The 288358-nt window shown below is 44.1% G+C and overlaps 1 protein-coding gene across 2 annotated transcripts; it reads left to right on the forward strand.

Moving 5' to 3' along the window:
• Positions 1-25112: 25112 nt before the first annotated feature.
• SLCO4A1 (solute carrier organic anion transporter family member 4A1) lies at positions 25113-162357 on the forward strand. Of its 2 annotated transcripts, none has more exons than XM_044298292.1 (12): positions 25113-25412; positions 103750-104604; positions 112128-112218; positions 113902-114023; positions 115720-115825; positions 127880-128034; positions 136561-136756; positions 144722-144887; positions 145976-146148; positions 148086-148150; positions 155326-155474; positions 161882-162357. In XM_044298292.1, exons 2-12 carry the CDS (start codon positions 103809-103811, stop codon positions 162032-162034), a joined length of 2172 nt encoding a protein of 723 aa, XP_044154227.1. In that variant the 5' UTR covers positions 25113-25412; positions 103750-103808; the 3' UTR covers positions 162035-162357. The 2 variants fall into 2 exon arrangements, with proteins under 2 accessions (XP_044154227.1, XP_044154226.1); XM_044298291.1 differs by lacking the exon at positions 25113-25412 and adding an exon at positions 83585-83806.
• Positions 162358-288358: the final 126001 nt, after the last annotated feature.

Genomic DNA, 288358 nt, shown 5'->3' on the forward strand with positions numbered 1-288358 from the left:
TACAGGGAATCGATATTGCAGTATTTGGATAAAAATACATAGTTACATTACCAGTGCGGTAACGCTGCGTTTTTTTCCCCCCCACTAGTGCGTTTTTATGTATAATCTGCACACTATAACACTGAGTGTATTCCATACGAAGGTTTCTTTAGGAAACCTTTCTATAGGGGGAAATTGTACTAAATATTAGCGGACAGTATAGTAGGAATCTGTGTACATGGGTAGTACCTACAGCTTCTTTTGAATAATCATCATACATGCATTTTATTACTGCAAAGTGAAGAAGTGTGGATGGGGAGTGTTGGCCTCGTACAGAGTGGGGGTAGGGTGCTGGTAAACAGCCGGACACCTATCCCCACTCGGACGGAGGTAACCACGGGGATTTTATAGAAAGCCGAACAATTCGAAGTAAGCGTTTAAGCCTTCTGGTATGAGTGTTTTGAACTCAAATATAAACTTCGATTCAGTGCGTGACATCTTTGCAATATAGTCTGTCTCTATTCTTTCCAGGGTTGCAAAGAACAGGCCTGAGGGGTCTTGGTTGTGATGTACTTTGAAATGTTTAGAGAAACCTTTCTTAATATTGTTTATATGTTCTGATATGCGTTTTTTTAAACATCTTTTTGTCCTGCCAATATATTGCTTTTTGCAGGGGCATTGTAAGAGGTAAATAACATTTGTACTGTTACAAGTCAGAAACTCCTTTATTTCGTATTCAAGCGAGGTAGTGGTGGATTGTATTTTTTCGTTTTATTTTGGGAAATTGTATTTATTTTACTTGAAACTATTTCTTTTTATTGTTAGAAACCTTTTTTTTTTTTTGTCCCACTCTGAGACTTCAACTTCTGGGGTCTGATCTCATCTGCAATGGATTACTGTGAGGAATATGGCTCATTATTTAATGGCAGCCATGATATTCATCTGATTCACCTTTGTCAGTGTACCTGCAAAATAAGTTCTCACTCCAACCATCTGATTGTTAGATAGTAGAGGTAGTGAACTCCACAGGGGTTCTGGCTTCAAGCAGGCCACATGCGTACGAATTCAAACCTCAACCAGCAAGTATGGAGGCCAGCTAATCCTACAGGAAAACCTCTCTGTAGGGGGTCTCAGCCCTTGCCCAGATCTATCATTCCCCCCCCCCCCCCAGACATCATGGAACTGGCGGTTCATAAGGAATTATGAATCGCCTGTCCATCGCAGACATAAGTCAAATATATTTGTGCGATCCTGGGGCTAAGACGAACATGCCCATGGTCATAGGTTGTTGGTCGGATGCCAGGGAGAGGAGATATACATATCTCCCCACAGAAACCAAATACCGGTACCATGCTTGGACTACTGGTAGCCGGAACCCAGGCGGGTCTGTTGGTCCCAGAACCATCTCCCTGTGACCTTTTGGTCTGGAGATATAAACCCTAAAGGGGTTTTGTGGGTCATTGAGTTGCCAGGGTCAGCAGGGGGGGCACTTCCGAGAGGCGGGAAGAGGAGGGGCCGGCTACAATTTAAAAGGATTGCGCCAGCAAGTTGGTATGTCTTTCTCTGAAAGAGGGTCACATCGTGCCATGTGTTTGGAGAGACCTGGAAACTGACATCACTGCCCCCACGTGACCGCAGCCAAGGACTATTCCACCATCATAACCCAAAGGAACATTCATCTACCCGGTAATTGACTTGTACACTGTGTAATCCTGTTTGTACCATACTACCTGTATTCGTAACCTCAGACCACTGTATATATTCTTTGTGTATAGTGTGTTATCTAGTGTGCCCTTAAGGTGATTAAACATATCATTTAATCTTGTGCTGTCTTGTATTTCAATCACGCATCCCCACGTCCGTGTTTCGGCCTAGTTATAAGCTACTGCGGGTTGGTTTCTCACCCCATATAATCCAGTCAGCAGACCGGGCATATATCAAACAAGTAGCTGGTGGCAGATTTCCTGGGCTGAGGAAGCACCGTTTCACTGGGGCAGTGACCAGGCTCCCTCAGCTTGTTGCCTCTCTGTCCCCTTGTGGAAAGGGGGAGTCGGTGTAAACTGTACCAAGCTGAACTTACATGTTTCTCCGAGAGGCCGTAACATCACGTCTTGGTAACCAGTGACCATACTGCGTCTCGTGAGCTCGACGTAGTTGCCATCAACTGGCAACCTGTATTGTAATGCATTGGCTGTCAGCTTTTAAGCTGACAGCCTGCCTGTGAGACCCAGCCTAAGGTATGGTTCTCATAGGCTTCCGTAGAAGGCAAGCTCCGATGCCTATGGAAGGCATCAGGCTCGCCTTCTCTGCCATCAGGTCCCTGCCACTGCAGCGCAAGGACCTAATGGGGAAGCGGAAGGCACCTGTACCCTCCGCATGCCGTAGTCAGTTTTCACTGATGCCGGGGTATGAAGCAGGGGCCTGGCTTTCAGTGACTGCCGGGTCCACGCCGCTGATGGGGCAGGCACAGCTTCTGCACCCGCCCGATCAGCCCGCCGTACATGTACGGAGTTGGTCCTTAAGACACGTCCACCAGCGCTGTACATGTACAGCAAGGGTTCTTAAGGGGTTAAAATTACCATTTTAGACGCCGGTCTTAATAACCCTGCTTTGGTGCTTGCTTAGGTTAGGTGCTGGCAGTGCGTAGATTTAAGTCATTTTCTACGGCAAAAACTGGAGTAGAAAATGATAAATGAGATCAGTCTGCTGGCCCGCTCCCTTTTTCCACTACCTCGGAAAAGTGCAGTGAGCAGGGAAAAGTCGTAGATTCATCCGCAAATCCCTTTTGCCACGGTAAAAAGTGGTGTAATTCACTTCATAAATGAACCCCTATGTATATAGGTAGGAAACTGTTAAACTAGTTATAATTGCACGGTTGTGGGCCCATTTTCCCTTGGCTAGAAATTGAGAGCGAAAAGACCTAGTGAAAAGGTGTTCTGCGAAATAGGCCCTGAAATAACTTTTCTCCATGAAAACACCATTCCTGAGAGTGGAAAGCTGCCAGATGGTCGAGAACCATGCACAGGCCGCGTTTGGACTGATTCAGAAAAGGTAACACACGCTTATGGTTTTTGGCTTTACTGCTCATGGTCTGTTTCTATTGCTTCTGGCGTCCGCCACACTTCTGAAACAGACTGGCCATCTGGTATATGACTGCACCCCGCAGACTGGGCATTGCAGATATAATTTTGGAATTTCATGCCTGTGGTAATTTGGGAAGATTGTGGTTTTTCTAGAGACTCAGAGAGGGTTAATATCATGATTGCATCCTTCTATATACAGCCTTTTGCGAAAACGTCTACTCTGAAATACTTCAGAACTCTGTCTAGCATGTATTTGTACTGTGAGTCTCACCATCTATTCAGGAAAGGAGAACCTTTATTTTGCCATAATCAAGCAAATCTGGTCTATGTCATCTATATTCGATCATTATCATCCTCCTCCTGTTCTCCAGCCTTGCACCCCACTGCTCATTCTGACATCAAGGGCATCCCAGTCGCCACCAGAAAGGAGACCATACCAGTCCAAGGTGTTGCCCCTGAGGGGAAAAAGTGTTGTGCCCTTCCATTCACTGCCGGCATGGTCTGAGGGAGAGTTAGAGTACGATTAGGCACTGTGCCAACACTCCCATCCTCTCCACCCCCTTTCCCTGCAGGCCTGGCTTGACGTCAGATGCTCTTGTGTGGTGTAGACTGCTGGGTATTGGGGAGACTGAACAATTTTCTTTTGTAAACTAAAAGTAAAGCCCAAAGGTATCTGATGATAAGCTCCTTAAAAGGGGTTGTCCGGGTTCAGAGCTGAACCTGTACAAATGCTCCGATGCTCTCCTTTGCCCTGCGCTAAATTGCGCAGGGCAAAGGCATTTTCTGGAGATCGGGTGACGAACCGGGTGGAGGCTTCCACCCAGTATTGAGCCCGATTACGTCACCGGCACTGATGGGTGGGCTTTAGCCCTGCCTTAGCCTGTAAAACGGGTGGGCTTTAGTGCTGCACCAGCCATCAGAACCGGTGACGTCACCGAACACACTGCTGGGCGGAAGCTTGATTTTTGTGGGACGACTTGTACTTTTTATTGGTATTTTGGGGTTCATAAAACTTTTGGTGGCAAATAATAAAAAAACTGAAATTTTGGCTTTTTTTTTACGGCATTCACTGTACGGGAAAAATTACATGATAATTGTGTAGTGTGGCTCATTATAGACCCGGAAATACCAAATATTCACGTCCCTGTCAGAGGCAGGGTGCCGGCAATGCGATTCTGCTGCCAGCACCCGCCTCCTGTATTAAAAGTTAAAGACGACCTTTCATGAGCAGGCTACATAGAGCTGCGCCCAGGGATCTCCCTGCACTTACTATTATTCCTGGGTGCCGCTCCGTTTGCCCGCTGTACCCTTATTACTGTCTCCTGCTCCGTATGCTAATTACTACTATCGGAGCAATGGGGACGAGACATCAGCTTCTAAACGCCCAGGAGAGAAGCTGATGTCTTCTCCCTATTGCTTCGATAGTAGTAATTCGCATACGGAGCAGGACACAGTTATGGGGGCACAGCGGGCGAACGGAGCAACGCCCAGGAATAATAGTAAGTTCAGGGAGATCCCTTGGCGCCGCTCTATGTAGCCTAGTGGTAATTTAAAGTCCGGACCCATTTAAAGTCCTGCTATCATTGGTGGTTCAGTGCGCCCGCCCCTCACTCCTCATTGGTGTCAGCGGCACAGGGGAGAGGGAGAGACTACTTCCTTCTCCCCTGTGCTGCTGAGGGAAGCATGGCAGTGTTTGGTTAGTGATGCCTCTTGCTTAGGGTGAATAGGACAATGGATCAAAAGATCCCAGGTTCTAGCCCCTAAGAGGGGAAATAATTATTAAATAAACTGTAAAAAATAAATAAATTTTATATATATATATATATATATATATATATAAATAAAATCACCCCTTTCCCAATTTTACATATAAAATATATAAACAATAAACATATCACATATCGCCACATCCAAATAGTCCAAACTATTAAAATATATATAAAAAAATCTATGTGGTGAACGCCGGAACAGAAAACAAATAAATAAAAACTGCGTGATTCACCATTTTTTAAAATGCGGAATGCACGTGCCTTTTTTGGTGTTTTATTTTTTTCGTGTGGTATCTAATGGTATAGAGTATCGCAATACTTTTTTATGGTATCGAAATCGAATCAAAACTTTGGTATTGCAACAACTCTAGTCTTATGAGACTAAAAGTGAACTTTTCGGCCATCAAAGAAAACGCTATGTCTGGCGCAAACCAAACACATCACATCACCCAAAGAACACCATCCCCAGAGTGAAACATGGTGGTGGCAGCATCATGCTGTGGGGAGGTTTTTCAGCAGCCGGGACTGAGAAACTGATCAGAGTTGAGGAAAAGATGAATGGTGCTAAATACCGGGATATTCTTGAGCAAAACCTGTACCACTCTGTGTGTGATTTGAGGCTAGGGCGGAGGTTCACCTTCCAGCAGGACAATGACCCCAAACACACTGCTAAAGCAACACTTGAGTGGATTTAAGGGGAAACATGTAAATGTGTTGAAATGGCCTAGTCAAAGCCCAGATCTCAATCCAATAGAAAATCTGTGGTCAGACTTAAAGATTGCTGTTCACAAGCACAAACCATCCAACTTGAAGGAGCTGGAGCAGTTTTGCAAGGAGGAATGGGCAAAAATCCCAGTAGTAGGATGTGGCAAGCTCATAGAGACTTATCTAAAGCGAATTGGCTCTGTGATTGCCACAAAAGGTGGCTCGTACAAAGTATTGACTTTAGGGGGGTGAATAGTTATGCACATTGACTTTTTCTGTTATTTTGCCCTATTTGTTGTTTGCTTCACAATAAAAAAAAAAACATCTTCAAAGTTGTGGCCATGTTCTGTAAATTAAATGATGCAAATCCTCAAACAATACATGTTAATTCCAGGTTGTGAGGCATCACAATACGAAAAAAAGTCAAGGGGGGGTGAATTATTTTGCAAGGCACTGTATATGAAACCCAGCATTTTGAAAATGCAGTCCAATCTGTGGTAATCATAGTACTGAGAGGCATACTTGAACAGATTATTATACATACTGTATGTGTGGGAAAAGACTTGGTATAACTGGTATATTACTCATTTAAACTACTACTCATTCTAGGCAGAAGTTTAGGAATCCAGTGGGATGTTCTACGCTGTGACCGACAACTATCTGAGTATGCACACTCACACAAGCACACATACTACTAAGCAGGACTGCTCACTGGACTCATAAGTCCAGAACGAGCAAAAGTTAAAATTAATAATTTACTAGTTAGGGCTCATGCATATGGCCGCTGTCGTTTTTGCGGTCTGCAAATTGCGGATCTGCAAAACAAGGATACCGGCTGTGTGTGTTCCTCATTTTGCAGAAAGGAACTTCCTGCCCTCTATAGAACTGCCCTATACTTGACCATGCGGAGCCAAGGAACGGACATATGATTATGCTGCCTGCATGTTTTGTGACCCCATTGAAGTGAATGGGTCCACATCGGACTCGCAAAAAAATGCGGACAAAAAAGTATGTTTGTGTACATAAGCCCTTATACTGAATCCTTTCCCACACATACGTATATCAATCTGCTCAGCATCTCCTGCTGTATACCATGCTGTTAACAGACACAAATGTATTTTCATGGTGATAGGTTCCCCTTAAATGACATTTTGTTGTATCCAGTAACCACCAGAGTTACAGAGCATGTATGAACTCTGCACATCTTAAATTTCTTCTTGTGCATCTATTTGGGTCAGAGTTTTAGCCACACTGCAAGAGGGTATATATGAGTGTAAAGTGCTGGGTGGCATTTTCACAAAGAGTCATCTCCCAAAAAATAAATAGGTTATGTGGGTAATGTGATTATTTTTATTTTAGAATTCAGATTTTATTTCTGTACGTCTAAAGTGTGAAATTTAAAAATATATGAACGGAGGCAAACAAAACTAAAAAATTAACAGCAAACTTAAACTAATGACAAACCTTCAAAATAGATTAGTAAAATTACGAGAATACTAATAAAAAACTAACGGCTATTTACCGTATATAATTACAAATGTCTACTTTAAAAATCGACAGAAATCACATGTTAAAAACAATATACTTCAGGCCAACCGATCTCACAATATGTGACCAGCAGATGGTGCTCTGCTTCAATCTATTGTGTATAGGACCACATCATCAAGTAACCTCAGTTCTAAGATTTTAAACCATTTTCTGAGATTTGATTCCTATATTGTGTATGTTATACCATTCCACAACATAAGGTCCTGCATGTAAGGGGTGGTAAATGGGTTCCTCTTTAATCCCTTCATGACACAGCCATTTTCTGTTTTGGTTTTTCATTATTTTACTCTCAGCCTTCCTGGAACCATAACTTTATTATTTTTCCTTTCACATAGCTGTATGTGGCCTAATTCTTGTGGGACAAGTTGTACTTTCTAATGGCAGCATTTAATATTGGATATGATGTTGTGATAATCTGGAAAAAAAATTCCAAATTGAGTTGCAATTCCGCCAAAGTTTTATGGGTTTCATTTTTGTGGAGTTCCCTATATGGTAACACTGACCTGTAAACTTCATTCTCCTTGTCACTACGATTACAGCAGTAAAACATTTTTATAGATTTTCTTGCGCTTTACTAATTAAACCTCTCTACATGTACAGCAGAAGTCCAGGGCTTAAACATACTACCATTTTACATAGACACCTGGAGGCAATGTCCGTGATCGGCGCTATAGTTGTTCACGGACATTTAACGCATCACATGCCATGGTCAATTGTGACTATGGTATCTAGGCAGTGAAACCCCAGGAGCAGTGGCGTGCCTAGGGTTGCACTAGGGGTGGGTCCTTTCTCTGGCATTCCCCTCCCCCAATACTTTAAAAAAAAAATTGCACCCCCTCACAGTAGTATTGCCTTCACTGTACAACCTTCAGGAGTAGTTTTTTACTGATGTGTGCCCCCTCACAGTAGTTATGCCCTTTGTGCCCCTTTTACAGTAATAATCCCCATTGTGCCCCCTTCACAGTAATAATACTCATTGTGCCCCCTTAATAGTAGTAATGCCCACTGTGCTAGTAATGCCCTCTGTGCCCCCTCCATAGTAGAAATCCCCATTGTGCCCCCTTCACAGTAAAAATGCCCACTGTGCCCCCTTCACAGTAATTATTCCCTCTAGTGCTCCCTTAATTGTAGTAATGCCCTCTGGCTCTGTGCCCACTCCATAGTAGTAATGCTCTCTGTACCCCCTCCATACCTCACATACCTCTCTTCCCTGCAGGCACAGATTGCTCTGCAGCACGGTATGGGTGAAGCTTATTCAGAATTGCAGGCTTCGCCCACACAGGCTGGCAGACCAATCTGTGCCTGCAGGCTGAATGGTGGAGCGAGAGGAGAAGTCTTCCTGTTTCACCATTTAGAACACAGCCGGCCTGAAGGAGGGCAGGGAGCTGAGCAGTGAGCGACCGCCAACCACGCCCCCCCTTATCACGCCACTGCCCCGGAGTGAAGTTTGAGGGAGCCATTCGGCTGCTTTGGCAGCCTTGGGCCCTCTGAAGGATCTAAGTCCTGCCACAAAAATGTTCTGACTCTCCTATAGATTGCAGTGGTATTTAATTGCAGTTTATGGGAGAAGTTATCAGATGATCACATGTTAAAAGTCCCTAGGGGGACTAAAAAAAGTGAAAAGGTAAAGTTAAAAAAAAAAAAAAAAAAATTCCCCATATTAAAAATAAAAAAAAGATCATTCCAATTGCCGCATTCTAAAATGCCTGTATTATTAAAATATAAATGCATTTATCCCACATGGTGAACGCCGTAACAGACCAAAAAAAATAAAAATGGCTTATTAGTCATCTTTTCGTCGATTCACCTCCTCAAACATTGGCCCACAAAAAAATAAGTCCTCACACAGCTCCATAGACAAATATAAAAAGTTGAGGGGGGGGTCAAAATATAGCGATGCAAAATCAGTTTTTCTTAAAGTTTTTTTTGTATTATAAAACAAGAAAAATTATATAAATGTGGTGTTGCTATAATCATACTGACCTGGAGAATCTCATAGGAAATGCTGTAAAAACTAAACCAATAAAACTATTGCCGAATTTTTTATTTCCAATTCCATCCCATTTGGAATTTTTTCCAGCACTACATCTTATGTAACATAAATGGTGCCATCAGAAAGTACAACCTGTCCCGCAAAAAAAAAGTACTCATATGGCGATGTCAACGGAAAAATAAAAAGGTCTCTGGGGGGGGGGGGGGGGGCGTGGCCAACTGCCAGCATGAGAGCACGCGTCTGAGAGCAGCTCCGCTTACCCTCTATAATCCTGCTCCATCCTGACAAACTGCCGACCCCAGGCACAGAGTGGACGGTGTGTAAACGCAGGAGAAGACCCCGCACACCGACGATGGGGCCTAGCAAAGCTCAGATGGCAGCAGAGAGGCTAAAGGAATTCGCCAGGTCTGAGGCCCAGAATGGCGCCACTGACCGCATCACCATCGCGCGCGGCGGTCACCCGGGGCCAGGCCGCTCAGCACGCAGAGACGGAGGAGCCCACCGAGCCTGAGTTTACCCTCAAGGCAGCATATGATCAGCTACTAGTGGCGATTTCATCGTGTCAGTCCTCGCTGACCGGGAAGCTGGAGGAGGTGAGAGTGGATGTCAGCTTACTCCGCCATGATATGCGGGAGCTGCGGGATCGGGTCAAGACCACTGAGGATCGCGTATCGGCCCTGGAGGACTTGACTAGACCGATTGAAGGGAGAGTGCAAGACCTGGAGAGATCGGTGGGTCAATGGCAGCAGAAATGCGACGACTTAGAAAATAGATCGCGCCGCAATAACGTGAGGATTCTGGGCCTACCTGAGAAGGCTGAGGGTAGAGATCCGGCAGCGTTCCTGGAGGCCTGGTTCAAGAAGCAGTTTCCTGAAGCGCCATTCACTCCGGCCTATGCAGTGGAGAGGGCACACCGTGTCCCTGCCAGACCACCGCCACCAGGAGCTCCTCCAAGACCACTTCTGGCGCGTCTCCTGAACTGGAGGGATCGTGATCTACTCCTTAGTCAAGCCAGGCACAAGCAAGACATCAGGCATGACAACGCGAGGATCTCCCTTTTTCCGGATTTCTCGGCCGATCTCCAGAAGAGAAGGGCTACGTTCGTAGCAGTCAATCGACGTCTCCGGGAGCTAAACCTGCAGTACTCTATGGCCTACCCAGGTCGTCTTAGAGTGATAGATGGTGACAAGGCTGTTTTCTTCAACGACCCCAGAGAGGCTGAGGACTGGGTCTCGAGAGTGGCTGCGCGTCCGCCCCTGCACTGAGTTGGCCCTCATTAGCACAGCAAGTATTACCTGTTCCCCCTTTGAGAGGGGCATTAGTAGAGCTTAACGACGTTTCTGCGAGTTATCCTGCTCCCGTGCCGTGTTATGCAGTCCATGACGTTTCTGGACCTTAAAAGCTGGCAACCCTTTTAAAGGGGGGCTCTATGGCTGCATGGCAGGACACTGCGTTATCAAGCTCCATTCCATTAAGCAAATGGCAGCAGTTTTTATGATCATGTTGTAACGAGGGTTGGGGCATCACCTGTGTGGTATTACCAACCATTTACGCCATACAGGTCCCCGAGTTTAGGACCACTCAGTTAGCTGGTCCAGTACCTGACACACTCAGGTCTTTCATGTTATTGTTATATGTTCTGTTGATGCACGCTCATGTATACTCGTATCAAGTATGGCCAGATGTCTATCACCTTTTTGCAGAAATGTTGCTGTATTGGCGTATTCAGATGCACGCAATGTTGAGGCACGGATTGTATGAGGGGTTATTTGTCCTGGATTTAGATATTGCGTCCTTATGGCCCCCCTGAGAGTTATGTCGTGGAATGTCAGGGGACTGGGAGACCCAAAGAAGAGGATTGCAGTGTTCTCTCGGGTTCGGTCTTTTAGTCCTCACATTCTGGGACTTCAGGAGACCCATCTCACTCCGGAAACGGGACATAGGCTTAAAAAACCCTGGGCCCAACACCTATTTAACGCCTATGGTAGCACACATTCTAGGGGAGTAGCACTCCTGTTTCATAGGAGTCTGAGATGCGAGGTCCATCACTCCATGATTGACCCAGGAGGTCAATACATTTTCTTATTTGCCCATGTCGACTGTGTCCCTTATGTAATTATCAATCTGTATAATTCACCCCCTGCCTCTGTCTCTCTGCTGCAGTCAGTTGTGGGCTTTGTGACTCACTACCCTAATGCTCGATTTTTATGTATGGGAGACTTTAATCAGGTCATGAGCGAGGACATGGATAGATTTAGATGCAGGACTGATAGACTGGGGATGAGTGGTGAAGCTACGCCCCTTGCCAGGATCTCTCAGGAAATGGGGTGGATAGACATGTGGAGGGCTAGGAACCCACATCTCAGAGAATATTCTTGCTTCACGCCCTCTCGGGGCGCCCTCTCTAGAATAGATTACCTATTTGGCAATCCCACAGCCTACACTGACCTGGTAGACATTCAACATGGTCCGCAGGGTCCCTCTGATCATGCCCCGGTGCTGGCTGAGCTGGAACCCTCTAACTCTCCTGGATTAGGCAGTAAAATGCGCATCCACCCTTTCTGGCTCACTCTATTTGGCCCAACAGACAGAGTCCCTGATCAGCTAAAGATGTTTTTTTGAGGTCCAGGATGCCTCCACTGATCCCTTAATACTTTGGGAGACATTGAAGGCGTATCTCAGAGGTTGTCTCAAGTCTTCCATTTCATATGTCAAGAGAGAAGCGCAGCGTAAAGAGGAGGAATTACTTGCAAGCTGTAAGGAAGCAGAGAGGGTATTCATTGAGTCCCCCACGGAGGAGCATAGAGTTGAGTGGATGACCAAAGGTAGACTATATACTATGCACCTAGAAGAAAAAAGCAAAAGGAAACTCTTTTTCCTTAAGCAGCAGGCGTTTGAGACAGGCAACCAGGCAGGGAAATTACTGGCTCATATAGCACGGGCTAACACTATGGCTCCACCAGTACTTCATCTTCGGGAGACTGATGGTCGCATAGTGGAAACGGTTCATGATATATTAAAATGTCTCCACGCTTTCTATGCGGACCTATATAAGTCTGCGGCAATTTACACTGAGCAGGACTTGGCGGCTTACCTAACTGAGGTCTCCTATCCCCGACTTAGTGATCTGGATAGGGGTATCATGGAAGAGGACATCACTTTGGAGGAAGTGGAGAGAGCCATCTCGGACCTTCCCTCTGGAAAGGCTCCGGGCCCTGATGGCATCCCGGTGGAAGTGTACTCTAGGTATAAGGAGGAACTGGCGCCACAGTTATTGAAGTTGTATGGGGCTGTGCACTCCGGCGGATCATTGCCAGATTCAATGTACGACGCTTCCATTGTTTTGATATTGAAACCTGGCAAGGACCCGCTGGACTGTGGATCTTATCGTCCAATCTCGCTCCTGAACTTGGATTATAAAATCCTGACTAGGATATTAGCTAACAGACTGAATAAGGTGATAACATCTGTGATCCACTCTGACCAATCAGGATTTATGCCGTGAAGGTCCACTTCGGATAACATCAGGAGAACGCAGGTGGTTGCGCAAATAGGCTCTGCAGGGAGAGAAAGGTGGGCCTTGGCCTCATTGGACACAGCCAAGGCTTTCGACTCCCTAGAATGGCCCTTCGTAGTAGCTGTACTGAGGAGCTTTGGCTTTGGTCCCAATTTTATTAAATGGATCACTATACTCTATAACAACCCCTCTGCAAGCATCCAGCTCAATGGCTCACACTCCGAAAAGATCTCTCTACATAGAGGAACCAGGCAGGGCTGTCCGCTCTCACCTTTTTTTGTTTGCAATAGCGATAGAACACCTGGCAATCAGAATTAGGCAGGACCCAGTGTACGCAGGGGTGTCAATGGGAAGCAGGGAGGAGAGAATAGGACTGTATGCGGATGACCTGATACTATTTATGTCTAGTCCGGAGGTGTCCCTGCCGAGGGCGATCGAGATCATTGCGCTGTTTGGGCGTTATTCGGGACTACACATAAACTGGGGTAAGTCTGCCATCATGCCTCTATGGGACCATGACTGGGCGGATTACCATCACAACCTTCCAGTAGTTGATAGATTCAAATACCTTGGGGTGGTGATCACTAGAGCACCGCAGCTCTCCTATGTTCTGAATGTCGAGCCCCTGAAATCACTATTCCAGGACAAAATGAAAACGTGGGAGTCCCTTCCATTGTCAGCCATGGGTAGACTGAATTTGGTGAAAATGGTTCTGTTACCCAAAGCTCTATATGTACTGTCTCACGCCTGTACCCCGATCCCCCAGGTTTTTTTTAAACGCATTCATACCTTGGTCACTGCCTTTGTCTGGGGGAAGGCTAGAAGGAAGCTCTCGCTCTCTGTTCTTCAGAGGTCGAAGCTGCAAGGTGGTGCTGCCCTGCCTGATTTCTTTCTCTACTTTATCACTAGTCAGCTGAGATTTCTGAGGAGTTGGGTTACCGAGGCTTCAAGGCCCAATGCAGAATATTATCTGCATGTTACTACATTATGGCCGGTGCTGGAAGGGGTGGGACGCCTACAAAAATGTACTCTCCCGATACATACTAGCCCATCAGACATGGCAGGCCTCCAAGCTGAGTGCGTATAAAGATCTTCCTAGTGACATCCCCATTTGGGACAACTGTATGTTCCCCCATTTGTCGGGACTAGAAGGGGCAGGGGAGTGGAGACGATATGGGATTCAAGCGCTGGGGGACATATACGAGGATAACCAGCTACTCGCATTCTCGCGGATCCGGGACAAATTCTTAGTACCGAGCACCCTGTTTTATAGGTACCTCCAGCTGCGTCATGCACTTCAAGCCCAGTTTAGAGGCAGAAGTAGAAGTATATCCAAGTATCCCATCATTGGAATACTGAGGTCTCAAGGCCTTAGGGGAATAGTGTCGGTCCTCTATACTCACTTGCTCGATTGCCGCATGCTGGTGACCCCGCTGGCTGTTGAGGATAAGTGGAAGGGGCTCATACCCTCCTTGACCTCTGAGGAGTGGGAGGAGGCTTTAATAGCACCAACTAGAGTGTCCCCCTCTATTAATAACAGGATGACCCAGCTCTTTATTTTGCATTACAGTTATTTAACTCCCACCAGGCTTCACAAGATGGGCAGGATGGACAACTCCAGGTGTCACAGATGCGGTGTAGAGGGTGCAGATTTTTGGCACATGATGTGAGATTGCCCATCTATCCGTCAGTATTGGGTATCGGTACTGGAGATTCTCAAGGCCCTGGTGCCTCCAACACTGCAGCTGTGCCCCAAGATGTGCATCCTAGGTATAGTAGATGAAGAGTCTTGGTCGCAATATCATAGGATTTTCCTGGAAAGAACACTATTTATGGCTAGAAAGGCGATTGCCCTGCGTTGGATGGGGGACACTCTCCCCTCAAAGGGCCAATGGCTTTCCTTAGTGAATAGCGCGGTCTCTATGGAGAATATAGTCTATAAGCACAGGGGATGCCCGCAAAAATTTGACAGGGTCTGGGGGGGACTGGTGTTCGTCCTCACTCACCATGCACGACTCGAGCCGGTACCCGGCGGCCGACGACTCTCACTAGCCCTTTCATAGCAAGTAGTTGGGCTTGATAGATAGCCTTGACTGACCTATTTAAGCTTAAAGTGTTCACCTGTATGTGTTCTGTACATGCATGTCTATGCTCCATGATAGTACAGTCTGTGCTACTACTCTGCATACCGTGCCTTGACGACCATGGTTGATCAAATGTTACCTTAGCCTCTACTGTGCATTGTATTTGCATTTATGAATGGCCCCTGCGAGGGTCACTGATTTTCTATGTGCCATACTTGTCATATTACTCTTCAATAAAACGAGTTAAAAAAAAAAAAGTCTCTGGGAGAGCAGAGAGTAAAACATGAAAATGTAAAAATAGAGTGTCACTCTGTCTTTAATAAGTTAAAAAAAAAAATTCATTGCTAAAAACACCTTTTAGCAAGAAAAAAATCTTGATAAAAAGTGACTACATCTTGTAATCCACAGTGAGGGTAGTCCATCAGTCCCAGACCCCTCTGACTGATTTATTAATCCAGCAGAGCGCTCATACAGGGCTTTGCACACTTCTCTCTCTCCCTGCCTGAAACAAATGTGATCAGTGCAGGAAGGAGAGGAGGTTGAACAATAGTTCAGCACATGGTAGAGGGTTGTAAGAAACAAAGCCCTCTTAATCCTGAAGGTCTCTAGGCTGCAGTGAAGGAGGGGGGGGGGTGTGTGTGTGTGTGTGTATAAAGTGCCCCTTCACAGTAATAATCCCCATTGTGCCCCCTTCACAGTAATAATACTCATTGTGCCCTCTTAATAGTAGTAATGCCCACTGTGCTAGTAATGCCCTCTGTGCCTCCTCCATAGTAGAAATCCCCATTGTGCCCCCTTCACAGTAAAAATGCCCACTGTGCCCTCTTCACAGTAATAATTCCCTCTGTGCCCCCTTAATTGTAGTAATGCCCTCTGGCTCTGTGACCCCTCCATAGTAGAAATGTCCACTGTGCCCCCTCCAGAGTAGTAATGTCCTCTGTGCCCCTTCTATAGTAGCAATCCCCAGTGTGCCCCCTCCATAGTAGCAATCCCCAGTGTGCCCACTTCACAGTAAAAAATGCCCACTGTGCCCCCTTCACAGTAATAATTCCCTCTGTGCTCCCTTAATTGTAGTAAATGCCCTCTGGCTTTGTGCCCCCTCCATAGTAGAAATCCCCATTGTGCCCCCTTCACAGTAATTATTCCCTCTGTGCTCCCTTAATTGTAGTAATGCCCTCTGGCTCTGTGCCCACTCCATAGTAGTATTGCTCTCTGTACCCCCACCATAGTAGAAATGCCCTCTGTTCCCCCTTTATAGTAGTAATGCCCTCTGTACCCCCTCCATAGTAGAAATGCCATGTGTGCCCCCTTCACAGTAATAAAGTCCTTTGTGCCCCCTCCATAGTAATAAAGACCTCTTTACCTCCTCTGTATAAAAAAAAAACCAAAAAAAAAAACAACATACTGACCTGGAGAATCTCATAGGAAATGCTGTAAAAACGAAACCAATAAAACTATTGCAGAATTATTTTATTTCCAATTCCATCCCATTTGGAATTTTTTCCAGCACCACATCTTATGTAACATTAAATAGTGCCATCAGAAAGTACAACCTGTCCCGCAAAAACAAGTACTCATATGGCGATGTCAACGGAAAAATAAAAAGGTTTCTGGGAGAGCAGAGAGTAAAACATGAAAATGTAAAAATAGAGTGTAACTCTGTCTTTAATAAGTTTCAAAAAAAATATTTTTCATTGCTAAAAACACTTTTTAGCAAGAAAAAAAAAAATCTTGATAAAAAGTGACTGCATCTTGTAATCCGCAGTGAGGGTAGTCCATCAGTCCCAGACCCCTCTGACTGATTTATTAATCCAGCAGAGCGCTCATACAGGGCTTTGCACACTTCTCTCTCTCCGTGCCTGAAACAAATGTGATCAGTGCAGGAAGGAGAGGAGGTTGAACAATAGTTCAGCACATGGTAGAGGGTTGTAAGAAACAAAGCCCTCTTAATCCTGAAGGTCTCTAGGCTGCAGTGAAGGAGGTGTGTGTGTGTATAGAGTGCGTACTGCAGATCTGAGTGTAATGACAGGAGGCACATTGTGATTGTGTGTGTGTGTGTGTGTGTGTGTGTGTGTAGAGTGCGTACTGCAGATGTGTGTGTGTGTGTGTGTGTGTGTGTGTAGAGTGCGTACTGCAGATCTGAGTGTAATGACAGGAGGTACATTTACTTGGATGAGATCATGGGGTGCCGATGCCAGCTATGGAGGCCTGTAAGGCCCAGCACACAGGTTGGGTCTCATAGGCAACTGTCAGTGTAATACACAGTCACAATGCATTACAATACACTACATATTGTAATGCATTGTGGACCCAGATAGTTGAATTCCCCTAGATGGACAAAAAAAATTAACCAAAACTGTTTTATAAAAATAAAAAAAGTGCCCCCCCCTTTCCGCTCATCAACCCATTTTCAATAAAAAAAAAAAAAAAAAAAAAAAAAGACATACAGGTCCTTCTAAAAAAATTTGCATATTGTGATACAGTTCATTATTTTCTGTAATGTACTGATAAACATTAGACTTTCATATATTTTAGATTTATTACACGCCAACTGAAGTAGTTCAAGCCTTTTATTGTTTTAATATTGATGATTTTGGCATACAGCTCATGAAAACCCAAATTTCCCATCTCAAAAAATTAGCACATGTCATCCGACAAAAAAAGTCAACCTTCAAATAATGATGTTCAGTTATGCACTCAATACTTGGTCGGGAATCCTTTTGCAGAAATAACTGCTTCAATGCCGCGTGGCATGGAGGCAATCAGCCTGTGGCGCTGCTGAGGTGTTATGGAGGCCCAGGATGCTTCGATAGCAGCCTTAAGCTCATCCAGAGTGTTGGGTCTTGCGTCTCTCAACTTTCTCTTCCCCATATCCCACAGATTCTCTATGCTCTATGGGGTTCAGGTCAGGAGAGTTGGCAGGCCAATTGAGCACAGTAATACCATGGTCAGTAAACCATTTACCAGTAGTTTTGGCACTGTGAGCAGGTGCCAGGTCGTGCTGAAAAATGAAAATCATCTCCATAAAGCTTTTCAGCAGATGGAAGCATGAAGTGCTCCAAAATCTCCTGATGGCTAGCTGCATTGACCCTGCCCTTGATAAAACACAGTGGACCAACACCAGCAGCTGACATGGCACCACAGACCATCACTGACTGTGGGTACTTGACACTGGACTTCAGGCATTTTGGCATTTCCCTCTCCCCAGTCTTCCTCCAAACTCTGGCACCTTGATTTCCGAATGACATGCAACAGTCCAGTGCTGCTTCTCTGTAGCCCAGGTCAGGCGCTTCTGCCGCTGTTTCTGGTTCAAAAGTGGCTTGACCTGGGGAATGCGGCACCTGTAGCCCATTTCCTGCACACGCCTGTACACGGTGGCTCTGGATGTTTCTACTCCAGACTCAGTCCACTGCTTCCGCAGGTCCCCCAAGGTCTGGAATCGGTCCTTCTCCACAATCTTCCTCAGGGTCCGGTCACCTCTTCTCGTTGTGCAGCGTTTTCTGCCACACTTTTTCCTTCCCACAGACTTCTGGGAACAGCCTATTCGTTCAGAAATTTCTTTCTGTGTCTTACCCTCTTGCTTGAGGGTGTCAATGATGGCCTTCTGGACAGCAGTCAGGTCGGCAGTCTTACCCATGATTGCGGTTTTGAGTAATGAACCAGGCTGGGAGTTTTTAAAAGCCTCAGGAATCTTTTGCAGGTGTTTAGAGTTAATTAGTTGATTCAGATGATTAGGTCAATAGCTCGTTTAGAGAACCTTTTCATGATATGCTAATTTTTTTAGATAGGAATTTTGGGTTTTCATGAGCTGTATGCCAAAATCATCAATATTAAAACAATAAAAGGCTTGAACTACTTCAGTTGGTGTGTAATGAATCTAAAATATATGAAAGTCTAATGTTTATCAGTACATTACAGAAAATAATGAACTGTATCATAATATGCTATTTTTTTTTAGAAGGACCTGTATTAGGTATTGTATCTTATCTGTAACAACTGGCTCTACAAAAACATCAGCTGATCTACCCCGTCAGATGAACGCAGTATAAAATATATATATATATATATATATATATATATATATATATATATATATATATATATATATATATATATATATATATAATGCCTTAATATAAAAATGTCTTATATAAAAGCAGTAAAGTGTAAAAAAAAAAAACAATATAAAATTGCCATCTTGGTAATCATACTGACCAGCAGAATACATTTAGTAATTTTTCCCACACTGTGTACACCATAATAGCAAAAACCAAAAAGCATTGGCAGAGTTGCAGCTTTTTCTTTATCCTGCTTCACAAAGGCAAAATAAAAAGTGATCAAAAAGTCATATGTACCCCAAAATAGAACCAATGATAATGGCAACGCATCCTGTGAAAAAATATAAGCTCTCACACAGCTATGTTGAGAGATAATTATTTTTTGGGGGATTTTAAATCTGAAGTCGCTTCATTCAAAACATCGGATTGATACTGTACGGAGATTCGCGAAGTCGCATGCATTGAATTAATTTAATAATTGTTTTTTAAAGCTGAAAACCGCTTTAAAACTTGAAACCAAACTCGGCTTTGTTTCCAAGGTACCAGTCGGAACCGAAGCCGAGTTCGCTTTCAAGTTTTAAAGTGGTTTTCCACTTTAAAAATCAATAACCAAAGTTATTCAACAAAGTCACGCGCGACTTCATGAATAACTAACTTGGGCTCATCGGAGCCCATACATTCTAATACTGTAAGGAGACGGATCTCCGTACACTATTAATCTGAAGTTTTGAACAAAGTGACTTCTGATATAACATCTAAAGCTCTATTCGCTCATCTCTATTTATGGCATTTCAGTACCCAGTAAAACCTGCCTAATAATTTAAGGGGCATATTGTATCTTAGATGGCACAATCTGGGCACAACACATTGGGCAGCGAAATTAGCCATTTTCATTTTGCACTTTTTTCGAGCTCATTAAAGGGGTTGTGTAGCCAGTACATTTTAATGTTCTATTCTCAGGGTAGGTCATCAATATCTGGTTGGCGACGGTCCTTCTCCTGACACCCCTGCCGATCAGCTGTTTAAAGAGGCGGTGCTCATACAAGTGCTGCTTCCTCTTAAAGATTACACTGCGTGTCATCTCGCTTGCAGCGGTGGCGCAGTGTAATAACAAGTGCTTGTCCTACTCAAGTGAACTGGATTACAATATTTTGCTCCCTGTCAGAGCAGCAGAGAACATTATCACTATGAGATTGCTTCTTTTTTTGTGCTCTGTAAATTTACTGGAATGACAGGGAATGGTCAGTAATAGGGTCCATTCACACGTCATTATTTTTACCTTTCCAGATAAACGTTCCTGTTTTTTGCGGATCCGAAAATCTGGATGACATGAGGATGCTTTTAGCATGTCTTCCAGATTTTCGACGGACCCATTGACTAGAATGGGATGACGGAACGCAAAATCGGACAAATAGTAGGACAGGGTATATTTTTTTTTCCAGGATCCGAATAACGGAACCCACGGAACGGAACGGAATCGGAGAGCACCATGAGTGCTGTCCGATTATTTGCGGATTCCATTGAAAATGAATGGATCCGCATAACGTTCCATTTTTAATCGGAACGGATGCGGAACACCAAAACAGACGTGTGAATGGACCCATACACAGGCGTGAGCAGGGAATGAAATGTGCAAAAATGTTACAGTACTAGTTTGGAAAAAAAAAAAATGCTTCAGTTTCTTCCTGGCTTAGACCTGCTTACAAGCAACTGTGCCCATGAGGTTGCCAGCAGGCACACTCCTGCAGTAACAATTTAGATCTGACCGTGCAATCACTTCAGCACTGTGATTAATGTTGATTATGGTGTCAAAAAATGGAAATGGTGCTCCTTGTCACTGTATTTTGTGTTGGCATTTAGAAATAAAGTATGCAAAAGATGGAAGCGCAAAATGGACAGGAATCCCAAAAGGATTCTCACCTTTAGCTGTTGTGTGGCAGGCACAACACTCTTATAGGCTTGGATATGTACATTACGTTGGTTATTCTGCTGCTCCAGGTCCAGATTCCAGGTCCGCAGTCACACTGGATACAGTGACGGTCGAAGTATTTGGAAAACAGTAAGTAGCTGCACTGCTAGGTCATAGCAGAACAGCTACTTACTGTTTTCCACATACACCGATTTACCCATGATTTACACTGCAACTTTGCTTATTAACTTTGGCTACAGTTGAATAAACTGATATGGATGCTTTTTTTCCCTATATATATATATATATGGAATCCATGAGAAAAAAAATTGAAGCCATGATCCACTGCATGATGTTTTATAGAGGCACCATAAGACGACAAACCTAATCTTTCCGGTCTGTTATATGGACCCTTAAAAGGGTTGTCCGGGTTCAGAGCTGAACCCAGACAGATCCCCGTTTTCACAGACAATAGCGTCGGAGCAGTTCATGCTCCGAAGCTCTCCTTTGCGCCCTGCGCTGAATCGCGCAGGGCAAAGGCATTTTCTGGAGTTCTGGTGACGAACTGGGCTCTCCATGGGGCTGACAGGCGGATACCGCCCAGCAGTGAGCCCGGTGACGTCACCAGCACTGATGGGTGGGCTTTAGCGCTGCCCTAGCCTGTAAAACTGCTAATACGTATAAACCTACAAAACCTCTCTGTCTACCGCTGACAGCACAACACTCCACCTGGGGCAACACACAATGTCATAACAAAAAAGCCAGTGGAACTAATTATCAAAAATTATATCAACTTTATTATAATAATGTATATAAAATATGGAAGAAAAAAAGGCAAGCTGGAAAAGGATATACAGAGAAGCGAACGGCAACACCTCATTGGACAGCCATGTACCTCCACAGAGCTATAATAGCAATTTCCGGATACCAGGCTATATGCTGTGCCTCACAATACATGGTAGTAAGTCCCTTAATTAGAGAAGTATATGGACAACAACCATGGTAATAGTACATATCACCCACCCCTATAGGGGAATATGTTGTATGACTCTTTACTAACCCAATAATAAATTGCCATTCAATATGAGATCCACAGCATAAGCGCCCAGTAACCATGTAAAACAGTATACACCAGTGAATAAGAGTTAATTAACTCACAGCCTCAGTATATATCATAGGCCTATATCATATCATATCATATATATCATGGGAGGGTTTGAAGAGGGGAAAGTAATTTAGAAAAACTCATCATTTTGACTAGGTGGCACCGTCCCATGAGTGACAAGGGGAGAGAATGCCATCTGTTCAAGTCTGCCACTATGGTATTAAAAAGAGGTGGATAATTCAGATGGTATAGGGAGCTCGGAAGTTTGCCTAGCTTCAGTCTCAAATCTGTTATGTGTTGCTTGACCGAAGTAAGGGCAAATCCATTAATCTGCCACAGTTGAGGGGGATTCTTGGCTTGTAGTTCAAGGGTTTCACTTTTGGAAGCGTTGATATGATACCCTGAGAGAGAACCAAAGTTCTGCATTAAATCCATCAGGGGGCGTAAATGTTGGGCAGGATTTGACATTACCAATAGCAAATCATCTGCATACAAGGCCAATTTGACTTCCTTTCTGCCAATTTTAATGCCATAGTACACGTCTGACCCCTCCCAAGAGACATGCTAAGGGCTCTACGGCTAAGTCGAAAAGTAGCGGGGATAGGGGGCACCCTTGTCGTGTGCCCTTGTGCAGAAGGAAGGTAGGGGAAAGGAAGTCTCCCGAATGTACTCTAGCTAGTGGATCTATATACAGGCCTTTCAGAAAAGTGCGGAAAGAACCCAAAATTTGGAACCTGTCTAGTACCGTCTCCAACCAATACCATTTCACCGAATCGAAAGCTTTTTCCGCATCTAACGCTAGCAATATGGGGGACTCTCCTAGGTGAGAATGAAGTCGGACCCAATCCAGAGTAGCTAGCACCTTCCTAACGTTTGCCACTGCGGATCTTCCTTTGATAAAGCCTACCTGTGAAGGTCCCACCAAATCAGGTATCAAGGCCCACAACCTATCCACCAATATTTTCATTAAGATTTTTAGATCTTGGTTGATCAAAGACATGGGCCGATAAGAACTAGGATCGGACAGATCTTTGCGAGGCTTTAATATAAGTTTTATGTGGGCTATTTTGGTGTGTATGAGGAAATCACCAGATTGGAGAAGGTGGTTAAAGTAAGTGGCTAGGGTGGGGGATATTTGGGCTTGCAATACCTTGTAGAACTCCCCCGAGTCTGGGCCTGGGGCCTTGCTGTTATGTAGTGACTTGATGGTGGCTAGAATTTCCCCCTCCGTGATTTTTGAGTTCAGGCTTTACTGTTGAACTAAGTTTAGGGACGGCATGTAAATGGATGATAGGAAGGTCCTACCAGCCTCAGCATCCCTTGGAGAGTCACTGTACAGGCCGGCATAAAATTCCGCTAGGAGTCCATTAATAATCTTGGGATTTGTATGTGTCGTTCCCTTGGTATCCCTCAAGGACGTAATATTTGTAGGAGAGAATCTGCCTTTAGCTAAATTGGCTAACATGCATCCTGACTTATTGCCAAAACGAAAAAGATCTGTTTGAAATGCCGACCTATACATTGCCTCTCTCCTGTCCACCCACAATTCATAGTCACTTCTGGCCTTGATCCAATTTTCTTTATCTTTCAAGGAAGCTGTCTTTAGGAATATTGTATAAGCTTCTCTTAGAATTTTACTGGCCACCAAGTATTGTTTGGATATTGTTTTGCGCAAGTTGCTGATATAGCTTATTATCTTACCTCTTAAAACCACTTTTGCCGCTTCCCAATGAGTAGAAACATCCGATGCATGTGGGGGGATTGTCATCTTGAAATTCCAACCAACCACCCTTTTAGGATATCCCGGAAGTTATCATCCTTAGCCAAGAAGGAAGGAAAGCGCCAGATAAAGTCAGTTCCCCTAGGATGTACGTTCTGCAAGTAAATAGATATAGACGAGTGATCTGAAATCACGAAATCATGGATCTCCGCACTGGTCACTCTGCCTCCCATGTTCGTGCTAAGAAACAGATAATCAATGCGAGACCATGTCTGGTGTACATGAGAAAAATGTTTGTATTCTCTATCATCTGGATGGAGAGATCTCCATATGTCTGTAATACCAGAAGATATAAAGGGTTGTAAGACCCTATCGGTGGGGCGTGGATTAGTTACTGGCCTATCTGCTCACAGACGGTCGTCATGAACTGAAACAATTGTATTGAAATCTCCCCCTACAATCTTGTTGCGGATTTCATCTGAAAGTAACCCATTTTCTAAACTAATGAAGAAGGTTTTATTTTCCCCATTAGGTGCATATACGTTATGTATGCTATACTTGGCGCCTTCAAATTCTAGGGTTAATCTAAGCCATCTGCCTTCCTCGTCGTATGTCTCAGAAAGGACTACTCCTGGAAAGTTTTTGTGGAGCAGAATCATCACTCCAGCTTTGCGACCTATAGACTGAGATCCATAGACAATACCAAACCAGAACTTCTGCATCCGGAAAAAAATCATCTTTTGCTAAATGAGTCTCCTGGAGGAGGACAATGTCAGGGCATAGGCGCTTCAAGTGATGTAGAATTTTAGAATGCTTTGATAGGGATCGAAGCCCTTTTACATTCTAGGAAAGTATGTGCATCACTGTTCTTGTTTGGCAGTGTCTAACGGAGCAAATTGAGAGGGTCAAGAAAGTATGGGAAGGAGGGAAAAGGAGAGAGGGAAGGGAAGAACAATAAACAACAAATTAAGGCCTCCTGCACACGACCGTATGGCTTTTTCAGTGTTTTGTGGTTCGTTTTTCCCGGATCCGTTGTTCCGGTTTTCATTTCAGTTGTGTTTCCGTTTCGGTTTTTCCGTATGGCATATACAGTATACAGTAATTACATAGAAAAAATTGGGCTGGGCATAACACTTTCAATAGATGGTTCCGCAAAAAAGACATTCCGTATGCGTTCTGTTTTTTTTTCATGGACCCATTGACTTGAATGGAGCCACGGAACGTGATTTGCAGGCAATAATAGAACATGCTCTATATTTCAATGGAACAGAAATAAAGAAACTGGATGGAGGAATGCATATGGAGTACATTACATTTTTTTTCGGAACCATTGAAATGAATGGTTCCATATACGGACCGCAAAAAAACAGCCCGTAAATGGAAAAAAGAAAAAAAACGGTCGTGTGCAGGAGGCCTAACTCTCGTGTGGTAACTGAGTTAGAAACTGGTGCTACACCATATGTGGAAGTCAGAATGGTAAATATACACTTCCCGGTGTTAAGCTAGAGACTTCTCTTTTCTGTCAGAGATAGCTCTAATCTGCAAGCACTGAAACATTTTCGCATACCACAACCCCATAACTTCGCACTGATTGTACAGACAAAGAACCTATCAACTGCCAACGTAATCTAGCTTAGGGCACATAAAAGTCCTGGGCTGCGGAGGTCTCGCCATGTAGGTCTTTGGGCGAGTTAGAGTCAGTAATTCTTCTATGGGGTTTGACGGTCAACGCCTATCCAAATCTTCCCGGCGAATGTGGGGTCAGTCGTCTGATGCTTCTTGATCTCCCTGCCGATCGTCTTTCTGAACGACCTCTGCGCTGGCGGTCAATTTTCTTCCCTTGCAAATGTCTGTGGGAGCGTGGCGAAGAGGATACTGGAGTAGAGGCGTTCCTGGAGATGATGGGGTCAAGGCTGTCTCCGCTTCCGCGGAGGACTCATAGGTAAGGACCTCTTCCTGATGAAAAACCTTTAAAATAGCTGGGTACAGGAGCTGGAACCGAATATTTTCACGGTACAGCTTGGTGCAAATGGAGCTGAAAGCTTTGCGCTTTTTCGCTACCTCAGCCGAAAAAAATCTTCGAACAACATGACTGTGTGACCTCGGATAGAAAACGGGCGATGCCTTCGTCGGAAGGCTTGCATCATGGCTGTTTTGTCATTAAAGTCCAACAGGCGCATTATAACTTGGCGAGGTCTCTCGCGAAGAGAGGAGAGGATCGGGGCAGAGCGGGAATTGTGCCTCGTCACAGTATCTGGCCCCACTCTGTGTGCTCTTTCCACCTGACAAAAAAAGTTTAGACCCAAAGCCTCTGGCAGCTCCTTCTCGCATAAGTCTAGCAGTTTTGGAGGCCGAATACACTGACAGTCCCACCATCCGCAGGTTGTTGCAGAGGGACCTGTTTTCAAGGTTCTTCATTTTGCTGCGCATTTGGTCAATGACCTGCTGCTGGGTCGCTACTTCGGCCGAGGTGGCGCGAAGCGACTGTACCTCTTGCTCAAGTTCCCCCACCTTGTGGCTAGTTTGACCTACTTCCTCCTGTAATGCGTTCAGAGAGGACTGGATCGTAATTTTCAGGTTCTTTTTAATGTCCGGGGATATGCGCAGGGCCACTTCAATGGCCAATCGCTTGTAATCCAGTACATCTGGGTCCCTGTTGAAAGGTACAATATCTTGAGAGCAGTCCTCCTGGAGCAAAAGGGGTGAAGTCGCCGCCATGTTGGTAGGCTGTTTCTGGCTGCTGCGTAGCAAGTAGCGCTCCATATGCAGCAAGTGAGATCCCCCGATGTTGTGTTCCTGGTGTCGGGGGAGAGAATGCTATGCAGGCTCACGTGTAAGTCGCTTTTAAGATCAGGACCGCGGAGGAGCTCTTCTCATTACATTCTCACATGGCAGCGCCGGAACCGGAAGTCAGAATGTAAACATTTTTTCATGGGAGAACCCCTTTAAGGACATAGATTTTTTTTTTTTTTTTTTTTACATTTTCTTTTCCATATTCCAAAAAACACAAAGAAAAAAAAAAAAAAAGTTCTAGCTTTTGAAAAATGGAGATGAAAATGAAAAAATAAATGCTGTGTCAAGTACCAAACTAGACTAGGGGTTAAAATATATGCTAGCCTGGTAGCTTTCTGCTCAAGGGCATGCACAGACCTCATCAAAAATTAAGACAGCCGTCCGTCAGTTGAGATTTCCGAATTAAGGGGTCATTTAATATCCAGAAATACGCCTATAGGTAGGCCCATCTCATTCATCATTTTCTACACCTGTTTTAGGCGTAGAAAATGGTCCAAATATAAGCCAGCACTCATTAGTACAGTAGGGCTAAGGATGATGAATACAGCGCTCCTTGTGATGGCAGTACTAACTGCTCCCTGGCCTTCTGCTGACGCTATACGCTGTGCTGTGACTTCTAGCTGAAAGCAATAACTTTTTTTTTTCCAACCCTGGGACAGAGTGAGTTTGTTTATTATGAAAGGATATGGTTTTCATAGATACCATTTTTGGTACATAGAAGTTTTTTTTAATCACTATTATATTTTTTGGCAGCCAGGATGAACAAAAACTGAGAACCATTATATATATAAACAATAGAGCTAAGAAATGGGGGTCACTCTAGATAAAAGTGGTACAATACATACTATAAATGAGTATAAATGAGTAATGGAAGCTCTTAGCGCACATACGCGTCGGGCCTATCTACCGGGCGTCAAGGTGGCTTCTGCAGATGGTCCCTATCACTAAAGATCCTGCCTCACTTTGGATTTACTTAAGCCTACAATATTCAGGGCACTGTAGGAACCAGCTACAAACGTACTCTGCTCAGAAGTCCCAGGTAGATGGGCATGTCCAGTCTAAAAGGGGTGCCACCCCCAATATATTGCAAGAAAATTTAGACTAAAACCTTCAGAATCACAGGTGCATATCCATGAAGCAAACATAATTAGAAAAAACAAAATGGCTGCACACCAATAAATATATATATATATATATATATATATATATATATATATATATATATATATATATATATATATATATATATATATATATATATATATATATATATATATACACACACACACACACACACGAGCTAAGAAATGGGGGTCACGCTAGATAAAAGTGGTACAATATTGACTATAAATGAGTAATGGAAGGTCTTAGCGCACATACGTGTCGGGCCCATCTACCAGAGCTTCCATTACTCATTTATAGTCGGTATTGTACCACTTTTATCTAGAGTGACCCCCCATTTCTTAGCTCTATTGTATGTGTATATACAGTACAGACCAAAAGTTTGGACACACCTTCTCATTCAAAGAGTTTTCTTTATTTTCATGACTATGAAAATTGTAGATTCACACTGAAGGCATCAAAACTATGAATTAACACATGTGGAATTATATACATAACAAACAATTGTGAAACAACTGAAAATATGTCATATTCTAGGTTCTTCAAAGTAGCCACCTTTTGCTTTGATTACCGCTTTGCACACTCTTGGCATTCTCTTGATGAGCTTCAAGAGGTAGTCACCTGAAATGGTTTTCACTTCACAGGTGTGCCCTGTCAGGTTTAATACGTGGGATTTCTTGCCTTATAAATGGGGTTGGGACCATCAGTTGCGTTGAGGAGAAGTCAGGTGGATACACAGCTGATAGTCCTACTGAGTAGACTGTTAGAATTTGTATTATGGCAAGAAAAAAGCAGCTAAGTAAAGAAAAACGAGTGGCCATCATTACTTTAAGAAATTAAGGTCAGTCAGTCCGAAAAATTGGGAAAACTTTGAAAGTGTCCCCATGTGCAGTCACAAAAACCATCAAGCTCTACAAAGAAACTGGCTCACATACGGACCGCCCCAGGAAAGGAAGACCAAGAGTCACCTCTGATGCGGAGGATAAGTTCATCCGAGTCACCAGCCTCAGAAATCGCAGGTTAACAGCAGCTCAGATTAGAGACCAGGTCAATGCCACACAGAGTTATAGCAGCAGACACATCTCTAGAACAACTGTTAAGAGGAGACTGTGTGAATCAGGCCTTCATGGTAGAATAACTGCTAGGAAACCACTGCTAAGGACAGGCAACAAGCAGAAGAGACTTGTTTGGGCTAAAGAACACAAGGAATGGACATTAGACCAGTGGAAATCTGTGCTTTGGTCTGATGAGTCCAAATTTGAGATCTTTGGTTCCAACCACTGTGTCTTTGTGCGACGCAGAAAAGGTGAACAGACGGACTACATGCCTGGTTCCCACCGTGCAGCATGGAGGAGGAGGTGTGATGGTGTGGGCGTGCTTTGCTGGTGACACTGTTGGGGATTTATTCAAAATTGAAGGCATACTGGACCAGCATGGCTACCACAGCATCTTGCAGCAGTATGCTATTCCATCCGGTTTGCGTTTAGTTGGACCATCATTTATTTTTCAACAGGACAATGACCCCAAACACACCTCCAGGCTGTGTAAGGGCTATTTGACCATGAAGGAGAGTGATGGGGTGCTGCGCCAGATGACCTGGCCTCCACAGTCACCGCACCTGTACCTAATCGAGATGGTTTGGGGTGAGCTGGACCGCAGAGTGAAGGCAAAAGGGCCAACAAGTGCTAAGCATCTCTGGGAACTCCTTCAAGACTGTTGGAAGACCATTTCAGGTGACTACCTCTTGAAGCTCATCAAGAGAATGCCAAGAGTGTGCAAAGCAGTAATCAAAGCAAAAGGTGGCTACTTTGAAGAACCTAGAATATGACATATTTTCAGTTGTTTCACACTTTTTTGTTATGTATATAATTCCACATGTGTTAATTCATAGTTTTGATGCCTTCAGTGTGAATCTACAATTTTCATAGTCATGAAAATAAAGAAAACTCTTTGAATGAGAAGGTGTGTCCAAACTTTTGGTCTGTACTGTATATATCATCTAAATATAGATTTTTATTTACTGGTCTATATCACTATATGCATTTATATAGATGGTATATAAAGATATACAGTGCCTAACACCCCCCTTGACTTTTTTCGTATTTTGTTACATTACAGCATTAAGTTCAATGTTTTGTTAATCTGAATTTTATGTGATGGCTCAGAACACAATAGTCTAAGTTGTTGAAGTGAAATGAGAAAATTATATAAAGAAAACTATTGTTTAGAAATAAAACACAGAAAATTGGCATGTGCGCATGTATTCACCCCCTTTGTTAGTAAGTGTCACATGATCTGTCATTACATATACACATCTTTTTTGAAAGGCCCCAGAGGCTGCAACACCTAAGCAAGAGGCATCACTAAGCAAACACTGCCATGAAGACCAAGGAACTCTCCAAACAAGTAAGGGACAATATTGCTTAGAAGTATAAGTCAGGGTTAGGTTATAAAAAAAAAATCTAAATCTTTTTATGATCCCCAAAAGCACCATCAAATCTATCATAATTAGTAAAGAGCAAGCAGCATCAAATCTATCATAATTAGTGATGAGCGAGCACCAAAGTATTCGGGTGTTCGGCCCGAACACATTGCTATATTCGTGTGCTCGGCTAAGCACACGAGTGTAATTGAAGTCGGCACCCCCTGCTCGCAAGAGAAGAGGGTGTCTGGTTCATAAAAAAAAAAAAAAAACGGTTAGAAATGAATGGAAACCCCATCAAAATGGTTTGGAAATAGCATTAAGAGGATAGCTGGATGCGTCTTAGACTCAATCTATCCATGAGACAGATGGCAGCCTTGTGCACTATGAGATATTCCAAACCAGCTATCATCTGACTGAGAACCAGTAAACCTCAAAGTTATTTTTTATCTGTTGGATGGCTTGGGTGGACCTGCACACCTAGATCAATATCATAAGGGCGACAAAAAGTTTTCCGATTGTCCTAACATAATATTCAATAACCTTTCTATACAATTTTGTAATGTAAAAACTAATTTGCATAGACTCAGTCTAATATTTTTGTCAGAAGACTATAAAACCAATAGAGGGCGCTATTGTGTTAGGAACAGCATCCTCTATTGGTTTCATAGTCTTCTGACAATGAATATTTGTCTTGTCATAAGACTGTGAAACCAATAGAGGCCACTATTCATAACTCAATAGCGCCGTCTATTGGTTTTCATAGTCTTATGACAGGTGAAAAACAAGGCAGATTCTGCTCATTTGCATGTCTTTCCCATATGCCCATGTTTATGCAAATTAGTTTTTACACGACAAAACTGTATAGAAAGGTTGTTAAATATTATGTTAGGACAATCGGAAAACTTTTTGTCGCCCTAATACCATTGATCTAGGTGTGCAGGTCCACCCAAGCCATCCAACAGATGCAAAATAACTTTGAGGTTTACTGGTTCTCAGTCAGATGAGAGCTGGTTTAGAATATCTCATAGTGCACAAGGCTGCCATTGTAAGGTATTCTGGCTGTTGTCTGTCTTGTGGATGGATGGCTTGCACATACCTGGCTTTTGGCATACGCCTTTGTGTGGTTGTTTATTGTATGTTGTACATAATAGGAGTCTAAGACACATCCAGCTATCCTCTTAATGCTGTTGCCAAACCATTTTGATGGGGTTTCCATCAATTTCTAACCTTTTTTAATGAACCAGAAACTCTCTTCACTTCCGAGCAGGGGGTGCCTGGGGTTCTCCCATTGACTTCCATTGTATCCAATTGTATTCGAGCACCCAAATTATTTGGCCGAGCACTAGGATCTGCCGAGCATCGCTCATCACTAATCTTAACCAAATGGAAAGAGCATGGCACAACAGTAAACCTGCCAAGAGACGGCCGCCCACCAGAACTCACAGACCGGGCAAGGAGGGCATTCATCAGAGAGGCAGCACAGAGACCTAAGGTAACCCTGGAGGAGCTACAGAGTTCCACAGCAGAGACTGGAGTATCTGTACATAGTATAACAATAAGCCGTATGCTCCATAGAGTTGGGCTTTATGGCAGAGTGGCCAGAAGAAAGCCAATACTTTCAGCAAAAAACAAAAAGGCACGTTTAGAGTTGGCAAAAAGGCATGTGGGAGACTCCCAAAATGTATGGAGGAAGGGGCTCTGGTCTGATAAGACTAAAATTTTACTTTTCGGACATCAAAGAAAACGCTATGTCTGGTGCAAACCTAACACATCACATCACCCAAAGAACACCATCCCCACAGTGAAACGTGGTGGCAGCATCATGCTGTGGGGATGTTTTTCAGCAGCCGGGACACCATGTGAACATTCACAGTGCAGGTGGAAAAAGTATGTGAACCCTTGGATTTAATAACTGGTTGAACCTCCTTTGGCAGCATTAACTTCAACCAAACGTTTCCTGTAGTTGCAGATTAGACGTGCAGAACGGTCAGGAATAACTCTTGACCATTCCTCTTTACAGAACTGTTTCAGTTCAGCTATATTCTTGTGATGTCTGGTGTGAATCGCTTTCTTGAGGTCATGCCACAGCATCTCAATCGGGTTGAGGTCAGGACTCTGACTGGGCCACTCCAGAAGGCGTATTTTCTTCTGTTTAAGCCATTCTGTTGTTGATTTACTTCTATGCTTTGGGTCGTTGTCCTGTTGCAACACCCATCTTCTGTTGAGCTTCAGCTGGTGGACAGATGGCCTTAAGTTCTCCTGCAAAATGTCTTGATAAACTTGGGAATTCATTTTTCCTTCGATGATAGCAATCCGTCCAGGCCCTGATGCAGCAAAGCAGCCCCAAACCATGATGCCCCCACCACCATACTTCACAGTTGGGATGAGGTTTTGATGTTGGTGTGCTGTGCCTCTTTCTCCACACATAGTTTTGTGTGTTTATTCCAAACTCAACTTTGGTTTCATCTGTCCACAGAATATTTTGCCAGTACTGCTGTGGAACATCCAGGTGCTCTTGTGCAAACTGTAAACGTGCAGCAATGGGGTTTTTTTGGACAGCAGTGGCTTCCTCTGTGGTATCCTCCCATGAAATCCATTCTTGTTTAGTGTTTTACGTATTGTAGATTCGCTAACAGGAATGTTAGCGTATGCCAGAGACTTTTGTAAGTCTTTAGCTGACACTCTAGGATTCTTCTTCACCTCATTGAGCAGTCTGCACTGTGCTCTTGCAGTCATCTTTACAGGACGGCCACTCCTAGGGAGAGTAGCAGCAGTGCTGTACTTTCTCTATTTATAGACAATTTGTCTTACCGTGGACTGATGAACAGCAAGGCTTTTGGAGATACTTTTATAACCCTTTCCAGGTTTATGCAAGTCAATAATTCTTAATCGTAGGTCTTCTGAGAGCTCTTTTATGCGAGGCATCATTCACATCAGGTAATGATTCTTGTGAAAAGCAAACTCAGAACTTGTGTGTGTGTTTTATAGGGCAGGGCAGCTGTAACCAACACCTCCAATCTCATCTCATTGATTGGACTCCAGTTGGCTGACACCTCACTCCAATTAGCATTTGGAGATGTCATTAGTCTAGGGGTTCACATACTTTCACATATATAGATGGTGGGTATATATAGATATATATACACATACACACACCATCTATATACACTGCCTGTCCCAAAAAAAAAAAAAAAAATCGCCAACTGTATTTAACTAAGCAAATAGTTATGAGCCTCCTATTGGATAATTACTGCATGGGTGATTATCTTTCAGCTGGCAAGAAGTTATTTAACCCCAACTGGTGCAATGAGTTGCTTCTCATTTCTTAAAAGAACCATGTCGAAAGACACATCTTGTGGTCGTGGAAAAGATGTTAGTCTGTTTGAGAAGGGTCCAATCATTGGCATACATCAAGCAGAGAAAACATCTAAGAAGATTGATGAAACTACTAAAATTGGGTTAAGAACTGTCCAACGCATTAGTAAAAACTGGAAGGATAGTGGGGACCCATCGTATTCGAGGAAGAAATGTGTCAGGAAAAAAATCCTGATGGATCATGATCGGTGATCACTTAAATGTTTGGTGAAATCAAATCGAAGAAAAACAACAGTAGAACTCAGGGCTATGTTTAATAGAAAAAGTAAGAGCATTTCCACATGCACAATGCGAAGGGAACTCAAGGGATTGGGACTGAACAGCTGTGAAGCTGTAAGAAAACCACTAATCAGTGAGGCAAACCATTAAAAAAGGCTTCAATTTGCTAAGGAGCATAAAAAGAGTGGACTCTGGAGCAATGGAAGAAGGTCATGTGGTCTGATGAGTCCAGATTTACCCTGTTCCAGAGTGATGGGCTCATCAGGGTAAGAAGAGAGGCAGATGAAGTGATGCACCCATCATGCTTAGTGCCTAATGTACAAGCCTGTGGGGGCAGTGCTATGATCTGGGGTTGCAGCAGTTGGTCAGGTCTAGGTTCAGCAACAGTATGTGCTCCAAGAATGAGGTCAGCGACTACCTGAACATAGTGAATGACCAGGTTATTCCATCAATGGATTTTTTTCTTCCCTGATAGCACGGGCATATTCCAAGATGACAATGCCAGGATTCATCGGGCTCAAATTGTGAAAGAGTGGTTCAGGGAGCATGAGACATCATTGTCACACATGGATTGGCCACCACAAAGTCCAGACCTTAACCCCATTGATAATCTTTGGGATGTGGTAGAGAAGGCTTTGCGCAGCAGTCAGACTCTACCATCATCAATGCAAGATCTTGGTGAACAATTAATGAAACAATGGATGGAAATAAATCTTGTGACATTGCAGAAGCTTATCAAAACAATGCCACAGCGAATGTGTGCCGTAATTAAAGCTAAAGGCGGTCCAACAAAATATTAGCGCTGGTGTGTATGGGGCCTAAGAGGTGGGTATTTATGCAGGGAACCATTACTTGTCTAACAGCAGGCAATTATAGCCAAGTGATAAAGTCCAGTCAAATATGGAGGATCTTCCCTGTACTTTATCACTTAGCTATAATAGCCTGTCTGCATTCACTACATACATGCTTGCGATGTATATAGTTCAGCGTGTGATGTGTGATGTGCGTAGAGCAGCGTGTGATGTGTATGTGTAATGTATGTATTGCAGTGTGTGATGTATATATATGTGTAATGTATGTATTGCAATGTGTAGGTGTGTGATGTATATATATATGTGTGATGTATGTATTGCAGTGTGTAATGTGTACATGTTTGTGATGTATGTAGTGCAGTGCGTGATGTTTACATGTTCGTGATGTATGTAGTGCAGACCTGCCTGTGTGAGCTAGGAGATGATCATGTGACTGTTTGTATGCAAGGTTAGGTTGTGCAGTGCAGGGGGCGGGGAAGGTCAGATTATTCACACCCAGAAATATTCATGAGGGAGACTCAGCTATTGTTGTTACACGCCCCACAGCTTTGCTGCAGCATGTAAACAAAGCATGAATAAGAACTATGCAGGTGTAAGTATGTTTTTTTTCCTCAAGAAATCAAGCTTAAAGGGAACCTGTAACCTGGATTTTGGGTATAGAGCTGAGGACATGGGCTGCTAGATGGCCGCTAGCACCTCACCAATACTCAGTCCCCATAGCTCTGTGTGCTTTTATTAACCTGAGATAAGTCAGAGCTTGAAAATATGACTCTTCTCTGGTCGCACAAGTGAGATATGACTCTTAAGGTACTTTGCATAAAAGGCGGGAAGTACAAAAACGCATAATACTTATTGAATTCGTCTGCAAATGAAATTAAAAGTGTAATTTATATGTTTAGGGTAACACAATGAACATTTAGAAATGCTCAGTGAGGGTAGCATAGTAGAGGTGACAGGTTCCCTTTAAGGGTTCATTTACACGTCCGTATGTGTTTTGCCGAAAAAACACAGACACTGGCAATGTGTGTTCTGCATTTTGCGGACCGCACATTGCCTGCACTCTCATAGAAAATGCATTTTCTTGTCCGCAATTGCTATTTTTTTGCAGAACGGAAGTGCGGATCCGCAAATGGAATGCACACGGAGTATCTACCTTTTTTTTTTTGCAGACCCATTAAAATGAATGGTTCTGCATACAGTCCGCAAAAAAATAAAAACGGAATATAGACGGAAAGAAAAAACATTTGTGTGCATGAGCCCTGGATTGAAGGGTGATCATAACCATGGAAAACGAGAAGTGTATAATGTGATGGAAAAATGAGTCTAGCCAGCAAAGGAGGCAATATGGACAAGCACAATACATTAGTAAGTGTCTTTTATTAACTTCCTCTACAAGATAAATGCCATTTGCTGAAGTGAGAAAACCCCTTTAAATATCTCACTGCTGCTATATAACACCACAGTAGTTGGAAATGGTGTAACCACCAACTGTGAACTAAGGCCTCATGCACACGACCGTTGTGTGCATCCGTGGCCGTTGTGCCGTTTTCCGTTTTTTTTTTTTCGTGGAACCATTGACTTTCAATGGGTCTGTGGAAAAATCGGAAAATGCACCGTTTTGCAGCCGAGACCTGTCATATTTTTTTGACGGACAACGGTTCACGGACCCATTCAAGTCAATGGGTCAGTGAAAGAACACGGATGCACACAAGATTTGCATCCGTGTCCGTGATCCGTGGCCGTAGGTTACTTTCATACAGACGGATCCGAAGATCCGTCTGCATAAAAGCTTTTTCAGAGGTGAGTTTTCACTTCGTGAAAACTCAGATCCGACAGTATATTCTAACACAGAGGCGTTCCCATGGTGATGGGGACGCTTCAGGTTAGAATATAGTAAAAGAACAGTGTACATGACTGCCCCCCCTCCCCCCCTGTAGTTAACACATTGGTGGCCAGTGCGGCCCCCCCCCTCCTCCCTCCCCTGTAGTTAACTCGTTGGTAGCCAGTGGGCCCCCCTCCCTCCCCTGTAGTTAACTCATTGGTAGCCAGCCCCCCCCTCCCTCCCTTGTAGTTAACTCGTTGGTGGCCAGCCCCCCCCCTGTAGTTAACTCATTGGTGTCCAGTGGGCCGCCCTCCCTCCCCTGTAGTTAACTCATTGGTGTCCAGTGGGCCCCCCTCCCTCCCCTGTAGTTAACTCATTGGTGTCCAGTGGGCCCCCCCTCCCTCCGCTGTAGTTAACTCGTTGGTGGCCAGTGGGCCCTCTCCTCTCCCTCCCCCTCCTAATTAAAATCTCCCCCCCCTATCATTGGTGGCAGTTGAGAGTACCGATCGTTGGTGGCCAGCCCCCCCGCACAGGTCTGTGCGGTGCATTGCCTAATGATCTGTCACTTACCAGTAGGAGTTCCCGGCCGGTCACAGACATCGCAGCTCGCAGGTAAGTATGAAGCTTCTACAAATTGCTAAGTAACCATGGCACCCGGGACTGCAGTAGCGTCCCGGTTGCCATGGTTACTGATCAGAGGCCCAGCGATTAAACTGGGACTCCGATCGGTACTCTCCACTGCCACCAATGATGGGGGGGGGGGGGGTTTAATTAGGAGGGGAAGGGAGGGGAGAGGGCCCACTGGCCACCAACGAGTTAACTACAGCGGAGGGAGGGGGGGGCCCACTGGCCACCAATGAGTTAACTACAGGGGATGGGGGGGGGGGCCTGCACTGGCCACCAATGAGTTAAAAACAGGGGGGGGGGGGGGGTCTGCAGGGGGCAGTCATGTACACAGTTTTTCAGTATATTCTAACCTGAAGCGTCCCCATTACCATGGGAACGCCTCTGTGTTAGAATATACTGTCGGATCTGAGTTTCACGATCTAGCTCCTATCCGACAGTATATTCTAACATAGAGGCGTTTCCATGGTGATGGGGACGCTTCAAGTTAAAATATACCATCGGATTGGAGAAAACTCCGATCCGATGGTATAAAAGGGACTCCTGACTTTACATTAAAAGTCAATGGGGGACGGATCCGTTTGCAATTGCACCATATTGTATCAACGTCAAACGGATCCGTCCCCATTGACTTGAATTGTAATTCAGGACGGATCCATTTGGCTCCGCACGGCCAGGCGGACACCAAAACAACTTTTTCTTCATGTCCGTTGATCCTCCAAAAATCAAGGAAGACCCACAGACGAAAAAACGGTCACGGATCACGGACCCCGTTTTTGCGGACCGTGAAAAAATACTGTCGTGTGCATGAGGCCTTAGTCTAAGACTTCTTTGAACCATCCCAATAGTTGTAGCAAGTCAGTTCAAAAAAACATTAATTTTCATGGACATTTTCCACTATTCAGAGCTTACATAATTAAGATAATTAAATTAATGAGTAATACTCTTTGTACAGCTTGTTAAAAAATGAGCTACAATTTTTTTTCTGTATAATTCTCTAAGAATGCATAATCATCTGGCCATGTAGAAAAATTTTAAGTCTACTGATTTCCCGGCTTAAAACATGGAAACTGGTAAAAGAACAATCTGTAACAGCTACTGCTAAGCAATTTCATTTTTTTGTGCCTAAGTACGTGAATGTCACAGAGGGGTCCTCGAGGAAACGCCTCTATCAGAAACACATTACATACAGCACCTGCATCCATTAGGCAGGGAACTACTTTTGGGGATTTGGAGGGTACCATCTCTACTTGGGGAGAGAGCGTTTTAATCGGCGTGAAGAGACTTCTAGGCCATACTTACTCCTCTGGAATTCTAGGAAAAAAGGGATGCAATATAGCTCTTAACAAGCTCTGCCTCTAATGCCACCACTGCTCTTCACTGATGAGGGGCAATCAACCTGAAACAGATGTCTCCAAATGAGGTGCTGGTTTATTTAATATCCAAGTCATGTCTCAAGGCCTATTTAACCATCCCAGGACCGCTGCACGCAGGATTGCATCCTGGCAGCGGCCCTGTTGTTCCTCCTAGCGCGTCATCTCGCGAGAGGCGAGATTTCCTGTGAACGTGCGCACACAGGAGTGCGTGTTCACAGGAACCGAAGGTAAACCAGTGGATCTACAGCCTGCCAGCGGCGATCATTCGCTGGCAGGCTGTAGATGCGATTTTTAACCCCTGAACGGTATATCAGACACTGTTTTGTTTACAGCGTCTGATATACCAGCTAACTGGTCCTCTGGTGGTCCCTTTTGCTTGGATCGACCACCAGAGGACACAGGCAGCTCTGTAATATGTAGCACCAAGCACCACACTACACTACACTACATCCCCTCCCCGTCACTTATTAACCCCTGATCACCCCCCTGTAAGGCTCCATTCAGACGTCCGTATGTGTTTTGCGGATCCGATCCATGTATCCGTAAAAATCATACGGACGTCTGAATGGAGCCTTACAGGGGGGTGATCAATGACAGGGGGGTGATCAGGGAATCTATATGGGTAATCACCCCCCTGTCATTGATCTCCCCCCTGTAAGGCTCCATTCAGACGTCGGCAAGATGTGTCTTCTTCTCACGCTTTAGGGCCCCTAAAATGCCAGGGCAGTATAAATACCCCATAAGTGACCCCATTTTGGAAAGAAGACACCCCAAGGTATTCCGTGAGGGGCATGGCGAGTTTCTAGAATATATTTTTTTTGGCACAAGTTAGCGGAAAATGTTTTTTTTCCCCCTCTTACAAAATCATTTTCCGCTTACTTGTGCCCAAAAAAGAATATTCTAGGAACTCACCATGCCCCTCACGTAATACCTTAGGGTGTCTTCTTTCCAAAATGGGGTCACATGTGATGTATTTATACTGCCCTGGCATTTTAGGGGCCCTAAAGCGTGAGAAAAAGTCTGGAATCCAAATGCCTAAAAATGCCCTCCTAAAAGGTGCTCATTGGAATTTGGGCCCCTTTGCGCATCTTGGTATCGCCGTACATGTGGTATCGCCGTATTCACCCAGCATGGGTATATGTAAAAATACACCCCAAAACACATTGCCCTACTTCTGAGTACGGCGATACCACGTGTGACACTTTTTTGCAGCCTAGGTGCGTAAAGGGGCCGAAAGTCCAACGAATACCTTTAGGCTTTACAGGGTTGCTCACAATTTAGCCCCGCTCAAAATGCCAGAACAGTAAACACACCCCACAAATGACCCCATTTCGGAAAGTAGACACCCCAAGGTATTCGCTGAGGGGCATATTGAGTCTATGAAAGATTGAACTTTTTGTCATAAATTAGCGGAAATGGAGACTTTGTGAGAAAAAAACAAAAATAAATACATTTCCGCTAACTTGTGCCAAAAAAAAAAAAAAAAAAAAAAAAACTTCTATGAACTCGCCATGCCCCTCACAGAATACCTTGGGGTGTCTTCTTTCCAAAATGGGGTCAGATGTGGTGTATTTATACTGCCCTGGCATTTTAGGGGCCCTAAAGCGTGAGAATCCAAATGCCTAAAAATGCCCTCCTAAAAGATACTCATTGGAATTTGGGCCCCTTTGCGCACCTAGGCTGCAAAAAAGTGTCACAGATGTGGTATCTCCGTACTCAGAAGTAGGGCAATGTGTTTTGGGGTGTATTTTTACATATACCCATGCTGGTGAGAGAAATCTCTCTGTAAATTGACAACTTTGTATAAAAAAAATGAAAAATGGGAAAAGTTGTCTTTTAGAGATATTTATCTCACCCAGCATGGGTATATGTAAAAAGACACCCCAAAACACATTGCCCTACTTCTTCTGAGTACGGCGATACCACATGTGTGACACTTTTTTGCAGCCAAGATGCGCAAAGGGGCCCAAATTCCAATGAGTACTTTTAGGATTTCACAGGGCATTTTTAAGCATTTGGATTCCAAACTACTGCTCACGCTTTAGGGCCCCTAAAATGCCCGGGCAGTATAAATACCCCACAAGTGACCCCATTTTGGAAAGAAGACACCCCAAGGTATTCCGTGAGGGGTATGGTGAGTTCATGTATAATTTAATTTTTTGTCACAAGTTAGTGGAATATGAGACTTTGTAAGAAAAAAAAAAAAAAAAAAAGTCATTTTCCGCTAACTTGTGACAAAAAATAAAAACTTCCATGAACTCACTATGCCCATCACCGAATACCTTAGGGTGTCTACTTTCTGAAATGGGGTCATTTGTGGGGTGTTTCTACTGTCTGGGCATTGTAAAACCTCAGGAAACATGACAGGTGCTCAGAAAGTCAAAGTGCGTAAATTCACATTTTTGCACCATAGTTTGTAAACGCTATAACTTTTACCCAAATCAATAAATATACACTTATTGCATTTTTTTTTTTATCAAAGACATGTAGAACAATAAATTTAGAGAAAAATGTATATAGAAATGTAGTTTTAATTGAAAAATTTTACAGCAGAAAGTTTTTTTGTCAATTTCGATTAATATAAAAAAATGTCAGCAGCAATGAAATGCCACCAAATGAAAGCTCTATTACTGAGAAGAAAAGGAGGTAAAATTTATTTGGGTGGTACGTTGTGTGACCGAGCAATAAACCGTGAAAGTAGTGTAGTGCAGAATTGTTAAAAGTGGTCTGGTCATTAAGGGGGATTAAGCTAGGGGGGCTGAAGTGGTTAAAAGGTTGAACATTGACTTATAGGATAGCTGCTTTACATCTAGTGGCATTAGAAGCAGAACTTATTTGCATCACTTTCTTTCCAGGGAACTACTACAATGTACCATTTGCATCTTCTCCAGTGATATTCACTAATTACCTGAGTAGCAGCATTGTAAAAAAGGTGTGTCTATTTTAGTTATTAGGGCCTTTTACACTGGTCTTAGGCCTCTTTCACACGGGCGTCAGTTTTTTTGCCAGGATAAGAGCCGGGTGCGTTGCGGAAAAATGCGCGATTTTTCCACACGAGTGCAAAACATTGTCATGCGTTGCACTCGCGTGAGAAAAATCGCGCATGTTTGGTACCCAAACCCGAACTTCTTTACAGAAGTTCGGGCTTGGGATTGATGTTCTGAAGATTGTATTATTTTCCCTTATAACATGGTTATAAGGGAAAATAATACAAGGGAAAATAATAGCATTCTGAATACAGAATGCATAGTAAAACAGCGCTAGAGGGGTTAAAAAAAATAAAAAATAATTTAACTCACCTTAGTCCACTTGATCGTGAAGCTGGCATCTCCTTGTGTCTCCTCTGCGCTGAACAGGACCTAGGGTGAGCTGCGGCATTAAATACCAGTTAAGGACCTTTGATGACGTCACTCCGGTCATCACATGGTACGTGATTCACCATGGTAAAAGACCATGTGATGACCGGAGTGACGTCATCAAAGGTCCTTAACCGGTATTTAATACAGCAGCTCACCCCAGGTCCTGTTCAGCGCAGAGGAGACACAAGGAGATGCCGGCTTCGCGATCAAGTGGACTAAGGCGAGTTAATTTTTTTAAATTTTTCTTTAACCCCTCTAGCGCTATTTTACTATGCATTCTGTATTCAGAATGCTATTATTTTCCCTTATAACCATGTTATAAGGGAAAATAATAATGATCGGGTCTCCATCCCGATCGTCTCCTAGCAACCGTGCGTGAAAATCGCACCGCATCCGTACTTGCTTGCGGATGCTATGCGATTTTCACGCTTCCCATTCACTTCTATGGGGCCTGCATAGCGTGAAAATCGGACAATATAGAGCATGCTGCGATTTTCACTCAACGCACAAGTGATGCGTGAAAATCACCGCTCATGTGCACAGCCCCATTGAAATGAATGGGTCAAGATTCAGTGCGGGTGCAATACGTTCACCGCACGCATCGCACCCGCACGGAAAACTCGCCCGTGTGAAAGGGGCCTTAGTTTCCCTCCTTGCGCTGCCGTAAGATTAATCCATCTTAACCACCTCAGCCCCCCTAGCTTAAACACCCTTAATGACTAGACCAATTTTTACAATTCTGCACTACACTACTTTCACTGTTTATTTCTCACTCATGCAACTTACCACCCAAATGAATTTTACCTCCTTTTCTGCTCACTAATAGAGCTTTCATTTGGTGGTATTTCATTGCTGCTGACATTTTTACTTTTTATGTTATTAATCGAAATTTAACAAAAATTTATTTTTTTAAAGGCATTTTTTACTTTCAGTTGTAAATTTTTGCAAAAAAAAAAAACCACATCTATATATATATTTTTTTTCTCTAAATTTATTGTTCTACATGTCTTTGATTAAAAAAAAATGTTTGGGTTAAAAAAAAAAAATGGTTTGGGTAAAAGTCATAGCGTTTACAAACTATGGTACAAAAAATGTGAATTTCCGCTTTTTGAAGCATCTCTGACTTTCTGAGCACCTGTCATGTTTCCTGAGGTTCTACAATGCCCAGACAGTAGAAAAACCCCACAAATGACCCCATTTCGGAAAGTAGACACCCTAAGGTATTCGCTGATGGGCATAGTGAGTTCATAGAACTTTTTATTTTTTGTCACAAGTTAGCGGAAAATTATTTTATTTTTTAAAATTTTTCCCATACAAAGTCTCATATTCCACTAACTTGTGACAAAAAATAAAAACTTCCATGAACTCACTATGCCCATCACAAAATACCTTGGGGTTTCTTCTTTCCAAAACGGGGTCACTTGTGGGGTAGTTATACTGCCCTGGCTTTTTAGGGGCCCTAATGTGTGAGAAGTAGTTTGAACTCAAAATGTGTAAAAAATTCCCTGTTAAATCCTAAAGGTGCTCTTTGGAATGTGGGCCCCTTTGCCCACCTTGGCTGCAAAAAAGTGTCACACACGTGATATCGCCGTACTCAGGAGAAGTTGGGCAATGTGTTTTGGGGTGTCTTTTTACATATACCCATGCTGGGTGAGATAAATATCTTGGTCAAATGCCAACTTTGTATTTAAAAAAAATGGGAAAAGTTGTCTTTTATCTCACCCAGCATGGGTATATGTAAAATGACACCTCAAAACACATTGCCCAACTTCTCCTGAGTACGGCGATACCACATGCGTGACACTTTTTTGCAGCCTAGGTGAGCAAAGGGGCCCACATTCCAAAGAGCACCTTTAGGATTTAACAGGGCTTTTTTTTTTTTTTTTTTTTGTTACACATTTTGATTTCAAACTACTTCTCACGCATTTGGGCCCCTAAAAAGCCAGGGCAGTATAACTACCCCACAAGTGACCCCATTTTGGAAAGAAGACACCCCAAGGTATTCCGTGAGGAACATGGCGAGTTCCTAGAATTTTTTATTTTTTGTCAAAAGTTAGTGGAATATGAGACTTTGTAAGAAAAATAAAAAAATCATAATTTTTCCGCTAACTTGTGACAAAAAATAAAAAATTCTAGGAACTCGTCATGCCCCTCACTGAATACCTTGGGGTGTCTTCTTTCCAAAATGGGGTCACTTGTGGGGTAGTTATACTGCCCTTGCTTTTTAGGGGCCCTAATGCGTGAGAAGTAGTTTGAAATCAAAATGTGTAAAAAAAAGCCCTGTGAAATCCTAAAGGTGCTCTTTGGAATGTGGGATGATCACCCCCCTGTCATTAATCACCCCCCTGTAAGGCTCCATTCAGACATCCGTAGGTGTTTTACAGATTCACGCATCCATGGATCGGATCCACAAAACACATACGGACGTCTGAATAGAGCCTTACAGGGGGGTGATCAATGACAGGGGGGTGATCACCCCATATACACTCCCTGATCACCCCCCTGTCATTGATCACCTCCCTGTAAGGCTCCATTTAGACATTTTTTGGGCACAAGTTAGCAGAAATAGATTTTTTTTTTTTTTCTTACAAAGTCTCATATTCCACTAACTTGTGTCAAAAAATAAAATCTCACATGAACTCACCATACCCCTCACGGAATCCAAATGCGTAAAATTTTTTAGACATTTATATTCCAGACTTCTTCTCACGCTTTAGGGCCTGATCACCCCCCTGTAAGGCTCCATTCAGACGTCTGTATGTTTTGCGGATCTGATCCATGGATGTGTGGATCCGTAAAACACATACGGACATCTGAATGGAGCCTTACAGGGGGGTGATCATCCCATATAGACTCCCTGATCACCCCCCTGTAAGGCTCCATTCAGACGTCCGTATGTGTTTTGCGGATCCGATCCATGGATCCGTAAAACACATACGGACATCTGAATGGAGCCTAACAGGGGAGTGACCAATGACAGGGGGGTGATCAGGGAGTCTATATGGGGTGATCAGGGGTTAATAAGTAACAGGGGGGGGGGGGGTGTAGTGTGGTGCTACTTTACTGAGCTGCCTGTGTCCTCTGGTGGTCGATCCAAGCAAAAGGGACCACCAGACGACCAGGTAGCAGGTATATTAGATGCTGTTATCAAAACAGCGTCTAATATACCTGTTAGGGGTTAAAAAAAAAAAAAATTGCATCTACAGCCTGCCAGCGAACGATCGCCGCTGGCAGGCTGTAGATCAGCTCGCTTACCTTCCGATCCTGTGAACGCGCGCGCTTACAGGAAATATCGCGTCTCGCGAAATGACGCGTATATGCGTCACAGTGCCTGGGACAGCCGCCTCCGGACCGCGATCCTGTGTTAGGCGGTCCGGAGGCGGTTAAATAAGGTGCATCTATGGAAGTCCCTGCACCTGGCTGGAGTAGTGTTTTCCAACTAGACCAATACAGCAGGTACGTACACAGGTGTACTTCCTCTATATATTATTCAACTCAAAAAATGAAGCATCCAATTACCAATTCATATATCAAAGTTTATTATCTTATCATTAAAAACACAAACATACACAAAATGTGGAAACAAAATAAAGTGGCAACGTGCAATAGCTAGCATTCCTCTAATAAAACCACCATATAGAGTCCCAAAAAGAGGACAGCCTGTAGTATAGCCTAGACCTAATACAAGTCAATGTCCTCTAGGATACACGTAGCTGCTATATGTGGTGCATAGTAGGTAGCCACACACCACCATCAGAGAGATAATACATGACTCATGTCAGGGCTCTCAGATTCCCCTGACATGAGTCATGTATTATCTTATGCAGACTACTATGATACCGGTCTGTTTGTATGACAGATATGGGACATGAGGCTTGGTAATTATCCTACCCCTTACCTCTGATAGTGGTGTGTGGCTACCTACTATGCACCACATATAGTGGCTAGGTGTATCCTAGAGGGCATTGACTTGTATTAGGTCTAGGCTATACTACAGGCTGTCATCCTTTTGGGACTCTATATGGTGGTTTTATTAGAGGAATGCTAGCTATTGCACGTTGGCACTTTATTTTGTTTCCACATTTTGTGTATGTTTATGTGTTTTTAATGATAAGATAATAAACTTTGATATATGAATTGGTAATTGGATATTTCATTTTTTGAGTTGAATAATGTAGTAGTTTTTTGCCAACATTTACAACTGTTAGTAAATTTGCTAGGGCCGGAGTCCCAGATCCTGACACCCCCCTGTCCCTCCCAACTGCCAAACCGGCCATGCGACAAAATACGGCCAGTTAAAAAAGGGACTTTCAAGTCCCTTCATAAATGACCCCATTACACTTAAAGGTCCCCCCCCCCCCCCAATCACCTTTTACCATGGGTAAATATCCATGCCATAAAAGATAGTTACTTAGGGAATAGAGTGGAAAAAAGGGAATAGACTAACACCTGTAGCTAGCACATTCAATAATGCTTCCCTTCACTTCTTCTTGGTATGTATGATAAAAATAGTGTGGCCACATATGCAGAATCTCATTATAAAATATATATATATATATATATATATATATATATATATATATATATATATATATATATATATATATATATATATATATTCCACTATATGGTAAGGGTGGTAAAAACAAATCTATACGATAAGATTAGTGCATCAAGTCAAGTAGATGCTATTGCAGGTAACAGAAAGTGTGACTATATGTTCTTTGTCAAGCATGCTTCATAGTGGATCTGTTATACAGTGCTATTTTTATGATATGTGACATAAAAGACAGGTAAACATGGTAGATATGCCCATAGACCCATGTCCCTCCACTAGTATTTTTGTGGAACCAGGGGTTCTTCGGAAACACAGCTCTTAAAATTATAGAAAGCTTTTCTGGACTTGAGGTCAGTGACATGAGAAGAGTTCACAGAAATATTTTTCATTTTCCTCCATGCTACTGTAAACAAGACACGCATCCAAAAAGTCTTACGATTGCCAAACACTTTAGATTGTTCGGCCAAGAGTTAGTCCTTCCGATTCTCATTTATACATTGGATAAGGAAAATGTCAATGGGGAGAGGGCACAGCTAACTTCACATGTGTTACACTTCGCCTGTGTGTGAATTAGGGTCTATTCATTGAACCTCATAACACTCTGCGGCACTGTGGGGGTTAACCCCTTCTTGCTTTGTGTACAGGTGCTAGGTTGTGTGGTGCCGATTTGCCCCGCTATATGTGTTTGGCTATGGGTCCCACCTCTTTCCTGTGGAGTACTGTAGTTTTCAATAGATCTACCAGGTCAATCTAACAGCTGGAGCGTGTACTAGAGTTATAATGTGTTTGTCTGTCTGTACCCAGGCTGTCTGTACCTAGCCTCTGCTCTTGATCTGTTCATCTGCCTGGATTCTGAACTTGTTCCGTCTGCCCTGGCCCTGGACCTTCCTTGGATTTGCATGTACTCTATCTGCCTGACCTCAGCTTGGTCTGTCTTTGTGCTTTTCCTGTTTTCTTTGGTGTCTCAGTCCAGGTGTAGTTGGCAGCAGACACACAGGGGTCAATTACAGGAGGTTGTGCCCTGGTGGTTCCACTGCAGTGAAGACCAGATCCACATAGGAGTGAAAACCAAGGGACCGCCAGGAGGACACCTTCAGGAATAACCCAAAAGTCTAACTAGTTAGTTGGCACAATGGCTCCACAACAACAAGGACATATTTAACCTTTTAATAACCAGGCCTGAAAAGGATTTAAAGGGACATTGACAGGCCCAATACGCATATTTAGGTATATATGACAGTACAGGTCTTATAAAGTGTATTAAAATCATCTAAGTATCCTCCCTGACCACCTTATAAATACAGAAAACTAAAGTTTTATAACCTGCTTGACTCGTCTCCAATCTGCCCAAGGGGCGGCGTTTCATCTCAAATTGCGCCCAGCCAGCCGCTCCCAACTGCCGTTCTGAAGCCCCGCCCAGCTCATCAATATTCACTTCGCTGGGCGGCGGCTACTACTCTCCCCGACTCAAGATCCTGCGCAAGCCCAATTCAATCCTCTGGGCATCATCCTCCGTCTAATCTTCAGCGCATGCGCCCGGTCGTGGTCACATCGCGCCTGCGTACACATCGCGCCTGAAACAAAACCAAAAAAATTTGGTATTGTCTCATCCGTGACAACCTGCTCTATAAAAATATCACATGATCTAACCTGTCATATGAATGTTGTAAATAACAAAAAATAAAAACTGTGCCAAAACAGCTATTTCTTGTTACCTTGCCTCACAAAAAGTGTAATATAGAGCAATCAAAAATCATATGTACCCTAAAATAGTACCAACAAAACTGCCACCTTATCCCGTAGTTTCCAAAATGCTGCGTTTCCGGGTTATTTGGGTCTCTGGGGACCAGATAACCCGGAACAGGATGGGGATCGGTGGTGTGATAATATACCACCAATCACCATCCTGCGATCCTGAGAGGTGATGTGACATCACCTCTCAGGATCGGCTCTGATTGGTCAGCTACAGGGGTGGGAGGTTCAAATTAGAGCAGCGCTCCTCTCTTCCTCCATTTCAGTTCGGGAAGCCGAGGAGAGAGGAGCGCTGCACGTCGTCCGATCTCAGCCAGCACCCCCATCTGTCCAGGCATCACCCCATCTGTGCAATCAGGTATTTAGGAAAAGGTTAGGGACAGGTTAGGCAGGTATATAAAAGAGAAAGTTAGTGGAAGAAAAAAAAAAAAGTTTGTGATTGCATCACCCTAAATTGGGTGTCTGGGGTCCACAGCACAGCTGTGTGACCCTAGACCCCCCAAGGGGTGCTGCAGCTTGCCCCCCTCCCCCCCACAACTTTTTGGGGGTGCAGGCAGTTTTTTTTTTAGTTTTTTTTGCGTATGCCGACTGTGGCCGGCACTCTTAGCGTCCGGCCACTGTTAGCGCATCGCACACCCCACCGCTGATCAACTTCAGACTTCTTCACATTTTTTGCCCTTTTTTAGTTAGTCTTTTTTTTTTTAGTCTGTTAGGTTTAGGGTGAGTTCGCAAACACCCGTGCCCCCCCCCACACACACACACACACTGAATAAAGATTTACACGCACGCACACACACTCCCCTATGGCCCGCTCGATGTTCTTGGCCAAGGAGGCATACGCCCAGCTTGCCTCCGACTCAGAGAGTCCTAGTGAGGACGAGGATGACCCCACTTTCCTTTTGTCATCCGCGTCCTCCTCATCATCTAGCGATGAGCCCCCAAAGCGGTGGAGACGCCGCCAGGCGGAGCAAGGGGACCGCCATGCTAGGGACCCTGTGGCCCACCCTAGTACGAGCAGCTCTGGGGCTCGTAATAGTTTTCCGACCCACAATTTAAATCCACCAGAGCCCCCTGCCGGTGAACTTGTCTGGTGTACCCCAGAGCGTTTTGAGCCAGTGATTCCTGATTTTGTGGGCCAACCAGGAATTCAGATTTCCACAGTGGGCTTCACTGAATACGACTACTTTAGGCCTCTTTCACACTTGCGTTGTCCGGATCCGGCGTGTACTCCACTTGCCGGAATTACACGCCGGATCCGGAAAAACGCAAGTGAACTCAAAGCATTTGAAGACGGATCCGTCTTCAAAATGCGTTCAGTGTTACTATGGCACCCATGGCGCTATTAAAGTCCTGGTTGCCATAGTAGTAGTGGGGAGCGGTATACTTACAGTCCGTGCGGCTCCCGGGGCGCTCCAGAATGACATCAGAGCGCCCCATGTGCATGGATGACGTGCCATGCGATCACGTCATCCATGCGCGTGGGGCGCCCTGACGTCACTCTGAAGCGCCCCGGGAGCCGCATGGACTGTAATGCGATGCAATGCGCCGAAACGACGTTTAGCTTAAGGCCGGATCCGGATCAATGCCTTTCAATGGGCATTAATTCCGGATCCGGCCTTGCGGCAAGTGTTCAGGATTTTTGGCCAGAGCAAAAAGCGCAGCATGCTGCGGTATTTTCTCCGGCCAAAAAACGTTCCGGTCCGGAACTGAAGACATCCTGATGCATCCTGAACGGATTTCTCTCCATTCAGAATGCATTAGAATAAAACTGATCAGGATTCTTCCGACATAGAGCCCCGACGACGGAACTCTATGCCGGAAGAAAAGAACGCAGGTGTGAAAGAGCCCTTAGTCTTTTTTTCAGTGACCACTTTGTAAATCTAATGGTGGAGCAAACAAACCTGTATGCCCAACAGTTTGCCTGCTCAACACCCGGGCTCCTTTTTGGCTAGGCCCAGTGGCTGGACTCCGGTTAGTGCAGCCGAGATGAGGACATTTTGGGGCCTCGTGCTGCACCCCCCCCCCCCCCCCCCAAGCGGATCCTGCCTATGACCGCCTGTACAAAATCAGGCCGATCATCGATCACTTTGGGGCCAAATTTGTACAGGCCTATGTACCTGGAAGGGAGGTCGCGGTTGAGGAGTCTCTCTTTGCTTTCAAGGGGAGACTCATTTTCCGCCAGTATGTTCCCTCTAAGCGGGCGAGGTATGGCGTGAAGCTGTACAAACTTTCTGAGAGTACCTCAGGGTACTGTCATGGAAGGTGTTACAGAAAACTAGAAGACACAAATGAAGATCCGACTGACTTGATCCAAAACTAAGGATCATAAGGGTAAGCCCTGTAACAGCCCTAGCTCTCTCCCTTACTGCTCAGCCTATGCAAAAATCTCTATGGTAGAAAATTGCTTACCCTCGTTCCTCGACTGTATGACACCTGAACACCCTATAATAGTGAGGGGACACGACCACTGGCTCCCTACACTTAATACGGAGGGAGTCAGGGTCACCTAGGATCAAGCAAACAGGAAAACACAAATAAATGAACGGACTTATCTGTAGAAGCATCAGTTGTAGCATCCAGCATGCACACACTCCAGGAAGTTGTATAAACCGCAAAGTGATGCAGTATGGGAAGAGATTTAAAGGGATGCAATCAGTGCAACTAGATGACAGCTGAGAGAGGGAAATGAGATGACAAAACGAAAGCAAAAACAAAAGAACCTCAAGCAGGAGGGTCTGAAGAACGTCTGTCAGAGCTTCTCAGATGTCTGGCGGTGACAGTTACACTTACAAGAATGTCCCCCCACTGTGGGTGTTAGTGGGAAACTTGTGTGGGACCTTATGCACCCACTGCTAGATAAAGGTTACCATCTGTACGTTGATAACTTTTATACTAGTATCCCCTTGTTCCAGTCCCTCGCCGCCAGATCCACGTCCACTTGTGGGACCGTGCGGAAAAATCAACGCGGCCTCCCTACCCACCCCCTCCAGGTAACTATTCCCAGGGGTGAGCCCCGTGCCCTTACCAGTGAAAACCTGTTGCTGGTCAGATGTAAGGACAAGAGGGATCTCCTTGTACTGTCCACAATTCATGGTAACGGCATCACCCCTGTCCCTGTGCGAGGTCCCGTGGCAACGGTCCTCAAGCCCGATTGTATCGTCGACTACAATCGGTATATGGGAGGAGTTGATCTCTCTGATCAAGTCCTCAAGCCATATAACTCCATGCGCTAAACACAGGCATGGTACAAAAAAGTTGCGGTCTACTTGGTGCAGGTTGCCTTGTACAACTCTTTTGTGCTGTCCCGGAGCGCTGGCAACACAGGAAAATTCCTTCAGTTCTATGAGGCAGTCCTCAAGGACCTGATCTTTTCTGACCGGGAAAGAGCAGGCCGGAGTACCTCGGGAACTGGAGACGCCCGGATCGTCCCTGGCCAACACTTTCCAGGTATTTTTTTTGTCACCTTACGTCACAAAAATTGCAATAGCAAGCGATCAAAAAGTCATATGCCCCCCAAAATAGTGCCAATAAAACTGTCCTCTCATCCCGCAAAAAATGAGCCCCTACCTAAGATAATTGGCAAAAAACGAAAAAAAATAATAATGACTTTGGAAATACTAAAATGTTTTAGTTTTTTTTATAAAAAGATAATAGTGTAAAACATACATTTTAAAAAAGTTGACATATTAGGTACCAAAAAATCTATTTTTTGGCAAATTTTCCATTTCAATCCGTTTTTTTCAAATAACAAAGTAAGGGTTAACAGCCAAACAAACAAAACGTAATATTTATTACTCTCATTCTGCAGTTTACAGAAACACCACATATGTGGTCGTAAACTGCTGTATGACCAAACGGCCACCTTATCCCGTAGTTTCCAAAATGGGGTCACATTTATGGAGTTTCTACTCTAGGGGTGCCTCAGGGGGCTTCAAATGGGACATGATGTAAAAAAACCAGTCCAGCAAAATCTGCCTTCCAAAAACCACACGGCGCACCTTTCCCTCTACGCCCTACTGTGTGCCCGTACAGTAGTTTACGGCCACATATGGGGTGTTTCTGCAAACTACAGAATTGGGGCAATAAATATAGCATTTTGTTTGGCTGTTAACCCTTGAATTGTTACTGGAAAAAATGGATTCAAATGGAAAATTTGCCCAAAAATTTAAATTAGCAAATTTCATCCTCATTTGCCAATAGCTCTTGTGCAACACCTAAAGGGTTAACAGTTTGTAAAATCGATTTTGAATACCTCGAGGGGTGTAGTTTCTTAGATGGGGTCACTTTTATGGAGTTTCTACTCTAGGGGTGCATCAGATGCAACACCTAAAGGGTTAACGACGTTTGTAAAATCAGTTTTGAATACCTTGAGGGGTGTAGTTTCTAGAATGGGGTCATTTTTGGGTGTTTTCTATTATGTAAGCCTCACAAAGTGACTTCAGACCTGAACTGGTCCCTAAAAATTGGGTTTTTGAAAATTTCAGAAAAATTTCAAGATTTGCTTCTAAACTTCTAAGCCTTGTAACGTCCCCAAAACCTAAAATGTAATTCCCCAAATGACCCAAACATGAAGTAGACATATGAGGAATGTAAAGTAATAACTATTTTTGGAGGCATTACTATGTATTATAAAAGTAGAGAAATTGAAACTTGGAAATTTGCAGTTTTTTAGAAATTTTGGGTAAATTTGGTAATTTTTTTATAAATAAAAATGAAAATGTTTTTACTTCATTTTTCCACTGTCATGAAGTACAATATGTGACAAAAAAACCCCCACAAATCTCAGAATGGCCTGGATAAGTAAAAGCGTTTTAAAGTTATCACCACTTAAAGTGACACTGGTCAGATTTGCAAAAAATGGCCTGGTCCTTAAAGGGAACCTGTCACCAGTTTTATGGTGTCCTAACTAAGGGCAACATAAGTGACGGATTCTTTTAACAAAATGCTGTGTCACTTTCTTTAATTGACCCAAGTCAATCTGCCAACATCTTGTATTGAAAAGCTCCAGCTGATAATGATGAGTCATGAATATTAATGAGCTCCTGACTCTCCCCGCCCACCTGCTGCTGAATGACAGTTTTTTTCCATATGAATCAGCAGCAGGTGGGCAGGGGAGTGGCTATAGCTCTGAATTAAATAAACGCTGGACTCCCTGACATCACACTGGACTGAAATCAGCTCATTAGCATGCGGCATGTGGCATCTTTGTGTGTATATTATGAGGTAACCATCTGTCACACCAGTAAGTGAATACATCTAAGGTACTTTTTAGTAGTTAATGATTGTATATAATTTGTTAGATTATAATCAAATATCCACATGACCGATTCCATTTAAGGAGAAATAAGGCTGTGTCCTTAAGGAGTTAATCAGCAGAACTCCGCTCCTAGTACATAACCGTTAATATATCAATTGACCAAAGCATCTGAGGGGTTAAAAGTCTGTTATCAGAGTTGTCTGAATCTGTCACTGGGAGTCTGAGTAAAACCTTATGGCGCCTTCTCAGCTCCTGAGTGAGCACCATCTTTAAAGACCTGACATCCGCTGTACATGTACAGTGGATGTTGGGATGGGGGTAAGGGGACTATCACCGTGTTTTGCCAGAATGGAGCTGAATTTCAACACCAGGCACAGCTCATGGACAGACTTGGCGTTGTTTCTGGAAAAACAGCAGATCTTTCTTCTAGCCCTGGAGATCCCCTTAGGCTGAGTTCACACGGGCGAGATTTCCGCGCGGGTGCAATGCAGTAGGTGAACGCATTGCACCTGCACTGAATCCTGACCCATTCATTTCAATGGGTCTGTGCACATGAGCATTTTTTTTCATGCATCACTTCTGCAATGCTTTAAAATCGCAGCATGTTCTATATTCTGCGTTTTTCACGCAGCCCTGGCCCCATAGAAGTGAATGGGGCTGCGTTAATAACGCATTGCATCTGCAAGCAGGTGCGGATGCAATGCGTTTTTCACTGATGGTTGCTAGGAGATGTTGTTTGTAAACCTTCAGTTTTTTATCACGCGCGTGAAAAAAAGCATCAAAACGCATTGCACCCGCGCGGAAAAAACTGAACAACTAAACGCAATTGCAGCCAAAACTGACTGAACTTGCTTGCAAAATGGTGCGAGTTTAACTGAACGCACCCTGAACGCATCCGGACCAAATCTGTCACGCTCGTGTGAACTCAGCCTTAGGCCTCCTGCACACGAACGTTTTTTTACACGGTCCGCAAAAACGGGGTCCGTAGGTCCGTGATCCGTGACCGTTTTTCCGTCCGTGGGTCTTCCTTGATTTTTGGAGGATCCACGGACATGAAAAAAAAGTCATTTTGGTGTCCGCCTGGCCGTGCGGAGCCAAACGGATCCGTCCTGAATTACAATGCAAGTCAATGGGGACGGATCCGTTTGATGTTGACACAATATGGTGCCATTTCAAACGGATCCGTCCCCATTGACTTTCAATGTAAAGTCTGGAGTTCTGTTATACCATCGGATTGGAGTTTTCTCCAATCCGATGGTATATTTTAACTTGTAGCGTCCCCATCACCATGGGAACGCCTCTATGTTAGAATATACTGTCGGATATGAGCTACATCGTGAAACTCATTTCCGACAGTATATTCTAACACAGAGGCGTTCCCATGGTGATGGAGACGCTTCAGGTTAGAATATACAAAAAAACTGTGTACATGACTGTCCCCTGCTGCCTGGCAGGTGCTGCCAGGCAGCAGGGGGCAGACCCCCCCCCCTGTTTTTAACTCATTGGTGGCCAGTGGGCCCCCCCTCCCCTATTGTTAACTCGTTGGTGGCCAGTGTGCGCACCCCCCTCCCTCCCTCCCTCTATTGTAATAATAGCATTGGGGCCAGTGTGCGCGCCCCCCTCCCTCCCTCTATTGTAATAATAGCATTGGGGCCAGTGTGCGCACCCCCCTCCCTCCCTCTATTGTAATAATAGCATTGGGGCCAGTGTGCGCGCCCCCCCCAACCCCCCCCCCCTCCCTCCCTCTATTGTAATAATAGCATTGGGGCCAGTGTGCCCCCCCCCCCCGATCATCGGTGGCAGCGGAGTAGAAGATTCATACTTACCTGGCTGCTGGCTGCTGCGATCTCTGTGTCCGGCCGGGAGCTCCTCCTACTGGTAAGTGACAGGTCTGTGCGGCGCATTGCTGTCACTTACCAGTAGGAGGAGCTCCCGGCCGGACGCAGACATCGCAGCAGCCAGCAGCCAGGTAAGTATGAAAATCTTCTACTCCGCTGCCACCGATGATGGGGGGGGGGGGGGGGGGGGGGGGGGGTGCGCACACTGGCCCCAATGCTATTATTACAATAGAGGGAGGGAGGGGGGGGGGGGGGGTTGGGGGGTGCGCACACTGGCCCCAATGTATTAAAACAATAGAGGGAGGGAGGGGGGGGGTTGGGGGCGCGCGCACACTGGCCCCAATGTATTAAAACAATAGAGGGAGGGAGGGAGGGGGGTGCGCACACTGGCCACCAACGAGTTAACAACAGGGGAGGGGGGGGGCCGCACAATGATATTCAAACTGGGGAGGGGGGGGGGGGTCTGCCCCCTGCTGCCTGGCAGCCCTGATCTCTTACAGGGGGATATGATAGTACAATTAACCCCTTCAGGTGCCGCACTATCATATCCCCCTGTAAGAGATCGGGTGCTGCCAGGCAGCAGGGGGCAGTCTTGTACACAGTTTGTAGTGTATTCTAACTAGAAGCGTCCCATCACCATGGGAACGCTTCTGTGTTAGAATATACTGTCGGATCTGAGTTTTCACGAAGTGAAAACTCAGCTCTGAAAAAGCTTTTATGCAGACGGATCTTCGGATCTGTCTGTATGAAACTAACCTACGGCCACGGATCACGGACACGGATGCCAATCTTGTGTGCATCCGTGTTCTTTCACGGACCCATTGACTTGAATGGGCCCGTGAACCGTTGGCCGTGAAAAAAATAGGACAGGTCATATTTTTTTCACGGCCAGGAAACACGGCTCACGGATGTGGCTGCCAAACGGTGCATTTTCCGATTTTTCCACGGACCCATTGAAAGTCAATGGGTCCGTGAAAAAAAACGGAAAACGGCACAACGGCCACGGATGCACACAACGTTCGTGTGCAGGAGGCCTTAAGGCTACATTCACACGTCAGTATTTTCCTATATCCCGATTTTCGGTCCGTTTTTTGCAGATCAGTTGTTCCTGAAAATGTTTCCGTATGTCATCAGTTTTTTGCGGATCCGCAAAAACCGGAAACATGTATAAAGTTCAATAATCAAATAAAGTAGTTTGGATTTCTTTGAAAAAAACAATTGAAAAAATAAATAAAAATTGTTATGTGTTTCCAGGAACGGATTCCGCATAAAACGGATGACATACGGAATGACATCCGAATGTCTTCCGTTTTTTGCGGATCCATTGACTTTGTATTGTACCAGGATCCGAATTTTGCGGAAAAGAATAGGACATGTTTTATATTTAAACGGACATGCGGAACGGAACAACGGATTTTTTCCAGGACCCATTGAAAATGAATGGGTCCAGATCTGTTCCGCAAAAAACGGAACAGATCAGGAAAGAAAAAACGGACGTGTGAATGGACCCTTAGGATGGGTTCACACAGGTCGTTGTGGCAGTTTGTTGAGCCAAAGCAAGAAGTGGGTTGTAAGGAAATGAAAAATATATTTTTATATGCTTCTTCTTTCAGGATCCACTTTTGGCTTTGGCATCCACACACAATTCTCTTCTACATATGTTGAAAAAAATAATCTGTAGCGAAAATTGAACAGCATGGTAGACTGAGAGAAGCCTGTCATCAGTTTATTCTGCCCTGTCTCCATACAGAGACATTCGGTAAAAGAAATATGTATACCATGTGGTATACTGTAGGTATTCTGGTATTCTAAGGCTACTTTGACATTAGCGTTTTTTTGAGGATCCGCCATAGATCTGCAAAAACGCTTCCGTTACAATAATACAACCGCATGCATCCGTCATGAACGGATCCGGTTGTATTATGTCTTCTATAGCCATGACGGATCCGTCTTGAACACCATTGAAAGTCAATGGGGGACGGATCCGTTTTCTATTGTGCCAGATTGTCAGAGAAAAACAGATCCGTCCCCATTGACTTATATTGTGTGCCAGGACGGATCCGTCTTGCTCCGCACCACATCACGGACAGACAAACGCTGCTTGCAGCGTTTTTCTGTCCGTGATAGGGCTGGAACCAAACAGAACGGAATGCATTTTGGTGCATTCCGTTCCGTTCAGTTTTGTCCCCATTGACAATGAATGGGGACAAAACTGAAGCGTTTTCTTTCACAATTGAGATCCTATGACGGAACTCAGTAGCGGACTTGAAAATGCTAGCCTAACACGGGAGCCAGTCAGGGGCATATATAAGGATATCCTCCTGATGTATATCGAACAAACGAAGGGTGAATATCCTCTTATTCAGGGGGCGGACATATCGTCTGTACAGCCGGTTCAGCTGCACAGGGTCCCATTCTTGAATACAGAATACTGCAGGAGAGTGAAGCGCTGTACTCTCCCCTACTCTCTGGTCTCCTCAGCGTACAGCGTCAGGGCGTATAGCGTGCACTATGACCTGACGCTGCACACAGTCAGGTGACACTGCAGTGCGGGCCAGAGGAGACCAGCATGCGGGGACTGCAGGAGAGGACACTGGACATGGAGAGCAGCGGCGGAGCAGAAGAGGTAAGTTTATTTATTTATTTTTGAGTCTGCGGGCCTGAGCATCTGATATAGGGGTCTGAAGATTTGAGGATCTGATATGGTGGATTGATTTGAGGATCTTATTTAAAGTCTGAAAGGAATGTGGGTATTTTTTGTATTGGCACACATTATAGGGGGGCATTTTTGTACTGGTGGGGTTGGGCCAGGCACATTCTTTGCACAGGGGCTCTCTGCCTGTGTCCGCCCCTTCCCTTATTATACAGATTTTTTTTTCTCTCCTCTTTCACTATAAAATGGTTCTTGATAAACAAATTATGCCCAGTTTGCTATAAAATGCCATAATCCCCCCCCCCCCCCCCCCCCAAAAAAAAGCACACCTTTTAATAAGGCTGATATAATTTTGGGAAGACGGTGGGAAACCTAGTATGTGCTGACCATTAAAATGAACAGCCATCATTAATGGACTGTACACACCATAATAAGAGCCCATGTTTGTTAGTGGAGACCATCTATAACATCCATGTGCATTAGTAGGACATATAAGAAGTTGCCTTGGTGACATTTCACTTTCAGTTGTAACATTTTGCAAAAAAAAAAAACGACATCCATATATAAATTTTTCGCTAAATTTATTGTTCTACATGTCTTTGATAAAAAAAAAAAAAAAAAAAGGTTTGGGCAAAAAATAAATAAAAATTGTTTGGGTAAAAGTTATAGCGTTCACAAACTATGGTACAAAAATGAGAATTTCCACTTTTTGAAGCAGCTCTGACTTTCTGAGCACCTGTCATGTTTCCTGAGGTTCTACAATGCCCAGACAGTACAAACACCCCACAAATGACCCCCATTTCAGAAAGTAGACACCCTAAGGTATTCGCTGATGGGCATAGTGAGTTCATAGAACTTTTTATTTTTTGTCACAAGTTAGCGGAAAATGATTTTTTTTTTTCTTTTCTCACAAAGTCTCATATTCCACTAACTTGTGACAAAAAATAAAAACTTCCATGAACTCGCTATGCCCATCACAAAATACCTTGAGTGTCTTCTTTCCAAAATGGGGTCACTTGTGGGGTAGTTATACTGCCCTGGCATTTTAGGGGCCCAGATGCGTGAGAAGAAGTTTGAAATCAATGGCCTGTGAAATCCAAAAGGTGCTCTTTGGAATGTGTGCCCCTTTGCCCACCTAGGCTGCAAAAATGTGTCACACATCTGGTATCGCCGTACTCAGGAGAAGTTGGGGAATGTGTTTTGGGGTGTCATTTTACATATACCCATGCTGGGTGAGAGAAATATCTTGGCAAAAGACAACATTTCCCTATACAAAGTTGGCATTTGACCAAGATATTTATCCCTGATCACCCCCCTGTCATTGATCACCCCCCTGTAAGGCTCCATTCAGACGTCCGTATGTGTTTTGCGGATCCGATCCATGTATCCGTGGAGCCATAAAAAAAAAATAAAAAAAAAAAAATAATCATACGGACGTCTGAATGGAGCCTTACAGGGGGGTGATCAATGACAGGGGGGTGATCAGGGAGTCTATATGGGGTGATCAAGGGTTCACAAGTGACAGGGGGGGGTGTAGTGTAGTGTAGTGGTGTTTGGTGGTACTTTACACAGCTACCTGTGTCCTCTGGTGGTCAATCCAAACAAAAGGGACCACCAGAGGACCAGGAAGCAGGTATATTGGACGCTGTTATCAAAACAGCGTCTAATATACCTGTTAGGGGTTAAAAAAATAAATAAAAAATAAATAAAAAATAAAAATCGCATCTCCAGCCTGCCAGCGAACGATCGCCGCTGGCAGGCTGGAGATCCACTCGCTTACCTTCCGTTCCTGTGTGCGCGCGTTCACAGGAAATCTCGCCTCTCGCGAGATGACGCACGGATGCGTCCAGGAGGAATAAATCAACCGCCTCCCGGACGCATCCGGCCGTTACATGGTCGGGAGGCGGTTAAAGGGGTTGTCCGGGATGGGGGACATTGGTGTAATAGTACTAGAGTGACATACATATTACAGTGGGGCAAAAAAGTATTTAGTCAGCCACCAATTGTGCAAGTTCTCCCACTTAAAAAGATGAGAGGCCTGTAATTTTCATCATAGGTATACCTCAACTATGAGAGACATAATGAGAAAAAAAAAATATACAAATCTGAAAATCATTGTCTGATTTTTTTAAAGAATTTTTTTGCAAATTATGGTGGAAAATAAGTATTTGGTCAATAACAAAAGTTCATCTCAATACTTATTGTTATATACCCTTTGTTGGCAATGACAGAGGTCAAACGTTTTCTGTAAGTCTTCACAGGTTTTCACACACAGTTGCTGGTATTTTGGCCCATTCCTCCATGCAGATCTCCTCTAGAGCAGTGATGTTTCACAGGTTTTCACACACTGTTGCTGGTATTTTGGCCCATTCCGCCATGCAGATCTCCTCTAGAGCAGTGATGTTTTGGGGCTGTCGCTGGGTAACACAGACTTTCAACTCCCTCCAAAGGTTTTCTATGGGGTTGAGATCTGGAGACTGGCTAGGCCACTCCAGGACCTTGAAATGCTTCTTACGAAGCCACTCCTCTGTTGCTCGGGCGGTGTGTTTGGGATCATTGTCATGCTGAAAGACCCAGCCACGTTTCTTCTTCAATGCCCTTGCTGATGGAAGGAGGTTTTCACTCAAAATCTCACGATACACGGCCCCATTCATTCTTTCCTTTACGCGGATCAGTCGCCCTGGTCCCTTTGCAGAAAAACAGCCCCAAAGCATGATGTTTCCACCCCCATGCTTCACATTAGGTATGGTGTTCTTTGTATGCAACTCCGCATTCTTTCTCCTCCAAACATGACAGGTTGAGTTTTTACCAAAAAGTTCTACTTTGGTTTCATCTGACCATATGTAATTTTCCGAATCCTCTTCTGGATCATCCAAATGCTCTCTAGCAAACTTCAGATGGGCCCAGACATGTACTGGCTCAGAGGTCGTACTACATTTTTTTTCCAGAAGAGTAAAAAATAATTTGAGTATTTTTAGCCGAGGAGGAGTAAAAAAAAAAAAATTGTAGATTATATATATATATTTTAAAAAAAATACGTAGGCTTATATAACATTAAGGGGTTGCTATTCATGCAGGGAAACCATTACCAGTCTTCTCTATAATGTCTTCCATGTAGAACTAGCTAATTTTGACCATTTTAAATTTCTCTCTCAGAAGACTGAATCCATACCTTTCTTTAAGCACCAAATCTGTCACGTAGGGATCGGAGCAGTAGACTGTGCAAAACTCAATGCAATAAGAATTGAACAGGGACGTCTGGTGGTTGTGGCAGGGAGCAGTAGTGGTCTGGTGGCAGTGGGTGGGGTCTGGGACGAATGTACAGGAGGCAGTTATAGGACAGTCATATACACAATATATCGGACTGTTGCACAGTATAATGTACCCTATAGTCTTCTCTGTGATCTCTGGAAAGTGTGCTTCATATGGGAAAATAGACCTCTGGTCCAGGGTACTTACATAGAGAAACTAATAGCCAAGAGGCTAAACAAAACACTGCTTCTTATGTTAAATCATAACTTTCATTTGATTGCTCTGATACCTAAACACCAAAAGGGAAAAAAAGAATTTAAAAAAACTGCGGTTTCTGTAAATGACCTTACGTTGATAGTAGTGTTAATAGAGTCCCAAAGGTTTATAAAAGTAGGGTACCTGCTTTTATAGACCCCTTGAGACTATTAACACTACTATCAACATAAGGTCATCTAGAGAAACAGCAGGTTATCAGAGCAATCAAATGAAGTTATGATTTAACATAAGAAGCAGGGTTTTGTTTAGCCTCTTAGCTATTAGTTTTCCATTGATAAACCTCCACATGGAGCAGATAGAAGCCTGCAGGTCACTTCTGGTGTGACATCACCTGGGCACAAGCCTAACACTTCTCTCATTGCCTTTGCTCCACAGAGGCTCTATTCCCACCATGCTTTCCCTTCATCAGCAGCTGGCAATGGCGCGGAATGGCTGCTGCTGTGTGTTCAGCGCGCGGGAGAAGGGGGGTGATAAGATCGGCCAATGGCACGGCAGCCTGTTGATACTGACAAATCAGCAGCCTCCTCTCTAATAAAAAAATCTCTGTACTGTGAGGAGCTTTGTGATTGGATGTCTCTTAAAGAAGAAGTTACAGGTCTGTGAGAGCCAGAAATCTTGCTTGTTTGTAGGTGACCAAATACTTATTCTACCGAGAAACTTACCAATTAATTCATTGGAAATCCTACAATGTGATTTCCTGTATTCTTTCCCCCCATTCTGTCTCTCCATATACCTATGATGAAAATTACAGGCCTCATTCATCTTTTTAAGTGGAAGAACTTGCACAATTGGTGGCTGACTAAATACTGTTTTGCCCCACTGTACATGCATGTCCTACCGTTGCCACATTTCTGAAGCCCTGTTTTTATATAGGAAATTCTTAGCCGGAAGTGACTGTTTTCTTATACTCTGTGACATACCAGGTCCCTTGCAGGAGTGCTGAAACCTCTTCTGCCGGCTGCTCAGGGAGCCCGGTGACACTACCGGCACTGATGGGCGGGCTTTAGCGCTGCCCTAGCCTGTAAAACGGCTAGGGCAGCGCTAAAGCCCGCCCATCATAGCTGGTGACATCACCAAACACACTGCTGGGTGGAAGCCTCCGCCAGGCAGTGTGTTATTGTAAACAAAAGAGCCTTTGCCCTGCACAGGGCAAAGGAGAGCATCGGAGCATGAACTGCTCTGATGCTCAAGTCAGGGGGGCTGCCGGGGTGAAAATGGAAGTTTGTCCGGGTCTCATGCACATGACTGTGCCCGTATTGCAGTCTGCAAATCACATATCCAGAACGGGACATGTTCTATAATCTGCGGAACAGACATACGGATGAGGACAGCACACAGATGACATCATATTTTTTGTTTTTGCGGACCCATAAAAATGAATGGATCTGTGTTCTATCTACAAATTGTGGATCGGACATGGATGCAAAATACGGTTGTGTGCATAGGTGCATAAGCCCTTAGAATATGAAGGGACACACCAAGTGGTAACATCCAGACTGCATAAACCTATTGAAGAAATATTAGAGGAATGGCAGAACATAGTATAAAAAAAAAAAATAGATGCTCCAGGTATAACAGACGTGTCAGGAGAGGCGACAGGTCCTCTTTAATGACACATTTCAAAAGACATAACTTTATTTTCTCATCAACATAGCAGTATGAGGGCTTGTGTTTTACTGGATGAGCTGTAGCTTTAGGCTACTTTAACACTTGCAGCAGAAGATTCCAGCAGGCAGTTCCGTTACAGATTCGTCAAACCGGACGCAAACGGATGCATTTGTAAGACAGATCCAGATACGGATCCGTCTCACAAATGCACTGCAATACCAGATCAGTCTTTCCAGTTGTCATCCAGAAAAACAGATCCGGTATTTATTTTCCTCTAAATTTTAAAGTTCTGCGCATGCGCAGACCACAAAACCGGATCCGTTTTGCCAGAGCACTTGGGGCAGGATCTGGAATTAGCTTTTCAATAGAAATTAATGCCGGATTTTCAAAAACGTAAGAGGGACTGAACTGATGCATCCTGAACGGAATGCTCTCCATTCTGAATGCATTAGGATAAAACTGATCAGTTTTTTTCCGGTATTGAGCGCCTGCGACGGAACTCAATACCAGAAAACTTTAACGCAAGTGTGAAAGTACCCTTAGTACATCAGTTTAGGTTAATCTAATGTATTGTATAACTTTAAAAAAAAATTGTGGTGATATTCTTTCTTGAACTTTTTAGCATTATTTTTTCATCAATGGAGCTGTATGAGGCCTCCTGCACACGAACGTGCGCTTCCCGTTGCCGTATTGCGGACCACGTACTTCCGTTCCGCAAAAAGATAGAACATGTCTTATCTTTTTATGGAATGGCCGGATTGCAGACCTATTAAAGTGAATGGGTCCGCGATCCACTGTGGCTGCCCCACGGGGGCATTTTGCGGGCCGCAGCACAACCACGGGGCGCACACGTTCGTGTGCAGGAGACCTGAGGGCGAGATGAGGTTTAGTTTTTACTGGTGCCATTTTGGGTTATATATACGTCTTATGACTTTCATTGCTTTTTAGGAGGTGGAATGAAAAAATAACAAATTTTCACTTTTTTTTTTTTAAGCTTCCTTTACTTGAAGCAGTTAATCTGCAGATGACGGGAACATAGATTAAATTAGATTTTCTGCAGATTTACAAGTAAAGAATAGGGAACAAAAGTCTGACTGGTTCCCTTTAAAGGGCTTCTGTCACCCCACAAAAGTCATTTTTCTGGCTACTTAAAATCCTTATACTGCGATTTATCAATATATACTCTTTTTCGTTCAGTAGTTTCTTCACAAAACGCACTTTTATAATATGTAAATTACCTCTCTACCAGCAAGTAGGGCGGCTACTTGCTGGTAGCAGCCGCATCCTCCTTTCAAATAAACGCCCCCTCCTCCTGCTGATTGACAGGGCCAGCGACCTCTCTCATTCTCTGGCTAGCCCTGTCTGCCTTCTAAATCTCACGCCTGCGCCGCACCGGTCTTTAGTCGGCGCAGGCGCACTGAGAGGAGGACGCTCGCTCGGCCGCTCCATCCATCAGAAAATGGCGACAAAAAACATTTAAAAAAATGTTTATTGTGTAGAAGTTGCGAAACTTAAAAAAATAAATATAGAAAATTGGTATCCCTGTAATCATACTGACCAGCAGAATAAAGATAACATGCATTTTTTCAGTACAGTGTACAGTACAGACCAAAAGTTTGGACACACCTCATTCAAAGAGTTTTCTTTATTTTCATGACTATGAAAATTGTAGATTCACACTGAAGGCATCAAAACTATGAATTAACACACGTGGAATTATATACATAACAAAAAAGTGTGAAACAACTGAAAATATGTCATATTCTAGGTTCTTCAAAGTAACCACCTTTTGATTTGATTACTGCTTTGCACACTCTTGATGAGCTTCAAGAGGTAGTCACCTGAAATGGTTTTCACTTCACAGGTGTGCCCTGTCAGGTTTAATAAGTGGGATTTCTTGCCTTATAAATGGCGTTTGGACCATCATTTGCTTTGTGGAGAAGTCAAGTCGATACACAGCTGATAAGTCCTACTGAATAGACTGTTAGAATTTGTATTATGGAAAGAAAAAAGCAGCTAAGTAAAGAAAAACGAGTGGCCATCATCATTTCTTAAAGTAAAGGTTAGTCAGTCCGAAAAATTGGGAAAACTTTGAAAGTGTCCCCAAGTGCAGTCACAAAAACCATCAAGCGCTACAAAGAAACTGGCTCACATGCGAAACGCCCCAGGAAAGGAAGACCGAGAGTCACCTCTGCTGCGGAGGATAAGTTCATCCGAGTCACCAGCCTCAGAAATCGCAGGTTAACAGCAGCTCAGATTAGAGACCAGGTAAATGCCACACAGAGTTCTAGCAGCAGACACATCTCTAGAACAACTCTTAAGAGGAGACTGTATGAATCAGGCCTTCATGGTAGAATATCTGCTAGGAAACCACTACTAAGGACAGGCAACAAGCAGAAGAGACTTGTTTGGGCTAAAGAACACAAGGAATGGACATTAGACCAGTGGAAATCTGTGCTTTGGTCTGATGGGTCCAGATTTGAGATCTTTGGTTCCAACCACTGTGTCTTTGTGCGACTCAGAAATGGTGAACGGATGGACTCTACATGCCTTGTTCCCACCGTGAAGCATGGAGGAGGAGGTGTGATGGTGTGGGGGCACTGAACCAGCATGGCTACCACAGCATCTTGCAGCGGCATGCTATTCCATCCGGTTTGCGTTTAGTTTGACCATCATTTATTTTTCAACAGGACAATGACCCCAAACACACCTCCAGGCTGTGTAAGGGCTATTTGACCATGAAGGAGAGTGATGGGGTGCTGCCTCCACAGTCACCGGACCTGAACCCAATCAAGATGGTTTGGGGTGAGCTGGACCGCAGAGTGAAGGCAAAAGGGCCAACAAGTGCTAAGCATCTCTGGGAACTCCTTCAAGACTGTTGGAAGACCATTTCAGGTGACTACCTCTTGAATCTCATCAAGAGAATGCCAAGAGTGTGCAAAGCAGCAATCAAAGCAAAAGCTGGCTACTTTGAAGAACCTAGAATATGACATATTTTCAGTTGTTTCACACTTTTTTGTTATGTTTATAATTCCACATGTGTTAATTCATAGTTTTGATGCCTTCAGTGTGAATCTACAATTTTCATAGTCATGAAAATAAAGAAAACTCTTTGAATGAGAAGGGGTGTCCAAACTTTTGGTCCGTACTGCACATCGCAATAAAAAAAAAAAAAAAAAAAAAAAAAAAAGGCAGAATTGCAGCATTTTTATTTTGCTTTTTGGGAAGCAGGATAAAAAAAAATAAAAAATTATCAAAAAGTCACATGTATCCCATAATAGTACCAATGAAAAATCTCTGTAGAGAGAAAAAATTGTATTTCTAAGAAAATGGCTGCACTGGTACCTCAGAGGCCGTGTGAAAGCAAAATGTCCCCCATAAACCAGTCATCAAATTCTTCTATGTGAAAGCCAAAAGGTGGTCTTTCCCTTCTGAACCCTGCAGAGTACCCAAACAGCAGTTTACATCCACATGTATCGCATTTCCATACCCAGTAGAAACCCCTAACAATTTAAGGAGTGTGGCATCTATTAGATGGCACTAGCTGGGCACAACATATTGGGTACTGAAATGCCATGTCTGTTGGAAATTTGCAATTTTCATTTCTCACCGTCCTCTGCTCATTGATTTCTGCAAAATATCAATGCTCACCCCACCCCTTGATAAATAACTTTAGAAATGTAGTTTCCAAAACAAGTTCACTTATTGGGTACCTCAGGGTCTCTGCAAATGTTGTAGTGCCCGAAAACCATTACAGCAAAGCCTGCCTTAAAACGCCAAATGGCGCTCCTTCCCTTCTGAACCCTGCCGTGTGCCCATACAGCAGTTTACGTCCACATGTATATAACTTCTATACCCTGTAGAACCAGCCTATTAATAAGAAGTGTGCTATGAGTCTCAGATGGCACTGAAATGCCATATCTGTGTAAAACGTGCAATTTTTCACTTTGCACTGTATGCTGCAAAGTCATCCCCTGCATAATGGAAACAGGACGGATTCGTTTTGCAGCCCATAGACTTCCATTATGACGGAATGAAAAACGGAATGCCTTTAAAGGCATTCCGTTATGCATTCCATCATAGAATTGCATTATGGCCCGTGGTAATGGAATCTATAACGCAATTCACCTTTAACCAACAAATGAAGTGTGAACAAATTTCATAAGCGGACAGTCGCTCATCTCTAGTCATCAATACCAGATTGGCGAGGGTTTTATTCCAGGCACCCCCGCCGATCAGCTGTTTGAAGAGAAAGTAGTGCTCATACGAGCACTGCCTTCTCTTCATTGTTCACCTGCTCACCAATGTAACCATAGTGGAGAGCATAGCTAATTACAAGTTAGCCTCCCATTCACTTCTATTAGACGACTCCTTCCTTTACACTTGAAAAGAAAGGCGCTCTGCCTTCTCTTCAAACAGCTGAATGGCAGGGTTGCCAAGAGTTAGCCCCCACCAATCTGATATTGACGATCTATCCTTAGGACAACCCCTTTAAGCTAAAACTACATATAACTGAAATACAATGTACTTTTTAATTTCATCTCGCAACTTTAAAAAACTCCATAAAATACCTGTGGGGTCAAGCCTATCACTATACCACTAGGTGAATTTCTTGAAGGATTTAGTTTCCAAAATGGGGTAACTTTTTGGGGTTCTACAGTGTACTGATCAAGATGAAATTTCTGATCATTTGAATTACATTTTGTATCTCTTCATTTAAATTTCATTTTAAGACCTGTGAATGCAGGTGCAGGGAGTAAGGCTTTGTCTACATATTTTATTAAGGTTGTTTTGGGATTCTGACTTGCTGCGGACCTGGGAACTGGCCGCTCCAAGGTCTGGGGTGAGAGCAGATGAACAACACGTACACAGTGACAATTATAGAGCGAATGCGCTGGCTAAGTTCCACTAGGGAATGGAGCTTTTAGTTTAATCGGTATAAAGCTGTAACCCTTCAGGAAAGAAGTCAGAAGCTCATCCTACAGGGGGACGCCTCGTGTAGGGACCTAATCTGTGTTTTCCTGACAGACTGCATTTCGCTTCCAAGGTGATGTTCGCTGTCAGATGATGTGAACTCCATCAGTGATGTAAGTACCTTCATCCTGGATGTAGTCAGGTATTATGTTTTTTATCCTTTGTATATAGATAAGTGCAAAAGAAGGACATTATATCTATATATGTATGCTATATGTATATACTACTCATCTTATTATAAACCTTCCTTTAAAATGTAGCTGTAGTTTCAGTTACATGGGTTATCCGAGTTATGGGGAAAAAAAAATTAAAACCTTATAAAAAAACTCATCAGGACTTACATATACATTGGTTAAGCTTGATTTCTTAAAGGGAGTCTCTCACCTATACTGACCGTTATAGAACACTAACACCATTATCAGCATTATAGTCCCCATATGTGAATTCTATTTACTATTTAGTTGGACGTCTCTTATTTTCTTCAAATAACACTTTTATTCAATATGCAAATTAGGTCTGAAGGTGCCCAGGGGCGACGTTCAAGCGGCCGGTGCCCAGGCCCCTCGTCGCTATTCATCTGAAACCCCTCCCCTTTCACCACTCTGGCCGCCCTAGGGTTGGGCGATATACCAGTGTTCACGATATACCGCAGTATTAAAAAACGGCGATATGGTGATATCGCTGTTTCCTAATTACGGCGGTATTTTGTGACGTCATCGAAGCAGTCATGTGCGCTGACCGCTTCTAAATCTGCGTCTGCCCGCCCTTGCACAGCGCTTAGTACAAACACATTACTTCCACTCGCTCCTGGCTCCTTCTTGCTCTGCCTCCCTTATTCAAGTTTCCAGACTCCACCCACCATCTGACGTCACCCACCCGTGTCGGTTCTATTGTATGTGGCGAACTCTGTGTGAGTAGGGTGTCTCCGGAGAGACTTTTCCTGCGGTTGCCTCGCTCGTGTGCTCTGAGGACAAAAAATTAGAAACATATTACTTCCCGCAGTGGGCCGTCCCCGGCTCTCCCTCCTCCTTGCTCCCATATTCAAATCTCCGCATTTCTCATGTCAGAAATGGAGCACACAAGCGAGGCAGCCGCGGCAAAAGTAAATCGTAAAGTATTATTGTATGTATGGTGGCCTGTGGCCACAAGACTTTATTATAACGTCTCCATGTGGCCCCCATACAGAGCAACGTCTCCTTGTGGCCCCCCCATACAGTGCAACGTCTCCTTGTGGCCCCCCCATACAGTGCAACGTCTCCTTGTGGCCCCCCCATACAGTGCAACGTCTCCTTGTGTTTTTTTCTTTTAAACGGGTATTTATCGCGATATATATCGTTATCACGATAAATTTCCTAATATCGTTATTGTCTGAATATTTTATTATAGCCCAACCCTAGCCCGCCCTAGGTTCTTCTGATTACCTCCTCCCTCCTTGTGAAATGCCGCACCTGCGCCATGCATCCGAATCACCGTGCCTGCGCACAGCATTACCTATTATGGGCATCGGCATCCGAGAGTTTATTGCGCATGCGCCGGCCCCAAAATCCCAATCTAGCCGGCGTCTACTTCTGCCGGCTAGATTGGGATGTTGGGGCTGGCGCACGCGCAATAAGCGCTCGGATACCTATGCCCATAATGGCTAATGCTGTGCGCAGGCACGGTGATTCGGAAGCATGGCGCAGGCACGGCATTTCACACTGAAGGGAGGAGGTAATCCGAAGAACCCAGGGCGGGCTAGAGTGGTGAAACGGGAGGGGTTTCAGATGAATAGCGACGAGAGGCCTGGACACCGGCTGCTTGAACGTCGCCCCTGGGCACCTTCAGACCTAATTTGCATATTTAATAAAAGTGTTATTTGAAGAAAATAAGCGACGGCCAGCTAAACAGTAAGTAGAATTCACATATGGGGACTATAATACTGATAATGGTGTTAGTGTTCTATAACGGTCAATATAGGTGAAAGACTCCCTTTAAGAGAAAAACCCATACTTACACCTTATTATGGTTCTGTTATTGCTGTGTTTACATGCTGAAGGGGAGTATAACAATGATGCCTGAGCTCTGCCTCATGAATATTTGTGGGAGTTTACAATCTGACCTTCCCCTCACGCTGCTTTGTACATTATCATCTCCTAGCTCACACAGGCAGAGCTTCCTGTCACATTGCAGATACACAGGGTAAGTTCTGAGCTATATCTGTATCTGAGCTATATCTGTATCTGATCTATATCTGTATCTGATCTATATCTCTTTTTTGGTAAATAAATTCCATTAATCTATTCACAATGTCATGCTCTACCAGAGGTTTTTGTAAGATTATTGGGCAGTTTCTCTGCCTACAAGATATTAGTACAGATGCTTGGTTTACTTTTGCATGCCTCTTCTTCACAGCAAACATTGCATGCCTCGTCTTCACATTATAACAGAGTTGAGAAAAATACCTTAATCCCTTAGCGCAGAACGCCATGCATGTACGGTGGGGAAAATTGTGCCAGAACGCCGTACATGCACGGCATTCATTTAAATGCTCCCCTGCCGAGATCCCGCACCTGAAGCGCAAATTATCTTTCTGTGTCGGGGACCGAACAGCTCCCCCTTGACAGCCAGGGACCGATCAGCAGTGGTCCCGGTCGCAGATCACCGCCACACATCATCTTGTCCCAACAAGCGATCTCGCGCACACATCTCCTCCTCTTCTGGCATCCGGCTGTCGCTGAAATGTGAGGATCGGAGATGAGAAATAGCTTTCTGTACATAATTCATTGTGATTGGTCCACAGTCAGGAACAGACCAATCACAACGAGTTATGTACAGAACGCTATCTCTGACCTTCGATCCTCTCATTTCAGTCAGAGAAGTGATCGGAGGCAGAGTGAAAGTTAGACCTGTGAAAAAAAAAAATAACTGCCCAACAAACAGGCCAGATATGCAGGGCCGTCTATACCAAGGGGCAAAAGGGGCAGCTGCCCCGGGCCCAGTTGCTCCTGGGGGGCCCAAGGCAGCTGCCTCTTGAGCCCTGCTAGCTACTGCCCCGGGTGTCAAGCTGTCAGCTACACAGGGGGTGCTGCCATGCCATGCCTGCCGGCAATGAGTCCAGGCATCGTACTGTGTTAAAGTTGTGATCTAAGACCTTAGATGACATCACCATGTTACCAGTAACCTAGCAATTACTGGTCACATGGCTATGATCCTACCAGGAGTGTTGCAGAAGTTAACTGTGGAGCTTTTTTGTGTGAAGATTACATCAGAAAAAGGTGACAGGGGCTGTTATGTTAATATACTGTGAACTACTGTATAGTGGGGTGCTGTATACTGTGTGGGGGGCCTGTATAGTGTGGGGGGGGGGCCCTGTATAGTGTGGGGTTCTATACTGCTGTACTGTATACTGTGGGGGCGGTATAGTGTGGAGTGCTATACTGCTGTACTGTATAGTGTGGGGGGATGTATCATGTATAGTTTGGGGTGCTGTATGCAGTGAGGTGCTGTATGCAGTGGGGTGCTGTATACTGCTCTACTATATACTGTGGGGTACTGTATAGTGTGGGGTGCTATACTGCATACTGTGTGGTGCTGTATACTATAAGGTGCTATACTGCATACTGTGGGGTGCACTGTAACACTAGGGTGAGCCGAGCCCCGGTCTCCTTCCTGCAGAGCGGTGCCCACTTCCAGCCTGAGCCCAGCTGCCCAGAACACTGATCCTGAGCCGCTGGAGTCTTCAGAACTGGAAGTATTTACAGTCATTCACTGTACTCTACCACATGTGTGGATTTTTTGTGTGTGTATTGTGGTGGAGGGCGTGATTGCCTGCCAAGGTGTGGGAAGGCGGGATCCAGGGGGCCCAAGTAAATTTTTGCCCCCTGCTCCAATCAATATTAAAGACGGCCCTGCAGATATGGCATCAAACTCTACAAACTATGTGAAAGCCAAAGTGGCTATACACATAAATTTAGAGAGTTTACGAGGGAAAAGATTCAAAACTTGAACCCCCAGAGAGCTCCCCTCTCCTTGGAATAGCAAGAAAAATAGTATGGGACTTGATTCACCCCCTGCTAGATCAAGGGTACAACTTGTACCTTGACAACTTCTACACAAGTGTCCCACTACTGAAATGCCTGTTTTCCAGAGACACTGTTGCATGCGGAACTATCAGACGAAACCAAAAACATCTGCCTAAAAATGTTATAGACCAAAGAATAAGTGAGGGAAAGCAGGGCAGTTTGCAATGATAACAAGCATCATGTTAAGTACAAAGACAAGCGTGACATCTTTGTACTTACTACCATACATGCTGACAGATCCACCCCTGTTCCAGTTCGTGGATCCACAGAATCGGTCCCCAAACCTGTGTGCATCCAGGACTATAATAAGTTTATGAGAGGGGTGGATCTGTCAGACCAGGTACTGCAACCATACACTGCCCTCCGCAAAACTTGGGATTGGCATTCTAATAAAACCCATAATAAAGCTAAAAATTCTCATTAGACCACTAGATAAATACCTTGACGGGTGTTTTACAAAAGGCGACTAGAACTTTGTATGTTCTGGTAGCTCAGAGCCTCTGCAATGTGATGACATATTATACAACATATTTCTTTGATATGATTTGAGACCCTTGTTTCTTTTAGCTGCTATATTTGGCGACTATGTCATATATATAAAAAATTTGTAGGATACCGAATACATCAGGTGTTGCTTATCAGACACTGAACTTTACAGTGTGCCCATACAGCAGTTTACGGCCACATGAAGTGTTGCCATATTCAGGAGAGAATGGGTAACAAACTGTGGGTGCAATTTACTCTGTTACTCCTTGTGAAAATAAATAATGTGGGCCTAAAGAGAATTTTTTTGTAAAAAATAAAAATTTTCATTTTTACAGCCAAATATTTCTAAATTCTATGAATCACTTGTTGGGTCAAAGTGCTCGCTACATGCCTTGAAAAATTCCTTGGGGAGGGGGGGGTGTAGTTTCCAAAATGGGGTCACTTCTTGGGGTTTTCCACTGTGGGGGTACCTCAGGATGTCTTCAAATGTGACATGGCACCTGAAAATGATTCCAGCGAAATCTGCCCTCCAAAAGTCATATGGCGGTACTTGTCTTTTGAACCCTGCAGTGTGCCCATACAGCAGTTTACGGCCACATATGGGGCGTTTCTGTAAACTACAGAATCAGGGCAATAGATACAGAGTTTAGTTTGGCTGTAACCCTTGCTATGTTACTGGAAAAAATTGACTAAAATGGAAAATATGCCAAAAAAAGTGAAATTCTGAAATTTAATCTCCATTTTTCATTAATTCTTGTGTAACACCTAAAGGGTTAACAGAGTTTGTAAAATCAGTTTTGAATACCTTGAGGGGTGTAAATTCTAAAACTGGGTCATTTTTGGGTGGTTTCTATTATGTAAGCCTCACATAGTGACTTTAGACCTGAACTGGTCCTTAAAAAGTGGGTTTTGGAAATTTTCGTAAAGATTTCAAGATTTGCTTCTAAACTTCTAAGCCTTGTAACGTCCCCTAAAAAATAAAATGGCATTCCCAAAATGATCCAAACATGAAGTAGACATTTTGGGAATGTAAATTAATAACTATTTTTGGATGTATTACTATGTATTATAGAAGTAGAGAAATTGAAACTTGGAAATGTGCAAATTTTTCCAAATTTTGGGTAAATTTGGTATTTTTTTTTTTATAAATGAAAATGATTTTTTTTTTTACTCCATTTTACCAGTGTCATGAAGTACAATATGTGACGAGAAAACAGTCTCACAGTGGCTTGGAAAAGTAAAAGTTTTAAAGTTATTACCACACAAAGTGACAAATGTCAGATTTGCAAAAATCAGTCCGGTCCTTAATGTGAAAAATGGCCCGGTCCTTAAGGGGTTGATCCTAACTTCTACAAACCTATGAATGCAGAATTAACCTAATCAAACTAATATGAAAAGTTGCCATTCTAAAAATCTTCATCTACTTGCATATTATAAGTTATACCAGCAAGAATTAGTCTTTATGTAGAAAACTATGATTTAAATCAAGCCTTACTGACTAGTGATTTAAATCAAATCCATCCTGCTGATAATACAACCATCTGCATCCATTATGAATGGATCTGATTGTATTATCTTTAACATAGCTAAGACGGATCCATCATGAACAACATTGAAAGTCAATGAAGGACAGATCCATTTTCTATTGTGTCTGAGAAACCGAATCCGTCCCCATTGACTTCTATTGTGGGTCATGCAGGATCCGTTTTGCTCCGCATCCCATGACGAAAAGAAAACTGGTATGGTAACGCAACCAAGTGGGACGAAACGCTTTTTGGAGCATGCCATTCTGTTCAGTATTGAATTAAGACAAAAGGAAGCGTTTTTCTCTGGTATTGAGATCCTATGGCGGATCTCAATACAGGAAAATGTAAACGCTAGTGTGAAAGTAGCCTAATAAATATTGAGGTTTGCTGTTTTACAGGAAAAATGAATATGATTTTTTTTTTATTAAATTAAAATATTACCTCTATTTTGTTTTAATTCCTGTAGAGCACCTAAAGGGTTAACAAAGTTTCTAAAATCAGTTTTGAATCATGAGTGGTGTAGTTTCTAAAATGGGTCATTTATGGGTGGTACAGGAGTATGCTAATCTAATATATAAAGCTGAGTGTATGTATGTATGTATGTATGTATGTATGTATGTCCGCAAAAGGAATCCGCAGTCGCATTAACAATCACAAAATTTGGCACACAGGTACAGGGAGGTTTTAGGCCAGCTCTCTAGCACGTACCGTTCCTGAGATATTCCCAAAAAACGCATTAGCCAATAGAAGCCTGGTCACATGACCCTTATCAGCCAATGAAAACTCGAAGGCCCTTAGTCTTCAGATATACATTTTTACACCAGGTTTCCATAACAACCCAGCCATTTTTCTTTACTGCTGTAGGTCAGCTTTAAAGGGCAGGGTACTGTGGGTGACACTGTTAAGGTAGCGGAGTGCTGTGGAGGACACTGTTCAGGGGCAGGTAGGGTGGCCATTCAGGCCACCCTCAAAAGATGGACTTAAAAACCCAGCACCCATGTCCCACTAAGCCACGCCCCTGACTCAGGCCACGCCCGCCCTCACTCCACAGCCGATGGGAATTGAAAAAATGAAAGTAAAAATCAACTTGTCAGCTGCAGGGGTGGGAGGGTGACTTTCTCCCTGCAGCTCACGTAGCGCAGTGCCGTTGTCTGAGAGTGAGCTGTTCAAAAGGACATCCATGTGTCCGTGCAGGCCCTGTGCCGGACGGAGGACAGGGAGTCTGAAAGCCAGACTGTCCGCCTAAAACCTGACCCCTGGCCACCCTAGGGGCAGGCTGCTGTGGAGGTCACAGTTAAAGGGGTATTATCTTAATGATCACTGTTAAATCTGTTAATGATTTAATAGTGATAATTTTTCTAAATATATTTCATTAACAAATCCCCACCTCTTAGAAAAAAATAAACCTATACTTACCTGACTGTTGTCTTCCGTCTCCCCTGGTTACGGCCACCACTCTTCTCAGGAATCGCAGTGGCCACGCGTGCGCAGACGACTTCTTTTCTTCTCCCGGCCGGCCGCGCGCTGTACTGAACGCGCACGCCGAGTCCGCGCATGCGCCCTATTGACTTCTTCCTGGCCAGTATAGTGTACTGGCCAGGAAGAAGTCACCAGGGCGCATGCGCGGACTCGGCGTGCGCGTTCAGTACAGCGCGCGACCCGGCTGGGGGGAAGACATCAATCAAGATGGAGCCCGCCCCCTGCCGAGTGCCGAATCCAGGAAGTGGACGGCGCGGCGGGAGCAGGTAAGTAAAAAAAATGTGTGTTGAGAAAACCCCTTTAAGGGGACGGTGTTCGCTATGGAGGTCAGTGTTAAGGGGCAGATTGCTGTAGAAGCCACTGTTAAGGGGACGGGATGTTGTGGAAAATAATGATTACACTTACCGATAATCAAATTTTCCTGACCCTATGACAGCACCTTAGAGAGATGGCTCCTCCCCCAGGACAGGAAACCTGCAGCATAAAAAGGTGGAGCCACTCTCCCACCTCAGTGAGTTTCCAGAGCACGAGAGGGACTCCCCTTTACGTTAGTTTAACTCTTATACATACTTTTTTTTTGCGACACCTGTGAACACACAGCACCACACCAAGAGGGAGGGAATAAAGAGGTGCTGTCGTGGGGTCAGGAAAATCCGATTACCGGTAAGTGTAATCATCATTTTTCCCCTCCCCCACTACAGCACCTTAGAGAGAGATTTCAGAGATCATCCTCAGGGTGGGTGACAGTACTCAAGACCTTTGTGCCAAAGAGACTGTCAGAAATAGAATCAAGCTGAAGCCTATAGTGCTTATAGAAAGTGGACGGAGAAGACCAGGTGGCTGCCCGACAAATCTGTTCATTTGCCCTTACAGAAACAGGAGGAGAAACACCAGACACTGAATACGCCAGGGATATAGCTTCTCTGATCCAGTGGGCAATAGACGCCTTAGAGGCCGTATTACCTTTCCTAACCCCCCCGAATAGTACAAATAAGGCAGAAGATTTTCTCCAATCTTTAGTTACTTCTAGATACTAAATACACCTCTTGACATCAAGGGAATGCAGCTCCTTCTCTCTGTCATCTTTTGGTTCTGAAAAGAAAGCTGGAAGAACTACCTCCTGAGCCCTATTTGACCTAGAAAGGACTTTAGGCATAAAACCGGGATCTGGTCTCAGTACTACCCTGTCCTCTCTGACAGACCTAAAAGGGGGGTTAATGGAGAGGGCCTGAATCTCCCCAACCCTCTTGGCTGACGTTAAGGCTACCAACAAAACTAGCTTAAGGGTAAGCAATTTAACAGAGCAAGAATCTAGCAGCTCAAAAGGATGTTTGGTTAAGGCCTTTAATACTAAGTTAAGATCCCAGGGAGGAAATCTAGAGCCCTTCACCGGCGTAACTCTGTCGACTGCCTTAAAAAAAACCTAACGACCCATGGGTCCATGGCTAAACTCCTTTTCCCTAAGACCGATAATGCTGACACCTGCACCTTCAGTGTACTCTTTACTAACCCGAGGGACAACCCTCTCTGGAGGAATTCTAACACCTGAACCACCGAAAATTCTAACGGCCAAGAAACTCTTTCTACGCCTATAAAGGACAGGAACTTTCTCTAGACTCGTGCATAGATAACGTTCGTCACCTCTTTCCTACTTTTCATTAGAGTGGAAATGACTTCCTTTGAGAATCCCCGACTGGCTAAAAATTACCTTTCAAATTCCACGCCGAAAAGGTGTAGAGACTCTACTTCCGGGTGGAACACTGGACTCTGCGACAACAGGTTTGGAATCCCTGGCAGGATCCATGGGTCCGAAACTGACATGGCTCTCAAAAGGGAAAACCATGCCCTCTTCAGCCAGAAGGGCGCTATTAGGATCACTCTTGCTTCCCCGTACCTGATCTTCCTTATCACTAGCGGAATCAACTGTAGAGGGGGAAAGTCATAACCTAGAGGGAAGTCCCATCTCTGGAAGAAGGCATCCACTCCAGATGGGTACTCCTATAACTTTTCTACCTTCCCGTTTTCCCTTGTGGCAAACATGTCTACTGACGGAAGACCCCATAAATCCACTATCTGGGAGAAAACCTCTGGATTCAGAGACCATTCCCCCTGAAGTAACTTGTGGCAACTCAAGAAATCTGCTTGAGAATTCTCGACCCCTCTTATGTGAATGGCTGAGAGATGTAGCACTCTCCCTTCTATCTCCTCGAAAATCCATTCCGTCTCTCTCCGTAAGGAATCTGACCTGGTTCCTCCCTGATGATTGCGATATGAGATGACCGCCCGATTGTCAGACATTACTCTCACATGCCTGTTCTGGATCATTGGTAGAGCTGCTCTCAAGGCTAGTAAGACCGCTCGTAGCTCTTTCCGATTCGAATAAAAAAAGTCTCTGACCCTGGGACCATTCTTCCTGAAAAATCTGATCCTCCACATGAGCCCCCTCCGCTGTGAGGAAAGTTCTCCCCCCCTCCAATACCAGGCCCAAGAAAACCCGACTTGTTGATGGCTGCATCCTGGACTTCTGGAAGTTCAATAGTCATCCTAGCGACTGAAGAACATCCATCACCCGATTCAGCGCCCTGACACACGTCTCCCGAGACTGGGCCACCACCAGAAAATCGTCCAGGTAAGGCATGAACATGGTGTTCTTTCTGATGAAGGAAGCCATCTCCGCCACTACCTTGGCAAAGATCCGAGGTGCCATAGAGAGGCCAAAAGGGAAGTGCCTGGAACTGAAGGTGAAGAACACCGGAATCGGTTTTTACAGCCACCCAAAGGAATCTCTGGTGGTCTGGATGTATCGGGATATGATGGTAGGCATCCTTTAAATCCAGAAACGCCATATAGCATCCTGGAGACAAAAGATAGATTGCTGACCTGATAGTTTCCATTTAGAATTTTCTGGCCCTCAGGAATTTGTTTAGGTGTTTGAGATTTATTATCGTCCGGTATGACCCATCTGGTTTCTTCACTAGGAACAGAGTAGAATAGAAACCTCTCCCTAGCTCAAACTCTGGGACAGGAATTAACACCTTTTTGTTTGTTAATTTTTTATTTCTTGCAGTATTGCGAGAGAAGATCTTGAGATCACAAATCTTTCTGCGGGATATCTCAAGAATTCCAATTTTAGACCCTCCCGCAGAAGTCCTACCAGCCATTTTCCTGCCATCTTTTCCCAAGCAGGAAGGAAGAATTGTATTCTTCCTCCTACTGGGATCATGGCATCATTGCTTTCCCTGTTTTTCTGTACGGGCTGAGGCTGATCTGAACAGCCCTTATTCCCAGATCTAATCCTTGCTCCCTGTTCTCTATCTCCCGTCTGCTTCTTACTCTGAAATCTTGACGGGTTCCAAAAGGGCCGTTTATACTGCTTAAACTGTGTGCAGGACTCCTGGGGAAATTTTTTCTTTCTATCTGCAGCCTTTTCAAGCAAAGTTTAGTTCAGACCCGAAAAGAAATTGGCCGTCACAGGGAATGCTACATAGCCTCAGTTTGGACGGCATATCTCCCCCTTTCCAATTTTTAAGCCACAAAGCTCGGCGTGCAGAATTTTAAAAGGGATGCGGCTCTGACTTCCAGTCTCACCGCGTCCACCGAGGCATCCGCAATAAAGTCTGCGGCCTTTTGGAAAGTGGGTATGGACGCTAACAACTGCTCTCTAGGACATTTGTCCCTGATCTGCCCCTCCAGTCTATCTAACCATAGATACATAGACCTCGCAACTACTGTGGCAGCTATACTAGGCCTGAATGCAGCCGCAGAAGACTCCCAAGAATTTTTAAGAGAAGAATCTATCCTCTTATCTAAAGGGTCCCTTAAAAACACCATATCCTCAAAAGGCAAGGAGGATCTCTTAGAAATTTTTGGAATGGCTACATCAAGTCTTGGGGCCTTATCCCAGGACTTAGATGCCTCTTCCTCAAAGGGGTACTTCCGTTTAAAGGTTTTTGAAATGAACAGTCTCTTATCTGGCTTCTTCCATACTTTCTCTATAGATCTATGAACAGGGAAACATCTACGCTTTCTTTCCCTAAGACTCTCAAATACGGCATCTTCCACTGATCTATCCTCCCTGGTGTCCTCTAACTCCAGGGTAGATCGAATAACTTAGTAATTTGTCCGTATCTTCCGCTGGAAATAGGAACTTCCTTTCTCTTGCATCATCCTCTGAAGAGGAGGAATCATCAGAGTCCTCATCCACGGAATGAGACTCGCTATCTTCTGACTCCACATCCAACTCCTGCCTCACCGCTCTTCTCTTCCTACCGGCTTTCAGGGACACTAACTTCGGACATAAGAGATTTCAAATCTTTCAGAAGACTCGGAGTCTCTTCAGCCACCGTTTTCTCAATGCACTGCTGACAGAGCTTCTTAGTGTATGAAGATGTCAGCGAGCATTTGCAGATAGGGCATTCCTTATTCTTTTTCTTGGCCACCACTTTCTTAGGCACAGTCTAAGAAAAGGAAACATACCCATATCTAAAGGAAACAGCCATAACCCTTTAAGGACCAAACATTAGAACTCACAATACCGGCGGCAGGATCTCAACGTCTGCGCCTTCAGACCTCCTTTCCTCTTCCATAATAGTAGGTAAACCTGCATGTAACCAAACATTGCAATAGTTACCATGTGCCACCGAGTGCCCCTCTCACCTGAGAGCTACACCGTATCCTGCAGACCCAACACGCCACGGACACCACTTGGGACAGTACTTCTGCACAATCACCTCCTTCCGACACCCTGAATTCAGTAGCAGAGGATCCGAACGTCCGGGACGCTGCCATACCTGAAAAACCCTTTAAAGATGCCGAACTTCCGGTCACCTGACCGGAAGCGCACGGCCGTGGAACGCATGTACTTCCTGAATGACACCATCACATCGCGTCTGGTGGTGTCCTGGCTGGTCTGCGCTCTGCACTGGGGCCTTCTGGCCACACTCGCCACTATGGTGCGGTCCTCATCGCCTGAGGGACCGGCACCTTCTGCCTACTGTGGACTCCGATCCTTGCCACATTCACCTCTTCCTACAACCCTACACCTGTTGGCGAGGAATCTCTTAAGGCAGGTAAATCAACCACGACAGGAAACCTCACTGAGGTAGGAGAGTGGCTCCACCTTTTTATGCTGCAGGTTTCCTGTCCTGGGGGCGGAGCCATCTCGCTAAGGTGCTGTCATGGGGGAGGGGAAAATCACTGTTAAGGTGATGGGGTACAGTGGAGGTCACTGTTAAAGGGGCGGGCGCTGTGGAGGTCACTGTTAAAGGGGCGGGCGCTGTGGAGGTCACTGTTAAAGGGGACAGTCCGCCTTGAAGGGCAATGTCAAGGGGTGGGGTGCTGTGGAGGTCACATTTTAAGGGAACGGAGCTCTGTGAAGGTCACTGTTAAGGGGACGGGTTATTGTGGAAATCATTGTTAACGAGACTGGGTACTGTGGAGGTCACTAATAGAGGGACGGCCGCTGTGGAGGTCACTGTTAAAGGGGAGGGCACTGTGTATGTTACTGTTAAGGGGGCAGACTGCTGTGGAGGTCACTGTTAAAGGGGCGGGTTACTGTAGATGTCACTGTTATAGTGGATACTGTCGATATCTTTTAACGACACACACAAACATTAAATATACCCTTGCGAAACCGGGTCCTTCTGCTAGTATACTATAAATGTGAAATAAAGTAATCATATATTGGGATAAAAATAAATAAATCACAACCCCTCCAAAAAATATTGCTATAATTTACTGTAAAATACATTTTATTGTAGACATTTTAACTAAAAAATAAATACTTATGTTAGGTATCCATGGGACTGTAATAACCTGAACAATTTATTTATAGGTTATTTAAAGGGGTTCTCTGGGAATGAAGAAAATGAAAATTCCTAAATATTACTTGACTATAAATATATTCCCAAATATCTTTCATTAGTTATAATGACTCGTTTTGTCTGGGGAGCAATCATTAGGAGAAATAAAATGGCTGCAGTCCTACTAGTACACTCAAAACCTGTCCTAATCACACAGCAGGACACAGCCACATCCCCACCTACTCTCTGTCTCCTCATGAACTTCATTCCTACAGAGATTAAGCTGAAGATCATATTAAACTGTATCCAGGATCATAAACCCTGACAAGCAGAGCAGAGAGGAGGATGAGGCAGCAATTTACCTCAGTGCTCTGAAGTAACTTGTCCTCCTGTGCGATTAAGACAGGTTTTGTGTGCACTAATAGGATGGAAGCCATTTTATTTCTCCTAATGATTGCTCCCCAGAGAAAACAAGCCATTATAACAAAAGAAAGGTATTTGGGAATTTATTTATAATAAAGTAAAATTTACATATTTTCATTTTCTTAATTCCTGGAGAACCCCTTTAATGTGAAACTTGGACAGCATCAAAAATAAAACACTATAGATAAAAAGCCTGGGACTTTTTCCTATAATGTGCAAGCATAGCCACCGATGGTGAATTTAAGGATGGTCATAACCATAGAAACGATGGACAATTACATTAGGGCTCTTTCACACCTTGCGTTCTTTTCTTCCGGCATAGAGTTCCGTCGTCGGGGCTCTATGCCGGAAGAATCCTGATCAGTTTTATCCTAATGCATTCTGAATGGAGAGAAATCCGTTCAGGATGCATCAGGATGTCTTCAGTTCCGGACCGGAACGTTTTTTGGCCGGAGAAAATACCGCAGCATGCTGCGCTTTTTGCTCCGGCCAAAAATCCTGAACACTTGCCGCAAGGCCGGATCCAGAATTAATGCCCATTGAAAGGCATTAATCCGGATCCGGCCTTAAGCTAAACGTTGTTTCGGCGCATTGTCGGATCCGACGTTTAGCTTTTTCTGAATGGTTACCATGGCACGTCATCCATGCGCATGGGGCGCCCTGACGTCACTCTGAAGCGCCCCGGGAGCCGCACGGACGGTAAGTATACTGCTCCCCCGCTCCCCACTACACTTTACCATGGCTGCCAGGACTTTAGCGTCTTGGCAGCCATGGTAACCATTCAGAAAAAGCTAAACGTCGTTTTTCCGGATCCGGCGTGTAATTCCGGCAAATGGAGTACACGCCGGATCCGGACAACGCGAGTGTGAAAGAGGCCTTAGTAAGTGCCTTGTATTAACTTTCTCTACATGAGAAATGCCATTTGCTGAAGTGACACGACAACTTTAAAGGGATTCTGTCACCAGATTTAACCCTATTAAGCTAGCCGACATTAGCGATGTGCTAATGTCAGCTAAACCTAACTAGCCCATTCCTACTTTTATCTATGCCCCCGTTACACCAGAAATCTATTATAACTTTTATAATATAACTTTTATAATATGCTAATTAGCCTCTAGGAGCGAGGGGGGGGGGCGTTGTTCCTGCTCAAAGAGGCCCATTCTCCCACCTTTGTCGCCTCCCCCCAAGTCCTGATTGACAGGGCCAGGCAGCGCTCGCATCTGTCTACCAGCCCTGTGCTCTGGTGAAATCTGGCGCCGTTCAGTATTTGGCACAGGCGCGGTGAGGAAGCTGGCAGCCTGCGAGCATCTTTCCCTCACCGAGCCTGCGCCGAATGCTGAACGGCGCGAGATTTCACCAGAGCACAGGGCTGGCAGCCTGCGAGCGTCTCTCCCTCACCGCGCCTGTGATAAATGCTGAGCGGCGTGAGATTTCACCAGAGCACAGGGCTGGCAGACAGATGCGAGCGCTGCCTGGCCCTGTCAATCAGGACTTGGAGGGAGACGACAAAGGTGGGAGAACAGAGCCCCTCTGAGCAGGAACAACGCCCCCCCCCCCCCCTGCTCCTAGAGGCTAACTAGCATATTATAAAAGTTAGATTTCTGGCGTTAACGGGGGCATAGATAAAAGTAGGAATAAGGTAGTTACGTTTAGCTGATATTAGCACATCGCTAATGTTAGCTAGCTTAATAGGGTTAAATCTGGTGACAGAAACCCTTTAAGATCTTTTCATGTCTGGTCATCAAGGAGTTGAATGCCAGGAGGTGTGCCAACTACTGCAGTCTGCCTGTAACGTTAAGGCGTTGTCCAGGATTAGATAAAAACAGCGCCACCCCTGTCCACAGGTTGTGTGACGTATAGCAGCTCTGCCCCTTTGTCTCCATTGTTTATCTAATACTGTACAACCTTTTTTAACCTCCAACCACTTAAAACGCATAGGGCCGCCACAGATATTGAGGCCTCCTGTATTTATAAGTTGTGTCTGTTACCTAACCCATACATTACAAAAACCTCCTGAAATTACCTCAGAAAAACACAGGGACCGCTTCCCGCGCCCTGGCCGTTAGCCACGTGACTAACCACTGCTGCCCCTCACACCTGCACAGACCTCGCTGCTCTTTCATCTATTTCTAGCCGATGGGTGGGGCGTGGTGACGTCACTCTTCGAGCTGGAAGCGCTCCGCATCCAACACGGTCCAAATGTCACTATGCAGTTAGGGGCTCGCCGTGTTAATGATCCTGATTGGCTGAAGGGCGGCAGGTTCTGTTTGAGTGGCGCCGCTGATTGGCTCAATGCCATGTCGGCCAGGGATGAGGGGAGGGGCGCGGTGAGTGAATGGGAACGAAGTGTCAGAGACAGAGGAGAAGCAGAGGTGAGCGGCTGGTCCAGCGGATCCATCCTTACAGGGCGTCCACATCATCGCAGGCAGGACGTTATTTGCAGCAGCACCTCCACCACTACGCAGGTATTCCCCCAATATGGAAGTGTGCGTCATGTGCTCTTCCTTCATCGCGTATCTATCTCTCATATCTCTATCTATCCATCTATCTATCCCCTAGTGCCAGGCACATGCCCCCCCCCCCCCCCCCATGCCAGCTGTGAACCTCTGGACTGACATATTTGCCTTCTTTGGTAATGATAACATGCTTTCCTGTGTATCAGTTCCTCTTTATTTTCCATATCTCTGCATGCTGCCATTGAATGGGAACATCTCATTCCCCCCCACCTAACTCCTCTACTGCTCCTGTCTTGATGGTCTGCTACAATGTGTCAGTGCTGTGAAAAGGAATATAGTTAGCTAGATGTCTCACAATTGTAGCAAACCCTCCACTGTGAGAAGTATCAGCTTTGCGTTGTTTTTTAACCTTTTAAATGGCTCCATTTACTGACTGCAAGCAGAAGTCTTGAAATGATGAGGAATTGAAACACCAAGTATTTTACAATCACATATTGATTATCGGTAAAAAAAAAAAAAGTAAAATCTCCGTCCTCCCCCCGCCACCGCTCTTCTGACAATTACTGCTTCTCCCCTTCCTGGTCCCAGCTTGACCCAGTAGAATTGTCCGCTCAGCCAGTTGCTGGCAAAGGTGGGTCACCACTGCAGGCAGTGATTGGCTGAGCTGGTATCTCCTGCCATTTCCCGCATGTGTGCCAAGCCCAGAAAGTGGAGAGCAGTGGGGACTGGTAAGTGGCAGATTGGTAGGGGTGCGTATACCCCACTGTGAGCCAGATAAAAACAAAAAAAAAGTGGACAACCCCTTTAAAGGGTGGTTTCTGAAACTTACATATTGGTGACCTGCCTGTCCTTCGGATAGGCGATCTCTATCTTATTGGCGGGGGTCTGATACCCGGCAGCCCTATCGATGAGCTGTTTGAAGGGACCACAATAAGCATGATGACCCTGTATAGTCACAGCGCTATACATCATATAGTGGCTGAGCTTGGTATTGCAGCTCGGTCCAATTCACCTGAATGGGACTGTGCTGCGCAGTGGCCTTGTGAGCAATGGACACGACATCACAGGCCTAGGAAGGAGCCACAGCCTCTTCTAACAGCTGGTTGGTTGGGGTGCTGGATAGGTCATCATTATGTAAGTCCAGGAAAATCCCCTTTAAGCTTTATATATACAGATAGATATATACACAATAGGCCTACATCAGATGCGGAACAGATACACGGATCCGGAAAGCACACAGATCGTCCATGTGCTTTCCGCATCCATATGTCTGTTCCGCAAGAAGAAAGAACATGTCCTATACCTGGCTGTCAATTGCAGACCACGGACCCATTGAAGACAATAGGGCAGCAAAAAAAGATGCGGCCAACACACAGACCACATCTGTATTTTGCGGATCTGTGATTTGCAGACCGCAAACCGGATACAGTCATGTGAATGAGGCCTTTTGCAAAGGATTAGAGAAGGCTACGTGTCATCTCTAATCTCACATTATGACTCCACATAGTGACAAGTTACCTGAAAAATCATTAATTTATGGCGGTGATCATGGGTCAGGGTCAGTGGAGCTTTATTCCCCTCTGTTCCATAGTGGCAGTTATAGCTATAGAGGTTACGGATAGGTAGGTAGGTAGGTGAAAGGGTTTGTACATGATTAGAAAACTAAGGCCACTGTCACACAGTGTTTGGTCAGTGATTGTGAGCCAAAACCAGGACTGGAGGTTACACAGAGATAAGGTATAATGGGAAGACTTGCACCTGTTCTGCCGGATCCAATAAAAACGCTAGTGTGAAAGTAGCCTTAGGCAGGAAGTAGCAAACTTTTCCTATTTGAATAGAAATCAATATAGCGGGTAACCTGGATGTTCCCCTCAGCTAGACCCTGTTCAGGAGGCAGTGTGCCCTCAATATGGCTTGTCAAACCTAAACAAACCCTTAAAGGGGTTTTCCCATCTCAGACAATGGGGGCATATCGCTAGGATATGCCCCCATTGTCTGTTAGGTGCGGGTCCCACCGCTGGGACCTGCACTTAAATCGAGAACGGAGTCCCAAAAGTGATGGAGGGTGCACTGCGCATGCGCAGCCGCCCTCCATTTATTTCTATGGGGCCACCGAAAATAGCCGAGCCCTGACTCGGCTATTTCCGTCAGCCTCGTAGAAATGAATGGGAGTACAGGCCGCGCATGCTCGGTACGCTCCCATTCACTTGGTGGTTGACGGACCCCGGGAAATCTCAGTTCTCAATATCGGTGCGGGTCCCAGCGGTGGGACCTGCACCTATCAGGCAATGGGGGCATATGCTAGCGATATGCCCTCCAGGATTTTAATATTGATGACGAATCTTTAGGATAGGTCATCAATATCAGATCGGTCCGACACGTGGCCCCCCTGCTGATCAGCTGTTTGAAGAGAATGCTGCACTCAGTTCGGCTTAAAGGGGTTGTCTTACTTCAGCAATAGCATTTATCATGTAGAGAAAGTTAATACAAGGCACTTACTAATGTATTGTGATTGTCCATATTGCCTCCTTTGCTGGCTGGATTCATTTTTCCATCACATTATACACTTCTTGTTTTCATGGTGACGACCACCCTGCAATCCATCAGTGGTGGTCGTGCTCGCACACTATAGGAAAAGGTGCCAGCCTCTCTGGTGGCTCGGACCATGGGCAAGCACATAATTGTGCACTTTTCCCTATAGTGTGCAAGCACACCCACCGCTGTTGGATTGCAAAGTGGTCGTAACTATGGAAACGAGAAGTGTATAATGTGATGAAAAAATTAATCAAGCCAGAAAAGGAGGCATTATGGACAATCACAATACATTAGTAAGTGCCTTGTATTAACTTTCTCTACATGATAAATGGCACTTGCTGAAGTGACACGAGGGTCCTCCTGTCTGTTACTGGGAGAGGGGTGTGGCTTAGTGAAGCTTAGCGGGGTTGGGCGTGGCCTACAATGTCGTCCTTTTTGAGGTGAAGCAAGTGGCCAACCTAATCACTGACCATCCTTTCATGGAGGTCATCACAGATATGTAAAAACATTGCATTGGGTGGAGTGCCGGATTATATGATGAGACCTGATGATGTCACACAGCTCATCTGCTAGAAGGCCCATCATCCTCAGGGACAGATCTCATCTGCCCCAAAAAATCATCCTTTTGTTCTCTCGCACTAGGCAGACCTTGTACTGTCCCTTTAAATATGATAACTAGAGATTAACCCCTGACAGCCCAGTTCCTTCTGTAGGACATGTTTTTTCACATTTTGGAGTATCATTGATGGAATGATATTCTGGATTTTTTACATTTTATAGATCTTTCCTGGCTGCTGCATTCTGTGGGTCTAATGAAGGTCACATAAGCCCTGGTACCCGGTGAGCCCAGTGCTGCCCCTCTCCCATTATTTAGATAGGACCTGGAGTGTCTTATATTACAGTTTTCCATAGTGTATTGTTATATGATCATTTCATTTCGGGGTCTGCATTGTAGGAGAAGAATTCTTCTGGGGCGGCGGACAGGACAGAGCCGCCATATGCTCGTCTCCATCAGTACATGGCCCAGAGCTTATCCTTTCTGTCTGTGGTAATATCAAGCTGCTCGCCTGATGGGCAGCGCCAGGAGATCCGGGGCTTGCTGATTAGCTGTTCCCTGGCAGTTGAGCATCGTATGATGATGCCAGACAGCGCCGCCTGCTCCACAGTCTGACGCTGGGGGTTACTGCCGGTCAGGCTCCTGCCTCCCTGCGAATCCTTCATCCGGGTTTTATAAGGAAAAACCTTGTGTGATACTGTCCCCTGAGCTATGTATCTAAGCCTGTCATGTGTGATACTATCTGCTAGTTGTGTATTTAAGCTTGTCATGTGTGATACTGTGCTTGAGCGTTGGTCACGCTGCCAGTCCGCAGCGCAGCTCCCGGCCTGACCTCCCAGCACTGACAGGGTCACATAGCATTATATTGATTTATGCTATGTAACCCTTACAGTTCTGGAATGTATTGGATAACACTGGCATAATGCTGCCAGTTATATACAATACATTCCAGAACTGTAATGCCTCATTCACACGTCAGTGTTCAGTCAGTGATTTCCATCAGTGATTTTGAGCCAAAACTAGGAGCGGCTCTAAACACAGAACAGGTGCAGATCTTTCCCTTAGGGTCCATTCACACGTCCTGTTTTTTTTCATCCTGAAAAACGGTCTGTTTTTTGCGGATCCGTTGTTCCTGAAAATGTTTCCGTATGTCATCCGTTTTTTGCGGATCCGCAAAAAACGGGAACATGTATACATTTCAATAATCAAATAAAGTTGTTTGGATTTCTTTGAAAAAAAATTGAAAGAAAATAAATAAATAAATAAATTGTTATGTGTTTCCAGGAACGGAATCCGCAAAAAACGGATGACATACGGAATGACATCCGAATGTCATCCGTTTTTTGCGGATCCATTGACTTTGTATTGTACCAGGATCCGATTTTTCAGGACAAGAATAGGACATGTTTTATATTTAAACGGACATGCGGAACGGAACAACGGAAACGCTGTCCGATTTTTTCCAGGACCCATTGAAAATGAATGGGTCCAGATCTGGTCCTGATCTGTTCCTGAAAAAACGGAACAGATCAGGAAAGAAAAAACGGACGTGTGAATGGACCCTTAGGGTCCATTCACACTACCGCAATTTCGCTCCGCATTTTGCGGAACGGAATTGCGGACCCATTCATTTCTATGGGGCAGTATGTGCGGTACTCTCTTCTGATCTGTATGTATCTAAGCCTATCATGTGTGGTACTCTCTTCTGATCTGTGTGTATCTAAGCCTATCATGTGTGGTATTGTACCAAGCTGGTATATTTGAGCCTGTCATGTATGATTTTCTCAGCTGAGCAGTGTATCTAAGCCTATAATGTGTGATATTATCTGCTAAGTTGTGTATCTAAGAATATCATGTGTGATACTGTTCTGAGTTGTGTATCTAAGCCTATCATGAGTGATACTGTCTGCTGGGTTGTGTATCTAAGCCTATTATGTGTGATCATGTCTGCTAGGTTGTGTATCTATCTGCTGCAAGTGTGAAAGTACCCTAAGTGTGTCATAAGTGTTACTGTCTTATGATCTGTGTATCTAAGCTTATCATGTGTGATGCTGTCTGCTGAGCTCGTGTATATAAACCTGTCATGTGTGATACTCTCTTCTCAGCTGTGTATCTAAGGCCTCATGCACACGACAGTATTTTTTTTGCGGTCCGCAAAAAGGTGTTCCGTTGTTCCGTGATCCGTGTCCGTTTTGTCTTCCTTTATTTTTGGAGGATCACCAGACATGAAGGAAAGTAAAAAAAAAATCTAAGTCAAGTTTGCCATGCAAATGATAGGAAAAAAACGGACGCGGACGCGGATGACAATCTTGTGTGCCTCTGTGTTTTTTCACGGACCCATTGACTTGACTAGGAGAGGTAATTTTTTTTCACGGACTGGAAACACGGATCACGGACGCGGATGACAAACGGTGCATTAGCTGAGTTGTCCACGGACCCACTGAAAGTCAATGGGTCCGCAGAAAATCCCGGAAAACGGAACAACGGACACAACAACGGTCGTGTGCATGAGGCCTAAGCCTACCATGTGTGACATGACCTGCTGAGACCGCAGCTATACCAGTAGTGTATGATGGGATCTACTTAGCGACTGTGTCCAAGTCTATCATGTTTTTTTTAATTATTTGACAGTTTGTTCATTTTTCATAAAATCCCATTATGTGGGCTACAAGCCACTGCACCGTATATCTCAGCTTAACATGTAAAACACCACAGAGCACTACAACCCTCATCCTGTATGGGACTGATTTTAATGCTAGATCTGCAGAGCTGGTGTATCTAATCCTGTCATGTGTGATACTGTCTGCTGAGCTGTGTATCTAAACCTTTAGGCCTCTTTCAGACGGGTGTTGCGGGAAAAGGTGCGGGTGCGTTGTGAGAACATGCACGATTTTTCCACGCAAGTGAAAGACATTGTAATGCGTTTTGCACACACGTGAGAAAAATCGGCATGTTTGGTACCCAAACCCGAACTTCTTCACAGAAGTTCGGGCTTGGGATCAGTGTTCTGTAGATTGTATTATTTTCCCTTATAACATGGTTATAAGGGAAAATAATAGCATTCTGAATACAGAATGCATAGTATAATATCGCTGGAGGGGTTACAAAAAAATAAAAAATAATTTAACTCACCCTTAATCCACTTTATCGCGCAGCCTGGCTTCTCTTCTGTCTTCTTATTTGCTGTGTGCAGGAAAAGGACCTGTGGTGACGTCACTCCGGTCATCACATGGTCCATCACATGATCTTTTACCATGGTGATGGATCATGTGATGACCGGGTTGACGTCACCACAGGTCCTTTTCCTGCACACAGCAAATAAGAAGACAGAAGAGATGCCGGCTGCGCGATCAAGTAGGTTAAGATGATAAGTTAAATTATTTTTTCCTTTTTTTTAACCCTTCCAGCACTATTGTACTATGCATTCTGTATTTAGAATGCTATTATTTTCCCTTATAACCATGTTATAAGGGAAAATAATAATGATCGGCTCTCCATCCCGATCGTCTCCTAGCTACCGTGCGTGAAAATCGCACCGCATCCGCACTTGCTTGCGGATGCTTGCTATTTTCACGCAGCCCCATTCACTTCTATGGGGCCTGCGTTGCATGAAAAACGCACAAAATAGAGCTTGCTGCGATTTTCACGCAACGCACAAGTGAACAGCCCCATAGAAATGAATGGGTCCTGATTCAGTGCGGGTGCAATGCGTTCAACTCACGCATTGCACCCGCGTGGAAAACTCGCCCGTGTAATAGGGGCCTTACTGTTTGATACACCCTCACACACATAGCTCTACGTAGCCCATAATGTTATTGAATGTCATTAGAACATTTTCTATAGGTCTGTTGAGCTGGTGTATCTAATACTGTCATGTGTGATACTGTCTGCTGAGCTGTGTATCTAAGCCTCTCCTATTTGATAGGGATGAGCGAATCTAATTCAGATTAAACATCCAAAGTCGATTCGCATAAAACTTTGTTTCAATACTGTACGGAGCGAGCGTTCCGTACAGTATTAGAATGTATTGGCTCCGATGAGCCGAAGTTATTACTAATCTTGGAACCGAACCCGAGTTCGGGAAATGGTTTTTGAAAGTACAAATTAATTTATGAAGGTATTGCGCAATAACTTCAACTCATCGGAGCCAATACATTCTAATACTGTACGGAACGCTCGCTCCGTACAGTATTGAAACAAAGTTTTATGCGAATTGACTTGGGATGTTTCATCCAAAGTGGATTTGCTCATCCCTACTGTTTGATACACCCTCACACACATATCTCTACGTAGCCCATAACATTATTGAATGTCATTCTAACATTTTCTATAGGTTCAGTATGTCGCTTAGCTGCTGTATCTAAGCCTCTTATGTGTGATACTGTCTGCTGAGGTGCTGTATCTAAGCCTGTCATGTGTGATACCATCTGCTGAGCTGCTGTATCTAAGCCTGTTATGTGTGATACTGTCTGCTGAGCTGTTATATCTAAGCTTGTCATGTGTGATACTGTCTGCACAGCTGCTGTATCTAAGCTCAAGTCATCATGTGTAATAGTGTCTGCTGAGCTGCTCTATATTTGCTTGTCATTTGTGATACTGTCTGTGCAGCTGCTGTATCTAAGGGTTTGTTCACACGACTGTGCCGTGTTATGAGGTCCGCAAATTGCGGATCCCCAAAACACGGATGCTGCCTGTGTGCCTTCTGCAATTTACGGAACAGACGGACCATTATAGAAATGCCTTTTCTTGTCCGCAAAAAGGACAAGAATAGGACATGACTTAGATAGATGCGGACAGCACATCTCTTGGGGCCCCATTGAAGTGAATGAATCCGCACCCGAGCCGCAAAAAAGGCGGCTCGAATGCGGAACCAAACCAAGGTCGTGTGAATGAGCCCTAAGCCTGTCATTTTTTATGCTGTCTGCTGTATCTAAGCTTATCTTGTATGATTGTGTCTGCTGAGCTGCTGTATCTAAGCTTATCTTGTATGATAGTGTCTGCTGAGCTGTTGTATCTAATTTGTGATACTGTCTGAGCAGGCGTTGTATCTTAGCTCATCATGTGTGATTCTGTCTGCTGAGCTGCTATATCTAAGCCTGTCATGTATGATAGCGTCTACGCAGCTGCTGTATCTAAGCCTGTTATGAGTGATACTGTTTGCTCAGCTGCTGTATCTAAGCCTATCATTTGTGATACTGTCTGTGCAGTTGCTGTATCTAAGCCAGTTATGTGTAATAGTGTCGGCTGAGCTGCTATATCTAAGATTTTCATTTGAGATACTGTCTGTGCAGCTCCTGAATCTGTCTGTCATGTGTGATAGCGTCTGTGCAGCTGCTGTATCTAATCCTGTCGACATGCCCGCTCATTACACCAGAAGCTCAGACTAGCTCCTTGCTGGTGTAGATTTCATTTTCTGGCACACGGAAAATGAACATTAATTCTGAATTATTTCAGCGTACTTTCCATTCATTGAGACTGGTGTAATAAATTCCCCCCAGTGTCTCCAGTCGGAGAGACCTCCGTGGCTGGAGCTCCCCCACACTTTGCTTGGGGGAGCGGTTTTATTTCCAGTCACTCACAGTGTCATCATTTCCCACAAATTTGCAAACCAAATAGAAGCCATGTCGTGCTCTTCAGCCTCGGTGTATTAATACTCCGGCGGTGGTTGTAGTTTAGTCCCTGCCCTGTCCCATCCCCCAGCCCCTGGACATCCTATCAGTGACACATAACTGAACGTCTTGTGGACCGCAGGCACCATGTCCTCTTCACTACTCCTTGCTGCAGAGGAAGCACCCGGCAATGTTCGTTATGCACATAATGAAGATGATTGTGGAAAGTGCTGTGGCAACCTCAAGACACAATCTAGCATTTTCATACAGAACTGTTCATTTTACATTCAGAGATAATTAACTAGTTCTCCAAAAATAAAAATCTCATCAGCCTGTAACCACTTAAAGAAGTTCTCCCATAACTAATGCAAAAAATGAAAATCAGATATCATACAGTACATGACAATCTCTAACCAGCCCGGTACCTCACATGGATCCAGAGATCTCCACATTCATTGCTCTGCTAGATTTATATGAACCTGAAAGCTCAGGGGGAGTGTACTTTTACAGGAGGCATGTTCTTCTGCTGCAGCTCTCTCCCCATCACAGCTCAGGGGGGGTGTCATTTCTACTGTAGCTGTCTCCCTATCACAGCTCAGGGGGTGTGTAATTTCTACTGTAGCTGTCTCCCTATCACAGCTCAGGGGGTGTGTCATTTCTACTGTAGCTGTCTCCCTATCACAGCTCAGGGGGGGGGTGTCATTTCTACTGTAGCTGTCTCCCTATCACAGCTCAGGGGGTGTGTCATTTCTACTGTAGCTGTCTCCCTATCACAGCTCAGGGGGGGGGTGTCATTTCTACTGTAGCTGTCTCCCTATCACAGCTCAGGGTGTGTGTCATTTCTACTGTAGCTGTCTCCCTATCACAGCTCAGGGGGTGTGTCATTTCTTCTGTAGCTGTCTCCCTATCATAGCTCAGGGTGTGTGTCATTTCTTCTGTAGCTGTCCCCCTATCACAGCTCGGGGGGGGGGGGGGGGTCATTTCTACTGTAGCTGTCTCCCTATCACAGCTCAGGGGGGGTGTCATTTCTTCTGTAGCTGTCTCCCTATCACAGCTCAGGGGGTGTGTAATTTCTACTGTAGCTGTCTCCCTATTACAGCTCAGGGGGTGTGTCATTTCTACTGTAGCTGTCTCCCTATCACAGCTCAGGGGGGGGGGGGTCATTTCTACTGTAGCTGTCTCCCTATCACAGCTCAGGGGGGTGTCATTTCTTCTGTAGCTGTCTCCCTATCACAGCTCAGGGTGTGTGTAATTTCTACTGTAGCTGTCTCCCTATTACAGCTCAGGGGGTGTGTCATTTCTTCTGTAGCTGTCTCCCTATCACAGCTCAAGGGGGGGGGGGTCATTTCTACTGTAGCTGTCTCCCTATCACAGCTCAGGGGGGGTGTCTTTTCTACTGTAGCTGTCTCCCTATCACAGCTCAGGAGGTGTGTGATTTCTGCTGTAGCTGTCTCCCTATCACAGCTTAGGGGGCTTATCCCTTCTGCTGCGGCTCTCTGTCAGTGAACGCTTAGGGTGTGTTTCCTTTTTGCCGCAGCTCTCTTCCTGTAACTGTCACAGCTTTTATCAATAGGAACAACTGGTGGCAGATGAAAGATGGATCTGAGCAAGTGTGACCACCTCAGCAACGTTACTGAGGTGGATAGAAAAAAAAAAACAGGTGGCGCTATACAGATAGATTGCATTGAGTAACATAGGGCCAGATTTATCATTACACTTACATCTTACTCCACTTTTACATATGCCCAAAGTCACTTTTGGCTAAGTCAGATTTATTAATGGTCCTTTAATACTGTGATAAATGTGGTTTGACGGTAGCAGTTTATCCGTCAGTAAGTGGCTTTACAAAAGTCGCACGTCTTTACGAAAAGTCACATGTTCTATTAAAAAGTCGCATAAGAAAAGCATGGTCCTCACTGGAGTAAAATTGCGCAATTTTTTGCGACTTTTTAAATTGTCGCAATAATAAATCTGTCTAGAGATTAATTTACATAAGAAAACATGCCCACTTTCAGAAAACTGGCGGGCATAGCGCAGAGCCAATAAAAGTCGCACGTTTTTGCGCAGTTTTAGCGATTGCGCATTTTTTTTGACTTTTTCACTCCATTATTTTGACTTGAGTTAATGATAAATCTGGCCCAGAGTGCCTTTACTCTGTGTTTACATGCAGTTACAGAAGTATTTAGATCCAGGTGCTGGTTTGAAAAATATGGACAACCCCTATAAAGGAGCATTCTCATCAAAAGTAGTGGCATATTGTTAGCGCCAGCACATGCTGCAGTACTGTACAGACGTTGTCACCGCTCACTGTCCCCAGTGGGGTTCACAATCTAAATCTCCTATCAGGGAGTTTTTGGAGTATGGAAGGAAACGTCCATACAGGGGGACAATCTACAGACTCCAGGCAGATGTGGCTCTTGGCCGTTTTGGAACCCAGAACCCTAGCCATGCAAGGCAACATCACATCACATCAGGCAGAAATAGGAGCTACGAGGCACGCCCATCCCCCCCCCCCCCTCTATTGATGGACTCTGGCATGTAGCTGTAGAGGTACCAGTCACACCCTGGCTCAGGTGCCTGAGGGGGTCCAAGGTGCCTGAGGGGGTCCAAGGTATGTCTATAACAAAACAAGACACTAATATTAAAAATTACTAGGTAGGTTGGTAGGTAGGGAGCCTTGGTACAGATTTTACACTGGGACACAGAAGCTTTAAAGCGGTTGTGGTACATTTTGAAGTTAACCCTTAATCACAGGGTGCTGGGGCCTCCACTGATCCCAAGAGCAGGGGTCCCATTCTCCTGTTCTGATGAAGCGGCAGGTTATGCATGCGCACTGTAACTCCATCCTCTATGGGAGCGCCAGAGAGCGCTGTACTCTGTTCTCCAAAAGAGAATGGAGTGGCAGTGCACATGCACAACAAGCTGAATTTCCAATGAGGAAACGGGACCGCCATTCTGTAGATTGGGGATACATTTTTGCACAATTTAAGTTTTGCACAACCCCTTTAAGTTACATAATTGTAAGGACCTGCAATAAAAATCCATACAGGTGAATGCGGCAATGTATGTACACAGTGACTGCACCAGCAGAATAGCGAGTGCAGCTCTGGAGTATGATATAGGATGTAACTCAGGATCAGTACAGGATAAGTAATGTATGTACAAAGTGACTGCACCAGCAGATCAGTGAGTGCAGCTCTGGAGTATGATATAGGATGTAACTCAGGATCAGTACAGGATAAGTAATGTATGTATACAGTGACTCCACCAGCAGAATAGTGAGTGCAGCTCTGGAGTATAATGCAGGATGTAACTCAGGATCAATACAGGATAATGTAATGTATGTACACAGTGACTCCACCACAGAATAGTGAGTGCAGCTCTGGGGTATAATAGATGATATAACTCAGGATTAGTACAGGATAAGGCTACTTTCCCATTAGCTTTTTTTGCGGATCTGTCATGGATCTGCAAAAACGCTTCTGTTACAATAATACAACCGCATGCATCCGTCATTAATGGATTCGGTTGTATTATGTCTTCTATAGCCATGACAGATCCGTCATGAACACCATTGAAAGTCAATGGGGGACGGATCCGTTTTCTATTGTGTCAGAGAAAACTGATCCTTTCCCATTGACTTACATGGATCCGTCTTGCTCTGCACCACATCGCGGACACAAAAACGCTGCTTGCAGCGCTTTTTTGTCCGTGATGGGGACACAAACCAAACGGAACGTTCAGTTCAGTTTTGTCCCCATTGACAATGAATGGGGACAAAACGGAAGCGTATTCTTCCGCTATTGAGATCCGATGACAGATGTCAATAGCGTAATTGAAAACGCTAATGTAAAAGCAATTTGCTGTCCCCAATGCACGGGCCCCATCCGTGCTGCAGCTGTGATGGATCCAGACCCATTCAACTTGAATGGGTCCGTGATCTGTCCGCACCGTAAAAAAACTAAACAAGTTCTATTTTTTTGCGGTGCGGAGGCACAGGCAGAAACACCACCGGAGCACGCCGTAGTGCCTCCGTTCCACACCACAGCTCCGGATTACGGACCCATTCAAGTAAATGGGTCCACATCCGTGGTGCGGGGTGCACATGGCTGATGCCCGTTTATTATAAAACGGCTGGGCAACGGCCGTGTGCATGAGGCCTAAGGAGTAGTAATTAGTAGAATTAGTAATTTAAAGGGAACCTGTCATACTGACCATGGTTCTTGAGCTGCAGACACATAGGTACTGTACCGAGCAGGAGAAGCTGGGCAGATTAATATATAGTTTTATGGGAAAGGATTCAGTATAAATTTAAAGGTGTTCATAAAATGCTATTACAGTGAAATCTCTTTACTGTGACCTCCGATAATCTAGAAAGTCTTTGAATGAAGCTGTCACAAAATGCAGTGGAATTTGCAGATTAATATATAGGTTTTTTTAATGAAAAATTCAGTATAACATTCATTTATACTCCTGCTCATTCTGGGCTGTGAAGTCCAGGAGACAGTCCTATCTGTGATTGACAGCTATCTCTGTATACACAGTGTGGGGTTTCGCTCTGGTAGATAGGGTAAGCGGGCGCAGTACAGAGGCTTTAGGGGGCCTGTTTCTCCAGCGTGCAGCTCTCAGCCCTCCAGCACAGCACAAAGCCTCAGATCCCCAAAACAGAGACCTCTCTGCTGAGCCCAGCTGCCTATTTAAGGACAGCCAGGTCCTGCAAAACCCGGCCTGGACCATGGGGAGTAGTCATCCACCCAGCACTTTGACTACTTCCAGTAAGAGCCGTCCCGGATCAGCTATTCACAGCCATACTAGATAGCAAGGTGTCAAACAGCAACTGCTGCTGATACAGAAAACTGTCTCTTACTCCACCGAGGCCAGGAACCTCGGTGACACATACCTATCATCTACGATGAGTCCCTGTACCTTCTTACAACAGTTATAGGGGGAAGGCTATCAATCACTGACAGGACCGATTCCTGGACTTCAAAATCCAGAATGAGCAGGAATATAAATGAATGTTATACTGAATCTTTCATAAAAATAAACTATGTATTAATCTTCAAATTTCACAGCATTTTCAATGTGACAGCTTTTAAAGACTTTCTGGATTATTGGAGGTCACAATAAAGAAATTTCACTGTCATAGCATTTTATGAATCCAAGCCCTGTGCTGCGTATGTTCTGGCTTGTCGGCTGTTACTATATTAGACATTTCTACTGCATTGCTCCTTGCAGATCAGCGATCACTATAGAAACGGCACAGCAGAGTCAGGTCTGTAGAATTTAGAAAAACGTATAACACCACTGGCTATTTTTAACCTCGCCGACGTGCCTGACTTGTCCATTACTCTTCCATTATGCCACCAGACATTAAGGCTGGGTTCACACCTGAGCGTTTTACAGCGCGTTCCTACGTGCTGTAAAACGCTCAACAAGGAGAAACCAATGATTCCCTATGGGAATGGTTCACACTTGGGCGTTTTACAGCGCGTACGATCGCGCTGTAAAACGCCCGACGCTCCAAAAAGTACATGAGCGACTTTTGGGGCGTTTGTGGCCATAGGACACTGTAGTGAATCACACAAACGCGCGTCAAACGCGCGTTTACTATTACAAAAACGCGCATAAAAATGCGCGTCAAAAACGCGCGTAAAACGCGCGTTTGCGCAACGCTCAAGTGTGAACCCAGCCTAAAGGGGAAACTCATTATTCACCTTTATTGGCATTTAGAAAAGTCACTAATCCACCAAATGTGAGACTTTTCTAGTAGAAATTAGCATTTTATGCCGCCCCTTGCCAATTTTATGAAAAGCGGGCAGGGCCCTTTCATCATTATTTACACCTGAAACTGGCAAAAATAATGACTAAAATCTATGGCACCTCCCAGCTGTTGTACATTTCACTCCGGCGCACAGACTGCCAGAGGAGGCATGTCATGTATGACTAGGCCTGCCTTTTCCGGCAGTGCAGGCCCCATCAAGCCCGGGGCCTAAGATGGTGGTGCCGCACTGCTGAATTGCACCTAAACATAGGGAATGTGGTTGCATGTTCTGATTTGGGACTAATATACAATTTGGCAAAATGCAGCATTGAAATATTTAAATAACATCATAATAAGCTATAGACGTGGGTCCTGAATGTGACCTCGCATTTGGACTGGCACACCAGAGGATTTAGGCTCATACACAGTAACATAATTGCCAACTGTTCCAAATTTGCCGGGACTGTCCCTGAGCTTCAGAGGCAGTCCCGGAAAATGTGTGCTGTCCCAGGCCAAAAGTGGGCGGAACTAACATAAACCTCGCCCATAAGTTTGCGTTCCCAGGGTCGCTGGGGCATTCCCAGGGGTGATGGTTAGATGCCCTGATTATATTAACTAAAACGTTAGTAAGTATGACAGTAATGAGGCTCAAAGTTCCAAAAGAAGACAATTGGAATTAGTCACGGCCATGAGAGACTGTTTATAGCCTTTAGGCAGAGTTCACACGAACGTGTGTGACCCATGCTCGTGCTGCGGGCCGCAATGCACGATTGCCAACCGTAGGTCAGCCGCATCGGATCGCGGACCCATTCACTTTAATGGGTCTGCGATCCGCCCGTTCCGCTAAAAGATATGACATGTTCTATCTTTTTGCGGAACGGAGGTACGGGATGTAACCCCACGGAAGCACTCCGTAGTGCTTCCGAGGGGTCCCGTCCCGTGCGGCCGTTCCGCGATTCCGGATTTGCGGACCCATTGAAGTGAATGGGTCCGCATCCGTGATGCAGAATGCACACAGAACTGTGGCCGTGTATTGCGGCCCGCGATTTGCGGGCCGCAATACGGCCACAGATCACACACGTTCGTGTGAACTCGGCCTTAGTCCGAGCGGCAGCAACAAGGAACCAGAATGTCATCATTTAGCTCTGTCTGTACTGGGGATGTGGAACTCTGTATCAGAAAAGGGGGGCTTTATCCACTAAAAATATCCAAGAAATGAATCAGCATGGCATTTTGAACCTACAAAGTAGAGGATGAAGAAGGGTAGGTACTCACAAATGGATGGAGCACTTTTAAGGAAGCCCTTTTTATATTTTTATATGGTTGACCTTGTTAGAATACAACAGAAAGGGGTTCTGCCATAGACTACTTTTCAGTCTAAAGTTTATTTATCAACTACTCTAGCTCCCATTCCTCACTGGATTGTTTTTTACCAATATTTTTCAAATTTACCTCATTTTCAGTTTTCTCTTATCCCCCATGCTTCAATCGTGCTTCATGGTTTATGTTGTAAGGCCCTTGCACACAAACGAGTATTCCGCACAGGTGCAATGCATGATGCGAACGCATTGCGTCCGTACGGAATCCGGACCCATTCATTTCAATGGGGCAGTGTACATGAGTGTTGGTTTTCACGCATCACTGTGAGTTGTGTGAAAAACGCAGCATGTTCTATATTTTGTGATTTTCACGCAACGCTTGCCCCATAGAAGTCAATGGGGCTGCGTGAGAATCGCATAGCATTCACAAGCAAGTGCGGATGTGATGCGTTTTTCACGGATAGTTGCTAAGAGATGTTGTTTGTATACCTTCAATTTCTTTTATCACGCGCGTGCAAAACGCATTAAATCGCATTGCACCCGTTCGATAAAAACTGAACAACTGAACGCGATACCATACAAAACTGAATGCCCTTGCTTGTGAAATTGCGCATTTTCCACTGAATGTCGCAACGCATCCGGACATAATCCGCTCACGCTCGTCTGCAAGGGGCCTAATTGTTGTCCCATCATGCCTTAGGGCATTGAGATATGTCCTGACATTAGCAGGACATGTGACACTAAACCAGTTCATTTTCATTTCCACATATTCAAAATTCTCTGTGTAACTGGATTTATAACAGGCAAAACTTGTGCTGATGACCATCATATGTTAGAGCAAAATTCATCCTCATGTTTATCTGTCTGTTATCTGTCCATCCATCCATCCAGCCATACATGACACTGTAACAGACATTGCACATAGAGGAGGGGTTATTGAATGGAAGGAAAAGATGTCCTGCAAGCATGTGCGTCCTGTATTACAAGGCTCCACTCCAGGACGTAACCAACGGCAACTGAAAATCAAAACCAATTTGCCACAGGCAGCAATAGTAGACTAATAATGTTAGAATAAGGCAATTTTGATAAATAGTGGTATTTGGGGAAAGTGATATCACAGCGATATCTATTGGACGCAATACATTTATATTAGGGACACAATCCCTTTAATGCCTAGGGTGGTGCCATACTTGAGCTTGCCAGCTGCTTGTGACGGAACTAACAGAACACAGGTAAGGCTACTTTCATATCTGCGCTTTTCCTTTCTGCTATTGAGATCCGCCAAGCAGCCTTTTTCTGTCCGCGATGTGGTGCGGAGAAAGACAGATCCATCATGACACACAATGTAAGTCAATGGTGGCGGATCCATTTTCTCAGACACAAAGGAAAACTGATCCCTCCCCATTGATTCACAATGGTTTTAGAGACGGATCCATCTTGGCTATTTTAGAGATCATGCAATCGGATCCATTCAGAATGGATGCAGACGGTTGTATTATTATGACGAAAGTGTATCGGCTCATCCATGACGGATCCAGCAAAAATGCAGGTGTGAAAGTAGCCTAACCTGTCCAGCAAACTGCAAAATTACCCTTCGACACCCCTATCACTACCCGACCTACAGCGAAATAGCCTCCCCAGCGGCAGCAATCCCACTCAGGAACCTAACTAGCCAACCCGGAGCTGTCCCTGCTGGTGGTATGGAGCCCTGTCTGGCATTCACTGGGTAGCTGCTGGCAGATGGAGCAGATAGGTAGAGTAGTTGTACTAGCCAGGGTCAGCAACAGATTGGTTAAGCCAAAATGGTATCCTATAGCAATATCAGAAACCAAGAGAAAGAAGTTCAAACAATAGCAGACAAGAGGAAGGCAGTAGTAGTCGGGTAAACAAGTTAGGTCAAAAATACAAGAATACTCACAATATGCACAGAGTATTTATAACAGAGTATTAACATATACATGAGTGAGGTTCAATGGGGAACATTTACTAAGGGGCTTACGATACTTTTAGACTTTAAAAGTGTCAGAAGTCCTCTTTTCTTTCTGACCGTGTGACAGTATTGTGTCACACGGCCGGGTTTACGCCATGTACACTGGTTGGGCGTGATAGGGATGTGCTGGGGCAAATTTACTTATATTTGTGCCGGCCAGGGTTTTACACCAGGAGCATGGACTACAACAGGTGCGCCTAGTTTATGAGGAGGCACACACCTTGTCATAAATTGGACAGATCTTACAGCAGCGCAGAGAGGAAAACTAAGACCGGCGTAAAAAACTGGTCTTAGTAAATGTGCCCGAATAAGTTGCATTCAGTAGGATTTAGGTCTCCTGCACACGAATGTATTCATTCCGTGCACTGGGGACCGCAATTTGCGGTCCAGCCACCGGGACGGATCCAGACCCATTCAGCTTGAATGGGTCAGCATCCGTACGTCCCGCAAGAAGATAGAACTTGCTCTGTCTTCTTGCGGGATGGAAGTACGGAACGGAACCCCACAGAAAGACTCCGCAGTGCTTCTGTAGTGTTCCGTTCCGTGCTTCCGTTCCGCATCTCCGGATTTGCGGACCCATTCAAGTCAATGGGTCCACATCCGTGATGCGGAATGCACACGGAACGGTGCCCGTGTATTGCGGATCCGCATATGCGGTCCACAATACGGCAACGGGACACCTACGTTTGTTTGCAGGAGGCCCTAAGCAGAGCACAGATCTCACTGATAGGCTCAAGCTATGAGCTCATCCCAGCCCTCAGGCTACTCCCTCTCCTGCCACTTTGTCTGACTTCTGAAGCAGAGATTGTTACGTCGATATATCATAGAATTATGAGCTCTGTTCCCGACCACCATTACCCCTCCGACCCTCACTCTGACTAAACAATTTACACCTCCTCTTTAATGTGGACTGCAAGAACATCAGTCAGTGATAGAAATGAATAAAGAACCCGAGTTCCCGTCCACTCTAAAGATGCAGTTTGAATTGACTAGTCAGAACGGGGGTGACCGAGGACAGCGGCAGCCAGGAACGGAGCTCACGATTCTAAACTGTAGCAGCTGGTGCGCTCAATCATTGTAATACCCCATGTCTTATGTAGAAAAACAGAGTGCTTTGTGAAAGGGTCACTGAGTTTTCAAAAAACTTTTGATATGTCATAGAGACATATGGCGTACAAAGAGAAGTAAGGGCCCCATAACAAAAATCAAACCAGGCCCCCCACACAGGACAGAAGGGGTTCTGCCTAAGCCCTTTTCATTGACCCTTGGGCCATTTTTACACTGCTTCATTTGCTAAAACTTGTTCATTAGGCCTCTTTCACACTACCAGTTTTTTTTTTCCGTTTTGCAGGCCGTTTTTTGCGTTCCATATACGGAACCATTAATTTCAATGATTCTGCAAAAAAAACTGAATGTACTCCGTATGCATTCGGTTTCCGTTTTTCCGTTCCGTTGAAAGATAGAACATGTCCTATTATTGCCCGCAAATCACGTTCCGTGGCTCCATTCAAGTCAATGGGTCCGCAAAAAAAACGGAACACATACGGAAATACATCCGTATGTCTTCTGTATCCGTTCCGTTTTTGCGGAACTATCTATTGAAAATGTTATGCCCAGCCCAATTTTTTCTATGTAATTACTGTATACTGTATATGCCATACGGAAAAACGGAACGGAAACACAATGGAAACAAAAAAAAACAGAACAACGGATCCGTGAAAAACGGACCGCAAAACACTGAAATAGCCATACAGTAGTGTGAAAGAGGCCTTAAGAGGGTAGAGTCCTGACCAAGTTTTCATCTCCAGTAGAAGAGGATATAATCCCAACTAAGGCTGGGCCCTCTCTCGCCGCTATGGTAGTTACGCCCCTGGGTGGGGATCTGAGTGCTGAGACTCCCACTAAGCCGTAGAACGAGACAACAGATACGCTTGCATATCACGCTCTCTTTTTCCTCACTGCAGAGGATAGAATTGAGGCAAGCCCATAGACTTCTATTGAGACCATCTCCTGTAACGAGGGGAGAGTGTGCGATATGCTTCTCTCTCCTTGTTCTAGCGTTCGGTGGGGGTTTCAGCACTCAGACCCCCACTAATTAAAAGTTTTGATATGTTTTTATGATATGACATTTAGAGCGGTATAAACCTTTTTTTGTCATTTGCTTTTTGTTTTTTCACAGGTGCCATCTTTTCTGCATCTTCTCTGAGGTTTTCCGACCCTAGCTTGCTTCATTGTGAAATGCCCCAGCATCTATCCCCAGAAAGTTCCTTCAATTCCAAGAAAGAACTGCTCTGTTTTTCCGAAACTTCACGGACCGTCAGCGACTATGACTTGGGCACCCCCGATAGCCTTGACCAGGTTGATGCATTGCTGTCAAAGACACCCCCAGACTCTTATATTGACCTGCTATACAAGGAGCAGACTACCAAGAACGTATTGTATGATGATGACTCCTGTGAGATTAAATTTATCCCATCGGAAAATGAAAACCTGTGCGGCTGGGGACCCATCAAACCATCCTTTTTACAGGTCTTTAACACATCCAAAGGAGTGCTTTTCTTCTTGTGCGTGGCCTCTTTTCTCCAAGGCATGGTGGTCAACGGCTTCATTAATACCGTCATCACCTCCATAGAGCGGAGATTCGACCTGCACAGCTACCAGACAGGACTGATTGCAAGCTCCTATGATATAGCTGCCTGCCTGTGTTTGACATTTGTCAGCTACTTTGGGGGGAACGGTCATAAACCTCGTTGGTTGGGCTGGGGAGTATTTATTATGGGAGTAGGTTCCTTGGTGTTTGCACTACCCCATTTCACCACTAGTATGTACATTGTGAACCTTTCGGAGAATACTGGAGTATGTTACTCCAATGACTCTTACCAAGTCGTAGAAAGTGCCTCAAATCTGTCCATCTACAGGTATGTCTTCATGATGGGACAGTTTCTTCACGGGATTGGTGCCACACCACTTTACACCCTGGGGGTCACTTACTTAGATGAGAATGTTAAATCAAGCTCCTCCCCTCTATATATTGGTGAGTACAGAATCCTGAAATGTTTATGTTGTGCAGATGTTTCTCATGTTAGTGCCTACAGCATTGTGTCCTGTCATTTTGGAACTGTATCTATGTCAGTATAAAGCCGTACATTCGCTCATCACAGTATGTGGGACATGAAACCTTTACCCAAGGCCAATTAAAAGGAATGTTTCCATGCCGCCCAATGACCATGAGACAAGTGAAACTCCACTTTTACTGGCCCTGGACCCAATAAAGCTTAATCACCGTATGATGAAAGGTTCTGCAGCTTCCTAACATACTGCACTCTTCTGTTCTGTTTCTTCACCTCGTTCAGTATCTCTGCTTGTTTTCTGTGAATCAAAACATTATTTACATTCAGAGACTGGAAATCGGATCTTATAGTTCTCACAGCTGCAGTTGTATCCAATCTAGACAATCCTCCGGGAGCAGAAAAAAGCCTGGACTCCAGCCTGATCTAGTTTACTGCACTGATACATTGTAACAAAACAGGACAGGAGTTGGCATTTATCATGTAGAAGAGGAAGTTAATACAAGGCACTTACTAATGTATTGTTATTATCCATATTGCCTCCATAAGGCTGGATACCTTTTTCTATCACATTATACACTGCCCGTATCCAGGGGTTACGACCACCCTGCAATCCAGCAGCGGTGGTCATGCTTGCACACTATAGGGGCCAGAACTATGGGAGCACCATAGGCATGCATGCGCAGCAGCTCCTGTACCAGTCACCTCGTATATGTGCTGCATCGGTGGCCAGAATTGCACACTATAGGAAAAAGCCATGGCCACTCTGGTGGCCAGGACCTTGGAAGCACACATAGCCACAAATGCACAGCACCTCCCGGACATCTCTGTAGTACAGATACGAGTTGGCCAGCTCAGGAGCTTCTGTGCATGCGTGCCTATAGTGCTCCCACAGTCCCGGCCACCAGAGAGGCCGGCCCTTTTTCCTATAGTGTGCAAGCATGACCACTGCTGGTCCACCCAGTGTATGATGTGATGGAAAAATTGATCCAGCCAGCAAAGGAAGCAATATGGACAATCACAATACATTAGTAAGTGTCTTGGATGGATAGGTAAGGATAGGTCACCAGCTAAGGATAGGTCACCAGTATTAAAATGTCGATAAACCCCTTTAAGACTAATATCATCCATTATGCAACCCTCCCATTTACAGGACTTCTCTTGTGCTGCACCAGTTTTCTGGAATGTGAGAACGTGGACAAGAATAATTGCAATATACAGTTTTAAGGGTGCTGTAAAATTAAAAAACATTCTTTAGACTGTTCTATGATATTCCATAAATTGACCCCTATTCCTTTTATCATCATTAATCGTCTGATCCCTGATCCCTTCATTCAGCAGTACCTCCACACGCCATGCACCCTAATGCACTTTATATCTATACATATACATACTGGCAGGTGACTGGCTCATGCAGCTTTATGTCTACCACCCTGTATTATAAAAGATGGCTGGACCATTGCATAAAATAAGTGCTCTTACCTCTTTTATCCCCCCTACTTCTTCATAGATTGTAAGCTCTTGCGAGCAAGGTTCTCACTGTTATTGCATTGATTTGTTTGTAAGGGCTCATGCGCACAAACGCGTGCCGGCCGGGCCCGTATTGCGGCCTTCAAACAGCGGGTCCGCAATATATGGGCCCTGGCCGTTTTTGCACCGCATCATAAATGCGTACCCATTCTCTTGAATGGGTCTGCAATCCAGAAGATGCAGTGAAGCAAGGAGGCAGCGGCCTCCTTGCTTCAAGTAAAGCCAAGCCCGCCCCTTACCCCTCCTCTACAATTAGATGGACATGCTGCCATGATGACGGGATCGCGCTCTTCTAGCACAGGCGCAATACACAGTGTTTTTAAGTATGAAGAAACACAAAGAAGAAAGAAAAACATGATTAGCAACACACTGGGGACACTGTAAGGTACTGTGGTCGGTTTAATAAGCGTTTTGCAGGTGACAGGTTCCCTTTAAAGAGGTTGGCCCATCTCAGACATTGAAAGGTGTGGGTCCAACTTTTGAGACCTGTTCCTGTCACTAGAACAGGGGCCCCGAAATGAAGGGGAGCACACTGTGCATGTGTGGCATGCTCCCTATTCACTTCTATGGGAGTTCTGAAAACAGGCGAGTGAGCACACTTGGCTATTTTTGGAAGTCCCACAGCAGTGAATGAAGAACGCACCACGCATGCACAGCCACCTATCCATAACTGCTATGGGAATGCCGGAAATAGCCGCGCTCTGCAATTTTTGGAACCCCCATAGCAGTGAATGGAGAATGGCTGCGCTTCCATGGTGTGCTCTCCTTTACTTCAGGGAGCCCATTCTGGAGATAGTTGTGGTCAAAGAGGTTGGACCCACAGCTTCCTGAAATTGATGGTCCATCTAAGCAATATGTCATACGTGTCCGAGATGGGAAAACCACTTTTAAGAAGTCAGCCCTGGAGGTAGTTGTTATATTTAGTCTTAGATCTTTAAAAGCTTCTATCATGCCTTTTCTCTGTTCACATCCAAAGCTGCATTTAGAATTTTGCAACTTGGAAACAAACCTAAAATACAATCACCAGACATCTATTTGTCAACTATGCACCCACAATGCATTGCTGTCTAACAACAGGAAACCCCAGCAGAATTCAGCATGCAGCTCTGGATGTGAATGGAGCATCAAAATTAATGGAAGCCATTAAAAGCATTTTCAAAGCCATTGTGACATTTGTGTATTTCCTTAGTCATTACATTCAACATCAGAACTTTACATATGACTCATGATGACTCATTTCCAGAAGTGCAGCACAGCAAGCAGTGGAAAGATACAGCACTGAAACGTAGGGGTTACACGTGAGCCGACCAAGGATGACAGATCTAGATCTCCATAGCTCTAAGGCCTCCTGCACACGAACGTATGTGTTCAGTTCCATGCATTGGGGACCGCAATTTGCCTAAGACACATAGTTGGTGGTTTGTGCCAGACCCGCAGTACCTGGTGAGACATCTGAAGAGAGGACAGAAATGTCAAGCCTCATTTCTTTACTTACTTAAAAAGGGGTTTTTCCCAGTTTTATGTGTTGTGTAATGGAAAGTTTCTCAACTTTTTAATATACTTTAGGGGAAAGTTATTAAGACTGACAAATTAATATGCCAGTCTTAAAGGGAATGTGTCATCAGAAAATAAAAACGTGATATAAGCAGTAGATTATGTTAAACATTTTTAAAATAATTTTTGCTCATTTTATTTTAAATTTTCCATGTCAAGTATAGTTAAAAAAATTCCTGCAGTTTTCCCATTAGCCACTAGGCCTAATAATAAACGCCACTTCGTGATCTGTACAGATCACTTTTCAGCAGTAATCTCTTTATCACAGGCAGGACTAGAATGACAGATATCGCCTATTTATAGATTTTCCGTATTTTTTGCTTTATAAGACGCGCTGCTATTTACCCCCCAAAAGTAAGGGGAAAATGGCAGTACGTCTTATAAAGCAAATACTAATGAGCTCTTCCATTATGGAATCCCCCCTTAAAGGGAACCTATCACTGGGATTTTGTGTATAGATGTGAGGACGTGGGTTGCTAGATGGCTGCTAGCACATCAGCCATATCCAGTCCCCATAGCTCTGTGTGCTTTTATTGTATAAAAAAACAGATTTGACACATATGCAAATTAACCTGAGATGAGTCCTGTTCCTGACTCATCCCACGTACAGGACTCATCTCAGGGTAATTTGCATATGTATCAAATCGTTTTTTTACACAATAAAAGCACACAGAGCTATGGAGACTGGGTATTGCAGATGTGCTAGCGGCCATCTAGCAGCCCATGTCCTCAGCTCTATACACAAAATCCCAGTGACAGGTTCCCTTTAAGTATGCAGGAGGTGCTGGGAGTGGTGACTGTAACGCTGCTAGCTCTTGCTGTACTCAACGCTCCCTGGTCTACTTCCAGGCGCCGCGCAGTGTCCTGACTGCGCATAGCATCAGGACATACTGCACGTAGGCATGCTGTGCATCGTCAGGTCACAGTGCAGCCCATGCCCAGAAAAAGACCAGAGGGCGGTGAGTGCAGGAACAGCGTGCCATCCAGAGCAGGAGAGGTAGGTTCATTTATTTATTTTATGTCTGGTATGAGGTCTGATGAGGATTTGGGGTTTGATCTGAGGTCTGAAAAAGATTGCAGGTCTGATAAAGATTGGGGGGTCTAATATCATGTCTGATAAAGTTTGGGGGTCAGATTGGAGGGTTTGATCTGAGGTCTCATAAAGCTTGGGGGTTTGATTGGAGGGTCTGATCTGAGGTCTGATAAAGATTGGGGGTCTGATCTGAGGTCTGATGAAGATTGGAGGGTCTGATCTGAGGTCTGATAAAGTTTGGGGTCAGATTGGGGGGGTCTGGTCTAAGGTCCCATAAAGATTGGGGGTCTAATCTGAGGTCTGAAGATGATTGGGAATCTGATGAAGATTGAGGGTCTGATCTGAGTTCTCATGAAGATTCGGGGTCTGATGAAGATTGGGGGTCTAATCTGAGGTCTGATGAAGACTTGAAAAGCAAGTCTATATCATTGCAATGTAAGCCAGCACCTGGCATAACTTAGTTATAGTAAATCTATAAGACTACAGGAGGCCACGCTCCTCCACTAAGCCCTGCCTACTTTTTGGAAACACTCAGTGGTGAAACATAGTATACATTAAAAAAATAATAATAATTTTCACACAAAACAGGCGTGCACCAAAATTTGCAATTTTCTCCCCACCACAGTTTTGCAGCACAGCTCATAATAAATTTCCCCCAATGGGTTTCACAATTTTTTAAGTGTCTGCTTGCTGTCAGTGAATCGAAACAGTCTTACTGAGCTAACATTACTGCAGTTGTACGCAGTCTAGACAATTCTCTGTAATCTCAACACATCAGCAGCTAAGCTTTCCGCTGTCAGGTAGTTTGTTACAGTGTATCGGTGCAATTCATTTTTTAAGTATCTGTTAATGGATGTCAGAATGGCCACAACCTCTAATTCCAAGGAGATGATACCATTTCTTTTATTTCTGTTGCACCAACATATCCCGCAGCATTTTACAATCCGAGAGTGCATGTACACACAAAATCCAACATTACAGAGTAACCCTAAGTTCACACCTGAGCGTTTTACAGCGCGTTCAAACGCGCTGTAAAACGCTCAACACGTGAAAACCAATGCTTCCCTATGGCCCTGGTTCACACTTGAGCGTTTTACAGCGCGTTTGAACGCGCTGTAAAACGCCCCGACGCATAAACAAGTTCTTGAGCTTTTTTTGGGGGCGTTTGTCGCGCGTTTTGGCCCATAGACTCATTGGACAACACTGCAGTCAATCACTCAAACGCGCGTTTACTATTGCAAAAAACGTGCATAAAAACGCGCGACAAATACACGCGTAAAACGCGCATCTCAGAAACGCTCAGGTGTGAACCCAGGGTAAGAGCTCATGCACACGTCTGTTACGTTGCGATTTGCAACATCTGTGTGGCTACCGCAGACGGATCCAGACCCATTCAACTTTAATGGGTCCGTGATCCGTCTGCACCACAAAAAATAGAACATGTTCTATTGTTTTGTGGTGCGGAGGCACGGAGAGAAACCCCACGGAAGCACTCAGTAGCTGAAGCCTCTGTTCCTCACTGCATCTTCTGTATTGCAGACCCATTCAAGAGAATGGGTACGCATTTATGATGCGGTGCAAAAACGGCCATAGCCCATATATTGCGGACCCGCTTTTTGCAGGCCGCAATACGGGCCCGGCCGGCACACGTTCGTGCGCATGAGCCCTTACAAACAGATCAATACGATAACAGTGAGAACCTTGCTCGCAAGAGCTTACAATCTATGAAGAAGTAGGGGGGATAAAAGAGGTAAGAGCACTTATTTTATGCAATGGTCCAGCCATCTTTTATAATACAGGGTGGTAGACATAAAGCTGCATGAGCCAGTCACCTGCCAGTATGTATATGTATAGATATAAAGTGCATTAGGGTGCATGGCGTGTGGAGGTACTAGGTCATCAGTATTAAAATGTTGGAAAACCCTTTGAGGTTGAGAGATGAGGGAGGAGATGTATGAAGGCGCTGCACTGAGGAGAGCCGTGTTGGTGAGACTGATAAGTGTAAAGGATTTGCCTCACTTCAGCTCATGGCATTTATCATGTAGAGAAAGTTCATCCAAGACACTTACTAATGTATTGTGATTGTCCATATTGCTTCCTTTGCTGGCTGGATCCATTTTCCATCACATCATACACTGGGTGGACCAGCAGTGGTCATGCTTGCACACTATAGATAAAAGGGCCGGCCTCTCTGGTGGCCGGGACTGTGGGAGCACTATAGGCACGCATGCGCAGAAGCTCCTGTGCTGGCCAACTTGTATCTGTACTACAGAGATGTCCGGGAGGTGTTGTGCATTCGTGGCTATGTGTGCTTCCAAGGTCCCGGCCACCAGAGTGGCCATGGCTTTTTCCTATAGTGTGCAATTCTGGTCACCGATGCAGCACATATACGAGGTGACTGGTACAGGAGCTGCTGCGCATGCATGCCTATGGTGCTCCCATAGTTCTGGCCCCTATAGTGTGCAAGCATGACCACCGCTGCTGGATTGCAGGGTGGTCGTAACCCCTGGATACGGGCAGTGTATAATGTGATAGAAAAAGGCATCCAGCCTTATGGAGGCAATATGGATAATAACAATACATTAGTAAGTGCCTTGTATTAACTTCCTCTACATGATAAATGCCACTTGCTCAAGTGAAACAACCCCTTCAAATTTGTATTCTAAAGTTAGAGGGGTTGTGCCAAGTATGAAGGTTTTCCGCTAACCACAGGATAGGGGATAACTAACTGATGGGTGGGGGTCTGACCATTGGGACACCCACCATTCTGAGAAGGTAAGTCCTATGTTTCCATCCCAATGGACCAGCAGGCCGAGCTTGCCTCCTGCCGCTCTATTCATTCTCTATGGGACTGCTGGAGATATAAGAGTAGAGAGGCTATTTCTGGCAGTCCCACAGAGAATGAAGCAGCAGGGCAAATGTTCAGCTTGCCGCTCCATCAGGAAGGAGACATAGGACCCTCGTTTTTGGAATCGGTGGGGGTTCCAGCGGTTCAACCCCCCCCCCCCCCCCCCCCCCCGATTAATTAGCTATCCTGGGGATAGCGGTTAACTTTCAATATAATGGATAACCAGTGCAGTGACCAGCATAGAGTGAAACCGTCAATGTAACGGTTGGTTGGACAGAGAGAGGAGCCTGGCTGCTGCATTCAGGATGGAGTGGAGAGGGAAGAGTGTACCGAGGGGTTAGACCGATTATTAATGACTTACGGTAGTCAAGACTGTGAATAGAACAGAGCAACAATGAGAGATTTGGCCATTTCCAGAGCAATAAAAAGCAGATATGGGTGCCAAAACATTGGCCATGTGTTTTAGTGTACATACGGTTCTGTCTGTCACTGTATTCTGACTTACTTCTCTCCTCCACATTTAGGTATATTTTACACGGCAGCCATAGTTGGACCAGCAGTGGGTTACCTGTTGGGAGGATTTTTCCTGAATATGTACACAGAATTCAACAGTCCGTGAGTAACTCAACTTGTGTCTTTTTGTTTCCCCCTGAAGCCTTCTTCTGCACACACCATAATAGGATATCTCACGCTTACATGAAGCCTGAGTCACCTCTGTATCCTACAGATTTTCTCTGGGACTTTTTCAGAATTAAACTTTGTGTGTGACAGGTGAAAACTGTCACATATAAGAGACGCAAGAACATACATGGATCAGCCATAGAATGAAAGCTACTGGCAGGTGAAGCGAATATTATCTCGTGACAATGGCACCAGTCATGGGGTGGGATATATTGGGCAGCAAGTGAACAGTCAATTCTTGAAGTTCAAGTTTTGGAAGTCAGAAAAATGTGTGAACTCAAGACTTTGTTAATTGCGATGGCTAGAAGACCAGGTCGGAGCATCTCCAAAATGACAGGTCATCTGGGATGTTTAGTACCTACCAAATAGTGGTACCCAGTGGCATAACTAGAAATTACTGGGCCCCACAGCAAATTTTTGAAAGGGGCTCCCCTTCCCCCCAGCAACTTTTTCGCAACCCCCTCCACTCTTGTGGCTGCTCCATCTGTTTCCGACATTTTACTGTATATACTGTCACTGTATATAATGTAGTTGTATAATACTGTTGAGGGGGCGCTGACAATAAAATGTTGTAGTCCTCCTCCTGGGTGGGCCCCTTCTGAGTCCAGGCCCGCTTCCCCTGCTTCCCCTGTAGCTACACCCCTGGTGGTACCAATAGTGGTCCAAGAAAGGGCAACTGGTGAGCCAAAAATAGGGTCACACCTTAGACTTGTAAGTTATGCTTTATAAACATGGCACTCATACTGAAGACCCAATTTCTCAATGAAAATGAATTTACACCAGACAACTGGCCTAAATACACTGATAAATCTCCCCCATTCTATTCTAAAGCCTCTGCTCCCCCTCACATAATATATTACAAAACTAGCTGCCCGCAGCCACTACTAGAGGGAACTTATGGGGTTATTTATCAAACTGGTGTAAAGTAGAACTGGCCTAGTTGCCCATAGCAACCAATCAGATTTCACCTTTCAGTTTCAAAAGGAGCTGGGGAGGTGGAATCTGGTTGCTATGGGCAACTAAGCCAGTTCTACTTTACACTAGTTAGATAAATGACCCCATTAGTGCTTAGGAATTTATACAGTTACCATTGCAGTCAATGGAAGCTGTAGAATCTCAATAGCCTGAGCTCCTCCTTGTGGCAGCTACAGGAAAATGCCATTAATCTGTGTCAGGAACAGAAGCAGTTTGGTGCTGAGGCCCCCTAGAAGTTGCGTGTCTCCATGGTAGATACCATACTGCACATGGAACACAAACTTGCGCTACACAGACCTAGTCATGGATGAAACATTTTTCACAAACAGATCCTGAAGAACAGTTCCATGCTGTGTCACCCTCTCCATCAAAATTTACAGCAGGCACTTTGTATTTCAGAATGTAGCATTGCAGTATGTGGGACCTGTTGCAAAATATATAGCAACCCCCTCCCCCAACCTTCATGTGTCATCACCTCACACCTTGAGGTTTCCAGGGGAGTCCTGATCCACCTTCACCAGAATTGGTGCATCTGCAACCATCCCACACTCTAGATTCTCTACTGATGCTTTACATGTCTACTCTCCATTTGGTGACTGCAATCCACTCATCCAATTCTTTACCTATGCTTACTTATCACAGCACTGATCTGACCCCCGAGAATCCTCTATGGGTTGGGGCCTGGTGGATCGGCTTCCTGGGTGCTGGAGCAGCCGCGTTCCTCATCTATTTCCCAATACTGGGATATCCACAGCAGCTGCCAGGTACGGTTACTTATCACTGGGCATAGATACCATAGCTTCACCTTTATCTGTCTCCTCCCTAAGTACATAACATATAGAGATCACCATAGGGTGTGAAGATACAAAATATAGGGCCAGATTTATCACGACTCTGACAGCTCACTCCACTTTCACATATGGCTAAAGTCAGTTTTAGCCAAGTCAGATTTATGATCGTCCCTTTAAGACTGTAATAAATGTGGTTTGACGGTAGCAGTTTATCCATCAGTAAGCAGCTTTACAAAAGTCTCACGTTTTTATGAAAAAGTCGCATGTTCTATTAAAAAGTCTCATAAGATAAGCATGGTCCTCACTGGAGTGAAATTGAGACTTTTTTGCGACTTTTTAAATAGTCCCAATAGTAAATCTGTCTAGAGATTAATTTACAAAGGAAAACACACCACTTTCAGAAAACTGGCGAGCATAGTGCAGAGCAGAAAGAAGTCGCAAATTTGTGCGCAGTTTTAGCGTTTGGGACTTTTTGACTCCATTATTCTGACCTGAGCTAATGATAAATCTGGCCCATAGTGTGCAGTTATGACTGACATGCATATCTGCACTTTGCACTTTTAAAGGGCTTCTGTCAGCAGATTTGTACCTATGGCACTGGCTGACCTGTTACATGTGCACTTGGCAGCTGAAGTCATCTGTGTTGGTCCCATGTTCATATGTGCCCGCATTGCATATATTTTAATATATGCAAAGGAACCTTTAGGAGCAACGAGGGCGTTGTTGTTACACCTAGAGGCTCTGCTCCCTCTGCACTTTAATTGACAGGGCCAGGCAGTGTAAACTTGATCACATATTTACCGTATTATAATCTACACCAAGAAAACTGTGTAGATTATGCTTGAAATGTACACAGTTTCCTTGCTGGTGTAGATTTCAGGTTGGGTGCACAGCCCTGCACAGATGTGTCCCAAATAGTAAGAGGCAGGAACCTTTTAATAATTGTGGCACATCTGATGCCGGTGGGGGATAGCTTGTAAAATGCCGCTCTTAATAAATGTCCCCCATAGATTCCAGCAGTGACTTGACCATATAAAATACCACAGCACGGTACTTTCACACTACCGTTATTCTTTTCCGGCGCTGAGTTCCGTCCTAGGGGCTCTATACCGGAAAATAACTGATAAGTTTTATCCTAATGCATTCTGAATGGAGAGCAATCCGTTCAGGATGCATCAGGATGTCTTCAGTTCAGTCACTCTTACAGTATTTGACCGGAGAAAATACCGCAGCATGCTGTGGTATTTTCTCCGTCCAAAATTCCAGAACACGCCATTATTTTCCATTGAAATGCATTAATGCTGGATCCGGCACCAAGTGATCTGGAAAAACTGATCCAGTTTTCCAGTCTGCGCATGCACAGACCTTTAAAAATGCAAAAAACGAAATAAATACCGGATCCATTTTTCCGGATGACACCGGAGAGATGGATCTGATGTTTCAATGCACTTGTTAGACAGATCCGGATCCGTCTACAAATGCTATCCATTTGCACGCGGATTTCCGTGAAAGTACCCTTAGAATCTGATTCACAGCACTTCTTTAAAAGCTTAAGTAGCTCAGATTCAGAAAGCAGGTCATGGAAGACTCCAGCTCGGGATCTTTTACCAGTGGCAGCAACACTACCCGATGTGTCATTGATCTCCCTGTATAACATGGCTTCTTTCAGGTGCTCAGCGTTATGTGGTCATGAGAGTGTCCGAGGCTCATCAGGTGAAAAATGAGAGTCACAAACCAGATCCGGATTTTGGGAAGACAATTAAAGATTTGCCAAAGTAAGAGGCTCGGTCAAATATTCCACATCATGTAAATAATTCTTTGCATCTGGATATTAAAGGGGTATTTCGGATAACTATTAGATCAGTGGAAGTCCTACCTCTTGGACCCCACTGATCATGAAAATGAGTACCACTTCAAAGCCCCCGAAATGAACGGAGCGGCAGTTCGAGCCTGCACACTGCAGCTCCATTCATCTCTATAGGAGTTTCGGAGACAGCTGAGTACAGCACTTTCCAGCCATTTCCAGAACTCCCCTAGAGATGAATGGAGCAGCAGTTCACATGCGCAACCTGCGACTCCATTCATTTCAAGGGGCTCCGAGGGGTACGGGGTACCTGTTCTCGTGATCAATGCAAGTCCCACACTCATCTAAAAGAAATAAGTTGAAACAACTGGAATACCTCTTTAATGCTTTGTTCACACAGCCAAAATACTTCCGTCCCTTCATGGCTATGCTATTTTGATCACCATACATATTAAAAGGGTTGTCCAGAGCAATACATTTCAAATATATATATGTACAGAAGAAAAATGGCGGCACTGGCTATAGATGAGTAAAATTGGGTGCACGTTCCTAGGGAATAGACTTCTTGCCCCGCAATAAAATCCAGAAAATGGACGGCACTCCAGTAAGATGAAAAAAATCGGTGATACCTTTATTCAACCATCCGGTGCCAGCACCAGATGGTTGAATAAAGGTATCACCGATTTTTTTCATCTTACTGGAGTGCCGTCCATTTTCTGGATTATATATACAAACCGGATTCCAAAAAAGTTGGGACACTATACAAATCGTGAATAAAAACTGAATGCAATGATGTGGAGGTGCCAACTTCTAATATTTTATTCAGAATAGAACATAAATCACGGAACAAAAGTTTAAACTGAGAAAATGTACCATTTTAAGGGAAAAATATGTTGAATCAGAATTTCATGGTGTCAACAAATCCCCAAAAAGTTGGGACAAGGCCATTTTCACCACTGTGTGGCATCTCCCCTTCTTCTTACAACACTCAACAGACGTCTGGGGACCGAGGAGACCAGTTTCTCAAGTTTAGAAATAGGAATGCTCTCCCACTCTTGTCTAATACAGGCCTCTAACTGTTCAATCGTCTTGGGCCTTCTTTGTTGCACCTTCCTCTTTATGATGCGCCAAATGTTCTCTATAGGTGAAAGATCTGGACTGCAGACTGGCCATTTCAATACCCGGATCCTTCTCCTACGCAGCCATGATGTTGTGATTGATGCAGAATGTGGTTTGGCATTATCTTGTTGAAAAATGCAGGGTCTTCTTTGAAAGAGATGACGTCTGGATGGGAGCACATGTTGTTCTAGAACCTGAATATATTTTTCTGCATTGATGGTGCCTTTCCAGACATGCAAGCTGCCCATGCCACACGCACTCATGCAACCCCATACCATCAGAGATGCAGGCTTCTGAACTGAGCGTTGATAACAACTTGGGTTGTCCTTGTCCTCTTTGGTCCGGATGACATGGCGTCCCAGATTTCCAAAAAGAACTTCGAATCATGACTCGTCTGACCACAGAACAGTCTTCCATTTTGCCACACTCCATTTTAAATGATCCCTGGCCCAGTGAAAACGCCTGAGCTTGTGGATCTTGCTTAGAAATGGCTTCTTCTTTGCACTGTAGAGTTTCAGCTGGCAACGGCAGATGGCACGGTGGATTGTGTTCACTGACAATGGTTTCTGGAAGTATTCCTGAGCCCATTCTGTGATTTCCTTTACAGTTACATTCCTGTTTGTGGTGCAGTGTCGTTTAAGGGCCCGGAGATCACGGGCATCCAGCATGGTTTTACGGCCTTGACCCTTACGCACAGAGATTGTTCCAGATTCTCTGAATCTTCGGATGATGTTATGCACAGTTGATGATGATAGATGCAAAGTCTTTGCAATTTTTCGCTGGGTAACACCTTTCTGATATTGCTCCACTATCTTTCTGCGCAACATTGTGGGAATTGGTGATCCTCTACCCATCTTGGCTTCTGAGAGACACTGCCACTCTGAGAAGCTCTTTTTATACCCAATCAAGTTGCCAATTGACCTAATTAGTGTTAATTGGTCTTCCAGCTCTTCGTTATGCTCAAATTTACTTTTACCAGCCTCTTATTGCTACTTGTCCCAACTTTTTGGGGATTTGTTGACACCGTGAAATTTTGAATCAACGTATTTTTCCTTTAAAATGATACATTTACTCGGATTAAACGTTTGATCTGTCATCTACGTTCTATTGCAAATAAAATATATACATTTGCCATCTCCACATCATTGCATTCAGTTTTTATTCACGATTTGTTTAGTGTCCCAACTTTTTTGGAATCCGGTTTGTATATATATATTTAATCACTCAGTTAAAAATAAAACGAAAGCCATACTGCAGCGTGCCGGCCCGCAGGGGAGGCGTGATGGATGGCCTGGAGAAAATTGGAGTAGTTGCTGAGGCAAATGAGGATGGTCGTTGTCCTTACGGTGGCTAATCCTGACTCCTGACTCTAACTTTCCCCTAGGTTGCTGCTGCAGTTGATGGAGGGCGCAACCCTTCTTCCCCTCGGGGCACACTCTGGGCTCGGGCTCCTGTCTGGTTGTGGCTGGGGTGCCATTGATGGTGGGTGTTTGGCAGGGTGCAAGGCAGGAGAACTGGGGCAAGGGGCTAGCGGAAGGTGGAGGCAGCAAACAGACCCGTGAGTTGCAGTACAAGTATAAGCAGCAATACTGTTTCTAGTAGTTCACTAGTACTAGAAGTAGTTCTCCAGAAGGCTCTGTATTAGGGGTCGGCAATACAATGTTCCTCTCTAATTCTCTCTCTGGATATCCCATGCTGTCTTCCCAAATGATCACAGGCTTACGGCCACAGATGGATGGCCAGTCCGTCCCAGATGTATGGCGGGTGCCAGAAGCAATAAGTCCAGACCACAAGCAGTAAAGTTTATTGCCATAAACGTGCATTTACCTTACTGTCTCAGTCCAGCAACGCAGTCCAATTAAATTGGTCCTCAACCTTCTGGATAAACCTTTTAAGGCTTTCTTCCATCAGTAGTATTTCTCAGCAAAGTTTCTCTTTCTGGCAGCTTTTCAACTCTCAGGAATTTGGTTTTCCTGGAGAAACAGTTCTTTCAGGGCTTACTTGGCTAGGCACACCATGTCTTTACTGTGGCTCTGTCTGCTAGGAACTCTCTATTCTACAAGCCAGGGAAGGGAGCAGAGCCAACCTTGGGGTACGTCTACACAGCTACAGTGGATATAAAAAGTCTACACACCCCTGTTAAAATGTCAGGTTACTGTGATGTAAAAAAATGAGACAAACATAAATCATTTCAGAACTTTTTCCACCTTTTAATGTGACCTATAAAATGTACCACTCAATTGAAAAACAATTAAGAAAAGAAAAAATATAAAAATAAAATAATATGGTTGCATAAGTGTGCACACCCTCAAACTAATACTTTGTTGAAGCACCTTTTGATTTTTTTACAGCACTCAGTCTTTTTGGGTATGATTCTATCAGCATGGCACATTTTGACTTGGCAAGATTTGCCCACTCTTCTTTGAAAAAACACTCAAAATCTGTCAGATTGCGAGGGCATCTCCTGTGCAAAGCCCTCTTCAGAGCACCTCACGGATATAGGTCTAGGCTCTGGCTGGGCCATTCCAAAACTTTAATCTTCTTCTAGTGAAGCCATTCCTTTGTTGATTTGGATGTATGCTTTGGGTCGTTGTCATGCTGAAAGATGAAGTTCCTCTCCATGTTCAGCTTTCTAGCAGAAGCCTGAAGGTTTTGTGCCAATATTAACTGGTTTTTGGAACTGTTCATAATTCCCTCTAGCTTAACTAAGGCCCCAGTTCCAGCTGAAGAAAAACAGCCCCTTGGCATGATGCTGCCACCACCATGCTTCACTGTGGGTATGGTGTTCTTTTGGTGATGTGCAGTGTTGTTTTGGGCCAAACATATCTTTTGGAATTATGGCCAAAAAGTTCAACCTTGGTTTCATCAGACCAGAACACTTTTCCCACATGCTTTTGGGAGACTTCAGATGTGTTTTTGCAAAATGTATCCTGGCTTGAATGTTTTTCTTCGTAAGAAAAGGCTTTCATCGTGCCACTCTACCCCATAGCCCAGACATATGAAGAATACGGGAGATTGTTGTCACATGTACCACACATCCAGTACTTGCCAGATATTCTGGCAGCTCCTTTAATGTTGCTGTAGGCCGCTTGGTAGCCTCCCAGACCAGTTTTCTTATTGTCTTTTCATCAATTTTGGAGGGACGTCCAGTTCTTGGTAATGTCACTGTTGTGCCATATTTTCTCCACTTGATGATGACTGTCTCCACTGTGTTCCATGGTATATCTAATGCCTTGGAAATTCTTTTGTACCCTTCTCCTGACTGATACCTTTTAACAATGAGATCCCTCTGATGCTTTGGAAGCTCTCTGTGGACCATGGCTTTTGCTGTGGGATGCGACTAAGAAAATTTCAGGAAAGACCAACTAGAGCAGCTGAACTTTATTTGGGGTTAATCAGAGGCACTTTAAATGATAGCAGGTGTATGCTGACTCCTATTTAACATGATTTTGAATGTGATTGCTTAATTCTGAACACAGCTACATCCCCAGTTGTGCACTTGTAAAAGGGTGTGCACACTTATGCAACCACATTATTTTATTTGTTTTTTTGTTTTTTCAATTGAGTGGTGCAGTTTATAGGTCACATTAAAGGTGGAAAAAGTTCTGAAATGATTTATCTTTGTCTCATTTTTTTACATCACAGAAACCTGACAGGGGTGTGCAGACTTTTTACATCCACTGTATATTGGCTGCTACAGCTGTCGCACGACCAAGTATTACAGTCTAGCAATAAGAATGAATATGATTGCAGCATGCTCACGGCCTTGCTGCAACCACGACACATGAGTTGCAAAAAAGTCAGCAAATCGTGTGTCGCAGTCGCAGCAGAAGTGCAAGCCTGCTACATAGCGATACTTAGCATTTACACAGGGGTCCCAAATTTGCAGCATAGACGTACCCTAAAGACTGCTAGATTAAGGCTCCATTCACATGTCTGCAATTTTCCTTCCGCATCTGTTCCGCAATTTTGCAAACAAATGCGGATCCATTCATTTCAATGGGGGAGTAATTGCTGTCCGCATAAGCACTTCCGTGATGCGGTTCCGCAAAAAAAATGAAGCATGTCCTACTTTTGGCCGCAAATGCGGTCCGCGGACCCATTGTACTCAATGGGTCCACAAAAAAGCGGATGACATGCGGAAAGACACCAAATGTCATCCGCATGTCATCCGCTTATCATCCGCATTACCCTAGCAGCATGTATTCCTCCTTCCTTTTTTATTTCTGTGGAAACACGGAATGGATGTGGATGCACTTTTGTAAAAAACAGAAGGTTTTTACGGAAACACGGATCCGCAAAAAAAGGCCCGTTAGGAAAATTGCGGACGTGTGAATAAGGCCTTACTGTTACCTCCTATACATATCCTTCTGGAGTTCACAGTGCATAAACCACATTCAGCATCACAGTGAACATTTTAAAGTAGTAAACCACAGTATGTAGCTTTAACCCTTTAGCAGTTATGGGTCACTGCATAACTCAGCCTCTCTGGCCCGAACCACTGTCGTTTCCGATGCTTCTCCTATCCCCACTGCTCTCCACTTCCTGGTAAAGGCTCGAAATGCCAAGAGAGGCTTACGCAATCACTAATTTAAAGCTCGTGTCACGCAGTTTTGTCTGGTATTTTGAAGGGTTTTGCCGATTTTGTTGTTTTTTTTTTCTTGCCGATTTTTGTTGATTTTTTTAATGCCAAAAAGGCCATATCCAGATATAGCATGGAAATCTAAGGGGAATGTTAAACACTAGACAAATAGGCTTTTTTTGTTGTGGCGTTTTCCAACCTTACAATTTTTGGATGAATGTCTTTTTTTTTTTAAATTGCAGCATGCTCTGTGTATAGCATTTTTTCCCTCACTGCCTGTGATTTTTCAGTAGCTTGTGTAATTTGTGTATTTTTTAAAAGTGTTCCTTTTTCAAAGGAAGTGACATTACAGGAGCCTACTTAGTTACTTATAAAGAAAAATGCCAGACATACCAAAAATTCCATTAAATATGCCATGTACTAAAAAACACTATATGGACAAAATGATACAAAAAATGCTGATGAAGTAGGGCGGTTGTGAGGCTTTCTTTTTGCCCAAAAACACCATGACAAAAACTGTGTGTAGCAGGGTGGGTTCATACATAGGCTTTTTTGGCATTTGGTGTTTTTGGTGCATTTTTGTCTAATTTATTTAAGCAAAAAATACCAGTTCGCAGGACAATATAGGCGTTTTTTCGGTAGTGAAATTTTTTCATCCTTGAAGTAAATTTTTTTTGTGTCAACAGTGTTTTTTTTTTTTTTTTTCATGCTCTGGTTCTGGCATTTTTTCCCCTCATTCCTTTTTACAGCCTAAAAAAAAACATGTGCAATGTGTGTTAGCATTTTTAATGGCGTTGCATGGTGTTTTTTTTTTTTTAACAATGCTTTTTTTTCCCATACAGCTCTACAGAGAAAGTGACATCACAGAGGCCACATACTTTTATCTATAAAATGCTAGGTATGCAAGAAATGGCATAATCAAAACCTCCATGCGCTAAAACACCCTGGGCACATTTACTAAGGGACTTTAGACTATTTTAGGCGTAAAATAGTTGCAAGCCCCCTTTTTTAACCGACTGTGCAACAATATTTAGTCGCATGGTCTGTTTTACGCCGTGTCCGCCAGTTGGGCGGGAAGGAGGGGGATGCCGGCAAATGTTACCGAAAAACTACGCCACCCGAGGGCTGGCATAGTTTTTATGCCAGACGCAAAGACTTCCACAGATGATTTATGATGATGTGCAAACCTTGTCATAAATTAGACAAATCTAATGGCAGTGCAAAGGGTAAACTAAGACTGGTCTTAGTAAATGTGCTCCACTATGAGGGAAACAACATTTCAACGTGATCAAGTCAGGCATTTTTGGGGCTTTTTCTGGCATTAAAAAAACACCTTGCCCAGCACTGTGTGTGGCAGCACCCTAGGGGTACCAGCACACGGGTGCGTATTTACAAATAGAATGTCCACATGGACTTTTGTGCAGATTTCTCTTCAAGATTCACGTTTTACTTTTGGATTTTGTTGCTGATTTTGACGCTCTTTTTCACTGATCTCACCCCTTACATTGCTAAAGGACCCCTTTACACTGACATATGAGGCTGACGATTGTCGGGAAGGAAGCGTTCCTTTCCAGAATTGCCTCTTCGTCAGTGGAGGAGACCTCTGCATTTACATGCAGCGATCTCCTCCACAGTATAGGAAGGAGTGATTGCTAATGGCTTCGCTTGTCCGCATACAAATTTGTTGTTTGCCGGCAGCGGAGGCTGTTCACACGCGACAATCTTCTGCCGGAAAACAATGATTTAGGTGACCGCACCAACGATCTTATTATCTGATGAACGAGGGTAATCGACATTAACGTTACACCGCCAGATTATTGCTAACGAGCATTTGTACAAACCCCTGTTAGGGATAATCTTCCCGAACATCGGACAGTGTAAAGGGGCCTTAAGGGTGAAATCCGCACTAAAATTCTGCAGAAACAATTGACATGCTGCAGAGAATCTTGTTCAGCAGGTCAATTTCCGCCAGGAAAATATATGAAAAGCGTACATGAAATTTGTCAACTTTCATTCACTTTGCTGGCATAGTATTAAGCTGCAGTGGTTCCCCAGGAAAATCCACAAGGAAAACCCACATGTAATCGTCAACACGTGCGGGTAGCCTATGTCCACAAGTGAGTAAATGCTGCGGACTTCTCATGCAGCGTTGTACGGTACTAGCAAAGTGAAGGTCTTAATATCATCCACTTGCTGCATGAAAAAACGCAGCGAAAATTGACCTGTGGTGCAGATTTGAGACCTGCAACATGTAAATGTATGCACCACATATTCACTGCAAATTTCACTATCCGCAGCCATTTCTGCATGTGATATATTAGTTTTTTGTTGTGGGCTTTGCTGCAGAACCGCTGTAAAAAACACAGCTGACTTTTCCACTGTATTTTCAGTCTTGTTTGGACATAGCTCTGCAAATATTATGATTTGAGTTAGGCCTCATGCACACGGACGTTTTTTTTCACGGTCCGCAAAACGGGGTTCCGTTGGTCCGTGATCCGTGACCGTTTTTCCGTCCGTGGGTCTTCCTTGATTTTTGGAGGATCCACGGACATGAAAAAAAAGTCATTTTGGTGTCCGCCTGGCCGTGCGGAGCCAAACGGATCCGTCCTGAATTACAATGCAAGTCAATGGGGACGGATCCGTTTGATGTTGACACAATATGGTGCCATTTCAAACGGATCCGTCCCCATTGACTTTCAATGTAAAGTCTGGAGTTCTGTTATACCATCGGATTGGAGTTTTCTCCAATCCGATGGTATATTTTAACTTGTAGCGTCCCCATCACCATGGGAACGCCTCTATGTTAGAATATACTGTCGGATATGAGCTACATCGTGAAACTCATTTCCGACAGTATATTCTAACACAGAGGCGTTCCCATGGTGATGGAGACGCTTCAGGTTAGAATATACAAAAAAACTGTGTACATGACTGTCCCCTGCTGCCTGGCAGGTGCTGCCAGGCAGCAGGGGGCAGACCCCCCCCCCCCCCTGTTTTTAACTCATTGGTGGCCAGTGGGCCCCCCCTCCCCTGTTGTTAACTCGTTGGTGGCCAGTGTGCGCACCCCCGTCCCTCCCTCCCTCTATTGTAATAATAGCATTGGGGCCAGTGTGCGCGCCCCCCCTCCCTCCCTCTATTGTAATAATAGCATTGGGGCCAGTGTGCGCGCCCCCCCCCCCCCCCCCCCCCAGTTTGAATATCATTGTGCGGCCCCCCCCTCCCCTGTTGTTAACTCGTTGGTGGCCAGTGTGCGCACCCCCCTCCCTCCCTCCCTCTATTGTTTTAATACATTGGGGCCAGTGTGCGCGCGCCCCCCCAACCCCCCCCTCCCTCCCTCTATTGTTTTAATACATTGGGGCCAGTGTGCGCACCCCCCCAACCCCCCCCCCCCCTCCCTCTATTGTAATAATAGCATTGGGGCCAGTGTGCGCACCCCCCCCCCCCGATCATCGGTGGCAGCGGAGTAGAAGATTTTCATACTTACCTGGCTGCTGGCTGCTGCGATCTCTGTGTCCGGCCGGGAGCTCCTCCTACTGGTAAGTGACAGGTCTGTGCGGCGCATTGCTGTCACTTACCAGTAGGAGGAGCTCCCGGCCGGACGCAGACATCGCAGCAGCCAGCAGCCAGGTAAGTATGAAAATCTTCTACTCCGCTGCCACCGATGATCGGGGGGGGGGGGGGGGTGCGCACACTGGCCCCAATGCTATTATTACAATAGAGGGGGGGGGGGGTTGGGGGGGTGCGCACACTGGCCCCAATGTATTAAAACAATAGAGGGAGGGAGGGGGGGGTTGGGGGGGCGCGCGCACACTGGCCCCAATGTATTAAAACAATAGAGGGAGGGAGGGGGGGTGCGCACACTGGCCACCAACGAGTTAACAACAGGGAGGGGGGGGCCGCACAATGATATTCAAACTGGGGAGGGGGGGGGTCTGCCCCCTGCTGCCTGGCAGCCCTGATCTCTTACAGGGGGATATGATAGTACAATTAACCCCTTCAGGTGCCGCACCTGATGGGGTTAATTGTACTATCATATCCCCCTGTAAGAGATCGGGTGCTGCCAGGCAGCAGGGGGCAGTCTTGTACACAGTTTGTAGTGTATTCTAACTAGAAGCGTCCCATCACCATGGGAACGCCTCTGTGTTAGAATATACTGTCGGATCTGAGTTTTCACGAAGTGAAAACTCAGCTCTGAAAAAGCTTTTATGCAGACGGATCTTCGGATCCGTCTGTATGAAACTAAAACCTACGGCCACGGATCACGGACACGGATGCCAATCTTGTGTGCATCCGTGTTCTTTCACGGACCCATTGACTTGAATGGGCCCGTGAACCGTTGGCCGTGAAAAAAATAGGACAGGTCATATTTTTTTCACGGCCAGGAAACACGGCTCACGGATGCGGCTGCCAAACGGTGCATTTTCCGATTTTTCCACGGACCCATTGAAAGTTAATGGGTCCGTGAAAAAAAACGGCACAACGGCCACGGATGCACACAACGGTCGTGTGCATGAGGCCTTAGGCCTCTTGCACATGAACGTGTGCTTCCCGTTGCCGTATTGCGGCCCGCATTTGCGGATCTGCAATACACAGGCCCCGTTCCGTGTGCATTCCGCATTACAGATGCGGACCATTCACTTCAATGGGTCCGCAAATCCGAGGATGCGGAATGGAAGCACGGAACGGAACCCTACAAAAGCACTACGGAGTGCTTCTGTGTGGTTTCGTCCCGTACTTCCATTCCACAAAAAGATAGGACATGTTCTATCTGTTTGCGGAACGGGCAGATCTGCTGCGGCTGCCCCACGGTCGGTGTTCGTGCAGGGTGCACACGTTTGTGTGCAGGAGGCCTTACTTTATATGCAGCGGTAACTATATGCAATTATTATGCATTGACACATGTACTGGCTTGGGGGCTTTTTATCCACACTCCTCTGCTTTTCCCTACTGGGTTTTATGCTTTTTGTATGTTTGAATATTTGTTCAATAAAGAATTATATGGTCATATCCGCGGGTTTGTTTTTGCTTTTGTAGGAGGTTTACAGTTACCGTGCGGTGTATATAATTGCTGGTTTCAGCTATTGTTGGTATATAACTTACTTTTATTCTCCGTTTTCAAGATCCATGTTGGCTGTTAGTGAATGGAAATAAGTGTTTGGGATCATTTATTAAACAGAAATACAACTAAATTAGGCGTATTTCTGCCGCAGATTGTGGTGCAAAGGTCCTTTGTGCTGCAGTCTGTGACTCCTCCCTGCTAACGCCAGGTCTAAGAAAGGGGCGGGTAAGGGGAAGGGTCGGCAGGCTGTTTTAGGCATAGAAAATCATCTAAATGTAAGACAACAAGGAAGCTGTCTTACATTATGAAGTGGCGGTGGATCTGCCGAAGTTAAGGAAAGGCCTGCACCTCCTCATAACTCCGGCGGATCCACTGCCAGTGCATGGCTTTATTAAGACCGGTGTCTAAATCACCATTTTTAATAAATGTGAACCTTTATGTTGACAGGATGAAAACCTGTCTGGATTATAGCCAACTGATTTGATGCACTGGAACAAGTCATTCATTTGTGTCATGCCGGAAAGGAGAGGACTTCTGATTGGAACCAATTGACACAATCGAACGACTTGTTATAAGGCTAGTTACAATATGTTCACACGGTCAGGTTTCCTGATGCAGTTTTGGGAGCCCAAACCAGGCATGGTCGTGTCTGTCCTTTATGCTTTCTCTCCTTTTATGATCCACTCCTGATTTTGGCGTGCAAAACTGCATACTGAATCCTGACCATGTGGCCATAGGTGACGTTCACACAAGAGATTTTACAGCATAATTTTGGTAGACAGCCGTGCTGAAATTCTGCCGAAAAACAACGTCTCTTCTCAGCGTGGCTTTAAGCCACGGCTCCTCGATCCTTAGCACTGCTTCCCACTGAAATGAATAGGAGGCAGAAAGGATGCAGCTGACGGCTGGTTTTCAGCCCGCCAAAATTCCGCTATAAAATCCGTAGTGTGAACATCCCCTTAGACAGGACAAGTTTTCAGCCCTTGAAATGAAACAATGATTACATTCACTGACAGAAAGTAGGCATCCTGATAATGGAAAATAATAGTATGCCAGTATACGGCAGAACACTTTGCTATGCGTTCTAGTTTCCCTGAGGTAGGACCAAAACCTATCAGACATTATGACATATACTCGGGATACAATGGTTACCTCAGGCGCAGTGGAGCTTGATTTAAACTGATCAGACTAGACAAGAACACTGCTTGCTTTGGAGGGAGCACACATGGATCCCCTCTAAATGGACTCTTGTTTTACCCTTATAGGTCAATTCTGCTGCTTCTGAAAAACCCTACGTTTATTTTCCTGTGCTTAGCTGGTGCAACTGAAGCTACTCTCATCACTGGAGTGTCGACATTTGGGCCAAAGTTTTTAGAGTCTCAGTTTAGTTTGAGCGCGTCAGAAGCTGCTACATTTTTTGGTAAGTTGGACCCTTGTCTTGGGATCAAGGGATCATGCCCCTTCAAGGGATCATGCCCCCTGGATTATTATTTATTAGAATTTATTTCACTAAATTTCTTAATGAAATATAAAGCAAGCAATAAACTATGATAAACAATCACTAAATAATTATCACAAAAAATATTGGCAGCTGTTAAGGAGGACCTTTCACCGCTCCTGACATGTCTGTTTTAATAGCTTCATACATTCCCCATGTAATAACAATTCTGGAGCATCTATTCTTATGTCTGTAAGTTGTGCCATTCCTCTATTATTTCTACTAGAAGTTATGAATGAATTTCTAGCAGTCTGCAGTAAGGGTACAGAGGGGTGGTAACCAGTTGAGGGGGGGGGGGGTGTCACTACACAGTCCGAAAATGGCAGCACCCATTGGATAGAGTGAGTCTGTGCAGGGACACGCCCCCCAACTGGTTACCTCCCCTCTGTACCCTTACTGCAGACTGCTAGCAATTCATTCATAACTTCTAGTAGAAATAATAGAGGAATGGCACAACATAGAACTATAAGAATAGATGCTCCAGAATTGTTGTTATTGTGCTATTAAAACCAGCATGTCAGGAGCGGTGACAGATCCTCTTTAAGTAATGTAGTTAACTAAAATAACTAATTCAGGGGGACAGGATCTTCATGTGATCCCACCTATGAACACTATGGCGTGAGAAATCGGAGTTCTAAACCTCCATTGTGCTGCGGTAATTCTTCTTAAGAGAAGTCATCAGACTCTTAACCCATATTCTAAGAGAGGAAACCACATTACAGGCGCCACAGCGGAAACCAGTGGATGGAAATCTCACTACAGGAGCAGAGCTGAGCTGTAAAAGAAGATGCAGAGGATTGTGTATTTTACTTCACTACATTTCACAACACCTGACAATATGTTTAGTGATAATGATTGATGTACATAGCTTATTGCTTGTTTTATATTCTATTAAGAAATGTAGTGAAATAAATAGTCCGCTTTATCAAAACTGGTGTAAATTAGAACTGGGTAAATCAGATTCGACCTGTCAGAGCTCCTTTGCAAACTGAGAGATGGAATCTGGTTGCTATGGGCAACTAAGTCAGTTCTACTTTACACCAGTTTTGATAAATCTCCCTCACAATGTTTAGTCAATGTCAATGTTATTCTAAGCAATGGGGTCAGAACTGTACTAACTCAATCACAATACATGCTGCACGATGCGTTCCTCATTGCAATAAGGTGAGGCACCCATGAGTTCCACTACTATGCTAAATACACTGGGGGTCATTTATCAAGGGACTTGCGACTACTTGTGCCTTCTTTGACTGGCCGTGCAACAGTATTTATCTAGTTTTACGTTGTGCGCGGCGGGGATGGAGCGAGGGCCGGCCCCGGGAAATTTACTCACATTTACTCCTAAAAACAGGCATAAATGTTGCGAGAAACTACTTCAACAATAAGCTGGAGTCGTTTTTGCACGACCAGAAGCACTTCTAAATTCATAAGTTAGCCGAATCATTTGACAGCGTAGGGGAGAAGCTAAGCCTGGTATATAACGCTCGTCTTAGTAAATGACCCCCACTATATTAAAGGGTGTCACCAGGCTACCTTCACACATTGCAGATTATATGCATTTTTGTCTGCACAAATTTCATGCGGAAGAACCGCAGCGTATTGAGTACCAGCAAAGTGACAAATCTCATGTACACTTTGGGTATTTTTCCCATGCAGACATTGACCTGCTGTGCAGATTTAGAAATCCGCAGCATATCAATTGTTTGTGTGGATTGAGTCGCAAGACTTTTCGTCGCAGTATTGTCGCGCAACCTTTTTGGTAATGATAGTCAATGGTGTCACACTGCGACATGCTTCAACTGCAACATGACAGTCACTCAAAAATCCAACTTGGATGGGTTTTTGTGCGACTGTGGTGTTGCAGTGGCAGCATGTAGCAGTGCGACATCATTGACTATCATTACAAAAAATGCTGCATCGTCGTGTAGCCCTAGCTTCAGACTAGGCGTACTTGTATTAGTCTGACCTCTAGTGGTTCTTTTTCAGTATGGCAGGTTCATATTAAGACTTGTCTTATTGGTTTGCCCCTGAACAAAATTGTGCAAATGAGCTGAATAAAGTGCAGTAGAAATAAGACTGTTTATGCGTCTAATTCAGGCGCAAATGAAGACGCATCTAAGTAACATAGTATATAAGGCCGAAAAAAGACATTTGTCCATCCAGTTCGCCCTGTTATCCTGCAAGTTGATCCAGAGGAAGGCAAAAAAAAAAAACTGTGAGGTAGAAGCCAATTTTCCCCACTTTAAGGGAAACAAATTCCTTCCCGACTCCGATCAGGTAATCAGAATAACTCCCTGGATCAACAACTCATCTCTAGTAGCTATATCCTGTAATATTATTACACTCCAGAAATACATCCAGGCCCCTCTTGAATTCCTTTATTGTACTCACCATCACCACCTCCTCAGGCAGAGAGTTCCATAGTCTCACTGCTCTTACCGTAAGGAATCCTCTTCTATGTTTGTGTACAAACCTTCTTTCCTCCAGACGCAGAGGATGTCCCCTCGTCACAGTCACAGTCCTGGGGATAAATAGATGGTGGGAGAGATCTCTGTACTGACCCCTGATATATTTATACATAGTTATTGGATCTCCCCTCAGTCATCTTTTTTCTAAAGTGAATTACCCTAATGTTGATAATCTTTCAAGGTACTATAGTCCCCCCCCCCCCCCCATTCCAGTTATTACTTTAGTTGCCCTCCTCTGTACCATCTCCAGCTCTGCTATGTCTGCCTTGTTCACAGGAGCCCAGAACTGTACACAATACTCCATGTATTGTCTGAATAGTGATTTGTAAAGTGGTAGGACTATGTTCTCATCACAGGCATCTATGCCCCTTTTGATGCAACCCATTATCCTATTGGCCTTGGCAGCAGCTGCCTGACACTGTTTTTTACAGCTTAGTTTGCTGTTCACTAAAATTCCTAGGTCCTTTTCCATGTCAGTGTTACCGAGTGTTTTACCATTTAGTATGTACGGGTGACTTGCATTTTTCTTTACCATGTGCATAACCTTACATTTGTCAGTGTTAAACCTCATATCACCACTTATCTGCCCAAGCCTCCAATCTGTCCAGATCCGTCTGTAGCAGTATACTGTCCTCTTCCATGTCAATTACTTTACACAGTTTAGTGTCATCTGCAAAAATGTATATTTTACTGTACAAGCCTTCTACAAGATCATTAATAAATATATTGAAGAGAATAGGGCCCAATACTGACCCCTGAGGTACCCCACTAGTGACAGTGACCCAATCTGAATGTGTACCATTAATAACCACCCTCTGTTTTCTATCATTGAGCCAGTTACTTACCAACGTACAGACGTTTTCTCCCAGTCCGAGCATTCTCATTTTATATACTAACCTTTTATGTGGTACAGTGTCAAATGCTTTGTAGAAGTCCAGATATACAACATCCATTGATTTGCCGCTGTCAAGTCTAGAACTTACCTCCTCATAGAAACTGATTAAATTAGTTTGACTATGACCGATCCCTCATAAAGCCATGCTGATATGGCGTTATTTGCAAATTTTCATTGAGGTACAACAAGATAGCATCCCTTAGAAAACTTTCAAACAGTTTACCCACGACAGATATTAAACTTACCAGCCTATAGTTTTCGGGCTCTGTTTTTGGACCCTTTTTGAATATTGTCACCACATTTGCTATGCGCCAATCCTGTGGAACACTCCCTGTCAGTATAGAGTCCTTACATATCAGAGATAAGGGTCTGGCTATGACATTACTTAATTCCCTTAGGATACGGGGGTGTATCCCATCTGGTGCTGGCGATTTGTCTATTTTAATCTTTTTAAGACACCGCTGTACTTCTTCCTGGGTCAGACAGGGCACTTTTAATGGGGAATTAACTTTTACATTCTGCATTTCATCTGACAGTTTATTTTCTTCAGTGAATACAGTGGAGAAAAAAATATTTAATAGCTTTGCTTTCTCCTCATCGCTCCCTGCAACTCCTCCCTCATCACTCTGTAATGGGCCGACACCTTCAGATTTATACTTTTTACCATTTATATAATTGAAAAACATTTTAGGGTTAGTTTTGCTCTCTGGAAATTAATCTCTCGGTCTCTAGTTTGGGTGCTTTTATTTGTTTTTTACATATTCTATTTTTTTCCTTATAGTTTCTCAGTGCTTCCTCGCTACCCTCCTGTTTTAGTGATTTAAATGCTTTCTTTTTGTAATTTCTTTCTTTCTTTACAGTTCTATTTATCCACATCCCATTTTATGGCTGTATTTTTATTTTTGAGGACTTTGTCCCAGTTAGTTAGGCCTATGGGCCTTTCTTAGTCCTCTTTCACACAGGCGTCATATTTTTGCCTTGGATAAGAGGCGGGTGCGTTGCGGGAAAATGCACAATTTTTCTGCGCGAGTGCAAAACATTGTAATACGTTTTGCACTCGCGTGAGAAAAATCGTGCATATTTGGTACCCAAACCCGAACTTCTTCACAGAAGTTCGGGCTTGGGATTGATGTTCTGAGGATTGTATTATTTTCCCTTATAACATGGTTATAAGGGAAAATAATAGCATTCTGAATACAGAATGCATAGTATAATAGTGCTGGAGGGGTTAAAAAAAATAATAAAAAAAGTTAACTCACCTTCTCCTCTTGATCGCGTAGTTCCCGGTCTCTTTACTTCTTGAATGATGAGCTGTGGGCTAAATGACCTTTGGTGACGTCAGATCACATGCTCCAATCACATGGTCCATCACCGTGGTGATGGAGCATATGATCTGACGTCACCACAAGTCCTTTAGCCCACAGCTCATCATTCAAGAAGTAAAGACACCGGGAACTACGCGATCAAGAGGAGAAGGTGAGTTAACTTTTTTTTTTTTTTTTTTTTTTTTTTTAACCCCTCCAGCACTATTATACTATGCATTCTGTATTCAGAATGCTATTATTTTCCCTTTTAACCATGTTATAAGGGAAAATAATACATTGAATAGACTGTCACCTAGCAACCATGCGTAAAAATCGCATCGCATCCGCACTTGCTTGCGGATGCTATGCGATTTTCACGCACCCCATTCACCTCTATGGGGCCTGCGTCGCGTGAAAATCACACAATATAGAGCATGCTGTGATTTTCACTCAACGCACAAGTGATGCGTGTAAATCACCGCTCATGTGCACAGCCCCATAGAAATGAATGGGTCAGGATTCAGTGCGGGTGCAATGCGTTCAACTCACGCATCGCACCCGCGCGGAATACTCGCCCGTGTGAAAGGGGCCTCTCTTAGTTGGCTAAATTTTACTTTTTTGAAGTTTGGTATTTTTGTTCCTCCCTGAAGAAACACTCTTTTGAATGATAATTGGAAAGTTATTACGTTATAGTCACTATTTTCCAGGTGTCCCCCAACCTGCATATCTGTTCTTCTGTCAGGTCTATTGGTTAATACTAAGTCCAGTATAGCTGTCCCTCTAGTCGGGTCCTGAACCAGTTGGGAAAGGTAATTGTCTTTGGTTATGATAATTGGAAGGTAATTACTTCCCAGGTGTCCCCCGACCTGCACATCTGTTGTTCTGTCATGTCATTTGGTTAATACTTAGTCCAGTATGGCTGTCCCTCTAGTTGGGTGCTGAACCAGTTGGGAAAGGTAATTGTCTTTGGTTATTGCCAACAACCTGTTTCCTTTATGAGATATACAAGTTTCAGTTTCCCAGTCTATATCTGGGTAGTTGAAGTCCCCCATAATAACCACCTCATTATGATTTGCTGCCTCATCTATCTCGTTTAGTAGCAGATTTTCTGTGGACTCTGGTATATTAGGTGGTTTATAATAAACTCCTATTAGTAATTTATTATTGTTTTTGCCTCCATGTCTACCCACAGTGACGCCACATGTTCATGTCACACACTTATATCTTCCCGGAGTGTGGGCTTTAGACAGGACCTTACATAAAGGCAGACCCCTCCCCCTCTCTGGTTTTGGCGATCCTCTCTAAATAGACTGTAACCCTGTACATTAACCGCCCAGTCATAGCTATCATCCAGCCATGTCTCAGTTATTCCCACTATGTCATAGTTCTCCTCACACATCACTAATTCCAGTTCCCCAGTTTTATTAGTCAGGCTTCTGACATTAGTGTACATACATTTAAGAGGTTTATGTATATTTTGTACCCTACACTTTTCCTTCTGAACTGTTCTAGTCCCTCCTTCCATTTCTCCCCCAATCCCATTACCTTGCCCCCGGTCTCTATCTGCACTATCTTCCCATCCTGTAATGTAATTACCCTCCCCCACAGTCCCTAGTTTAAACGCTCCTCCAACCTTCTAGCCATCTTCTCCCCCAACACAGTTGCCCCTTCCCCATTGAGGTTCAGCCCATCCCTACGATGGAGCCTGTAGCCAACAGAGAAGTCGGCCCAGTTCTCGAGGATCCCAAACCCCTCCTTCCTACACCAGTTCTTGAGGCACTTGTTAACCTCCCTAATCTCCCGCTGCGTTTCTTATGTGGCTCGTGGTACCGGTAGTATTTCGGAAAATACTACCTTTTGAGGTCCTTGCCCTAAGCTTTTGACCTAAATCCCTAAAATCATCTACCTCTAACTTTGTCATTGGTTCTGATAAGGACCATGACCGCTGGATCTTCTCCAGCCCCTCCCAGTAATCTGTCAACCCGATTCGCGATGTGTTGAACTTGAGCGCCAGGAAGACAACACACCAACGATCCCGGTCTTTGTGACAGATCCCCCTATCTGTACCCCTAATAATAGAGTCTCCCACTACCAGAACCTAACTGGCCTGCCCTGCTCTCCTGGTCCCCTGCTTACTGGAGCTCACATTCCCCTGACTGGCAGAGGAAGTGTCCGGCTGCAGCAGTGCTCTCCCTGAACTGACATCCCCTTCATCTGCCAACCGTGCAAAATTGTTGGGGTGTGTCAGATCAGGGCTAGCCTCCCTGGCACTCTTCCCTGCTTTCTAACTGTTACCCAGCTAGCTGCCTCACTTTCCTGAGCCTCCTCGCTACCACTCTCCCCCACATCTACCCCATAGAGTGCTTGCTCAGTGAGCAGCAAACTCTTTTCCAAATTGTCAACGCTTCCGAGTGTTGAAATTCGCCCCGTTTAGATACTTGATGTGCGTTTCCAAAAGGGCACTTTGCTCACATTTTGAACAAATATATGTACCCTCAAACGGCTATTCCAGGACTGCATACATTAGACAAGATTTGCACTGTACTGCGCTGTCAATAATGGAACACATACTAAGTGGGCATTACGCAAGAAAAGAGAAAATTACAATATAGTGCAGTGATAAGAATCTAACTTACTGTAGTCCCCTCCTAAAGTCCCTGAATTTGAAGTCCCGTAATCTAAAGTCACACACTTAATGCAAGCACACACTGGAACTCAAAAACGCAAATGCACACAAACTCGCGTTATTTGCCTGATTGTATAAATGCAGCTCTCAAACCAGCCTGCTTTTTTTCCTCTGAATTCAAAGGACTGAGCTGCCCTCAAGGCTGGCTATTTAACTTCTCCTAATTAGACAGCCTCACCCTAATTACTCACCTGGTCAACACCCTGGAGAAGGAAGAGAAAAAAAAATGTACTCACAGTATACTCTCAGCTGCTATCCAGTAAACCTGGCAGCAAAAGCAAGTCACAGTGTACAATAAAGTCAAGCACAGCCACTTAGCAAGGCACACAAATAATTTAGCTCTCACAGATGCTCCCTCAGATAATCTAGTCACACACTTAATACAAACACACTTGAGCTCAAACACGCGAACGCTCACAAACTCACGTTGTTTGCCTGCTTGTATAAATGCAGCTCTCAAACCACCCTGCTTTTTTTCCTCTGGATTCAAATACATAAATACTTCAGAAATAAAGCACAAAACAACTTTAAAATTAGTCTCAAAATAAGACTTAGACAAACAAGGTGCAAATGCCTTCTAAACAGGCGCAAAATCAGTTGATAAATGAGATTTAAAAATAAGACATTCTGAAAACAGACAGACATTATAGTAAATGTGCCCCATTGAGGTGAAAGGCAGAGTGAGGTCAAGTATCCTAACCCTGTGCACGGCAACATGGAAGGAACTGTTTGTTCTTTATTTTGTGACTAAGTAGCTCAGCGTACAGCACATCCTTTACAGGATCCTCCACCTCCCCAAATCACACACTTAAGGCAAGAAAATTACCTCGCCAGCAGAAATCATCTAGAAAGGAAGACAAACCAAATCATAGAAAATGAAATATGCTACTTTCAGTCCTGTAAAAGGAACACTCCAGTTATGCTAACTGTGTTATGCTAAGTACAGGTGCGTGAAGGGCGGGGCATGATACCTGGATTCAAAAATCAATAGAGAGATACTCCCTGTTCATGCTCCACCCTCCAAGCCCTTCATCTGTCTACCGTATCTCTCTCTGGTCTTAAATTGAGTCTTCCTTTTTCTTCTCTTTTGTACAGGGTTTCTAGTGGTCCCTGCCGGGGGCGGAGGAACCTTCCTTGGCGGGTTTATAGTCAATAAATTGAAGCTTCACTGTTCAGGAGTTATCCGATTTTGTATCCTATGTACTATTCTAAGTTTGATGTCAATTTTCATATTCCTGCTCAGCTGCCCCAATATGCCTATGGCTGGCGTGACTGCACCCTACGCTGAAAGGTATGGGCATTACTATTATCCAGGAAGGGGTGGTTTTATACAAAATAGGGCTCTGGGCAGCAAATCAAGTAGAGCCAGGCACTAACCATTTGGACACTTATTGCCATACAGTGCTACATAATACTGCCTATTGCCATACAGTGCTACATAATACTGCCACTGAGCACTCAAGTAATACTGCCATAAAAAAAGACTAAATAATACAGTACATCCATACAATATTCAAACAATACCACCATATGGAGCTTACCATACATAACACTTGCATATATTTCCTACACAATAATATCATTCACTGTCCACATATTACTACCCTACAAAGTCAAAATAGTGAAAAGGTTAAAGGTTCTCTGGTCTTTTTTTATTTAATTTTTATATATTTTTTATATTATTTTTGGAAATCTTGCAGTCTTATCACCTGAGGATGAAGATTGTTTCCTCAGTACTTACCCATCTGTCCCACCACCAATGCTTCTGTCTCTGCTGCTCTGAGACTGGCTGAGGACTTTTCCACTCAGATCCCAATTGGATATGTTCCCAAGTCTTTCTGTTCAGCTCCAGTCGGGACTTAAGTGGATGAGCCCTCAGCCAGTCTGAGAGCAGCAGATACAGCAGCATTCATCTGATGGGTAAGTTCTGAGGAAATGATATTTCGTCCACATGTGAGAATATTCTAGGACAGGCATTCTCAACCTGTGGCCCTCCAGCTGTTGCAAAACTCCAAGTACCATCATTCCCTGACAGCCTACAGCTATCATCCTACAGAAGGGCATCGTGGGAGTTGTAGTTTTACAACAGCTGGAGGGCTGCAGGGTGAGCATCTCTGTTCTAGGATATTCTTAAAAGACCAGAGAACTGCTTTAATAGTAAAGCCCCTGGACAGTCAAAGGATTATCAGTAAGGCCTTTGGTGGTCCAGGGAAGGCAAGCTTGTATGCTCAGGTCTCACACATTGCTTTTCAGGGTCCAGTCCCTTGAAGGATACAAATGCCCAAAAAGGATACTATCTGGGTATAGGTGTATTAAACAATACTCACAAAGCAGCAGCCTAAATAGGCCAACTACCCAACGTGACCCAGATATATTAAGCTATATTAAAATATAACTTTTATTGACATAATATAAAAAATCTAAAAGGTGAACTAACCAAAGAGATAATAAAAATAGCTAATGGCTGTGTCCCTAACTCGCTCTTCTTACATATATGAGTAGTTTAATGGTTGCAGGGATGTGCACACTCCCTGCACTACCACTTAAGTGATAACTAACAACTCAACTTAGGGCCAGTTAATTCACAGGCTCACTAACAAGGTGGATCACCCTAGTATAATTATTGCTGCTGCATAATGCTTGAACAAGGACAACAGTCAAGAGATTCCTAAATCCTAAAACTGCCCCCCCGACAGCTTAAGATTGACAGATCAGCTTAAGATTGACAGATCAGTTGTCAAACGACCTAGAAGTACATCATATGGATGAAAATGACTTTCATATATTATCCAGTGCGGCTCAGTGCTGCGTGCTTACCTAACACCACTCCACCAATGGCAACGTGGAGGGGAATTCCTAGCTTACTGACGTCCTGCGCAAACACACAATGCGCCAGGACTCAGAGTCGTGAACTGCCGTGCTTACCTAAAGAGGATGTGCAATGACTTAGAGACTTAGTGCGCATGTCCTGCGCAAGATCTCAATGCGCGCAGACTTAGATACAGTAAACCCAGGGGGAGTATAGATGGTTTACTGATGCTTGCTCTAAATACTAGATCTACTAAGAATAATAAATATGATGACTGCAATAACACTTAGGCATCATTTCCAAAATATATAATGCTAATTACTCCTAGGTGAAGTACATTCGTTTTTAAAAAACTTTCCAAATAATAATGCAAATGTAATAATGATAATAGATATACAGGCAATGTGCCATTAATAGCAGTGTCCCTACTGCTCACCTACATTCAATATGACATATACTGTGTAATACAAAATCATAATTGTCAGCAAACATTACAAAAAAGAGGAAAATGTGAAGCCTTCATTAAGGCCTCTAGGCTCAAACTGTCCAGCCTAAAGATACACCTAGTTTCTTCTTGCAACAGGATTTTATCCAAATTGCCTTTTCTTACACCTAGTTATTTTTTTACAGATGCCCCAAAACCTTAAACACTTGGGGTCACCCCCATGAAATTGTCTCACATTTCTGGAAATTGTAGCGTCACCTTTTGTGTTGACACTGCTGATGTGTTGACTAATTCGACGACTAAATTCTTGGACTGTCTTTCCTACGTAAATTTTCTGACAAGGATATTGATGAGCATAAATAATACCAGTAGCCTGGCAATTGATAAATTCTCTTATTTCATATCTTTTGCTATCAACTGGATTAATTCAATATTTTAGTTTTTGGCGCTAAGGGCAAAAAATGCACCTACCACATGGGTACCTACCAACCACTTTGGATTTGCGCCAGGAGGTATCCGGTGACTCTGGGGTAAAAAAACTGTGGACAAGAATGTCCCTTAAGTTTTTCCCTCTGCGATGTGTGATGCTGGGACTCACAGTGATTACATCTCTTAAGTCATTGTCAGTCTGAAGAATATTCCAGTGTTTCTTGAGAATTTGGTACACCTTGTGATGCTGAGCATCAAAGGTGCCAATGCATCTAATTGTTTTAGGTGCAGGGATGTCAGATTTCTGCCGCAATAAGTCTGATTGGTTCTTCATTTTTGCTCGGGCAAAAGCCTTAGGTACTTTCACACTTGCGGTTTGCCTTTCCGGCATAGAGTTCTGTCCTAGGGGCTCTATACCGGAAAATAACTGATCAGTTTTATCCCCATGCATTCTGAATGGAGAGTAAGGCCTCTTTCACACTTGCGTTGTCCGGATCCGGCGTGTACTACACTTGCCGGAATTACACGCCGGATCCGGAAAAACGCAAGTGAGCTGAAAGCATTTGAAGACGGATCCGTCTTCAAAATGCGTTCAGTGTTACTATGGCAGCCAGGACGCTATTAATGTCCTGGTTGCCATAGTAGGAGCGGGGGAGCAGCATACTTACAGTCCGTGCGGCTCCCGGGGCGCTCCAGAATGACTTCAGAGCGCCACATGCACATGGATGACGTGCCATGCGATCACGTCATCCATGCGCGTGGGGCGCCCTGACGTCACTCTGGAGCGCCCGGGGAGCGGCACGGACGGTAAGTATACTGCTCCCCCGCTCCCCACTACACTTTACCATGGCTGCCAGGACTTTAGCGTCCCGGCAGCCATGGTAACCATTCAGAAAAAGCTAAACGTCGGATCCGGCAATGCGCCGAAACGACGTTTAGCTTAAGGCCGGATCCGGATCAATGCCTTTCAATGGGCATTCATTCCGGATCCGGCCTTGCGGCAAGTGTTCAGGATTTTTGGCCGGAGCAAAAAGCGCAGCATGCTGCGGTATTTTCTCCGGCCCAAAAACGTTCCGGTCCTGAACTGAAGACATCCTGATGCATCCTGAACGGATTTCTCTCCATTCAGAATGCATTAGGATAAAACTGATCAGGATTCTTCCGGCATAGAGCCCCGACGACGGAACCCTGTGCCGGAAGAAAAGAACGCAAGTGTGAAAGAGCCCTTATCCGTTCAGGATGCATCAGGATCTCTTCAGTTCAGTCTTTTTTACTGATCAGGACAGCGATAAAACCGCAGCATGCTACGGTTTTATCTCCGGCCAAAAAAACTGAACACTTGCCTGAATGCCGGATCCGGCATTTTTTTTCATAGGAATGTATTAGTGCCAGATCCGGCATTCAAAAAAACGTAATGCCGGATCCGTCCTTCCGTAGACCGAAAAAAAAGTGAAAAAAATAAATGCTGGATCCGTTTTTCCGGATAACACCGGAAAGAACGTTTCCGGCATTTCTATGCATTTGTAAGACGGTTTAGGATCCTGATCAGTCTTACAAATGCCATCAGTTGGCATACGTTTTGACGGATCCGGCAGGCAGTTCCGTCACCGGAACTGCTTGCCGGATCACTCTGCCACAAGTGTGAAAGTAGCCTTATGCAAAAAAAATTTGGGGTAGCCCCTTTCACTAAATCTCTGAAATAAGTTATTACTCTCTGAGGAAAGTATGCTCATCAGAGCAATTCCTATGGGCTCTGATGTATTGCCCGGTAGGAATACCTCTTTTTAATGATAGAGGATGATGACTTGCCCAATGCAAAAGATTGTTAGTGGAAGTGGGTTTACAATTTATATCCGTAAGGATACGGCCACTGGAGAAACTCACACCATTTTGGGAAGCTATTAATGATTTATACGATATGGTCAGTGGCAGTTCTTCCAGGTGGACACCAGAGGGCGCTTTGCTTTCTATGTTTCCTAGTTCTACTTTGAAAAAAGGTCTCCTAAGATTCTTTGTACAGGCCGCCCGCCTGGTCATACCTAGGTTTTGGAAATCCACATTCGCCCCTCTCCTTAGGGACTGGCTCATCACCTTTGAGAAAATCTACAGGATGGAGGAGCTCTGGGCGGAGGACATGGGCAACTCCACTAAGTTCTTAAAAATCTGGACTCCCTGAATCCTGTTTAAGGGTTCTAATGAGTATCTCAACTGGTTAAGTAGGGATGTCGCCAGCCCCTAGGGAGATCACACCCCCCTTACGGATTTTCATCTTCTCAGGCATCCCTGATAGCCCCATCTGAGCTAAGGAGTATTTTAATTAAGGTTTGGGCAACCTGGGATTTATTCCACTTGTTTAATATACCACTATTTTTCTTGTCAGGAAACCCCCTCCCCTTTCCCTCTTTTCCCTACGTGTCCTTGTCCTTGTCTTAGTCATTTATCCCTGTGGTGTGTAGTATATGTTAGAGCTTTTTGTCTCTCTATACTTGTAACTGTGATTTTGATATGTCTTTTCAATGGAAGATGTGATCACGGGATATACTTCTATTTCCATTTTTCTATATCATATTTACTTATGCTATTCGTGACCATTTGATTGTATACATTTATATGTACACAGCCTCGACTTAGAATCGGGCTATTTCTCGATGTATTGTTCTTCCATTGGCTCTTTCTAATAAAAGAATTTGAACAACATAAGGATTGGGAATGCTACCTTCCCCATCTCCTGTTTGCATACCGGGAGGTTCCCCAAGAAGCTACAGGGTTCTCACCCTTTGAGCTATTATACGGAAGGAAAGTTAGGGGGCCCTTAGACTTGCTACAGGAGCATTAGGAGGGAGCCTTGATAGAGGAAGGGATTCCTGTGGTGGCCTATGTTATGAAGTTTAGGGACAAGCTGCAGAGGTTGACCGCCCTGGTCCAGGACAATCTCAAAGCCTCACAAACAAGGCAGAAGAAGTGGTATGACCGGTCAGCAAGGGAGCGCACCTTCGAAGTAGAGCAAAAGGTACTAGTACTTAAACCGGTTAAGCAGAAATGGCTCCAGACAGCCCTAGCAGGAGCCTGGCCAAAATGTCATTGTCCTGAGCTCTTTCAAAATGCATCTTATGGAAATAAAATTGATTCAAAGATCAAAAAGAATGCGGTTTGATCCATTCTTGTTCCAAGCACAGCAGGTCTATGGTGAGGTAGGTTCCAATTCACACTAGATCCAAAGTTCTATAAAGAAGGGCTGCGCAGCTTGTATATCTTCCAATGGGAAACAGTTTAGTCAGACTCAGAAGCAAAGAGTATCTGTCACTTGTATTTAATCACTGGGCTTGCACTCCAACTCCAATCTCATTCACTTTATTTCCTAGATGTTATTCGGAAAGAGCTTGACATAGTGAAGTACTGCAAGTATTTTTTTTGTCACACATTTATTTTTTTACTCACAAGATTAAAATGAATCAGCACACATAAAATCATATTTCCTCGGTTTTTCACCATGTCGTCACACTTGTATAAAGTGCTTCAATATCCAAGCTAGCCAGTTTGGTACTTGCTGTGACCTGGACCTCCTTGAGTTTGGTGACCGCATCCTTAGTATATTTAATGTAGGAGGGAAGACTAGGAACAAATAGAGAAATAAACTCATCAACATATTAGCTGATGTTTTCAGTGAGGCTGTTATTTGCTGAAACGATAGGTGAGTATCTTTCAGATATATATTGTAAGCCCACTTCCGCTAACAATCTTTTGCATTGGGCTAGTCATCATCCTCTATCATTAAAAAGATGTATTCCTACTGGGCAATACGTTAGAACCTGTAGGAATTGCTCTGATGAGCATGGATTCCTCATAGAGAGTAATAACTTATTTCAGAGATTTAGTGAAAGGGGCTACCCAAAAAAACCTTGCATTAGGCTTTTGCCCGAGCAAAAATGACTTATTGCAGCAGAAATATGACATCCCTGCACCTAAAACAATTAGACGCATCACAAGGTGTACAAAATTTGCAAGAAACATTAGCATATTCTTGAGACTGACTTAAGAGATGTAATCACTGTGAGTCCCAGCATCACACATCGCAGAGGGAAAAACTTAAGGGAGAGTCACCGGGTACCACTTGCCTCAAATCCACTTCATTAATCCAGTTGATAGCAAAAGATATGAAATAACAGAATTTATCAATTGCCAGACTACTGGTATTATTTATGATCTTCAATGTCCTTGTCAGAAAATTTACATAGGAAAGACAGTCCAAGAATTTAGATGTTGAATTAGTCAACACATCCGCAGTGTCAACACAAAAGGTGACGCTACAATTATGATTTTGTATTACACAGTATATGTCATCTTGAATGTAGGTGAGCAGTAGGGACACTGCTACTAATGGCACATTGCCTGTATGTCTATTGTCATTATTACATTTGCATTATTATTTTGAAAGGTTTTTTAAAAACTGTAATGTACTTCACCTAGGAGTAATTAGCATTATATATTTCTGAAATGACGCCTAAGTGTTATTGCAGTCATCATATTTATTATCTTAGTAGATCTAGTATTTAGAGCAAGCATCAGTGAACCATCTATACTCCTCTGGTTTACTGTATTTAAGTCTGCACACATTGAGATCTCGCGCAGGACATGCGCACTAGCGGCTTCGTTCCAGGAAAGTCTCTAAGTCATTGCACATCCTCTTTAGGTAAGCTTGGGAATTCCCCTCCACATTGCCATTGGTGGAGTGGTGTTAGGTAAGCGCGCAGCACTGAGCTGCATTGGATAATATATGAAAGTCATTTTCATCCATATGACGTACTTCTAGGTCGTTTGACAACTGAACTGTCAATCTTGCGCTTGAGTCTATTTATATCACACTAGCAGAGTCCCCCTTCAAGTCTGCCTCAAACCCCTGAAGAAGCCAGGTTAGCTGCCGAAACATGTCGGGGGGGGGGGGGGGCAGTTTTAGGAATCTCTTGACTGTTGTATTGCAGCAGCAATAATTATACTAGGGTGGTCCATCTTCTTAGTGAGCTAGTGAATTAACTGGCCATAAGTTGAATTGTTAGTTATCACCTTTTAATATTATGTCAATAAAAGTTATATTTATCATAGCCTAATATATCTGGGTCAAGTTGGGTAGTTGGCCTATTTAGGCTGTTTTGTAAATATAGTCCCTTGAAGGCCCCCAAAGAATTGAGAGCTCCGGGAAATTGTCTAGTTTTCCATGGCCTGAACCTAGCCATTAAGTTATAAGTCCTTGAAACGGGAAACTGGTGACAACCCACAGGGTTTGTTGTCAGAAGTCTAGCTTCGATCTCTTGTAGCTTTAACGAAAACATGTGCTTGGCCCCCAAATATCACTTCTATCTTATGATGCGGCAGAGGGCTGTCTGATTTTTAGATACTACAGTAAACTCTTCAAGCCCTATAACAATGTCTCCAGTTGCCACCAAGTTTTTCAAGCCTCCTGAAATCTTGCTCAGTGGATGGTAATATCACTTGGTTTTCCTAGCTTGTACTTAGTCATTTCTAATGTGTTGGGTTTGGAGATACTAGACTTAATGTCCTATGTCCTTTTTCTCCAGTGTCCTCTGGGAAAATAGGCTCAACTTGTCTGCTGCATGTAATGCCGACTGTGGCTGTGTGGAGGATCATTATAGTCCTGTCTGTGGAACAGATGGAATCATGTACTACTCTGCCTGCTATGCAGGGTGCTCAGGAACATACATGGAACAGGACAATGGTAGAAAGGTATTGTCAGTTCTATATATGGATAATTACTCATAGATGTCTAGTAATCACGACTAATAGAGTCATGGGGTCTTATTAAAATGTTTTTAGAGATGTCAGTTGAAGACATTTGGCCAATTGTTTAACATCTAAGTTTAAAGGCTTCATAGCCTTCGGGGCAATTTTTTTAATGACTGCATTTTCTTGTTTTGGCCCGTTTTTGAGATACAGGGGTCTAAAATCAGTCTGCAGAGTATCACTTTTCAGTCCCGTCAGCTGATAGCTCATGTGAAACCTTGTCTCCGATCTCCTGACCTCATAAACAGTCATATAAGCCATATTCTTAACAGTTTGATAAGAGTTTAACTATAATGAGTGTATACGAGGTCGGGTGATCAGACATTAGGCTTCACATGAGCCATCAGCTTACAGGACTGAGAAGTGATACTCTGCAAACAGACTGATCTTTAACCCGTGCAACTCAAAAATGGCTGAAATTGTTTAATAATGACCAACTGAAAAAAAAACATTTGCAGCTCAAAATGAGTAAAAAAATATCATATAGATACTCATATTTAAAGTGGTCTTACCCATGATATGCATTGATAGAATATTGATGCCCGACATATATATGGTGGTCTTCCAACTGCTGGGGTCTACATCGATACCTAGAATGAGGGACCATGGATCTTTCAGCTGTTTTTCTGTACAGTGACTTCCATGATGAATGTTGGGCAATGCTATACAGCACCCTTCAGATAACTGAAGCCCTTTTGTGATTCCAACGTAGTAGTAGGTCCAGCAGTGAAGTTATTTGGGTGAAAACTCAGACTGGCTGCATTATAGGTATTGATCGGGCCACCATCAGACATTGATTGTATATCTGGGTATTTTGTGATTGAACCCTTGCACCTATGGGATTTGGAGGCTATAAGTATGCCTTCCATTTATAATATTACTGATGCAGCAGGACTGAAGATGTAATGTGGCTGCACCATTGTCTTTCTGTAGTCCTATGTAACAGCCCAGATAAATCACTCTGGCACATTTATTGCATCTGTGTTTTTAATATATGTTTTATGTAATGACCATCTCATTTTATTCTCCAGGTTTACCAAAACTGCAGCTGCGTTGCGTCAAATATTTCCTTGTCGGGTGCACAGGCTGTATCGGGGAAATGTTCGTCTTCCTGCCAGAAGATGTCTCTGCTTTTAGTATTCACTTTCACTATCATATTGTTTACATTCCTGGGCAGTATTCCTGCATTGACCGCAACCCTGAGGTATCCTTATAGTTAAGCTAGCCGTACACATGAGATATCTGTCTAATGTATATAATGACAGTGCCAGTCTAGGCTCAGTGCCAGTCTAGGCTCAGTACCATTGGATTTCAAGCCATTTTATCCTTTTTTTCCTGGTTGATAAGCAGTGGCAGCTGTGTCTGGCATCCATTTATCTTCCTCCCCATTTGGCTAAGCTGAAAATGCCTATATGTGTGTGTGGGGAGGATAGGATGATAGCTTGTATGCATGTAATTACTTATTACTTATTTAATTCTAATTTCCTGAAAGTGCTGTGTATAAATAGCAGGCTGCGGTAAACTTTCTGACTCATAGAGATTATGTGACTAATATTGCAATCACCAGAACATATTTTCTGCATTTGATGCATCTACACTCTTGATGACTTTTCAAAATAAGGTTTAATGCATGTACATGAGGAGTAGTACTATTTCACCCATTTTACTGCATGGCTTGTACCCAGCATTTTTATCAGCTTCCCCTCTGAAGGCTCCATTTCTAATTCTTAGTTCTCCCCGATCTAGTTTGCGGAGATTAGCTGCTGTCATGTCTCCCATAGATAACACATAGAGAAAACAGGAGATTCTGTGCCATAATCAACTCTGTCTCTTTCGTTCTTACTAATGCACTCACACAGAAGCACCATGTAGGACATTTGTCGTTGCCTGTTCTCTCACTGATCCCTATGATTCAGTAAGTTCAGGCCAGTAAACCCATGGTCAAGCCGGAACACACATCCAGAATACGGACTCCAAAATATGAACATGTAAATCCAACCTTTAAGGGGTTTTCTGAGACTTAAATACTGATGACCTATGCTCTAGATAGGTCTTTGGTATCTGATCGGTGGGGGTCTGACACCCGGGATCCACACCAGTCAGCTGTTTTAGAAGGTAGCGGCCTTCTCACAGCTTTCCTTAGTCCATATGACATCACCTTCATCTGTCTCATCGCCTAGGCACAGCTCAAATCCGTAGAAGTGAATGGGGCTGAGCTGCTGTCACGGTCTCTACTGTGACAGGGGTCAGAAGATTTAAGAGACTGGCTGCACGTGATGTGATCTGACAGCCTCTTTGGTTTCACTTGTTTTTGTGTTGTTGCTGGTTATGACCACACCTCTTGTCTCAGGTGTAGCTTAAGTGGTCATTCCAACTCCTCTATTTAGTCTGGTCTAACCCATCATGCTATGCATTTGATAGCTCCTTTCTGTTTGTGGAAGTGTTGGTGTCTGGTTCTCCACAGAGTTCCTGCTTGTCCGTGTACTTCGGAGTTAAATGTCTTTTTCCTATTTCTAGTTTGTTGTATACCCCTATCTTTTGGTGTTCGGCCTGAGGGAGTCTTCCTTTCCTTCAGCTGGGAAGGAACAGGTCATGTTTTGTCCTGACACTATTTCCAGGGCCCTTTTGGGTCAGATAGGGCTCTAGGTTCCTGCGTATGAACATTTCTACCATCGAGGTCTGTTCATACTGATAGTAGTCAGGGCTCGGTTTAGGGATTCACTAGGTGGTGACCTTTCCCTAGTTTCCAGACCTAGTACCTGTTCCCTTCCCTCCTGTGTTCGGTGTGGAGTTTACCACCCACACCGCGCTGTGACAGCTGCGATACAATATATGCGGCACTGTGTTTGGTGAGCATGGGGAAGGCTGCGGCACTCACAGAAGCACCAGTGCCTTCTCAAACAGCTGATGGACCCCCACCAATGAGATACTGATGACCTATCCAGAGGAAAGGTCATTATTATTTAAATATCAGTAAACCCTTTTAAGCTAAGATAAAAATGGAAAGTCCCTTCAATTGATGTCACACTGGAACAAATTCTAACATGTCAGATAAACCATACTATTGATGCATAATTAAAAAATCCTGTAAACAGACAATGTTTTAACCGTGTATTTTCCCATGATGCTTTTGTATTCTAGGTGTGTTTCAGATAGTCAGCGTTCCTTTGCACTTGGGATCCAGTGGATATTAGTGCGGACATTAGGTATGGAATAACAAGAAGCACTTACACTAATGGACTCAATAACCCTAATGATAAACTCAGCATTTCCTGCATTTTATCTGCTCGGCCCTGTACTCAGAGCAAAGTGCTTTCAGCTAACAGGCTGGGTCTTTAATATATTATTACCACCTCCAGCTTAACTAGTAAAGAGCTGCCTGTCCATAGCGAGATTTACATTCACTGATAGGATGGCTCGTGCAGATAACATGATACTAGCATTACGTTCATAAGATGGCATTGAGGAGTGACTGCATGTTGTAATACAATGGTGGCTGATGATAAAACACATATAAGGCTTTGCATGCTTGAATTACTTCACAGTTGTGGATTTTACTATTGGATATGTATGATTAGATAGCATTCATAGATAGATACCCTTTAATCGTAGAATAAAAACAGTTTCGATAAGTTGTCCAATATCTGTTTCTTTAAGTAGAATTTAAAGGGGTTGTCCCGTGACAACTTCTTATCCCCTCTAGCCACAGAATAGGAGATGAGAGTCTGATTGGCAGGGGTCTGACCGCTGGGGCCTCGGCTGATCACGAGAGCGGTAGTTTGTGTTCCCCCATTTAAACGGGACACCTCTTTGAGACTGATGGAACACCATAAAGTTGAATAGAGCGTCGTACACACGTCTCCTCGCTCATTCAAACGGGGGAACAGAGGCCCCCATTCTAGTGATTATTGGGGGCCCCAGCTGTCAGACACTTCACTCTACACTCTAGATAGGGGTTGTAGTCATGGGACAACCCCTAAAATGCAGTGCAAGCAGCATGTTAAAGAGCTAGAGGAGCTGAGCAAATTGATATGTAGTTTTGTAGGAAAATATTAATCAAACAAAAATGGTTTTTAATGGAAGAAATGCCAAAAATACAATCTCCTCCACATATTTTGTATCATCGTGTCCATAATGACATCTTTGCAATTATGATGTAATTTATCCCATTTAGTGAACACCATAAAAAATAACAAAAATGCCAGAATTATTTTTTGCTTATTTACCACAAAAAAGAATAAAAAGCGATCAAAAAGTGTTATGTACCCAAAAATTATATTAACCACTTTACATCTGCCCATAGGATATAAACGTCCTATGGGTGGATGTTTACTATGAATGGACTTTCTGGAACATACATTCAGAGATCGCAGCTGCACGCTAATATTCGTGAAGCTGCAGAGTGGGTTGCCCGCTGTCAGTGTACACCAAGTGCTGTGTGTACAGAGAAGGAAGCATGTAACCGCCGGGGCAGGGAGAGTGCAGGGCCTGTCGGGTCTGTCATAGACCACGACAAGCCCTGCACCGAGGCTGTACAGCACAGTATAGTGCTGTACAGCCTCATTGGGGCGTGTATTTCCCATGTAACTGGGGCTACTATGTCAGCCCCAGTTACAGGAGAAATCAATAGTAAAATAAAAGTCAAATGTCCCCTACAGGTCTTGTATGACCTTATGGGGACACAAAGTGTAAAATAAAAAATAAAAATAAAGTTTTATAAAAAAAAAAAAAAAATTCACATGAAAAAAATATTTCTATTAAGTAATAAAAAAAAAAATTAAAAATAGGAAAACATTAATAAAATAGACATATTTGGTATTGCCGCATCCATGACGGCCGGCTCTATAAATATATCACATGATCCACCCTGTCCGATAAACACCATAAAAAATAAAAACTGTAAAAAAAGCCATTTTTGTCACCTTACATCACAAAAAGTGCAACACAAAGTGATCAAAAAGGCGTATGTCTTTATGGTACCAATAAAGCCGTGTCACCCCCCCCTGCAAAAAATGAGCCCCTACATAAGAAAATCGCTCAGAAAATTTAAAAAACTATAGCTCTCAGAAGATGGAGACATTAAAACATATTTTTTTGTTTCAAAAATGCTATTATTGTGTTAAAGTGAAAAAAAAAGACATATTAAGTATCACCGTGTCCGTAACAACCATCTCTATAAAAATATCACATGACCCTCATGTGAACGCCGTAAAAAAATAAAATAGAAACATTGCCACAAAAATGCCATTTTTTGTCACCTTACATATGAACCCCAAAATAGTGCCAAACAGTCATCTCATCCCGCAAAAAATGCGGTCCTACCTAAGACAATTGCCCAAAAAAAAAAAAAAAACTATTGCTCTCAGAATATGGAGACACTAAATTATAATTTTTTTTTGTTAAAAAAATTCTGTTATTGTGTGAAACTTGAGTAAATAAAAAAGTATACTTATTCGGTGCCCTGTCTGTAAGAACCTGCTCTATAAAATATCACATGACCTAACTTCTCAGGTGAACACCGTAAAAAATAAAATAAAAACGGTGTCAAAAAAGGCATTTTTTGTCACCTTACATCACAGAAAGTGTAATAGCAAGTGATCAAAAAGTCATATGCACCCCAAAATAGTACCATTAGTATCAAACTGTCATCTCATCCTGCAAAAATTATACCCCAGCTAAGACTATCACCCAGAAAATAAAAAAACTGTGGCTCTCAGACTATGGAGACACTAAAATGATTTTTTTTTGTTTAAAAAATGATATTATTGTGTAAAACTTAAATAAATAAATAAATTTATATATCTTAGGTATCGCCATGTCCGTAAGAACCTGCCGTATAAAAATATTACATTACCTAACCCCCTAGGTGAACACCGTTTTTTGTCACCTTACATCACAAAAGTGTAATACCAAGTGATCAAAAAGTCATATGCACCCTATAATAGTACCAAACAAACCATCATCTCATACCGAAAAAAATGAGATGAGCCCCTACATAAGACAATCGCCCCCCCAAAAAAATCTATAGCTTTTAGAATGTGCTTTATTATGTAAAACAAACAACCCAAAAAAGTTGTCATAGTTGGTATTGTCATGTCCGTAACAACCTGCTCTATAAAAATACCATATGATCTAACCTGTTAGATGAACATTGTAAATAACAAAAAAAATAAAAACGGTGCCTCACAAAAAGTGTAATATAGAGCAACCAAAAATCATATGTACCCTAAAATAGTACCAACAAAACTGCCACCTTATCTCGTAGTTTCCAAAATGGGGTAACTTTTTTGGAGTTTCTACTCTAGGGGTGCATTAGGGGGTCTTCAATTGTGACATGGTGTCAAAAAAACAGTCCAGCAAAATCTGTCTTCCAAAAACCATATGGAGTTCCTTTCTTTCTGCGCCCTGCTGTGTGACTAAACAGCAGTTTGCGACCACATATGGAGTGTTTCTGTAAACTGCAGAATCAGGGCAATAAATATTGAGTTTTGTTTGGCTGTTACCCCTTGCTTTGTTAGCAGGAAAAAATGATTAAATGGAAAATCTGCCAAAAAAGGGAAATTCTGAAACTTCACCTCTATTTTCCATTAATTCTTGTGGAACACCTAAAGGGTTTATAAAATCAGTTTTGAATACCTTGAGGGTGTAGTTTCTAAAATAGTGTCATTTTCGGGTTGTTTCTATTATGTAAGCCTCACAAAGTGACTTCAGACCTGAACTGGTCCTTTAAAAAGTGGGTTTTCTGCAACATTTTAAGATTTGCTTCTAAACTTCTAAGCCTTCTAACGTCCCCAAAAAATAAAATGGCATTCACAAAATGATCCAAACATGAAGCAAACATATGGGGAATGTTAAGTAATAACTATTTTTGGAGGTATTACTATCTACAAACCGAATTCCCAAAAAGTTGGGACACTAAACAAATTGTGAATAAAAACTGAATGCAATGATGTGGAAATGGCAAATGTCAATATTTTATTTGTAATAGAACGGAGATGACAGATCAAACGTTTAATCTGAGTAAATGTATCATTTTAAAGGAAAAATACGTTGATTCAAATTTTCACTATGTCAACAAATCCCCAAAAAGTTGGGACAAGTAGCAATAAGAGGCTGGAAAAAGTAAATTTGAGCATAACTAAGAGCTGGAAGACCAATTAACACTAATTAGTTGAATTGGCAACATGATTGGGTATAAAAAGAGCTTCTCAGAGTGGCAGTGTCTCTCAGAAGCCAAGATGGGTAGAGGATCACCAATTCCCACAATGTTGCGCAGAAAGATAGTGGAGCAATATCAGAAAGGTGTTACCCAGCGAAAAATTGCAAAGACTTTGCATCTATCATCATCATCCGAAGATTCAGAGAATCTGGAACAATCTCTGTGCGTAAGGGTCAAGGCCATAAAACCATACTGGATGCCCGTGATCTCCGGGCCCTTAAACGACACTGCACCACAAACAGGAATGCTACTGTAAAGGAAATCACAGAATGGGCTCAGGAATACTTCCAGAAACCATTGTCAGTGAACACAATCCACCGTGCCATCCGCCGTTGCCAGCTGAAACTCTACAGTGCAAAGAAGAAGCCATTTCTAAGCAAGATCCACAAGCTCAGGCGTTTTCACTGGGCCAGGGATAATTTAAAATGGAGTGTGGCAAAATGGAAGACTGTTCTGTGGTCAGACGAGTCACGATTCAAAGTTCTTTTTGGAAATCTGGGACGCCATGTCATCCGGACCAAAGAGGACAAGGACAACCCAAGTTGTTATGAACGCTCAGTTCAGAAGCCTGCATCTCTGATGGTATGGGGTTGCATGAGTGCGAGTGGCATGGGCAGCTTGCATGTCTGGAAAGGCACCATCAATGCAGAAAAATATATTCAGGTTCTAGAACAACATATGCTCCCATCCAGACGTCATCTCTTTCAGGGAAGACCCTGCATTTTTCAACAAGATAATGCCAGACCACATTCTGCATCAATCACAACATCATGGCTGCGTAGGAGAAGGATCTGGGTACTGAAATGGCCAGTCTGCAGTCCAGATCTTTCACCTATAGAGAACATTTGGCACATCATAAAGAGGAAGGTGCAACAAAGAAGGCCCAAGAGGATTGAACAGTTAGAGGCCTGTATTAGACAAGAATGGGAGAGCATTCCTATTTCTAAACTTGAGAAACTGGTCTCCTCGGTCCCCAGACGTCTGTTGAGTGTTGTAAGAAGAAGAGGAGATGCCACACAGTGGTGAAAATGGCCTTGTCCCAACTTTTTGGGGATTTGTTGACACCATGAAATTCTGATTCAACATATTTTTCCCTTAAAATGGTACATTTTCTCAGTTTAAACTTTTGTTCTGTGATTTATGTTCTATTCTGAATAAAATATTAGAAGTTGGCACCTCCACATCATTGCATTCAGTTTTTATTCACGATTCGTATAGTGTCCCAACTTTTTTGGAATCCGGTTTGTATTATAAAAGTAGAGAAATTGAAATTTGGAAATTTGCTAATGTTTCCCAATTTTTGGTAAATTAGTTTTTTTTTATAATAAAAAATGACATTTCTTGACTCAATTTTACCACTGTCATGAAGTACAATATGTGACGAGAAAAAAAAATCTCAGAATGGCCTGGATAAGTAAAAGCGTTTTAAAGTTATTACCACATAAAGTGACACATGTCAGATTTGCAAAAAATGGCTCTGTCAGGAAGGGGGAAATGGCCCGGATGTGAAGTGGTTAATGGAAAATACAAGTTGTCCCGCAAAAGTCAAGCCCTCGCACACCTCTGTAGAAAGAAAAATAAAAAAGTTTTGGGATGTGGCAATGCAAAAACGTTTTCTTTTTTTTTAAAGTCGTTTTATTACGCAAAAGTAGTAAAACATAAAAATACTATATTTATTTGATATCGCTGTAATCATACTGACCCAGAGAATAAAGTTATCATGTTATTTATGCTGAAAAAGAAAATGCCTCAAAATGTATAATGTAAAAACTTTGTGGCAGTATTGCTGTTTTTTTCCCCATCCCCTCCCAGAAAGAGTTAATGAAAGTTAATTAGTAAGTTATGTGTACCCCAAAATGGCACTATTAAAAACTATAACTAATCCTACAAAAATAAGCCCTCGTACAGCTACATAGACGGAAAAATCTAAAAGTTATAGCTCTTGGAAGGCGACAATGAAAAAAATAGCTTTTAACAGTTAGGCCCGATAAGGGGTTACATTATAAATTACAAGTTTTACTGAATCTTTTCCTTTCTTGCACTGCATTTTGTGGGTCCTCTTTAAAGGGTATTTATACTTTGGCAACCAAAATTTGTCTTTGCTCCAAAATAATGCATCTAGAATAAAAAATTAAACAAGAAAATAGTTATGATTGAAAAGCTATTGTTTTGTGTGTACAGCTCCTGTACAGACCTATATGTCTCCATGGTTGCAGAATACACACAAACCCTGTGTAGTCCACTCCTGCAGCCATTTGTTAATCTCTTCCATCGCCCTCATTTCTTAGAAGAGGGACTGCAGGGTGAGACTACACAGGGGTGGTCTGTAATCTGACAGTGGGGACGTTTAGAAGCTGTATGCAGAAAATCTAGGAGATTTGTAAAGTCTTTGCAATGGCGCAACAAACACGGTGGTTGCAAAACTATACATTCCCTCAAAACACTGCTGTAAAGGCTCTTCTGAACTAGAGTTATGCACCACCACTAAAAGCTGCAGTAACTACTTAGAGGGGTTGTCCAAGTTATATTTATTGATGACCTATCCTCAGGATAGGTCATCAATATCAGATCGGTGAGGGTCCGACACCCAGCACCCCTGCCGATCAGCTGTTTGAAGAGGAGGCACGCGCCGTGCCAGCGCTGCCTCCTCTCCACTGTTTACCTTCTCGCTGTTGCATCTGCAGCCGCCCCATTCATTTCAAAGGGACGGCTTGGGTGTAATTACACCTGCTCACCACTGCAGATGCAACAGCGAGAAGGTAAACAGTGAAGAGGAGGCAGCGCCTTCTCTTCAAATAGCTTATCGGCGGCGGTGTCGGACCCCCACCAATCTAATATTGATGACCTATCCTGCGGATAGGTCATCAATAAATATAACTTGGACAACCCCTTTAATTTTTATAATTGTAACAGAACTGAATTTGTCTTCTGTTTCATTCGTACACCATTATAATGCTCTAGTGCTGTACTTTTCTCTGTAATCCCATGTAAAACCTTAGATGCCCTTGATGTCGCAGTGAGTTGTAACCAACTCATCTCTGCTGTATCGATACATTAAACCTAACTTGACCTAGGATCACATGTAAGGCCTTTGTCTTCCTTCATATGCACTTTTCCCTCCCTGTGATCACTACTTGATTTCTACCTTCTGATCCTTCCCAGGTGGAATCCCTGGACCCATTGCCTTTGGCTCCATAATTGATATTTCGTGTCTGCTCTGGCAAAACCAAAATGGAGAGAGGGGGTCATGCTACATGTACCAAAATTCAGCCATGAGCAATTATATGCTCATAGCAGGGCTTGTTTACAAGGTGAGTGCCATTATGTACCTCCTCATCACTACCGTGGCATTGAAAATAAAAAATACCGAATATTGTCCTTCTGTAGCGGTCATCGCAGAGAGAGCAAAGTAATCTCAGTTTATGTCTCCACTGCACAGGGAAGGGTTTATATTAGGCCTTCTTCACTTGTCAATGAATCCCGACCATGTACTGTCCCGTGTTCAATTTTAATGTGTATATTTACACATGAGTCATTTTCCACTGACTGTGGGTCAGTGTAAAAACCACAGATACACACACTTCTTTGGTCTGTGATGTGGACCAAACATGCACATTCAAGTCTATGGGTCTGTGAAAACCACTGACACAACACAGTTGGCATCCGTGATCGGTCAGTGATTTTCACAGTCTATTAGTAGGAGAAACTCATTTTCCAGTGTCCATGGAATACAGATGGCACATGAAGGGCAAAAAACTGATACACGGACCAAACACGAATCCATCACAGATGAACCACTGACCATCTTGTGATGGATGTCGTCATGGATGCATGAAAGAGACCTTGAAATATCAGCTATATTTTTCTTTTGATAGGCCTAAAGTGAGTAGTATAATGTGAGAAGCCTGACTAGCAACACTACCAGGATAGCATAGAGGAAGTGTGGTACTCTAATTGAGTCATCACCCCTCACTCCTCCCTGGTCTAACCTACAGTATTAGAGGCCATAGACACCATTGGGGTCATTTTTTTAAAAATTATTATTGCAGTTTATTTTTTATTTTTTCAGTTAGTATATTGTCAGGAACCTTCCTGCTATGTCTGTTTAGTTCAGAATGTCTTGCCCTTAAGTTTTCCCTCAGTTAAGATGATGGATTGTGTCTCAGCTGGGTGCCATCTTACTTCCTGTTTCATATATAAACCTCTCAAGCCTGTTACTCATTGCTTGAGTATTGTGTTTTAGCTCCTTCTTGTGCAGTCCTCTCGCCTGGAACTTTCTCTCTGGGTTCTTCCTACTCCTTGCGGTTTACCCAGCAACTCCTGGACACCTGCTGACCACTCGCTGGTTTTCCTGCTGACTTCTCGTCTGAAACCTTACCTTCATCTGCATACCTGCTACCTCCTGTTCAAGACTCCAGTGCATCCTGTATTTAGGCTTTGTCCCTGCCATTGGATTCCAGCAGTATTCCACTAGTATTGTGACATCTATAGAAAAAAAAAATCAAACATTTTTCTTCTACAGCTTTCGATTTTAGACTCTCTGCTTCACACTGTATAGATCTGTCGGCTTGGTCTTATCTGTACTTCCCAACATCCCATAAACACTCGTCAGTTTCATAATAATTGAGGTTAAATGAGTGTTTATAAGCTGTTAGGAGTTCAGAGATAAGGGCTACAGATCCAGCCGACAGAGCGGCTCTCTGACGGATTCAGTTTAAAGCACAGAGCCTGCACGTACAATGAAAAACTCAAAGCTACCAAAGAAAACTGTTGAAAAATCTTAATAAAGACCAATCGAAAAAATAATTTTTAGCCCAAAATGAGTAGAAAGCAATAATAAAAACAAATGCCCCAAAGGTATCCTTAGCCTTTAAGCGAGACAGTCATGCTAAAATTCCAAACAGAGAGAAAGTTAAAGACTATGGGCAGGAAATACATGGAGTGATGACCAAAAAATTATACCCAGAAAAAAAGCAACCCAATTTTTCATAGATTGCATACAATAGTCACATTTAGATATATAAATGCATAGTTGCCAACTATTTTAAATTTGACAGGACTATCCCTGATTTTCAGAGACAGTCCCAGCAAATTTGCGGTATCCCAGCCCGAAAATGGTTGGGGCTAGCATAAACCGTGCCCATAAGTGGATGTCTCCAGGCAGGATTGGGACATTCCCGGGGGTGGGGTTTATACGTCCCAATTTTACCAACTAAAATGTTGTGTATAACAAAATGTGATACACTTTTGTTCTGATAATATTGTTCTTTTAAATGAAAAGGACTTTAAAAATCACTTGGCGATAAGACGTATCCCTAAATGGTATGTCCAATCAATGTACACAGTGGCAACATTCTGCTGTCAGTTTAGGGTACAGTTGTAGGGCGATGTTAGGCTCAGCACATGTTGTGTGCAAAGTATCACAGTGTAGAAATGAATGGGGTTGCGGTATGAATCACACGTTTTCCGTGACCTACTGGGATGGATTTATTGCGATTCTGAGGTTATGGTTGTGGCATATATGCAAGTCGCTCTGTGATGCCATTTATTTCTACAGCTGCCCTGATACATTGCAATCCTAGGTCGCAAGAGGATGCTGCTGACTTATTTCATACCATTTCCCTGATATTGTACTGTTCACTTAGCTGCAGGGGCAGTGTTATATTCTGCAAGCCATCAGAGAATTCCTATTCAGCTTCCTTGCAGATGCATCAGCGGTGTGAGGGAAGGCATAAGGGCATCCATTCTGTAGATGTATTCATTGCAATCGATCAAACAAAATCTTTAACATGGACTTGGATAGGAGAGGGATTGTGAAAGAAATTCATGTTGTATCCTGTGGAAGAAAGCATATAAAATCCACTCCTCTCCTACTCCTCTCATGCTAATTCTTGAATTTTTGTTATCTCTAACTAGACATACTAACTCAAGGCCGAATGTTTTTGTATCCACTAAACATGACACTTTTACTGCTTTTTGTGATAAGATGTATGTATACACTACTCACAAAAAGTTAGGGATATTTGGCTTTCAGGTGAAATTTATGTAAAATGTAAAAAGTTTACGCTACTGTGATATTATATCATGAAAGTAGGTCAGTTGAGTAGAAGCATGCAATGGTGATTTCCTCATCCCTAACAACTTATTGAAACAAAAGCCAACACCAATGGTGGGTATACCCTCACAAAAATGCCAATGTCTTAATAACTTGTCATTTGGCCTTGAGCATTAATTACAGTTTGCCAATGACATCGTATGCTGTTCACAAGTTCATTTATTATCTGCTGAGACATGGGATCCCAATCTTCTTGAAGGGCTGCCTTCAGGTCATTGAGGTTCTGGGGTACAGAGTTACAAGCTTCTACTGACTCAGCTGATACCATAGGTTTTCAATGGGATTCAGGTCTGGAGAAAGTGCAGGCCACTCCATTTGAGGTACTCCAGTCTCCAGCAGCCGTTCTCTAATGATGCAACCTCGATGAGCTGGCTCATTGTCGTCCATGAAGATGAAATTAGGACTGTGTTGTTTATGCAGAGGCACAATGACTGGATTAATGATGTTATTCAAGTAGTATGGGCTTGTTATTGTACCATTCACAAAGCGTAGGGCAGTTCTGTATTGACTAGACACACCTGCCCACACTGTAACACCACCACCAAAGGCTTGTCTGGTGACAACAGTAGCTGATGCATAGCGCTTTCCTTGACATCTCCAACATCGTTGGCCGCCATCATTTCTTCTCAGCGTGAATCGATTTTATTAGTGAACAACACTGAGGCCCGCTGGCTCCTCTTCCAGCGTAGATGCTCCCTGGCCCATGCAAGACGATGACTCCTGTGGTCAGGTACCCTTGCAGGTCGTCAAGCACGCAGACCATGCTGATGTGAATGGTTTCAAATGGTCTGACGTGACACTTGGGTGCCTTTCACCTACCTTAAATGTGCTTGGAATTGTGTGGCATTCATCATCTGGTTCCGCAGGGCATTGTTCACAGTGAAGCAGTCATCAATGTGGGATGTGGCCAAAGGACATCCACTTCTATGCCTTTCTGTGACTCTTCCAGTCTTTGTATCTCAGTTGCAACCTGCTGATGGCACTCTGTGACACTCTAAGCTCAGTGGCCACTTCCATCTGAGAACATCCTGCATGAAGCCTCGCAATGGCGAGGTACTTTTGATCAATTTTTAGGTGCCGTCTTGGTCTCATTATGTAAAAATGTGAACAGCATGATGAGGAGGACTGCTAAAATACCAATTCGAATTGAACCAGGAAATGTATTGGGCGATTCATGGATCAAACACCTGTTGTAAATTTTGCCATGAAGCTCCTTGTTAGAGAACAGCAAGTTGTGCAAAAAGTAATGAAACATTGAACAGCTGGACATGTGCATTCAGAAGTGTAGAGAAGGTCACATTAAAGGTGATTTTAATGTGCATTTAAGGTTCATCCTGAAATTTCACCCACAAGCAAAATATCTCTAACTTTTTGTGAGTAGTGTATATATTCACTGCTCACTATAATAAAGAAGGAAGTCATTATGAGGAACACACCTTGTGTTTTTGTCGTGGTTACCCGAACTGGCTCAACTTCAGAACAATTAGGATACTGCATCACATCAGAAAGTTGATTTCGACCACAACAGTCTACAAGCTTCTCTTTATAGTAGTTGTTACTCTGCTTATGATCCAGACTATCCTAATATAGTATTGACTCTGCTGTGAATCTGTAGTTCAAAAATGTCATGCTACTGAATTTCCTGCAATTATATATATATATATATATATATATATATATATTTAATTGTGAGAAACCAAATATCCAGAGTACAATCCACTTATGTATAATAATTATTGAAGAAACCACAAAATATGCCAAAAAACTGACGTTTCGGTCCACTGGGACCTTCCTCAGCAGTAACATCTGTGGTGGGTGCATATACAGAAGCACAGTGTGCTGGTGAGGATCAGTTGAGTGACACAAATTTTTTAACTGTATTGATAGACTGACAAGTCCTTTTTCGACCCCCGATCAGTATACAAGAGTGCAGACCTCAATCTTTTTCATTTGCTGTCAATCTGCAGGGAAATGACTTGATAGTTCCTGCAGCTAAAGGGATCCCAATAATAAGATGAGGCAGTTGCTATTTGACCAATTTACATGTACAAACCCAATTCCCAAAAAGTTGGGACGCTGTGTAAAATGTAAATAAAAAAAAATTAAAAAAGAATGCAAATCTCAAAGACCCATATTAGATCATAGAACACATATCAGATGATGAAAGTCAGACATTTCACCATTTCATGAAGAAAGCGAACTCATTTAGAACTTGATGGCAACAACGCATCTCAAAGAAGTTGGGACAGGTGCAACAAAAGGCTGGAGAAGTAAATGATACTAATAAAAACATTCACATGACTGGGTGTAAAAAGAGCACTTGAGAGAGGCAGAGTCTCTGGGAAGCAAAGATGGGCAGGGGCTCATCAATCTACAAAAAAACTGCATCTGAAAATTGTGAAACAATTTCAGAAAAATGTTCCTCAATGTAAAATTGTGAAGACTTGGATTATCCCAGCATCTCCAGTACAAAATATCATCAAAAGATTCAGAGAATCTGAAGAAATCTATGTGCACAAGGGACAAGGCCAACGGTCAATATTGGAAGCGTGTGATCTCAGATGACACTGCATTAAAAACAGGCATTATTCTGTACTGTAGATCAATGCATGGGCTCAGGAACACTTCCAGAAATCACAGTCTGCGAACACAGCTCGCTATGTAATCCACAAATGCAAGTTAAAGCTGTATCATGCAAAGTAGAAGCCATATGTCAAAACGATCCAGGAATGTGATTGTCTTCTCTGGGCTAAAGCTCATTTAAAACAAACTGAGGCAAAACGGAAAACTGTTCTGTGGTCAGATGACTCAAAATATGAAATTCTTTTTGGGAAACATGGACGTCATGTACTGTGGACTGAAGAGGAGAGGTACCATCCAGCTTGTTATCAGCGCACAGTTCAAAAGTTTGCATCTCTGATGGTATGGGGTTCCCTTAGGTGGGTGGCTTACACATCGGGAAAGGAACTATCAATGCTGAACAGTATGTAGAGGTTTTAGAACAATATATGCTCCTATCCAGACGTCTCTTTCAGGGAATTCCTTACATATTTCAGCAAGACAATTCTAAACCAAATACCAGATCCATCACAACAGCATGGCTCCGCAGAAGAAGGGTCCGGGTGCTGGACTGGCCTGCCTGCATCCAGACCTTTTACCAATAGAAAACCTTTGGTGGGTCCTGAAACAAAATATCTGGAAAAGACCCAGGATTGTTCGGCAGCTAGATGAGCTACATGAGACAAGAATGGGGCAACATTTCTCTCCCAAAACTGCAGCAATTGGTCTCCTCACTGCCCAGATGTGTACATACCGCAGGAGGGGGTGCTACACTATGGTAGACATGACCCTGTCCCAACTTTTTTAATATGTGTCACTCCCATCGAGTTATAAATTAGTAAATTTTTTCATGCAATGGTAAAATGTTTCACTTTCAACGTCTGATATGTGTTCTATGAGTTATTGTGAAGAAAATATGGGTCTATGAGATTTACAAATCATCGCATTCTAGTTTTATTTTAAACAAATTCCTAATTTTGGGGGAATTGGGGTTGCATATTCTGGAACATATAGGAATATCACTGTGCTTTCTCTCTTTTCCAGTTATTAGGAATGGTGTTCTTCCTACTCGCTCTCTTTCTTTATAAACCTCCGCCGGTTTCCCCGGCAAGTAGTGTGGACAAAGCGGCCAATGGGCATTCAGTGAAGGTCTCTCAAGGAGAAACTTTGGTGTCTTCATTGGGCAATCCATCATGAGTGTGGCCCCTACCCACAAGTCTTCTGCAGGCATCCTCCCCTGCCTTCATGCATCATATGACAATCTTCCAGTCATCGAGGCAGTGCTGTCACATCTGATGTTTTTTCTACCGATAGCATGAAAGGGCTACTCCAAGCACTGCGATGACAGCACAGAACATGGGACAGTACGTGCTTTATACAGACACGGATCAGCAATCTCCTCTTTCATTGTCTGAGTACTTAAAATATGTAATATTGCATAAAAGCACTGAAAATATAATTTATGTCAATATTTTATTGTATTTTATTGAAATTACATTTTAATATAAAATGTAAAGTTAGTGGCTTGTAATTAAAGGTTTTTCCTTTTTTTTTTTTTTATAAATAAAGCTTAATAAGTGTTTAAAGCAAAGTTCTACAACTTTCTAATTCACTTTGTGCTTTATTTCTTATAATTTTCTAAATCTCTGCTGGTGAATGGGAATATTTCTGTTACATGTTAAGATCCAGAGAATGCAAACCTGCCCTACCCGCAGCCACCACTGTACACAGATGTATACAGCTCACATTGCGTTCAACACTAGCTGCATAAATCCATATGCACTGAGCTCCCCCTACTGCCAGCTAGAATGATATCATTTATCAGAGCTGCCCTGTACAAATATATTATAAATCTAAGCAGCACAGAATTTTAGACTTAAAAACAGAATGGTGGGCACAAAATGAGACCCTGTGATTTCTTCGAATGACCGTACCAGGCTGATGATTTGTACCGGCACCATTACATTGTAACAAACTATCAAGAAGAAATTAGTGCTGCTGATGTGTTTACCTCACAGACGATTGTCAAGAATGGATCACATTGTAACAAACTCTCAACTGCGACAAGGTCTATACTGGTTTTCAGCCTCTGCATGGAAGCAAGAATATTCCTATATATTGACAGCAAGCAAAAATCTTCACAATGGTGAAGAAGTGAAAAACAACATATATTAGAAAGTTTAAGAATGATTTATTATATAAAATTACATAATACTGGTAAACCAACCTCATTATACATTATTCATAGTGTGGCTGCTGCTTTTCCTTACAGCGGTGGTTCGATGTGGTTGGATTTGTCTGTGCACCCATTAGTGGAGTGCAGTAGATAAAGGCACCCTGTCCCCTGCAGGGTGTACGTGCCAAGCTCATGTTCTTTCATTGAACTTGGTGTGAAAGCTCTTATGCCTACAGGCTCCAGCAGTAAATCTGGCTTAGGGTTGTACATGTCATATTTACTCGGTAGTATGGTTCTCTTCTTGTCATATAACAGCACAACATATTAAAGGGGCACACCCCTCAAATGTGAGTTGATCCCCGGAGTATAGCTGATCACACAGGGTCAATCTGATGATATTTCTAGTAGATAGCAACTGACAATTACCCAGCAGTACACAGCATCCTCTGCTGGACCTCTGTTCTCCAGAGGCAGAGCCCTTCTTTATAAGGCCTTATTCACACGTCAGTGATTTATGGACGTGTACTGTCAGTGTTCTCCACGGACAGCACATAGACCCATTCATTAAAAGTGTGTATTCACACTTCCTGGTTTTAGCACGGTCTGTGTTTTTAGCTCGGCAGCATGCCCTATTTTTATCCGTGCTGATGGATCCATCACGCCCATTATAGTGTATGGGTCTGTGACAAACACGGACGCCATCCATGTTTCGTACTTGTTGCTTGGACCATTTATAGGAGATACTCTGAAAATGTACACATTGAGTGAAAAAAATGGACGCACTGACCAAACATGGATTCTTCACAGAAATCTTCATGGATGAATCACTGACCATCTTATCTCGGACATTGGCATGTGAAAAAGGCCTAAGGCCTCTTGCACACCAATGATACGGATTAGGTCAGGTTGCGTTCAGGAAAACTCGCACCATTTCGCAAGCAAGTTCAGTCAGTTTTGTCTGCGATTGCGTTCAGTGGTTAGTTTTTTTTTTTTGCGCGGGTGAAATGCGCATTGATGCGTTTTTCACGCGCATGATAAAAAACACACCCCTATCCACTTCTATGGGGCCAGGGCTGCGTGAAAAACACAGAGTATAGAACATGCTGTGATTTTCACACAACACACAAGTGATGCGTGAAAAACAACGCTCATGTACACAGACCCATTGAAATGGATGGGTCCGGATTCAGTGCGGGCGCAATGCGTTCGCATTGCGCCCGCGCAGAAAACTCGCTCGTGTGAAAGGGGCCTAAGAGAGGGTCTCAAATAGAGGATCCACACCATTTATTGCCTATAGGTAATGCCATTGTCCAGAGAGCAGAGAATTGTGTGTGGATTGCTTCTAATGTATGGGGGAAATCCCTCAAGAAAAGTTCAGTTCTGCTACGAAAACAAAAAATAAAAATTGAAGTTATGTTCCATTTAAAGAGGCTGCCTAAGATTAAGAAAACATGGCTGCTTTCTGACAAAATACTGTCCATTGGTTGTGTCTGGTATTGTAGCTCAGCCCTATTCACTACAATAGAGCTGAGCAGCAATACTAGTGGCAGTCCACGGACAGGTGTGGTTCTGTTTCTGGAAGAAAGCAGCTATGTTTTAAAAAAAAAAAACTTGTACAACTCCTTTAGGCCTCTTTCAGACGAGTGTGTCCTTTGCAGAAATCATATTCTGTGTGTGAGCGTGATTTCCTGTTACGGACACTGCTTGTTTTCCAGAAGCGTACGACATTATAATGATCTATAATGTGGTGCGTCCCTGCTTGACCTTACTTCTACAGAATCATACTGACATAAAGATGTCACTATTATTCTGTAGATACTGGTCATGCAGTGACACACCACATTATAAATCATTATAATGCCGTACGCTTCTGGAAAACGAGCAGTGTCCGTAACGGGAAATCACGCTCACACACAAAGCTTCTGCACAGGACAAGCTCATCTGGCAGAGGCCTTGGGGTACTAACACAAATGAATTTGATTTTTTTTTACTACTTCTGCTGCAGTTTCTTCTGCACGTGATTTTTGGTTTGCGCCTGTTTTTATCTAGTCAGAGTCTTAACTTGTTGGGACAGACTAATTGTTTTAGTCACATTTTGGAGTCTTTTTAGACAGTTTCCTAGTGTGGGCGAATGTTGTTTTTTTCAGCCTCTTTATCTTGTTGTGCTTTTTTAAATATGCATTTGTTGAAAAACAAATCTTTTTTACTCCATTCATGGGGTGGCGTAGTTCTGTTTGTCTGCGGTGTGTCGGGCTGCGCTTCTTTACACAAACATAAATACGTGTATGAAATAATATTCAACGGCTATACCTCTCCAGATCTATGGATAAAAAGGGTGCTCTATTAACTGGCTAACCCAGTACCAGATGACTGTAAATATTGAGAAAATAAAAGGCACACTTCCACTAGGACTAAACGCTATATAAAATTATATCCAATTTAATATAAGAGCATATATACATACAAATAAATCAGCAGGGCCCTTGCTGTATTGTAAAAATAAACCCCAAAAAACATAAAAATCACATATAAAATAACATCAGTTAGTTAATGGAATTAAGCTGATTAAGGCTACTTTCACACTTGCGCTTGATCGGATCCGTTCTGAAAGGATCCGATCATATTAATGCAGACGGAGGCTCCGTTCAGTACGGATCCGTCTGCATTAATAACTTAAAAAAATTTCGCAAGTGCGCAAGTAGCCTGCGCGGATCCGTTCAGACTTTCAATGTAAAGTCAATGGGGGACGGATCCGCTTGAAGATTGAGCCATATGGTGACATCTTCAAGCGGATCCGTTCCCATTGACTTACATTGTAAGTCTGAACGGATCCGCACGCCTCCGCACGGCCAGGCGGACACCCGAACGCTGCAAGCAGCGTTCAGCTGTCCGCCTGTCCGTGCGGAGGCGAGCGGAGGCTGAACGCCGCCAGACTGATGCAGTCTGAGCGGATCCGCATCCATTCAGACTGCATCAGGGCTGGACGGAGGCGTTCGGGTCCGCTCGTGAGCCCCTTCAAACGGAGCTCACGAGCGGACCAACGAACGCTAGTGTGAAAGCAGCCTTATATGAATTCATCGCTTATCAATCCATAAAGTTTCACTTGGCGTATAATGTTAGGCTGGTTTATATGAATTCATCATCATAGGATAGTCCTTATAGCTCCACTCAATATATAATATTAAGATCAATGCTGGATTTCCGGTAGGTCCGTCCAATGCAATCGGGAGCCGAGCCAGAATAGTTCAAAACTGTACCAAACCAGACGCATTTCAGAGTCGCTGACTGCTTCGGTGGTTATAAAAACGTGTATATGGCTGTGACAAATGTATATGCTCTGATGAAAGACACCTCGCCTAATTCATCACCTGCTGTGCGACTCATTATAAATACTATGTAAAATACTGACAGGCTAATCCACTACGCCGGTCTAATTTCATGCTGCAAAACAGACACATATGATAAATGACCCCCAATGTGTCTTCCCACTATCATTTTCTTTGCGTTTTTTTTTTTCCCTCCCCATAGAGAAGGAGATATCAAAATGCCGGGAAAAAAAATGCAAAAGCTATAGCATTCATGTTTTTGAAAAGATTTTAAGGAAGAGAAAAAAAAGACACCTAATGTACAAAAATGGAAGGGGAAAAATAAAATGCTTGTGTCCTGGGTTTCATATTTCTCATAGACCTTCAGAAAACACCTAGATATCTGGAGGTGGAGTTTTTACAGCAAACAAAAAAAAACGGAAAAAACACAGGTGCAAAAAATTAACTCAGAAGTGCAGAAAAACACCACAACTATATCTAAAACCAGCCCTAAAGAAGTTTTCTAGTTTAAGGTATTTTAGACAAAAGCCGAACGAACTCTCGCGCAGGCGCAGTACCCACTGAGGGCTGCGCCAGTGGGATCTGCAGGAGACTGAGGGCAGGAGCTTCATCCTCGTCACTGGGCATGGGGAGGAAGCCCAGTGACGTCCGATGCTCGCTCTTCCCTCAGTCTCCTGCAGATCGCACTGGCGCAGCCCTCAGTGGGTACTGCACCTGCGCGAGAGTTCGTTCGGCTGTGAGGGAGGGGGAGGAGAGGCATAAGAGGCTGTGGGCGGTTAGGCAGTTGGAAGGAAGGCGGGCTGGGCACTGTAAGAGGGGCGTTACTGGGCACACTAAGGGGAACAAAACGCCCCTCTGGGCACCTTCAGGGCTAATTTACATAATCATAAAAGTCGTTTTTCTCATAAACTACTGGACGGATTACAGGATAAAAGAGCACAGCCGACTCGAGGTAAGCTGTGCTGCATGACTGCTTTAAAATCCGATTTTGGGTTAGGGGAGGTGAATCCCTTTAAGAAATGAAGGTCAGTCAGTCCTAAAAATTGGGAAAACTTTGAAAGTGTCCCCAAGTGCAGTCACAAAAACCATCAAGCGCTACAAAGAAACTGGCTCACATGCAGACCGCCCCAGGAAAGGAAGACCAAGAGTCACCTCTTGCTGCGGAGGATAAGTTCATCCGAGTCACCAGCCTCAGAAATCGCAGGTTAACAGCAGCTCAGATTAGAGACCAGGTCAATGCCACACAGAGTTCTAGCAGCAGACACATCTCTAGAACAACTGTTAAGAGGAGACTGTGTGAATCAGGCCTTCATGGTAGAATATCTGCTAGGAAACCACTGCTAAGGACAGGCAACAAGCAGAAGAGACTTGTTTGGGCTAAAGAACAAAAGGAATGGACATTAGACTAGTGGAAATCTGTGCTTTGGTCTGATGAGTCCAAATTTGAGATCTTTGGTTCCAACCACCGTGTCTGTGTGACACAGAAAAGGTGAACGGATGGACTCTACATGCCTGGTTCCCACCGTGAAGCATGGAGGAGGAGGTGTGATGGTGTGGGGGTGCTTTGCTGGTGACACTGTTGGGGATTTATTCAAAATTGAAGGTATACTGAACCAGCATGGCTACCACAGCATCTTGCAGCGGCATGCTATTCCATCCGGTTTGCAGTTTAGTTGGACCATCATTTATTTTTCAACAGGACAATGACCCCAAACACACCTCCAGGCTGTGTAAGGGCTATTTGACCATGAAGGAGAGTGATGGGGTTCTGCGCCAGATGTCCTGGCCTCCACAGTCACCGGACCTGAACCCAATCGAGATGGTTTGGGGTGAGCTGGACCACAGAGTGAAGGCAAAAGGGCCAACAAGTGCTAAGCATCTCTGGGAACTCCTTCAAGACTGTTGGAAGACCATTTCAGGTGACTACTTCTTGAAGCTCATCAAGAGAATGCCAAGAGTGTGCAAAGCAGTAATCAAAGCAAAAGGTGGCTACTTTGAAGAACCTAGAATATGACATATTTTCAGTTGTTTCACACTTTTTTGTTATGTATATAATTCCACATGTGTTAATTCATAGTTTTGATGCCTTCTGTGTGAATCTACAATTTTCATAGTCATGAAAATAAAGAAAACTCTTTGAATGAGAAGGTGCGTTCAAACTTTTGGTCTGTACTGTACATTACTTTTCTTTTACTGATCCTGAGCTACATCCTGTATAACACTTCAGAGCTGCACTCACTATTCTGCTGGTGCAATCACTGTGTACATACGGTACATTACTTATCCTGTACTGATCCTGAGTTTTACAGCAAGACACGGAGGCTCATATTGTTATCTCCTTCTTTACTGTCCACCAATAGCAGCAAAGAGAAAAAATTTACATACAGGAAATGACCACAGTAACCCAAGGTCCCTCCTCCATGGCCCCTATAATAGGCCGCTCTTCCTCTGAACCTTCCTCTTTCTTTGCTGCTGCCACCAGTTAAGTACACCTATGTTCTGTCAATTTTTTAATATTGTGCTTGTATTGTCAATTTCTTGCTGCGCTGCTTCATGCCAGGGTGACTAACCCTTGCTGGCAGCACTCCATATGTGGGTTGCTACCCACATTTTAGTATTTTAGGTATTTTTATTTTCGTTTTCAGATTTTCCCCTTTAGGTTACCCCTTGCGCTTTGTGACCCCTTCACATCGCTTTCCCTTTGCTGCCAGAGTCTCCCTCTGCGGCGTTCCTTGTTCCCCCCGCATTACCTCATTACCGGAGCTTATCCAGCGCAGGAAGGAGAGCTCACTTCATTCTCGGCCGGCGGTCGGGGGCGGGGCCTCTGCTCCTCTCTCTGCCGCAGCGCCATTACTGTAGCTCCTCGTGTGGATTCGGACCGCGAGATCTCGCGAGATCTCGGCGGCCATTCTCTGCCTGGTTGCCGCGATTCTCGCGGGGTTTCGTACGTAGCAGCCCTTCCGGTCACACGCAGCTACCTTGCCACCGGCCCCTGCACGCTGCGCCGGTCCCCTGCTCCTTCCCTGCTACTGTAGAGTTTGCCTCACAGGTTCCTCCACTATTAACCCTCCAGTGTACCCTTATTGTGCAATTCTATCAGGGATACCATGTCCAGCCCTACACAAAATCCCTTCAATGTCCCCCCTTCCTCTCCGGAGGGTCAGATTACCCCTGAGGTGGATGCACAGGCGATGGCTCTGCAGCGCTCTGTGTCAGATGCCATAAGGGATGCCATGGGCCCCATGTCGTGCGTTCTCTCGCAGAGTATTCCTCAGGCACTAGCTCAGCCTTCTAGAATGCCCTTTCTAGACTCTGCTACCTTACAGCAGCCTACCTCTAATGAACCTCCTGTGCCACAGGAGACCTTGACTGGTGCGCATTCTGCCACCCCTGATGCCGTGCATAGTTCACGGAAAAGAGCCTCATCACGCCAGGCAGAACGGGCGCGAACATGGAAGTGCGCTAGAGCACAATCCCCTGATGTATCCGACTCGGATAGAGTATCGGACGAGGAGGCTTCGCGGATGCGGATTACATGTCAGAGGAGGATGTTGCTCCCAACTCAGGGCCCCTCAAGGTCCGCTACTGCGGCCTCCTCTGCCAAGGACGGAGCGTCCTTTCCCGTCGCTACCCGACCTGATGCCATACTACGTTCGAGGGGTGAACCTATGTTCGACCCCGAAACCTTGCATCACCCCTTATCGGCGGAGTGGCTTCCCACTGAGCACGTGAGTAATTATCTAGAGCACTGGGCCCGTCACCCTCTAAGCCGTGAATCACGGGACAAGCTTAGGGCCGAGTGCCCCAGGCCATTAGTCCCCAGCGAGGTGTGTGACACGCCTGTGTTGGACCCCAAAATGTCACAATTCCTGGCCAAAACGGGTTGGAACCCTGAGAGGGGCCTGGACTCAGCTCTGCGCAGCTGCCAGGACAAAGTGCTTGATGTATTTGGCCCGCTGGCCAAGATTTTTGAGCTAGCCGAGGCTGCTAGAACTGAGGGCTCCCCAATAGATCCCGAAGAACTGCGGGGTTGGACCCAAAGGGCAGTCTGCATTGCCGGGAACGCCAATACATCCTTGGCGATTTACAGGCGTAAAGCTATCTTATTTAAGCTCGACCCCAAATTGTCTAATTTGGCACTCACGGAGGCGGGTAAATATGCCCAGGGACTCCTAATCGGTGACTCCTTTATTAAGGATGTGAGACGGTTTGTTGGTACCTTCACCGCGCTAGATAAAGCACAGTCGTCTATGCGCAGGGTATTTCGGGGACGGGTCTCTAATCGGGCCGGCAGTGGCAGGGTCCACCTGTCTGGCCGTGCAAACTTTCAGGCCCGTGGCGCAGGAAGTGGTTCCTTGGGACAGCGACCTCCCTTCCAGGAACAGCGCAACTCCTCACCCCTCTTCTCCACCAGAGGAGGCCAGTGGAGATCTCGCTCCGTCAGAGGCAACCCCAACTCGCGCGGACCCTTGGGTATTCTTCCCCAGATGGGGGATTATATGGTACCTTGTGTAGGGGGGCGGACTCCATAGTTCTTCTCATGCCTGGGGCCGCATCACATCAGATCCATGGGTACTGACCACTGTCAAGGGGCTTCCATATAGAGCTCACGGGGTCCCCGTGCCTGGTTCCCTCCCCCCAGCCTATACCGATATCACACCCGGTTCACGCACTTATAGACACGGAACTGTATGCCCTCCTACACAAGCAGGCGATAGGACAGGCCCCTCCTTCGGAGTGGGGTGTCACCAGCAACATATTCCTTGTGCAGAAAAAAGGGGGTCAGATGAGACCTGTCATCAACCTTCGCGCACTGAAAACGGTGGTACGCTACCGTCGTTTCAAGATGGTGAGGTTTCACCTTCTTCGGGACCTGTTGAATCCTGGAGACTGGATGGTAAAGCTGGGCCTAAAAGATGCTTACCTGACGGTCCCAGTGGCCACTCGTTCTCCGGTTCTCGTGGAGAGGTGAGTTCTGGAGGTTCACCTGCCTTCCATTCGGGCTGTCTTCAGTTCCTTGGTGCTTCACCAAGCTGCTACGTCCTGTTGTATCCTGGCTGAGGAGTCGTGGGGTACACCTCATCGTTTACCTGGACGATATCCTCCTGTTGCACGAGTCCAGTGTGGCTCTGCTAGTACACCTGCAATGGACAGCAGACTTACTGACGGGCCTCGGGTTCCTCCTCAACACGGAGAAGTCATGCCTCATCCCATCGCAGCGGATGGAGTTCCTGGGATTCATGGTGCATTCGGTCTCGGAGTCCCTCAGTCTTCCGATGGCGAAGTTGCGCGCGATACGCAAGGAGTTGAAGCATGCTCTTCTCACTCTCCACCTCTCGTTGCGTCATCTGGCCCGCATCATCGGACTGTTAGCATCATCATTTCAGGCCGTGTTTCTGACCCCATTGCACTACCGGGCTCTCCAGCGACTGAAGATCACGCATCTTCGGACCGGTGCCTCCTTTGCGGGCGTGGTGGTCCGGGACTCGGAAGCCCGAGAAGAGTTGAGTTGGTGGATAGCCTATCTGGAAGCGTGGAATGGCGAGGCGATCTTCGAATTCTTGCCAGTGTTGACCATCGAGTCGGATGCGAGCCTCCAGGGTTGGGGGGCGCATTGCAACGGAGTTTCCACGGGAGGTTCCTGGTCGGCGGAGGAGTCTCTCCTCCACATCAACGCCTTGGAGCTCCTAGCCGGTTCGTTTGCGGTCAGGAGCTTCTCCAACGGGATCGCCAATGCATGCATCAGACTGCGGATGGACAATATCTCGGCAGTCCGATACGTCAACCGGCTGGGCAGTACTCATTTCGGCGATCTTGGCCCGGTTAGCCTAGGAATTTTGGTCGTTTTGCCTTTCCAGGGACATCATGGTGCAGGATCCGGTTCTTCAGCTGGCGTCCGGATCCGGAGGCGTGGGCGGTGGATGCTTTCCTCCAAGATTGGTCGGTATCCCGCCTTTATGCTTTCCCCCCGTTCTCGATGATTCGGTGGACACTCCTTCAGGTTCAACGACATCTGGCGGATTTGGTTGTGGTGGTTCCGTTCTGGGGGTCTCAGGTCTGGTTCCCTTCGTTGCTGACGATCCTAGTGGAAGTACCCCTGCTTCTCCCGTTTCGTTCGGATCTCCTCCGCGACCCTCGGGGTCTGCACCACCCACTTCTCCTCGACGGCTCCCTTCGGCTGCGGGCATGCCGGATCTCCGGACACCTGGAGCTGTCGATGGCATTTCGGAAGCGACTCGACGAATACTGGACGACGCATGGGCTCCCGGCACCAGACAGTCTTATCGGGCAGCCTGTAGAAATTGGGCTAGCTGGTGCGTGGAACGGAGCTTGGATCCCGTTTCGGCACCTGTAGCTCACCTGTTACAGTTTCTCACATCACTTTTTGAGGCGGGAACGGCATACCGGACCATCAACCTGTTCAGGTCTGCGATTTCTTCTACCCATCTTGGTTATGACGGTGGTCCGGCTGGTCAACATCCTTCAGTCTCTCGCCTGTTGCGAGGTTCACGGTTGGCACGTCCTCCTCGACCTCGTTTTTTCCACTACCTGGGACGTTTCTCTGGTCCTTTCCTTTCTATCTTCTTGGCCGGATAATTCTGCCCTGTCTTTGTGACGGTTGTCGGGTAAGTTGTTGGCTTTGTTTTGCCTTATTTCTTGCAAAAGGGTCTCTGATGTTCGGGCCCTTGATTATGACGCTCGTTCTTTCACCCCGGATGGGGTCACTTTTAACATTTCGCGTCGTACTAGACTAACATCAGGTTTGTCTCCTATCCCAGTTTCCACTCTTCTCCTCTTTTGTGCCCTGTGGCTTGCCTTAGGGAATACGAATCCAGGACTAGGGCACATCGGTCATCCGCCATATCTCAGCTGTTTTCCTGTCTATCCGACTTCCTTTTGGACCGGTCTCTGGCCCGACGTTGGCTCGCTGGCTTAAATAGGTCATGTCGCTAGCTGGTATAGACACTTCCGTTTTCACGGCCCAGTCGGCGCGGAGTGCTTCTGCCATCTCGTTGGCGGTTTCAGGGGCCATATTGGAGGGCGTCATGCGTTTGGCTGATTGGTCTAATGTCACCTCGTTTAGGGAATTCTATTTCCGTCCTCAGGCTCGTTTGGTTACTTCTATTTTTGAGCGGCTTTGAACTTGCAATATGAGCCTCCGTGTCTTGCTGTAAAACTTAATGATTTTCCTATTTCATGACGTAAAGTCATAGTTTTATTAAAGACACGGAGGCGAGTATTGCCCACCCTGTTCCCTCCCTTGGGTTTTTATTATGGGGGTTTGTCATTTACCTCGTTGATTGTTAAGTGTCTTTTCTTATTATTGTCATTTATTGTATTTATTAGAAGTCTCATTATCTTTAATGTTATTTATTAAGTTTAATATTTTCAGTCCTTCAATCCCATGTGTGTCTATTGAGTACGGGGATGCCGGACGTATCTAGTCCTGACGTATTTGTTTCACCTGGACCTATGGTCTGCTCTCTTTTTCAGGATGAAGGTCGATCCAGTCTGGGATGCTGTACTACCGGCTAATTTTCTACCACAATTGGGCCATGTTGGCTAGTTGGATACGTTTCGTTGGCGTTGGACTTATCCGTTACAGTTACAGTTCAGAGTTTTCATGACGGTGTTCGTGTTCTTGGCACCAGGATCTCAAAGAAAGAGGAAGGTTCAGAGGAAGAGCGGCCTATTATAGGGGCCATGGAGGAGGGACCTTGGGTTACTGTGGTCATTTCCTGTATGTAAATTATTTCTCTTTGCTGCTATTGGTGGACAGTAAAGAAGGAGATAGCAATACTCGCCTCCGTGTCTTTAATAAAACTATGACTTTACGTCATGAAATAGGAAAATCATTAAGTTACATCATGTATTATACTGCAGAGCTGCACTCACTATTCTGGTGGAGTCACTGTGTACAATCATTACTTATCCTGTACTAATCCTGAGGTACAGACTTTTGGTTGTCATAAGAAACAGTAAGAAAGCTTATCTACTGACACACCCCTAACAGTATAGAGCAGCTCCTATAATGCAGGGGGCAGTTAGTTTACCCTATATCAGATTACAATGATTATGCAAGACAACACTTCCTATGATGTCAATTACCAGGGAAAACTCTGTGCAGACACACGACAAGCAGAGAATTTTAAGAGCTTTCAGTTCTAAAGCTTGCAGACAGAATTGTGAGTGCAGCTCTGGAGTATAATACAGACTATAAAAATCAGTACGGGGTAAGAAATGTAATGTGCGTGTGCACAACTACACCAGCAGAATAGTGAGGATTTAATAAAGGCTGTTACTCAGGATCAGGATAAATTACAGTGTCTCAACATGTAATGTGTATATAAGTGTATAGAGGTGAGCAAGCCCTTTAATACTTACTTATTGTATTGCGGTCAAAGCCTTGGTATTACCCAAATATATAATCAATAGATTAATCAATTTGTGTATTGTGCAGGCTGAATATGCCACAACTTTTTTACTTTAGATTTTTTTTTCTCCTTTATTCATTGTTTTGTATAGTTTTTATAAAAAAAAGTTCTGAAATGAGTTTTTAGAATGTAATTAAAAGGATTCTGTCACCTCTTTTTACCCTATAGAGATGCGGACATGCACGGCTAGATCACCGCTAGCATGTCCACAATATACCTGTCTCATATCTCTGGGTGGTTTTATTGAGTGTAAAAAAGGATTTTATATATATGTAAATCAGTCTGGTAAGGAGCCCAAGGGGCTGCACTAACCATTCTGGAGCCCAGCCACGCTACCCTGTGAAGGAGCCCAGCACCGCCTGTATCCACAAATCTCTCCTTTGCTCACGAAGTCAGATCGCCGTAATCTCGCGGTGGGTAATCTCTAGAAATGGTTAAAGAGCATCATTCAGCAGGATCAATTTTAATAAACAAGCCTGTATGTGGCAGGGTTGATTCTGCTGATTAAAAGTTCACCTTTGTTTTGCAGATCGGATTCTTCATTCCAGAGAAAAAGTATTTTTAATCCATTTCAGTAGTTAAGAGCACCAAGAGTGGGCCTAAGCCACTCTGTGCACCCTTGCTTATCCTGCTTCCCCTGCCAGCCCCTCCCTCTCCTTTATTGACAAGGCCAGGTTCCTGCAGAGTCTTCCCTCATGTCCCTGTCAATCAAGAAGAAAAGAGAGAGCAGCTAGCTGGAGTAGCAAGGGTGTATAGGGTGGCTTTGGCCCGCCCTCGTGCTTAACTGGCCATTTGTGAATGGATTAAAAGTACTTTTTCTTGAGCTAGTCCTACATGGCATTATGCCTGGTTTAATAGGGTTGATTCTGCTGATAGATGCCTTTTAAAATGGTTTTCAAATACATCAGCAATGAAGTACACAGAGTACCATGTAACCAATGGATTGTGGGGATGTCAAAAGGAAGTTATACCAAGGCTTGGGATTGTTTGCATTAGTCACCTTTTATCAGATGTTCTCCTACATCTCTGTGTGTCTCAAACCAACCCTGTGAGACTATTTGAAGCTTACACCCCAATCCGATTGTTGCTGGTTCATCAGTATCTCATCATAGTGTATGGGCCCCTAAGAGAATTTTCACAGCAAAATCCACATATTTTACATTAAGATTTGTTTCCAGATTTTGCAGCAGAATTTCTGCCGATTTGACCCTCTGAATTGTAAAGGAAGAAATTGGTGGAAATCCGCAATAAATGTACTTTCCCGAGTCAACTTTACACTGCAGTTTTTTTATTCACAGCAGGCTAGTTGCGTGCATGAATGCATGGAGGCCGGCCCTCCATGCATTCATGCACGCAACCAGCCTGATGAAGGGCATGTGTTTTGCCCGAAACGTTGCCTCAGTTCCTAAAAGGACCCTTATGTCCGGCAAATAAAAAGCATTAACTGCATACTGGAGTGCTGTCTAAATTATTTGAAATATTTACTAGTTCCGAGAGGTGGAGCAAGGAACGCACCTAGACGCGCACCCTAAACCTATCAGCCTCAGATAGAGTGCCGTGATCAACACGTGATTTTTATTGCAAAAATTATATTACTACAGGTATTGATTTTGTGGGATATTCTCTAATCATGACTAGCAGGTGGACCCTGAGGACTGGAGTTGAGGAACACTGGGGGAGATTTATCAAACTGGTGTAAAATAGAACTGGCTTAGTTGCCCATAGCAACCAATCAGATTCCACCTTTCATTTTCCAAAATAAAAGGTGAAATCTGATTGGTTGCTATGGGAAACTAAGCCAGTTCTACGTTACACCAGTTTGATAAATCTCCACTATTCTAAGCCCTTTAGCCCAGTGCACCTGTCATTCTCTTCTTATCATCTGCTGCTGAACTGGTCTGAGCAGCCCCGGCAGGAGCACAAGCTTCATAATGCAAATGAGACACTGATCTAGTGAGCGCTCCCGGATTCTCTGTAAAACCACACAGAGCAGCCTGCTGTGTATAGGAAGCACATGCAGGATGTAGAACAAAAATGAAACAAAAAATAATAATAATAATAAACATAATCGAATAGAGAAATGATTTTCTCCACATAATAAATTAATTAGTAAAAAATTGTATATATATTTTTTTAAAGTGTACATTGCCATTTATGGCACCAGATGGGACGCCAGCTTTGGCAGTTTAAGAGTGTGCAGGATCTACAGCCCAGGCCACAACATCTGTAGGCAAATGTGCTGCAGGATGCCATAGGAAAATTGTATGCCTGCATGCCCAGCCGTATCTTATCCTGTTTCCAGGCTAGAGGTGCCCGACAGGGAACTAGAGCCTCCTTTCAATTGTACAGTTTTCCCCAAAAAGTCTCCTTTCACTATAATATTATATCATAAATACATTCACACATACAAATTTTTATTTAATTCCATTCCAGCAACTCCTTCTTGATGCATTGTTTTTTTTGTCAATAATTGTATATAGCTTGGACCAGACACAGGTTATTTCCTCTAATAAGCACAAATATTATGAACATAGAATTGATGCGATCCAAACCACCCCACCTGTTTTCTACCCATCCCACATCCTCAACTGTCCCGCATTTATTACTAGACTGCGCCTGTAAAGAACCACCTAGACAGAATATAGTGATTTGCTGCCATCTACTGAGATATTACATTAACTACAATTACATTTCAAAAGTCGCAGTTAACACTTTTCTAGAATAATTTGAAGAGTAATGGTCATAAATGTAAATTGAATCACTCTGTACTGTATATAAAATAATTTTAATACAGTAAATCAGTGCTGAACATTGGGGTATGTACATTATTGCACTTTAATGATGCAGTTTGCACATCTGTACTGTTTGGTAGTAGTACACATGAATTAGGGATAAGTGAATCGAAAAAGAATGCACAGCTAAAAGGAATATTTCATCTGGGATATTTATGTCATTTTGATAGGCTATGCAATGAATGTCCATATAAGTGAGTGTCCCATCGCTATTTTAAGTACAGGACTCTGAAGTGAAAGGAGAACAATCCGCACACGCACAGCTACCACTCTACTCACTGCTGTAAAACATCTTGAATAGCCAAGTGCTGTTTCAGTTACTTTTGGAAGTCCCATAGCATTTAAGAGAGAGGATTCCACACTTTAAATAATGATGAGCTATCCTCCAGATTGTTTATCAATATCTGGTTTGTGAGGGTCCAAATCTTGGCATACTTGCCAATCAGAGGCCCTTCTTGCTAGGCTAGTTATCTCATGACTTTTGTGAAGCTTAGTAGTATTAGGGTGCCTTCACATGGTGCTGAATTTTCCATGACTAAAAATCAGTTTCATTCATCATAGGTTAGCAAGCACTTAGATTTCTGCAAGCCCCATTCAAGCAACTGGGACCGATTTTCAGTCAAGCACAAATTCTGCAACAAAATCTGCAGCATGTGAAGGCTCCCTTAAAGTAAATAGGATAAACTGCAACACCTGACACAACCACTATACTGTACTTGGTATAGTATGAAGAGACTGTGGCACTCCTATAAGTGCTGCAGCCCTTAAGATAGGTGATCAGCGGGGTACCGGAAGTTGGATCCCAACCAATCTGATATTAATGCCCTAATGACTCCATTAAAGAGCCTCCGTCAGCATGATCAATCCTATTTGATCATGCTGATTAAAACAATACCTTTCTTTTGACTGTATGTTAAACAGTAGCAGAGATATCTGCATTTTTAGTCATATGCAAATGAGCACATTGGACCAGCAAGGGGTGGTGCTGAATTTTTGGAGCACTGATTTTGTAACACCCCTGTGCTCTGCACACTCCCTTCCTTCCCATGATTGACAGGGCTAGACAACAACATGCTGAGGACACAGCTATATCCTAGAGCTGTGTCCTAGCATGTATAGTACATATCATATGCACCACGTACTATAGCGTTATCATGTTGAGAATAGAGGTTTTCTATGCTTAGTAAGCTAATGCATATTACTAGTTTATTCACAGGCACAATATATGCTTATAAAGACATCAGTAACACGTATTAGCTTTCTAAGTATAGAAAACCACTCTTCTCAATACGATAAGGTCATAGGCTGGAGGTAATGGGTCAGACTTACTATATTGATAAACCTACACAATAAGATGCTGAGTCTCAAATGGCTGTAAAAATGATAATAATTTTTATCAAGTACATATAATCAATATATTAAAAAGAGATGGAAAACATCACCATAAAAGTGCGGCACATGACTGCGGGACAAAGTAGTACTACTTTAAATGAAAAGGGGAATATGATCACTGTATGTCATTCAATCACCAAATAGTAGGCATATAGTAACAAACGTATTATGACACACATTATACTGTATTTTTCGCCCTATAAGACACACTTTTCCAACCCAAAAGTGGTTTACACTGATACGCCGCCGACCGCATGCTGCACAGCGCAGTCGGAGGTGTATCAGGGAGGAGGGGTTGGGGGCCGGCATCTTGTTTTGTAATGGCAGCGGGGCCTGGTGCAGTCACTGTATTCTTTTGCATCGGGCCCCGCTCACTGTACTAATCGTATCTAACTGCAGGCAATGTTTAACTATAGAATATCTTCAATCCAGCAGCCTGTACTTACGTCCGTAGCAGACAGGAGGCTGGGCGGGCGGGCACTGGCAGCGTAACTCACTAGGTCATGCGCCTGCTCCGCCCACTTTATGAATGAAGCAGGCGGCGCATGACGTAGTAAGTTAGGCTGCCAGTGCCCACCCAGCCTCCTGCCTCCTGCCTGCTATGGATATAAGTACAGGCTGCTGGATTGAAGATATTCTATAGTTAAACATTGCCTGCAGATAGATGCAATTAGTACAGTGAGCGGGGCCTGGTGCAATAGAATACAATGACTGCACTGGGCCCTGCTGCCATTACAAAACTACTGTAGAAGCCAGCCCCCACCCCCTGTATTGGGGGTCATTTACAATAAACAGGGACACTGTTATGGGGGGGGGATCTGTGGATGACACATAGCATAAGATGCTATTTATCTATCATACACAGATCCCCCCCATAGCAGAGTCATGCCATCCACAGATGCCCCCATAACAGTGCCATCCACAGACACCCCCATAACAGTGTCATCCACAGACCCCCATAACAGTGCCATCCACAGACCCTCCATAACAGTGCCATCCACAGACCCCCATAACAGTGCCATCCACAGACGCTCATAACAGTGCCATCCACAGACCCCCCATAACAGTGCCATCCACAGATCCCCATTACAGTGTCATCCACAGATTCCCTTTAACAGTGTGTCATCCACAGATCCCCCATAATAGTGTAATTCACAGGCTACCATTAGTTCAAAGCCCACCAAAAGCACACCTTTTGGTTCAATTTATTTTTTTCTTATTTTCCTGCTCAAAAACCTAGCTACGTCTTATGGGCCGGTGTGTCTTATAGGGCGAAAAATACGGTAATCCCATTAAGGGGAATAAATCTAAATATCATCCAAAAAACAACTGTAAACCTCCCGACAATCTCTCTTATAATTTATTTTTTGAAAGACATCAGGCATGTTACTTAAGCCAAATGGTATAACAAGATATTCAAAATGCTGTTTTCCATTCAACTCCCTCTTTAATACGAATAAGATTATACGCTCCCCTGACTTCCAAATTAGTAAACCATTTGGCTCCCAAAACTTGATTAAACAAATCCAGAATTAATGGCAATGGATATTGTCTTTTAACCATGACCTTGTTTAATTCCCTGTAGTCGATACAAGGTCTAAGACCTTCATCTTTTTAACTAATTAAAAAAAATCCCAGCTCTAATAGAAAATACTGACGTCCAAATATGTCCTCAAAGATTTTTTTTGATATAATCCTTCACACCCTGAAACTCTGACCCCAAAAGGTTGTAAATGCATCCTTTATAAAGTTTGGATGCAGGAAGCAGTTCATTTGCGCAATCCACAATCATAAGACCTATGAGGAGGAAGTACATCTAAACCAGATAGAGAAAACATATTGTATTACCATGGGATCTGAAGCTCAGGAAAAATAGACTTAAAGGGGTATTCCGGGTACCATAAATATAACTTGTGTTGTAGACTAATTCAGCATCAATAATTACCTAATATAATGTAAATTTCACATATTTTCTGTTCAGTAGTTATAAAAGTAGTTTTCTTCTTCTGCTACCCACATGTCCTCATAAATTACCATGGCATCGACCTGTAGTTCTGAGCCTTTGTTAGGTCGAGCATGCTCAGTGTGTTGCTATTAATTCTCCAGTGTGCTGCTGATTACTGAGTAGAGGGGGCGTGTCCGGACTGTATATCAGGCAGCCAATCAATAAACATCAACATTCGTTCAGCAGGAAAGCTAGGGATTGTGGGGATTGTAGTCTTTGAAGTTTTGTGAGGGAAGATCAGGCACCATGATACTCTCAGTGTGTTGCAGGCTCACACAGGAGCTAGATAAATGAATTGCAAGGTAAAATGAAACTCTAGTTATATGTATAGGTATAGGTTCTGGTTGGGTCACAGCTTGCAGCCTTAACCCCTTCAGGACACAGCCACTTTTCACCTTCAGGATGCAGCCTAATTTTGAAAATCTGCTGAGAAGGGGGACGTATCTACACTCCACTCGGACCATGAGTGGAAGAGAGAGAAGGGGCGCACAATAGAATAGTACATTTGAGCAAATTAAGGTATAATAACAAAGAGAGAGAGAAGCTCACCTTGTCGGGTTGTGCTAAAAAATAGGCACGACTGTATTGTAGATCCAATTACAATCCAATTCCACAGGACTGCACCCGCAGGGAGTGTCTCTCCTGGAAAGGGGGTCCAATCCTCCAGAGAGTGTTAGTCACAAAGAAAAGTTGCTGCAATTGCGCAAATTCGCTGATGGAAATGGACGTGGGACTTCAATATAGATTTTTTTATTTTTTTATTTAGAGTAAGCGCATGACCATGTAAACAATGTGTTTCGGGGACAAACAGTTCCCCTTCATCAGGTTAGATGACAATACATACATAAAAGTGAATATTTTTAATGAGAGAAAGGTAAAAAAAAAACACCAAACAGCACACCCATGTACCGCCCACAGTGGGAGGGGCTGGCACTGGGTGTCGTCTTAGTGGCAATGTGCACAAATCACATAAAGATTCTGTGTTTTTTATATAACCAGTTGTTGGTAAAACAGATAGGGAGATCATGTGACATCACAGAGGAGGGCAGGGGTGGTCAATCAATTGATTCTTTAGATATGGTCACATGGTGCGGTCACGTGGTGTATGACGTCACAGAGGAGGGCGGGGGTGGTCAACCAAATGATTCTTTAGATGTGGTCACATGGTGCGATCACATGATACGATGGTATAGTGCATCACTGAGCAGGGCGGAGATACGTCTCAAAAAAATAAAATAAGAAACAGCTTAATTATCATAATGGTGGGAGTAAATACTGAGAGTGACACTATTAGTAAATTAAAAAAGCTGATAATAAATAATGGAAAAGGACATTTAGCCCAAACACATAATAATGGCAATTAGATAATAGATTGAATAATAAAAAATAGAAAAGGTAATAAAAAAATTGGCACTATGGGTGACATTAGTAGGTGTATTAGAGTAGTCAAAAGACAGGGCAATTTGCCCAAAGGCTACATAGCAAATTATTATATGGCAGCGTTGGAGAAATAATGTTATATGAAAAAAATGTTATATGAAAAAAAAAAAAAATTATAAATTGTTATATTATGGTGTAAAAAGCCATAGGAATGTGTGGGGGAGAACCTAATAAATTTATAAATTAATCTCAATGGCTTCATTCCACCCATATGGGCTTAAGCTATTCATTTTGAATATCTAGAACATTTCCCGTCGCCTAATGTATTGTGTGTCTTCTTTTAGATTCTCTGGTATTTGCTCTATGGGCGCAACCGTGAAGCCGCATGAACTCCCCTCATGGTGAAGCGCTGCATGTCTAGAGACGCTATGTTTGAGATATTTCTTCTTAATATTTGACCGGTGTTTATTCACTCTATTCCATAATGTTTGTATAGTGCGGCCAATGTACTGTAGATGACATGGACATTCTAAAAGATAAATAACATAAGAGGATTCACAATTCAAAATACTAGAAATGGAAAAAGATTCCTATCTACTCCGACTCTGGAAAGATGATTTCTGACAGAACATTCTGCAACAAAGACATCTTAGGTGGCCGCATTTATAGTGTAATTTTTAGGTTGACCGTCCATTGATTTTAATTTGCTAGTTGCAAGGATGTTTTTCAAGGTTCGCACTCTTCTATACGTTAGACGGGGAACCTTTGGGATAATCGTGTTCAGTATACGGTCCCCTCTCAGGATATGCCAGTGTTTCTCCAGTATTGTTTTAATGTTATCATTGTTTTGGTTGTAGGTGGTTATAAAATTACAATGGAAAGGATTACTCTCTATATCCCCTTCTTTTTTCCATATAGGTACTAGGCATTCTTATTGTGAGAGTGCAGTAGCTTCTTTTCTATCACCTTAGACAATATTCGTTGGATAACCTTTTTGGCTGAACAGGCTAGTGATCGCGTCGCACTGGTTAGCGAAATCCTCATTGGTAGTGCAATTCCGCCAGATTCTCTTAAATTGGCTGTAGGGAATGTTAGTTTTCTATTTTCTATAATGGGTGCTCTTAAAATCCAAATAACTATTCCTATCGACCTTCTTGAAAAAAGTCTGTGTCTTGATTTCGTTCCCATGGGTGTAAATTTCGAGATCTAAGAACTCGATTTTACAGGGGTCGTATGTACCTGTAAAGTTGTTTGAATTGAGGTGCGAGATGAACTTGCCAATAGATGTTTGGTCACCATCCCAAATGAAATCAAATCATCTATATATCCTTTAAAAAAATATATATTTTTAGACCAAAATGTAGTTTGATAGACATAGGATTCCTCAAACGCTCCCATAAAGAGGTTGGCAAAACTCGGCGCAAAGTGCGTCCCCATTTCGGTCCCTCTTATCTGTTTGTAAATTTGTTTCTGGAAGAGAAAGACATTATGTGTAAGGATGAACTCAATACTTCAGATGATAAATATTTTTTGTTGTACTGGCATATCGTGATTTATTTCCAGAAAAATGGATGTGCACTTTACACCTAAGTAATGCGAGATGTTGGAATAAAGAGCCGAAACGTCCAGGGTTAGCCAAAAATAGTTTGTCTTCCATTCAATGTCTTTTAATGAGTCCCTTAGGTAGGATGTTAGGTCTAGGACATACTTCTAAAGATGGACATCAATATAATTGGATAGGTTGTAAGTCAAAGCATATACTCCAGAGATAATAGGTCTACCGGGTGGGTTCTTCTCATCCTTATGGATTTTAGGGAGGTGATAGAATGTAGCTAGTGTTGCATCTTTTACAAGGATCTATTCCTTTTCTTTTTTATTTAGGATCGATCCAGCTGACTTAATGAGTGTCTCAAATTCCTCCCTGTCCTGCCTTGATGGATCATTGCTCAGCATAAGATAGTATTTAATGTCGGAAAGTATGTTGAGAGCTTCCTTGATGTAATCCTCAAATCTTGGATGATGATGCCCCCACCTTTGTCTGCATTCTTGATAACGATGTATGTGTTTGATTGGAGATTTTTCAGATTAATTTTCTCAGCTGCTTTGAGATTAAATTTATGGTTTTTTTTTTGTTAATTTGTCAAAAATCGTTAGAGACCACAGAATAAAATGTATCCCCAAAATTCCCCTTATGGTGAACGGGATAAAAATTGGAAGGTGGTTTCAGACCTGATGGGATTGCCTCAATGTTCTCTTCCTTCGGAGGTACTGTATGTTGTTGCTTAGTTGCGGATTTAGTAATGGAGTTTTCAAGAATCTTAAACTGTCTCTTCAGGGTTAACTTCTTCATATAGCGATTAAGATCCCAAAACAAATCAAACTCATTGATTTTATTCGTAGGGCAGAAGGATAGGCCCTTTGATAACACCAAAATTTCCGGTCTAGTAAGGTTATATGAGGACTGGTTGAATATGCGGGATTTGGGGAATTCAAGTTCTAATACAGATGGTGGGGATGCACAGGCATGTATCGTAATAAGCGAGTCGGCCTCCACGTCTGAGGTGGGGGATGGAAGGGGAGATTCCAGGGCCGATGATGATGGTGATAGGGGATGAATCGAAAATTGGGTGGGAGGTAGGTTGAGAGATGTGACCTCTTCTGGGAAGAGTGAAAGGGGAGGAACCGACAGTGGGGTGACATTCCTAGGGACTGAATGTGGAATCTTACCTGGAGTGGGTAATGGAGTATGAAAGTCTGATAGGTCAGACTGGTTGGCGGGAGTTCCCTTTTGAAGAGGGACTATAGGTGTTTTGTTGTTGGGGTGGGTGTTGACAGGTGACTCGTGGTACTGTACTAGCCTATTGCAAGGAGAATGGTGGTGTTGTTGGGAGTCTGTTAGTCTATTGCATTGAGGTTTGTAATGCATACGTGGGCCATAGTGGTTATTAGGCCTATAGCTGTTGGAGTATACATTGCAAGTATTCCGATACCTTTGTTGGTGTTTATTATAAGATGGTGGTGATCTGGCTAGGGTTGCCATTTGGGGCAGAGGTTCTACCTGGTTGGGGGTGTTGGTAGACTCACGTCCGGCTTCAGTATGTTTATTGATTCCGGTGGGCCCAGGGTAGCTAACTGATGGTAGCTCAGTGTTTTTCTAGTCCGATTTGAGCCAAAATTTCATATTGTTTGAGGCAAAATCTAACCTATCTCTAGTGAGTTTACCATTCTTCTTATGTAATAGTTCCTTTTCAAGTGAAAGAATACGTGAAGTAATCATACTGTCAAATTTAGTGAACAACGTGTGTGCTTTGTATCTAGGTACTTCAGTATAACATTCAGTAATCTTATTACCAAATTCTAAACAGAGGGACCGTCTCTTGGCTGCCAATCTCATAATGAGGCCCCTTGCACACTCTAGCAGAAAATTGTCCCAGTCGCTACAAAAGCTTGGATCATTTTTAAAAGAATTCTCGAACCGTAATCTAAGGCCTCGTGGCATATGCTGAGAAGGGACGCTATACTGAACACGATTATGCCAAAGGTTCCCCGTCTAACATCGAAGAGCGCAAACCTTGAAAAACATCCTTGCACCTAGCAAATTAAAATCAATGGATGGTCAACCTAAAAATTACAAAAATCATGATTCATCCATCCCCTTGGGCAGCTAAAAATGATCTGTCAGAAATCATCTTTCCAGAGTCGGAGTAGTGGGGAATCTTTTTCCATTTCAAGTATTTTGAATTGTGAATCCTCTTATGTTATTCATCTGTTAGAATGTCCATGTCATCTACAGTACGTTGGCCGCACTATACAAACATTACGGAATAGAGGGAATAAACACCGGTCAAATATTTAGAAAAAATATCTCAAAGATAGCGTCTCTAGACATGCAGCGCTTCACCATGAGGGGAGTTCATGCTGCTTCACGGTTGCGCCCATAGAGCAAATACCAGAGAATCTAAAAGAAGACACACAATACATTAGGCGACGAGAAATGTTCTGGATATTAAAAATTAATAGCTTAATCCCAAATGGGTTGAACAAAGCCTTTGAGATTAATTTATACATTTATTAGGTTCTCCCCCACACATTCCTATGGCTTTTTACACCATAATTTAACAATTTATAGAATATATTTTTTTTTCATATAACATTATTTCTCCAACGTTGCCATATAATAATTCGCTATATTAGCCTTCGGGCAAATTGCCCTGTCTTTTGACTACTCTAATACACCTACTAATGTCACCCATAGTGCCAATTTTAACATTCCTCCTTTTACCTTTTCTATTTTTTATTATTCAATCTATTATCTAATTGACATTATTATGTATTTACAAACCGGATTCCAAAAAAGTTGGGACACTATACAAATCGTGAATAAAAACTGAATGCAATGATGTGGAGATGGCAAATGTCAATATTTTATTTGTAATAGAACGTAGATGACAGATCAAACGTTTAATCCGAGTAAATGTATCATTTCAAGGAAAAATCCGTTGATTCAAAATTTCACGGTGTCAACAAATCCCCAAAAAGTTGGGACAAGTAGCAATAAGAGGCTGGAAAAAGTAAATTTGAGCATAACGAAGAGCTGGAAGACCAATTAACACTAATTAGATCAATTGGCAACATGATTGGGTATAAAAAGAGCTTCTCAGAGTGGCAGTGTCTCTCAGAAGCCAAGATGAGTAGAGGATCACCAATTCCCACAATGTTGCACAGAAAGATAGTGGAGCAATATCAGAAAGGTGTTACCCAGCGAAAAATTGCAAAGACTTTGCATCTATCATCATCAACTGTGCATAACATCATCCGAAGATTCAGAGAATCTGGAACAATCTCTGTGCGTAAGGGTCAAGGCCGTAAAACCATACTGGATGCCCGTGATCTCCGGGCCCTTAAACGACACTGCACCACAAACAGGAATGCTACTATAAAGGAAATAACAGAATGGGCTCAGGAATACTTCCAGAAACCATTGTCAGTGAACACAATCCACCGTGCCATCCGCCGTTGCCAGCTGAAACTCTACAGTGCAAAGAAGAAGCCATTTCTAAGCAAGATCCACAAGCTCAGGCGTTTTCACTGGGCCAGGGATCATTTAAAATGGAGTGTGGCAAAATGGAAGACTGTTCTGTGGTCAGACGAGTCACGATTCGAAGTTCTTTTTGGAAATCTGGGACGCCATGTCATCCGGACCAAAGAGGACAAGGACAACCCAAGTTGTTATCAACGCTCAGTTCAGAAGCCTGCATCTCTGATGGTATGGGGTTGCATGAGTGCGTGTGGCATGGGCAGCTTGCATGTCTGGAAAGGCACCATCAATGCAGAAAAATATATTCAGGTTCTAGAACAACATATGCTCCCATCCAGACGTCATCTCTTTCAGGGAAGACCCTGCATTTTTCAACAAGATAATGCCAGACCACATTCTGCATCAATCACAACATCATGGCTGCGTAGGAGAACTGGAGATCCGGGTACTGAAGTGGCCAGTCTGCAGTCCAGATCTTTCACCTATAGAGAACATTTGGCGCATCATAAAGAGGAAGGTGCAACAAAGAAGGCCCAAGACGATTGAACAGTTAGAGGCCTGTATTAGACAAGAATGGGAGAGCATTCCTATTTCTAAACTTGAGAAACTAGTCTCCTCGGTCCCCAGACGTCTGTTGAGTGTTGTAAGAAGAAGGGGAGATGCCACACAGTGGTGAAAATGGCCTTGTCCCAACTTTTTTGGGATTTGTTGACACCATGAAATTCTGATTCAACATATTTTTCCCTTAAAATGGTACATTTTCTCAGTTTAAACTTTTGTTCCGTGATTTATGTTCTATTCTGAATAAAATATTAGAAGTTGGCACCTCCACATCATTGCATTCAGTATTTATTCACGATTTGTATAGTGTCCCAACTTTTTGGGAATCCGGTTTGTATGTTGGGCTAAATGTCCTTTTTAATTATTTATTATCAGCTTTTTTAACTTACTTATAGTGTCACTCTCAGTATTTACTCCCACCATTATGATAATTAAACTATTTATTTATTTATTTGAGACGTATCTCTGCCCTGCTCAGTGATGCACTATACCATGTGACCGTATCATGTGATCGCACCATGTGACCACATCTAAAGAATCAATTGGTTGACCACCCCCGCCCTCCTCTGTGACGTCATACACCACGTGACCGCACCATGTGACCATATCTAAAGAATCAATTGATTGACCACCCCTGCACTCCTCTGTGATGTCACATGATCTCCCTATCTGTTTTACCAACAACTGGTTATATAAAAAACACAGAATCTTTATGTGATTTGTGCACATTGCCACTAAGACGACACCCAGTGCCAGCCCCTCCCACTGTGGGCGGTACATGGGTATGCTGTTTGGTGTTTTTTTTTTTACCTTTCTCTCATTATAAATATTCACTTTTATGTATGTATTGTCATCTAACCTGATGAAGGGGAACTGTTTGTCCCCGAAACACGTTGTTTACATGGTCATGCGCTTACCCTAAATAAAAAAATAAAAAATCTATATTGAAGTCCCACGTCCATTTCCTTCAGCGAATTTGTGCCATTGCAGCAACTTTGCTTCGTAATTTTTAAAATGTGACATGTGTCACTTTATGTGGTAATAACTTTGAAGGGTTTCTGTCATGGGAAAATTTGTTATGTAGCTGACTGACATTAGCGATGTGCTAATGTCAGCAGTACATAACAGTATGCTTTATAACTCCCTGCCTGAAGCCATTCTCTTAAAAAACGGACTTTTATAATATGCTAATGAAGCCTCTAGGTGCTATGAGGGCATTGCTGCAGCACCTAGAGGGTCGGTCTACTCACCTTGTGGCACGCCCACGTCCACTTGATTGACGTCCTTCTTCTCCGCATCGTCCTCATAATCCCGCACCTGCGCCGTCCCGTTTAATATTCGCCTCAGGCACAGGGAGTGAAGGACGCTCGGCTGCTGCCAGCTTCCTCACTGCACCTGCGCCGATTACGTCACAGGCCTCCCCGGCAGACCTGCCTGGCAGCAGCCGAGCGTCCTTCACTCACTGTGCCTGCGCCAAATAGTAAACGGGACGGAGCAGGCTATGAGGACGATGCAGAGAAGAAGGACGTCAATCAAGTGGATGTGGGCGTGCCAAAAGGCGAGTAGACCGAGCCTCTAGGTGCTGCAGCAACGCCCTCATAGCACCTAGAGGCTTCAGTAGCATATTATAAAAGTCTGTTTTTTAAGAGAACAGAGGCAGGCAGGGAGTTAACAAGCATACTGTTATGTTCTGCTGACTTTAGCACATCGCTAATGACTACATAACAATTTAGCACAGCTACATAACAATTTTTTCCCATAGCAGAAACCCTTTAAAACGCTTTTACCTATCCAGGCCATTCTGAGAATGTTTTCTCGTCACATATTGTACTTCATGATAGTGGCAAAATTGATTCAAAATATTTCATTTTTTTAATAAAAAATACCAAATTGAAAAAAAAATGTAAAAGATTTGCAACCTTCCAACTTTCAATTTCTCAACTTTTATAATAGATAGTATCAATTCCAAAAATAGTTATTACTTTACATTCCCCATATGTCTACTTTATGTTTGTATCATTTTGAAAATGACATTTAATTTTTTGGGGACGTTAGAAGGCTTAGAAGCAAATCTTAGAATTTTCAAGAAATTTCCAAAACCCAATTTTTTCAGGACTAGTTCAGTTATGAAGTTACTTTCTCGGGCTTACATATTGGAAACCACCCTTAAATGACCCCATTTTAGAAACTACACTCCTCAAGGTATTCAAAACTGATTTTACAAACTTTGTCAACCCTTTAGGTGTTCCACAAGAATTAAAGGAAAATGTAGATGAAATTTCAGATTTTCACTTTTTTGGCAGATTTTTCATTTTAATAAAAAAAAATTCCAGTAACAAAGAAAGGGTTAACAGCCAAACAAAACTCAATATTTATTGCCTTGATTCAGTAGTTTATGACCAATTATGGGGTGTTTCTGTAAACTGCTGTACGGGCACACGGCAGGGCGCAGAAGTAAAGGAATGCAATGCGGTTTTTGGAAGGCAGATTTCACTGGGATAATTTTAAGTTGCCATGTCGCATTTGAAGACCCCCTGATGCACCCCTATAGTAGAAACTCCCAAAAAAATACCCCATTTTGTAAACTACGGGATAAGGTAGCAGTTTTGTTGGTACTATTTTAGGGTACATATGATTTTTGGTTGCTCTATATTACACTTTTTGTGAGGCAAGGTAACAAAAATTTGCTGCTTTGGCACTGTTTTTATTTTTTGTTTTTTGTTATTTACAGTGTTTATCTGACAGGTTAGATCATGTGGTATTTTTATAGAGCAGGTGGTTACAGACACGACAATACCAAATATGACTATTTGACTGTTTTGCATAATAAAGCATTTTTGAAAAAAAAAATTTGGGGTGTCTCCATATTCTGAAAGCTATAGTTTTTATTTTTGGGCGACTGTCTTATGTAGGGGCTCATTTTTTTCGGTATGAGATGTCGGTTTGATTGGTACTATTTTAGGGTGCATATGATTTTTCATCGCTTGGTATTACACTTTTTGTGATATAAGGTGACAAAAAATGGCTTTTTTTTTACACACTTTTTATTTTATATTTTTTACTGTGTTCACCTGAGGGGTTAGTTCATGTCACATTTTTATAGAGCATGATCTAACAGACGTGGCAATGCCTAATATGTATACTTTTTTATATTTATTTAAGTTTTACACAATAACAGTCTTATGGATTCCGTTATTTTCCGTTATAACCATGTTATAACGGAAGACAAAAATTGAATCTAACGGTGATGTGAACAAGCCCTAACATAGTTGGTATTTAAAAAAATAAAATAAAATCATGTTTTAGTGTCTCCATATTCTGAGAGCCATAGTTTTTTTTATTTTATGGGCGATTATCTTAGGTAGGGGCTCATTTTTTGCTGGACGAGTTGATTGTTAGATTGTTACTGGTCTGGGGGGCATACACCTTTTTGATCACTTGGTGTTGCACTTCTAGTGATGTAAGGTGACAAAAAAATAGTTTTTTTTAGCACAGATTTAATTTTTTGGACGGTGTTCACCTGAGGGGTTAGGTCATGTGATATTTTTATAGAGCCAGTCGATACAGACACGGTGATGCCTAATATGTTTGCTTTTCTTATTTTCCCTATTTTTAAAAAAAATATTTACTTTATTTATTTATTTTTTATTATAGAAAAAACACTTTTTTCACTTTTATTTACTTTTTATATTTGTCCCCTTGTGGAATTTCACGTTTTCAGGGTTTAATCCCTGTTTTAATTCAGTACAATACATTATGTATTGTACTGAATTGAACTGTTAGCGTCTTACACAGTAAGACGCTGACAGTTGCCTAGGAGACGCAGCCTGCCGACTGGATCTCCTGGGCTTCCATAGCTGGTAAAAGCAAAGAGAAAGAGCTTGATGTACAGTCACAAATAAGCAGCGGAACCCTTATCCAGGAGTAGGTTCAGTCTCCTTGAAACAGTCAAATCCACAAGCTATTTCAGGGACCGCGCTGATATCAGCAGTTTAGGACACAGTGCAGACTCGACACTTGATCCAACAGATGGTTGTTCACATTCCACTCCTATGGACCTCTCCTGCAGCGTCTTGCCACCAACCGAAACTTTCAATACATAGCACCAATACCTTCACAAAGAAAATAAGCACATGGCGCAATACCCAAGTGGTAAAGTAAGTATAACAAAATTCAAGGAGTAAAAAGCATTTCGTAAAAACACGCCCGACCCGGGTTTCGCCTTAGGCTTCGTCAGGGGCTGAGGGGGTATTGCGCCATGTGCTTCTTTTCTTTGTTAAGGTATTGGTGCTATCTCAGTGCACTCAGATCAAACGTGCCGAGGTATAGCATCGCACTCCCAAAACATTCAACAAAATACTGTGTGGACCGGGTATCCTAATACTCTCTAAAATATAACTTTTACTAGATATGCCATAAAACAATAAATAAATAGAACACAAACACCAAATACTGTGAGCAAGTCAAAAAAGACTGAATCGATATCAACACACCCAAATTTTGTCTCGTCATAACATGAGGTCCAGTCTTACTGCCTTCAGACTGGTCACAATATTAGTAAGGTTCAGTGTTACCGCCTCCAGACGTGTAGATTGTACTGTAGGCAAACAACAGGTGTGTGATTAGAGAATATCCTCAAAATGCAGTGGCCAAGGACATTGAAGACTGGTGCTCTAGTTATGAGTGTCAAGAGCAGCTACACAGTAGCAAACCCTAGTTCTAATTCCCTCATAAGTGATAAATAGGAGGGGTGCTAATACATTAACTACCTAGCAGACACAGAGCACCTGCCCCGATAGGGGCGACCCCATACAGAACCTGTCCCTAGTTAGGGGCCTATTCCCTATACTTGCCCTCACGATTTCCCTACATTCCACGTTTTATCCCTTAGGGACTCATCAGGGGTATATTTCTAGTGAAGTTTAACTGAAAAACACAAGAGAAAGCAAAAAATTTTGTAACTACAAATGCTCCATCATTCTAAAGATTCAGTCATATGTACATCACAAAGATAGTGCAAAACAAACCACCTCCTACTCACTGGTAGTATATAGTGTGGAATTGAGGAGTATAGGGCCTCGACGTCTATACTCCCCAAAATACAGCCCTCTTCCAGGTGTATCCCCTCAATCTGTTTAAGCAGATCACCCGTATCTCTAACATATGATGGAAGAGAAAGTACAAAGAGAGACAAAATCTTATCAATATAGATGCCTAAATTCTGGCCTAGGTTATCTTTTCCTGAAACAATCGGTCGCCCTTTCAGTGGTTTATACCCTTTATGTACCTTCGGGAGGCAATAAAAGGTGGCTATCCGGGGGTGCTCCGGAAAAAGGAAATCATACTCATCCTGGTTAATAAGCTTGTTTATTTTGGCTATATCCAGAATATTATTTAGTTCCTGTTTATATTCAGTTGTGGGGTCTTTTGTTAGTATTTCATAACTGTCTGGTATAGCAAGTACTGTTTCACAGATCTCAATTGTCACGGCTGAGGATGAGGAAAACCCTCAGTCGTGCTATGACAGAGGATGGTAGTCACGACTTGGCCTGAACCACAGAATTAGGGAGCAGGTCACCTCCTATTGCTTCCCTAATCTGACCCTAACTCCTAGCGACATGAGCCGACCTTGAAGGTAGGAGGGCTCATGCTCTGGAACCTCGGGTCCCTACCAGCCCTCCGCAGGTCCCAAAGCTAGGAGTTGGGTAGACTACCTGTTCCTCCTGGACATGGAGAAATAGGAGTCTAAAGATGGCCAAACTATAAAGACAGGGGAAACGGAAACAGGCATATGGCAATGGCAGGTAAGTGCAACTAGTACTAACACCTACCTGCCACAGACACAGAGCCTGGGACCCAAGTATCAGTGCTGCTGTCCACAAACGACAGAGCACACACACCACACAGGACACCAGGAAACCATACGCTGCAAAGAATAGACATGACACACAAACACATCCTCATAACATTGTGTATAAACAATACATAACAATTTGTTTATGACCACAAGGGTGGCCCCCACTGGCAGATGGAATTACCAGGAGGGTGTCTACAGCAAAGCATGGCTGAAGAACCCCCTCAGATTCTGATCTCCAAAGAGGCTTTATAGCCCAAAGTGGCCACACCCACACAGACACACACAGGAGAGGGAATTAACCCTTCCAACACTAACAGGGAGTGAAACCACTAAAAGGGGAAGTGTCCAAAAGCACATCACACTGTAGCTGTTACCGCAGGCAGCGACATGGGTGGCAACCATGTCCTGGGAGTCAGCCAGAAGGCCGAGACACTGCCACCACATGTACACATACCAAACGTTGCCACGGGCAGCCACAGTGAAGGGAAATGTCACAGTGCACACCTAACATAGACCTAGTGCACACCAGACATACAAAGTGCATAACATACACACACACCAAGTGCAACCGCATGCACAACATAGCAAGCTGCCACGATACAGCTCAGGCTGCTATGCTGCCACATAAATACTGTTGCCAGCGGCAACCACAGGTGAAGCAAATACCACAGCCCTCACCTGTGATTGACAACCAGACCAAACCGCTGACAACCGCATGCGGTTCAGGAGTCACCACCATGACCATGGCTGTGACATCAATGTACTGGGATGTATTTCCCTCTTTATCCGAGGGCTTAATCACAATATTATTATTATTAGCAAGCTCTTTGAGGGCCCTAAGTTCGTCCGAGGTGCAGTTTGGGGGGGGGGGGGGGGTATAGTGTAGATGTGATGTCTCAAGTTTAGAGCTAACTCCATGCTTTTGTAGAACTTCTGTCCATCATCTGTGTCAGCAGGTGGGGGACGCAATGGGGGACGCTGAGTCCAGGCTGCGGTATGCGGCAAGCGGCCCCTGTATCACGTGACTCCATGCTTCCGGTCTGTGGAGCGTTCCATAGACATGCTACTATGTGCCTACAGGAAGTAGGCGAGGGGCGTAAAAGCGAGGCGCATTTGAAACTAAGTATATAAGAGAATTGAATAAAGTAAAATAGTGGGCGAAATAAATAGGGTGTAAACGCCATTGGTGCATGAGATAGGGGACCACATATATATGTGTGTATGTAGATCTCAAAACACCTAGCTTATTTAAGCTAGACAGGGTATGCTGGATATTTGAGGTGTACTGGATAATATCAAATATCAGTAGGTCCCTTTTAGAGTTATATATTTTTAAGGTGTTATAGCTATGTAAGAGCTGATGGGGGATTTTATATGGACTTAGTATGACTCTATAATGTTTTGATGGGTTCAACCTTTTTTCATTATAGTGTTTATTTGTATGCATTATACGTTGAGTTGATAAGAGGCTGGGGTTGGTGGGAGTGTGGTGGCGGGGGCCTCAGACCAAGGGGAGTTCGGAGTGCTGGTAGAACAGCCTGACTACGATTTCCCGTCGGCCCAGGGCAACCGCCCCATGGTCTACAAGAATCCAAATAGCTCTAGTTCGGCATTCAGGCCTTCAGGTAAAGATGTATTTAGTTCGAAGATGAATCTTGATTCTGTACGGGACATTTTTGAGATATGGTCCACTCCCCTCCAGTTCTTCTCTATTTTTTCAATTGCTGCAAAAGATAGGCCGCTCGGGTCCTGATTATGATTTGTTTTCAAATGGTTTGATAGCAAATGTTTGTCATATCCTTTCATGATGCTATTGATGTGTTCTGATATTCGTTTCTTCAGTGATCTTTTCGTCTTTCCTACATAATGTTTATTACAGACACATTGTATAATGTAGATGACGTTGTTGAGCATATTTTTTCAGTTATTTTTTTTCGGAAAAGAGGTAAGTCTACAGTTACAGCATCTGTCGCATTTGTAAAATCCTTTAAGTTTGAACCAGCTACTTATTGGGTGCTCTTGGGTTTAATTTTTTCGTGGTTTAATTGAAGATGCAATCTTTTGACCTAGGTTTGGTGCTTTGGTAGAGGTTATCAGTGTGTTAGTGGAAATCAGTGGACCTATTGTTTGGTCCCTCTGTAAATAATGCCAGTGTTTCTTAATACTTTGTGCTACTTTCTTATAATCGAGCATTGTATGGGAGTATGATGCGTAAAGACGCATCTTCCTCTGTGGTTTTGTTGGGTTGCTTGTTTTTAGTGCTGAAAAAGGCCAGTCTATCTAGGTCTCTTATTTTAGCGAGACATTTCTCCATTTCATTTGTGGGGTGTTGTTTTGTCATGAATTGTTCCTTTAATGTGTTGGCTTCTTGTTCAAATTGGTGGTCGAGCATGCAATTGTGTTTTAAGCATCTGAATTGGCCTGTAGGAATATTAAGGAGCCATCTTGGTAGGTGGCAACTTGAAAATAAGATGAAGCTGTTTCTTGCTGTGGTTTTTGGTAAGTGTTGCATACTAACTTATCTTCCTGTGTCTTGATTTGTAAATCTAGAAACTCTATTTGTGTCTTAGTGGTGTTAGAGGAGAACCGTAGTTTTAATGTATTGTCGTTGATTTGTTCAAGGAATTTCTGAAGCTCTGTCTCAGTGTTTCGCCATATAAAAATGATGTCTTTGTATCTCTGCTATAGCACCTAAGATACTGAGAATTACACCCATTATACAGGACACAAGAAGTGGTACTGTGCAGTGTCCATGCATGCAGAATAAGAGCAGATACTGTGAATTACACCCAGTCTACAGGACAAGAAAAGGGGTACTGTGCAGTGTTCATATATACAGAATTAAAGCAGATACTGAGATTTACACGCAGTATACAGGACAGGAGAAGTGGTACTGCGCAGTGTCGATATATGCAGAATAAGAGCAGATACTGAGAATTACACCCAGTATACAGGAGAGGTGGTACTGTGCACTGCAGTGTTTATATATACAGAATAAGAGCAGATACTGAGAATTACACCCAGTATATAGGAAAAGAAAAGTGGTACTGTGCAGTGTCCATATATACAGTATAAAAGCAGATATTGAGACTTATAACCAGTATACACAACAAGATAAGTGGTACTGTGCAGTGTCCATATATATATATAGAATAAGAGCAGATACTGAGAATTACACCCAGTATACAGGACAAGAGAAGTGGTACTGTTCAGTGTTCATATATACAGAATTAAAGCAGATACTGAGAATTACACCCAGTATACAGGACAAGGGAAGTAGTACTGTGCAGTGTCCATGAATGCAGAATAAGAGCAGATACTGAGGATTACACCCAGTATACAGGACAGGAGAAGTGGTGGGAGGAGTTGCTGTTCCTTCCTGTTCCTGTTTCCTGTTTCCTGTTGTTTGTGGGTGTGTGAGGTCCGGGAGGCTTACCAGCGCTTTGTTTGCCGGGGGAATTGCTACCCTTTCCCCAGGGGGTGGCAGTTTCTCCCGGTATGGATCCCCGGGCCTCCGGCTGTCGGCGTTCATCACCACGTGTCGGCAGCCGCGGCGGAGATGCGCGAGTGGAGAGGAGGGCCTCCAGGACTGGAGACCTGGGCTTGGATACGTCGGCGCTACTGGAGGTGGACGACGATGCAGATATGAAGACTCCGCAGCAAGCGGCCGCAAGGTCGCAGGCTATGGAGGGCAGCCCCGCAAGTGCCGTGGGCAGGAGGGGCCCTGCTGCTGGGAGCGGCTGTGATCCCTGCAGTGAGCCCAAAGGAGTACCAGGTGGGGTCCGGAGGGGTCCCAGGAGAGCAGCCAGCTTGGGATCCTCTCTGGACAATTTGAGTCAGCACACGAGAAAGCAGGATGCTGTGGAAAGGCCCGCTGCTGCACAAGCAGCGGGTGAACACATGAAAGGTACAGTGGCTGGACAAGCTGCCGGCCGGACTGTGGGACGGGATACAAGGAAGGCCGTGGAGAAGGTGACGAGGCCAGAGGCTGAGGTAGGTGATTCAGCATGTGGTGTGTCTGTGTCGGTGCCTCAGCCCGGCAACAAAGTTACTGTAAAGAAGCCTGGTGTCGGGGGTTCTTCCTGCCCAGCGGTTGAGAGACTGCACAATTGGGGTACTTTGGGCCCTAAGGAGTCTTCAAAAACCTTTTCCTCCCGGGTAGCATATTTTTTTAACATGCATGAGGAGGTCAAGAGGGAATTAAAAAGACTAAATGTGGAATATAAAAATGTACAAACGCAAGTTAAAATGGCGCCTAAAACAAAGAAGGCAATCCTCTCCTCCAGACTGGTGAAGTTGGAGGAGATAATCGCGGTTTTGGAGGAGAAGAGGGCCGCCATTGAGGAAAATGGCGGCCCTTTCACGGAGAAATTCAGGCATGACTGCAGATTTGAGGGCATGTCTGGACTGTCCGGTACTCCTGGCCCCAGTCTGTCAGGGCAGCAGGCTGGGAGCCAGGGGAAGGTGGTACCTGGAACACAGGATTCGGAGGCGGACTCTCTGCCTTGTGGCCAGGGGGACCCCTCAGACCTGATTTCGGCTGCCTCCGGGGATGAAAGCGGGTCTGGGGGAAGGCTAATGCTAGAAGTCAGGCAGCTGGAGTCCCCGGTGGGCAGACTGTATTTTGGGGATGAGGAGGTCCCTGAGGATGAGATGGTGAAAATCACAAAGGAGAAAAATAAAACTGTAAAGGAAGAAGTGCTTCGATTTGTGCCTTTTGAATCCGCTGCTGTGCCCAGCCCGGTTCCTGTAGTGGAATCGGGTCAAACAGTGCGGGAGATTAATTCTAAGATGGTGACGGGAGGTGCCCCCCCTTCCTGTAGTGGTAGGGTGGTCACAAGCAGCGCAGGGGGTAAAACCCCAAACAGTGTGGCGAACAAGGATGTAATGATTGTGGACAAGGTTCAAGGTGGTGGTGCTGAGAAAGAGGAGAAGAAAGCATTAGAAACTGATAAAACTGTTGATATTGTGAAAAGACCATTAAAATCAGTGGAAGGTGTAAAGACTTTGGAACCTATGGAGAACACTATGGTCGATTATCCCAGGACTGTTCGGGCCGTGGGGGGTGCGGGAAGTGGGGAGTCCCCTGTGGGTTTTGCGGGGGGCTCCTCAGGGCCCGCCCCCAGTGATTCTCTGGTCTCTTTAGGGAACCCGACCAGTCCAGGAGGAGTGAAAGGTGATGCAAAAACAAATATGGACGCAAATGTGGTTGTGAATGGGATTGTGGGTAATGATGTGCAGGTGGCTGTGGGGGTGAATGAGTACGTGAATGAGGTTATAAATGAGGATACAAATGAACTGGTGAATGGGATTGTGGATGAGGGAGAAATTGAGATGGTGGATGAGGAAGCTTTGATTGAGGAGTATATTGCGGATACGGAAGTGGATGAACAGGAGGAAGTTATGCGGAAGGAAGCAATGAGGAAGGATGTGAGAGAGAGGATGGCAAAAACAAAGACGTATGCAGGTGTTGTTTCGGGTGACTCTTTGCCCAAGGTTTCGGGCAGGATCTGGAGGGTGGGCTGTCTTTGTTGAATTCAGAAAGGATCCCTAAGAAAGTTTGGGATGTGACTTGGCGCTGCTTCCACGGTAAGCTATATGTAAGGGACAATGTGAAGTGTAGAAACTCTGAGGAAAGGGGTTGTCCCCGGGAGGAGTGTGGTAACCTGCTGGAAACCATGGACCACTTCTTACTTCATTGTCTCTTTAATATAGAGGTATACAAAAGGGTGGGAGCTTCCATCGGTTGGCCTAGGCTGGCCGCCCTGTCCTATGCGGAATGGGCCTATGGGGCTTTCAAAGACCTTGGTGGGAGGGACCGTCGCACTTTATTCGTAGTTAGTGCAGTGGTTAGGCACCACATCTGGTGTGCACGGTGTCTAGTGTCAACGAAGAGTCACAAAATCCTCCCGGTGGAGACGGTATATAGGAACATCATGGGTGACCTGGTGAAGGTACGCTCTCTTGAGTACGAAAGGTGGGGGGACCCCAAGGTCTCTCGTCTGTGGAGGGGCTTCTGTTTTGGGGTTCCTTAGCTGAGTAGTACTCTTTTCCTGGTGGTGGGCTGATATAGCACACTTATAGGTTTTTGTTTTGTTTTGTAGTAATATAAGTATGGAAAGGCTTACGGGTACCGAACCATAGCTTGTTTAGGTGTAATAGTATTACGGTGTCTATATTGTATTTATAGTGTATTATATAGGTATGTTTTGTATTATGTTAGTATTGTGATCATATATTATTATATTAGTATTATATTAGTATTGTTAAGTTTATAGTGGGGTTTAGTTAGGTTGGGAGGGGGGCTGGGAGGGAGGAGGGAGTGTATATATTTTTCTTTTCTATTATGTATTGTATGCATGTATGTGTGTATATGTATGTATGTATGTATATATATATATATATATATATATGTATATGTGTGTGTGTGTGTGTATGTATATGTATATATATACATATATATGTATATAAAAAAATAAAAAAATAATAAAAAATATAAAATTATTTTTAAAAAAAGGGTGTTTTTGTTTGTTGCAAACTGACTGACCCCAGTCCGACTGGGGAAAGACTAGGACTTCTCAAAGCTCGGGGTTTATCCCCTTGGAACTTTGGGGGTTATCAGTTTGCATATTTGCTGTGGACTGGTGGTGGGTTAGTTAGATTTAGTTCTATAAGTTGTATATAATTTGTATATAGTTTGTGTATAGTTTATGTATATTGTGTATATATTTTATGGATTTTATATATACGTGTAAGATGTAAATACGTATAGTATGGGGTTACGAAAGTGTTTTTAAGTGTGAATAGTATTGTAGGTTCTAGTGGGGTGGTGGACTGGTCGGGTGGGTTTAGTGATGTGTTTTGTTTCTGTGTATAGATATTGTTATGGCCTTTTGTTATTTATTTATTTTTCTAATTAAAAGAGTCCATATATACAGAGTAAGAGTAAATACTGATAACTGCACCCAGAATACAGGACAAGAGAAGTGGTACTGTGTAGTATCTATATATACAGAATAAGAGCAGATTCTGTCAATCAACACAATTCCAAATCTGTCCACTAGATGGCGATCCAAGTCTTTCAGTCTGTCTTCCTCATTGTCATTGCAGACTGGGAATTAAATCCATAAACCATTATGATGTACAGTACCTCTGGAGACTTGACCCATGTGCTGCGAAAGGTTGCAATCTGCCTCCCAGAGGAAAGCAAAGTGAATGTAATTAGCATGCTGGATTGATTAAGTGGCCCGCACGTCTATGGCCACAACAAATCTTTTAAACTATATTAGGAAATTACATAAATAGCAAGCTCATAATAATTCTAGTATTTGACATGCACCAGTATGATGACTTTTTGCAGCACTGAGGACCTGGATCTACTTGTATGTTCTCTCTCTGTTTCTCTCAATTTCCCCATTGGGGAGAAGGACCAATGTGAATGATGGCAATCTCTGTACATTGCTGCAGAATAAGTTGGTGCTATATAAGCAACCGGCAAAAATGGTACTACTAATGAGATTGTAGGGCAGTGGAGGGGTTTTTGCAATTCTTCACATCTCTGAAATCTTAGATGGTTTCTTCTTTCAATAATTTGAATTATGTATGTAAATGTGCATTAACATGGGCATAGCCCTGGGGTTTTCCATGCCCTGTCCCATTGTGGACTGGCTATAAGAAACCATTTAGTGACTACACATTGTTACAATAATTTAGCCCTGGTCCTTTGACACTGTATGGTATTATGTGCTTCCTATATGGTAGCATCATGTGCCCACTATATGACACTATATTTGAACACTTTACGGTGGTATTATGTGAAAACTATATGGTAGTATTATGTTATAATACTATATGGTAGTATAATGTGCTCACTATATGTGATTACTATATGGCAGTGTTATCTGTTTTGCCACATTATTTTATTATGTAAACACTATATGGCAGTATTATGTGAACAGACTATGGCACCTTTATGCCAACACTATATGGCAGTGTCATGTTCTCACTATATGGTAGTATTATGTGAGCAGTTTATGATATTTATGATCTTTAGCATTATATAATTTAGGCACTATTAGGGGAATTGTCACTTGGCAATGGTGGTATGGTTACAACATGTTTATATAGCTAGACTTGGATGGAGTAAGAATAAGGCTGCAATACTCTGCTCCTTCTTGTGCTTGTCCTGGGGGCAGCAGTGAGTCCTCTGCACACAACACTGGGTGAAGTAGAGCAGACAGTTTTGGTGCTCTTGTTGCAGACAGATATTGATGGTTGTAGCTAGGAGACAAGCTGAGAGATGCATGTCACAACCTCCACGTCCCCCCTCCTTCCCGAGGAGGCGTAGAAGACAATATCAGCTCTAGGCACCCTCTTGATTGGTGGTGACAATTTTGTTTACACCTAAAACAAGCAGCGGTATGGAGAGGGAGGGGGTTATTTTAACAAACTTCTAGGTGACCCCTAAGAAGTGATAAATGTAATAAGATGTCAGGAGGCTCATTATGGCATCAAATGCAGCAATTTCCACATTATAGTAGACATGTGCACGGAAGGAGAAAACGATAGGACTGATAATAATATACACCTAACTGTGTGCCGAGCCATTCAAAGGCGATATTTACATACGTAGCCATAAGGAGCAACACTCTGCTCCTGAACAGGTGTATCTACCCCTTTTATGTGTGATGCAGTCTGCTGAGTTGCTGTAGCTAAGCTTATCATTTGCAAGATGTTCTACGGATCTAGTATATCCAAGCCTATCACATCTGATGTATCTAAGCCTATCATGTGTGATACTGTCTGCTGAGTTTGTGTATAGAAGCCTATTGTGTGTTACTGTCTGCTAAACTAGTGTATCTAAGCTTATCATGTCTGATACTGTTTGCTGAACAATGTATATAAGCCTAACTTCTGTGACACAGTATTCGGTGTATCTGAGTCTCAGCTGGTTTTTGACCAGTGTGATCAGGTCAGAGAAGACGTAAATGGAAAGGCATTATGTGCCGCACCACGTAATACATAACAGTGATAGGGTTACTGAGCGATCTGTGCTGTGTCTGTCAGCGTCTATAATGAGCGTATAGAAGAAAATGTGCTATCTCCTTACAGCCATCTCCAAGATGACTAACTCTTCTGTAGTATTTTCTTGGAGATGATAAAAAACGTCACTACATGCAATAAGAAGTTGAAAAATATGTTCTGCACCAGGAATAACCACAATATCATCCACCTGACTGCCTAAACCATGTAATTAACTCATTTTTCACCTTCATAGAACCTTTAAGGTTCTAGCTACCTACAGACTAACTTCAATAGTCTACCTGTATATAACTGGTAAAATACTGAATAAGAGAACACAAATAGAATTGCTAATACTGCGCCCTATGTACAAAAATATAACTACCATAAAGCTGTCCCCTGTTAACAAGAATATTACTGCCATAATACTGCTCTTATGTACAAGAATATAACTACTATAATACTGTCTCCTGTGTAGAGGAAAATTATAAAATTCTTCTTCTAATGTACAGCAATATAACTGCTATAAGACTGACCCTATGTACAAGAATATAACTACTATAAAACTGTCCCCTATGTATAATACTATAATTGCAATAATACTTCTCCTATGTACAAGAATATATGTACTATAATACTGTCCCAATGTACCAGAATATAACTGTTAGAATACTGCCCCTATGTAGAAAACTTTATCTACTATAATACTGCCCCTATGTACAAGAATATATTTAATTACTATAATAGTATTCCTATGTATAGGAATATAACTACTACAGTATAATACTGCCTCTATATACAAGAATATAACTGCTATAATCACTTACTTGTCTGGCTCCAGCGTTGCAGTCTGTGGCTTTGGCGCGGTTGGGCCGGGTGAGATGTGCTGCCAGGCCATGCCCCCCATGATGCTGTCACGATCAGTGTGGGGGGAAAACGCCACACTGAACACAGGAGGGAAGGGAAACAGTAACTGGGCCTGGAAACTGGGGAAGGAACAGGTCACCTCCTAAACAACCCTAATCCGGGCCCTAACTACCTATCAATATGAATAGACCTTGAAGTTAGGAATATACATATGCTGGATACCTAGGCCCTTATGTAGTGTCCCACTAGGTAGTGGTGGGCACTACACAAGGGTCAATTGGTGTGCGCGTTACTCCTACTCACAAGGAACAGAAGTGTTATATTTAATTGTGCATTTTATGTATGCTCTAATGTGTTTTTACATTCAATGTACCCCTGTATGATGCAACAGCAGGCCTAGTTGGGTGTAGTTAGACATCCCAGACACTAGAGGGAGATAGGGAGCCCCTAGTATAAATGTCCAGGCCCAGACAGGGAGTGTTAGTGCAGAGTCAGGAGTCTGAGAAGACAGAGGTTAAAAAAGCCTGCTCCTGACGCTGGATAGCCCTGGCTGCTAGTGATGTCCAGGAGGCTAGTGAGAAGCTCCAGCCTGCCTGAGAACAAGAGAGCCTTAGTTAGCTCTGAAGACACCCCAGTTGCAGGACCCAACCTCCTGGGAGAAACCCACAGTCATCCACTTTACAAGAGAGGGCGATCCAGGGTAAGCTAAGTAACCCTGATGGGCAGATGAAACTAGAAAGTGCAGCAAGAATCTAATACCTGAGGAAGATAGTAACCAAGGATTTAAGCCACCCTTTAGGCATCCGGGCCTTGGGAGATAAAGCCAGAGCAGGAGTTCTAGAAAGGACACTGTACATTGATTCTGAGGAAAGGTACAACCTGCTGCTGAGTGCTTGTGAATTTACCCTCTGCGTATCTTGCATAAACATTACCTGCCATTGTGTGATTAAGCCTACTTGTGGAACTGTGATTGAAAGACTGTACTACTACCTGCTGTACAAAGTTGGATTGTTCAGTAAAGTTACGTTTGGTTCACTATTCTACTTGTGTACCTCCATCATTCCAACTACCAACCGGCGTGCCACCGTCCAAAGGCACTGGCGTCACAAATACAACAGGGACCTTGCCCCAGGCACCCAAAATACCCGTAACATCCAGGGCACCTCATCCACCATCAGGCCTGGTTCCTATATACAGAGTGTGCCCCAGAGGAACCGTGTCTACCTCTCTTTCCCTGCCACGCGCCTGCCCAGGGTTCTCCAATACAGTGAGTACCCTTGATTGCCCATAACCGTGACCTCACTTCGTCTATACCCTGCAGGTCTGGCGTGTTGCACTTATATCCCTATATTTCCCTGGAATGAGGTTAGGACCAGAGACAACCCATTTCTCCCCAGATGGACGAACGGAAGTCTCTGTTTCACCCCCAGATACAAGCAACAGGGAACATAACAAACACAAAACAATAAGAAAAGACAAGACTTAGCTGAAAGTAGAAAACTGGCAACTCCAGAAATACCACAGAGTACAACCGACCAGCTAGTTAGAAGACGGGAAGAAAATCTATAAACCGCACCTCCGAGAGTGAGAAGCGGCTACTTATGGGGAAGGTAGTTTACCAACAAGCAACACCTGAAGCAAGGGGTGTGGCATTCAGCAAAACACATACATAATAAGATCCACAGGGAACTTGTCAATTTAACCCACGAGGTGCCAGTCTCTCCGATCTCCTGGTACCTGCCACGGGAATGTCCGTGACAGATGCGCTGCATGGCCACACCCCCCAGTGATACGGTTGTGTTCACAGCAACGGAGCACATTGCTATTTTTCTCCCCGCAGCGTATATATACATCGGGGGAGATTAGTGTATGATTTTACTTAGGTGTGCCTGTTATTGCTGTGTGCTGAACGACAGCCCAGTTATCCAATTGATTGGGGGTTTGTGTCCCTGTCCAATGGAGTGCCAAGTCCATGGACCTACAAGGTTCTTATCCAGGGACTCAGCGTCTATTTAAATCCACTTCTGGCCTCATTTCCTTGCCAGTGACAGCCTGTGACCCCCTGTTTGTGCTGCTGGTTCCAGTTCGTCTGTGCATTTGGATTGCTCATATTTAGCATTGAGCGAATCGGGTTTGGACTGCTGTATCCGAACCTGATTAGTTTGAAAACTTCATTAACAATATAGCCTCCGTACTACCATAAAATGTATGGGCTCCGTGGAGGTCTCTGCATTCTTTCAGCAAATATTGCGATACTTGATTCGTCTCGCGTCTATGATGTTGTACTGTCTTCCCTTCACTAACTATTGCATAGTTAGTTAATGTGTGTGTTCATATGTGTGCCTTCAGCACCATCTAGTGACCTTTAGCTGTAAGTGCATCTTCTGCCTTGTTAAACTATGCATATTCATTAGGTCACCTGACTTCCTGCTCACAGTGCTTTCTGGGAAAGAGACAGGCACCTTCTTCCTTTTCCCATCACCTCATGGAAGGAGCAGCTGAAAATTGTGTGTCTCTTACTAAAGCATCGTCGGTAAGGGATTTAATAATGTTTTTGCATAAGTTTTATGTACATTGTTCTGTATATTCAGTTCTTGTATGTTCATTTTCTCATAGTTTACCTTATCTACTGCCGGTTAATAAAAACCACAGACTACAGAAACAAGTCTCATCTTATTAACTAGTAGAATGGTGATATCTGCCTGTTGAACTGCATACAGACCCCGGGGGTACATGTTGTGAGAACAGGACAGTAAACAACGACTTCTAGCGAGAGAGACACACCTGACTACACAGAAGTCTGTTACGGTCAACGCAATATCTGCAAACGGACACCACAGCGACTTCTATACAGTCCAGTGTTGCAAGGGGATAGCTGCTTCAAGCAATGTAGACACATTTGATTGCATACTGTGACCGTTCTCTAAGCACAGCGATCGGCATTCCTCAGCACAGTAGTCTCCACGCAGTTAAGTGTCTTCACCAACACCATGTCGAGAAGCACAGTATCAAGATACAAGACAAGATCAGAGAAAGATGGTTCCACCAAGTCGTCTTCCGTTAGAAACGCTGCTGCCATTGCCAGCACAAAAGCAGAAGCCGTGAACGTCAAAGCAGCCTTTGCCGAACAAGAATTGAAGATGAAAGAAGAAAAGGCATAGAAGGCACAGTTACAGGCTTCACTAGAAATACAAAAGGTCTTAGATGCAAAGCTAGAGAAACTCGCCGTAGAGAAAGAAACGGCAGCCGCCATAGCTGAAGCAGAGTTCTTGGAAGCAATGGAATACCCGAAAACTGAAAGTCACCGCAGTGTGCTTAACCCAGAACTCGGACAGCAAGATCCTGTACGACGCACTTCAGAGTACATCCGTCAATACTCTAGACCAAACAGCAATGCTGATCCATTCCCTGGAACCGAAGATGTCACCTATGCCACAGAGGAATCATACCGTCCAAAAGAAAGAGTCACACTTGGAACCCAGTCCTACAAACAAGAGAGCACAGAGCCACGTGACAGAACTCCAGCTAACTTCCCTGCACACCAAGGAAGCCAGATTCCAGTCCAGCCTGCAGAGACACCTTATCCCACAAGACTGTATGACAGGGGCTGGCCTAAGTCAGAGACTCCATACAGGTATGATCACCCACCGCACTCTCACCGTGACTTTCCACCTCCAACCAACCTAGTAGCAACCAGAGCACAATAGACTTTGCCAGGTTCTTTACTAAACGAGAGCTAGTTACAAAGGGACTGGCGAAGTTCAGTGATCGCCCTGAAAACTATAGAGCATGGCGGGCCTCCTTTTATAACATTACAAAAGACTTGGGTCTGTCATGTAGTGAGGAGATAGACTTCCTTGTAGATCGGCTTGGAAAAGACTCTGTAGAACATGCCAAGAGAATCAGGGATATTAATATAAACTACCCAGAGATTGGCCTAAGAATGATCTTGGATAGACTTGATGAATGTTATGGTTCTGCAGAGGTCATAGAGGATTCGTTGTTTAAAAGAATTGACAAATTCCCTAAAATATCTAGCAAAGGGTTCCAGAAACTTAGGGATTTAAGTGATCTACTGATGGAATTACAGGTTGCCAAAGCCAAAGGGGATTTACTGGGGCTTGCTTTCCTCGACACTGCAGGAGGTGTCAAGCCTATTGTATTAAAGCTTCCCCACAACCTACAGGAGAAATGGGTCTCCCACGGGTCAAGGTACAAACATACCTACAATGTGCCATTCCCTCCGTTCAGTGTGTTTGTTGACTTTGTAAGGCTAGAGGCCAATATTCGTAATGACCCTAGCTTTGATCTATCACAGTCTTGTGCCACTCCCTATGACCACAGACCACACAAAGGATCAGTGGCAGTGCACAAAACTAACATTTCACCTGCAGATTCTTAAAGGCATTACAGCTCCGCCAGCTGCGAAACAGTCAAAGATCCTGGTAAGCAGTGCCCTCTACACAAGAAGCCACAGAGAAATGTCCAAAGGAGATCGCAAAGCCTTCCTCAAGGAGAACCGCATTTGCTACAAGTGCTGCTTATCAACATCACATATTGCCAAAGACTGTCATGTTAGTGTAAAATGCACAGAATGCAACAACTCAGATCACAACACGGCCCTACATCCTGGGCCTTTCCCATGAACTTCATCACAGAGTAACAGTGCCAGAGAACATGGCGGGGAGGAAAGTAACTCTGAAGCTAACCCACCAGCAGTTACTTAACAATGCACTAAAGTCTGTAAAGGACTCATAGGCGGCAGGTCCTGCTAAAAAATCTGCCTAACAAAAGTATACCCAAAGAGCTGCAGAGACAAAGCCATCAATGTTTATGCCATCCTAGATGACCAAAGTAATGCGTCCCTAGCCAAATCTACTTTCTTTGACATTTTCAACATCAAAGGGCCCAACACTCCTTATTCTCTAAAGACTTGTGCAGGTACTGTAGAAACAGCGGGGAGGAGAGCTAGTGGCTACCTAATTGAGTCGATAGATGGTAAAACGTGTCTTTCCTTACCAACTATTACTGAATGTAACCAAATCCCTGATAATAGACACGAGATCCCTACACCAGAGGTAGCCATATATCACCCCCATTTACAGCATATAGCCCATCATAGTAACATAGTACATAAGGCCGAAAAAAGACATTTGTCCATCCAGTTCGGCCTGTTATCCTGCAAGTTGATCCAGAGGAAGGCAAAAAAAAACTGTGAGGTAGAAGCCAATTTTCCTCACTTTAGGGGAATAAAAAATTCCTTCCCGACTCCAATCAGGCAATCAGAATAACTCCCTGGATCAACGACCCCTCTCTAGTAGCTATATCCTGTAATATTATTACACTCCAGAAATACATCCAGGCCCCTCTTGAATTCCGTTATTGTACTCACCATCACCACCTCCTCAGGCAGAGAGTTCCATAGTCTTACTGCTCTTACCGTAAAGAATCCTCTTCTATGTTTGTGTACAAACCTTCTTTCCTCCAGACGCAGAGGATGTCCCCTCGTCACAGTCACAGTCCTGGGAATGAATAGATGATGGGATAGATCTCTGTACTGTCCCCTGATATATTTATACATATTAATTAGATCTCCTTTCAGTCGTCTTTTTTCTAAAGTGAATAACCCTAATTTTGATAATCTTTCAGGGTACTGTAGTTGCCCCATTCCAGTTATTACTTTAGTTGCCCTCCTCTGGACCCTCTCCAGCTCTGCTATATCTGCTTTGTTCACTGGAGCCCAGAACTGTACACAGTACTCCATGTGTGGTCTGACTAATGATTGGTAAAGTGGTAGGACTATGTTCTCATCACGGGCATCTATGCCCCTTCTGATGCAACCCATTATCTTATTGGCCTTGGCAGCAGCTGCCTGACACTGTTTTTTGCAGCTTAGTTTGCTGTTTATTAAAATTCCTAGATCCTTTTCCATGTCAGTGTTACCGAGTGTTTTACCATTTAATAAGTACGGGTGACTTGCATTATTCCTTCCCATGTACATAACTTTACATTTGTCAGTGTTAAACCTCATCTGCCACTTATCTGCCCAAGCCTCCAATCTATCCAGATCCCTCTGTAGTAGTATACTATCCTCTTCAGTGTTAATTACTTTACACAGTTTAGTGTCATCTGCGAAAATTTATATTTTACTATGCAAGCCTTCTACAAGATCATTAATAAATATATTGAAGAGAATAGGGCCCAATACTGACCCCTGAGGTACTCCACTAGTAACAGTGACCCAATCTGAGTATGTACCAATGTTTTCTATCATTGAGCCAGTTACTTACCCACTTACAGACGTTTTCTCCCAGTCCGAGCATTCTCATTTTATATACTAACCTTTTATCTGGTACAGTGTCAAATGCTTTGGAGAAGTCCAGATACACGACATCCATTGATTCGCCGCTGTCAAGTCTAGAACTTACCTCCTCATAGAAACTGATTAAATTAGTTTGACATGACCAGTCCCTCACAAAGCCATGCTGATATGGCGTTATTTGCTTATTTCCGTTAAGATGCTCTAACATAGCATCTCTCAGAAAACCTTCAAACAGTTTACCCACAACAGATGTTAAACTTACCGGCCTATAGTTTCCAGGCTCTGTTTTTGGACCCTTTTTGAATATTGGCACCATATTTGCCATGCGCCAATCCTGTGGGACATTCCCTGTCAATATAGAATCTGCAAATATCAGAAATAAGGGTCTGGCTATGACATTACTTAATTCCCTTAGGATACGGGGGTGTATGCCATCCGGTCCTGGCGATTTGTCTATTTTAATCTTTTTAAGTCGCTGTTGTACTTCTTCCTGAGTCAGACAGGACACTTTTAATTAGGGAATTTATTTCAACATTCAGCATGTCATCTGACAGTTTATTTTCCTCAGTGAATACATTGGATAAAAAAAATATTTAACAGCTTTTCTTTCTCCTCGTCTCTCTCTGCGACTCCCCCTTCATTACTCTTTAAAGGGCCGACACCTTCAGATTTATACTTTCTAACATTTATATAATTGAAGAATATTTTAGGGTTAGTTTTACTCTCTTTGGCAATTAATCTCTCGGTCTCTAGTTTGGACGTTTTTATTTGTTTCTTACATGTTCTATTTATTTCCTTATAGTTTTTCAGTGCTTCTGTGCTACCTTCCTGTTTTAGTGTTTTATATGCTTTCTTTTTTTCATTTATTGCTTTCTTTACAGTTCTGTTTATCCACATTGGTTTCTTTTTGTTCCTTAACCTTTTATTCCCATATGGTATGTACCTCTCACAATGAGATTTTAGGATGCTTTTAAAGATATCCCATTCTGTGGCTGTATTTTTATTTGTGAGGACTTTATCCCATTTAGTTAGGCCTATGGCCTCTCTTAGTTGGCTAAATTTAGCTTTTTTGAAGTTTGGTATTTTTGTTCCTCCCTGTAGAAACGCTCTTTTGAATGATAATTGGAAGTATATTACTTTGTGGTCACTATTTCCCAGGTGTCCCCCAACCTGCACGTCTGTTGTTCTGTCAGGCCTATTGGTTAATACTAAGTCCAGTATGGCCGTCCCTCTAGTTGGGTCCTGAACCAGTTGGGAGAGGTAATTGTCTTTGGTTATTGCCAAGAACCTGTTTCCTTTATGAGATATACAAGTTTCAGTTTCCCAGTCTATATCTGGGTAGTTGAAGTCCCCCATAATAGCCACCTCATTCTGATTTGCCGCCTTGTCAATCTCATTTAGTAGTAGATTTTCTGTGGACTCTGGTATATTAGGTGGTTTATAATAAACTCCTATTAGTAATTTATTATTGTTTTTAGCGCCATGTATATCTACCCACAGTGACTCCACATGTTCATGTCCCTCACTTATATCTTCACGGAGTGTGGGCTTTAGACAGGACTTTACATAAAGGCAGACCCCTCTCCGGTTTTGACGATCCTTTGTAAACAGACTGTAACCCTGTACATTAACTGCCCAGTCATAGCTATCATCCAGCCATGTCTCAGTTATCCCCACTATGTCATAGTCCTCCTCACACATCACTAATTCCAGTTCACCGGTTTTATTAGTCAGGCTTCTGGCATTAGTATACATACATTTGAGAGGTTTATGTATATTTTTTACCTTTACACCTTTCCTTCTGAACTGTTCTAGTCCCTCCTTCCATTCCTCCCCCAGTCCCACTACCTTGCCCCCGGTCTCTATCTGCACTATCTTCCCATCCTATAACATAATTCCCCTCCCCCCAGTCCCTAGTTTAAACACTCCTCCAACCTTCTAGCCATCTTCTTCCCCAACACAGCTGCCCCTTCCCCATTGAGGTGCAGCCCGTCCCTACGATAGAGCCTGTAGCTGATAGAGAAGTCGGCCCAGTTCTCCAGGAACCCAAACCCCTTACCAAAACTTGATCCTAACGCTCAGATAATCCTACTCCTAGGGAGAGATATCTTACAAGTTCATAAAACTAGAGAACAGATTAATGGCCCTCATCATGCTCCTTATGCCCAAAGGCATGACCTAGGATGGGTCATAGTAGGAGATGTCTGCTTAGGAAGCATACACAAACCAACTTCCATTAATAGCATGCTTACAAGCACATTAGATAATGGACGTCCCTCTATCTTCCAACCATGTAAAAACAACTTCCTCATAAAGGAATTGCCACATAGTACTCAACTACCTTGTTCTTTCGTAGACTCTGTAGACTATGACATAGCTTGTGACAGTGACAAAGACCAGCTAGGTTGCTTAGTGTTCCAAAGGACCAAGGAGGACAATCAGATAGCAATGTCCCATGAAGACAGATTGTTTTTAGAGACCATGCAAAGGGAAATCAGTAAGGATGAAACAAATAGTTTGGTCGCACCCCTTCTCTTCACGCCTCAAACGTTTGCCTAACAACAGAGAGCAAGTCTACAGACGTTTCTTCTCTCTAAGGCTACTTTCACACTTGCGTTCGTCGGTCCGCTCGTGAGCTCCGTTTGACGGAGCTCACGAGCGGACCCGAATGCCTCCGTCCAGCCCTGATGCAGTCTGAATGGAGCGGATCCGCTCAGACTGCATCAGTCTGGCGGCGTTCAGCCTCCGCTCGCCTCCGCACGGCCAGGCGGACAGCTGAACGCTGCTTGCAGCGTTCAGCTGTCCGCCTGGCCGTGCGGAGGCGAGCGGATCCGTTCAGACTTACAATGTAAGTCAATGGGAACGGATCCGCTTGAAGATGACACCATATGGCTCAATCTTCAAGCGTATCCGTCCCCCATTGACTTTACATTGAAAGTCTGAACGGATCCGCTCAGGCATCTTGCGCACGTAGAAATTTTTCTAAGTTATTAATGCAGACGGATCCGTACTGAACGGAGCCTCCGTCTGCATTAATATGATCGGATCCGTTCAGAACGGATCCGATCAAGCGCAAGTGTGAAAGTAGCCTAAGACGTAGCTTCCACAAGAAGCCAGAAATGAAAGATCACTTCTTTACTTTCATGAGGAAAATATTTGGGAATGGTCATGCAGGGGTAGCTCCCACCCTTAAAAACTCGGAAGAATGTTGGTATTTACGCATATTCGGGGTTTACCACCCAAAGAAACCAGGTCAAAATAGAGTAGTGTTTGACTCTAGTGCAAAATATGAAGGCGTCTCCTTAAACGACATCCTGCTCTCAGGTCCAGATCTTAACAACAAGCTCCTAGGAGTACTGCTTCGTTTTCGCAAAGACTCTGTTGCCTTTATGGCGGACATTCAGCAGATGTTTCATTGCTTTCTCGTTAAAGAGGAACACAGAAACTTCTTATGATTTCTTTGGTTTATCGACAATGACCCCACAAAAGATATCGCGGAGTACCGTATGTGGGTACATATCTTTGGTAACAGCCCCTCCCCTGCAGTTGCAACTTATGGTCTCAGACACTCTGCTCAGGAAGGCTAACTAGAGTATGGGTCAGATGTCAGACAATTCATAGAAAGAGACATTTATGAAGATGACTGTCTAAAATCACTACCCACTGTTGAGGGTGCAATAAGTCTCCTTAAGAGAGCTCAAGAAATGCTTGCATGCTCAAACCTGAGACTCCACAAAATAGCCCCCAATAGTAAGCAGCTGATAGAAGCATTTCCCTCTCAAGACCACTCAAGTGACCTACAGAGCTTAGATTTAGGGACTGACTCCCTTCCTATACAATGTAGCCTTGGTCTCCTCTGGGATCTAAAATCAGATACGTTTACCTTCCAAGTCAGCCAAGAAGAGAAGCCCCTTACCCATAGAGGTGTCCTGTCTGCCATAAACAGTCTTTATCATCCCTTAGGATTCACGGCCCCCGTTACAATCCAGGGCAAATCACTACTTAGAGACTTAACTCAGGAGACATTGGATTGGGATCACCCACTTTCCCCTGAAAAAAGTAACAAATGGATAGAGTGGAGAAACTCCCTAAAGACTTTATCTAGCCTCCATGTTCCATGTTCTTACACTCCTGTGCCATCCACAGAAGTAAAAACACAAAGACTTTACATATTCTCTGACGCATCCGTCAAAACAATTGCCGCTGTAACTTATCTGAAAACTGTAGACAAGAAAGGTCAGTGCCACGCAGGGTTTGTCATGGGCAAAGCAAAACTCACACCACTTCTCGAACATACAATACCCAGGCTAGAACTCTGTGCCGCTGTACTAGCTGTTGAACTAGCTGAACTAGCTGAAAGATAAACCTAGAGATTCGAGACACCGAGTTTTATACAGACAGTAAAGTGGTCCTGGGCTACATTTACAACCAAACTAGGCGTTTTTTACGTTTACGTTAACAACCGAGTGTTAAGAATCAAGAGGTCCACTTTCCCAAAGTAATGGCCCTTTGTACCTAGTGACCATAACCCAGCAGACTTAACAACCAGGTCAGTTGCTGCCAGTCACCTTAAGGACACAGTTTGGTTCACGGGTCCTGCTTTTCTATACAACACAGAACATTCTTCTGCCTGTGACTCATATGAGCTGTTAGATGCAGATTCTGACAAAGAAATCCGCCCCCAGGTATCTGTGCTACTTACTGTAAATTCGTACAATCAGCTTGGTAGCCACCGTTTCATCAGGTTTTCCACCTGGAAGTCACTTGTGCGAGCTATCACCTGCTTAGCACACATAGCCCGCAGAATCTTGAACTCTATCTTCCTACAAATGGGCAATGCTAGACTCTCTCATGAATGCCTTACAACCTTTATGGCCGAAGTCTCAGCCATTATCAATGCCAGGCCTTTGGTTCCGATATCAAATGAGCCAGGAGATCCAATACTGCTTACACCTGCCTCTCTACTTACCCAAAAGACTGGTATAGCGACTGCTCCTTCCGAAGAGTTTGGCACCAGAGATCTCTACAAATGCCAATGGAGACAAGTGCAAGGCCTTGCCGACACTTTCTGGAATAGGTGGAAGAAGATATCTTCCTACCTTACAGACAAGAACCAAATGACACACAGTTAAGCCTAACCTGAAACCTGATGACATTGTTCTTGTTAACCCCTTAAGGACGCAGGGCGTATCGGTACGCCCTATTTCCCGAGTCCTTAAGTCTGTATTCCGGCGCCCCAGGGGTTAATCGGAACGGGATTTCGGCTGAAATCATTCAGCCGGCATCCTGTGACAACGCCAGGGGGGGGTCATGTGACCCCCCCCCATCGGCGATCGCCGCAAACCGCAGGTCAATTAAGTTGCTGTGCTTTTTGCAGTTTCCGCGGGGATCAGAAACTTAAGTGTCCCTCAAACATAGATTTTACATCCCCCCTGCACCCCTGCATGATATTTTGCCGGCGGGTGGTGCAGGGGGGGGGGGGTTGTGGGCAGTGGGGGCGGTGCGGGAGGCGGGCGGTGCGGCAGGCGGGATCGCGATCCACCGCCCGCCTCCCCTTGAAAATTCGTTGGTGGACAGTGGGTGGATGGAAAGGGTTAAACAGCTGACATCGCATCACCGATGTCAGCCGTTTATACCAGGGTGTCAGCAATGTGCTGGCACCCTGGTATACCCACTGTCAACCAACGAATTTTCAAGGGGAGGCGGGCGCACCGCCCGCCTCCCCTTGAAAATTTGTTGGTGGACAGTGGGTATACCAGGGTGCCAGCACATTGCTGACACCCTGGTATAAACGGCTGACATCGGTGATGCGATGTCAGCCGTTTAACCCTTTCCATACAGCGGTCCGTACGGACCGCTGTATGGAAAAAGTTAACAGTAAGAGGGAGCTCCCTCCCTCTCCCATCGGGGGGGCTGCAGTGCCTTTGCAGCCCCCCGATGGAGAGGGAGAGAGCCCCCAGAGAGCCCCCCTCAGCCCTGTGCTTACCCTTCCCCGTCTGCGAAGTTGTGGCAGACGGGGAAGGTTCCCATGGCAACAGGACGCCTGCTCAGGCGTCCTGCTGTCCATGGTGCTGAACAGATCTATGCTAAAAGCATAGATCTGTTCAGTGTAAGTAAAATACAGTACAGAACCCAGTATATGGTGTACTGTACTGTATTATACAGACATCAGACCCACTGGATCTTCAAGAACCAAGTGGGTCTGGGTAAAAAAAAAAAGTGAAAAAAAGTGAAAAAAAGTAAAAATCAAAAAACACATTTATCACTGATTAAAAATGAAAAAAATAAAATTCCCTACACATGTTTGGTATCGCCGCGTCCGTAACGACCTGATCTATAAAACGGTCATGTTACTTTCCCCGCACGGTAAACGCCATAAAAATAAAAAAATATAAACTATTAGGAAATTGAAATTCTGCCCACCTTAGTTCCCAAAAAAGGTAATAAAAGTGATCAAAAAAGTCGCATGTACGCCAAAATAGTACCAATCAAACCGTCATCTCATCCCGCAAAAATAGTACCCTACCCAAGATAATCGCCCAAAACCTGAAAAAACTATGGCTCTCAGACTATGGAAACACTAAAACATGATTTTTTTTGTTTCAAAAATGAAATCATTGTGTAAAACTTAAATAAATAAAAAAAGTATGCATATTAGGTATCGCCGCGTCCGTATCGACCGGCTCTATAAAAATATCACATGACCTAACCCGTCAGGTGACCACCGTAAAAAACTAAAACTAAAAACGGTGTAAAAAAAGCTATTTTTTGTCATCTTACATCACAATAAAGTGTAATAGCAAGCGATCAAAAAGTCATATGCACCCCAAAATAGTGCCAATCAAACCGTCATCTCATCCTGCAAAAAATGAGACCCTTCTTAAGATAATCGCCCAAAAACTGAAAAAACTATGGCTCTTAGACTATAGAGACACAAACATTTTTTTTGTTTTAAAAATTAAATCATTGTGTAAAACTTACATAAATAAAAAAAATTGTATACATATTAGGTATCGCCGCGTCCGTGACAACCTGCTCTATAAAATTACTGCATGATCTAACCTGTCAGATGAATGTTGTAAATAACAAAAAAAAAAACGTGCCAAAAAATCTATTTCTTGTTACCTTGCCGCACAAAAAAGTGTAATATAGAGCAACCAAAAATCATATGTACCCTAAACTAGTACCAATAAAACTGCCACCATATCCCGTAGTTTCTAAAATGGGGTCACTTTTTTGGAGTTTCTACTCTGGGGGTGCATCAGGGGGGCTTCAAATGGGACATTGTGTCAAAAAAAACAGTCCAGCAAAATCTGCCTTCCAAAAACCATATGGCATTCCTTTCCTTCTGCGCCCTGCCGTGTGCCCGTACAGTGGTTTACGACCACATATGGGGTGTTTCTGTAAACTACAGAATCAGGGCCATAAATAATGAGTTTTGTTTGGCTGTTAACCCTTGCTTTGTAATTGGAAAAAAAATATTAAAATGGAAAATCTGCCCAAAAAGTGAAATTTTGAAATTGTATCTCAATTTTCCATTAAATTTTGTGCAACACCTAAAGGGTTAACAAAGTTTGTAAAATCAGTTTTGAATACCTTAAGGGGTGTAGTTTCTTAGATGGGGTCACTTTATGGAGTTTCTACTCAGGGGTGCATCAGGGAGGCTTCAAATGGGACATGGTGTCAAAAAACCAGTCCAGCAAAATCTGGCTTCCCAAAACCATTCGGCGCCCCTTTCACTCTACGCCCCGCTGTGTGGCCGTACAGTAGTTTACGGCCACAAATGAGGTGTTTCTGTAAACGGCAGAGTCATGGCAATAAAGATACAGTCTTGTTTGGCTGTTAACCCTTGCTTTGTTGGTGGAAAAAATGGGTTAAAATGGAAAATTAGGCAAAAAAATGAAATTCTCAAATTTCATCCCCATTTGCCAATAACTCTTGTGCAACACCTAAAGGGTTAACGAAGTTTGTAAAATCAGTTTTGAATACCTTGAGGGGTGTAGTTTATAGAATGGGGTCATTTTTGGCCGGTTTCTATTATGTAAGCCTTGCAAAGTGACTTCAGACCTGTAGTGGTCCCTAAAAATTGGGTTTTTGTAAATTTGCTTCTAAACTTCTAAGCCTTGTAACAAAAAATAAAATATCATTCCCAAAATGCTACAAACATGAAGTAGACATATGGGGAATGTAAAGTCATCACAATTTTTGGGGTTATTACTATGTATTACAGAAGTAGAGAAACTGAAACTTAGAAATTTGCTAATTTTAAAATTTTTTGGGTAAATATGGCATTTTTTTACCCAATTTTAGCAGTGTCATGAAGTACAATATGTGACGTAAAAACAATCTCAGAACGGCCTGGGTAAGTCAAAGCGTTTTAAAGTTATCAGCACTTAAAGTGACACTGGTCAGATTTGCAAAAAATGGTCAAGTCCTTAAGGTGAAATAGGGCTGAGTCCTTAAGGGGTTAAAGACTCTCAGGCTCAAAGAAATCATTGGCCTTTGGGCTTACTAAAGTATTCCCAAGTCTTATTAACTAGTAGAATGGTGATATCTGCCTGTTCAGCTTCAGATTTTGACACTGTAATTTATGCACATAACTGAAGTGTCACGTCCGTAGTATTTGTAGCAAGATAGCAAAGATCTCCGCAGAGCCCATACATTTTATGATAGAACGGAGGCTATATTATTAATAAAGTTTTCAAACTAATCGGGTTCAGATACAGCAGTCTGAACCCGATTAGCTCAACACTACCCATATTATTAACTTCGGCTCGCTTTTGACCACTCTCTGCCTCGTGTTTTTGGTACAGTCTCTCCCGTCTGGTCCTGATCTCGGCCTGGCTATTTCACTACCCTCTGTCTCTAGATTTGGTACTGTACCACCCTCCTGGTTCTGACCCATTCCTGTATGACTCTGCTTTTGTGTGGTATTGTCTCTGTGTGTCATCTGTCTTGCACCTTAGTAGGGTAGGGAATGTCGACCAGTTGCTCACTTGCCGCCTAGGGCTTGTACTGCAAGTGGGCAGGAAAAGCGGGCAGGGTTTGAGTTAGGGCTCACTGTCCGTGTCTTCCCTACTGATGGCTGTAACATTATCACTGTCCATACCTTTTCCCGGGTGACTCTGGTTAAGGACGCCATGGCATCATTTTTCACTAAGATGGAGGGGATTGCCCAATTGGTTCAGGACCTGGTAGGTAGGGTACAGCAGCAAGAGTCCCATTTCCCAGTTGTTTAAGCTACTTCACCAGTGGAACCTAAAGTAAAACTCCCTGATGGTTCTTTGGTGATCAAAAAAATGTTGTTACTTTTCTGGAGAGCTGTAGACTATATTTTTACCTTAGGCCTCACAGAGACTCAGAAATTAGGCATTATTATGTCTTTACTTCAGGGACACCCGCAGGAGTGGGCATTTTGCCTGTTGTCCAATCCCCCGGAATTATTTTTATTTTTTTCCTCATTAGGCCTCCTGTCTAAGGAGCCCATGCAAGTTGGTGCCATGTCCTCTCAGCAGCAGAAGGAACATTGCCTGAAGAATGGTTTGTGCTTCTACTGGGCAGCCCTGCTCATCAATTGCGGTCCTGTCCTGCTAGACCAAAGGCGGAAAACTTTAGCCTCTGAGTGATGAGCAGGGAGGTTACTCAGACGAACAGGTATTTCCTGAAATACATGATATAGTTCTCTTGCCTGTTCATTTATCTTCAAAGGGAAGGTCTGTCTCGGGTCTGGCATTTGTTGATTCGGGTGCCACAGAAAATTATGTTTGGGTCTTGAGGTCTATAAATTACCTGAACCCATTCTGGTGTCTGGGGTGAATACCACTCCACTAGCCAGGGGGTTTATTGAGTATCAAACTATTGATTTGGTTATGACAGTTGGTTCTATTCATTCCTAAAAATGTTCGTTATACATTACTCACAAAAATTTTGGAATATTTGGCTTTCGGGTGAAATTTTAGGAGGAACCTAAACTGCACTCTAACCTTTACAGGTTAACTTAATGGGACCTTCTCTAAACTTTTAAATGCACATGTCCAACTGTTTAATGTTTCAGTACTTTTGCAAAACTTTCTAGTTCTATCAAGGAGCTTAACGGCAAAATTCACAACAGGTGTTTGATCCATGAAACGTCCAATACATTTCTTGATTCAATTAGAATTGGTATTTAAACAGCCCTCCTCATCATGCTGTTCAAATTTTGACATCATGAGACCAAGACAACACCTAATAATTGATCAACTGTACCTTACCACTGCAAGACTTCAAGCAGGATATTCTCAGACAGAAATGGCTACTGAGCTTAGAGTGTCATGACGTGTTATCAGCAGGTTGCAACAAAGATACAGAGAGACTGGAAGAGTCACAGAAAGGCATAGAAGTGGACACCCTTAGGCCGCATCCCATACTAATGACCGTATTGTGAACAATGCCCTGTGGAACCGGATAATGAATGCCACACAACACCAGGCACATTTTAGGGAGGTGAGCTGCACCCAAGTATCACATCAGACCATTTGAAACAATTTATATCAGCAAGGTCTGCGTGCTAGACGACCTGCAAGGTACCTGATCATACCACCAGGCACAGGTGTTATTGTCTTGCGTAGGCCAGGGAGCATCTACACTGGACGAGGGACCAGCGGACTCAGTGCTGTTCACTTATAAAAGTCGATTCACGCTAAGCAGAAATTATGGTCGCCAATGATGTTGGAGAGTGCTTTGCATCAACCACTGTTGTCAGCAGACGAGCCTTTTGTGGTGGTGGTGTAACAGTGTGGGCAGGTGTCAATACAGAACTACCCTACATTTTGTGAATGGTACAGTGAAAAGCCTATACTATTCGAATAACATCATTAATCCAGTTATGGACGACAATGCGCTAGCTAATCGAGATCGCATCATTAGGGAACGGCTGCTGGAGACTGGGGTCTCAAAAGGAGTGGCCTGCACTTTCTCCAGACCTGAATCCCATTAAAAACCTATGGGATCAGCTGAGTCACTGTATAGAGGCTCATAACTCTGTATCCCAGAACCTCAATGACCTGAGGGCCGCCCTTCAAGAAGAGTGGGATGCCATGCCTCAGCAGACAATAAGTCGACTTGTGAACAGTATGAAACGTCATTGTCAAGCCGTATTTGATGCTGAAGGCCAAATGACAAGTTATTGAGACACTGACATTTTTTGTGACATTAAGCCCCTAGGATGGAACTTAATACTGGAAAACTTTGATGCAAGTGTGAAAGTACCCTTACTCAGAATGTACTTTTCTTGTGAGGATATTAAGTTCTTTGATGTGGTGAAAGCATTTCATAATTTGCATGCGAAGCTGAGTGAAAAGTTTTTGCTCCGCATGCTGTTAGTGAGGGTCATTAATGTAAGATTGGGGACTACTGTGTCACTGATCTTCATCTCTCCTTGCTTTACTGAGCCCATTAAATTGAAATCATTGTGATACCCTAAGGGGCTATTTATTTACATGCAGCATTTATGCCTCCAACAGACACAATTTGTTAAGCTTTTCCGCACTTCCACCTAATTTACCAGTGAAGTAGCAGAATGGCTGGAATCCGATTCCTAATTGTTGAGAACCAGCAGAGCGAGATCACAGGTTATGCTACTAATTAGTCTCAGGAAATCGCTGTCTGAAGAAAACAACAAAAAATTCATTATAATTATTATTACACTGGGAGAGAAATCATTCAACATTTTGTTATTAACATTTATGCAAAAACTTTGTTTGCAGATACTTTTTTGTACTGTATTTGAATGTCTACGGACTCCCTCCCAAGGTGTACCAAGTTTCTGTATTTGTAATAAGTCTTCCTCTCTGTCGGGCTCTGTATACTTGTTCATAAACTGAGGATGTTTATGTACAAGTATACAGAGCCTTACAAATACAGAAACTTGGTACACCTTGGGAGGGAGACTTTTCACCATAAGATCCATCTAGTATAAAACAATACATAGTAAGCAAGAAGAAGGGGAGGAGGGGGATACAGCTGCACTATTTCTTCTTTTGTATGTGTGCTTGTGTGTTTCAGATTGCATACTGTGAGAGGGGAGAGCTAACAGCAGAGTGAGACTGTCTCAAGAGCGTAAATCAGAATTTAGGCACCCCTGACAAGCAGCTGGTTGAAGTGGCTGTGGTGCTCAGATGAGTGCTGCAGCCTTTTTATAATATATCAAGCACAGAGCCTACATTGTATGGAGGCTGTGCTTGGTACTGTATTGCAGCTCAATCCTATTCATTTGAACTTGAGCTGCAGACAGATTATGTGACCGATGGATATTATGTAACAGGCCAATGAAGAGAGTCTGCAGCACTCACCTGAGGGCTGAAGAACCTTGTAACAGCTCATGAGTGGTGGTGCTGAGAGTCAGGCGCCCACCGATCGTATATTGATGACCAATCCTGAGGATAGGTTATCAATATTTAAGCCTTGGAAAACCCCTTTAAGGATGTAGCACCCACTAGAAAAAGACAGGTTGCTTACTGAATACTGGCCTATTATGGTATTCAATGCACGAACAGTATGCAGTAAGCTCCTAAGCTCCCTCTAGTGGTGGCTGCAGGAAGCCAGAATTTTATCTGTAACGCTACACGCATACAGGTGTACTACTGCAAATGTACCACTGTAATAATATACTAAGAAACTCATCTGGTCAAAACTCTGGACCTATTCAGCGGGGAAGGGGGGGGGGGGGTATTCATTTTAACGGTCCTACCCATATAAACAAAAACTGCGCAATAAACTGAAGAGATAGCAGTTCATTATGTTCAATGTGACGATATGAAACTGACAGATGTAAACTCTGCTAATGATTTCTTCCTCCTACACTCTGCAGAACAAAGGCAGAAATTCCAGCGGAGACATCATATTAAATGCCGGAGTGACAGCTCCGCTGGCTCTTATAAAGAAAATGACAGGTGCAGCTGAATTATTCAACTTTAACCCCTTCACTACCGAGCCACTTTTCACCTTAAATCCCAGGCTGATTTTTGCAAATCTGACATGTGTCTCTTTATGTGGTAATAACCTTGGAACGCTTTTACTTATCTAAGCCATTCTGAGGTTGTTTTCTCGTCACATATTGTACTTCATGACAGTGGTAAGATTGAGTCAAAATATTTCATTTTTATTTATAAAAAAAATACAAAATTTGCCAAAAATTTTGAAAAATTTGCAAATTAAAATTTCTCTACTTTTATAATAGATAGTAATACCTCCAAAAATAGTTATTACTTTACATTCCCCATATGTCTACTTCATGTTTGGATCATTTTGAAAATTACATTTTATTATTTTTGTGACATTAGAAGGGTTAGGACTCTTTCACACGGGCGCCCCGGATTTGCTGCTGATGCGTCGCGTGTGCATTGCGTCAAACCCGTACAAGTGCGCACGCAATTTCAGTCAGTTTTGACTGCGATTGCGTTGTGTTGTTCAGTTTAAAAAAACTGAATGTGGTACCCAGACCCGAACCCGGACTTCTTTACTAAAGTTCGTGTTTGGGTTAGGAGTTCTGTAGATTTTATTATTTTCCCTTATAACATGGTTATAAGGGAGGAAAATAATAGCATTCTTAATACAGAATGCTTACTAAAATGTCGATTGAGGGGTTAAAAAATAAGAAAAATTCACTCACCTTATCCACTTGATCGCACAGCTGGCATCATCTTCTTTATTCTTCTTTCAGGACCTGGAAAAAGGACCTTTGATGACGTAAGCGCAGGTCCTGCTGAATGAAGATAGAAGAGCCTGCATTGCGGGAAAAACGCAGAATATAGAACATGCTGCGATTTTCACGCAATGCACAAGTGATGCGTGAAAATCACCTCTCATCTGCACAGCCCCATTGAAGTGAATGGGTCCGGATTGAGTGTGGGTGCAATGCGTTCACCTCACGCATTGCACCCGCGCAGAAAACTCACCTGTGTGAAAGGAGCCTTAGAAGTTTATAAGCAAATCTTGAAATTTTTCTAAAAATTTCCAAAACCCACTTTTAAGGACCAGTTCAGGTCTGAAGTCACTTTGTGAGGCTTACATAATAGAAACTACCCTTAACTGGCCCAAATTTAGAAACGACACCCTCAAGGTATTAAAAACTGATTTTACAAACTATCTTAACCCTTTAGGTTTTCTATAACAATTAAAGGAAAATGTAGATGAAATTTCAGAATTTCACTTTTTTGGAAGATTTTCCATTTCAATCCATTTTTTCCAGTAACAAAGCAAGGGTTAACAGTCAAACAAAACTCAATATTTATTGCCCTGATTCTGTAGTTTACAGAAACACCCCATATGTGGTCGTAAACAGCTGTAGAAGGAAAGGAATGCCATATGGATTTTGGAGGGCAGATTTCACTGGGATCATTTTAAGTTGCCAAGTCACATTTGAAGACCCCCTGATGCATCTCTAGAGTAGAAACTCCAAAAAAGTGACCCTTGGATTCAGCCATTTTCCAGTGTACTTAGTGCAGGGAGAGACGTCAGCAGGCGCTAGGGACAGTGTTAGGAAAGACTTTATTGGGCTGAAAAATTAATTTACAAGTTCAGGGAAAGATTATTCATAGTGTATGGAAAGGCTAGTGAAGCATTATCTACACTATAAAAGGAGAACAATGTCCAGTAGGGGAGTGTACAGCCTGGGAAATATTACACCTTCTATTACACCTTGCTGCACTAATTGGGGATTCAAATTGCTGTTATACTGCTGCTTTCAGGTTTGCACTATATGATAGCTCAGTAACTCCAGCAAACCTTGCTTGTTATTGGGGTGCTGTGTGATACAGCCATTTACGGGGTGTATTATTAGGAAATATACGTATGTTTTATTAGTCGTTCTGCGGTGAATTTAAATTGCTATACCGCCATTTATGGGGTGTATTAATAATAAATATACGTACGTCTTATTAGCCGTTCTGCAGTGAAGTTACATTGTACTTCAGCCATTTATGTATGTATTAATAGAAAATATACTTATGTCCTATTAGCTGTTCTGCGGTGAATTTACACTGTTATACATTTTTTGGGGGTTGTATTAATAGGAAAAAAATATGTCTGTTTTGCCGTTCTGCAGTGAAGTTACATTGTACTGCAGTCTTTTTTGGAATGTATTATTTTACTTTTAATTTAATTATTTTATTATACAGTATGTCAGACAGACAAGTGACAGGCCCTTCAAAGGGAACAGGCAGTGGCCAAAATGTTTCTGTCGCAGGCAGAAGTAGCAGCAGAACAAGGAGTTGCAGCGAGAGGCCTGAGTTCCCAGTGTCATCAAGCGGTCGTGTCTTTGCAGCGTGCCAGGGCTCTCTAAGGATTATTTTGGGCGTGAGCGTACTAGTGATAAGGTGCCGAGGATAGTAGTACTCACAGTTTAGTTGTCCCTTGGGGCCGGCAGTGCAGTGGATGGGAAGACAGCATGATATCCTCCGCGGCACTCTCGGTTGCAGGGAAGACCAGCCAGATGGAAGTTGAGGTGCCCTTGATGGTGGTGATGTTTAGGGTGCTTGTGGTGGCTGGGCCCCTGTGTCCCTGACGCCAGCACTGATAGGTGCAAATGTTGAGAGTAGTAGTTAAGATGATATAGAATAAAGAGACTAGAATTTAAATAAATTCCTGGTATTTTACTGAAGCTGATCCACAGGTTATCAATGTATGAAAAGTCATTTACATCAGAGCAGCTTTTACAATGATTCCCATTAGTTCTCAGAAGTTGCATGGGGAATAGTCCTTGATGACAATCAGTCTTTATCTCTCTTAATGCTCAAAACTGGAGGTTAATGCTGTTTTTATTGTACTGTATAATCCTATACTTCAGTTTCCTTTTATAGGAATACTATATTCAGACAAATGATTATTTTGTCTTTAAGTATGGTGGGTAGCTGATAGCTTGAGATCTCTCCAACTAATGCAAAGGAGGCTGGCGTCACATACACAACAGTTACCTTCCTTTGTCAATATCTTTATTACCTCTCTGAGTTTTCTGGAGACACTGTGATCTTTTCCCTTCTATGGGCTGGTACATAGAATTAACTATGGAGGTTTTGTAATCCTCAAAGATGGAAGCTGAAGTGCAGGTTGTCCTCAGGCATCACACACAGACTTTCTTCTTCCATCTTTCTAAACACACTCCGTGTAGGGCGGAGTTAGCCCTGGGAGGTTTGTTAGAACCTCCCACTCCCTATGCAACTTTATGAGAACATCTTTACAAGGACATGAAACACAATTACAACATTAAGCAGTGTGTTTCAGGACACTGCATCTTGACCAGCAACCCAGGGGCGCTTGAATGGTTGACTCGGTCTTTGAATTCATCGCAAGTGACATCAGACACCCCCAGCCAAGGGTCGGTGGGTTCCTCTGACACGACGCTTAGTTGGCATGGCCCGGGAGCAGGCTCTGTGCCCCCAACTGTCCTCAACCTACCTCTTATGTGGCAAAAGAGGGAGAGGCGAATAGTTTTTTGGTCAGTTGGTTAAAGTAAAAATAGTTATGCTCACCTTTTAAGGGTGTATTTGGATATCGGAGTTGAAAACACTACTTTTTCAAGTCTGAAATCTAGGAACAGAGCCTCCTCGTGCAGATAGAGCATTTTTTTAGCTGGAGCCTACCTGCCCGGAAAGTAGCGGTGCAGGGGTTCACGGAGGGAAAATGGCATACTCGATCGTGTGGCAGTTTTTTGTTAAGCCGCCGGTGGAGGTGAATATGGCCATTTGCTGAATTTGTGGGCAGAAGGTGAAGCATGGCCAGGGTGCCAATGTTGGCACCACGGCCCTGCATCAGCACATGCTGCGTCCCCTTAAAGTGGCCTGGGAGAACCGTGGCTCCAGCCAGCCGCTGCATCGCGCAGTAGCACGCACCCAATTTCATGCAGTCAAGGCTCCACCACCTCAGCTGAAGGGAGCTGTCTGTCCTTCCCATCATCTACTGATCCTGATGCTCCTGCTCCTCATCAGTCATTACGTCAGCAATCGATCACCAAAGCGATTGCTAAGAAACAACAGTATGAGTGCACTCATCCAACGGTGCAGAAGCTGAATGTGCTCCTGGCCAAGTTGCTGGTGCTGCAGTCCCTCCCTTTCCAAGTGGTGGACTCTACACCTTTCAGAGAACTGATGGCTTGTGCTGAACAGAGGTGGAGAGTCCCAAGCTATCATTTCTTTGTGAAAAACGCAGTACCAGCCCTGCACACATATGTAGAACAGAAGGTAGGCCAGTCCTTGAGCCTGTCGGTGTCTGCCAAAGTGCACGGCAGCGCCAATGTGTGGAGCTGTAACAATGGTCAAGGACAATATATGTCCTTTACGGCCCACTGGGAAAATGTGGATCCTGCCCAGCCACACCAGCAACTTGGCTAGGTGACGCTGCTTTGGCCTTCACGTTCTCACGCCATCAGTGGCGTAGCTAGAAATGACTGGGCCCCACAGCAAATTTGTAAATGGGGCCCCCCTCCCCCAGTAAATTTTTTGCAACCCCTTCCTTTCATGCCGCTCCCATTCCTGTGGCTAGTAAAGGTCGCTCTCTCAGACCAGACCCGGCAGCTGTTCCATCCGTTTTCTACACTGTCTATACTGTCACTCTATATAATTTCATTGTGTAATACTGTTGAGGGGGCCCTGACCAAATATTTTAGTCCTCCTCCTCCTGGATGGGCCCCTTCTGGGTCAGGGCCCCAAAGCAGCTGCTTCCCCTGCTACTCCTATAGTTACGCCCCTGCACGCCATTAGTACTGCGACAATGTCGCCTCTGCCTTCTCATCCTCCACTGCAGGGACAATTCACAGTGCTCCCCCAGCATACCACATGTGCAGGGCACGGCAGTGTCATGCTGTTCTTCACCTAGTTTGCCTGGGCAAATTGAGTCACACAGGGGAGGAACTGCTCCGCGTCCTTCGATAAGAAATCATATCCAGGCTTTCTCCTCAACAACTCAAAATCAGAACTATGGTGACCGACGACATGAAGAACATGGTGTCGGTGCTGTGTCAAGGAGGGCTGAGCCATGTGCCCTGCATGGCGCACGTGTTCAATCTGGTAAAGCGGTTCCTGAAGTCTTCACCCCATCTGCAAGACATCCTGAAAATGGCCAGGAAACTTTGTATGCACTTCAGCCAATCGTACACCGCAAAGCACACCCTCCTTGAGCTGCAGTGGCAGAACGGCGTCCCCCAACATAGGCTGATATGCGACGTTTCCACCCATTGGAATTCTACACTCCATATGTTGGACCGATTATATGAACAAAGAAAGGCCATAAACAATTTCTTGATGATACAGGCGGACAGAGGTACTCCCCTGTGTAACTTCGATGTTAGCCAGTGGCAGCTCATGCATGACACCTGCCATTTGCTTGGACCTTTTGAGGAGACCACTTTATTTGTCAGTCGCCAGGACTATGGGATGAACAACGTCATTCCACTGATTCGTGTCCTGGAACAGATGCTGCTAAATTTGGTTGGCCAGGGGACAGGAGATGTGGAGACTATATCTCATGGCCACATGAGCCCTGTGGGGGCTGAACTAGAGGAGAAGGACATTTGAGCACAATAAATGCATAGAGAAATAGTTTTGTTTTTTTAAACAGGTGACAGGAAAGGAGGAGCAGGAGCAGTCGGAGGAGCTACAGGGTGATGAGGAAGACAAGACAGATGACCCAGACACACCGTGGCAGTATGCAGAGGAGATAGAGGCAGGGAGTCACTCCGAGTCACATGCGCAAATGGCCCGATGCATGCTCAGTTGCTTGTTCAGTGACAGCTGAATTGTCACTATTCGGCAGAGGGATGACTAGTGGCTCTCCACCATATTAGACCCTCGCTAACAGTCCAAAATGGGGGCCTTTTTTCCACCTGCTGAGAGGGAGGACAAACTGAACTACTATCTAGACATCCAATGTAGTCAGTTGGCCGCTGCCTATGTGTGCCATTGCCCATCCTCGCGCAGGTCTGACCGGGGAGGCCCTCTGCACTCACGTTCCACTGCCATGGCTGCTGGGGTACGGTGGGGGGGAGGAGTACCAGCTCCATCAGCAGCAACTTAGAGGGGTTGTCTCACTTCAGTAAGTTGCATTTATCATGTAGAGGAAGTTAATACAAGCCACTTACTAATGTATTGTTAGTATCTATATTGCTTCCTTTGCTGTCGCCACAAGATTAGCTCGCACAGGGCCCCTGAACACCTAAGGCCAGCCCTGGCTGAAAGGCCTGTATGTCCCTATTTTGCATCACAGTTGGCTTATGATTTGGTAACCAAAAGCAGGAGTGGGTACAAAACACAGAAGACATGAGACATGCAAATATTCCATTCACGTGTTATCTCTGTTTTAGATCCATTATTGTTTTTGTGTTGTTTTTTTTTGGCCTTAGCAATACTGATGGGTTACTGACCAAATACTGACCATTTGAAGGCGGAAGTTCAACAGACAGGATCCGTTTTTGGGGGCTATTGTTCTGACTGATCAGAGGAAGGGCAAAATAATCTGTGACGTTAACAGAAACTTACTGCTGATACCCTCTCCACTCTGTCAGGGGGGCTCTACTTGTATAAGCGTTTAATAGAACAGGTTCTGTAGAAATCTATGTGGAATCAGTGAATATGTGTAAAAGGAGTGTCCTTTTTTACGCTATCGTAGGATCTTGGTCCTCTGCACTGTTCTTTATACCTGGAGCTAACATTGACCTGTAAGGCTGAGTTCACACTTGAGTTATTTGATCAGTTTTGGCCCCATAACTGCACAAATAAGTGAAGTGTGCAGTGATTCTAAGAGCGACGCATGTCAGCTACATGTCATACTGACTCACAGTATTGTTTCACTACCACAGCAGACTCCCTATGCGTGTTACTGCAAGGCACAGTGTTCTACACCACTATACAGGTTCTCTGTAGCCAGGAAATAGCTTTTTTTTATTATTTTTTTTATAAATTTGGATCGAATCAAATCTTTTGGGAAAATTCGGCAAATCGACTGAATCGAATTTTGTAGAAATTCGATAATCTCTAATGCTAGTCTATGGTGTTGCACTGTGATATGTAACATGCTGCGACAGCAGCATGACAGTTGCAAAAAACCCCATCTAAGATGTTTTTTTGTGCAACATGATTGTCGTGTCACACACATGTTGCAGTGTAGTTGTACCCTATATGTCACACAACACATGTCGCCATGTAGCCCTAGCCTAAATGTTCAGTCAGCTACAGCCTGTCAGTACCTTTATAGCAGCATCGTGAGTGACCTGTCATGGCTGTGCATGTGAAACCACTGTGTCAACCAACAGATTTGACTTTCGGCTAAACCTAAGGGTGTAATTCTGGCAGTCCCCTGGTATTCACGCATTAACTCCTCGACAGGGATCTGGACTTCTCTGCAGGGGAAACACTAGAGGTCAGTCAAAATCGCAGTTAGGGACACACAATAAGGTCAGGGCTAACAGAGTATGTGCAATACGGTAAACAGTCCAAGGTCAGGGCAAGGAACAGTGGGTCAATATGGAGCTCAGGCACAGGTCAGGCAGTGGAGGGTCAGAACCCAGTAAATGTTCAGAGCTTGGTACACGGTCAGACAGATGAATACAGCACACCTTTGCAGGGAACCAGCAAACTAGACAAACCTATTGTTAAGTCAACCTCCCACAGGGGAAAGTGTCACAAGTATCCAAAGTTGACCATCCAATAGCCGGTGTGAATTACGGTGTGCGAATGCTGTCACTTTAAAAGCCAGGAAGAGCATGCAGTTTCATGCTATGAGACAGAGGGAAGAGGCCTAGCTGGCAAGAGACAGGCAGCAGCCTGCCAGGGAAGAAGAGGCAGGCTGCTCGGGTGGCCGGGTCTGCTGCATGGAAGCAGGGGATGGCTGGCGGGTCTGGGCTGCTGGAGAAGAATCAGAGGAGAGTGGAATGGAGCCTGTGCACACCTGGGAGTGCGGAGCACAGGCCGCTATAACAGACCTTTCAATGTAGCACTAGCCAGTGATTACAGTGCAATTACATATTCACTGATATTCAGCTGACTCATCAGCTTCCCAAATAGTGACTGCAGTGACTAAGGTGTTTGACAGAGGGAGGGAGCTTTTACACCACACTGTGCCTTTGTGCAGTTCTGGGCAACTTGCTGTCTGGTGTTAGCCAGTGAATGAATATTCAATATTAATCTACTTTGGCTGTAGGTCCTGCTATGGTCCTCACATTAGTGGGTACCCTTACTCACCACCATTCAGGGGTGGACTGGCCATAGACCTTACAGGGAAATTTCCCAGTGGGCTGATGCCCATGGAGCCACCCGAGCCCTCCTCATGGCCTCCAGCTGGGTACTTATTGATCAGTGCTGGGAGCATCAGGTACTTATGCATCTGGCCAATGACTGGAGGTGCCCTTCTTAAATGAACCTGTATCACTTTCTTTCCACACAGTGATACAGTTGAATAATGTGGTAAAGGTGGCAGTATTTTGTACTGCACTACAGTATTGCAGCCCCTACCTACTTGTGTTGCCCCACCTTCTGTCACTATTTTAAGTAGTTGAAGGGTAGAGTATAATCTCCTGTGCAGCTTAGTAGTCTCTTCCTTAGAGCTTGTTCACACGACCGTTGGTGTCCCGAGCCCGTGCTGTGAACCGCAAATTGCGGTCCGCAATGCACAGGCACTTTCCGTGGGGCAGGTACATGGGGATCCCAGACCTATTCACTTGAATGGGTCCGCGAACCCTCCGTTCCGCAAAAAGAGAGAGCATGTTCTACCTTTTTGCCGTGCCGAGGCACGGAACGGAGCCCCAGAAAGCACTCCGTAGTGATTCCGTAGTGTTCTGTTCTGTGCTTCCGTTCCACACCGTTCCACATCTCCGGATTTGCGGACCTATTGAAATGAATGGGTCTGCATCCGTGATGCGGAATGACAACGGAACAGTGCCCGTGTATTGCGGATCCGCAAATGCGGTCCGCAATATGGGAATGGGACACCAACGGTGGTGTGAACGAGCCCTTATTGACATGTGCTGTTAGAACAGTGCAGCCCTTACAGCCACCCAGCTTCCTTTGTTCGACTATATACTGACCTTCTGCTACATTTGGCATTAAAATGTTAATGAAGTCCTTCTGACAGTGAGGAATGACCAGTATCATAAATATTCTTCCTGTCTTCTCCACTCCAGTGTCCCAGATTTATGTCACTTTGCATGCCGGACATCAAAGGAAATCATAATGCAGTTCAAACAACTAGAGTGATGAGGGGGCTTGTGGACTCCCCTGGCTTCTGAGCCTGGTCACAATTGCAACCCCTATAGTTAGTTGTAAGCTCCTGGGTGGAGGTGAGTAGATTAGCTCATTACATTTTTATAGGATTTTCTTTCAAAAGACGGGGTTTAGAAAACATGAGGTCCATCTCTTTCTTGTCCCCTTTGCCTTTAGCTAGAAAATTAGCATTTTGTGGGGCCTACTGAAATGGACAGGTTGTCATCTCAATCATTCAAGTAATGGCCGGACTGGGGGGGCAGAGCCCTTAGGGGAGGCCACATGATGGGGGGTTTGGTTTAGAGAGACCCCGGGGTGTGAGGATAGGTCAGTGGAGTTGGAAGGGATGGGTTAGCTAATCCCTGAGGGGGGGGGGGGGATTGGCCAGTTTGAGTGTAGGGGTGGAGATTTAGGGATAAAAAGGGTAAAAGAGGGGAAGAAGGGAGCCATTTTAGGTGAGATTAGAGAGCTCCCACCCACCCTATTATTGTGAATGTTTTAAGTTATCGGAAAATTCCAGGATGTTTCTAAAGGGGGTTGGTCTTGGGGGTTGGTAAAGACAGTGTGAAAGGGGGACGGGAGTTTGTCACAGCGGCTATGGCGGTGGGGAGTTCTTAAAGTTGGTGATATTCGCAGGTGAAGATATTGGGTTGGGGCTTGACTCCCATGGTGGGCGAGCAGTTGTGGCAGAAGTAAAAGGGGACATTCAGTGGTGCTTCTGAGCTGGAGGGCAACAGCTGGAGGGAATACAATAACCGATATATACCCCAATCAGGGAATGATTACTTAGAAAAGTAATTTAGCTGGCATAAGCCTACGGCATACTACCGCAATATAAACCTACCAAAAAATGCCAGACCGCTTATAATGAATTGATACTTTATTACAAAATCACATATATTTCACAAACATGATTAAAAAGAATATGGTGCAGGAGATAAAAAACGACATCACTGGAGGAAACATACAGCGGATGCAAGTCCATATATCAGTCCATCAATGTAATGCATGAAAGAGTAAAGTGCTAATGCAAATAATTCATCTATATCAAAAGGACATCGGACAATTACTCATGCTGTGTCTCCTCCAGGATGGCACGAACACTAACGCGCGTTTCGGCGTACCTTCGGCTGGAGGAAAGACGGCTCACCCTGGTGGGGTAACTCAGTTTTGGGGCTTCAAGGACTTCCCCCGGAAGTAATGGTTACGTTTATGTTTGATAACTAAGTGGTTATGGTTATTTATATAATTTATGTTAATAAACGGCTGCTGTGGCCAATTTATTCCAGCCTGGTGTCTGAGTTTTATTAAGGGGTCGATGAGGTGTAGAACGCTGGGTTGGATATTCATTGGTGGGTAAGGGGTTAATAAGGGGCAAGGAAGTATACAAGGGGGCGAATGAGTCAGCTGACAAGCAAGTGAACCGAAGCTCAGGAGGTGTCTGATTCTTCACAGCTCATCAGAATGGGGTGCGCATGTGCAGTAACACACTTTGACACAGTTGATCGAGCATCACCCGAAGTGATAACATTGGCTGATCTGATAGATCGGCTGATCTGACAGAAAATCAGCTACACAGGTAATTAAACATAATACTGTGCATGGTTTTCTAATAAACCCGAAATGTCTTTATAAAGAGAGAATGTCACCTCCAAACGCTATCACATAGGGGCCTGTGTTTTATCCCCTGTATGACAGCAATAAATTTAAGTGAAAAAATATGTTAAGTGAAAAATAATAAAATGAATAAAAACTAAAAACATAAAAAGTTAAAACCAACTCAGCATCTGCATGTAAATAAACATGTGAAAGGTATGCATGTGTATGTAAATTATGATTGCACCACTCATGTTAGGTGTCATCGCAAAACGTCTAAATCAGAGCAACAATTCTGGGGCCATAATTCTTTGGTAACTCACGGTGACTCACGATTCTTTAACTCAAAGAATCAAATGAGTCTATTAACTAAGTAGAATAATTTGATTCTTTTAACTAATAGACTTATTAGATTCTTAGACTCAGTGTACTGTTTGTGACTCAGTGCTTCTTTTACAGATCTGATTGGTTGCAGGGGTGGGAGGGGAGGGGCTGGCAGAAGCCTGGCTTTCACTCTAGGATCATGTTACACAAGACCTGCTAGAGTCTCTATGTCCCATTGAGCTGCTTCAAACGGATCAGCTCAGTCATACCTTTCAGTGACCAGAGCTGCAGCAAAGTGAAGCTGATCATGTCCAAGACCATGATCCTGTCCAGAGGAAGAAGGATTGTTTCCAGGAACACTGATGAGAGCTGAGGAGCAAAGCTACATACCCTGCGGGACCGCATGCTTGTTGGAAAGGCTTTTGTTCGGTTCAGAGTCACTAGCGGATGCAGAGCAGACCCGGGTTTGTAAGATCGTGCACGTACCTCATTACAGTGTTGGCACCTAGAGACTGAGACCAGGCCTGTAGTTAGCTAGTTAGGGTCTCTGTTTGTGTCAGGCCACAAGTGTTGCTACTGTTCACTACAAGGACTCCATAACTTAACCGCCTCCGGACCGCCTAACGCAGGATCGCGGTCCGGAGGCAGCAGCGCTGCGCACAGTCACGCATTGGCGCATCATCTCGTGAGACGCGAGATGACGCGCTTAGCCGGCCTGCGCATGCGCAATGCGGGCCGGCATTTCTTCAAGGGGGGTCGCGTCATCAGCTTGCCAGCCAATGATCGCGGCTGGCAAGGTGATGATTTTTAAAAAAATCCAATCAAAGGCCAGATAACAGATCATATTAGTAAATATGATCTGTTATATGGCTGCCCTACTCCTCTGCTGGTCCTTTTGGTCGGTTGGATCCAGCAGAGGAGCAGGCTTCACAGTGAGTACACCAAACACCACACACTAGCCCCAGATCACCCCCTGCACCCCAATAAACCCTTTGATCGCCCCTGTCAATCACTAGTGAAAGGAAAAAAGTGATCAGTGTAAACTGTCACTTTTTTTTTCACTGGTATTGACAGTTAGGTTTTAGGATAGTTTAGGCCCCTTGGTTAGGTAGTTTAGGGATCAGTTAGCGCCCAGCCCAGTCTCTTATTCGCTGATTAGTGTATCGCTAATCAGCATTTGTACTTTTATAATATCTGGAAGTGATCAAAACTGATCACGGTCAGATCTATAATAGTATTAGTGTCACTTTAGTTCGCCCTCCACCCAAAATGCAGTGTTTGCCCGATCAGGCCTGATCGGTCGCCCCACACGTGCGTTCGCCCACACCCGCCCCACCGCAGTGACAAAAAAATCACTTTACACGCGCTGCGGCGATAAAAAAAAATCAGTTTTGACATTTTTTATCAACCGCAGCGGCCTCCGGTACTTCGCTAGCCTCCCATTTGTAAGACAGGCTTGCTTTTTTTCTTGAGTAGTCTCAGGGAATACCCCTAAATTTAGTTGCCCAAATGTCAAACAGGGGGTATTCTTCTGAAGAGGCCTACAGGCTTCTGACCTAGTCGGATGAGGAGTGGGAACATATTGGTCCACGAACCCACCTGTAGAAAGCAGTGGCACTCTGACCCAAAGTTCGGACGAGGAGGTTGAGGTCCCTGATAGCACCAGGCGTACCCGGCCCCGTGTCGGTAGACCACAGGTTGCGCAGGATCCACTTCAAGGGCAGCAGAGTGGGGCTGGCGCTGTCGGATTACGTGGTGAGGCATACACCAGCAGCGCAGCCCTCCCTGGACCTAGTACCAGCACTGCCGTACAACATGGTGAAGTGGCGAGCACCAGAAGGGCAGTTGAAGCTGGTACGGTGGCACGTGCATTAGTTACCCCGTCGCAGCCACCGCAAAGACGGGCCCGTAGACCCCTTAGAATCCCTGAGGTGCTGGCAAACCCTGATTGGCAGTCCCCAACTTCAGCCGCACCTGTAGTTCCCCCTTTCACCGCCCAGTCTGGAGTTCAGGTTGAGACAGCTCAGATCGATTCGGCCCTGGGATTTTTTGAGCTGTTCTTGACTGCGGAGCTCTTGGACTTAGTTGCGGCCGAAACAAACCGGTATGCCACACAATTTATAACCGCCAACCCGGGAAGCTTTTATGCCCAGCCTTTCCGGTAGAAACCAGTTCAAGTTTCCGAAATTAAAACTTTTCTGGGCCTTCTCCTCAACATGGGTCTAACCAAAAAGCATGAATTGCGGTCATATTGGTCCACGAACCCAATTCATCACATGCCCATGTTCTCTGCTGCTATGTCCAGGGCACGTTTTGAGGCCATCCTGCATTTCCTGCACTTTAGTGACATTAGCACCTCTCGTCCCAGATGCCACCCAGCTTTTGACCGGCTCCACAAAATTCGGCCCCTTATAGACCATTTCAACCAGAAATTTGCAGATTTGTATACCCCAGAGCAAAACATCTGCGTAGACGAGTCCCTAATACATTTTACCGGGCGCCTTGGCTTCAAACAATACATCCCAAGCAAGCACGCCCGGTATGGGGTCAAATTGTATAAGCTCTGTGAATGGGCCACAGGCTATACCCACAAATTTCGTGTCTATGAGGGAAAAGATCAGACCCTGGAGCCGATCGGTTTCCCTAACTACCTGGGGAGCAGTGGGAAGACAGTCTGGGACTTGGTGTCACCCTTATTCGGCAAGGGGTACCATCTTTATGTGGACAATTTCTACACAAGTGTGGCCCTCTTCAGGCATTTGTTTCTAGAACAGATTGGCGCCTGTGACACCGCGCGAACTAGTCGCGTGGGCTTCCCCCAATGGCTCGTTACCACCCGTCTTGCAAGGGGGGAGAGGGCTTCCTTGTGTAACGAAGAACTGCTCGCGGTGAAATGGAGAGACAAGCGTGACGTTTACCTGCTCTCCTCCATTCACGCAGACACGACAATCCAAATTGAGCGAGCAACCCGTGTCATTGAGAAGCCCCTCTCAGTCCACGACTATAACCTTCACATGGGAGGGGTGGACTTCAATGACCAGATGTTGTCTCCGTATTTAGTTTCCCGCAGAACCAGACGCTGGTATAAGAAGGTGTCTGTATATTTGATTCAATTGGCTCTGTATAATAGTTTGGTTCTCTACAGTAAGGCTGGGAGAACACGATCCTTCCTCAAATTTCAGGAAGAGATCATCGAGAACCTCCTGTACCCATGTAGTTAGCCGTCTACATGAGCGACATTTCCCCAATGTCGTTGCTGGTACCTCAACCCACCCGTCACCCCGAAAAAGATGTTGTGTCTGTCGTGTCTGCTATTTCTGTCGTGTCTGCTATTTCTGTCCTGACTGCCCTGACCACCCTGCCCTATGCTTAGGGGAGTGTTTCCGGAAGTACCACACACAGGTACACCTAGCATAGGGATCATCTCACCAGGACAGGCACACAGGGCTATTAGGGCCCATTCACTCACAGCTGCTGCAAACCTCTCCTTTCACCTGGGACAAAGTGCATAATGCACTTCGCCACATCTTTGGGCGCTTTGCGCTTTGCACATTGTCCCATGGGGAAGGAGAGGTTTGTCCTATAAAGGTAAAAAAAAAAAAAAATCACCAGTAAGCAAAAAGGTTAATGTTCAGTTCAAAAAGTTAAAGTTTATATGTTCTGTTCCAAAGTTAATAAAATTATTGCGATGCGGCCTGGTTTTTTCTTTTTTTTTACGACCAACCGATCGACTAGCTGCAGCACTGATGTGCATTCTGACAGAAGCATTGCGCTGCTGTCAGATTACACACAAGTCGTGTATGCGGCGCTGCAAGACGAGATTTCTCCTCTGCAGTAAAAGATTTGTTTGCCGAGGCATATGAGCTGAGGAGGAGGCGGTGTTCCTATGCTTTGGCAAACACTTTGTATATAAAAAAAATAATAATAATCCCGGCAATGATTTATTCATCCACATCGATTGATGTGAATGGAGAAATCTGGTTTGCCAGGGCATACGAGCTAAGTAGGTATGGATGTTGGGCGGAGCTCCTATGTCCTGGCAGACGCCTTTCCCCTCCTTTTTTTTTTTGGCAGAGATTTTTTCATCCACATTGATCGATGTGAATGAAGAAATCTGTGCCGTTCATTTTTTTCTTTCAGCCCAGAGGCTGAACGGAAAAAATAATCTCATTACCTGTATGCTCAATATAAGGAGAATAGCAGAAACTCCTAATGCTGGCCATACATGTAATGATTGCGGAGACCCTCAAATGCCAGGGCAGTACAAACACCCCACAACTGACCCCATTTTAGAAAGAAGACACCCCAAGGTATTCGCTGAGGGGTGTATTAAGTCCATGAAAGATTGAAATTTTAGTCCCAACTTAGCGGAAAGTGAGACTTTGTGAGAAAAAAAAAAATAAAAAATCAATTTCCGCTAACTTATGCCCCAAAAAAAATTTCTATGAACTCGCCAGGCCCCTCATTGAATACCTTGGGGTGTCTTCTTTCCAAAGTGGGGTCACATGTGGGGTATTTATACTGCCCTGGCTTTTTAGGGGCCCTAAAGCGTGAGAAGAAGTCTGGGATCCAAATTTCTAAAAATGCCCTCCTAAAAGGAATTTGGGCACCTTTGCGCATCTAGGCTGCAATAAAGTGTCACACATGTGGTATCGCCGTACTCAGGAGAAGTTGGGGAATGTGTTTTGGGGTGTCATTTTACATATACCCATGATGGGTGAGATAAATATCTTGGTCAAATGCCAACTTTGTATAAAAAAATGGGAAAAGTTGTCTTTTGCCAAGATATTTCTCTCACCCAGCATAGGTATATGTAAAATGACACCCCAAAACACATTCCCCAACTTCTCCTGAGTACGGCGATACCAGATGTGTGACACTTTTTTGCAGCCTAGGTGGGCAAAGGGACCCACATTCCAAAGTGCACCTTTCGGATTTCACCGGTCATTTTTTACAGATTTTGATTGCAAACTACTTTGCACGCATATGGGCCCCTAAAATTCCAATGCAGTATAACTACCCCACAAGTGACCCCATTTTGGAAATAAGACACCCCAAGGTATTTTGTGATGGGCATAGCGAGTTCATAGAAGTTTTTATTTTTTGTCACAAGTTAGTGGAATATGAGACTTTGTAAGGAAAAAAAAAATAAATCATCATTTTCCGCTAACTTGTGACAAAAAATAAAAAATTCTAGGAACTCGCCATGCCCCTCACAGAATACCTTGGGGTGTCTTCTTTCCAAAATGGGGTCACTTGTGGCGTAGTTATACTGCCCTGGCAATTTAGGGGCCCATATGTGTGAGAAGTAGTTTGCAATCAAAATGTGTAAAAAATGACCTGCAAAATCCGAAAGGTGCACTTTGGAATGTGTGCCCCTTTGCCCACCTTGGCTGCAAAAAAGTGTCACACATCTGGTATCGCCGTACTCAGGAGAAGTTGGGGAATGTGTTTTGGGGTGTCATTTTACATATACCCATGCTGGGTGAGATAAATATCTTGGTCAAATGCCAACTTTGTATAAAAAAATTGGAAAAGTTGTCTTTTGCCAAGATATTTCTCTCACCCAGCATGGGTATATGTAAAATGACACCCCAAAACACATTCCCCAACTTCTCCTGAGTACGGCGATACCAGATGTGTGACACTTTTTTGCAGCCTAGGTGGGCAAAGGGACCCACATTCCAAAGTGCACCTTTCGGATTTCACCGGTCATTTTTTACAGATTTTGATTGCAAACTACTTTGCACGCATATGGGCCCCTAAAATGCCAACGCAGTATAACTACCCCACAAGTGACCCAATTTTGGAAAGAAGACACCCCAAGGTATTTTGTGATGGGCATAGTGAGTTCATGGAAGTTTTATTTTTTGTCACAAGTTAGTGGAATATGAGACTTTGTAAGAAAAAAAAAAGAAAAAATCATTTTCCGCTAACTTGTAACAAAAAAATAAAAAGTTCTATGAACTCACTATGCCCATCAGTGAATACCTTAGGGTGTCTACTTTCTGAAATGGGGTCATCTGTGGGGGTTTTCTATTGTCTGGGCATTGTAGAACCTCAGGAAACATGACAGGTGCTCAGAAAGTCAGAGCTGCTTCAAAAAGCGGAAATTCACATTTTTGTACCATAGTTTGTAAACGCTATAACTTTTACCCAAACCATTTTTTTTTTGCCCAAACATTTTTTTTATCAAAGATATGTAGAACAATAAATTTAGCGAAAAATTTATATATGGATGTCGTTTTTTTTTGCACAATTTTACAGCTGAAAGTGAAAAATGTCTTTTTTTGCAAAAAAAATCATTAAATTTCACTTAATAACCAAAAAAGTAAAAATGTCAGCAGCAATGAAATACCACTAAATGAAAGCTCTATTAGTGAGAAGAAAAGGAGGTAAAATTATTTTGGGTGGTAAGTTGCATGACCGAGCAATAAACGGTGAAAGTAGTGTAGTGCAGAAGTGTAAAAAGTGGTCTGGTCATTAAGGGGGTTTCAGCTAGCGGGGTTGAAGTGGTTAAAGTGACATTGCACATTGGAATGCTGATAAACTTCTCACAAACTCAAGCCAGGCTGGTGTTTTGCTCAGGAGGAATACTCAGGCACGTGCTACAGGATCAGTTATGGGAGGGGGTGTAGCGGTCAGAGGAGGGAGAGACCACAAAGCAGGATTCAAGTACAGTACAGCAGACAAGGAGACTGAAGATAAACCAGCTTTATTAAAGAACAACATGTAACTGCCGGAAAATCGGATTAACAGTATAAACAGGTTTACACAGAATACTTGAACAACAGCTAGAATAAATGCGTTCCACAGCAAACACATCAGAGTCCAGTCTACACTCAGCTACTATACTCCTATCTAGCCCTGCTACCCAGGGGACGCTTCTACAGCGCACTGACTAAGTCCCTGATGCTATAACCTATCACAGATAAGCACCGGTGCCACTCACAGTTCTGCAGATTCTCCTTGATCCAATAAGAAGCAGTCTGGCTCCAGGTCCGGGTGCTTGCTTGTCTGTCTTTCTCTCTCTGGTTACAGCAGATGCAGATCTTCTTCAGCTCTGGCAGGAAGGATCCGGCTTGTACTGGTCTCTGACACACGGTCCCACTCCTCTGTAACACACTGTGCAGTCTCTTTATCTGGGTCACAGCTGCAGAACTTCAGTTCAGAGTCTATCTTGGCCTGTCTCAAACACAGCCAGGTTCTCAGGACTCCATCAGTCAGGCTTTGTGTCCCATCACTAGCCTTTACCTGGCTCCTAACATGGCAGCCATCCTCACAGATCCCAGGGCACACACACACCTCCAGCCAGGACTCAAACCTCAGGAACTCCTGGCTCCTCCTACCTCTTGTGTATCTCATAAACAGTTCAGCTTCCTCTTACTCAGAGCCACAGCAGCCTCTAGTGGCTGAAATAAGTCATCACAGTCTATGTAGCACAATATCACAGATATCTGTGAAAAACAGTATTCTAGGGGCTAACCCTTACAGGGGAGTACTGTAGAGCACTGTAAGATTGTAAGATGTTGTGCTGAACCACAGGCTAGCCCGTATCATGAACCCAAAAACAATTCTTAGTGTTTTTTTAGGGTAATAACAGGTAAGGTGTGGCAGTTTAGTTGTGGCCGCCAGTAGGTAAATTTCAGCATTTTTCCTCCTGCATCCATCGGAGGGCGCCGTGCTGTGAAGCACAAGGGTCTCAGCCTTCAGGCTGGGTGTATGTAAATTTATTTTATGTTCCCAGTATTTGTGGTTGTGTTTATTACCACGTTTTAGTAAAATTCTGTTTTGGCAAAAGCTGGTGCTGTACACGGCTTACAGGGGCACAATGTGGGCGTAACTACTATGAAGGATGCATCATGTGGGCATTGCTACTGTGAAGGGCACAATGTGGGTATTACTACTGTAAATGAAGCACTATGGGGGCAATACTACTGTAAAGGAAGCACTATGGGGCATTAGTACTGTCAGAGGCACAATGTGAGCATAACTAATGTGAGGGGGCACAATGTGAGCATAACTAGTGTGAGGGGGCACAATGTGTTCATTACTACTGTGAAGGAGCAACGATGGGGGCATTAGTACTGTGAGAAGGCACAATGTGGGCATTATTAAAGTGTGGTAGAACTAAGGGGAAATGCCCTAGATTACCCTGTTATACATTGGGATGTTTCGGTCTTACAGGGCCAGCTCAGCATCCTCTGCTGAAGATTTAACAGGGACATTTACCATCCCTTTTTTATGTGATAATTCTTTTTGCTCTATAACCACAGGGACCTTGTTGTGGATCCAGCGGATATCTGCGACGTGCCAACCCCCAGGGCCGATCATGTCCCAGGTTTGTAGGAATACTGAGTGGTGTGGTGAGGCCCTTAATAGTCTGTGTGTGTGTCACTGTGTTCCTACCTGGATACCATCGCTCTCCAGGGTTAGGCTCCAAAGCAATAAAGGGGATGAGTAATGGAGGAGAATAAGTCAAGTCCAGTCTCTTATAAAGTTCAACAGCTTTACTTGCATCAACTTGCATCTGACAATATTCAGGCTTTCTCTTGGTTCCAGAAGGCTTTGGCATAAGCTGGCAGGCAAACTTGAGTACTCTGCTTTCTCTATCTCTGCTGTGCTAAACTCGGCTTTAGTCTGGAAGCTTGACTTTCCGTCTGTTCTCTTTCTGTGGAGGGGTGTGCCTTTGGCTGTTGACCCTCTCCTGACACTCAGTAAGTACATATTACATGTACAAAACAGTTTCATAACAATAATAGAAATGCACAGTGTAAAGGACCTGCAAATAAATACGCAGATGGAAATAATGTTGGACCATTAGAGACAGTAGCAGGGTGAAGGAATGGTAATACCACTCTGTGGTATTACATACCCCCTTACTTAAAACCAAGCTGCCCTTGGCTTGTGCTTAGGGTATGCTCCAGGGTTCACTTTTAAAGTTAGAGTGCTGCTTTAGACTATTTTCAGTTATCATATACATAAGCTGAACTAGCAATGGCAACCTACAGGTCTCTGCCCGTTTGAGTAGGGTTTCTCCTTTCCCTCTCGGTATAACCAGAGAACCAAAAGACTGCACCAAGCGATCATTTAATCCACGACCTGGCCAGAGTCGCATATGGAGCATGGGGGTGTCATGTACTGTAATCCCTCCACGATGCAATGAAGGCCTGCAAATAAGAGAGTGGCTTCATCCTGTAATCCCTTCTATGCATCAACGTATAATCATGCTTTATGCATCGTCACCTTGATGACTAACCTGGTAGCTTTTCACACATTTTTCTAAGACAGTGCACAGTGCCTTAGGGCCCTTAGACCATAATTTTAGCAGCAGGGTTACCCTTTAAAAATGTTGGGACTGGTGGGCGTGGCTAGAAGGGATGTGAGTGGCCGCTTGTCTGCTGAGCTCCTGTGAAATTTCTGAATCCCCTCGCTGCAAAAGTACTTACCCTGCTCCTTACCTCTTAAGAATCCCTCTGGTACCTGGCAGAAACAATACCTGCTCGCCATGACTAAGAAAAAGGAGACGAAAGGTGCAGATAAGGACATCCAAGATGGCTACGGAGCGCCTGGGCCGCACAGTGGGAGTGCAACTGGAGGCCGCAGCAAAGTTAGAAAAATATGCCCACTTGACTTCAACACTAGCTGCAAAAGGAGCTCACAAGAAGCAGCTGCCTCCACAAGATGAGTCAGGCCTGGACTTAGATAATGAGGCCAGAGCAGAGGCCATATGTAGCCCGAATTGATACAGTCTTGCAGACACGTGGCGCAGAAGTGGATTCAGAGGCCCAGGAATCGGACTCAGAGGAGCCAACCCTTAAAGATGTCATGCATGCTATCGCCAAATGTGGCAAATCGTTGAACACTCTTACAGTACAGGTGGGAGCAATAAAAGAGGACATTACCATTGTTAGACACGACTTAAAGAAACTCACTATACACACAATGGCCCTGGAAAATCGTATGGGGGATGTGGCGGACGCCATACAGCCACTCATAAGAGATGTAGTGGAACAAGCACGAAGTTTGGACTCAGTGGCAGCTAAGCAAGATGACATATAAAATCGGCTACGCCGGAACAATTGCGGATGGTAGGGGTGTCTGAGAAGATAGAGGGGCGAACCCCATGGAATTCTTTGAAGCATGGCTGAAGGAAAAGTTTGGAGTGGAGACTTTGACCCCACTATTTGCTGTTGAAAGAGCCGATAGAGTCCCAACTCGCCCATTACCACCAGGTGCGCCACCACAGCCTGTGCTAATGAAGATATTACACTATAGAGATCGAGATATTATTATTAGAAAAGCTAGAGACCTGCCTGAACTCTCCATCAATGGTCGCAAGGTGTCGCTCTTTCCCGATTATTACCTAGAGGTACAGAAGAGAGATGCGAGATTTCTGGACGTAAAGCGTCACTTGAGGGCACTCAACATCCCATATTCCATGCTGTACCCAGCAAAACGTAGGATGGTTGCCCTAGGTTCCACCAGCTTTTTTGAAGAATCGAAAGAGGCGATGAGATGGCTGGATCAGCACGAATGCCAATTGAGAGAAGACAGGAACTGGGAGGATTAACCCCTTAAGGACTCAGCTCTATTTCACCTTAAGGACTTGGCCATTATTTGCAAATCTGACCAGTGCCACTTTAAGTGCTGAGAACTTTAAAACGCTTTTACTTACCCAGGCCGTTCTGAGATGGTTTTTTCGTCACATATTGTACTTCATGACACTGACAAAATTGGGTCCAAAAAGTAAATTTTTTTGCACAAAAAAAATTTACCAAAAATTTAGAAAAATTAGCAAATTTCAAAGTTTCAATTTCTCTACTTCTGTAATACATAGTAATACCCCCAAAAATATTGATGACTTTACATTCCCTATATGTCTACTTCATGTTTGTATCATTTTGGGAATGATATTTTATTTTTTGGGGATTTTACATAGCTTAGAAGTTTAGAAGCAAATTTTGAAATTTTTCAGAAATTTTCCAAATCCCACTTTCTATGGACCAGTTCAGGTCTGAAGTCACTTTGTGAGGCTTACATAATAGAAACCACCCAAAACTGATTTTGGGAAAATTTTCCAATATAATCAATTTTTTCCAGGAACAAAGCAAGGGTTAACTGCCAAACAAAACTCAATATGGGTTGCCCTGATTTTGTAGTTTGCAGAAACACCCCATATGTGGTCGTAAACTACTGTTTGGCCAAACGGGAGGACATAGAAGGAGGGGAATGCCATATGAGTTTTAGAAGGCAGATTTTGCAGGACTGGTTTTGTTTATACCATGTCCCATTTCAAGCCCCCCGTTGCACCTCTAGAATAGAAATTCCATAAAAGTGACTCCATCTAAGAAAGTACACCCCTCAAGGTATTCAAAACTGGGTTTACAAACTTTGTTAACCCTTTAGGTGTTCCACAAGAGTTAATGGCAGATGGAGAACCAATTTTGGAATTTAAATTTTTATTGGAAAATTTTCCATTTTAACCCATTTTTTCCAGTAATAAAGTAAGGGTTAACAGCCAAACCAAACTCAATATGGGTTGCCCTGATTCTGTAGTTTGCAGAAACACCCCATATGTGGTCGTAAACTACTATTTGGCTAAACGGCAGGACATAGAAAAAGGGGAACGCCGTATGGTTTTTAGAAGGCAGATTTTGCTGGACTGGTTTATTTACATCATGTACCCTTTCAAGCCCCCTGATGCACCCCTAGAGTAGAAACTCCATAAAAGTGACCCCTTCGGAATAAGGTGGTTGATGTTTTGGGACTATTTTAGGGTAAATATGATTTTTGGTTGCTCTATATTACACTTTTTTGAGGCAAGGTAACAAAAAATGTACATTCTAAAATTGTTTCTACATTCGCTATTTAGTTTTGTGGAACACCTAAAGGGTTAACAAAGTTTGTAAAGTAACTTTTGAATACCTTGAGGGGTGTAGTTTTTTAGATGGTGTAACTTTTTTGGATTTTCTAGTCTAGGCTACATCAGGGGGGCTTCTAATGGGACATGGTGTAAATAAACCAGTCCATCAAAATCTGCCTTCCAGAAACCATATGGCGTTCCCTTTGTTCTATGCCCTGCCGTGTGGCTATATAGCCATTTACGGCCACATATGGGGTGTTACTGCAAACTACAGAATCAGGGCAATAAATATTTAGTTTTGTTTGGCTGCTAACCCTTGCTTTATTACCGTAAGAAAAGGATTCAAATGGAAATTTTGGGTGTTTTGGCACTGTTTTTATTTTACATTTTTAACGCTGTTCATCCGAGGGGTTTGGTCAAATGTTATTTTTATAGGGCAGATTCTTACGGACGCGGCGATACCTAATATGTCTACATTTTAAAATGTATTTAGATTTTACACTATATTATCATTTTAGGAACCCTTAAAAATTATTTTTGTATCTCTATAGCCTGGGAGCTACATTTTTCTTTTTTTTTTTTTGGGCGACTATCTAATATAGGGGCTCATTTTTTGCAGGATGAGATGGCTGTTTTTTGGGCACTAATTGGGGGTGCATATGACATTTTGATCGCTCGCTATTACACTTTTTGTGATGTTAGGTGACAAAAAATTGCTTTTTTTTAACACTTTTTTTTTTTTAAACGCCGTTCATCCGGGGAGTTATAGTTTTACAACATCTGGAGGGCCGCAGTTTAAGGATGTCTGCACAAAAACTAATATTTAAAAAAATAAATTGTTTCCGTGTCTCCAAAGTCTGAGAGCCATAGTTTTTTATGTTTAGTTTAAAATTAGTACTCCATGGAAGTGTGATACTCCCTGAAGCAATCAATAACGCAGAGGCCCGGATGATTGGGGCAAGTGTCACATTGAGTGGTGGTGTCCTTCCGTATCCCCCTCTTGTGACACACTCTGCACTTTTTTGGGCTTCGTCCCTTCTTTCCAGTATGGGGGACCACACCTGGAAAATGTTGGCCAGGGACGATCCGGGCGCCTCCAGTTCCCGAGGTACTCCGGCCTGCTCTTTGCCGGTCTGAAAAGATAAGGTCCTTGAGGACTGCCTCATAGAATTGGAGGAATGTCCCTGTGCTGGCAGCGCTTCTGGATAGTACAAAAGCGTTGTACCATGCCCGGGTTTTGCGCATGGCATTATATGGCTTGAGGACTTGATCAGAGAGATCAACTCCTCCCATATACCGATTGTAGGCGACGATACAATCGGGCTTGCGGACCGTTGCCGCCGTACCTCGCACAGAGACGGTTGTGGTGCTGTTACCGTGGATTGTGGACAGTATAAAGACATCCCTTTTGTCCTTAGACCTGACCAGCAACAGGTTTCCACTGGTAAGGGCACGGGTCTCACCCCTGGGGATAGGTACCTGGAGGGGGTAGGTAGGGAGGCCGCATTGATTTTTCCGCACGGTCCCACAAGTGAGCGTGGATCTGGCGGCAAGGGACCTGAACAAGGCAATGCTAGTATAAAAGTGATCCACGTACAAATGGTAACCCTTATCTAGCAGTGGGTACATAAGGTCCCATACGAGTTTCCCGCTAACACCCAGAGTGGGGGGACATTCTGGGGGTTCAATACGGGAATCACGCCCCTTGTACACACGAAATTTGTAAGTGTACCCTGAGGTATTCTCACAAATTTTGAACATTTTCACGCCATACCTCGCCCGCTTAGTGGGAATGTATTGGCGGAAACTGAGTCTCCCCTTGAACGCAACGAGAGACTCATCAACCGCGACCTCCCTTCCAGGTACGTAGGCCTGCGCAAATTTGGCACCGAAGTAGCAGGGGGGGGGGGGGGTCTGGGGTCTGAAAGCTAGAAAACAATAAATTCAGATAAAGTGTTTTTTTATTTTATTTTTCCTAACTAACTTTTCCCTTCTATCCCTGCCTAACGGTGCCTCTCCCTCACTGACCCTAACCTACCTGGAGGGTGATGGGTGCAGGAGGGTGATGGGTGCCGATGAGGGGATTGCAGGAGCCTGGTGAGGACGGTACGGTGCAGGTGCTGAACAAGAAGAGGAGGGGAGAGAGGAGCGCTGGAAGTTTGAATCACGCGCCTTTCTCCCTGCACCAATCAGCACCCTGGACAGCGGCATTCAGCACCATGGTCAGCACTGCCTCTCCCAAATGTTCGTACTGTGATTGGTGGTGTGTAATCACACCACCGATCACAGTCTTTTTCCAGTTCATCGGGTCACCGGAGACCCGAATGGACCGGAAACGCAGAAAACCGCAGGTCTGAATTGACCTGCGGATTTTCAGCGATCGCCCGGGGGGGGGGGCATCCCGGTGTTGTGACAGGATTCCCGCTGCATCCTGTTGCGATTAACCCCCGCCGCGCCGCAATCGTGATTTAAAGTTAGGACGTACCGGTACTTAAGGACTCAGGAAAAAGGGCGTACCGGTGCGTCCTAAGTCCTTAAGGGGTTAAATAAACAGACTGACATCCAAGCGCAAGTACCATAATCACACAAAGTGAGACTGAGTGTATGTGGGCATTATTGCGCAGGAGGGTTGTTGTGTAGGGTTAACATGGTATGCTGACAGCGTCATGTAAAGGAAGAGTATGGATATCACAGACTGCAGAGGGAAGTATATAGGAATGGATGGCCTTGTTCAAAGGCATGCCGAGAGACATGCAGGGAGCCAAGGAGTAGACGGCTTCATTAATAGTGATTATATATAAGCATTGTTCTGTTTTGAATACTGTTTTGTTGACATCTGTATAAGGAGCGCCACCCTCTTACAGGTGGGCTAGCTAACCAGTCTTAGCTGACTTTGCCAGCAGGTACTATTTGGTCCCACAGACCTACAACTAGGTGCCTTAGGCTACTTTTTGTCACGCCTTGCCCTGTGAATGTGCGGAGGTCTGTCAGACTGGCTGCACATGTCTGACTTTTCTGTTTGTTTTGGTTTGGGTTTGACCTGGATCCCCCTTCCCTCAGGTGTACTGGGTTTGATTGTTAGTGAGGCTATTTATCCCTCCTTCCCCAAGTGGCCTGTGCGGGTTATAGTTCTTTCCTGTGAGCTCTGCATGTGTGGTGGATCGTCTGCTCCTGCTCTGTTCAAGATATCGTCAACCTGGTGGCGTTTTGTCTGGATCTTCTGCAGACCTGGAAGATCCATAATGTGTTTCACAGGTCTTTATTGAAGAAATATGTGGAACCTGTGGAACCATCTCCATTGCTATCTCCCCCTGTCCTGGTGGATGGCAATTTGTAGTTTGAGATCTCTAGTATTCTCGACTCACGTGTTCTTCGGGGTTCCCTTTAGTACCTGGTGCACTGGAAGGGATACGGTCCCGAGGAAAGAATCTGTATTCCGGCTACTAAGGTTAGTGGTGAGGGTCTTTCACAGGGCACACTTGGATAAAGTTGGTCCGGGGTGTCCGGAGGACCTTGCCCTGTGAATGTGCAGAGGTCTGTCAGACTGGCTACACATGTCTGACTTCTCTGTTTGTTTTGGTTTGGGTTTGAGCTGGATCCACCTTCCCTCAAGTTTGATTGTTAGTGAGGCTATTTATCCCTCCTTCCCCCAGTGGCCTGTGCGGGTAATAGTTTTTTCCTGTGAGCTCTGGATGTGTGGTGATTCGTCTGCTCCAGCTCTGCTCAAGATAAATCCTCTTCGTTATTTCCCATTGTGTCTTTTATCTAGGCTTCTAGGGAGACGCTTGCTTCCTCCGGGTTTGAAGAAGCAGGTTGCCTCTTCCCTTTTCCCTACAGCTTAGTGTTTGCCCAGGGTGTATAGGTTTAGGCACGAGGGCATGTGCATATCCACCATTAGGGTATGCACATGGGCACAGCAGTTTAGGGAAAACTTTTAGGAATCGCTAAGAGGTGACCCTTTTCTCCCTAGCTTTTGGGCCTAGTCATTTGTTCTGTTTGTTTTCCTGTGTTTGGTTATTTCCCCGCTTACCTACCTACCGTGACACTTTCACACTGGCGTTTCTGGGTCCGCTTGTGAGATCCGTTTCAGGGCTCTCACAAGCGGCCCAAAACGGATCAGTTCAGCCCCAATGCATTCTAAATGGATAAGGATCCATTCAGAATGCATCAGTTTGGCTGTGTTTGGTCTCTGTTTCGCTTTTGAGGCGGACACCAAAACACTGCTTGCAGAGTTTTGGTGTCCGCCTGACGATGCGGAGCCAAACGGATTACAATGTAAGTCAATGGGGATGGATCGCATTTTATCAGTGCGGATCTGTCTGTGCAGATAGAAGATGGATCCGCTTCGAACGCTGGTGTGAAAGTAGCCTAGCTGGGGCCTGCTGGGAAGATCAGCACTTTAAATTGCCTTTCTAGAGGCACGGTTTAGGGATATTATTGGTTTAGAACTTGGGGGACTGCAACTATGAGATATGAGGTTTTGAGAAGTAGAATAAGGTTTCATGCTATAACCCGAGAGCATGACGTATACCTGCCACTGACTCTGTGGAGTTACACGATGGGTTCATTTAGGAGATGTACAGTTGCAAGAAAAAGTATGTGAACCCTTTGGAATGATATGGATTTCTGCACAAATTGGTCATAAAATGTGATCTGATCTTCATCTAAGTGACAACAATAGACAATCACAGTCTGCTTAAACTAATAACACACAAAGAATTAAATGTTAACATGTTTGTCATGGTCTTACCTTCTCACTGTTCTCCTTTGTTTGACATGTGCTGGCGGCCATCTTGGTTTCTGGGTTTCTTGTAGCCTCCCACCCTGCGGCTTCTCCTTCCCACTGGGAGGAGCTGGATGCCTAGCTCATATATATAGGAGGTCTGTGGCTTCAGTTCCTTGCTTGGTCCTCCTGTGTTCACATGCTTCTAAGACTGCTGCTGCTTCTGGTTCCTGATCCTGGCCTCGTCTGACTACCCCGTTGGTTCCTGATCCTGGCTTCGTCTGACTACCCCGTTAGTTCCTGATCCTGGCTTCGTCTGACTACCCTTCTGGTTCCTGACCTCTGTCTACGCAAGACCCTGCTTCGGTTTAGCCATCCGTTTGGACTTTTGCTTACGGCTTGATTTTCAATAAAGCCTTCTTATTTTCCACTTATCTCTTGTTGTACGTCTGGTTCATGGTTCCTTGACATTAGGACCAAGCCATGAATTCTGACGGTACAGGGCCATCCTCGCTACCTACGCTGGTTGCCAGACTTGATCAGCAGGATCACCTGTTGGGTCGGTTCGCTGTGGCGTTGCAAACCCTGCTTGAACGCACGGCTCATTTCGCTTCCGTTGCCGATGGGTCGGTTGTCGCTCCTGGGCCCGCTCCTACTGCCGCTCCGGTTGTTGCGCCAGAGTCTACCCCGACACCTGTTGCTGCGCCTGCGGTGTCTCGGGGTATGACCGGTTCTGCCCCCCTTCCACAGCGCTTTGGGGGAGAGCCAACTCAGTGCCGAGGTTTCCTTAACCAGGTGGGCATTTATTTCGAGTTGCTGCCACATGCCTTTCCTACTGAGAGATCAAAGGTGGGCTTCTTGATCTCGCTGCTCTCGGACAAGGCCTTGGCCTGGGCCAGCCCTTTATGGGAGAACAACAATCCGGTGGTTGCCGAGTTTTCCGGTTTTGTTGCTTCTCTTCGGAAGGTATTCGATGTGCCGGCTCGTGCTGCCTCTGCTGCGAAGCTCCTTATGTCCATCAGACAGGGTTCACGATCCGTAGCTGAATACGCCATTGAGTTTCGTACCCTGGCAGCAGAGGTGGGCTGGAATAATGAGGCTCTGGTCGCTGCTTTCTCTCATGGTCTCTCGGATGCCTTGAAGGATGAGGTTGCAGCTAAGGACCTACCAGTGGAGCTCGAGTCTCTTATTTCTTTCCTGATTTTGATTGACACCAGACTCAGGGAGAGACCTTCCTTTAAGGAGAGCCTGCGGAGGTCTTCTAACAGATTGGCGCCTACGTTTGCTGTCCCACCCGTGCCTCCCTCTCCTCCCACGCCTCCTGGGGATGACTTGTCTGGGGGTGAACCCATGCAGCTGGGGTTTGCTCGCCTGTCCGAGGGGGGAGAGGGTACTCCGGAGACGCGAGGGCCGATGCATGTACTGTGGTCTCGGTGGGCATTTTCGGTTGGCATGTCCGAACCGTCCGGGAAACGCTCGCACCTGAGATCCTGTCGGGGGCAGATCTTGGGTGGAGTCTCCTCGTCCCCGGTTTCCCGTGTTGACAAACCACTGATCACTGTTGTCCTCTCCTGGGTTGGGGGCTCGGTGACGACCCAGGCGTTGGTGGACTCTGGTGCTGGTGGTTTGTTCATTGATAGTGTGTTCGCTGCCGCCAATTCCATTCCTCTGCAGCCTCGAGGTTCCCCACTGGCTCTTGAGGCGATAGACGGCAGACCCCTTCTGCCGCCACACGTGACTCATGAGACCCTTCCAGTGGGGATAGCCATTGGTGCCGTTCACAGAGAGTCGGTCTGTCTCCAGGTGATTTCGTCTCCACACTACTCGGTGGTCTTGGGGTACCCCTGGCTCCAGAAGCATAATCCGACTTTCGATTGGAGATCGGCCGAGATCCTCTCGTGGTCACCGCAGTGTGGGGCTAGTTGCATCCATGGGCCTGTCAAGTTGCTGTGTACTTCCTCGGACTCTCTGTTGCTTCCTGAATACGAAGAGTACCGGGATGTATTCGATAAGGTGCGCACGGTTGCCCTACCTCCGCACCGCCCATACGATTGTGCCATAGAGTTACAATCTGGTGCCATTCCTCCTCGTGGCAAAGTCTATCCACTGTCGGTAGCGGAGAATGAGGCCATGGAGGAGTACGTGAGGGAGGCGCTTTCACGCGGACACATTCGCAAATCCTCGTCCCCGGCAGGGGCTGGATTTTTCTTTGTGAAAAAGAAGGGCGGTGAGTTGAGGCCTTGCATCGATTACAGGGGTCTCAATCGCATCACGATCAAGAACGCTTACCCGATACCCTTGATTTCCGAGCTGTTCGATCGCCTCAAAGGGGCCACGGTCTTTACCAAACTCGACCTGAGGGCGGCATATAACCTGGTAAGGATCAAGGCGGGCGATGAGTGGAAGACCGCGTTTAACACCAGGACCGGTCATTATGAATCCTTGGTTATGCCCTTTGGGTTGTGCAATGCGCCCGCAGTCTTCCAGGAATTCATCAACGATGTTTTCCGTGACCTGTTGCAGCAGTGTGTGGTGGTCTATTTGGATGACATCTTGGTATATTCTGAATCCATGGAGGCCCACATTATGGATGTCAGACGAGTGTTGCAACGGTTACGAGAGAACAGGCTGTTCGGTAAGCTTGAGAAATGCGAATTTCACCGATCCCAGGTAACCTTCTTAGGTTACATCATTTCCGCTGAGGGGTTCTCCATGGATCCTGAGAAGGTTTCGGCTGTCTTACAGTGGCCCCAGCCCAGTGGTCTCCGTGCCCTGCAGCGCTTTTTGGGCTTCGCCAATTATTATCGGAAGTTCATCAGGGACTTTTCTATGCTAGCCAAGCCGCTCACGGATCTGACCAGGAAGGGCAGTAATTTCCAGGTCTGGCCGCTCGAGGCCATCCGAGCGTTTGAGGCTCTAAAGTCCGCCTTTGTGTCGGCTCCGATTCTGTCGCATCCCAACCCTGGGTTGCCCTTTGTCCTCGAGGTGGACGCGTCTGAGACGGGAGTAGGCGCCCTCCTGTCTCAGCGTAGAACACCAGAGGGTCCTCTGCTTCCTTGTGGGTTTTACTCCCGGAAACTGTCTTCCGCGGAGTGCAACTATCAGATTGGTGACAGGGAGTTATTGGCCATCGTGCAGGCCCTTAAAGAATGGAGGCACTTGCTCGAGGGTTCGGTGGTTCCGGTTCTCATCCTGACGGACCACAAGAATCTGACCTACCTTTCTGAGGCCAAGAGATTGACACCACGTCAGGCCAGATGGGCTCTGTTCTTGCCACGTTTTAATTACGTGGTCTCCTACCTACCCGGTTCCAAGAACATCAGAGCGGATGCCTTATCACGGCAGTACTCCGAGCTGTCCGGGGAGGAGTCGATTCCGACTTCGGTCATACCTCCGAATCAGATCCTGGCCGCCATTCGCACCAGCCTGACCTCTCCCCTGGGTGAGCAGATTTTGGCGGCTCAATCTGGTGCTCCCTCTGGGAGACCCAACGGCAGGTGTTTTGTGCCTGAGGAGTTGCGCACTCGGTTGTTGCGAACCTACCATAACTCCAAGGCCGCGGGGCATCCTGGAAAGAATCAGCTGTCCTGGGCTGTTTCACGTCTGTTCTGGTGGCCTTCTCTACGTTCCGACATCACCGCATATGTAGCGGCATGCTCCGTTTGTGCCCAGAGTAAGTCCCCTCGGCACCTTCCGTTGGGCCTGTTGCAACCCATAGCCACCGGGGAGCGCCCATGGTCACACCTGGGGATGGATTTCATTGTGGACCTCCCTGCATCCCGAGGCCATACGGTCATTCTCATGATTGTGGATCGGTTTTTCAAAATGTGCCACTGTGTTCCTCTCAAGAAGTTACCCTCTGCACAAGAGTTGGCCACGATTTTCGCCAGGGAGGTCTTCCGGTTGCACGGTTTGCCCAAGGAGATTGTGTCGGATCGGGGGAGTCAGTTTGTGTCTAAGTTCTGGCGCGCCTTTTGCTCCCAGTTGGGGATTCATCTCTCTTTCTCCTCGGCCTACCACCCTCAGTCCAATGGGGCCGCAGAACGATCCAATCAGGCCTTGGAGCAATTCCTTCGTTGCTATGTCTCCGATCACCAAGACAATTGGGTTGACCTCCTGCCTTGGGCTGAGTTTGCCAGGAACACGGCAGTGAACTCTTCCTCTGGGACGTCTCCCTTCATGGCCAATTATGGGTTCCAACCTGCCGTGTTACCGGAGGTATTCTCTCCCCAGGATATTCCGGCTGTGGAGGATCACCTTTCCGTCCTACGTGCTTCTTGGGTACAGATCCAGAGGTCCCTTGAGGTCTCTGCGCAGCGCCAGAGACTCCAGGCTGATCGCAGACGAGCGCCCGCTCCTTCCTACCAGGTCGGAGACCGTGTATGGTTGTCCACCCGCAATCTCAACCTTCGAGTGCCCACTCCCAAGCTGGCGCCTCGCTTTGTTGGTCCCTTCCGAGTGCTTCGCAGGGTAAACCCGGTAGCCTATGCCCTTGCGCTTCCTCCTGGCATGCGGATCTCCAACGTGTTTCATGTCTCCCTGTTGAAGCCATTGGTGTGTAATCGTTTCACTTCCTCGGTTCCTCGGCCCCGTCCGGTCCAAGTGGGCAATCGTGAGGAATATGAGGTGAGCAATATCCTGGACTCGCGCCTGGTCCGCGGTCGGTTGCAGTTTTTGGTCCATTGGCGTGGTTATGGTCCAGAGGAGCGTTCCTGGGTTCCCTCCGCAGATGTCCATGCTCCTGCTTTGCTCCGAGCCTTCCACGCACGCTTCCCTCAGAAACCGTTCCTTACTCCGCGGAGGAGGGGCCCTTGAGGGGGAGGTACTGTCATGGTCTTACCTTCTCACTGTTCTCCTTTGTTTGACATGTGATGGCGGCCATCTTGGTTTCTGGGTTTCTTGTAGCCTCCCACCCTGCGGCTTCTCCTTCCCACTGGGAGGAGCTGGATGCCTAGCTCATATATATAGGAGGTCTGTGGCTTCAGTTCCTTGCTTGGTCCTCCTGTGTTCACATGCTTCTAAGACTGCTGCTGCTTCTGGTTCCTGATCCTGGCCTCGTCTGACTACCCCGTTGGTTCCTGATCCTGGCTTCGTCTGACTACCCCGTTGGTTCCTGATCCTGGCTTCGTCTGACTACCCTTCTGGTTCCTGACCTCTGTCTACGCAAGACCCTGCTTCGGTTTAGCCATCCGTTTGGACTTTTGCTTACGGCTTGATTTTCAATAAAGCCTTCTTATTTTCCACTTATCTCTTGTTGTACGTCTGGTTCATGGTTCCTTGACAATGTTTTTATTGAACACACCATGTAAACATTCACAGTGCAGGTGGAAAAAGTATGTGAACCCCTAGACTAATGACATCTCCAAGAGCTAATTGGAGTGAGGTGTCACCCAACTGGAGTCCAATCAATGAGATGAGATTGGAGGTGTTAGTTACAGCTGTCCAGCCCTATAAAAAACACACACCAGTTCTGGGTTTGCTTTTCAATAGAAGCATTGCCTGATGTGAATGATGCCTCGCACAAAAGAGCTCTCAGAAGACCTACAATTAAGAATTGTTGACTTGCATAAAGCTGGAAAGGGTTATAAAAGTATGTCAAAAAGCCTTGCTGTTCATCAGTCCACGGTAAGACAAATTGTCTATAAATGGAGAAAGTTCAGCACTGCTGCTACTCTCCCTAGGAGTGGCCGTCCTGTAAAGATGACTGCAAGAGCACAGCGCAGACTGCTCAATGAGGTGAAGAAGAATCCTAGAGTGTCAGCTAAAGACTTACAAAAGTCTCTGGCATATGCTAACTGGAGATGTCGCGAACATAAAATTTTCCATTCGCGAACGGCGAACGCGAATTTTCGCAAATGTTCGCGAACGGGCGAATTGGGCGAACCGCCATTGACTTTAATAGGCAGGCGAATTTTAAAACCCACAGGGACTCTTTCTGGCAACAATAGTGATGGAAAGGTTGTTTCAAGGGGACTAACACCTGGACTGTGGCATGCCGGAGGGGGATCCATGGCAAAACTCCCATGGAAAATCACGTAGTTGATGCAGAGTCGGGTTTTAATCCATAAAAGGCATAAATCCCCTAACATTCATAAATTGTTTGGAATAACGTGCTTTAAAACATCAGGTATGATGTTGTATCAATCATGTAGTGTAACGGTTACACCCGCTTCACAGTGACAGACCAAACTATGACAGACCAAACTCCCTATTTAACGCACCGCAAACAACCGCAAACAGTCCATTTGCACAACCGCAAACTCCCCATTTGCACAAGGTTGGATACCAAGCTAGCCATGTCCCGTTCCTTGTCGTCACTGATATCATTAAAGGTCTCTTCCTCCACCCAGCCACGTACAACACCAAGGGTCCCCGAAAAGTGACAGCAAGCCTCCTGGGACGCCTGCTGTGTTTGGTCTTCCACCTCCTCAAAGCCACCTTCCTCCTCTGACTCCTCTTCTTCAGACTCCTCTCTCTGCGTTGCCTCTCTCTGCGTTATTATAAGGTGTGTTAAGTAGTACTATTCCTATCAGTTTAATCCCTGTTACGTCCCATATCAGGGGACGTGTATGGAATAGATTTTAGGAACCGGTAGATGGAAAAAGATGCTTGGTTGGTCCTTCTACTTCCAATTTGGGGCACTGCGCGTGCAATATACTGTGCCATCAGATAGGAGTGGTGTGTTAAGTAGTACTATTCCTATCAGTTTAATCACTGTTACGTCAACTAGTATTAGTATTATTATTATTATTATAAGGTGTGTTAAGTAGTACTATTCCTATCAGTTTAATCCCTGTTACGTCCCCTATCAGGGGACGTGTATATGGAATCGATTTTAGGAACCGGGAGATGGAAAAAGATGCTTGGTCGGTCCTCCTACTTCCAATTTGGGGCACTGCATGTGCAATCTAATGTGCCACCAGATAGGAGTGGTGTGTTAAGTAGTACTATTCCTATCAGTTTAATCCCTGTTACGTACACTAGTATTATTATTATTATTATTATTATAAGGTGTGTTAAGTAGTACTATTCCTCTCAGTTTAATCCCTGTTATGTCCCCTATCAGGGGACGTGTATATGGAATTGATTTTAGGAACCAGGAGATAGAAAAAGATGCTTGGTCGGTCCTCCTACTTCAAATTTGGGGCACTGCGCGTGCAATCTAATGTGCCACCAGATATGAGTGGTGTGTTAAGTATTAGAGATGAGCGAACCTCTGTTTTAAGTTCGGCGTCTAAAGTTCGGGTTTGGATTAGCGGAGAATCCCGATCTGGAACCGGATATGGATTCTGACTTCCGTTGTGGTCCGTGGTAGCGGAATCAATAATGGCCGATTATTGATTCCGCTACCACGGACCACAACGGAAGTCGGAATCCATATCCGGTTCCAGATCGGGATTCTCCGCTAATCCAAACCCGAACTTTAGACGCCGAACTTAAAACAGAAGTTCGCTCATCTCTATTAAGTAGTACTATTCCTATCAGTTTAATTCCTGTTACGTCCCCTATCAGGGGACGTGTATATGGAATCGATTTTAGGAACCGGGAGATGGAAAAAGATGATTGGTCCGTCTGAATAGATTTTAGACAACCGCAAAGATTTGTCAATAGTTGACACACTCATGACATAAATTTTATTCCTCTATGCGTTAATTTTGGTGTACTGATGACTGTGCTCGTGCGCACATTTTGGAGATTGCAGGCAATGTTTTTTTTTCAAAGCCTATGGTTGTGCTGAGGTAGTTCAGTGACAGTTAAGTGACCCAGAAAACAATGATTCTGCAGTGTGGGCCCATTGTTGGCCTAGTAGGCTTTAATGATCACCTTAGATGATCACAAAGAAAATAAATGTTTTTTCTATGCAAAATTATCCATCCGATCTCTTTTGGTCTGTTCACAATGAAGCAACGACCTTATCATCTGGGGTGTGCCAACATTGCCATTGCCAACACACTCATAGAGGTGGTCGCTTCATTGTTTCCCAGGCAGAAAGTGCCCTAAAACATTGCGGCTTGAACCCTAGTTGGTGGCAGATAAGTCACGCAAGTCATCCGGCATTCAGAGATAAAATACAGCAGCGTGTGGACCATTTTTAGCCCAAGGCAGCTCATCTCAGTCATCAGGCCTTTTTTAGTCGAATGTATCGCCCACTGTCAGTCCCTTCGGGATCCATCCCTCATTCATCTTACTAAAGGTGAGGTAATCTAGACTTTTTTGACCTAGGCGACTTCTCTTCTCAGTGACAATACCTCCTGCTGCACTGAAGGTCCTTTCTGACAGGACACTTGAAGCGGGACAGGCCAGAAGTTCTATTGCAAATTGGGATACGCTGAAGTGACACTATGCACTGGCACTGGGCCTTAGACACACAAACACATGTGTAACTGACTGCTAGTTATTCAGTCCAAATTGTTGTTTTTCTTTAAATGTAATCGAATGTGACACCAGATATGAGTTGCGCTGGTGACACTATGCACTTGGCTGCAAAAAAGTGTCACACATCTGGTATCGCCGTACTCAGGAGAAGTTGGGGAATGTGTTTTGGGGTGTCATTTTACATATACCCATGCTGGGTGAGATAAATATCTTGGTCAAATGCCAACTTTGTATAAAAAAATGGGAAAAGTTGTCTTTTGCCAAGATATTTCTCTCACCCAGCATGGATATATGTAAAATGACACCCCAAAACACATTCCCCAACTTCTCCTGAGTACGGCAATACCAGATGTGTGACACTTTTTTGGAGCCTAGGTGGGCAAAGGGGCACATATTCCAAAGAGCACCTTTCGGATTTCGCAGGCCATTTTTTACACATTTTGATTGCAAACTACTTCTCACACATATGGGCCCCTAAATTGCCAGGGCAGTATAACTACGCCACAAGTGACCCCATTTTGGAAAGAAGACACCCCAAGGTATTCCGTGAGGGGCATGGCGAGTTCCTAGAATTTTTTATTTTTTGTCGCAAGTTAGTGGAATATGAGACTTTGTAAGAAAAAAAAAAAAAAGAAAAAATCATCATTTTCCGCTAACTTGTGACAAAAAATAAAAAGTTCTATGAACTCACTATGCCCATCAGCGAATACCTTAGGGTGTCTACTTTCCGAAATGGGGTAATTTGTGGGGTTTTTCTACTGTCTGGGCATTGTAGAACCTCAGGAAACATGACAGGTGCTCAGAAAGTCAGAGCTGCTTCAAAAAGCGGAAATTCAAATTTTTGTACCCTAGTTTGTAAACGCTATAACTTTTACCCAAATATAACTTTTTAATCAAAGACATGTAGAACAATAAATTTTAGCGAAAAATTTATATATGGATGTCGTTTTTTTTGCAAAATTTTACAGCTGAAAGTGGAAAATGTCATTTTTTTGCCAAAAAATCGTTAAATTTCGATTAATAACAAAAAAAGTAAAAATGTCAGCAGCAATGAAATACCACCAAATGAAAGCTCTATTAGTGAGAAGAAGAGGAGGTAAAATTCATTTAAGTGGTAAGTTGCATGACCGAGCAATAAACGGTGAAAGTAGTGTAGTGCAGAAGTGTAAAAAGTGGCCTGGTCATTAAGGGGGTTTTAGCTAGCGGGGTTGAAGTGGTTAAAGGATAACTGTCATATTTTTATTTTTTTTGCTAAAGTGTAGGGCAAGTGATAGGTAACAATTTTGTAATAGACTTTATTTAGCCAAAATGTTTATCTTTGGTAGAAAACTGGGGCTGAAATGGCCCTTAGCAGCACTCTTCAAAAGAGTGTTGCTAAGGGCCATCCGTCTCCGATTAGAAAAGACAGGCTGTGCAGCCAGACGCTATGCTTCTGCCTCCCGTGCTTCCCTGGGAGACAGAAGGCTGGGCACAGGAGTCAAAATTACATTTATATTCCCCCTTTCTATGCAATCTAATTCTCCGTTACATTCACTGACCTGCGATCCCTGTGATAATAATTCATGAATCAGCCACCGGAAGTAGAAGCACTGTGCGCAGTGAGCCGGTGGCTGCTACATGAATTATTATCACAGTGATCGCAGGTCAGTGAATGTAACGGAGCATTAGATTGCATAGTAAGGGGGAATATAAATGTAATTTTAACTCCTTAGACTCCTGTGCCCAGCCTTCTGTCTTCCAGGGAAGCACGAGGCAGAAGCAGAGCGTCTGGCTGCACAGCCCATCTTTTCTAATCGGAGACAGATAGCTCTTTTGAAGAGTACTGCTGTCACGGCCTATGGTGTGTTTAGTGACACTTTCCTTCACTTGTGGTTGCCCGTGGCAACGTGTGGTGTTGTGTGCATGTGGTGGCAGTGTCTCAGCCTTATGGCTGATCCCCAGGACATGGTTGCCACGCATGCCGTTGCCCGCGGTAACAGATGGAGTGTGTGCTTGTTTGTGCTTTTCCCCTTTAAGTAGCTTCCATCCCTTGCCTGGTATTGGAAGGGTTAATTCCCTTCCTAGTGTGTGAACACTGGGTGTGTCTCTGTGTGGGTGTGGCTACTTGGGGCTATTTAGCTCCTGCTGGATGCCAGAAGCTGAGGGGTACTTCAGCCATGCGGTTTGCTGGAGTCATCCTCCTGGTATTTTTCCAACTGTCCACTAAGGGCCACTCTTGTGGTCATAATTTATGTTAGACATTATTGTTCTTGTATTATTATATGTCTAGTGGTGTCTTTATCTTTATTGCAGCTTATGGTCCTGGCTTCCTGTGTGATGTGTGGTGTGGGCTGTGTCCGTTTGTGTTCTTGTGGACAGCAGCACTCTTGCATGGGTTCCAGGCTGTGTGTCTGTGGCAGGTACGTGTGATACTTGTCTACTTACCTGCCATTGCCATATGCTGTAAATGTTCTCTTTTTACATTAAGCTAAATGTTTTCAAAAAGGAATAAAATAGATTCATGTGAATAACTTTTGGTATGTTTTATCAAATGACCCCAAATCTTCAGAATATGTTGGCATAGAGAGAGTCTAGTAGGATGGGAAGTTTGGGGGAAATTGGTTAAAGGGGTATTCTATTCACGCAGTTTCATACTTACCTGCTCCTGGTGCGCTGTCCACTAATTAGTTTCGGCAGGGGGCGGGCTCCATCTTGATTGAAGTCTTCTCCTGGCCGGGCCGTGCGCTGGACTGAACGCGCATGCCGCCATGCATGCACCCTGATGACTTCTTCCTGGCCAGTATACTATACTGGCCAGGAAGAAATCACCATATCGCATGCGCTCACTCGGCGTGCGCTTTCCCTGAGAAGAGCAGTGGCTGTAACCAGGGGAGACGGAAGACAACAGTCAGGCAAGTATATGTTCATTTTCTTCTAGGGGTGGGAATTAGTTAATGAAATATATTTAGAAAAATTATCGCTGTTAAATCATTAACAGATTTAACAGTGATCATTAAGATGGGAGTACCCCTTTAACATCTGAGTTGTTTTTTGTACGTTAAGCCACTCTAAGCTCCCCCAAAAAACAAGTTTAATGTCACTCATTTGCCTTGTGGGTAGCCAAAATCCATGAAACGTCCAGGATACGTTTGGGAAGATAGGAACTTAGGTTGTGCAAAGTTTCAAGGCAACTGATTGAGGTTTAGGCACATTATGGTACATTAAGCCATTTTCACATTAAATGTTTTAGGATGTCCCCCCCCCGGAGCCTTATTATTAGACATACTACCCATCACCTGCCCATTTATTTTAGAGTAATTGTGACATCTAGCATATTTCTCAGTTCTGTAGTAAGTGTATGAAATCTCAGCGGGTCGAGAAACACCTGGGTTTCCACTTCAGGTGCAGAAGTTTTAGACTCATACAGGGAGGAAAAAAACAAGTGCATGTTCTCAAGTACTTTTTCAGGAGCTGTACAGGGATGTGAAGAGCAGCTATATCAGCTGATTGTTGCTGAGCCTTAGAGACCGTAGCCAGTAATCTTCCCGCCCTTTATTTCTTGTGTTCAGTAGCAAGAGTTCATTCAGCCTCTGTTGTGCTCCTCGCCATTCTTCCTCTTGTTCAATAGATGGGTTTACAATATACCTGGTTTCAGCCCTCTCTACATCTAGTAGGAGGCCTTTCACTTTCGCCCTAGTCTCGTTTCTTTTTTTGTTTACCTCTGCAATTAGCCTGCCGAGGGGAGATTATGCATAAAGAACTCCTTTAGTTTGTCTCCTATATCCGCCACATCCGCCAGCACATTAAGCCAGTATGGGTTACATTTCCACACCATGCATCCCCACAATACAGGAGGAAGAAAGTTGGCAGTGACAAGCACAGGGGAATGGTTTGATATTCTACGGGGATGATATTGTATGTCCTGAATTAGTTGTCCCATCGCTGTGTTGCCCAGTATGACGTCTATCCCGGATAGTGACCCATAAGTACTAGAGTGGCAGGAGTATTGTTTTATCTGCGGGTTCCTAAACCTCCAATAATCCAGCAGGAGGGCCTCCTGCAATCATCTCCCAAATGGGGTAATTTCCCCAGGTGTTGGTTGGATATTAGGACAAATCTATCTAAAGTTGGGTGAATCACATTGTTAGTCCCCAAGTAATATTACCGGGATGTCTGGTGACTCAGCCAGAAAAGAAAGAACCCCCCCCTAATCACCAGTGGTGAATATGGAGGCTGGACATAGATGCCTACTATAATACAGGGGATAGTAAACAGGGCTGGCCTTTGGGGCGTGCGAGCTGTGCGGCCGCACAGTGCGCCATGGCAACAGGGGCGCCCGGCCAACACAGCCACTGGCAGATCCAGGGGCGCGGTAGGTGGGGGGGGGGGGGCAGTGGCGGAGGGGGCACAGGGAGATGAACGCTTCCATTGTGGAAGCGCTCATCTCCATCGTCATCTGTATCACCGTCCTCAGGACAGCGATACAGATGCCTCTGCTGAGGCAGGGGAGGGAGAGGCGTGTCCCTTTCCCTTCCTCTGATAGGCTGCCGGCCTAGTGCCTGCAGCCTATCAGAGGCTGAGCCGTACAGCGCGGGACACAGGCCGGAAGAGGCCTGCATTGCATTGCTGACACTAAGGTAAGTATAAGTGTTTTTTTTTTGTTTTTTATATATGCAATATTTTTTTTTACACAATAAAAGCACACAGAGCTATGGGGACTGGATATTGCGGACGTGCTAGCGGCCATCTAGAAACCATGTCCTCAGCTCTATACACAAAATCCCGGTGACAGGTTCCCTTTTAGCTAAATGTTTTCAAAAAGGAATAAAATAGTTTAATGTGAATAACTTTTGGTATGTTTTATCAAATGACCCAAAATCATCAGAATATGTTGGCATAGAGAGATTCTAGTAGGATGGGAAGTTTGAGGGAAACATCTGAGTTGTTTTTTGTAAGTTAAGCCACATTAGGCTCCCCAAAAAAACAAGCTTAATGTCACTCATTTGCCTTGTGGGTAGCCATAATCCATGAAACTTCAAGGATAGACTTGGGAAGCTGAGATCTTAGGTTGTACAAAGTTTCAAGGCAGTTGATTGAGGTTTAGGCACTTTATGGTAGATTAACCCCTTAGTGACCAAGCCTGTTTGGGCCTTAATGACCAAGCCAAATTTTGGAAATCTGACGTGTCATTTTAGCTTAGAATAACTTTGTAACGGTTTTGCACATCAACGTAATTCTGACATTGTTTTCTCGTCACATATTGTACTTTACTTAGGTGGTAAAATTCTACCAATAAAATATGCATATCTTTATTAAAAAAGTGAAATTTTATGAAAATTTGTAAAAATTGGCACATTTTCCTATTTCAACTGCAATATTTCATATACATACATAAATACTATTCAATATTTTTTTATCAGAAATTTATTTCCACATCTTTACTTTATTTTGGCTGCACTCATTTTTGGCTGCACTTATTTTTTTTTTATTTAGGAGACTTTACATTTTAACATAAATGTTAAAATTTTTGAAGTACGTATTTTTTCCTGAAACAAGCCAAGTTTGCAGAGGTTTATAAGTGTCAGAATAATAGAACCCCCCCAAAAGTGAACCCATTTTAAAAACTAGGCCCCTTAACGTATTTTTCTATGGGTGTAATGAGTTTTTTGACCCACTAGTTTTTTGTAGAAATTAATGCTAAGAAGGTGAAAAAAAATGTAATTTTCATTTTTTACACAAAATTGTCAATTTAAAGACAGATTTTTTTTTTCTACAGAGCACATGAAAATGAAGATGTACACTCCAAAATGTATCACCCCGTTTCTCCTGTCTTCAGAAATACCCCCATTGTGGCCCTAATCTTATGTCTTGACAAACGGCAGGGCCCAAACATAAAGGAACACCCAGTTGTTTTCAGAACACAAAATTTGCTTGAAAATGGTTTAGGCCCCATTGCACACTTGTAATGGCGTTGAGCTGCCAAAACAATAGAAAACCCCCATAATGGACCCCATTTTGAAAACTAGACCCCCTAAGGTATTCATCTAGGGGTGTAGTGAGCATTTAGACCCCCTAGTTTTTTGTAGAAATTAATGCTAAGAAGGTGAAAAAAAATATATAGCTCCACGAACCATCCCAAAGGGATCCCTCCCTCCCTGGAAAGCCCACAAACTAAACAGAAAATGAGAATAAATTGAATTCATGACCTTCCCCCCCGTTCTTTTTGGTATTAAATAAAATTAATAATTTGCAACCGTATGGTACGTTTCAAAGCAGGGGTAATTACAGAGGCCTGGTTGTGATGGGCAACTGGAGCAGTAAATCCGGGTGTCCCTCCTCCTTCCATGTTTGCTACACACCCAGCATCTTTTCTGTGGATACGTTTTGCTGGTAGTGGCAGGGACGGGGTGAGGGAAATGGCGTTCTGAAAGCCTTCGAACGTCCTCCGATTCGAAGGCTTGCCTAGCTGCGGGGGACTCAAACAGGAGACTCTCAATCACCTTCTCCTGGTACTTGAGGAAGTTGAGGTTTCCCTGGGACTTTTTGAATAAAATAAAACTATTGTAGGTAGCAATCTGGATGAGGTAGATTGCTACCTTTTTATACCAGGCCCTGTTTTTTCGCTTCACCAGGTAGGGGTGAAGCGCTTGGTCCGAGAGGTCTACCCCTCCCATAAATTTATTGTAGTCTGTCACATAGACCGGTTTGTGCTTGTCCACCGTAGCCCCCCTCTCCCTAACTGCTACTGTGGTGTCTGCATGCAAGGTGGTCAGCATGTAGACATCCTTCCTGTCCTTCCACTTCAGGGCAAGCAGATGGTCACTTGCGAGGGCGAAGGATGTTCCTTTCTCCAAACGTTTGGAGACCAGCGGTTGTGGGTATCCAACTCTATTTTTGCGGACTGTCCCACAAGCCCCTGTGTTTGCAACATGGAAGGATTTATAAAGGGGTATACTAGTGTAAAAATTATATGTGTAGACATGGTACCCTTTGTGCAGGAACGGTGCCAAGAAATCGCACACAATTTTTCCCGATGTCCCAATATTTTCGGGGCAGCCTGGGGGGTTAAGTTGGGAGTCTCTGCCCTCATAAATAGACAGACCACAGGTGTAGCCGGTTGTGCTCTCGCACAGCTTATACAACTTTAATCCATATCTGGCACGCTTGGAAGGAATATATTGACGTGAGGAATATATTGACGGAAGGAAAGGCGGCCTTTAAAACTAAAAAGGGACTCGTCAACGGATAATTTTTTCTCAGGGGTATATCATTTCAAGAATAAATCTGTAAGGAGGGAAATAAGGGGTCTCAATTTATTTAGGCGGTCAAAGGCTGGGTCAGTTCTGGGGCGGGGACTTGGGAATTGTCAGAAAAATGCATGAACCGCATTAGGACTTCATAGCGGTTACGGGACATAACTGCTGCAAACACAGGGGTTGAGTGGACAGTACTCGCAGCCCAATAGGATCGGACAGAGTTTTTTTTTACAATGCCCATGTCCAGGGTAAGCCCCCAAATTTTTTTAATTTCAGGGACACTTGTGGGGGTCCACCGTCTTACATAAATAGACGTGGGCTTTTGTACAGCAAACTGTGTGGCGTACAAATTAGTTTGCTGCACAATTAACTCAAGGACGTTATCATCTACAAATAAATGAAAAAAATCATAAAGGGTAAAATTGCCGACATCCACATTAATTTGGGGAGTGGATAAAAATTGGGGTACTTGGGGGGGAAAATGAAGTGGCAGGAACCCACATAGCAGAAGGGACGGGACCGCTGGGTGGAGAATGAGGGGAGGTGGCGACTTCTACCACCATAGGGCTATGGGGTCTGGGGATGGAGTCCCCGCTATCTGAAAATATTTCCGCCTCTGAAGCGGTGCCAGATTCAGAGTGATCAGAGCAGAGAAATTTGTATGCCTGCTCCGCACTTAACCATCTCCGAGCCATTTTTTTTTCTGTACAGCTCAGAAAAATTAAAATAACTGACCGTTTCTAAAAATGACTGACACCCACTGACGGAGTGACACCCACCGACTGACGGAGTGACACCCAACAACTCACTGACACCCACTGACCGCCAGTAACAGATGAACAGGGTCCCTAATAAAGATAATTGACTGTAACTAATAGACGTCTAATGACGGACGCCTAATCACGGACATCCACTGACCGCCAGTTACTGACGGACAGTTTATAATTAGATTTTTCTTTTTTTTTTCACAGTATGTATTCACAGAGCCAGGACAGAAGTCTGATCTCTCTCTCCTCACAGAACAACTGCGCTGAGGGGAGAGAGAAGCACAGCCCCAGTCCTGGCTCTGTTTTGTAAATATAATGGATGTGATCTCCATGATAGGTTTATCATGGAGACCACATGATCAGGGACCATTATTATTGGTCCCTGATGGTTACTGTGCTGAAGGCAGATCTTCAGCACAGTAACCAGTGCGCATGTCTGCACCATTTTTTTTTTTTATTAGATGAGGGGGGGGGGGGGGACGCCCTAATAACTTTATTAAACTATATGTAAGGGCCATATTGCCCTGGGGGACCCAATCGGGGCATAACTTGAACTTCTCTCTCCTCTCCTGAGGAGAGAGACCTTACAGTAAGCGGCGGCGGCCGGCTTTCAGTCTGCGCATGTGCCGGGCCGCCGCCATCTTCCTTGAGGGTAAGGGGGGGTGGGGGGTGAGGATCTGGACCCAGCTTAGGGTCGGAAGTGCTGGGGGACCCGATCCTGGCACCGGAGACTTTCTCCCTTCTCTCTTACATGAGAGGAGGGAGAAAGTTTTAGTACAGGAATTATTTTCGGTGATCGCCGTGATAAAGTGTATCACGGCGATCACGTGATCAGAGACCGCTTGTCACGGACTCTGATCACTGCCCAGAGCCCTCAGCTACCTCTGGTAGCTGCGGGCACGGAGCTACAACGCTTGATTTTAGCGTTAACTCAGGCTGAAGTGCCGCCGTAAAAAGGCAGCACTCCAGCCCAAGGCCCCTTAGTGACCGCCGTAAAAACACGTATGGGTGGTCACTAAGGGGTTAAGCTACATTAAGCCATTTTCACATGAAATGTGTTAGGATATCACGCCCCGGGGGTAGATGGATTGCCAAGGGAGATATATCTAATCTATTCCTCAATCCTTTTACCCCGTTTACTAGAGGTTTATAATGAGGCCAAAAAGCAGGATAGATTACCAACCTCCATGAACGAAACCATAGTGGTGGTGCTCCCTAAACCGGGTAAAGACGTCCTAGCAGCGGAGTCCTATAGACCCATATCCCTACTCCAGGTAGATGTTAAAACATTAGCGAAATTACTGGCAAATTGTTTAAACTCAGTAGTAACGTCACTTATTCACACTTATCAGGCTGGCTTTATGCCAAACATGTCCACAGCAGTAAATATCCAGCGATTATATTTAAAAATTAAGGCTAGTCAGGTCCACGTCTTGAATACGACGGTTGCATCCCTTGATGCAGCCAAAGCATTCTACAGCGTAGAATGGAGATACCTGTGGACCGTGATGGGAAAGATGGGTTTTGAACCTGAGTTTATTAAATGGATACAACTACCCGAATACGGGTGAATGGAAGACTCTCAGATTCCTTTCCCTTGCACAGGGGGACTAGACAGGGCTGTCCTGTCGCTGCTACCATTTGCGGTAGTGGTGGAACCTCTGGTGGCAGCGCTTAGAACAGCAGCAGCAGTAAGAGGCTTCCAATATGGGTCCTTATCCGAAAACGCAGATGATCTACTACTGTTTTTGGATGAATTGGCTTCTTCTCTTCCAGAGGCCATGTCAATAATAAACCACTTTGATAAGCTGTCTGGCTTGGTCATTAACTGGACAAAGTTGATATTGATGCCATTGTTTAATAGTGCAAACAGTGAGGTTAACCCCACTGCAGGGCTACAGGTAGTCACATCTTTTAAATACCTGGGAATTCAGGTGTCGGCCAGGACCCAGGACTTTGGGGAGTTGAATCTTGTCCCCTTGCTGGAAAAATTCAGATGCAAAGTACAGGCCTGGACCCGATTGATTGCCCCTCACTCTAGTTGGCCGCACAAATCTATTAAAAATGATTCTCATGCTCCAGATTCTCTATGTCTTGCATTATGCTCCGATTTGGATACCACTCCAATTTTTCTATATAATAAATGCGATCTTCAGGGATCTCATCTGGAAGAGAGGTTCTGTGCCTTTCTGTGCTGCTTGTGACTTGCTGGGACTTGTGGTGCACACCACTGCGATTTTAACCCCCTTCCTGATGAAAAGAAGAAAGAAGAAGAACATATGGAATAACTGCAAAGATTTTTTTTTTTCATTTGCAGCTGTTCCAGATCCCTAGACCACCATCCATCCCTGTCTCTGTCCATTCCCCAATATTTGATAGTTTTTTTTTAATTAGGCCCATCCTTGACCACTTCAGCACCCAGTTTGCTGAAGTGTACACCCCAGAGCAAAATATCTGTATAGATGAGTCCCTGGTACATTTCAAGGGGAGGGTAAGATTCGGCCAGTACCTGCCCAGCAAGCGAGCAAGGTATGGCATAAAAATGTATAAACTCTGTGAGAGTAACTCCGGGTACGCCTATAGGTTTCAGGTTTATGAAGGTAAAAACTCCTGGATTGAACTCCCAGAATGCCCCCCCCATCTTAGGAGTTAGTGGGAAACTAGTGTGGGACTTACTGCACCCTCTACTGGATAAAGTTTACCACCTCTATATAGATAACTATTATACCAGCATACCCCTATTCACGTCCCTAAAATCCAGAGTTACTGTGGCTTGCGGCATAGTACTCCTCCCTAGATCCCTGGTAGGACAACCACTGAGAAAGGGTGAAAGCAGGGCTCTCCTCCATGAGAACATGTTGGTGGTTAAGTACAAGGACAAGAGGGACGTTCTTGTACTGACCACCATTCACAGTAACACCAGCTCCCCTGCCACTTTACCTGGTACCACTGTCCCCAAACCAGACTGCATTGTGGACTACAACAGGCACATGGGCAGGGTTGATCTTTCAGATCAAGTTCTGAAGCCCTACAGTGCCACACGAAAAACAAAAGTGTGGTACAAAAAGCTGTCCGTACACATTGTACAGACGGCAATGTACAATGCATATGTGCTATAGAAGTCTATCGGACATACAGGAACATTTTTTCACTTTCAAGAAGTAGTGATCAAGGCCCTAATTCTTCAAGCAAAAGAGGGCCCCAGTACTTCTATAAGTCACAGTTGCCGTGTTGTACCAGGACAGCATTTCCTAGCTGAAGTCCCCCAGATAGCAAGAAAGGGAAGGACCCAAAAAAGATGCAGAGTGTGTTCAAAAAGGGGTATTAGGAAGGACACCATTTACCACTGCGAAACCTGTCCTGAAAAACCTGGCCTGTGCATGAAGGAGTGTTCTTAAATATAGCCCACATCCATGGAGTATTAATTTTATTTCATCCTTTATGCTCCCTGTAATATTTCCACTTTATATCTCTGATTTAGTCCACCTCGCTTGCATATCCACTTTCCAACAAACACTACATATTTTTTTCTGTGAGACAACCGTTAGGTCAAAAGTGCCCTTTCCACCCCTTAAAATGTTCGTACGGCAGTGCACTTTCCATAAAGGGGTCACTTCTTGTTTTTTTTTTTATTTCTGGGGACCTCAGAAATTTATGTAATGCGACATGGTATCTCAAATCCATGTCTGTTCATTCAGGCCTGCCAAATTCACATTTAGCTGATTGTCTGCTGTGCACCCATACAGCAGGTTACAAGCACATATAGGATATTTCCTGTATGGGGATAAAATGGTTGCGGTATTTAATTTATGGGGACCTCTGGAATTTATTTGATGCAACATGGCACCTCAAATCCATGTCTGTTAATTCAGGCCTGCAAAAAACATATTTTGCACTTTGCCGCTAGACCCCTGCTGTGCGCCCATACAGCCAAGCTACAAGCACATATGGGGTGTTTCCTGAATGGGGAGAAAATGGGGAACATATATTGGCATGCATTTTCTCCTTTGACCCCTTGTGAAAGTGAAAAATTGGGGTCTGCTTGTAATTTTTCATTTTTACAAATGTGTGCTTTGAAATGCTTTTACAGGTGTTTCTGCCTTCTGTAAGACACCTGTACGGGGGTGCTCTTTCCGAAATGGGGTCACTTGTTGAGGTTTTTAATTTCTGGGGACCTCAGGAATCTTTTAAATGCGACATGGCACCTAAATGTCTGCCAATTCAGGTCAGCAATTCCATATTTTGCTGTTTCACCCTAGAAATGACCCCAGATGACCCTGCTGTGCACCTATACATTATTTTTTGAGCACATATGGGGTGTTGGCGTATTCGGGGAAAATGGGGAACAACATTTGGGGTGCATTTTGTCCTGTTACCCCTTGTGAAAGTGAAAAATGTGGGTGTAAAGCAACTTTTTCTGGAAAAAATTGTCATTTTTCATTTTCACATCCAAGCATTTCCTAATTCTGTGAAACACCCGATGGGTCTAAGTGCTCACTACACACCTTGAAGTATTCCTTGAGGGGTGTAGTTTCTCTAATGGGGTCACTTTTTGGGGTTTCCACTGTGGGGCCACCTCAGGGTGTCTTCACATGCGACATAGCTCCCAATTACCATTCCAGCTAAATCCGCTCTGATAACGACATATGGTGCTCCTTCCACTCTGAAGCCTGCTGTGCGCCCATACATCTTTTTTTGAGCACATATTGGGTGTTGGTGTATTTGGGGGGAAATGGGGAACAAAATATGGGGTGCATTTTGTCCTGTTACTCCTTGTGAAAGTGAAAAATGTGGGTGTAAAGCAACTTTTCCTAGAAAGAAAATGTAGTTTTTCATTTTCACAGCCAAGCATTTCCTAATTCTGTGAAACGCCTGATGGGTCAACGTGCTCATTACACACCTTGAAATATTCCTTGAGGGGTGTAGTTTCCGGAATGGGGTCCCTTTTTCGGGGGTTTCCACTCTAGGGGTACCTCAGGGTGTGTTCAATTGCAAGATAGCGCCTGTCAATTATACCAGTGAAATCTGCCTTCCTGTCATGGATGGTGTTGCAGAAAGCTGGAACTTAGAAATAAACATCCGACTGGCTTGATCCCAAACTAAGGAGCATATGGGTGAGCCCTATAAAACCCCTAGAGCTCTTTATGGTAGACGATTGCATGCCCATGTACCTAATACTGTGTGAAACCTGAAAACCCTATAATAGTGAGTGGACACGACCACCAGCTCCCTGCACTTAATACGGACGGAGTGAGGGTCACCTAGAATCAAGCCAGCAAGGAAACACAAATAAAGGAAAAAAGACTTATCTGAGGAATCAGCAGTAGCAGCCTCCAGCAGTGAACAACTCATCCAGGAAGAAGTATAAACCGCAAAGTGAGGCCGTATGGGCGGGAATATAAAGGGAGAAAATTAGTGTAAATAGGTGATAGCCGGGAGAAGGAAAGGAGATGACAAAGTGAAACCAAAACAAAGAACGTCATGCAAGAGGTAGAGAAGAACGTCTAACAAACCTTCTTACAGAACTGGCGGTGACACTTCCAGAAGCCATTTGGTGCTCCTTTCCTTCTGACCCCTGTAGTACTCCCATATAGCAGTATACAATCACATATGGGGTATTGCTGTAATCAGGAGAAAATGGGCAATAAATTAGGTGGTGCATTTTCTCCAGTTCCCCCTTGTGAAAGTGAAAAATTTGGGCCTAAATTCAAATTTTCTGGAAAATTTTTTAATTTTTTATTTTCACAGCCAATTCCATGAATCACCTTTAAGGACAAAGTTTTCACTACACACCTTGAAATATTCCTTGAGGGATTTTGTTTCCAGAATGGGGTGACTTTTTGGGGATTTCCACTGTAGGGCCACCTCAGGGTGTCTTCCTATGCGACATAGCTCTCAATTACCATTCCAGCTAAATCCGCTCTGCTAAAGCCATATGGTGCTCCTTCCGCTCTGAAGCCTGCTGAACAGCCATACATCAGTTTTTGAGCACACATGGGGTGTTTCTGTAAACTCCAGATTCAGGAAATGGATTTTGAGTTTTTGTTTTGTTTTGTTAACCCTTGTTGTGTTGCAGAAAAAATAGATTAAATTAAAAATGTTGGCATAGGAGCCTGATTGCTTGATTTCCGTTGCTTTTCAAGAAAAATGTTTAATAAAAATTATCTGATTTAAAATAAAAACATGTTGGGACTGCTTGTGACTTTACCACTTGGTAATCCCTATGTGCCATGGATGGTAAATGGTATGCGCTTCAAAACAGACGGGCTACCACTATTGATCTTGTGAGGTAGTCTAAAGTTACAAATCACTGCAATGTCACAGAAATTTTAGTGAAAACCTTTAGGCAGGTGGGGTTCCCACATAACCTGAGAAGGGGGAAAAAGGAATTTGGTGCTGATATGCGCAATTTGGAGGCATTTTGTTAGCAGCTGGGTAGAGTACTAACGAGCCATGACCCTCTGTGTGAGGACAAAAGACGGGGCAACAAAAACAAACACATGGGCCAACAAGTTTTCACCCGTCAGACTCAGTCTATGTCATGGCTCCAATAGTCCAATGGATGGTTTTCTCACAGCATGAGGTCTCCTCAGATGAGGGACCTAAAGTCCTCCTCCTGGGTCCCATACTTGAGGTTGCAAAAGTCTTTCTTTAAGCTGGTCAACACCCTCATCATTTGAGTTACTGCAACTGCTCAATATTGGGAAGTATGATGCTCTGGAGGGCAGATCATAGCCCCTAACAGTCTATAGCAAGGTCACTTTCCCCAGCAGTACTCACTCAGATCTTTGAACATAGATTCATAGGATCCAGGGAAGCTGGAACTGTATTTTCTCTTCTCCAAGATGGCTGACACCTCTACTTCCTGTAGGGGTACAGTAGATTTCTTTGTCCTCCTGGGAACTTGCACTGACCACTTTAGTGCCTACAGCTGCAAGAATGGTTCATCTATAGAGGCGGGCTGTTTGGTTCTCTCCCCTCTGCTGGGTGGATGTCTTCCTCTCAATACACGGTGCCTAAACCCAAGATGGCGATTAACCACATCTTGTAGGAGATTTTGCAGATGGGGGGCCCCCAGAGCCGATCATGTGCCAGGTTTATAGGAATGCCGAATGGTGTAGTGCGGCCCTTAATAGTCTGTGTGTGTGTCATGGTTCTCCTACCCAGACACCATCGCTCCCCAGGCTTAGGGTCTGAAGCAATAAAGGGGATGTAATTAATGTAAGTAATGGTGGAGAATAAGTCAAGTCCAGACTCCTATAACGTTCAACAGCTTTACTTGCATTAACTTGCATCCAGACCATATTCAGGATTTCTTTTGGTTCCAGCAGGCTTTGGCATAAGCTGGCAGGCAAACTTCCGGTCTGTTCCCTACCTGTATAGTGGGGTGCCTTTGGCTTTTGACCCCCTCCTGACACTCAGTAAATAAATTAGCAAGGAGTCAGGGGGCTCTATAGGCTACTTCCCTTTTAAGAGACTCCTGCCGCAGCCGGAGAACGTTTTCCCCTTGCTGCTAAATCTTCCATGTCTTCTCAGCTCCACTATCATAGTAACATAGTAACATAGTACATAAGGCCGAAAAAAGACATTTGTCCATCCAGTTCGGCCTGTCATCCTGCAAGTTGGTCCAGAGGAAGGCAAAAAAAAAAAAACGTGAGGTAGAAGCCCTCACTTTAGGGGAATAAAAAACTCCTTCCCAACTCCAATCAGGCAATCAGAATAACTCCCTGGATCAACGGGTCGTTGATCCAGGGAGTTATTCTGATTGCCTGATTGGAGTTGGGAAGGAGTTTTTTATTCCCCTAAAGTGAGGGCTTCTACCTCACGTTTTTTTTTTTTAGTAGCTATATCCTGTAATATTATTACACTCCAGAAATACATCCAGGCCCCTCTTGAATTCCTTTATTGTACTCACCATCACCACCTCCTCAGGCAGAGAGTTCCATAGTCTCACTGCTCTTACCGTAAAGAATCCTCTTCTATGTTTGTGTACAAACCTTCTTTCCTCCAGACGCAGAGGATGTCCCCTCGTCACAGTCCTGGGGATAAACAGATGATGGGAGAGATCTCTGTACTGACCCCTGATATAGTTATACATAGTAATTAGATCTCCCCTCAGTCGTCTTTTTTCTAAAGTAAATAACCCTAATTTTGATAATCTTTCAGGGTACTGTAGTTGCCCCATTCCAGTTATTACTTTAGTTGCCCTTCTCTGGACCCTCTCCAGCTCTGCTATTTCTGCCTTGTTCACAGGAGCCCAGAACTGTACACAGTGCTCCATGTGTGGTCTGACTAATGATTTGTAAAGTGGTAGGACTATGTTCTCATCACGGGCATCTATGCCCCTTTTGATGCAACCCATTATCTTATTGGCCTTGGCAGCAGCTGCCCGACACTGGTTTTTGCAGCTTAGTTTGCTGTTTATTAAAATTTCCATGTCAGTGTTACCGAGTGTTTTACCATTTAGTATGTACGGGTGACTTGCATTATTCCTTCCCATGTGCATAACTTTACATTTGTCAGTGTTAAACCTCATCTGCCACTTATCTGCCCAAGCCTGCAATCTATCCAGATCCCTCTGTAGTAGTATACTGTCCTCTTCAGTGTTAATTACTTTACACATGTCTAAACTGGAATCATCTAGAACTGCAACCCTTTTGTAGGAAACAGAACTGGCCCACTTCTGCCCAAAATTTCTCACTCTGCCAGATACATACCTCCACCTGCTGGTGAACCAGGCATATCACATGTACAAAACAGTTTCATAACAATAATCGAAATACACAGATGTAAAATAATCAAAATACACAGATGTAAAGGACCTGGAAATAAATACACAGATGGCATTAAAGGGGTTGTCCGGGTTCAGAGCTGAACCCGGACATACCTCCATTTTCACCCCGGCAGCCCCCCTGACTTGAGCATTTTTGGAGATCTGGTGACGTACCGGGGCTCTCCATGGGGCTGCCAGGAAGCCCGTGATGTCACGGGCACTGATGGGCGGGATTTAGCGCTGCTCTAGCCAGTAAAACGGCTAGGGCAGCGCTAAAGCCCGCCCATCAGAACCGGTGACTTCACCGAACACACTGCCGGGCGGAAGTCTCCGCCCAGCAGTGTGTTATGATAAACAAAAGAGCCCTTTCCCTGCGCGATTTAGCACAGGGCAAGGGAGCACATCGGAGCATAAGATGCTCCGATGCTAGCCTCAGGAGGGCTGCCTGGGTGAAAATAAGGGTATGTCCGGGTTCAGCTCTGAACCCAGACAACCCCTTTAATGTTAGACCATTAGAGACAGTAGCAGGGTGAAGGAATGATAATACCACTCTGGGGTATTACATATCAAGCTGACATGCCAGTGACACCCTGGATGCGGTAGGACCAATTGGTTCTTTCATTTACAGCAAGGTGTATTGGTACTGCTGTGTACCCTGTTTTAGCAGGTAACATACTGGAGGTAATTTACAAAGATCGGCATTTTGCATTGATCTTTGTTCCCCCTCTGTATTGCTAGAGGATTAGCCTAATTTATGAATTAGGGTCACCTCCATACACCTGTAGTGAAAACTACTCGGGCCCATGAAGCAGTTTTTTCTCCACTTTTACGTTTACTATTTTACGATGTAAAAGATACTAAATGTATCGGGGTTGGAGTCCCGTCCCCTGTTACACTATCGGCCCAACTAAATAGTTGCAAAAAGGTTGCTTGCAAATAATTTTACTCCTAAAACAGGCGTAAAAATCTACGTAAGGATATTATTAAAAGTTACATTTTAAGCTATTTGCCCATAACCCTAAGGGGACTGGGTGGGATTGGTTGAGTATAGTTATGCATCGGATGGAGTTAGAGGTGTGGCTTAGTATTTAAAAAATTGCTGGGCGAGGGGGGGGGGGGGTCGACACTGTTGTGAATCCTTACCCCAGGTGCTGGAAAGTCTAGCTACACCTCTGACCAGGTCAGCTGTTTCCGCAACCCAGGCCACTTCTCACCGCTGCATAGTACAGGCATTCAGATCTCAGTCATGAATGGCTGTGATGGGAATACCCCTTTAATGGCCCTGATAGCGTGTGTACACATCTTTTTATTGCTCCAGTGAGTTCAAAATAAATAATAAAGTCACTGTTTCAAATAACCCATCAAAATGTGCTCCTATGCACACCCATGTGTCTGTGTGGTAGCTTGATCCAGCAGTCATGTTACTCTATTCTCTTTGTCTTATGGTACTGCCACAGATTAATCTTTATTTCAGTTTTTGAAGCCAGCACTTTTTCTCCTTTTATGATCCAATTCTGATTTTGGCTTCAAAAACTGTATCACAAAATCTGAATGTGTGACAGCACCTTGACTTTTGTAGATCAGTAAGAAAAGGGACAGAAGGAGTAGCAAAGTACATGACTGCAGGATCACAATACATGCTTTTTGAATTTGAACAACACAAAACAGTTTCAAAAGTAAATCCACCCTTTAAACTGAGATGTGCAGTGAGCCCAAAAGAAGGGGAAAGAAAACAATAGGAGTGATAGTAGCAAGAATAGTGGTTGTTTTTGTTACTTACTCTCATGCTCCCCCAGGACATGCAGTGATGGGAAGGGCACACTTTTCTTCCCTCCAGGGCACACCCTGGTTGTTGGGTTCTGCCTGATGGGGGTTTGAGGTGCCCTTGATGGTGACGAATTGTGAGGCACAAGGCAGGGGCCCCTGGAGCGTGGAGGAAGCAGTTATAGCAGTAGAACATTTTTTATTTATTTTTACTTTTGGTAAGGTTAAAACACATCATTTACAGTTCTCAGTATGTGTGGGCTTGCAGTTCTTACACAATTAGCAATTTCCACATTTCACACAGGTTACAAGGCTGCAATAGTAGATAACAGGCAAAGATGTCTCTTTAAAGCATTTTGCCTCTCACAGTACTTCTCTATCCCATGCTCAAGTATCTAGGTATAGAGGTGCAACACTTTATTTCCCTATGCAACCAAAGGGTGGCCCCTAATGTCAGACTAAGTTCTGTACCTTTTCACAGGTTGCCATACTCACAGTTAAAGGCACTACTAGTTTCCATGGTGGGATGTAGCATATCCGGATTCTGCCTTTTTAGGTCTGTCCAGGCACCAGAAGACCTGAATTTCCTGAAGAGGTTTGCTGCACAGTCTATATGCTCCTCTTTAAGCAGTTTATCTTCACATACCTTCTACACACACCCACTTTCAACACTGGAAGGCTTTCCAAATATATCTTGCTGTTTTCTCCACTTTACCTGGTTTTAAACTTTCTTGCTGGCTAACTTTGAGGGCAAGGTTTTGCTGCCTTAGCACACTTCACTGTATAGACACCCCATGCCTCTACACTAAATGTTCTGACTGGTTGCTAAGACCTGTTAACCGTGAACTGCTCAATATACAAAAAAAATCATAGATTCACAATTAATCACATTTGACCTTTTAGCAGCATACATAAAGGAAATACCCCTAAGACCCTTTTGCAGTCCAACACAGCCTAAGCAGTGGGACACTGCAGATGAATGGAGCAAACATAACCCTTTAACTTTTCCTGTTTCTCTTGCACTAGCACTACAGGGCTTAGAAAGAGGTGGAGACAACATATATGTATTCAACCCTTTGATTTTTTCCAATCTTACTGTTTCTTTAAGATGACTATGCAAGTTATGTACATGCAATTTAAATATTTTCCTCAAAAGTAACTTTTTCTCTTTACAAAATATGGGAAGAAATAAAAAAAAACAACAACTAAAAACTGATGATTTTCTACAATGTCAGGAGGGCCATCATCTGAATCCTTTCCCTGTAGTGGCTTTCACCTGACAGTGCAGCTCCTTTGTTACATGCAGAGTTGGAATTCTTTGAAGAAATCAATTCATCTTCAGAGTTGTTACTTAAAAAAGGACACTTCTCCTTTTAAACTTTTTTTTATCAAAGGTATCCAAAATATGACAGAAATACAGCTGCCATTGTGCCTATTCCCAGACGTGTCCCGTATGATCTTCCATTCTTCCAGTTTCCTTGCTTGACCTTGGTGTGTTCAGAGTCGGTGACTGAACAAATTGAAAAATGTAGGAAAAAATTTAAAATATACTTGCATGCCACTCGACAAGGGAAAAAAAATCTCTGTTGAAGGAAAACATGACACGGCATAATGTGCCAATATTGCTATTGTAGGGACTGTGGAGGCCTCATTTTTTTTTGTTTTTTTTCCTAATTAATTTAACATTTATTTTTAATTTTATTTGAGTATTGTTTGCTTTTGTTTTCTAGTTTGTCTATTCAGAGAAATGGAAATAACAAGTTAACATGGCAAATAAAATGAAAAATTAGATAAATCAAAAAGAACAGACTTCAAGGGCCAGAACAAAAAGGAAATGTTGTTTACAGTACTTTATTTTTTTATTTAACACTTTATAACCTATCTTGTATAATACAGGGGCTATCTAAGAGAAATGGTAATTTCTTTTTCTAGAAAAAGTGACACTCTTGTCCTCAGACTTTTTCTGGTATTGCAGTTCAGCCATACTTAAGTAAATATTTCAAAAAGCCTATAGACTAAAATGACACCTTTTCTCCAATTTTCAAGCAACCTCTCTTTAATCGCTTAACCTGTGGAGTGAAATTTGTGCATGTAACTTAACGTGAATTCGAAAGATTTGAGAATGAATAAGATTACGCAGGCTAAGTGAATAAATATATTTACTATGTGTGAATAAATATACGATAACACAAATAACACATACAGAATAATAAAAAGTAAATATCACTAGCCTAATTACTCGGTAGGGATCTGGTCAATCATGCTATAACAAATTGCTGTCTACCAAGTTATAACACATGACCGATACCCCAGGGTGAACAAGCGATAGGGCCTACCTAGGATGAAGTTCCAGGTGGAATCCCAATTAATTGTTGGTGCAGACCACAGTTATTCCCATCAGCCCCTCCTCCAGTGTGCATCACACATGTCTCTGAGATCACTCAGGAATATGTTCTTATCAGCACAATGGGGGATTTGTACTATATATAACCCACTACATTACAAGCCACATCATTAACCAGAATGGTAATAATAAAAGAGAAGATAATTAAAGGGACAGAACAATTAGAACTTAACAAATACCCTTACAATACAGTGCAGAATTACATACATATGTCACTGTGATCCTGCGAGCACAAGAGCTGTGTACACATGATCATAGTGGGAGTTCAGGAGTTCAGCTGGGACTCACTACTGAGATCTTACTGCAATGGTTGGGATTTGCAATAACTCCTTAAATGCTGTGATCAATAGCAGGCAAGTGCTTACAAAATGGAAGGGGACTACCTCTGTCATCACATTGCTCCCCCTGATGTGATTGTGGGGTGCTGATCGGTTGTTATGACAGATGGTTGCTTAAGAGATCTGCAATCTTAGTATTGATATTAAGACCTGCTAACAAGCATAATACACTGCAACACTTCTACTATCAAGTTCTGTAGTGGTGAATTAATTCAATTCTTTAAAATATTATTATATAAAATATTATTAAATATTAATATTATTATTTAAAATGCAAAAACACTTTTCCTCATTAAAAATGCTTTATAATCTTAAAATAAAAAATTGCATGCATTTGAATCCACCACATCAGTCATGACCTGAAGTAATCATATAATACGTTATTTAGTCTACATTGTGAAAACCGTAAAATAATAAAAAAAAATCATAATTGCAGTTTTTTCTTCTTCTCACCTCCCAATAGAGGTAAAGGCAAAAAAAAAAAAAGTCATATACACCCCAATTTGGTACCATCCTGCAAAAAAATAGTCACTTTTAGAGCTACATTGATGGTAAAATCCAAAAGTTATGTCAAGTAAATGCGACAATGAAAAAGCCAAAAAATGCCTGATCTTGGAGACTCAAACAGACCTGGTGGCAGGGCCACTTTAAACATAGGGCAAATGTTGCACCTGCAGTAAATTGGGCCCCGAAGCAGCCAGAGCAACCTGGCACGGCACCACTTTCAACTGTATCTGCATCCTCAGTAAACTACAGCCACAGGGAAACATGTAAACATCCAGAGCAAGTATTGCACCTGTCCTGTGATGAGTGATGTGGCCTCTCAGGCTTCATCCAGTCTGTTTGTTCTGCCCACTGCCTCTGTTCTCGTGAAGGAGAATGGCAGCCAACTGTCTCTCCTTGGACTCTTCACCGGCCGTCCTGTTGAGTAGCCACCGGAACATACTAGGACTTGGAGCGGCTCCTTCTGCCTCCTCACATATAGAAGAAAAAGCATGACAGACTCTTCATGCATCAATGAAGCCTTTATGCCTATATAAATTGCACATTTAACACCAAAATCAAGTGTGACTTAAGTCCATAAACAGAAACAAATAAAATATCCATATAACACAGTAGCCACAAAAGTCCATATAACACATCTAATCGAATTAGTTTACGTCAGAAGCATTAGATTTCCAATTTTACTGTAGGCCAGTACAGGCCCCAAATATTAGGCATTCACCTGACAGAAAAAAACAAGTGATTATGTGGCTGGAGGTACATTCGGCGGTCACTGAATAACAATTGTACTGTAGGCCAGTGGAGTATAGGGCCCAAAAATTTGGCATTCAACGGACAGAAAAGAACAAGTGATTATGTGGCTGTAGTTACATTAGGCGTTCACTGGATAACAATTTTACTGTAGGCCAGTACAGGCCCCAAAAATTAGGCATTCACCTGACAGAAAAGAACAAGTGATTATGTGGCTGGAGATACATTAGGCAGTCACTGAATAACAATTTTACTGTAGGCCAGTGGAGTACAGGCCCCAAAAATTAGTCATTCACCTGACAGAAAAGAACAAGTAATTATGTGGCTGGAGGTATATTAGGAGGTCAGTGGATAACAATTTTACTGTAGGCCAGTACAGGCCCCAAAAATTAGGCATTCACCGGACAGAAAGAACAAGTGATTATGTGGCTGGAGGTACATTAGGCGGCCACTGGATAACAATTTTACTGTAGGCCAGTACAGGCCTAAAAAATTAGTCAGTCATTCACCTGACAGAAAAGAACAAGTGATTATGTGGCTGGAGGTATATTAGGAGGTCAGTGGATAACAATTTTACTGTAGGCCAGTATAGGCACCAAAAATTAGGCATTCACCTGACAGAAAAGATCAAGTGATTATGTGGCTGGAGGTATATTAGATGTTTACTGGATAACAATTTTACTGTAGGCCAGTACAGGCCCCAAAAATTAGGCATTCACCTGACAGATAAGAACAAGTGATTATGTAGCTGCAGGTACATTAGGCGTTCACTGGATAACAATTTTATTGTAGGCGAGTACAGGCCTCAAGAATTAGGCATTCACCTGACAGATAAGAAAAAGTGATTATGTAGCTGGAGGTACATTAGGCGGTCAATGGATAACAATTTTACTGTAGGCCAGTACAGGCCTAAAAAATTAGGCATTCACCTGACAGAAAAGAACAAGTGATTATGTGGCTGGAGGTATATTAGGCGGTCTCTCGATAACAATTTTACTGTAGGCCAGTACAGGTCCCAAAAATTAGGCATTCACCTGACAGAAAAGAACAAGTGATTATGTGGCTGGAGGTATATTAGGCAGTCACTGAACAACAATTTTACTGTAGGCCAATGGAGTCCAGGCCCCAAAAATTAGGCATTCACCTGAAAGAAAAGAACAAGTGATTATGTGGCTGGAGGTATATTAGGCGTTCACTGGATAACAATTTTACTGTAGGCCAGTACAGGCCCCAAAAATTAGGCATTCACCTAACAGATAAGAACAAGTGATTATGTAGCTGGAGGTACATTAGGCGGTCAATGGATAACAATTTTACTGTAGGCCAGTACAGGCCCCAAAAATTAGGCATTCACCTGACAGAAAAGAACAAGTGATTATGTGGCTGGAGGTATAGTAGGCGGTCACTCGATAACAATTTTACTGTAGGCCAGTACAGGTCCCAAAAATTAGGCATTCACCTGAAAGAAAAGAACAAGTGATTATGTGGCTGGAGGTATTTTAGGCGTTCACTGGATAGCAATTTTACTGTAGGCCAGTACAGGCCCAAAAATTAGGCATTCACCTGACAGATAAGAACAAGTGATTATGTAGCTGGAGGTACATTAGGCGGTCAATGGATAACAATTTTACTGTAGGCCAGTACAGGCCCCAAAAATTAGGCATTCATCTGACAGAAAAGAACAAGTGATTATGTGGCTGGAGGTATATTAGGCGGTCACTCGATAACAATTTTACTGTAGGCCAGTACAGGTCCCAAAATTTAGGCATTCATCTGACAGAAAAGAACAAGTGATTATGTGGCTAGAGGTACATTAGGCAGTCACTGAATAACAATTTTACTGTAGGCCAGTACAGGCCCCAAAAATTAGGCATTTACCTGACAGAAAATAACAAGTAATTGAATGATTGGAAAGGCTCACCCTCCAAAGAACTAGGAGTACACAAGTCTCGAGTAAAGAAAGAAACCGCAGCCTACAACCTGCGCACCATCTTTGAATCTCTGAAAGCGCTTCTACACAGCTGATAGGAAGAAACACAAGTCCTGCTGTGTCTGGATCAAAAGACACAAAGTAACGCTGAAAACCAAACCGGGTCTTAACTACCTATTGACCCCGGCGTCTAAACGGACTGTCTTTTCCTGCCCTGGTATCCTACTCACCTATACATAAGAGCGGACTGGAGCTCAGACCATCGATACTGCAACACGTGGGACGCCACGCCAAGCACGAGTGATCGGCCACTCCACCGCTTCAACACAGTGAGTAGTGTGTTCAAACACACTACGGTTTAGCAGCAAACCCACTTGATATCCACTGTGAAGATAACCGATACAAAAGACTAGACACACACTTGTAAGCTGCTGGCTATAGTTGGAACCTTTACATATACACCAACAGAGATATTGCGCATCAGATCCTGCGTATCAGATTCTACGCATCAGACTCTGCGCATTAGACTTTGTACAAAAGACTGTATATAAAATTAAACAACTACGATTTAGTTACTATAAAGCAACAACCAATCAGTGATATTGCTACATACTATAGCACCAATCACCTATAGATCGGTTATAGTATATGTTTTAAAGGACATTATTAAGTCAATTTTGCATGACTTCCCAGCAAATCTTTTTAATGTAAATATATTTTTAATGTATATGTATTGATAAATGTATTGAGGAACCTCAGCTGATTTTATTACTAGTATAATAAACAATTTTATAAACATATTGGCTGCTGCTCCATGTGCTTTATAGATGTAGGTGTGCCCCCCTTATCTATCTATCTATCTATCTAGAAAATAACAAGTGATTATGTGGCTGGAGGTGCATTAGGTGGTCACTGGATAACTATTTTACTGTAGGCCACTGGAGTAGAGGCCCTAAAAATTAGGCATTCACCTCACAGAAAAGGTATTTTGTGCCGCTGTATATACATAAGACAAGGACCATTCTATGTTCTGGGTCGTGGCGGATATGTGTGGGCTTGCAAGAGGAAATTGAATTACACTTGGTCATCATAGATATTGAATTCCTCCGAGAAATGTGAGGTAGTACACTCTGTCGTGAGCTAGGCGCGGGCGCTTATGGGTCACGATCCCCCCCTGCTGCGCTGAACATCCTTTTGGACAGGACACTCAACAAGGTGCAAGCCACGAGTTCCATGGAAAATTGTGACAGCTCTGGCCACAGGTCAAGCCTGCACACACACTAGTCCAGGGGTTACTCGCTTCTCAGAGCATCCACATGGGCCATTAACCCTATGTAGTGGGACACCTGTCAGTCTAGGCGTTCCCTGAGGCTAGATCCGGAGGGTGGCTGCAAGAATCATCTCATATCCGAAGTGATCCACACATCTTCAAACTGCCCTCTTCTTGCAGACACAGCAGGATTGGTACCCGCACCTGTTTCGCTGTGGGTGGCCTACAGTAAAATTGTTATCCAGCTCCCCAGAACCTGTCCTGCTGCAGAGTTTGTACAGGCAGTCATTAACAGCACGTTTCTGCTGGAGCAGCCTATCAAGCATATACAAAGGTGGAGTTCCAACGTGTCAGGCTGTCACAAATCAGACATCTGACGGGCAGGTGGTGTCGCCGCTGAACGTTAGCAAGGTGAGCCATGGCTGTGTAAGATCTTCTAAAATGGCTAGAGATTTTCCTGGCCTGCCGCAATACGTCCTGGACCCCGGAGAATATGGCAACGAATCTCTGCACGACTAAGTTCAGGACTTGTGCCATGCACGGGACGTGTGTCATTTTGCTCTGTTTCAGCGCGCTCAGAAGATTGGCACCGTTGTCGCTCACCACTTTACCAACTATCAAATTGAGCGGGGTTAGCCATTGGTCGGCCTGTGACCGCAGAGCTGAAAACAGTGCAGGACCGGTGTGGCTCTTGGCTTTCAAGCACAACAGCCGCAGCACAGCATGGCAACGTCTCACCTGGCACGTCGAATAGGTTCTGGGGGGCTTGGGGGTTGCAGCGGAATAGGCGGTAGCTGTGGAAAAGGAGAAGTCAGTCGAGTAGGAGACGGAGGATGAAGTAGGAAAAGGAGAAGAAGATGCAGGCCTCCATGCAATCTGTGGCGGTAACACCAAATCCACATAGGTGCCACGGGTTACATGCTTGAAGGCCGTCAGAAGATTCACCCAGTTGGCACTAAAAGTTATGTACTTCCCTTGTCCGTGTTTGCTAGACCATGTGTCTGTGATCAGATGTATCTTGACACCGACACTGTGTGCCAGAGATATATTCACTTGCCGCTGATTGTGGTCATATAGCTCCTGGATGCCCTTCTGGGAGAAATATTTCCTTCCAGGGACCTTCCATTGCGGTGTGCCAATGGCCACAAATTTTCTAAAGGCCTCCGACTCCACCAGTTTATATGGCAGTTGTTGGCAGGCTAGCAGTTCCGACAAGCCAGCGTTCAGCCGTTGGGCAAGAGGGTTATCCGGCGTCATGAACTTTTTAGGCTCGAACATTTGGACCACAGAAGCCTGCCTTCTGCCAGATGAAAGTGATGACGACACGGTGGAAGGTGGAGTGGAGGACCAATAGTAGGAGAGAGGAGAAGGAGAAAAGGCAGGACGTGGAGCGCCAGGAGTTTGGCTTTGTGGGTACGGACAGCTTTGTTCCCACTGTGCTCGTTGATGGGAGGCCAGGTGCCTTCTTAAGGCGGTTGTCCCTAGGTTGGGACTTACTGCAACTTATGCGTTGACAGCACAGGCTGTAGATGGCAACAATATTGTCAGCAGCTCACACGTTAAAAAAAGCCAACACTGCGAAGCCATGTGCCGGCGTCCTGGGAGCGCAAGATGTGACCGTGCATGGTGGATGGCTTGCTCCAGATACATTTGCAGTTTGCTTTTTGCCTCCTGTTCACTGCGAGTTCTGCCTGCTTCTCCTCCTTCTCCTCCCTATCTGCTGCTCGTCTCTCCCTCTGAACTCCCTTCCTCTTTTGTGGGCACCCACGTGATATCCATCGACACGTTATCATCGTCACCTTCACCACCACTGACATTTGAGATCTCGGAGTAGGCAGCAACAGCGGGGACCACCCTCCTTGGGCTGATCTGGATGGTGGGCGTTTCTACCTTCTCTTCGTCATCCGATGCTAAGAATGGCTGCGGGATGGATGGAAAAATAACTCCTCTGACTCGAATGGAGGGGATATGGTGGTGGTGTCTTTGGGGGTGCACACAGCACAGAGTGAGGAGGGTGCAGATACAAAGGATGAGGAGGGTGCAGAAGCGGAAGGCTGAGTGAGCCACTCAACCAACTCTGTTGCGTCCTTAGACGTAATCGCACGCACCTTCTTTAAGCTCCCACTTAGGCTCCGGCCTGGTGCACCTGCCCGACCCCCACCACCCCTGCGGATCGGCCTGCCTCTTCCTCTGTCTGTCATTTTCAAAATGACCCTGTGCAAAAGTCCCTAGAAAATAGCAGTATTTGTGGAAGCAGGTATATCGCAGGCCTCAATCAATATTTGGTGGAAGCTGGTATATCAAACCCATTAATCAGTATTTTGTGGAAGCAGATGTATCGCAGTCTTCAATCAATATTTGGTGAAGGCAGGTATTTCAATCCCCTTAATCAGTATTTTGTGGAAGCAGGTGTATCGCAGGCCTCAATCAATATTTGGTGGAAGCAGGTATAGCAATCCCCTTAATCAGTATTTTGTGGAAGCAGGTATATAGAACCCCTAATCAATATTTGGTAGAGGAAGGTATATCGCAACTCTCAATATGTATTTTGTGGAAGCAGGTATATCAAACCCCTTATTCAGTATTTTATGGAAGCAGGTATATCACGCCCCTCAATCAGTATTTTGTGGAAGCTGGTATATTAAACCCCTTAATTTGTATTTTGTGGAAGCTGGTATATCGCAGGCCTCAATCAATATTTGGTGGAAGCAGGTATATCAGTCCCCTAAATCAGTATTTTGTGGAAGTTGGTGTATCGCAGGCCTCAATCAATATTTTGTGGAAGCAGGTATATCAGTCCCCTTAATCAGTATTTTGTGGAAGCAGGTATATCAATCCCCTTAATCCGTATTTTGTGGAAGCAGGTATATAGAATCCCTTAATCAATCTTTGGTGGAAGCAGGTATATATATCGCAACTCTCAATCAGTATTTTGTGGAAGCAGGTATCTCGCAGGCCTCAATCAGTATTTTGTGGAAGCAGGTGTATCGCAGCCCTCAATCAATATTTGATGCAAGCAGGTATATTAATCCCATTAAAGGAAACCTGTCACCTGGATTTTGGGTATAGAGCTGAGGACATGGGTTGCTAGATGGCCGCTAGCACATCGCAATACCCAGTCGCCATAGCTCTGTGTGCTTTTATTGTGTAGAAAAAACGATTTGATACATATGCAAATTAACCTGAGACGAGTCAGAGCTTGAAAATATGACTCTTCTCTGGTCACACAAGTAAGATATGACTCTTTTATGTTAATTTGCATAAAAGGCGGGTAGTACAAAAATGCATAATACTTATTGAATTCGTCTGCAAATGAAAATAAAAGTGTAATTTATATGTTTAGGGTAACACAATTAACATTTAGAAATGCTCAAAGAGGGTAATATAGTAGAGGTGACAGGTTCCCTTTAATCAGTATTTTGTGGAAGCAGGTATATCAATCCCCTTAGTCAATATTTTGTGGAAGCAGGTTTATCGCAGGCCTCAATCAGTATTTGGTGGAAGCA

This window comes from Bufo gargarizans, chromosome 6 (assembly GCF_014858855.1).
Source record: "Bufo gargarizans isolate SCDJY-AF-19 chromosome 6, ASM1485885v1, whole genome shotgun sequence".
NCBI classification, from domain to species: Eukaryota; Metazoa; Chordata; class Amphibia; order Anura; family Bufonidae; genus Bufo; species Bufo gargarizans.

What these genes read in the sequence shown, in the direction of transcription:
- SLCO4A1 (XM_044298291.1), top strand. Translation starts at nt 83,677, where the DNA reads ATGGGAACGAAGTGTCAGAGACAGAGGAGAAGCAGAGGTGAGCGGCTG. An exon ending in AACAGGACAATGGTAGAAAG is followed by an intron (nt 144,888 to 145,975) that starts GTATTGTCAGTT and finishes TTTATTCTCCAG; the next exon opens with GTTTACCAAAACTGCAGCTG. An exon ending in GATATTAGTGCGGACATTAG is followed by an intron (nt 148,151 to 155,325) that starts GTATGGAATAAC and finishes GATCCTTCCCAG; the next exon opens with GTGGAATCCCTGGACCCATT.